The sequence below is a fragment of the Cupressus sempervirens genome, chromosome 11 (genome assembly GCF_028749045.1).
Source record: "Cupressus sempervirens isolate cs-2001-9-10 chromosome 11, ASM2874904v1, whole genome shotgun sequence".
In the NCBI taxonomy this organism is placed as follows: Eukaryota; Viridiplantae; Streptophyta; class Pinopsida; order Cupressales; family Cupressaceae; genus Cupressus; species Cupressus sempervirens.
The window spans coordinates 317,287,658-317,576,015 of NC_143128.1; the positions used below are offsets into that span (position 1 = coordinate 317,287,658).

At 35.2% G+C, this 288,358-nt stretch overlaps 1 protein-coding gene across 1 annotated transcript; it reads left to right on the forward strand.

Annotated features, from left to right (window-relative positions):
* The first annotated feature begins 39,700 nt into the window (after positions 1–39,700).
* Positions 39,701–174,899, forward strand: ROL5 (repressor of lrx1). The gene is made up of 10 exons (XM_089808643.1): positions 39,701–40,317; positions 57,115–57,229; positions 57,798–57,940; positions 85,771–85,890; positions 86,192–86,304; positions 86,410–86,502; positions 100,195–100,235; positions 172,799–172,865; positions 173,076–173,187; positions 174,068–174,899. Exons 1-10 carry the CDS (start codon positions 40,183–40,185, stop codon positions 174,245–174,247), a joined length of 1,119 nt encoding a protein of 372 aa, XP_089664769.1. The 5' UTR covers positions 39,701–40,182; the 3' UTR covers positions 174,248–174,899.
* Positions 174,900–288,358: the final 113,459 nt, after the last annotated feature.

Sequence of the window (288,358 nt, forward strand, 5' to 3'; positions counted from 1 at the left end):
TCTTAATAATAAAGGAGCACCATGCATTTGAGTGAACCTTTAAAAAGGTGGAACAAAAAATCAGCACACTTAGTCAACCTTTCTATTTATTGCAATTTGAGTTACAACTTAAAAAGAGGGTGATAAAATTTGGATTTTATTTATGAAGATCAAAAAATATCCAAGAAATTAGCTTTGTCATAAAAGAGTCCAAACAAACTCTTTTTACAATCATCAAAGAAGACAAGTTGTAATAGGACTCTTCTCCTTAGCCATTATTTTAGAATAAGTTTCTTCCTTGTTTAATGGAATGATGAGACACTTGTTAGATGGTTGTTAGAGAGTCAATAAGATATATATATATATATAAAGTTGTAGTGGGTAATACAGTTTCTGCAATCATTACTATGCAATTTCTTATAATTCCTGCAGCCATTATTATGCACTTATATTTAATTCTAGTATTGCTATAGTTTATATTTTGCAATGATAGAATAACTTAGTTTTATAGTGCATATACTTTGTAGACATGTTTCAAGTATACGTCGCTAGTTGATAATTAAATGATTTCAATGAAATATTTGGATGCAAAATCCATGAGCATGAATCTTTAGTTTCCAAACTAATCATTTTACCAATACTTTTGGCACCATTGTTAGGGGCAGGTTAAGCTATGAGAGTCTCTGAATCTTTAGCAGCTCTTTGTAATTTTTCTAGAATCTTGTTTCTTTCCAAAGCACTTAGGATTAGAAAAGTTTGTAGCAATACAATATCGATTTTGGATCTATGGAGGACAAGAATGAAGAGCCAATATCATTTTTAGCAAGTTTGTAAATCAATGAAAACATGTTCTCTAGTATCATAGAGGAATTTTATTCACATATTGATGACAAAATGATGATTTATGAAGAGGCAAATGAAGACAACCTTGTTTTGCAAAATGGGTAAATCACCATACACAAGGTTGCTTCTCAAGATGAATGTAATGTCAAATTATAAATCCTATTTGAAGACAAGAGTTGCAATAAAGTGAAAATTAGTCATCTCATGCTGAAAAGTAAAGAAGATATTAAGAAGGTTAGTTTTGGGATGATTTAGAGGATGTTTGTTTAAGATTAGATGAAAAATCAATAGCTTTTGTAGAGAAAAACTATGAGCCTTATGAAGTGTTGATTGATGGAGGAATAAACAGGTGTGAATTTGAATCTATAACACTTTATAACTTTTCACCAATTCATTCACTTCTATCAATAACTTGTGCATGTAAAACTTATAATTTAGATCTGTTGTAACATATAAATCTAATCAATCACATGCATAAAAGTGAAACACATAACATAATATTTGTTACCTAGAAACCCTCCAAGGTGAAGGTAAAACTAGGGTAGGGATGACACCCAGAAATCTTCACTACTGTAGTAATGAAGTTAACCAATTAATGTTGCAATGTTTGACCATAAAATATGATCTACCTGCAAGGGGTCTATCCTATTAAAATCTTGAGAGACTACTAGGTCTCACCTTGTTAGAGGATTTAACACTGACTCTTAGTTTTCTATGCAAGCTAATTTTGAGTCTTCTCCTTGCTAACTGATCCTCTCCTCTAATGTGATATGCTTGTCTTTCCCTTTCACTTCATTACCATGACTAGGTCACTTGCTCTATTAGATGATAACAAAACCCTTCAATGACTTCTGATTTGTTCTCCATCTTGTTCACATGCATACACCTCTCTTCCTTTTCTCTTACTTCATATGATTATGATCTAGGTTAAGATCATTGCTATTTAAAGAATTTTGTAAAGAGTTTTCTAAATGCTTCCATGTTTTACCTCTTTATCTTGATAATTGAACACATAACATAGGGATCTGTGATCCACATCATGTAAATTTTCTGTAACAACCTCTTCCAGTATTAAATGTTCTTTAAATATTCCTTCCAAGTTGAACTCATAATTGTTTTGCCTAAAAATCTATTCTGTTTCTGGCTTTTATGTAAACTCTATATTGCTTGGTCTTTATTGTTTTCTAATGCTCGGCATTGTTGTTGCTTCATTTGTGTTATCCTTCTGATGTTTGACATGTGTTTCACTTGGCACACACTATATAACTTAGCACTTGTATACTTGAAATCTGCTTGCTCACCTATGAGCTTGACACATATAGAAAATTACTCTATGACCAAAAACTTACTCGGCTCATATAGAGCTCGGTACATACTCACTTATGTACATGAGTTGGCCTGTATAGAGTAGTTCAGTCATAGTTATGATTGTCTGACTCTACCTTGTAAATGACAAGTGGTTGACACTAATAGAAAACAATGGTTAGAGATATCAACAATGAAGATGGTGTAGAAAGTCATGTACTTTTATCAAATCAGCCAAACAAATTGGTTTTTAAAAGTAAAGAAGAGGGATGAAGAAGCAACTCATCTACACAAAGCCAACAAGGAGGGTTCAAAATTTGTTCTTCCATGAGGGTGTCCTATTAGACATCCCATTAATATGGAGGCAAAGAAATCTTCACAAGCTATATAAATATGCAGTTGAAACTAGAGGAGAAATATTTCATCTTACTTATGCACTTTAAAACGACAATATGTATTGTCAACATGGAGTAGTAAGTAAGTTTGCTAATGTATTTTCAAGATTTCTTATTAAAATTCTATTGATGTTGCAACTATTTCCAATTGCTCATAAGCATGTGAAGCATCGGAGGTTATTGAGAAGAGAGAGATACTTCAAAAAACTATTTAATGGTTTTGCTTAAGCAAGTCATGTTATCTGCTTAGTGTAGGTTAGGATAGGTTAGGGTAGGTTTTATCAATAAGTGTAATCACACAATGTCTTAGAGCTAGTAGTTGTCTAGTTTAGTTTGTTTACTAGTTCTTCTTGTCTTAATGGTTATTTTGGGGGAGTTTATAGCTGGTTAGTTGCTCATAGTTCAAATCATTTTTCCAAGGGTGTGAGTGAGTCATGTCTCTAATTCTAGGAAATAGTATTTGAATATATTTTCAAAAGGTTCCATTGAGTATTTGAGTCTTCATGATGTCAAGAATGTTTATTGAATGATGGTGTCTAGTTGGTATTATCATATTTTTTGTAGGATTCTTGTTGTAATTGTTTTCAATGGATACTATTGTCTAGTTTTAATAGTCAGTCCTGCAACATCTAATTTTAATTGCCAATCCTATAGCTACTACTGTCTGAATTTAAAAAACAGTCCCACAGCCACTACTATGTGGCTAATTAGTCATTTTGCAGCAACTACTATTTGATTCAAAAGACAACTTGCACCAATTATGGGAACATCTATATCTACTCATATTAAATATGCAACACTCTTGGAGGGACCTATACTTTCAGCTATTTGCAAAGTTTGAAGCTTCTCACAACTGCAAAAATGGTACCAACTTTATGAATTCCATTTATTCATAATAGTTATCATTTTTAGTAATTGATTACCTATGCACTACATTTTATTTCTCAATTATCATTATTGGAATTATATGCTTCATATGTGACTTGTTTTGTCGCCCGTATACATATATTGTCATTTGAGGACAAATAACATTTTAGCTAGGGGAAGCACATGTATACTTCCAATTTTATTGTAATAGAACATAGAAGGGTGAGTTTTCATGTATATTTTTTATACCACCTTTGACATTCTAGATAATTGATTTAAGTTGTCACAAGATTTCATGCTAAAAGCTTTTACGTATAACTAATGCCTATCCCTTGCTTGAGGACAAATAGGATTTCAGCTGGGAGGAATGATGAACCTATAAATTGTAATATTTATATTCATTTATTATAATACTTTATCTCATCATTTAAATTTATTTCCAATCCATTTCCATACATTAACTTGATTTATCAAGCATTACCTATGATTAATGATTTATTGATTAACATTTGTATGTGTAGCTATTTAATGTTGAATTGTGATGATTTATTATGATAAATGTTATTAAATGATAATTATATTGAGATTACTTTTTAAAAAAATTTGAGATATTTGAGTCATTCATGTAGCTAGAAGGAAGGGGAAGCAAGTTGACACTTGTTAATATTTAGCAGTTGCAGGAAATGGAGAAAAAGTCAAAAAATCAGTTTCATAATAATAGAAATATCTTACTCAATTATTAATAAAATCAATAGTGGCTTATATATTTGGAAATCTAAAAACAAGGTGCACAAACCCTTTAGAGAGTTTGATTTAGTTTAGAATAGGTAATGAGGACCATAGATCAGAAATTGACTGAGTAAAAGGTGGCATGTTTTAAGGCAGCAAAAATCCACTTTCAGTAAAATGGTTATATCCTCCATGTTTCTTAATGGAATCCATATTTTCAAAATGATATGGAAAGATAAAAAGGAGGATCATAACTTGGTAAAAAGATTTGATCTAATTCATAATAATAAAGGAGCACCATGCATTTGAGTGGACTGCTAAAAAGGTGGAACAGAAAATTAGTACACTTAGTCAACCTTCTTCTATTTATTGCAATTTTAATTACATCTTTAAAATGGGTTGGATAAGATTTGGATTGTATTTATTAAGACCAACAAATATCCAAAAAATCATATTTGTCATTAAAGGGTCCAAACAAACTCTTTTTACAATTAGCCAAGAAGACAAGTTGCAATAGGGTTCTTCTCCTTAGTCATTATTTTAGAGTAAGTCTCTTCCTTTTTAAAAGGAATGATGAGACACTTTTTAGATCATTGTGAGAGAGTTAATAAGCTTATATATTTGAACTTTTAATGACATATATATATATATATATATATATATATATATATATATATATATATATATATATATATATAGAGAGAGAGAGAGAGAGAGAGAGAGAGAGAGTTGGTAATATAGTTCCTACAGCCATTGGTATGCAGTTTCTTACAGTTTCCTATAGCCATTACTATGCACCTAGATTTATATTTTTTGAATTGTTAGAGTTTCTATTTTTCAATTATAGAATAAATTAGAGATTTTTATAGTGCATATACTTTGCAAACTTGTTTCAAGTATAGGTCCCTAGTCAATAATTAAATGAGTTCAATGAAACATTTGGATGCTACTTTGGATGCCCAATCCATGAGCTTGAAGCTCTAGTTTCTAGACCTAATCATTTGACCAAGCGTGTGGATTCCATTAACATTATATAGTTTTACAAGGTTAGACTATCTCAGTCCGAAAATATTTCCCCTTTCTAATGATGTGTCATTCCCTCTATTACGTTACAAGAACTCCACCAAAATATCAATCCATTGTATATCATAAATCAAATCAAATATCCAAGAAAATACTTTCTTATCTCGAGGATTCTCAAAATTAAGTAACATATTAACTTAAAATCATGTATAATATCACAAACATACCTATGCTTACTTATCATATCTAGCCTCACGTGGATTTGACCCTGCTAGTAGATACTCCATATCCACTTCCTATAATACTCATACATAAACACTCATAATACTTTTAGCTCATTCACAATGTCAATAATTTGAGGAGATCAAGTTAAATATCAAGAGTCAACATTTTTACTTCTAGACCATGAGTAACATAAATAATCATTTATATGGACCAAAATCTAACTTGTGGTGTTTGCTAAGCGAGTAAGAATCTACAACAACATGTTAGTGCCCATAATCAAGTAATGAAATCACATTGCATCTACTTCATCATCATTTCAAATATCATGAAATGTAATGACATCTATATATAACATTGCCAATGTCCTCATTAACATTTATTCATCATATGCATACAAACATTCATAAAAGTTGACATCCATATGTATTTACATCATAATGCATCATCTGGCTCAAAATTAATGGCATATATCTAAGCAATGTGATAAAGTAAAATGAATGATAAAAAGACCACATAGTCAATTATACCAAGCAACATTGGCCCAAGGCTCTACATCCAATTAGATAAGAAAACTAATTCCACCACATCCATTGACCATGGGTCTAAGTCAAATATATAATGACTACTAATTCTACCGCATACATCGACCACAGGTCTAAGTCAAATATATAATGATTGGTCTATGTTGAACAACATATCAACTAAGAGTCTGAAATAAAACAACTCAAGATATCCAAACCATCAGTAGATGTGCATTGACCCGATTGACTGATTCAAAATGTGTCAACAAATTCCTATGAAATAGGTGTCATGCATGTATCATGACATATGCATAGCACCAGCGCAAACTATTCTTGAAATTAGCTAAAATAAGGATCTATACATGCCCCTTTTTCATGCTCGCCAGAAAATTGTGTTTCCATATAGTTGTCACATAAGCCAAAAATTCAAGTCAAGTCAAAGCCAAAATTTGACTACACATAGTCGAATCAAAAAGTAAATAAAATATCTTCCATACAATTATGCATCTTCATACTAGTTTTTGACCTACATGTCAAAATGATAGATACACTAATAATTACATTTCATAAGCCAATTACTGACTAAACATTTGAACACAACATGTCATCACGTGACTATGCCATAAATGGATATACTCAAGAAGTTTACCTACATTTCAAGCTCCATCTCATCATATGTTTTTGTCAAATATAAATCCAAAGTTTCATACCTCAGTGAGCATCATATAAAATGTCAACCTCAACGTTAGGCATGGATCAATAAGTACATCATTCAAGTACAATATCATATGTCATGTGATTTACAATTTAAGGATTCTTTGTAGGTATGCACACCTATAAGGATTAATAGATCCATACTTTTCTCATTTCTATGACCTAGGCCCTCCAATCCATCTCATCACCACAATATTTCAAGGAAATAAAAAATGTTCTATCTCAACATTGATGTGCATTCATAGTTTCATTTATGTAAATATTCTCAACCAATACATAACCACTCATTGTGATGTATGACCTTCTTGCCCTTCAATCATCACATAAAATATATTCAAGGTGATTTTCTACCCAACCATGAATCCATACACTTCCTTGGGATCCTACCTAACATGTAGAATTCCCAACCCTAAAACATACTACTTCCACATATGTCTAAGTAGTCCAATAAGGTGGTACCTAGTTCAACCGTGAAATATACTACTTTCCACAAATGTCTAAGTACCCTAATCACAAAATGTGGTAGGGAAACATAATACAATAGCATATCTACACATATGCAGTGAAATAAATAACATATCTACTTATATGCAGTAAAATCAATAACAACATATCTACTCATATGCAATTGTATCATCTTAAAATGGAAGTACTTCTATGTTAAGAGCATTTAGCCCTCCAAGTAAGTAGTCTTGGGTCATGTCAAACACCTTGAATAGGTCTTTGCATGGATCTAGTTGTTTTCCCCCTTGTTCATCTTCTCACTCTCTATTTCCAGCCCCTTTCTAGCATTTTTCTCTATGAAACTGAAGACTTTGACTTTTTGGGTCAAGGATGACTTGAAGGGTCAAGATCAACCTTGACCTTAACCTAGGTCAAGGATGACCTCAACCCTAACCTAGGGTAGGCTCGACCTTTTCCTTAACCCCAAGTCCAATTTTCAAGTTCCAAAAGTTTCGAGATATTAGGCTTCAGAAAGTTTCATTTTCCCGCTTCTAGGTCAACTGTTTCAAGTTTCAGTATGGTAAACTCTTAAATTACATTTAATCTAGGTCCAATTCTAGGGGTTAAGGTTAATTTGGATTTAATTCTCCAATGTTGGCCTTCTTTAGAAGTTTGTGCCCTAGATCTCTATATAAAGAAGCCTTCTTCCCTCATTTAAGGAGCCACCTACATGAAGTTTTGATATACTTACTATGAGAGCATCTACTATCCATTATATTAGACGATCCACTTACCAAGTATTCAAGCATTCAAGATCCAATTTAAGGAGGTCCAGTATTAGCCATTGAAGCATTCAATCTCTATGAAGCCCTGTAGCCCTCTTATTGAAGATTTCTCCATCCACTTTCATTCAAGCCTTTTCCTATGCAAAGATCCATTCAAGATTGGTGTTGAAGATATAATGCCATTGATTTGAGATATCCTACATACATTTCTATATTCATTTGGAGCATTTGTACTTATGGATTCAAGAATTTGAATCCTCCACAAGGATTTCAATATAAGCAAGGTGAATAGTTTCATTTACTTTGTATATACATATTGCATTTTCAATTACATTTTGAGGTTGATTCCAAACTGGGGTTTGACCAAGGCAACCCCCCAATCCAAACAAAAATAAAAAACATTTTTCTTCCAGGTATAGGTACAAGACAACAAATTAAAGTGCAAATTTGGATACCCTTTTTGTCGAACTTATGGGATCTGGCAACAGAAATTCTATTGGAGTAGTGCAAGTCAAGGTCAACTTTTTGGGGTACAATTGTGCCCCAAGGTAAGATTATGCCCCGCTATCTAGGTCAAGGTCAACCTACCTTCAAAAGGAAAAAAGGTTTCTAGATTTTCTTCATCTCGACATTTCTAGTCAGAAATAGGTTGCAGAATTCCTTGAAACTGTGCACAGACATCAGAAATTAGCATTTTCCAGATTGCCCTACTTTGAGGTTAGTATTTTCCTTTTATTCATTCAAGGTTTCAAGTACATACTTTCTATAGTAGATTATAGAATTTCCTCCTTTCTTTATATTCTCCATTGTTTGATTCATTTGTGTATTGATCACTTTCTTGTGATTAATCAAATTGGATCATTCGTTTTGGGAATTTGGGTTAAGAGTAAGTCCTATAGTCACCCTCACATCATATTCATACTTTTACCCCTATTCATTTTTTCCTTCCATTCATTTTGGTGAACCTGACATGTACTTACCCTCTTTTTTTTTGTGGAATTAGACGCCTTATTGTGTTTTGTGGTGTTAGATTTCCTTTATCTTATTAGTCTTAGATTTTTCTTTTATGTTAAATCTTGCATGTTAATTAGATTTCTTGCATTTCTATTTCAAAAAAAAAAAAAAAAAAAAACTACAAAATCTCTTTCAAAATACAAAAATATTTATTCTTTATGTTTTCTTAGTTTAGTTCATTTACATTGAATTGGTTTATTAGCTTTATTACTTATAGTCCTACTTCTAATCTTCTGGTTAGAGGAAGTCATAGACTTATGGGTACCTTTGATCCTGAGTCTTTTTCTCCTTTCCTTAGGATCTCGGATGAGAATTTGATTATTCATTGTTTCAATCCTATTATGGAGCAAAACTCTTCTCACTCATCTCGAGATGAGGATGATGCTTTCAGAGTTCCTCCTGACCAACTCCAAAAACTTTCTACTGAACTTGATAAAATGGGTAATTAGCTTATTCAAGAAAACCATAATCAAGATTCTATTCAAGCTATTGAGGCTCTTAAGAAAGTTCTTTGTGATAGTGATCAACATGTTAATCTCTTGCATGGTATTACTCACCTTGTGCATTTAAACATTAAAACTTTAGCTCCATAAGCTCAATATTTAGGGTTGATTCCTCTAGTCATTGGTGTAGAACCTTCTTCTATACCTTTCCCTACTATTCCTACCTATACTCCTTTGGTGATTGTGATTGTTTCCTTTATTCCTATGAGTGTTCCTCCTGTGTCCCTTCCTACATCACAACCTTCTTATCATAATGTTCCTTTTACTTATTCTAATCCTCTGCCAACTATAGTTTCAAGTGTTCCTCCAGTTGTGTCTTCCATTCCTACAGCTTCATACACTTTACCTAGTGTTTCTAATGTTGTTGTTCCTCCTATTTCCTCTAATGATTCAACACTTATCAGTTTGGCTCAAACTGTGTCATCTTTAAACAATAACTTGCATCCTTGATTCAAAACAAGTTTAGTATTCCTACTTGTGACATGGGAAGTCCTTTGTCTCAAGATATCATTCATACACCCATTCCTTAGCAAGTCGATATACCTCATCTTGAGAATTAAAATGGTAAGGGAGATCTTGTTGATCATGTTAAAACATTTCAAATCCTTTGTAGTGATTATTCTCATGACCATAGGATTTTAGCCAATTTTTCTACTACAACCTTTCAAGACAAGGCCTTACAATGGTTTTTTTCTTGCCTCCTTATTCTATTAATTCATTTCCACAACTTTCCAATGCTTTTTATTCAACAATTTCAAAACAACATTGGCATGCAAGTGTTTTTGAGTGATTTGATGCATTGTAAACAAAGTTCTAAGGAAAATTTGATTGAATTTATTGATAGATTTAAGCATTTACATGCACAGCTTTACTATCTTGTTCCTGAGATTGATATTCAACATATGTTTATTTCAAATTTGCAAAAGGAAATTAGAGATAAGATTTTGCTTACTGAATTTACCTATTTTCAATAACTTTGTGCAACGCTTCATCATTATCAATTACAAGTGAGTCAATTTGATAGCATCACTTCAATGGCTCTTATTCTTGTTGATAAAAGTGACTCTATTCCTAATTCAAATAAATTTCAAAAATTCAGCAACTATGTCAAGATAAATAAACAAGTAAATGTAGTTGTTGATTAAGTTGTTGTTGCATCTCACAATGCCACTTCTGCATCCACTACTTTTCGATTAAATCATACGTTTACTCCTCTTTTTGAATCTTTACATTCTATTATGAATAGATTGTTAACTGATAATATGATTAGTTTACCTCCTATTCGATCTCTTTTACATACTACAATTGCATCTAAATCTTTTGATCCTAAATCTTTTTATCAATATCATCATTAGAATGGTCATGATACTGAGAAATATTATTCTTTAAAATGTAAGGTTCATGATTTAATTGACTCTAATCCCTTATTTGTTTATAATTTTGATGGTAGTGGGAATAAATATGTTTCTCCTCCTAATCAAAATATTCAAATCTATACAAATCCTTTACCTACACATGATACTAATACTATTGCTAAGCCATCTTCTATGGATATTGTGTATGATTCAAAGATGGATGATGTTAATCACATTGTTAATCAAGTGGAGCATATTTTTCAATCTATATCTCCACCTCAACCTTTACTTCAATCTCAAGTTTCATCTCAATCTCAACTGAAAGCTAAGGATAAATTGAAGTCTCAACCCAAATCTCGACAACAACTAAGAATAAAAGACCTTGGGAACTTTTGATTACCTTTGATGATTCTAAAACTATTAAATCTCCTAATGGTCCCCTTTATATTGCTGCTCGAATTTCTCAAATACCTACTTATGGTTGTCTTGTTGATCATATATCCTTAGTCAATGTTATTACTGAAGAAAGTCTTTTTATGAAAAGATTGCAACATGATTTTTATGATACATTGATGTGTGGATTCAAACTTGTAATTATTTTCATTATCCATCATTTGGTTCTATTGATTTACCGTTTGAACTTTGTGGAAGAATTGTGAACACTACCTTTGTAGTTGTTTCTACTTCTAATTAGTTTCAAGTTAAGCTTGGTTCATCGTAGTTCAATGCCATGCATATTGTTACTTCAGCTATTTATAAATGTCTTAAGTTTTTTCATGATGACAAAGTGAAGATGGAGATGGTTAATCATAGTTAATATCACACTTCTAGGCCCAGGGTTTGTGCTACCATTTACTTCTTTTGGCCTTCATTACCCAATTCATGTCCTTCTCGACCTGATCATCTTTTCTGTTCATATCAATCCTATAAGCATTGTAAAATTCTCAAGTTAAGTTTACCTCCTATGGATCTTAATCATGGTCTTTTGCCTACACCTTCCATACCTCCTTTATCTATAGCTTCTACATCTGTTAATCAAGCTCCTACTATTGCTTGTTCATCTATTGAAAATCCTATTAATCTTCCTATAGAACCCATGAAGGATCTAGTAATTGTTCCTCCTAGTTCTCAACACATTTCAAGCAAGACAAAATGTAATTGATCTACTAATGAATGTTTTAGGAAGTGTCATGCTCAAGCTAAAGCTCGTAATTCTATTCTTAAAAAATCTTTACCTTATTTGGATACAACTATGCATGATGTGTTAGAAGAAGTTATTACTAATAATAATGTTAAGATGCACGATTTCAAGGATTCCATTTGTATCTTAGATTGTATTTTGATTAATCTAGATGAATAAGATACCCTTGATGATATTGATTATGTTAATGATGAATATGAAACTATTGACATTGACTCTGATTTACCTAATATGCTTTCCTCACAATTGACACTTACACCTAGTATTGAACATTGTGATTCTCAAGAGAATCCTTGTTTTGAACTGGATACAATTCCTACTGTGTTGGATATAATCCCTCTTGTGAGTTACCCACCTTCCCTAAGTGATATACAATGAGATGGGGAGAGTAGGTGGTGCACTTGATTGGCTTGTCCTTTACGGTAGCTTTGTTATGTGTTTTTTTGTTGTATTGTGCTTCTCCTATGATGTGTTTGCTAAATGTTTTTAGATTTTTTTATAAGATCTTTGTTGCTTTATTGATGCAAGGTGATAAAGGAATCAAACCTATTGTATTATTCCTCTATATGTATCTTTTTTCTTCCATATGTTGTTTTATGTTATGTTGTACTTATGCTATTGTTTGTACATGTTTCCTTATGTAATCTACTTGGATCTATGACTTGGTAGCACTAATTCTTTTTGGTCTCTAGGTCATGGTCTGAATAGATTCTTCTTTGTATCTCTTATGTGATCTTTCCTCCTTTTTTATTGTAGTTCTACTTTCTTTGGGTAATGATATTAATTCATTTGCAATAATATCATATATATATATATATATATATATATATATATATATATATATATATATATATATATATATATATATATATATATATATATATATATATATGTCTTATGATTTTACTGACCCACAATAGGTAGATCCCTTTTGTGTTCTCTATATGTTTATGTAGTATTTCCCTTGATTTTTCTTTGTCTTGGGGCATCTCATAGTGGAAACATAATCAGTGGAGTTGTTTATGTTTTTGTTAAAGTCATTGCTCCTGTTAAATTGTTAGCAATGACTTTAGCATGGGGTCATACACTCTACTCACCTATTGCACACACACACATTTTCAATACATATATATTATTTTTCAAGATACCTTTTCTACCTTTTTGGATTACTAACTAATCCTTAAAGCATGGATTTATATTTTAGGATCTCTTGATCCCTCTAGTGTCAAAATTTTTGATCCCTTGAGGTTCAAGGTGTCCTTAGGATCATATCTCTTTTTCCTTTTTTTGGTTTCACTCTTATAGTTTATATAATATTCTTGAGTGTGAATCCTTGATGTTGACTAGTGAGTAGCCACATTCACTAGGCGGTTCAATTCCATCTTTCCAATTGCACAATTTCCTTGTGTGGTTCACAATGGGACATAAGTTCTCATTGGGCGAGATAATCACACTCTTTCTCTTTTTGTCTTTTTCTACATATGTCTCTCTTATTGTGATCTTGTAGTTGATGAAGACTTGAGTCTCTGGGGTCTTAAGGATCTCTTTGTCCCTTTGATTTTAATAAGATTTATCTTTTCATTATGATCTACTTTACCAAGATTTTGCATCGAGTCCATACTCTTGCTAAAGTGGGGGCTTAATGTATCATCTTAAAATGGAAGCACTTCCATGTTAAGAGAATTTAACCCTTCAAGTAAGTGGTTTGGGGTCATGTCAAGTGCCTTTAATAGGTCTTTGCATGGATCTAGCTATTTTCCTCGTGTTCTACTTCTCTCTCTATTTCCAACCTCTTTTTGACAATTTTCTTTGTGAAACTGAAGACTTTGACTTTCTGGGTCAAGGAGGACCTAAAGAGTCAAGGTCGACCTCGACCCTAACCTAGGTAAATGATGACCTTGACCTTGACCTAGGTCAAGGTCAACCTCATCCCTTACCCTAGGTCCAATTTTCAAGTTTTGGGAGTTTTGGGATATCGGGCTTCAAAAAGCTTCATTTTTTCGCTTCCAGGTCTATTGTTTCGGGTTCCAGAATGGTAAACTCTTAAATTTCATTTAATCTAGGTCCATTTCTAGAGGTTAAGGTTAATTTTGATTTTATTCTCCAATGTTGGCCTTCTCTAGAAGTTTTTTCCCTAGATCTCTATATAAGGAAGCCTTCTTCCCTCATTCTAGGAGCCACCTACATGAAGTTTTGATCTACTTACTATGAGAGAATCTACTATCTATTATATCAAATGATCTACTTATCAAACATTCAAGATCCAATTCAAGGAGGTCCATTGTTAGCCATTGAAGGATTCAATCTCTATGGAGCCCTCTCGTTGAAGATTTCTCCATCCACTTTCATTCAAGCCTTTTTCTATGTAAAGATCCATTCAAGATTGGTGTTTAAGATCTAATGCCATTGATTTGAGACATCCTACATACATTTAGAGCATTCATACTTGTGGATTCAAGGATTCAAATCCTCCACAAGGATTTCAATATAAGCAAGGTGAATAGTTCCATTTACTTTGTTTATACATGTTGGAATTTTAATTACATTTCAAGTTTGATTCCAAACTGGGGTTTGACCAAGGAAAACCCCCCATCCAAATTTTTAAAAAAAACTATTTTTCTTGTAGGTACAAGACAATAAATTAAAGTGCAGATTTGGATACTCTTTTCATCGAACTTGTGGGATACGCAAACAAAAATTTTGTCAAAGTGGTGCAAGTCAAGGTCAACTTTTTGGGGTACAATTGTGCCCTAGGGTAAGATTGTGCCCCACTATCTAGGTCAAGGTCAACCTACCTTCAAAAAGACAAAAATTTTCTAGGTTTTCACAGTCTCGACATTTCCAATTTAGAACAGGTCACAGAATTCCCCAAAACTATGTATAGACGTTAGAAATCAGCAATTTCCAGATTTTCCCTACTTTGAGGTTAGTATTTTCCTTTTATTCATTCAAGGTTTCAAGTACATACTTTCTATAGTAGATTATAGGATTTCATCCTTTCTTCATATTCACCATTGTTTGATTCATTTATGTATTGATCACTTTCTTGTGATTAATCAAATTGGATCATTTGGGAATTTGGGAAAGGATAGGTCTTATATTCCCCCGTACATCATATTCATACTTTTACCCCTATTCATATTTTCCTTCCATTCAACAATAAAATGAAATAGTAATATATTTACACATATGTCACAATATAAAATGGCTTTGGCCAAAGCACTTTAAGAGTCAGGTTTAGCTAATAGAAGAAACAAAACATAATGTATCCATTCTAATCAGAACTGATAGATAGAAAGAAACAAAACACAACATATTGATTTATTTCCTTCCTAAGTAGCCACATTACACCTACACTGGAAGATAAGCTTTCCAATCTCATACATAAGATGACAAAAATTTAATGAAGAGGAAGAATGACATGTTCTTCACAACCTACTTCCTTAAACATCCTATCAATGTTCCACACTAAACATGATAGATGACATCACTTTCAAATCACAATACTAGCATCATAAAAACACATACACCCTAGCCATCTTAGGATCAGAGAATTCTTGAAATCAAGATTCACAATTCTCAAAATCAAGGTCCAAGAAACGAGGCACAAAACCAATAAAGATAAAAGTGAACAAGATTTACAGTAGATAGGTTACCAAGAAAAATAGGTGGCTAGGTGGTCACAAGGAACATATAAATTTCTCAAGCTATCCCTTCATCACTTTAAAGTTCATAAAAACTAAAGGATCACATAATCAAGTGAAAACTAATTCACATAAAACATAGTGACTCTCACTAGTCACCAAGAGGAAGTAGATTTTACACAACACCTTGCATCCAAGGAGCATTAAGAACATGAAAAAACTTCAAAAATATGCATCACTTGCATTACATCTTGTTAGTTATATATTTTCTTTTGAAATTTCATGCATTCCTAAATGCAAAACACAACAAGTAATACCTTTACAAACAAAAATCCTTATTGTTCCTTCATATCTTGCTAGATTGTTCCAAGAATATCATGAATCTAGCATCAAAGTTCTTGCACCACATATTCATCACATGTCATTTACACTCTAAAAGATATCTTCGTTGCTAACACAAGCCAAGTCTTGAATTTGTGGGCACTCATAACCTAGTGCAAAAGTCAACCATTATTTGACTATCTCAACAAATAATAGAAATCAACATCCTTCTTGCATCACACATGCAATAAATAAGCACTTCAAGAATAATCCAACAATGTGGATAATATATAATGACATAATTTTAGTTAAAATATAATCATAACCATCTAAGCTATGTAAATTACCAATCATTCTATAAAATTTCCATTTTGACAATCTTTAAAAGAATGCTAGGTCAACCCAAAATCATGACATACCTAAGGAGCATCTTGTTTATTTATGTCAAAGTAATCATAATTGTGAGACACAACATGCAACCCATGTCATCAATTCATACAATCATTTTATTAAGCTAGTTAAGTTATAGTTGTGTGTCTAGCATAGTGAACTCAAGGCTTGAGTGTCAAACCAAGAGCTCTGATACCATATGTAAAGAATATCCCTACAAAACCAATGCCACATCATCATTCTCCATAAAATGTGGGAAATTCAATGAGAGCCAAGGTTCTTTGAATATTGGCCAATCAACATTATATTTGAATTATTATTAAATTAAAAATAAATACATATACCATAATACCAAGATCGTATGAACAGGATGATCAATTTGAAAGGAGCTCCAAAACCTACTTAGGAAACATACAGACAATAATATTATAGGAGTGTTCTACAACCCTACTATAAAGCTATTACGCTTCCCTAGAATCTTACTTGACATGAAAGATACTCAGACCATCATCAAGGAAGTCTAAATAAGAAACTAGAGGAGAATAATGAATTCATGTGGTAACAAGAAAACATATTCTAAAACTATTCACAACCTCTCAGACATTCACAAAGCCACAAACTAGGTCAATGTCTTGTTTATCATAATTAGAAGAAATTTGTTATCCTTATTTCCAATCCACATCATAACCATCATACATATGCATGTGAAACATGAAAGATAATCACAATAAACTATCTTAGTTCAAAATTTTAAAACTAATTTGAGTTGCACTATCCACACATAGGCATTCCATAATTATTTTCAAGAAAGATAGTCTTTACTTTAGAGAAATTTTGACAACAACATTCCACGTAATAATATCAGCGATTATCAACAATTGAAGTAAAATTCTAGTTCATTATTCATTTACACAATCCAACATATATGTACATAACTATACCAATGAACCATTTACCAAAATGTTTTAGTACATCTTTGTTTCTATTTATAATCACAATTGTATGGTATCTACCAATGTATTTAAAACCTACAACAAAAATGTATGGATTTACAATTCACTATTCTTTCCAATAATTGGTTCTATAAAATGTATTACACAATTTTGAATGATCAATTGGAGGTGCACCATATTTTATCACTTATATTCTCCACACAGAAGCTTTAGATGCCAAATAGTTTTAGATATAGAAGACTTAATAAGGCACTTTACCTCTATCCTCGATAGTCAGAAGTTTGTTCACATACTAACGACACATTTGTTGATGCTTCAACCATTCACTCATATATAATTCCATATAAACTCATAGTTTTATGCAATACATTGAATTTATCAACACACAACAAAGGAGGAAACACACAATATACTCTTCTCAACTGCCTGCACAAGTTAAGAGAAAATTCCCCAACTTGGGTAGCTGAAACATTAAGTAGTCTAGATATCCATGTTGAAAAACATAACCTAGGATACATATCCAAAGTTCACATTCCCACTAACATGGAGCCATAAGGAATATGCATGTATAGTAGTCAGACTTCTAACAAAGCTAAAGCTCCTAAGAGATTATAAATTGTTTGACAGGCACCTGTGACTATGTCAACATAAGGTTAGAGGGTTTCAAATCTATTATGCCTCTATGAGGAAAAACGTATAGACTATACATTTCCTTATCCATGATTTGATTTAATATTTCAAGGCAATTGTTTTATCAAACCCTCTTTTTTTAAGCTAGATATGGATCCTCATCTTTATCTAGTTATTGATCTGCATTTCCAAGTGAATGGTTGGAAGCATTTATATCAGTATAATGAGAAATTCTAATAAATATGTCATGGTAATTAAAACACACAGGCCATTATACAAGTCATGCGCTAGCCTTTGGCCCTATGTCAAGGGACCACCCTTAAACATCACACACTAAGGGAAGAATTAAGCTTTAAAAAAATAGGCAACTTTGACTATTTAACACTTTTGATCTAGGAATTAGGCTTAGTGTGTGATGTTTAAGCCGTTCCATGTCAAGGCTATGCAAGACTGAATTTCTTAAGTTTTAAATTATTCCTCTTGTCATCATTGATAACTATGCTCAATCATGGTCCAACTACCATCACACCATCTTAATTTAATAGATTGCTCAGCCAAAATGACTCACACAACCAAGGGTTCTACAATTTAACTAATGTGATGAAGGAGTCAAGGTATTAGCAGCAGATCAAAATCTCTCTATAAGCTGCACAAAGGCATCAAAAACTATGCAACATCACGAAAGTGAAACACATTTCCTACAACATGGTCATATTTCTTAATCCAATAGAGACACTTATTGATTTATTTTTTGGATAATGTTTTTCATCAGTTATAGGAGTTCGTAGGCATTCTACAATAATAAAAAGTTGGCATTAAGAAAATTGTGTGTTCTCAAATCCAAATTGCAAAATCAAAATACAAGAATGATTCTCAATATGCAGTTTTAAATCCCAAACAGGTATAATTGATCACACATAGGCCCAAAACACCACACAAACAATGAAACATTGTAGTCCAATTGATAAGTATAATCTAACATGGACTTTCAATTTTACTATCATGCAATTATTCATATTAAACATCAATGGGTTACTTGAATTAAGAGGAACCCATTAATTATAATGAATTTCACTGTGTAGAGAAATGCATTAATATCTGGATCCATAGAGGACGAAAGCCCTACTGGAGAATGCATCACAAACATTTTTTGGATTATTTAATTTTGTCAGTTTAATTAGTGCACTTAACAATTACCAAAATACTCAATTACCCAAAAAACAATAGCATAAAAAAGGTAATATATATATACAATATATCATAAATATCTTCATATTCCATAAGAAGTTATCCACTTCAACTAACTTAGAAAGTTCATCATGTTCATAACTAGTATTTATTGAATAATTATATCATTGGAAAATTAATATAAATATATTATAGTATTTAATATAATTATAATTATAATGATTCTTTGGTCTTAAGAATCTCCAAGATTACAGACTTTGAATTGGAAGAGAATGGTGATGGCACTATGCAAGTCTGCAATGAGTGCTAGGGCCCACATGCCCTAGCCTCTGGCCCAGTATCTATACACGATGGTGGGTGGGGTCTTCTACATGTGGGGGGGGGGGGGGGGGGTTCTTTTGGATTCATGGGGTGCAGACGGGTTGTGGGGTCGGTTATTGGTTGTGAGGGTTTGGATAATTCTGCATTTTGGTGTAACGGTTGGTTTTTGGTCAAGGGTTTTGGTGGGATTGGAGACTGAGGTTTCCTATCCCATCTTCCTTTACTGGTGGGTTTTTGGGCTTTCCCTATGGAAAATCAAGGTTTAGTATTATCTTAGATTGCTTCTAAGGATATGGAGATGGATGTTTCATCTTCTTTAGTGTCGGCCAATGGTGAAGATCAGATGAGTAAACCTACATTGGGAGATGGGGTCTCATCCTCAAAAGGAGTATCTCGTATTAAAAAATTTAATGGATGTTTTGAAAGATCCGAAGATTGACATGTTTCAGTCATCCAACCTGAGTAAATTTTAGAGGATGTTGAATATTGGCAGAATCATGCCCTTATTTGCAATTTTTTGGGCCTTTGTCTCTCCTTACTTGGGTTGGATTCCTGGGCTCATCAGGTTTAGAATCCTAAAGTTGATATGGAGATTATTCTAGCTACGAATAATTATTTTCTTTTTATCTTCTCATGCATATCGAATAGGAATAGGGCATTTGAAGGAGGCCCTTATTTCTTTAACCAGGTGGGGCTTTTCATCAAGCCTTGGCACATGGGCTTCAATTCAGCCGAGAAGATCCCCTTGTGGGTACTTGTGTGGGTTCATTTGCTAAGACTTCTGTTGGAGTTTTGGAGGGAAGATATCCTTCACTCAATCTCATTACTTCTTGGAAAGCCTATGGGAGCGGCTACATAAACTCAAGATCATAAGGTAATCTCTTATGCTCGTATTTGTGTAGAAGTTGATTTAACTAATCCACTACCAGATTCTATGGAAATATGCATGGGATCCTCTTCTTGGATTCAATAGCTAGATTATGAGACCCTCCCTTTTAGATGTCGAATTTTCCATGAATTTGGCCATTTACTCCACAAATGCCCCAGATTTAAGCCTGCTCCTTCGGATGTTTTCGGACCTCTTAATGGTGACAAGGGGAAGGCTCCTACATCTATTGAACCTATGGATAGTGAGGGCTTTACTCAAGTTAAATCTTGTAACATAGGCAAAGGTAAGAAGAGAACCCGGCTAGAGAGACACAATGATGGTATTTTTAACAGATTTGATGTTCTTGAAGACCTAGTTCAAGAGGAAGGTATTCTAGTGGAGCTTTCTTCTGGAGACAAGGGTTTGCATGAAGTTCAGGAAGAAGAGGAAAAGAAAGAGGATCAGTTGCTATCTTTAGAGGACCTTCAAAATGTACAGATTGATATGGATTCACATTCTCAGATTCAGGATACTAGGGACCCCCAGGGGTTACAGGCTCTAATGAGTTTGACTTTGGTGGTTCTAGATCCCCCTGCTCCTAAGGGGGCCTCAGATTTGGCTAAGGGCAGTAAAGCCATCCTACATTAGGCTTACAATAGAAATCCTTTAAAAAGGGGCCTCTTGATAAATTGTCAAGGAGTGGCAGGAAGACAGATCAAGAGAAGGTTATGATTATGGGAGATACTTTGGTTGAGTATGGGTCTGTGAAAATCATTGATTCCCATTTCTCTCACCCCCATAAATAATTGTTCTATCATGGAATGTTAGGGGGTTGAGCAACATCCCTAGACAAAAGGTTGTTCATAGATTAATTGAATCTCAATTACCTAATGTGGTTTTTATCTAGGAGACTAAGCTTACAGTTGGTGGCTTAGCTAATTGTGCTTCGCACATTTGACCCCAAGGCAATTGGCAAGGGGTGGGAGCTCATAATAGTTTAGGGGGGGTTGCTTGCTTCTAGAACCCGAGAAAATTCCTCCCCTTATGGTGGATTTCTAGTCGATCCTCTATCTCTTTGGTTGCATCTTGTTTGGATACCGGAGAAAGGTTCCTTCTATCCAATATTTATGCTCCTACTAATATTTCAAGCAAATCAAATCTTTGGGCTCATATTAGTTGCATCTGAGCCTTAGACCCATTTCTCCCATGGATTTTGGCTAGTGATTTTAACTCCATTACTAGTTTAGATGAAAAATGTGGTGGGGTTGCCAGGCTGGACCCTTCTGCAAATCTTTTTAGAGATATGATAGATTCCTTGAATCTCATTGATGTGAAGCCAAATAATGGTTTCTTTACATGGAATAATAGGATATGTGGTGCTGAGGCTATCTTAGAAAGACTTGATAGATTTTTGGTTTCTTGTTATTAGATGAACAGTAGGTTGATCACCAGTTCAAAAATTCTTGATTGGAGAGGCTCTGATCATTGGTCCATCAAGCTCTCAGTTACTGCTTATAGAATCACCAAAAACCCTTCTTTTAAGTTTTAGTTAATGTGGTTAAGAGATCAGTCTCTATAGGACCTTATGGTGGATTGGTGGTATGAGGGGATGCCTACCCATGAGACGACAATGTATACTTTCTACAAGAGGCTCCAGCATGTTAAGTACAGGCTTAAGAAGTGGAATAAACAATGTTTTGGGAACCTACAGCTCAGAGGATTGCTACTTAGTCTAAGTTAGACAACATTATTGGCTTGATTCGGGATCAAGAGAGGACCCTAGATTTAAGTGAAGTTGAGTCCTTGGCCCTTAAAGGATTAGAAGAGTGGGAGGTTTGAGAGGAGATCTTTTGGAGGCAAAATTCTTGTGTTGATTGGCTTCAGGAGGGGGATAGGAACACTGCATTCTTTCACAATTCAGTCAAGGCTCAGAGATAGGAAAATTATTTCTCCTCTTTGATCTTGCCTGAAGGGGCTCATATTTCTTCCAATATTGATATTTCTAGGACTGCGGTCAACTATTTTTCAGATCTCTTTTCTAAGAAGGATCTTGATGCTAGGGAGAAGGAGAGGGTAGTCTTCGATTAAATTCCTCACCTATTTTTTTGTGGAGATGAATGAGGCTCTCTTATGTCCTATTTTGCTATTTGAATTGGAGAAAGTGGCGTTTAACATGAAGAAAGGTAAGGCTCCCAACCCTGATGGGTTTTTGATTGAATTCTTTTAGGAGTTCTGTGAAATAATAAAGTTTGATCTCCTTGAGGTGGTTCAAGAATCACATAGGAACAAACAGATGCTCAAGTCCATGAATTCTACATTTTTGGCTCTCATACCTAAATAGGAAGGGGCTAATTAGCTGACTCAATTTAGACCTATTGCATTATGTAATGTTGTTGATAAGATCATCACTGAGCTGATTGCTGAGAGACTTAAGCCTCTTCTTAGTTATTTGATCTCTCTGGAGCATGGGGGGTTTTGTTGAAGGAAGATAAATTTTGGATGGTATTGTGTTGCAATGGAAGCTATTCATTCTATGGCTAATTCTAAGGAGATGGCTATGTTTATGAAGCTTGACATGGCTAAAGCTTATGATCGAGTGAGCTGGGAATTCTTACAGAACATTCTCTTGGCATTTGGTTTTGCTGAGGAGTGGGTGAATTGGATTCTTAGTTGTGTGACTTATTCTTCCTATTTAGTTCTTGTAAATGGGGAACCATTAGATTTTTTTAGTGCCTCTTGGGGACTTTGGCAAGGGGACCCTTTATCTCCTTATTTATTCATTATCATGGTAGAGGGTCTTGGAAGATTTATTAAGGCTCAAGTGGAGCGATTCAAGGTTGGAGTTGGGACGACTCTATCCCTTCCTATTCTCACCTTCAGTTTGTGGATGATACTGCATTGATGGGCATTGCCAGAGTTAGTGAAGCTATTAACTTCAAGCGGGCCCTAGACATCTATTTGAAGGCTTCAGGTCAGCATATCAATGATGACAAATCTTCCATTTAGTTCTTCAATATCCCTCAGCCTATTCAAAATAGGATTGTTAGGATCCTTAGATTTCAGATTGGTTCTCTTCCCTTGATATACCTTGGGGTCCCTTTGGCTCTAGGATCTTAGTATAGGGTGTATTGGCAGGGGATTTTGGATAAGTTCTGAAGCAAAGTCAACCATTGAACTTATAGGTGGTTTTCTTTTGCTGGGAGAGTGGTTCTTCTAAAGACTATGGTGTAGTCTCTCCCTATTTACAGGTGTTGTGTGCAAGTTCCCCCTTCCACCTTTGTGAAGGATTTTGATGCTCTTTCTCAAAAATTTCTTTGGTCAGGCACCATTCTCTCATCAAAGTGGAGCTTAGTTAAGTGGGAGTATATATGCAGGCCAAAACATGTTGGGGGCCTTGGTCTCAAGTCTATGGTACTTGTTGTCATGGTCCTAGCTGCTAAGCTATATTGGAGATGGTGCAACAATTAGCATTTGGATTGGGCTAGGATTCTTACTCACAAGTATTTTCCTAGTGTTGATAGCTAAGATGTGTCGTGACTTGCTTTGGTGGGGAAAGGTTCTTGTGTTTGGAATACCCTTAAGAAGGGAACCCAGTTGATTAAGGAGGGTCTATTTTGGATTTGTAATAGTGGATCAGATGCTCTGTTTTGGCATGACTCCTGGGATGACCACCCACCCATGATCTCTAGCTTTCCTTAGATTTAGCCTCCTTGTCATGCTTGTACTAATGTTGGCTGGTTTAAGGTGGAGCACTTAAAACTGTCAAGCATTTGGGCCAGGTGGAGGTGACTTGTTGGAAGGATTCTCAAGAGTGGCCTATTGGGGGTTCTAAAAAGGATCATGATCTTCTTTCTCATGTGCTGGAAGATAGGTTTTGTAGCTCCCTCAGTGGGAGGGATGTTTTGGCTTGGAGTCCTAGTCCAAAGGGAAAATTCTCTGTGGCTCAGGGCTATGTTGTACTTGACAGGAACCTACATGGTCCAACTGAAGTACACTGGTGGAAGAAGGTTTGGAATTATTTTTCTTGGCCTAAATGTAACATTTTCTTATGGTTGTTAGCTTAGAAGAAATGTCTCACTTGGGAGAATCTTCGCAAAAGAGGCTTCCAGGGACCTTTTGTTTGCTTCTTATGTACGCATAATGAAGAATATATCTCTCACTTGTTTTTTCGCTACCCTTTTTTGAGGGAAATATGGCATAGATGGTGGGAGGCTTGGTGCCATGGTTGTATCCATGCCACTTCTCTCATTGACTTTTGGGAAAGTTTGGGTAGACCTCCAGCAAAGACTTATTTCTTGCAGGTTGCCTAGATGGTTGGACCGGTCTTTATTCTTTGGAACCTTTGGTTGGAAAGGAATCACAGAATCTTTTGTGATTCCAAGTTAGATAGCCTTCGGTTGTGGAGGAAAATTCTTAGTAGGCTTCAAGAGACTATGTTTGTAAAATGTGATATTCTAAAAGTATAGATCTTGGTGATCAAGCTATTGTGAGAAATTTGAACCTGGATGGTAATAACCAGGTACACACTCTTGGAAAAAGGCATTGTTATGGTAAGCAACAGGTATGTAGGGTTGGGAGGTAGACTCATCCCCCGACTGGAATCTTGAAGATCAATAAATATGTCTCTTCTTAGGGAAATCCTGGTCATGCTAGTATTGGTGCTATAGGTAGAAGTAATGATGGTGGGGTGGTTTTTCTTTTCTCTATCTATAAGGGTCAACATTCTAATAATTTGATGGAGGCCCTTGCTATTGAGATTGTTGTTGAGAGAGGATGCTCTTTAGGCTGGAAAAAGATCATATCTGAGTCTGACTCTCAGATTGTTGTTGATATGTTGAATAACCAGAGTTTGGAGAACGTTAATTGGAAATTAGCCTCTTAGGCAAGACAAATTTTAAGTCTTTGTAGTTCCTTGGATTCTATCTCCTTTCGTCATATCCCTCGCGAATGGAACAGAGTGGCAGATTGTTTGGCAAAGTGGGCTTCAAAGAATGTTGATAGTTGGGATATTAGCGGAAGGGATGAATTGCCTTCTGAATATTGTGGGATTATTGATAAGTTGTTATTGGAAGATAGGCATATGTAGTGCTATTGTGGGCCTCTGGCCGTTGCTCTATAATTTGAATTTATTTGAATAAATTTTTACCCCTTTTTCAAAAAAAAAAATTATAACTATAATATTTAATCTAATAATATATAATTTCAAAATTCTAAATTGTGTATTGTTTAACAAATACTAATTCTTGTGTATCTTACTTACATAGCCTAGAAGATAAATTTTAAAGAAATTAAAGTAAAAGATAATATGTATTACTTTAAAAAGTCTATTTATGTATAAAATATGATTTAAATAAGCTTAAAATTCATATTTCTAATTTAGTATTGAATATTTTTCTATAATGTTTTGTAAATTAATTATTGTCAAATGAAATAAATTTGTCCACATAAATTATATTAAAGTTTGTTATGTAAAATAAATAAGCTTTCATATTTTATGGAAAAAAATTGTCTCTATTATTTATTTTTGTATAAGAAATATTTGATGAAGTAAAAATTATCAATATTTGTTAATAAATATTAAGTAATATGTCAAATAAATTCTAATATAACTATATAATAAAATTTGGGTGAAATATGCACTCTAAAAAAATAGCCTCATAAGAGTAGTTTTCTTATGAAGTTGCTAATAAGACTCCAATATTTTAATGGGTTCCCACTTTTGTCCATGAAAAAATCTATTGAAAACTTTTTTTTCTTTTTTTTTGAATTGTTGTTGGTTGAAATTGAACAGTTTAATCAAAAGTGAGTACAAGAGGCCTACAAATACTAATTAATCTACTACAATTACTAATAACTAGATAAATCTTAAAAAATAATAAGAGTTACTTTAAAAGACATTACTTACATTTAAGTAAGATTCTTCCCTTTGAGCCCTATCTTTAGGCTATTCTTCTTCTGTTTCACATTTAATGAATCTTCTTATAGTGTTAGGTGGAAAAGGAATCGTAATTGTGACCTATAATAAAAGTCTGTGTCGAGGAATTATTCTCAAGAACTGCTTCATTACTAGAGTTTGGATCATCAAAACTATGGTCAGTGAGATATTCAAGAGAACATTTTAAAAATGTAAACACACATTTTTTACTCAAAAATCAAAAGACCAAATGCATTCTTATTTTCATGTCAAGGTTCAAAATTTAAAATATTTAAAATATTTCATGCACACTTATTATGAAAAGAATATTCCATATATTTGTAAATGAGAATATAGGAGGAGGTTCTTATAAATGAACACAAGTAGTTCAACAAACATATGCTTTGGTAAATGAATCTCACGATAATGTTCATGATTTGAAATTCAATTGATTAACTAGCAAATTTATAGAAAAAAACTATGCTTGATGCACTGGTTGGTTCATAGACATTAAATGAACAACAATCTCATTATAAGGGCAATTTTATTGTTGAATACTGTTGAGGATAAAAAATATGAGTTTTGTAAAATTCCTTTAATACAAGTAAATTTATAGATAGTTGCATCATACATTTTTTTTCCAGATTTTTTGTCTTAAGAGGAAAAATGTTTTCGTCTTTATAAGTGTATAGTTAAAAGAATTGGAGATGAGGATTACACATGCTTTCTATAGTAGTTTCTTGGGTTAACTTAAAATATTTACATTTGATTTGAGTAGAAGATTTCAATCTTAGAGAGGGAAAAATGTTTTCTCCTCTCTAAGTGTCTAACTAGAACAATTAGAGATGAGGATTTCATATCCTTTAAGACATCATTGTAGGGAAAATGAGCTTAGTTATATCAAGAGGACACGTTTATTTTTTGCCAATAAAATGGTAGCAAAAGTAGATAGATGAAGAGAGAACCCATTCAAATATAGAGGGCTCATAAAGCCTAACATATTCCAAAAAGGAAATCGAGCAATGGTAGCACAAAGAAATGTTTCAAGAATAAGAAACTAAGGCTAGCCCTATGACTACTATGATTTTGAGGAGGTGACTACATGAATGCTAGGATCTTTTCTATCACTGATAAAAAAAACTAGGGCTCTAATTTTGGAAGAAAAAAACCATGACCACAATGTTTCATTGATGAAATGCAAGAAACCAAACAAAAAGTTACTAGGACACAAAGGGAACATTAACACTTGAACCCCCTAATTATTAACAAACTACAAAACAAATTCTATGATAAAACTTGGGCTCCAGTCACACGAAGGACAAATATCACAAAATATAACAACTTAAGTTTGATTAAAGAAATAAAAAATTATAGGGTCATTTACCATATTGCATTTGCAACATGTAAATGATAAAACCATATAGTTAGTTTCCATTCAATGCAATGTCATTGACTATGGTGAGCTAGGTTTTAGTTGTTAAAGACATGTTTGTAGAAAAATGGATTGATAATCATTTAGTAACCAAGGAACAAAAGAAATGAAGAAAAAATATGCAGAACAAACATCTTTAATGCTTGTTTCATTTCCAATTAACAATACGATACTTGAAATTGGGATTGGATTCTTTTAAGTTTTTAAGATTAAACTAATTGGAATTTCCTGTAATGGGCTACTTACTTGCAACATTTCTAGGTTCAAGCTTGAGTTTCCCCTGATTTGAAATTCATTTTGCATCTACTACTCCATAAGGCAATGTCCTTCTAGTTCCACCTTATTGCTATCTACTCACATTCAACATCCTAGGGTCTTGCTTCACTGCACCAATGAGATTTTGTGTCTAATTTAGACTTCTACAAAATGGTAAAGATATTTTAAGGTCATTATCTATTGAGACGACTTTAATTACAAGAACTAAAAATTGAACTCAAATTGTATCTCTAGACAACTTAATAGAAGTAGCAGACATATTTTGATTCATTATGCCCTTAGAAACCAAGTATTCTTTCTCTGGTCCTTCTAATGCATATACCACCATTGTGAGTTTGAATTTCTATATAGCTTAATTATGCATTGTTTCCTTCGCATTTTACATAAAGGTAAAAATAGACAATAAAAAGAACAAAAATGATTACAATATCACACATCTAGAAAATGAAAATAAAACCTAGATTTTTATTAATTTGTAAGTATCCTTGCAACATTACCAATTCAGTACTTGTGCCTATATACTAACTCCAGAGCGATGATCATAGGAAAAAATGAATATTACCAATTTAGTACTTGTAGACTACGCCATGTCATTTCAATCACATAGAATGCAATATGAGAAAAATAAAGAAAATGAGATTAGAAGATAAGGATGAAAGCTATTGATAATGTAAAAAGGATGTATTTTTTGTTTCATTTAGGCATTTGTAGGCCTGAATATGTATTTTCTTCAGGTGTTGCCTTAATATACTATTCAATTAGTGATGGGTTTTTAAAAATTTTGTGGTTGATTTTTTCTAACCCATTGGCTTTTGCTTACATTTTCCAAAATATGAATTTTGGAAATTTGAGAAAGAAGTGAAAATGTTGTATCAATTAAGAGAAGTCAAAATGCACTATATTTCCATGAGTCCATAAGATTAAATTTAGTTTAGAGTCTTTAGATTTGAATGTTCTATTAGTATTTCTATACAAATAGTTAATCATATTTTATAATCCATCTACACATCACAATGTAATAGCAAAGGCCTCATATTTAATTTCTCCTCTTTTTCTATCTTCATCTATTATAACATATAGTGGAGTATGATCTAATAGTGAAAACTAGAAACTATTATGGAGCATGATATAACATATAAGGTTTGATGATTTTTAATCTTGGTAAAGGAATCGATTTAGCAATTTATAAGGACTATTTTTATAGGGCTTTACAAATATGGATGAAAATTTCAATCGGTTTGTGTTTAGCTCCTCCAAATTTCTAAGAGACCACTTTTATTTGAAAGGGACAATTCTTTAAGACTTACAACATGATCAAATAAGGAATGCAAATAAATTTGATTGTTGTCTTAAGCTTACCACGCTTACTTAAAGATTAATAAACTCATTAAGGAAATTCTAATTTCTTATACACCAAATTAGTAATTGTAAATTGTTAATATTTGTACTCTAATATTCCATAGTATTTCTTGTTAATATTAGGAATTTTCTATCTTTCTCAATTCCATATATTACAATTTTCATCCATTTTTTTGTCATTCTACATATTATATTTATGTTTAGTCTCTAATATTGTATACATTTGGTTATCCTACATGGCTTATTTTCTTATCCATGAATGTGTTGCATTGTGTATTATGAATAGGGTGCTTTGCAAAATGAAAGGCCAAAATTGGGATCTACAGTAGTAGCATTTTCTGTGTTGCACTTTTCTAGCCTATTTTAAAGATACATGTTATATATATAGCACTTACTAGAGCAACTCATTTGTTTTCCAATAGGTTGTAGTATGGAAAGAACAACCTTGTTGAAATTATATTCCAATAAAGAGAAGAAAAAACTAAAATGATTCCATACCTAAGAGAATGTTGGGCTTGCTTTTGGATGTATACAATGGTAAAATTTTCCTTCGTGAATATGTAAGTATAGAGAGAATGTCTCCGTACTTTAGGGCACTCTAGAGCTTTCCAAAAACTCTGGGTTACCTACAATGAACTCTAAAAGATAAAGAGAGTTCAATGACTTGCCTTTATATGTGCATAGTTATTTCATAGAGTAAGTCTATGGAAAAGGACCATTATAGATGGGATACATAGGACACATTAGTCCTATATGAAAACATGCACAAGCCATATCAAGTGTTGATAAACATGCATCCAATAAAAGGAATCTAAACAATCTAGTATTTTAGTCCTCATGATCAAACTCCAAAGTAGGTGATTTGGAATATAAAACCTAGATCCATAAAATTGACAACAAAGCATGCAAGGAAGATCCTTGTAATTGATAAATTCAATAAGTATAACAATTATTGGTAAAAATCATACCATGTTGAAGGTCTATAGAATCTTGCATTAAGGAGAAATCTACAACCAATAATAACTCTACCAAAGAAAAAAAATTAAATAATTTTAAGGAGGTTTCTTTACTAGATTATATCAATATCATTTGTTTGAAATATCTTGTGGCACACCCTTATTCAGTCAAATATAGACCAAGCACTTTTGTTATTACTGCAGGGCTTGTATATTATTAGTCACATCCTAAAGCCAACTTTTAATTCACTAATCCTATGGTTCAACTCAATCTCACCATAATAAATGTGATATCAAATTTATCTAGCTCATTCTAGAAATGAAGAATATAAACCCTACCCATTATAATCAGGTGCAGACCTAGAAGCAACTATGAACTCATCAAATTATTGAGGTATGAATAAGCCCAAAAACAAAGAGAATCTTGAGATAAAAATCAACCTAAAGATATTTAGTTTGCAATAGTGCAATATTGTAGAAATCTAATCCCTATAATAACTGCTCATCAAAATCACAGAATATTAGAAAACAATGTGGAATCAGTGTTTTCCCCAATTACAAGTACTAAATTATACAAACTAATAATAAGCTTATTCGAGGCTTCCTCATAAATTGCAAAAACCAAGACATTGAAATTAACTATCAGAAATTTGACTAACATCATAACATAGTGGAAATATGTTGGTTATGCCAACAAAAGTAATAGAAAGCAATAATGATATATATTGTAATGGAAGAAAATATTGTCAAAGCTACAAAATCAGCTATGTAAAATATTATATTTAAAGACTAATACCCAAAATCACAGAGATTAGAGTTCCCACATGAACACAATGCCCACAAAAAATAGAGAACACTTTTTTTTTACTTAAACTTTAAGGCATGGGCCGTCATATAGTTTCTGCATATGCATAAGGTAAATAAAATAGTGCAAACTCTCCACATATTCATTTCACATAATTATTAGTTCCTCCCTATGACAATATTAACTAATGTAATCATTTGATCCAAATTTTGTTATTTGACTAAGTAAATCAACCAATGAAAACAAAGAATTAAGTTTTACTACACTAAAATACAAATTAATTATTCATATTTATTTATAATAATTTGAAAACATGTTTTTCTTGGTTCCTCATTGGTTTGAGCAATCAGAAAAACCATTTTTCTCATAATAAAATGCAAAATTAACGAGATGGTAACAAAATAAAAAATAAAAAGTTTCATACATATATAGAAGCTTCCAATAGAAAGTTCTAATGTTTCTACTTATTTCTCTAGGCCATCATGAATTTCACTAATATTCTTGAGTAGGTTACTGATGCCATAGTGGAAAGCATTGAAATCTCGTTCGTCATATCCTCAACACGATGACCCTAAACAGCCTGACATAGCTATCAACATATACATATGTGAACTCTTCAACGAGGACCTCAAACCCAATCTAGAATCAAAAAATAACTAGAAGTTTTTTTCATTAAAAATAAAAGTAAATGTAGACAAAGATAATGTGGCTTCACATCAAATTTTGTAGAGGTCAAGGTAGATCCATTGTCAATGGAGCATCTTAGCGATCCAAATCCCTTTGACACAAAAGAAGTTAACCCCTTATCAATAAGTATTATTAACTATGATTTAACTATTCTTCTTTTGTTTATTTCCATTATGTAATTTTAGCTCAAAATTTGTATTTGTCATAGATCCTTCCCCTTGGATCCTTAATTTCTATTTGCATTAAACTCAAACTTACATTTTGTCTTAACTCACATTAATTGGGGCTACATAAATAAATAAACAAACCATTTTCTCACATCTTTACCTCATTGGGGTTGAATCTATGCCATGTGCTATCCAATATGGCATAGCTAATAGGCGATCTATGTTGGTTTTGGAGGATACTGGGTGTTTTGAGGGTTTGGGATGAGATTTTTGAGAGTTCGACAAAATTTGCAAAAGTGTCATGTTTTAGAAAATGTGAAAATCTATATGCTTCTATTGAATCCTAAGAGATTGAAGAAAATTCATGTTTTGTTATTGTAAGTTCACCCTAAACATATTGCCATGTACACAATTTTTAGGGTACAATCTTTAATTTTTAAAATATTGTTTACCCTACACATATATGCCCAAATAAATATACATTTCATATTGATTCACATATGTGGTTTTAGTTTTGATACAATAAGTCACGAGTCTTAGTCTAATTGCATAATTTCTTGTATATAAATAAATAAGAGTAGGAACAAAAAAAGAGAGATTAAAGGATAACTAAGAATTAAACTAAAAAATCATGAGACTCAAATCCATGATCTACCACCTTCTAAACACATCATTTACCATCCCACATAACATGCTCTTCAAGAACCATGGATGGAGAACTAGATAGTAACTTGTGATAGAGAAACAAATTAGTAAACAAGAATTAGAAAAGGCCATGGGAGTGGAACCCTTGACCTCATGGATGAGAGAGATAAGTAACTTAACTATTGAGCCATGTGATTTATTTGGTTAGGTTCTTCGTGATAAACTAGATAACCTAGGAACTAATTGGCATTTAAAAAACAAAATAAATAATAAACTAAATGATTTGATTTAATTAATCAAACCTTAGGGGGTGCTAGTTGCAATGGTTGCAACCATTGTAACAACAATTTGTACCCTATAAATTTGTGCTTTCCCAGGCTTGCAATGCTGGATGGCCATGAGATCAATTCTTATTTAAAAAGAATTTCACAAGTTTGCACAAGACAGATGGTTTTCAGGAAAATATAGAGGCTAGATTATCCGAAAAGAAAGTAAAGAAAGAGGTGAGAGGAGCACTCTCTGTAGTAGGCATCCCAACACCTCAGACTTACCTCTCAAAGACTGAAAGTAGGATTTTCAAACCTTTTATTTTCTGCACTCATGAATAATGGAAAAATTAAACTCGATGAATAAAATGTTTAAGTATAAGATATGTAGATTTTATTCTATGATGTATGTTTGCACTTGTTTGTGATTGATCTAGTTGTTATGTGATAATTATCCTTTGTTCCTCCTTACTACATATTGCTCTTTCAGAGTTTGAGTATGACCCTATGGTTTGATGTGGTAGAATATTGTGAGTTGATATTCTATTAGAGAAGGAACAACGTAGGGATAATCATTCTAGTGGTGGAACAAGAATTCCTACTCTATCCGAATCCAAATTGGAAATCCAACCCTTACCATATATTGTATCTTTTTGAGTTTTCTAGAAAAAGTGTACAAGTTGGCTGCACATGCACAAGAGTATTACACATATGCACAATTATGTGTGTATTTCCTAGTTAGTTAGTTATCAGTTGCCTTGTTTGCACATAAGCACAATTATAGAGCACATAAGCATAGTTCTACCTAATAAAAGTGTAGATTTGGTGAACAATAGACAAAAGTGGGTTATAATGCATGTATGCACAGTTTTGCATGACATTTGTGTAGATATAATAAAAGTTCAACAAAACATAATAAATATGTAGGTTTATGACATGAATGTGTCAATGTAGAGTCTTTTACTAGTTCTCACCCTTGATTGAGTTGTGATTTGTGAAAGGACTTTTATTGGACACTAGAGACTTTTCTTGATTTTATGATGTTTAAATATTTCTTGTAATGCATCTTGTATATTTATTTGCATGCGTCTTGTTCTTAGAAGTGGATTTTGATGAGTTGGGGTTTAGGGCTAGGGGTATGGGACCCTAGGTAATTGTTCCCTGTTTCACAATTTGATATTTGGATTAGTGAGTAGGTAGAGGCCCTAGATGAGTGGCTTACCATAGGTGCTAGGTATTGAAAGTGGTTGCCAAAGAATCCTATGTGTTAGAGACCAAAGCCCTGTGCGGACTAGTTCTACATGTGTTGAGGATATAACAAATGAGATTGTTATTATAGATTTCAATGCTTTCCACTATGACATTAGTCGCACGAAGGGCCATCTTGATTTTGTAACCTACACATGAATATCGGTGAAATTCATGCTAGCCTAAAGAAATAAATAGAAACACTAGAACTTTTTAGTGGAAGCTTCCATATTTGTATGGATTTTTTTAATTTTGTTATTATCTCATAATTTTTTTAAAAGAAAAATAAAATTTCTAATTACTCAAACCAATAGAAAATCAGGAAAATTATATTTTTAAATAATTAAAAGTTAATTATAATAAATAACCATTATATGAAATTATTTTCAGTAGTTAACAAAATTTAAATCAAATGATATGATGATATGATAGATTTTAATGACGTCCATGAGACTAAAGTAGTCTATGGGACCCATGCAATCACCCTCCCGAGTTAGGAGCGAAACTAGTCAGTTGCAAAGTTTTGGTTAACTTGTCTCTCCTTCTCTGAAGTTTGATAATCAAATCCATTGTTCTCTTCACTTGATCTTCCTCGAATAAATAGTTGAAGTCCTTGTTCTGCAAATTTTTTGTATAACCAGATCTAATGTTGTTGTAAGCCAGGCACTCCTTGACAAAGTGCTGCTCTGTCTCAACTGTTCCCATATTACAAAATAAACATGTTTTGTCTGCCCACTCTTTCTTTGGAACTTGCCATCTACCAATTTCACATCGCAACTGATGTGAACTAGTTCTAAGTTGTGTCATCAACATTTTTTCTTTCCAGTTAATAGGTGCTCTTATACAGGCCTTTTCATCATGACTAGAAGTGGGATTAAATTCTTTAATGTAATAAGATTTTTTCCACCTTATGTGTCTTGTCCACAGAATATTGCATAATTTTTCATTGATAAACTTCTTTATTTCTTTAATGTTATCCAAGCGAGTTTGGATGTTGATATCCCATTTTCGCATCTATTTGTCATTTTGTTTCATCCATGTGCTTTTCTGCCTCACAAGTTTTTCCTCTATGACCAACTTGGGCCAACGATGTGTTTCCAGACCTTGGGTTTTCTTTAAATAGCTTAGCATCCGGACCAATGTGACGGCTTCTAATGGAAAGGAACCCACCTCCACCAAAAAGATCTCATACAAAACTGTGTTCTTGACTTTAAGATTGCATGTGATGAAGTGTTTTTGAATTCTTTCTACTTGCCGCCATTTCTGTTTGGACATACTACCACCCCACACTTCACATCCATATAGAAGAACTGAAGTGACCAACAAACCAAAAAGAGTTTTCACGATCATCCTATCCCATAATTATGTGTTCCTGTATTTGTTTTGTAAAGAGTATAATGCCTTCTAGCCCCCTTGGATCCTTTTTGATCTGCAAGTATCCCAATTGAGTTTGTTATGAAAATCAATGCCCAAGTATTTGTACTCTTCCACAATCTCAAGGGGGCTAATTTCAAACAGAAACTCGTCTTGTATGCCCCTATTCTTCTTTAGCGAGAAGATCGTAATTTTGGTTTTGCTAGTGTTAACTTGCATTCCTACCTCATGACAAAAATTTTCTAGTGCTTTCAAGTGCTCTTTCAAACTTTTAGTTGTTCTAGCAAGAATTATGAGATCAGCTGCATATAAGAGCAATCTTATCACAAAGTGGGTCAGCCGCACCCCCTCACCATTGGTCTTGTTTATCCACTCTTTTAACTTGTCAATATAGAGTCCGAATAATGTTGGAGATAGCGGACACCCTTGCTTAACCCCGATGTTGCTGTCGAAATCTTCTGATAGCCCTTATGTCGTTATGATTTTAGCTTTGACTTGCTCATATAATCTGTAAACCATTGACCTAAGTTCTTTAGGAACTTCCAACTCTTCCATTCTATCCCATAATTTATTACGCGACACTATGTCAAATGCTTTTTAAAAGTCCACGAAACAACAAAAAGCCTCGTTCCCCGAAGTGTCCCAAACTTTCTCTATCAAGTGTCTGAGAGTGATGTCGTGATCTATAGTAGAGTGTTTTAGTCTAAAGCCTGCTTGCCCTTTTGCACGTTTGCCTTCTGTTTCAACCTAGTTGCTGATTTTTTGTTCTACCAAGTTGCCAAATAGCTTGCCAAATAGTGGATTGATCATGACGGTTTGGTAATTAGAAGGATTGTTTATATCTCCACTTTTGTGGAGTGGGATCACCACACTTGTTGTCCATTTTACAAGGAAACCTTCTCTATTAATGCTATTGAAAATCTTAGTGATGTGTGGTGTGAGGATTTCAGCACCCCATTTTAAGTATTCAGCTTGTAGCCCATCTATATCTTGCACTTTACCAATAGCTAACCTCCTTATGCCTTGAATAATATCCTTTTCATTGAATAACTCCCCTATAGTCTCTATTTCCATAGTTCTACGTTCTCCTAGATCACACTCATAGAGAGTCTTGGCATATTCCAGCCATTTGGTTCCTGTTATGTTGTTCTCTATCTGAGTTTTTCTCTGCTGAAGCTCTTTCCAAAACTTTTTGGGGCTGCTTTTACCAAGATTAATCAACTCGATTCTTCTCTTGTTCACATACTCTTCTTTCTTCTTTTTAATCAGTTGATCATACTCCTTTCTACTTTCTTTGTTCATGTTCTTTTTCCAATTCCTTTTTGCCATTTTGCACTCCTCATCAAACCACAGATTGGCCGAAAAAGTGTTCTTGGCTTCTCTTGTGGCCCTAGATCTTTTACACTCCTCCAGTACTTTAATGATAGTAAGAACAAGATTATCCTTGTCCATGAAATGTTGTTTATCAGATTCGGGATGGTTTCGTGGAACCCTAGATAGTTGCAAAAGAGAGTCTTGGAAAGTATCATGATTTTCTTGTGTCATTAAAACTTTGCCGATCGAAATCATCTTCCTCTTTTGTAAAGGTTTTGGGGCAATATGTTGATCTTTAAAGTGAGTGGCCACCCTTATCAAGATGGGGTTATGATCAGATTTTAGCTCCATGGGGCAATCGTCTATTTCAAAGTTAATTGTCTTTGCGACATAGTTTTGCGAGCATATTACATAATCAACAACACTTTGTCCATTGTATCTTTTGCATGTGATTCCACTTGATTTAGGCCACTTTTCTATACCATTGCATATGACCATGTTATATAGGTAACATAAGCCTAGTAATTCAGCACCAAAATGATTAATCTTTCCCATGTTATTTTGTGAAGATCTTTCCCATTTTTGTGTCCCTTCTTCTTCGAGCCAAACTGGGTCTCTGCTTTCATTGTAACTCTCCTTAAGATTGAGAGTTTGCTTGTTTGCTATTCTAGCATTGAAATCCCCTATTATCATTATTTCCCTTAAAGAGCTAAAAGCTGCTATGTCTTTTTTGAGTGCAGCGAATGGGTCTTCTCGATCCAATCTATGTTTTTAATACATTTTTGAGCCTTTTGGGGCGAAGTAATAGACAACCACCCTTGTAGAAATCCGATTCTCTGTTATTTTTATCCAAATATATTGCTTGTTTACATCTTCTTTCTCTAAGTTTACAAATTTGCTCCAAGTTTCTTTTATTAGAATGGTGATGCCTGTATGCCCCTTACCATTATCTATCTTCTCATTCCACAATGATACCTTCTTATAGCTTTCAAAATCTAGAACCCTACATCCATCATGTTCATGAGTCTCGGTAAGCATAATGATGTCATTATCTTTAACTATCGGCCCTAACCCAGGTCCTCTTCTCCAAGGATAACCTCTATAGTTCCAGCTAACTATAGTTAAATGTTCCTGGGTGGGCCCGAGTTCCTATTTATTGCATGTGATTTTGTCGTTGATTTGGGCTTTGCCATTTTGTAGCCACGCCCACTTGCCGTTTTCTCTTGCTGTTTTCACTTTTTCCCATTCCTTCCTCCTTTCTTCTTGCTGAGTTACAGTGAGGTCATCATCAAGATATATGTGTGTGCTTCTAAGAAACTTCCTCTTGCTGAAAATGTTGTTTTTATCCCATATATTCGTCATTGTCACTCTAACATGTCTGTCTTTGCCTCCTCTAATCCATTTTCTGATTCTTTGTGCTTGTATGGTTGTTCCATGCCAGTCTAATTGGTCTTTAAAGAAGTCTTTAACTAAATCCGTTGTTTTCTCCTGTTCTCCATAGTTTCGTAGCCCTTTGATGACGATATTTGCTACTTTCTCATTTCTTTCTTTTTCCTCTCTAATCTGTCTCCGAACTTGTTTTTCTACGTTGTCAATAGGAGTGTTTGCTAGCCCCTTTACTATGTTAGCCCATGATCTAACTTCTTCGATTTGTTCTCTGAGTTGATTCTCTTTTATTTCCATATTGGCCATGGCATCTTGTATATTTTTCATTTGTGGGTTTTTGTCTCCTTTCGTAGCCTCTCCTTCTCCTGTAGTACTTGCTGCTATCCTCTTTTCTCCTACTTCTTTCTTTAACAATATTAATTCGTACTCTCCTTCTTCCATATTAAATTGCAATTTTTGAATTTGTTCTCTAAGTGACTTGACCTCCGTTGCTAGCTTCCAGTTATCCTCAACAACTCTTTTCATTGTGATACTTTCTATTTGACTCCTCTCTTCAAGTGCCCACACCCTTTCCTTCATAGCTACCAAATCGTTCACAAAGATGTCTGGATAGCACGTCATAGGTGTCTTTGTGGGGCTGTAATTATTTGGCAGTCCATCCTCCACTGTGTCTATCACCTGAGAATTATCTGTCTTCCCTTTACCGTTAATATCTCTGATATTATCAAACCGCTTAATTGTTTTAGAGATTTCAGTCGGCCTCAGACTTTGTTCTCCCTCTATTGTGCTGTTTGGGGTTTGTGGAATCAGTTTCGGAAGTAAAGCTGCTAACTTCCCTCTTTTTGCATTTTAAAACTTTCGTATCTTTCTCTGCCTAATTATTCTTTTATATTGTTTGGCATTCACATAGATGTAGTTTCCTCCTGTGGGTGGTCCGCTGGCTTGTGAGAAGCTCAGATTGTTTGTGGGTAAATTACCATTTTTCCCTCCAAGATTGAATGAACTCGTGTGTTTGGCTAAGGGTCCCGAAAGAATGAGGAAGCTCCCTTGATTCCACTTGATAATGCTGCTATGCATTAAACTATCCCCGTATGTCAGGACCAAGCCACTGTTACTAGAGATGTCATTGTGTTTTGTAGCTTCTCCTAGACTTGTTTGCTGTTCTGCTGTTACGGGTGCCCTGACTATCTGATTCTCTGCCACCCTATTACTGTTAGATCCTATGTTTTGTAAGGTGGACCCATCTAGTTCTGACTGTGCCTCTCTTATCTTTGGTTGATCAATCAATGATACTTGTACAAGTATCTTCTCTGCAGATGTTTCTGTGATTTCCTCGTTTGTTCCTTCCATGAGGACTATATCGTTCTCACTGGTGCCTTGTTATAGATTCTTTATGGTGTTTTACCATTGTAAATTTACCAATGCCAGGAGAAGTAACAAAGAAAACCTGAACAAGTGCAGAATCAGATGTAAGAAAAATGAAAAAGGCGTACCTGGGATCTGCCTGTCTGCTTATTGGAGGCATATAATGTTGTCTTCAAATGAAACCGAATTGGAGCCCACTGAAAAAGAGGGACACTATAGCAGACAAAATCATCATCTGAAAGCCCGCAAATATGGACCCACTAGTAGTAGCAAAGCCTTTAGCACTAGATGACTGATCCTACCGATTACCAAGACTACCGACCAAACCCCTAAATCTGCCCCTGCACTGATCAGCCGATAGAGACCGCGTCATTATTTCCTTTTCTCCCTCCTTAAATTTCCTGTCCCGATACCGTGCCTTGTAGCTGTTTGCTGATTGCGGATCAAAATTCTCCTTGGTAGGCGCTTCTTGTGGACTCTACGCTAAATGAATACATAAGTTATCATAAGAACCCCGATGATAATCTCTCTTTCTATATCCCCGTAGACAGCGCTATCCATGATTAAGTGACATTATGTATACCTTCATCGCAGAATCTCTTCGATGTGATTTTGAAGCATGTGACGCTCCATTAAACCCAAACATCATTGCTAACTCTCTGAAAACATCCAACGTGCCATGAAATTGGAACGTCCCGGACAGTAGCGCGAATTTAACATCATCTACTTCTGAATCTTTCCGAATTCTGCATGCGTGGAACCGAGCAATTATGGAGGCGATTGCAAATGGGAATGGCGGTACGAGTACAAATGTGAATGAGAAACAACCTAAGAGAATTGGACGGAGCTGTGAAATTTGTGGGCACAAAAGAGCTGCTCTTCGGAGACCCAAAACTGGCCAGCAGGTATTCATACTCTATCTGCAATTTATGTTTTCCAACTGTGTTCCTCTTGAAGTTACTTATCTATGAAATAGCTCTTTTCTTTTCCCTTTTCTTTCTTTGAAAATCATGAAAAATAGTCCGAGGCTTTCTTGAAAAATCTGAGCAAAAATTGTGTTCATATTAGAAGATTGCATCCTGTCTACCATGATTTTAAAAGGTCTCGTTTCCACTATATTGTCTTTGATATAACTCATTTGCAACCAATTAGTAGATAATAATGTGAAAATGGAGGTATTTGTAGTTGGGGGTTCGGGACTGGATACTGGGTTTCGGGCGAGTAAGGTTCGAGGCATAGATAGGTGAGGACATGTTTTGTATTGTTTGAATAGCAGTCCACATTCGAACTGCAAAGGGACGAGTAGATCCATCAGTGGGACATACCAACGGTAACGAGATGTTTTAGGTTTAAGTATTAGGTGGTCCTGTCAAAAATTATACGTGTTATCAGACTCAGATAACACAATATATCAAGTTGACATAGATCAAACTATAAAGAATAAATATATGTTTTATAAAAAGGATATGTTTTCCTTCAAAGACGTCCATGTAATACTAAAAAACTTCGATTTTATCATTTGCAACCAGTTGTCTGGTTGCGTGCTTGCTGGAGTGGAACAAAAGGGAGAAGTTTTTATGAATTATAAGCACTTAAACATAAATGTTTTGATGTCAATGTAGTCTTTCGCTGACTCAGCACAGTGTTGCTTAGTCGATTCATATATACTTGTTTGTTTGATGTCTCTTAGGAGATGGATTTGCCCATATTGTTACTCCTGCAAACAGTACGTGTTAAAAGAAAGGTTGACGTGAATGGTATGTTAGATTATGTTTGGCCTTCTTGAGCTCTCTCTTATCATCTTGCTGATGGATCATGGAATGTGATCTGAATGTTGATGTGAAAGCTCCAACATAATCTACCCAGAAACATAAACAATAATCTTTATGGATTGTGGATATCTGATATCATCAAGTGAATAATCTCATTGGAATTTGTTGCAATTCACTCTTTCTTTTGTTAATAGTTGCTCTAGTTAAACTTGAATATTTGTTTCTTGCAGTTGATAAAAGTGCAAATTCCTTCAAGGAAGTAAAATTAACCTTTTAATCTTTTGGTCAACGAAGATTCATAGGTGTTCATTATTAGAGAATAGCATTAAGACAATGATATCATGTTTTGATTAGACTTAATGTGATCATTAAGTCTAATCAAAACATGATATCAGTGTTTAAGTGACTATTATGCTGGCTAAATAAATGAAGGCTCAACCAAGCGATAATGAACTTGAAATTGAGTTTTGTGAGTTAGACCATCCTAAACAAATTCCATGCCACAAATATCTTGTAGATTGTTGATGGCACCATCATCCATCCCATCAATCTCCCATAGCATTGAGCATATGACTTTAGATTTTATTTTACTTGACATCTAATGTATGAGGTCATAGTATCTGTTGGTTTATTTTTTCCATGAAGTAGAGCCAGAGCATTTTATTTCCAGGTTTCCTGTCCACTATGATATCTAGGGGAAATATCACTATTTCTAGAGTGATGAGGTGTGCTGCCTAATACTAGGTTTAAGGGAGATACCACTCTTCGTAAGAGACTTTACCCTATCTTGTTATCTCAACCAGAGGTGGCTTTTTACCTTCAGGACATTGTTACTTCCAAAAGTTGGGCTTTGAAGGGTACTTTGAGGACCAATGGACCAATTATCCCCATTCGTGCTACAAGTGAGACAGGCCATTTAGATGGCATCGCTCTTCATGAACTGCCACAAGGTGGCCTAGTAGCCTAAAGAATCTCATCATAATCCTCTCCAAGATCCACTTTGTCAATTAATCTATTTTAATTCCATTGTCTTGCTATTTTTAGTCATCACTTTTTTAAGGAGATGAACACATTTTGAGAAAACTTTTTTAGATGGCCTTCTAGAAGGTCTTTCGTTAGGTAGGTAATTTTATTAGATTGCCCAAGTTCAGATTTGGTATCAATGGATTAAATTTGGTGATATGTTTGCTTTGCATGCTACCGGTCTATTCTTAGGATACGAGTTGTATCTGTTGAATTTTCAAACCAGAATGCTATAATTCAACATACAGAAAAATACAATAACAGAAAACACAAACTTTTCCTCTGAATATCCTCCACTGGAGGGTGAAAATCCCAGCCCACAAAAATATAAATCCTTTATTGTATGCAAACAAATACAGAGATCTCAAGCTTCTGATTGTTAATGCTAACAATCAATCCATCAGCCTTAAGCAGAATTTTTATCACTTAGCTACGCAAAACAGATTATAAATTTTTTATAAGTATTTCACAGATACCATCTTCTTTGAGAAAGATTTATTCACCTAAGTCTATTGTTCATCAAACATATACAGAATAATACTAAAACATGCCATGCACTTATACTCTAGTCACGGGAGTATCAAAAGTTCATACACAGAACTGAAAAGAATTTTGACAATCACAGAATAATCAATCAACCCACAATCCAAGACTTCTGAACGTCTTGCATTCGAAACTCAATGAGAGACAAATAATCTCTTTCTGTGAGATACACTTATTACAAAAGATAGATGTATTCTCCAAACACGGAAATCTTCAAACTGCAGACCCAAAGGTCCCATGAATGCTGAGAAATGAACTTTACCACATTGTAGCCTCTTACGCATAAGTTTATCCAAAGCTATATCCCACGAGAGTGAATTGTTAATGTTTAGCCCAGAAAAAATGATAAACAAGAATAAAGAAAAAATAGAAAATAGGCACAAAAGACGCAAGAACTTATCTTGGGAAAACCCTTCAACTTGAAGGGAAAAACCTAGCCACACCAGATAAGATAAGATAAGATAAATTTATTAATGTCCAACAAGAGACCACGAGGGTCTAAGGGACTGGGGAGCATACAACAAGGCAACAACCAGCAGTGACAACATCAAACAGTGTCTGCAAAAAGAACAAACAAGAAAGAAAAAGAACGGAGCCAGAAAAGACTAACTATTCCTCATAGGTGAGAAGTAAACCTGAACCGAAGAATATGATCTGGGATGAGGCTGTAACCCAGACTGTCTGGAGGAGCTGTTGGAAGGACGAGGAAGGTGACACTTCTGAGTGCATCCTCTGCGAGGCCTCATAGACCTGGTGTGTCTCGAAGAGGTTGGGCTGAGTAACTGCTTCTTCTGCCAGGTAGGAAATCCAGGCGAGAAGAAAGATGTGATGAGCTGGTCAGAGGTCTGCCATGACGGAACAGGGACTCTAAAGTATGCTCATGAAGCTGCATGATATCTAGGAGATAGAGGGCAAGACACCATTGATCAGTGTAGCTGAAGAAAGAGGAGAGGGACCTGCACTATCTTAATAAGTAGTGAAACCCCCCTGCTCTCATAGTAGATGGGGCACTGAAAGATAAAGTGTGTCTTAGATTCCGCCTCCCTAAGGGAGCAGAGGCAACAATCCTGTCATCCCTATCAATCTGGTGGTCACTTTGAATTCAAAGCCGGTGAGAGCCAACCATAAAAGATCCAAGAGAGATGTAGAGTGCATGAGTCCAATGACGAGTGAGATACTAGGGGCAATGAATGTCGAATTATGAAATATGTTGTTGGCAAAAGTGTGTTATGCCATCAAGATTAGTTAATGGTGTTAGTTAGTAACCGAAGGGTGTTTTGTTATGATGCAGTGGTTCGGTTGCACCCCTTCGGGATCTTTATGTACATTCTCCATTGGCAAGAGGAGTCATTCAGTATTGGTCATTGCTATCTATCTTTTGTTCTGGCATAGGATGTACTTGAAGCATTGAAGCATTAATGGAAAATATATTTGGTTCCTAAAGCACTACATTTTCTGTGTTATATCTTATATCTTGTTATTGTAGTATGCATTAAATCCAGTTTACCTTAACTGGTAAACATTTGGCACCGTTGCCCACTTGAATCTAGAAAGAGTGATGCAACGAATGGTATACATGGAATAAATGGGAATATCTGTACCAAAGAATATGAATATCAGAAGAACTACTGAAGATGGAGTTATCAAGTTGTTCGAAGATGAGCACGTGCTTACGAAAATATTCTAAATATTGTTTCGAGCAACGATCGAAACATTTGTATGTAGAGAAGCCGTACGCACAGAAGTTCTCAAGGACGCTGTTTGGGTGCCTTGAATGTGAGTCCCGCGCCAAATCGACTTTTGCACTAGTTTCCCCAGCTCTTAGCTCAAGCATTCCTTGCATAGGTGAGGCGAAGGGAGGAAATTGAGTGGGACCAACGTCAGCAACAAACTCTGAGAAACTTTGCCAAATGTAAATGTCGGGAAGAAGAAGAATGAGATGAAGACCTGATAGAGGTTCAACCCATGAGCCTTAGGCCTTGGGATTGTTGAAGGGAAAGAGCACTTGTAACTGTAACGGTCACATAGACGACCCATGATGTACGAAGATTATAAATAAATAAAAAGTGTTCTTTGTTATTTATGATGTTTTGAATTGATTCCAAACCAATTAAATAAGGATAGAAATAGAAAAGCCCAAAATGATGCTGTACACATTGCACAACAGGCTTTAATCCTTGCTTAACAAGCCGAACGGAGGCAAAGGCTTAGGCAACTCACCAAAGGGGACCACATCGGTGTCACAGAGGATGACCACAATGCCACGTGAGGTGCATTGATCGACGGAGAACACGGTTCGCCTGATCGTCGACGGGTGAGATGCAGTGAGGACGTAATAGAAGAGACACGACAAAGACTAAGTTGGATCGAGGAAACGAGGGAGGAGTTCATCGACATGTCTTTCACACCAAGTGAAGAATCAGTGCAAGAGTGAAGAGGGGACCAACGCGGCTAGAGGTGCTGAAGCAGCATGAGGGTGGGGTAACCGATACACTATGTTCGTTCCCCATACATCGAGCGAATGAGTACAATTTGGTAACCAAACCCTATTTTCAAAGCCTACTACACCACAGTGCAATGTGGGTGCGCAAGCATAGGTGCAGACATTAATCCGCATGGGATACAACAAAAACAACAGCTACAACCGCTACAACCACTTGTAACAACACAACATCCACTAGCTATGGCAGGACAAAAGCTTTAACTACCTGAATTCATGGGCGATGGTACATAAGACCTTGTGTGACATTGTAAAACATGTGAGACCATACAGATGACCAACGGTGTAATAAATTAGGATGATTAGGTGCAACAGTGTTTGGCCACTCTAAGGATAGTAGTGATCGATTGGTTCTCTGATATCGATCATATGAAAATAGCCACATGGCCGGACTTGAAGGAGTTTGGGGTAGAGTTCTTGGTATTAAGAGATGATAATGAATCGTAGCGGAAATCTACAACACCAAATAGGCGAAAGATGAGACCATTTGCGGAAATGGGCGGAGACTAAAGGAGTTGGTGGGGAAGATGGAAAGCCCACCAGCGGATGACTTGAAGAAATGCTAGTTCATTGAAGGATTAAAGCCCACACTTCAGAGAAAAATGAAAATAGTACCCCTGATGTCATACATCGATACATATAACAGAGTGTCATGTGCCCATATTTATAGAATTTAATAATAAAATTAAAGTAAATTAATAATAAATAAAATAATAATATATTATTAATAGAAATAATCGTAGCTATAATGATTGAATTATTATAATAATGATAATTAAATAATAATACAATATATTGAAATAAACAAGTAATAATATACTCATGATATAAATAATAAATGATTATTGAACATTTTTAGCATATTATAATATAATATAATTTTGATCATAATAAATAATCCAATAGTTAAAAAAAATATATTAAATACAAATTAAATGAATAATAAATAATAAAAATGATTTATATAATGATCAAACTAAATATGAATTAACATATATTAATGGATCTTTTTCTATGATTAAATATTTACTTTTGGGAAATATATATATGTAATATCTCAAATATATTTATGAAGAACTCCCTTCTAATTACCGTTGACATTATGAAGTCGAAGGTCAATGAAGGATCGAGCATGCTGATGAAATCAACACTTCTAATAACACGAACACTCTTAAGGCACTAACTCACTGAATGCACATCTAATGCCGCCACAATAATCAGATATTGCCCACGTAGAAGTCTACAGACTCAGGAACAGGAGTATTGAGCAAATAAATAAAATAATAGAAACGTTGAATGCTTTGCATTACCATACGATGTAGAAGCCCATTTCAATCGATGCAATAAAGAGACAAATTCATTATTATGAACCGATCAATTGTGATCAGACCCCAAGGTACACGATTGTGATTAAACGAATAAATTACATGGAGAGATACAAAATTACTTACGGAAGTGGCTATTCAATTAGTTGAGGTGTGATTCAAGGACATGACTTTTGACTTTCAAAGGATGTTATCGTTCAGCCTTGAAGAGCATATAATAATGAGAAGAAGTATCAATAGAGGGAGGACAGGGGATCATCAGAAAAATAACACAGATCAGTCACAATCAGCTACCAGTATAGGCCACAGATATACCAGATCATAGCAAAATAAGGACATAGATTCAAGTCAATACCACACATCTGGAAATAACAGATCGGATATAAATTAGAAACAAGTATTAAAGCCTAGCTGGGACAATAGAAATATAATCTAAAAATAATGAAAGGATCAATTGGCATTATTCTGCAGGATTTTCCTTTTACCAAATAGTAGCATTTGACTCGGGATGCAAACATAGATACCTGAAATATATTAGATTCACTTGCTATAAGAACAACCTACTTGTTGAATACCTGATAGAATATTTTTTTTTTTCCCTAAGTGGATAAACATATATTTTTGAGGCATTCCACATTAGGGATTACATAAAGGTTTTGTTAAGGGATTTAGTTGGAGATTCACAAAAATTACTATATATAAGATCCCACCTTTCAATTTGGCATCAACAATCATCTTATATCCAATTTTCTAAGTCAGTGATACTAAATCACATTGTTCATATCAACCTGATATATCATTTGCATTAGCAACATATGAGATTACATCGGAATCAAGGATGCAATTCATAAAAAGGTAAAGAATTTAATTTATTGGTCCCTAAACTCCAAGATTATTTTGAGAGGGGACATTACACAGAGCGATGAATCTCAAAAGCAAAAACAAGACGGGGAAGAAGAAGAAGAATAGATCATCCAAAGAGGAAGATGATTCTTCCCGAGAGAGTAGTGATGAAGAATCAAAAAAGAAGATCCAGGCACTACAAAAAGACATGTTGTGCATGATGAAGTTAAAAACATGAAGAAAAACCCTGGCCGAAGCACCGATGGGGACTTATGGTGTACGAATTGTAAAGAGGAAGGCCACACGAAGGGCTCTTGCCCCAAAAATCAGTTTTTTGACATCTGACAGATAGTCTGGCATTTCACTAAAGAATGCCCGTTCAACATGAAAACTAAAGGCTACCAACAAGTTCTAATGAAACAAGTATCTACTCCAGGCTGCGGGAATGGGGAATACAAACACTAAAGTGACATGGTTAGGAGGATATAGGAACAATCGACGAGGAAGGGGTGGAAACAACAACAACAATAATAACGGAGGTCGTAGCCGTATATAGAACAACCCTAGTGGGTGACCCACGATACAATGCCGTGCCTATAACCAATGAGGCCACTTCGCTAGAGACTGTACAAAGAGTGAAGCACCACCGTTTTTGTGCAGATGATGTGGTCCTAGAGACCACGACGAGTCAAAATGTCTGAAGCCAGGGGTGAACCTGCTAAACATCAATAGGAATGGTGAAGATGTGTTAGCAGTCACTCGAGCACAAGGGAAGAAAGCCATCTACCAAAATCTCGAAGAAGAAAAAAGAAAGATGTGGGAAGCAAAAGTCGAAATAGAGAAGGAGATTATGATAGAAAGAAGGGAAATGGAGGATATCGTGGGTACCTCAGTGAGGACTTAGGCGGAGCAAAACATCATAAGGCAGGTGATGCAAGCAGAGATTCCTATAAAACTAAATGACCTTCTTGCAATGCCACAACTAAGAACGACGATATTAAACATGACAATGTCCTCTAAGACATTGGATGGGCTAGCAAAGAGTATTGATAGTGAAAGGGAAAACTCCATTGGAAAGAACATTCTTCTCGAGACAGAGGACTCGATATTACTTGCGGTGAATATGGGAAGACACCCTGCAATGTTTGAGATGGGCATCCTTGGGACCATCTTGATGCTCACTATCGTAGATGGAGGTTCTGGTGTTAATGCATTGTTGGAGGAAACATTGAGGAAATTAGGAGGACCAACAATGTGGTTGCCAACATTTCAATTGCTAGGTGCTAACCAACACGGTATTAAACTTATTGGGACTCTATGGCACAAAGAGTGATGATTGAGACGCAACCCTTCGTCTTGGACTTTGTAGTGATCCCACAAAAGAGGAAAGGATATGATGCGATCCTCAAAAGGGGTTGGTTAGTGCAAGCAAAAGTGAAGCACAATTGGAAGAAGAATACTATTTTGATGGAGAGAGGGGGTCATAAGTTCACAATCGACTTACGAACACAGATGGTGGGTGAAGATCTGGCATCATCGTCCGATTCCGAAGTCGAAGAAGAAGATGATGAAGGGAAGAGAAGCATGAAACCTAATAAAGAGGGAATTCTGGAACTGGAGAGATGTCTCGATGATGACCTAGATTCATTAAATGGACTCTTACATTGGCAAATGGAAGACTATGAGGTGTTTTCGAGTTGCAACATGTTAGGGGTGGATGAAGGAGATGAAGGGGATGAAAAGAACTCGTTCCCAAAGAAATATGAGGAATATAAAGAGGGGGAGGCACCAATGGACGAAACACCAATACATGCATTCGACAAAGAAAAGCCCATCAAATACGAAGAACCTTCAATGAAGGCAATGAACCTAGGGGACGAAGCCAACCCGGAGAACATTTTTGTTTGCGATGACTGGAACCCTATGTTGAATGCAGCGACATTCAAGATATTTGTGGAATACAAGGACTTATTCGCTTGGACTTATAAGGATCTAAAAGGGGTCCTGCCTAAACTGTGCATCCATCGAATTCCACTTGTGCAAGGAGCCGAAGTGATCATATCGAATGAATAAAAATTATGCGGCATGAATCAATGATGAGATTGCACGAATGCTTGATGTAGGCATCATATTTCGTGTACAAACAAGCGAATGGGTGTCTCCGATAGTAATTTCATTGAAGGAGGACAACCATAAAAGGATATGCGTGGACTTCCGCTCTCTGAACGTAGTAACTATTGAGGATCCATTCCAATACCGTTCACAAATAATATCCTAGAGGAAGTTGTTGGACATGAGATCTATGCATTCGTGGGCAGATTCTTTGGTTATAACCAAAAATCCATTTGTGGAAGAAGACAAGTTAAAATCGACTTTTGTGGTCGAAGATAGAGTATGCGTACAATCAGATGCCCTTGCGGACTGTGCAATGCTCGAACAACATTTCAGAGAATCATTTTGCACATCTTTGACAACATGTCGGTCGGGAACTTTAAGGCTTTCTTGGATGATTGGTCAATCTTCAGTGCAGAGGACACACATCTCGTAGCCCTCAAGGAGTGTATGGAGAGATGCTTACGGGCGAGGTTAGCACTAAACTCTAAAAAGTGTAGATTCATGGTGCCCTAGGGGAAACTACTAGGACACATTGTGTGCAAAATGGGCTTGAAGACGGACCTAGACAAGGTCTGAGTAATTGTGGAGATGCAACCTCCCACAGACATGACTGAAGTCATTTCTAGAACACATCGGGTACAATAGAAGATCTGTTAAAAATTCCGTTCAAGTGTCCCACCTACTAGACAAATTGACTTGGAAGGGGGAGCTCTACACGTGGGTATCGGAGCAACATGAGGCATTCAAAGAACTGAAGATGAGAATGGTAGGAGCTCCTATGCTTACATACATGAATTGGGATAAGAAGTTTCATGTGCACGTGGATGCATCAAACTTTGCAATCAAGGCAACACTAGCGCAGACGGGTGAACATGGATTAGATCACTTTATTTATTTTGCAAGCAGACTGTTGTCAAAAGTCGAAAAGAACTACAATACAACAGAGAGTGAGGTCCTTCGAATGGTGTATGCTGTACAAAAAATTCCGCATTACTTATTGGCGACCCTGTTTTTGCTCTGTCGATCACGATGCTTTGATGTACCTAGTGACTAAGCCAATTATTCAAGGGTGGGTGAGTAGATGGTTGCTCCTCCTACATGAGTTTACATTTAATATTGTTGTACGGCCCAGAAAGAGTCACGTGAGTGCAAATCACCTATCAAGGATCAAGTCAGGAGAACCATTTGAAGGAGTGAATGATGACTTTCTAGATGCGCACTTGTTTTGGATTGCCATAGTCCTATCCTGGTATACAAACATTGGATAATACCTTTCAACGGGGCAGTTCTCGAGGGAAATGCAATCGAGCGACAAAAGGAAGCTCCTGCTTAGTAGCCGAACATTTCAGTTGATTAACGGGCTGCTGTATAAGATGGGACCTAACCAAGTCCTTTGACAATGTGTCATGGAAGAGGAAGTGCCGAGCTTATTGAGAGAAGCACATTAAAGTTCGACAAGACACATGGGCCCAGACGCAACAGCACGAAAGATACTTCTGGCAGGGCTGTAGTGGCCTACCTTGTATAATGATGCCAGGGATGGGGCGTGGGCTGCAATACTTGCCAGAGGGTGGGAAAGCCACTGAAGAGAGACTATGCTGCTTAACCCTTCACACATGCAAGAACTTTTTGAACGATAGGGGTACATTTTGTTGGACCCCTGAAGGTAAGCAAAGCTCAAAGGTGTTAGTACATCATCGTAGCGACATAACATCTCACAAAGTAGGTAGAGGCATGGGCCCTACTAGATTGCTTAGTGGTAAGTACGACAAGGTTTATCTATGAACCAATCATTACCAAGTATGGCATTCCCATCCAGTGAATGAGTGATTGGGGAGAACACTTCGTAAATCATGTCATTCGATTGCTCACGACGGAGTTCAAAATTTGTCATTCCTTCTCGAGTCCGCATGACCCAAGAGCAAATGGGCATGCTGAATCGCTGAACAAGATATTAGTATCAGTGATCTATAAGTCTTGTGGAGTTGAAGGAGAAGACTTGGAGGAAAAGTTGCCATCTGTGTTATGGGTCTACCATACCACGTACAAGGTTACAAAGGGACAAACCCTTCCAATTGATGTATGGTCAAGAGGCTGTGGTACCGCTCGATTTCATGGTGTTGAGCTTGAGGACAACATCAAAAACAGGTTAGATGACATGGAGAGTCTGAGAGAAAGGTTGTACAATCTAAATAAGCTCGACAAATGGAGATTAATGGCATAGTGGGCCACTGAGTATCTTAGCTCAGGCATAAAGCATAGCATGATAAACACTTGAAGCTAACTAAATTCACGCTAGGACAACTTCTGCTAAAGTATAATGGGTGCAACGAGATTAAACTAGGCAAGTTCAAGTGGCTTGTACCGTACAAAGTACGCAAAGTCTATGATAATGGAGCAATCAAGTTGTGGATCTTGGATGAGAAGGAGATAGTTGACCCAGTCAATGGCTTGAAACTTAAGATTCACCATCAAAGGCATGAAGGACAGAGGGATGATTGCGCCGGGCAAATGAATAATTTAGACCTCGGAAATAATATTAAAAAATTAAAATTGAAAATAATAATAATAAAATATTCTTGAGAAAAAGTAATACCCACGAAAAAGAAAGAGTTCATGGGCAAGTGTCACAAGGAGTTTCGCAGACAACATTATGTTTCCGCCCTGTGATCAACATTACCTCTCCGCGGAAATCCTAACTCCCCTGTGGAAATCATTAACTTTCGACGGGAAAACACAGAGGCTGTAGAACACGAGTGTCCCCCATGGAGAAGCACACAAAAGACCAAAGGATACCAATTCTCGTGGACGAAACACTAGGCCCTATAGAAATAGATAGACATAAAGACCCGAGAATATAAGAAGAGTAGGGTGTGGAAGAGTCTGGTGTGACTATTGCAGAGGAAAATCAATATCAGGAGCCAATAAGGAATGGTAATTGGAAAGGCATAATGATTGAGTGATCGGTTTTTTGTAACCAATTGACACCATAGTTGTAGACAAAAGTGCGACCCTCACCATAAGTAAGGGATTTGTGCATAGCAGTTGGAGTGATTGGGGTAGAGACTAATTGTGCCTTTGTCTGTCGAATGGGAAGTTTCATGCGAATGTGAGGAGCTTGCAGACATCTTATGGAGGAGCCGCGGATGGGCTCGTGGAAACCAAGTTTGCGGAGAAACCCAAGCTAAATCAAGTCCGTAGAGTTCAAGATTGCAGTTAGGCGGAAGAAAGCTCCTGCGAAGACCTCGAACCCCGCCCATAGAATATAGTAAGGAGGCAACCATCGGCAACAACCATAGAACCAACAAAGGCATCAATACAAAACCTCTGTGCGATTGAAGGGATAAGGGAAAAAGCACCAATGTACTCCAGGAGAAGGGGACATTAGTTTCAAGCCCTAGCCAATTTTTGCATAACAACCAAAATAAGAAACCATTACAACATGCATTCAGCAGGCAAGAGGTGCTGGAAGGTTCAATTAGATGCAAATAGTTTGAGCATGGATAAGAACACAAAAGTTTTATCCTCAAGTGTTCGAGTTGCAGGCCAAATGCAAGAAGCAACTTCTAGTAGCAAGAAGGTCCAACCCAAGATTCAACAGACTTGTCAAATAGAAAAAAGTCACACATCTCACAGTATAGTTCGAAGGACTCAATGGACTCGAGTGCTGAAGGTGGTGGTAGGAAACACCTGAAACATATTCGGTGAAGCAATTATTGCAACGGGTTGGAGTGCATTGGGCTATTTAGAAGCCCTTATTCCCTATTCAAACTTTTGAGAAGATTTTACGAGTAATGATTCAAGCATTTGATAGGCACACCACGCAAAGTACATTCGAGTACCGAAAATATTCTATTACTGTTTCCTTCAAGGCTGTAGACTTCACAAGGGTGTTCGGTATTTCGGGAAGGACTAGATGTAAAGTAGAAATGAAGAACTGAAGGCTGACATAGGATTGGAAGGAGTTCTGGACCAAGCTGATTGCTCACAAACTCACCCCTTCAGAGTTTGATTCCACAATAAAGGATACAAGGAGTAGAGGAATTTGACGAGACCATATTAGAGAGGGGCCATGGCGTTGTATACTGGATGTTGTGAAGTGTAGGCTTATGGGAGCAAGTCGTGCTTGAAACATCACATTGCCGCAGATAGTCTTCAGGAATGACATCATGAATGGGGTGGTCTATGACTGGGCATCTGTGTTGGCGGACAGGTTATACGAATTCATGACATTACAACACCGCACCTTCCATATGCCTCACCATGCCATCGGTTTGTTTTTGGAAGCCACACTACACTAGATTCTTGGAGATGTGTTAGAGCTACCTCCCCATGGATCATTAGCCCTAGGATAATCTCCCATTATGCACTAGTACCATTTGGACACACCAGGCGGACAAAAGGCCATAGCTAGGCACAAATGATGCAGACAAGAGATGGACTCAAGATCGGAGCACGAGTACATAGATAGTGGCAGACATGACAACTCATTCGATAGTGCTAGTGACACAGATTGGGGGGACAACATACAGATAGAGGATGAGGAGGTCGAGAGAATCACAACATCATGATTGTTCCCACAACCTCTTCTCTCCATGACAATTCATTTACCCACCACCGTGAGTACGCGTATTCTTGCTGTCAGATAGATTAGGACACCTATCGACATGACTTTGGCAGTAGTCACAATGGAGGAAGAACCCATGACGATTTTAGAGTCTGCAGCCATTCTTGAGGCAGTGCCTATACCAGAGACAGAGTCCCACACTTCACCAGCTAAGGCTTTGTTAGAAGATGCGATGGAGGTACTTGAGCAGAAACATACACATGATAGCCAGGAGGTGCCACAAATTCAGTTAGATGTGATTGGGTCAGATGCCGTTGTCATAGTAGATGCCGTCGCATTACTAATCAACCTAGGAGGAGGTACTGACCAAGAAAGTACAACACAGGATCTGTGTGCTTATTTGAGTCGAAGGTTCAACAAAACACTGATGGCACTAGCATCTAGCGTTCTCTCACCTATGAGGGAGGTAGTTGAGGTTGAGGCTAGGGAACTTATTGTGTCTCCTACAGTTTTTCCCGATGGAGAGAGCCACTCCACCCTTGCAGATGAACGACCACCTCCAGTAGATAATGCTCAGAGGATGTTGGAGGTAGTAGACATGGTGATGGGCACAGAAGAGCAGCCATCATCAGGGTCATCCACAGACATAGGATAGGACGTTGAGACTTACTTAGCAAATATGGTAACTTGAGGTTGCCAAGTGGTGATCTCTACTCAAACACAAGCACTCGAGGGAGTAGTTTAGGAGTTGGAGCATGTTCTCTCGTTTATGAGAGTAGGTTGTCCTACTGTATTCATCGCATGCTTCAAGGTACGACGATGGTCTAACATAGAGACTCCTGAGTTGCAGCAGGATTGGATTGCTGGAGAGCTGGTAGTGAAAAACCGAGTGGAGACCCTTACTCGTGAGATAGTGTAGGTGTACTGAGACACCTACTATGCTTTGTGACGAAGTAATGCAAATTAGGTAGCAACAAAGAGGGCTCGAGAGGAGATAACTACCCAATTAGTTGCAGTAGAAGGGAACTTGGCTACACAGTAGTCAGTCTAGGGTTCAGAACAAGCATCACTCATTGCTCAGCTTGAGGCAGAAAAGTAGGAGAAAGAATCAGAGAGGACAACATTGCTAGTGCAGCTTGAGACAGTGAAGCAAGGGAAGAGTCTACTAGAGAAGGAGTCTGAAGCAAAAGAGGCGGAACTTGGGAACATTGCAAAGATGATGAAGACAACACTGGAGATTCAGATGTAGGTTGAAAAGGATTTGAAGAAGAGGACCAAGGAGGTGCGCGACACTTGCAGGCTTCAGCATCAACACCTCTAGGGACGCATCCTCCTTCCTCCTAGTTTATGTTTGATGTATTGTATATAGTAGCATTGTCTCCATTTTTGGTATGTCCTCTAGAGATGACTTTCTTTTTAGGGGGGGATGATGTTTTCAACAAAAGTGCGTTATGCCATCGGGATTAGTTAAGGGTGTTAGTTAGTAACCAAATGGTGTTCTATTATGATGTGACGGTTCGGTCGCACCACTTCGTAATCTTTTTGTACACTCTCCATCGGAGAGAGGAGCCATTCAGTATTGGTCATTGCTATCTATCTTGTTCTGGCATAGGATGTACTTGAAGTCTTGAAGCATTGTTGAAATATATATTTGGTTCCTGAAGCATTACATTTTTTTGTGCTATATCTTATATCTTGTTACTGTAGTATGCATTAGATCCAGTCTACCCTAACCGGTAAACACAATACGCATTGAGTATCGAGTTTGACTATTGTAGTGTTGTATGTTAAGGTTTTATTACGTTTAAATGACATGCTTTATCCATGCTTTCATATGAATGTAATGTATATATGCAACTTTTCCTATATAGTTTAAAAATTATTTTATTTATATAGCCGTCCCCTTTGCCATCTCCAAACATGGCAAAAAAAATTGCCATCCTAGAATCTCGTCCTCCTACCCCTTGTTGTCCTCGTCCCAAAAAATCGGGGCAACACTAGGGGCAAACTATCATTGGGTTTGAGAGGATGGATTCATAGTAGTGAACAATCTGTATGTCAAAGTTCATCAAAGAAGTGACTATGTGTGTTTTAATGAAAAAATCTATTAGGTTTGTTGTTAGAGGGGGGGTTAGTATGTGCTAGAAATTAGTGTTAATGTGTGTATTTAAGTTAGTATTATAAATAAGTGTCATAATATTGCCTTGTTGAGTAACAACCTATTATAAGTCACTTGGTTTGTTAGATTAATATGTAGGGTAATAGCTTGTTAGAACAATATGTCTATGAAAATAGAGTTGTTACGAGAGGGTTCCTAGAAGATAGGAAATGAAATCCTATATCTGTAATGGACTATTAGTGTGTGATATAACAAAATATATGATTATTATTTTATTGGTTGAATTCTATAATAACCTCAATTCATGATTGTATCATGACTTCTGCATTTCCACAGGTTTTACAGATGATCCTTTTAGTTTTATCATGGAACAGCAAGGCACTTTCTAGCAGTCTTCTTAAACCTAGGCTTCTGATATACTTGTGGAAATCTATCATGCAATTTTTTTCTCATCTTTCATTTGCAATGTTACTTTTTTGTTTTAATATGGGTTCTCAACTTGCCCTTAAAGGTAACACACTCCATTTTTCACAACATATGTTACACTCTGTCGAGTCTTCTCTTGGAAGAAGTCTCCACAATAATTTTAAAAGTTGGTCGGAGTTTACTTTTATTAATTGAATGAACTAAATGACATTCTAATGGTATTCTACCTTTTCCTAGACTTTATTTTGTTATCAGTTTATGACAGTATAGCACTAATAACTATGGATTGATACCTTGAGCCAACTTTTTTCAGTATAGGTGGTTTGAAACATATAATCCTTGAATGATCTTTCTGAAGAATTGTTTAAATAAGTAATGTCCAATTCAAGAAGATTACAAGTAAAACTAAATTTTATAGAGCTGTACAAGGGTTTTGCCCGTTGTGCTAATATTGTTCATGTGTGTAAAGGTGTGCAAGGAATGTTTTTATCTTACCTTTGAAGAAGAGATTCACAAGGTTATCATCAACAATCACCTTTTCAAGCCCGGAGAACGTGTTGCTATTGGAGCTTCGGGAGGAAAAGGTAGAGAATGAAGTTAGTAGGATGAATGCTTTTATCATTCTTCTTTATCTTAACTGGTAATGTCATGAAGATCCTAAATGTAGTAGAATAGAAAAGTTATTTGATAACTATTCATGCTGTTATGAAGCAATTTAGTATGCATGTTTAGTGCATATTACTATCCATTTAAACTTCATTGATGTTACACTATTAAGAAAATCTTCTATAGTAGAAAGACTGCACGTTTATGATATACAATTAATACAGGATACTGCTTCGTTTCTCCTTTTAGTTTTATAATCTAAATGTCTACATTAAAGGACAGCACTATTATCTTGCGGTATCTGAAATATTCTTGATAAGAATGCATAAATGTCACCCGTGTTAACATGGGTGCATCTGCTGGTATGGAAAGGGGTTTATGATTTTTCTGACTGTATGTTTATCTGCTTAGCTGTATGAAGAAGAAGTTTCTTAAGTCAAACTCTGTAAATATATGCTGTTAATTTCAAGTCCATTCAATTGGGAATGCATAGAAACATTTATCTGAAGCTTTAACCTGAAAGGTTTTTAAATTTTTTTTGTGCAGACTCTACTGTTCTGGCTCATGTCTTAACAGAACTTAATCAACGGCACAATTATGGCTTAGATCTGTTCTTGTTATCAATAGATGAAGGTATTACTGGTTATAGGGATGACTCACTGGAGACTGTGAAAAGGAATGAAATTCAGGTCAGTTTGTATGATTGTTATACATGTCTAGATTGACACTTAGAATTCAAAAGCCAAAGATCAAGATCTAACTGAGGCCTCACAAACTGTTTTTAGAGCAATGATAGATTGCACAAGGCAACAAAAAGCCTATGATACCATCTGTAATGAGATTTGAACTTTCAAGGCTCTAATTATTTTATGCATTGATGAACTTTGATTATGAGAAGGTTTTAATTGTGAATGTATGAAACTTAGTATCATGTATGACTGGTGCCTCATCTGACATCTACTTTATTTACTTGAATGGTCTAATGAAGTTAAGGGTAGATGTTATTCTACCATGAATGACTTTTAATGACAGAACAAATATTCATGGTATCGATAAGTAGATAAGCTTGCAGAATACATCAAAACTATTGTGAATATTTAAGTGGAGTCAACATTGAAAAACATTTTGGACGAAATAGAAAGAAGACATTTTAAATTGAAAGTGTCACAAATAGTATTAGAGAACCAATTTCTAACAATTGTTTTGTCACAAATTCAAACAATTCTAATTCAACTCCAGCAGGCTAATAATTTCCTTGAAACCAACAGATTACTCTGACCTTATTTTTATACTGTGAATAGAGTTATGAGTAGTCGGCTTGTGGCTAGTTGAACTCTTAATTATGTTATATTTAATACAACACTATATTTATTTACTTCAATTAAAAATCTGTTATATTTTATAAATTAATAATCTAAAAATTTAATTTTCTTAAAAAAATATTAGATTTTACTTATTAAATATTAATATTAAAAAAAATGTACAACAGCAAAATGTAATAAAATTGAAATTAAATATATTAAATGTTAACTTTTTATTAAAAATTTGATGTAAATGGAATAATGTTTAATTTTAATAAATGTTTATTATTGACATTGAAAATATTTCATCCCATAGAGATGGTTAAGTTGTGGCTTGTTGATGTTACCATCAAGGTTCAACCCTTGCTAGGCCATTGTAATTATAGGCTTGTGCTTGTATAAATTTAGTGCGCTTGCAGGTTAGAAAGTAGTGTTGATGTTGCTAGTGTTCATGCTAGGTGACTTAGCAAGTGTTCTTGCCTTTGTTTCATACACTTGCTAGGTTGGTGTATTTGCGGGCTCTGTACCCTTGTTGGGCTACTGTTCTTGCCGGTTTGGGTTTTTGTGCATTCATGTCGAAGATGGTTTTCCTCGATTTTGGCCTCACTTGATTTGGGCTAGGATAAAAATCCAAGATTCATTGGTCACAAAAATGAAAAAATGCACTTGAATGCTATATAAAATTTGACAGATGAAATTGTCGAATTGGAGATTTTTATTATATCAAATATATCGTAAAGATGCTTACAATGAGTAGCATGATATCAGACTAAGTACAAGATATCAAAGTGTAGTGAAAGGAGGCTTCTACTTATCCCCAAATGCCCCATCATTTGAACTATTGAACACCTCAAAGTCAATATCTGCCAAATGATCACCAACCCACTTTGCATTTGAAGTCATAAGGCATAGAGGGCATAGAAGGGACCCACTTCAAAATTAGGGTTTGACCCTAACCCCCCCAAATTTATTTTATTATAAGAAAATACACTTTTGAGACGTCTATGGACAAGCGACTTCTAGATGTCATCAAGATGCTCAAGGGATGTGTGGGTGTCCATGAGACATTCGTTCTAAAGATTCTCAAGCATCCTCAAGACATCTTGGTGACACTTGGGCATCCTCGAGACATCGTGGAGATGCCTGGCTGCCTTTGTTGTCTCCATATGTCTCGATGGTGGTGGGGATGCCCTGTCTGCATCCCATTGTTTCACTGCTAAAATATAATGTGCATGTATGATCTACTTGGAGTTTTGATGGGAGTTGCATACTTTTTGCAAGTTGACATTGTGCTTGTGTGCTTAAGGGAGAGTCGTAGGATAAAATGTGGTTTCAAGTCCGTGCCTTGTGTTTGTCTGTTGATGGTCAACTCTCTCTTGGATCTAAAACTCTCAATAATGGAAGAAATATGTGAACAATTGTGGAAGAAATGTACTGACCTCTAGTGGAAAAAATATGGAAGAAATGTGTTGAGCTCTACCAGAAGAAATGTTATGTTGTGGTCTTGTAGCCTTGCTTGTATAGTGTTGCTTCTCTTTATTTGCTCTTGCTTTGTCTGTTTCCTTTTTCTTGGACACCGTTTGATGGTCCTGCTGCCTTTTGGGCTCTGCTTGTGTCCCTTAGGCCCGTTTGTGGTCTCTTGTTGGACACTAATAGTTTATCTTATCTTCTCTTACACCTTACTAACAGTCTTGGCTGCTTTTGTTTTAGCAAACTCAAAGATTTCTAAAGGTTTTTAAATATTGCCATTTGAATTTATATATTTGTTATATTTATATTTATTTTATAATAATAATAAGTTCAATATTTATTTTATTGATTTATATCTATTTTATTAATTTTATTGGGGAAGATTGCCATCATGGTCGATAGGATATTTGAGCTTTATATGTTGAGAATTTTTATAGGTGGACGGTGGTATATCACACCATCCTCACTATCTCCAATGTTACTAGTCACATGGCTTGAGGTTGTTGAAAATATATGTTTGGTTGTTTGTTGATGTCAAACATTGTGTTACGGAGGTGTTTGGTATTTGTGGTTGCTCAAACACTGTGGTCTGGAAGTCTGCTATTTTCTATTCTTGGAGGAATAAGTTTGTGTACTGAATCTTTTGAACAATTGAATACAATTATATATTAGAACAGTGCCACAGTGTAGTGGAGGACAATCAAAACAAGTGGAAGACAGTTTTGTATTCTGTGATCTTGTGAATATAATGCTTTACAGTGCTTTGGTGTTTTTCACTCGTATTTGGAAGCTTGTGTGGTTTGCATATCTATGGCTTCAATAAACAAAGAAAATGCAATTCCAGTTGACAGGGAAAAGAAGTTCCATTTGTCGCGTTTAATTATGTTCTTTTTTAGAAGGTTTTTGCACTAGAATTCAGGCTTAAAGGTTGTTCCCAGTGTTCTGGATATTGCATTTTCTAGTGTTGCAGTTTTGTTTAGTTGTTGGTTTTTGTCTAGAGATATGCTCTGATGACTTTTGATGTGGACTCCTGGCATGTGTCTTTTACATGGCATATGGATCTCATAGTGGCATGTGGAGGTCTGGATTTGATTGGTAGGAAGGTGGTTCTTTTGCCAATGCATTTTTGCATGTTTGAGATGACTTTAGTTACTCTGGTGATTGTGGATCTGGCATTGGAGTATGTGTTGTGTGTTCATGGCCCCTCTCTACTAGAGTGGATTATGTTTCTTGATTTAGGTTTGGAGTCATTTAAGGATTATCTCTTATCTGGATGGGTTTGTGCTTCATGTTTTTAATGTTTTTTCTCCTATCCGTTAGGGTCCACTCTATGTTTTGGCCTGGATGTTTCTAGGATAGGACCTTATTGCATTTTGCTATTGCCTTGGCCAACTTGTAATTTAATTTGTAATATACTTTGACCTGGCTAACTTTGTTATAATCTCCAATGAACTATCATGTATATTAGTACTATACATGATAGTTATTAGTACAGTTTATGCTTTTGCAAAATCTATGGTATGAAGCATGTGAGCAATGTGCGAATCAATGAGGATCTACAATTAGGGGAGCATAGTTCAGTGACAGTGACAATGGCAGTGAAGAATCAATATGACCGAGATAACCGAAGGTTGACTGAATCACGTCCTCTATTTGCTTCCTCTTTTCAAAGGTTGTCTCTAATGAAATGTCAGGCCACCTTTGAATCTCAATTTCCCTCTTCTTGCAAGAACACTCTCAGAGGAAAAGATCAAGGAAAACAATACTTATAATAAAAGAGAATGTTTGTATTTTAACTCATGCCTAATACTAACAAGAACATAAATATATTTCTTATTAATATTTTATAATAAAAAAGAATGTTTGTATTTTAACTCATGCCTAATACTAACAAGAATATAAATATATTTCTTATTAATATTATCATGATTCACATCATAATTCTCAATTATATAAATTCATATATTTATACTTTATATAGATTTATATTCAATAATCTACGATCGTGAGAGAGTGATTTCACATTTAAAAAGAGAATTCATAATACTCTAATATATATATAGTATAATTTCCTCATATCATAAATGCACGATAATATTATTACCCTCTTACATGTTTCAATCACACAACTCTTCATTTTAAATAAGAAATAAGATAACATAAACTCAATCTTTACTTTTCCCACTCAAATAATAAATCTCTCTACATTTAACAAATATTATATCAAATAATAATGTCATCATCTCCTTACACTATCAAATATCTACCATTACATATTAACAATACAAGGAATTAAAAAATATATTTCATAAGAATATCAAAAGAAAACATAATTAATACACCTCCATACTTACTTGGTTGGTGGTGGGTTCCTAGTTCTCAAGACCTGTATTTAACTCCTTCAAATATTAATGGCTCTCTTGCACGACTCTAATTTTCCGCTAAATTGTTTGAAAAGGTATAAATGTTTATCATACCATGTGCAAACGCACAACTAGGAATTTACGGTTGCTTATTTTCTCATTGACATTCCAATCATATTCAATCCAAACAATATATCTGAGTGAAGAGTTAACAATTCGAAGTAACAATTAGTGCAATCTATGTTCATAAGAAAATACTAAAACATCCTTCTCGCAACAGCAACAATGAAAATTCTGCAATGGCACGGGCGGTAGTGTGGATCCCAAGTGACAAATCTGTGTAATAACCTGATAAAAAATCAAGGAGTTCATGCGTGCTATTTCCATATCCCAAACATATGATTGCAAAAATCATTGTTATTGTTGAGGATGTTAGAATGACACCATAGGTTGCTCTTTGCATTTATATACGACACCAATAGCCTTCACTCAAAGTTTCGCCAAAGTATCCATCAACAGACATTGGGAAGAGAAGCAGAAAGATGACATGCTTCCTGTATGACATTTGTTGTTCAGATAGTCATAGTAGACACTTGAGTCAGTTGGAACATGCGGTACCCTTGATCATAAGTTTGATATCTCACACTGTACGAGTATCTATTTTATAAACAGCAATAATGGCTCCAAAATGAAAAAGGAAACATGTATCGTACTTTGTTCACAATGCAATCTTCCACCCAATTGCAATGTTTTTTAGCAACATGCAGGTATTAAACTCAAAGTTGGGCCCTGAGAGAACTTTTCAAGTGGATTCAAACTTTCAAACTGGTCTGACTCCCCGACAACACAAAGAGTTGGGCAGCATCATCGCTTTCAATTTCCATGTCGAGTTTCCAGAATATTTTGAAGGTAATTGACAACTCTCTCATCCTTCTGATTCTCTGGCTTCATTGTTGGATAGGATCCAAGTTTCTAAACAGTCATCGAGTCCGACAAGTTTCTTTAAACTTCTGAAATCTTACAATCACTCTACCAGAGATGGGAAGATATTTGTGTGTTCAAATCCATCACATTTGCAGCTTGGCTCTGATACTATGTTAATTTCCCAAGGACCACTGTGAATGTAATAGCACTGGCATAATGTTTGGTAAATACTTTCCAAATGACAGCCTCCTCTTGTATTTATATGAGGAATAAACTAAGAGAAGAGACATGGGACATGTCTATTCATTAATGTAATTAATATGATGGAAAACTAAATTAAAGTTGTATATATATATGTGAATCATTTTAATTATATTAATTTCTCTTTGATCTCACAGGTTTTTCCTACTAAAGCTACCAAAACTTCAATAGTGTGCATCAACTACTACTAACAACTTGAAATAAAGTGCAATTGGCAGGAAGGTTTATAAATCTAAGCAACTTCTAATTCTAACTCCGCTAATGCAAGATACTATTGAAGTTGTGAGACTAATCCAGACCTTGCTTTGCCAAATCAGATATGTTGAGGAGGGTGCTATCTTCTAAGGGTGTGACCATGCATGTATGATTTTCAAAATACTTGTGTACATCAAAACCATAAAGTATGCAAATCAGTTAACATTAAGCAATCAAAGTGAAGTGCGGCAATGAGGTTCAGACCAACCTTACAATGTTACTTGCAATCAACAAGTACAAAAATGTATGAACACAAGTTTCACCATGATTCGACAACAATGTATTTCATTATTTACTTAAACTACTCTTTTAACTTCTATTCAACTCAAGCAAATTTTAACTAAAAAACCATGCAACACTCTGAAACTTTACAAGTATTCACCATGAAAACAACAATGAATTAGGAATAATTTTGGTAACAATTTCTTCAAATCTATGTTGGCTTTTGAAAAAAAATGTGCCTTTGAGGGTTTGTGTAGGAAATTGTGATTGCATTTCTTTCATACTACGCTTTAGTATCTTTGATGCGACCGCGGGGTGTTCTCTGTTGCAATGTCGTGAAACTGAGCATGTGACACATTTTTTGCTTGACATGCAATTTTTTTTCAGCATTGTTTTGCCCTACTTGCATCTGCTTCAAGTTCACAACCTATTTTTCATGCTCGCGTAACCCTTGTCAAAGGTTTTTCTCCCCCTCTTTTGAAGGTGTGCAACGTTGTTTTGGCGTTGTTTTTGAAGAATCATTGTCCAGTTCTTCTTTTGTTTCTATGCATGACATGTTGTTTTGGCATTTTTTAATATGCCTTGGTCTTTCTTTTAGTGCTGCGACTAGCTTAGTCTTCTTTTTGCATCCGCTTTGCATGTTTTCTTTTGTTTGGCTAGGGTTTCAGTAAGGAGGGTTTTGGTAGTTTTTTGCTAAAAATTGTGGGAGGTTTTTAACATTTTTTGTGCCAAACAAAATATTGCGGGTTTTTACACATTTTTTTTCTTCTGAAAAATTGTCTTTTGCAATTTTGGGCAATTTGTTTCAAAACAAAAATCATGAATTTTTTCCACAATCTAATGTTTGGATGATTTTTCCTCAAAATCATGAATACTTGCTGTTTTTTGATGATTTCTCAACAAAATTGTGGGTGATTTCTTCAAAAAATTGTGCTACTATTTTGTAGCAACTCTCTTTGACGATTTTTTGAAAAAATCTTGGTTAGTGTTTTTTGCCGATTTTTTTATCAACAAGGATTGTAGTTTTGTTTTGATTTTGGTCTTAGTTTCCATGTCTTTGGGTAGCAGGAGGGATGACTTCATTACCCAACATCATGTTGTAAGGCAGTGAGAGGTTCAATGATGAGAACTAGATTACTTGGAAGTAGATAAGATAAGATAATGATATTAATGTCCAACAAAAGACCAGAAAAGGGTCTATGGGACTAGAGTGTTACAACAATGAGGCTGGAAACAACAGGATCAGCAAATAGTGTCTGAAAACAAAAGCATACAACAGAACAAGAAGAAGAAAAGTAACAGAGAGAGGTGAAGACAAAAGACTAGGAGTCCTTTCTAGGCAGAAAGAAATCAATCACAGAAGGATATGCCTACCGAAGGGTAGAAGCTCTACTTTGTCTCTGAGAACTCGTAGAGGAGTGTTGCTGCTGCAAATAGCTGGTGCGAGATCTGACAGATCTGGCAAATTTGGAATGACTGGAGGAGTTGGTAGAGCTAGACGACCTTTTCACACCACGCGGAGGAGATAATGGTGTAAAAAAGGCAGTAATGAGTTGAGTAGAAGTATGCCAGTGAGGAAGTAGTGACTGTAGAGTGCTATCACGGAGCATAGTGGCTTCCTGAAGATAAAGTGCAAGACATCATTGATCATAGTAACTGAAAAAATAAAAAAGAGAGACACTCCCAAAACAGACAGAAAAATCTCCCTTTGATCCCATAGTAGATAGGGCAACAGAAAAGAAAGTGAGTCTTTGTCTCAGCCTCATCCAAAGTGCACAACATATAGATCCGCTCTCCGCTGTCTATATTATGATCAGTCTGAGCTCGAAGACATTGAGAGCCAACTTTGAAGGGAGAGAAATATGCAAGCCATGAGACCACTGCCGAGAAAGGTAGCTAGGACGAACAATAATCTCATCAGAGATCTCCAAAAAGTGTTTCGTATAAAAGGATATCCTTGGACGTAAATCAGCAGATGGGTTAATCTAGGTAGTGGCAATGTATTGTCTATAAATGTCAAGTTTGACATGCTCATTTAGCTCCTGCCGTGAGGGGAGAAGATGAGTAGGAGCATTCAGCGAGAACTGGTAAGGGGGGAGGAGGTCAATATCTTATCCCAATCAAACCCAACAAAGAAGAAGTCTGTGCATACCAACAACGAGCTTGAGACCCAGAATTAGAACTCGTAGTAGTAGCTGAAGAACAATAAGCCGAGTAGGAGTACCAATCACGGTCACCAACCAAATCCGCAAAACCATGTAGATGATGGAGGAACCAAATTAGATTAAAAATGACCGTGAGATTGAAAGGATGAGCACCAAACTCATCTGGAATGATACTATGAGGAGTGAACTTGTGACATCTAATGATCCGCCTCAAAAGTAATGTTTGAACCTGCTCGATCGATGCCCAATCAGAACTAAGGAGAGACAGGCCTCAAACTACAGACCCATAAAGAACTGTCGACCGCACAAGGGAGTCTAAGAGGGATAACTTGGACGAGGTATCCTGAAAGTGAGGTCTAAAGCATTGCTTCTCAAGCATAGCAAGAGAGCCCATACCCTTGTTTACCCAGGGTTGAATCGCAGGTCTCATATTGAATTGTGGTCCAAAAAAATTAACTCCCAGATATGTATAAGATGAAGTGATCTCAATCTCTGACCCTAAAAAAAGAAGTGAAGATGGGAAGTCTTCAAGCAGTTAAAGATCATGACCCGAGTCTTACCCAGGTTAACCACAAGCTGTCATTGGTCGCAAAAGGAAGCCAAGCCATCGAGAAGCCTTTATAAACTATCTGGAGAGGAAGCAAGAAGAACCACATCATCCACAAAAAGAAGAATGGAGATCAGGACCTGGTGAAGATAACAACCATCCCCAAGGAGTGAAGACTTAAGAACGAAGTCCAGAAGCTCATCAATATATAACCCAAACAAAGTAGGAGAGAGAGGACATCCTTGCTTGACCCCAATGGTGCTATGGATTGGATCTGAGAAACCCTTAGGGCTTCTAAATCTGCCAATCATAGTCTCATATAATCTCATAATAGCGGTAAGTAACATCTCAGAAATCTCAATCTCGTGAAGCCTCTCAAAAAGAGCCATCCTAGGAACATAATCAAAAGCCTTGTGAAAATCAACAAAGCAACAGTAAGCCTTCTCCGATCTGTGCCTAGCCTCCTCAATAATAGCCCCTAAAGTGAAGATGTGGGCCATGGTTTGATAGTTGGCCCAGAAACCAACTTGCCCTCTAGCCCTAAAACCTTTCCTGTCAAGTTCACCAGATAGCATAGCATTAAGGGCTGTCACATAAAGTTTGGAAAACGTGTGCCCAATCATGATGGTTATGTAATTCTTCGGATTAGAGACCAGACCGGTCTTGTGGATAGGATAAATCAAATGCCTGGACCAAGAAATTGGGAACTCGGTACAAATCACTCTGTTGAAAAGAATAGTGAGATAGGGGCCTAAAACCGAAGCACCAAACTTGAGGAGCTCCACTTGAAAACCCTCTTCATCCGCAACTATGCTACATCTCAATCATTTGATGGCCTCATAAATGTAAGAAGGGGTGAACAACTGGCAAAAAGGAGGCGGGATGGGGTGTAAAGAAGGCTGCCTAGGGATGTCATAAAGAGTCGTGGTGTGGGAGGTAAGGGAGCAAAAGTCAAGGGTGGAGGGCAGAGGGTAATGACGGGGGAAAAGGGTGCACCAAAAAAGCTGGGGGTTGTGGATCAATGTGGAACAAAGGGATTTGCATTGAGAACCAGAAAAGGAACATTTCTTATGATGAATAAAATGAAGGTAAGACAAACGAAGATGAGCAAAGTTGGGGGAGTGAGCCTCAAAAGCAAAACGCACCGAGTGATGGAAAACTTTGTAGTCCACATCGAACCATTGGTTCATGGGACAAGTATTACATCATTTACTACGGAGGGTAGCAAAGGATGGTGAGGAATTGAAAGGATGGCGAATTTTTGGATGACCGTTGCAAGCAAGTCAAACATGGAGGTGGCCTCACACTAGTTAGAGAAACACGCAGGATTGAGGAGTCTGGAAAGATGAGAGGAAAAAAGCTCACAATTGCTGTTTGGAAAGCGGAAATGAATGGGTGAACAAGTAGTAATAGATGGGAGATGAGGTGACGGGAGAGGGGGCGGAGAAAGAGGAGAAATGTGCAAACGAATACTAAGGAGAGCATGATCTGTAAGAGGAAGGCGTAAGATGGTGAAACTATGGATGCGAGGAATTTAGGAGGGATAGGTGATAGCATAATCAACAATGCTAGCACCAACACAATGAGGCCAACAAGTAAAGAGTTAGATCTAGGGAAGCAGGAAAGACCCTTCAAAATCACCATACTAGAAGACTCACATAACTGTAGGAGATGGTGACTATAACAAGAGAGCGGTCCAAGAGCATTGTCAGAGGAACGCTGAAGCCCCAAAGTGGACAGATCAATCTCAGTGGAGCAAATAGAATCAGAACTATGGTCGTAAAGAAGATGCTCACTATTTTGAATATTGGTGTCTTGATCAACTTCTTCTTAGTAAAACTACTCGTTCCACAACTGTGGATAAAGATGAAGATAAGTTTGATGCGTGTAATTGGGAAGTGGTTATGCTACTTGTGCTCTCTTTCTCCAATGAGATTCTTCCAAATGTATCGTCATGCAAGACTGCTGTAGATATTTGGAGTCACTTGAAGGATTTGCACGAGATTTCAAATAAGGTAAAGCTTTTTTAAGAATATTTTCTCGATTATGTTAAATGAGCACTAGAGGCCATTGGTGGCAAGATGGAAGAAGAGGATATGGTGGATATCATATTGGAAATCTTACCACCATCATATGAGCACTTCATCCAAACTCTCAACATTACATCCACTAATGTTGACTTGGAGTTTGATGACTTGTGCAATAAGATCTTGTAATAAGCTAGCTGGAAACAATTGTTTGGTAGCAGCAAAAGCAAGATTGCTAATGTGGAAAAGGTATTTATTGCCAATGACGAAGGCAAATGCAAGTCCACTCAGCAAAAAGGACAAAGCAACAATCATGATTTTGCAAAGAATCTGAAATCTATGACATGTCATTATTGTAGTAAACTTGGTCATATGTAAAAGTTTTGTAGAAAGTAGTTGGCTGATCAAATGTCCAACCAAGGAGGGTCTCAACAATAGGCTCATGTTGTAGATCATTGGGAAGAGGAGTCAGCCTTCTCTGTTGTAATGTCCCCTTTTTTCGAGTCTTAGTTAACAACTAGCATAACTTCGAAATACAAATACTACTTCACATTCATGAGAAGGAAGTTATGACAGTTATGTTCATGCGAAAGAGATTTAACGGTTACAAACAACTTAACTGAAATATTTCAACTAACAATTGCAGGCATCATCAATAAATTTAAATAGAGGATTTAAGGTTTCCATACCCTAAATTTCGAAGCCGGAAATCGCCTAGGGCAGCATCTACAAAACCCAAGTTAGTACACATATACCACTAGGGCACAAATAGTTGTACCATTGTATCATAATGACAAACATCATTTAGGGCGTCAATTACCACTGTAACATAATGACAAATACCATTTAGGGTATCAAATATTATTGTATCATCCCTTTTCTTTCCTATTGCTAACTATGACAATAACATATAGTTAAAAGATATGTTCATAATCATTATTCACATAAATGAAAGACAAATACAACAACCATTGGGTAAGCCTATCTCATGCATATAGATACATTTCGTGTTCAATTGGAAAATCAACTAATTCAAATGTTTTACGAGTACATTAAAAAGGAACCGATTCTTAAGCATTGAAGGGAATAACTGATTAAATGATATTAATCAATTTAACACATCTTCAACTTGAAAATTTCAAATTCATTAAAGTAAAATACTTGTTACCAAAACATATTTAAATGCAGATTGTAGAGGAGAAGCAGTGTCAGGGGCTTAACCTCCCAACCATGGACCCTTAAATATCCTCACACAATCTCATCCGAGAAAGGCCCTCCTACTCGGAAAAATAGACAGGGGACATCCTGTCCAACCACTAAGCATTCTGGTATTTTGAGTATCAACCCACTGCTTAACTTGACAACAAGGGTTACTTACCGAACAACAAGGGTTACTTACTGAACAACAAGGGTTACTTACTTAGCTGACTCAATATAATATTTAGTTTTCACCATTTAATCACTTTCTTTTCTAACTTTATTTTTGTTCTTATAGGGGTATCTCTCCTCACACCCATTAATGCTTGACCCTTCCGGTCTTGGGTGTATGCTGGGAGATTCCGAGTCATGTACAATGCAAGAATCAATTTTAGCAGTTCAGATTTATTTCCATCCGAGCTGATCTTATCTTAGTGGTATATGGTCAATACCACTGTATAAATCCGATCGGTGTACATGTAATGCAGTATATCAGTGCTTGCTTAAAATATTTACACACCATTTTGCCTTTTGAAAATTAATGTTTGTTGAAACATCCATAGTGATTACAAGTTATTTCATCATAATCGTGGGTCTATATTATCTACAACACCCGATAAACATGGTATGAAAGGAGATTCAGAATTTCATAACAGTTCCATAGATTACATTTTATAGCTTTTATTTGCTACCATTGTTGCTTCAAACATTATTGAGGATGATCATTGTCAACATAGAAAGCTATTTTACACCATTGTTTGCAACATTCAAATCAAATATGAACATAGAATATATGGCAATAAAAAATGAGAAATGGTTGCATGACTTGTAGCTGGTTTGATGCGTTGCCTAGCGTGGCTCAAGAGCAATGAGCTTCAACGTGATGGAGTGTTAGTTGGAAACTGTTGGTAATAGACTTGGTAGGATTCACAGCCTTCGATAATCGCTCAATGATGCAACGATTCGCAATATGCTATCTATTGGAGTTGGAAATTGGCTTGAGGCCGTGAGAGATAATTCTTGAAAAGAAATACAACCTTAGAACAAATGCGAGCAAAGAAAAGAATGCTTCTTAGGCAGCGGGGAGAGTAATAAATAAAACACCCGCATGCTTAGCTCAGTTACAAGAAAGATTGGCGGTACATGGCCAGCCATCGGTCACAAGTAACTTCACCAATTAATTTTTTTAAAAGAATATAAGCCAATATGAAGGTGGAAATTGCTCATCAATATGGAGCCAATATTAAAGATATAAAGGTTATCCTTCCTCATGATTTTATATTAAAATATATTGGCATCATGCTATTGGTGTCACCTCTAGTTGTACATACATATATACATATATTTATGTGCGTAAATTGAATCATGTAATTTCTTTTTACCAATATGTTGATTTATGCTCACACACACACACATATATATACATGTAGGTGCAAGTACAAATGTTAAAAATAACATGTTGTCAATATATAGAATTACATCTCGGTGATTACTCAACGGTCTCAATTATAAAAAGACAACAATTTTATGCTATTAAATGTTTAATGTTTTTCTTGTCTTAAGAACTGACTGGGTAGCTCATGGTCGTCCAACGTACACTCTTGCTTGCCTAGCCGTTTATCCTTAGCCATGGTGGTTTTGGACTCCTTCCTATTTGTCCAATGAAAGGTGGTGCCCTCATGCCCAATTCCTTACTAGCAATGCTTCCCCCCCTGTGGCATGCTTCTACAAGGGAAGAAAATTTCCATGATAATATCGTATTCCTTAAATCATAATTTCTATAACAAATTGTTCATGAAGCATCATAACGGCTAACTAGCATTTCACTTCTGTAGTATTCTGAGAAATTTTTTTACACAAAGGTTTGGCACTGTGCTGGTAATTTTGTCAAACAACTCAAATACACCAAATGTTTTTTCATTTCAAGTTTATAGTATACACTAAACTCAACAGTAAGCTCATTGTGTCAACCCATAATTTTTCATTCATGACCGTGCGTTAATCCAGCAAACAATAGGATGAAACGTAACATACATTAAGAAAAAATACAATAATCTATCCCAGTCAATGATTCAACTAGAAAACTGTTAACAATGTCACTATCCAATAAAAATACTCCTGAATTATACATACGGCTCATGACTTCCTTAATAATGTCGATTGGATGTCAGACATCTACTTGGAGTGGACGTTAGTTCCAGTCGGCAATGCACAAGTGAATGGAGGTGGTGAAGGATAATCACAGACCTGTATCTAAGTGTTGATAGTGATTGCACTATCAAGGTTCTTCCATATCTGACTTCTCAGTTAACTTCTTTCTCAACTTGACTTCCCATACACATTCACGACAACCTTCCACTGGCATTAAAAATCACAGTTGGGACCAAAGTTAATGCTGCGCGTAAGGAGTCTGTGCTGGTGTGAAGACCTGACGGAATTGATTCTACCCTCACCTGGAGTGTCCGCTAGAACCCTGTGACTTCACCTATGCCTCGTAGCTCAGTAGAACTCAGCCACGGATTGATTCAATGCATGGTTATTCCCCCTAGTTCCTATCTTGACCATAAGCATCCAACCGATTCTAATATGGCAATGAAAAAGAAATGCAACACCGTACCTTACTGTTAACCTCAGCCCAATGATCTCTACATATTACTCTCCCATGCGTATTTTCTGAGATTATGGCTTTGAATGCAGAATGACCTTTATTCGAAAGGTCTGATATGGCTTCAAAATAGATGAAGAGTTGGGGTAACGTCCAATCTATTCGGAAGGAAAACTGGAGGGGTCTCATCCTCACAGTTCGGACCAGTCACATTTAAGCAACTAGAACTTCAAAGTATTCAAGCTCATAAATTTCCTTGTGTCCAAATCCCAATACAAGCTCCACTTTTATAACCTCAAAGTGGGAGAAAACACAAGGAGCAAGGAATGTGAGATAAAAACACCATTTTCGTCCTGTAGTCACTTATAAAGTAAATAACTTTATAACATAAAGTGACTTTATTTCGCACACATTAATAAAGTTATGAAGTATACAAAATTAAACCTCCATTGTGATTGGTAGGCATCTTGTTAGATAATGCCGTTAATCTATCCGGATGTGGAAATAGATTAACTTGGGGCCCAAAACACTAGCACTGAGAAGGGGACATGATAGTCTTCCCCTCTTGGGATTGCTTGCCCTCAAGCAATCTCAATGCTGGATGCTGTAGTATAGACTCACCTTCCCAAGTGGCGTCCTCATATGGTAAATCGTTCCATCGAACTAAATATTCCTTGACGGTTCTATTATGCAGCTTCCTCTCCCGGGTTTCAATCACTTCCTCCGGCACCAAAATAAGCTTACCCACTTCATGAAGTGGGGGCAAACACTTTGAGGGCACAATTTGCTGGCCCACGGCCTTCTTGAGGCATGAAACATGAAAAACATTGTGGATTCGGTTGTCACTTGGCAAATCTAGCTCATAAGTGACCTCTCCTACCCTCCTGGTGATATAATAAGGTCCATAAAATCTGGGCTTAAGTTTCTCTGACCTACCTTTTTTCAGAGAGCTTTATCTATATGGCTGTAGACGAAGAAAGACTTGATCACCCACCTCAAAACTCTGCTCAGTATGATGTCGATCAGCATGTAACTTCTGCTAGTTCTATGCCTATTGAATATTATCCCTGAGAGCTCGGAGGATGTCCTGCTGGTCCATAATCCAGTCTTTGGCCAAAGGTGCCCTGCTGTCCTGTAAGGCCAAATTGATAAAAGAAAGGGACTCATAACCATAAAGGGCACGAAAAAGAGTCATCTGAATAGACATATGATAAGTGGTATTATAGCAATGCTCCCCCAAATACAACCACTTAACCCAAGCTCTCTGCTGGCCTGCAATGTAGTTCCTCAAGTACCCTTCCACCCACTTATTCACTATTTCGGTCTGACCATCCGTTTGTGGGTGATAGCTTGTGCTGGGAGTCAACTTCGTACCTGTCAATCTGAAAATCTCCTGCCAAAAGGTATTGAGAAACCTACTGTCTTTGTCACTCACAATGGTCCTGGGTAATCCATGGAGACGGAAAACCTCTCAAAAGAACAACTTAGCTACCTAAGAGGCTGACCAATCGATTGCAAAGAAGTGTGTGTACTTGGTCAATCTGTCCACCACTACAAAAATGCAGTCCCTTCCCTAGACCCTCGGCAACCCAACAATAAAATCCATGGAGATACTCTCTCACCTTTGGGCTGGAATAGGGAGAGGCTGTAGTAAACCTGTAGGAAAGCCCTATTTAGACTTGTTTTGCTGACAAGTCTGACACTCTCTAACATGCTGCAATACATCATCCTCAAGCCCCTTCCAAGAGAATCTCTCCCTGATTTGCGTGTAGGTTTTAAAAAAACCTAGGTGCCTTGCTGATGGTGCATCGTGTATGGTGCGCATAATATCCCCCTTTAGTTTAGATTTAGGTACTAGGTAGATTTTATTTTTGTAATTGTAGCTGGTAGATTTTGCATTTTGTAGCCGACTTGGTTAATTTTGCATTCTGTAGCCGACTTGATTATGCCGTCGGAGATTTTGTATTTTGTAGCTGACGGGCAGATTAGGATTGTTATGTAGTCGACGGACCCTTTCGGGAAGGTTCGGCGGGAAGTATTTATACCTCGTCTGGGATCATTGTAAATCATCTAATCTTATCTTATGCTCTGTGTGTAATCTCTTGGCATATGCTAATAATAAAAAGAGTTCTGCTATTCTTGTTCATTGTCTGTGTGCATTAATCCATTGATCTATGTGGTAAACATTTGGCGCCGTTGTCGGGGATCAAACCCGGGTCACTCGTGTGACAAGCAGGAATACTCACCACTATACCCCCAAGCATCTAGGGGTATCAGCTACAGTAGCAGAGCCTCAGGAGGTAGGAGTGACATAGACTGTGGATGCGTCGAGAGCAGAGGAGACCACATCGGATGTAGGCATGGCCACCGCAGACGAGGAAGAGAATAGTGATGTGGAATGGACGATGGAGGGTGTGGCAAAGGAGGATTATGGGTTAGATGAGGACAAGTGCAGGGACTACCTCAGGGCTATGAAGGTTGTACTAAAGAAGGGACACAATGTGGCACTGCAGGCTATGACTCGGCGAAGGGAGTGGCATTTGGTTCGGGCTAACTTCAGGGGGATTTGCCCGCAGTGGTTCCGTTCATGTTTTGAGGACAGAGGATGGCCAATAGTTGAGACACCGGAGATGTTGGTGGATTGGGCCATCGAGTCGGAGTTGGGTCTATGCAACACTCTCATGGAGAAGCTGGCGCAGGAGATAGTAGGGTTATACAAAGAAGTCTGCTATGCTCGCAGGTGTGCGGAGGTGGACAGGGCAGCAGACAGGGTCGCAGCGGAGAGGTCTCTAGCAACAGAGGAGGCTAGAGAAAGGGTAAATGTAGATTTGGCCAGGTAGCGTGGGTAGTTGAGCATGCAACACTGTTGCGGGATAGGGAAGCAGCTGAATAGGAGTTGCAGTTAGCCAAGCCATAGGCTATGGATGCGGCGCTTATTCTGAAGGAGGCCGTAGAAGTTAATACACAGATTTAGAAGGATTTGTGCATCTGGATAGATTAGGTCTATGAGTTGCGTTGACAACAGCACTCTTTAGGGGCATCACCTTCTCTCTAGTATTTTTTTTTACTTTGTTGTATATGAGTTGTCTCCTATTTTGTTAGTCGTCAGGAGACGACTTTTCTTTTTTGGGGGGATGATTTAGTCGGTAGATTTTGCATTCTGTAGCCGACTTGGTTATATCGTCGGAGATTTTGTATTTTGTAGCTGATGAGTAGCTTAGGATTGTTATGTAGCCAACGGACCCCTTCGGGAAGGTTCAGCGGGAAGTATTTATACCCCATTTGGGATCATTGTAAATCATCTGATCTTATCTTATGCTCTATATGTAATCTCTTGGCATATGTGAATAATAAAAGGAGTTCTGCTGTTCTTGTTCATTGTCTGTGTGAATTAATCCATTGATCTATGCGGTAAATAGTAATATATAACATCATTCATTACCTTGTACCACTCGTCCTGAAGTATACCATCCATAACCTGACAAGTATGAGCATTTTTGGAATACTCCACTAATAGCTGGGACCTCCAATTTGCTAAATCTCAGAAATGGCATAACATGCTAGCACTGGGGGTCGTCAGGAAATAGCATCAACAACTATATTAATTTTCCCCTTGACATACTCAATGTCAAAATTATAAGCTTGTATCTTGCTGACCCATTTCTACTGCCTTTCATTCAACTCCTTCTGTTCTAGGAAGTAGCGTAAGTTGTTATGGTCGATTTTTACTGTAAATTTACTTCCCACCAAGTACTGTCTAAATTTGGCTAAGGCATGCATTATAGCCAGCATCTCCTTATCATAGGTGGAATATAGTAACTTGCTGCCCCTAAGTTTTCTGCTCTCAAAAGCAATGGGATGACGATCCTGCATCAATACTGCCCTTATTTTGCTTCCCGAAGCATCACACTCTAAAACAAAGGACCTAAAAAAATCAGGAAGTGCTAGCATTGGACATGTCCTCATCACCTATTTCAATTTATCAAATGCTGCCTCAGAATCCTTTGTCCAACTAAATGCCCCTTTTCGTGTCAAATCGGTAAGGGGTGCTGCTACTTGGGAAAAAACCCTTGGTGAACCGTTGGTAATAGGAACAAAGACCAAGAAAACCCCGCAACTCAGATACATCTCTCGGTGGTGGCCAATCTAGAATTGCTTGTATCTTCTCCTAATGCACCTTAACCCCTTTGGCACCAATCACATGCCCCAAATAGAGAATCTCAGTTAGCCCAAATTCACACTTAGACTCTTTTGCGAATAAGACATGCTCCTCCATGAAATTAAAAACCTCATCCAAATGCTGCAAATGTTCTTCCCAAGTCCTGATGAAGATTAAAATGTCCTCAAAGAAAACCAATACTCTTCCTTAGCTGTTTCTTGAAAATATGGTTCATGCACGACTGGAAAGTGGCAGGTGCGTTAGTGAGCCCAAATGGCATCACCCAAAACTCATAGTGTTCGTGGTGGCATCTAAAAGCTATCTTATGCACGTCCTCCTCACGGACTTGAATCTGTTGTTATCTTGATCGAAGGTCTATCTTCGAGAAATAAACTGCCTTTGTGAAGCTCATCTAGTAATTCATCAATGCGGGGAATCGGATACTTGATTTTAATGGTTCTCTTGTTCAGTGCGTGGTAGTCAATACACATCCAAAGGGTGTCATCCTTCTTCTTAACCAACACCACTGAAGAGGCAAAGGGGCTAGAGCTGGGTCTGATATGCCCCATATCTAAAAGCTCCTTGATCGTCTTCTCTATCTCTTCCTTGCAGTGCCTGGGGTGACGATAAGGGGTAGTAATGACGGGTTTGGCACCCTTCTCTAGCTCAATGATATGCTCAAACCCTCTATCTGGTGGGATTCCTAGAAGTATATCCTCAAACACTCTCCTTGGCTTATCTATAACTGTTTGAATGTGATAATGATACTGCTGCCCTGTATCCTGTGTCTCCTTTCAGGAGATGAAACACTGTGTCGCCCACTCTATATCATCATGTCTCAAAATGGCCTCCATCCTGTGAGTTGTAATTAATTTGGGTCCACTATCTGGGATTGCTTTGAGGACTACTACCCGATCACCTTGTGAGAATTCCAACTGCATGGTCTCATGATCAAAAGTGTGCCTGCGAAGAGCCCTTAACCATTGTCTACCCAGAATGGCATCCAACCCATTCAAATCAACAACGTAGAAATCAGTTTTCAAAAGATAATTGTCAAACTGTATCTGAAGACCAGCTACCTTCTCTGTACACCTCAACACTTCATCGCCTGCAACCTTCACCTCAAACTCGGGAATGTCAACTATCTGCAAACCTCTCTTAGATACCATCTGTGTACTAATGAAATTATGTGAGACTCCTGTATCCAAGAGGCACACAATGCGCTGTCCCTTAACCACACCCCTCACCCTAAAAGGATGACATGCCAGATCACTAGAAAGAGTGGCTATAATTGGAGGCTGTTCCGTGACATTTTTCTTCTTCTTATCTTTAAGGGGTTGCTCTTCAACTTCTTCCTCCTCGCTGTCCTCAACCTCTTCACCTTCCTATTGCTCCCCTTCATCCTCAGAGAGAACCTCAACATAATGTATCTTGCCTTTCCCGAGGCATCTGTTATTGAGGGTCCAAGGCTCCCTGCAAGTAAAGCACAATTTCTTCCTCCTGAATTCATTCCGTGTTTCAAAATCCAACCTGGGAGGAGTGGGTTTCTGCTGGTTTTTATTTCTTTGGCTTGATGTAGATCCCCTGTAAGGTTTCTTTGGAGGCTGTAATATCAATGAGGGTGAATCCAAATCATGAGCTATCTTGATTGCGTCATCCAGAGTGTTTGGTTTAAGGACCTTAACCAAACCCCTAAATTTGTCCTGTAAACCTTCTGTGAATAGCATCACTTTCCGCTATTCTGACATATTTGGCAGCATAACCGATATACGCTGAAACTCATCAATTAACTTATCTAAAGATCCACTCTGACGTAACTAAGCCAAATCCCTGTAATAGACTTCAACATCCTTTCTGTCAAAGCGGGTAATTAGCTTAGAGCTGAAAGTCTCGTATGAAGTTATGAGGCCATGATTATGTGTGACTAATCCATGATGCCACCAATCATACGTGGCTCCCTCTAGGTGCCTGGTCGCAAATCTGATGGCCTCTACTTCAGCCATGGGCTTAAGTGTCAAATAAGTATCCAGCTTGTGAATCCAAGCTCTAGCGGATGTCTGACTACTGCCATCAAAGGTGGGGAGAGTAAGTTTGTTCATAACATGTTTTAAATTCCTGTTAGGTGCTCTCGGTCTCCGATCCTGTTGCTGCTTATCAGCCTCTCTTTTCTGATTTAAATACTGAACGAAGGTCAGATTTTGTTTAACTGGATCCGAAAACAAATTCCACTCATCAAATGTTGCCATAACATTATTTGGTTACAAATTCAGAGCTACAGGTGGTGCAACTTCTTCTACATTTAAAACCGACATCAAGGGTTTGTCTGTGTTATGTGTGGGAGCTTTAGCTGCTCGGGGAGACCCAACTATAGTACCACCTCCACTGTGATGGCAAAGAGCCCTTCTGTGGACCGGAAGCAACTGTTGCATAGTACTTGCTAATTGCTGTAAAGCATTTGTAATGTTGTTCTGTCCATCTCTAATAGCCTGTAAAGTTTCCCAGACTTCCTTGTCCTATTCATCTTCGTTATGGGCCATTTGAATGTTTTTTTCTGGTTCAACCTGTCCCAAATGATCAACTTGTTGAGTAATATCAGCTTGTTCACCTGTTTCCAAAGTTATTTCTTCATCAACAAAAAAACTATCTTCAATGTCAATATGTACTGAGGAGTCTGCTTGTTCCGGCTGTAGGTGACTGAATTTATGATGTCTTCTACTCATGCCTGGCTGTCATTTTTAGGGTGATAATGGTCTGCAAAATTTTTATTATTTCTCACAAGATGGCAGGTCTTGTGGCTCTGATACCACTGTAGTATTTTGAGAAATTTTTTTACACAAAGTTCTAGGACTGTGCTGGTAATTTTGTCAAACAACTCAAATACACCAAATGTTTTTTCATTTCAAGTTTATGGTATACAGTAAACTCAACAATAAGCTCATTGTATAAACCCATAATTTTTCATTCATGACTGTGTGTTAATCTGGTAGACAACAGGATGAAACTTAACACATATTCAGAAAAAATACAATAATCTATCCCAGTCAATGATTCAACTAGAAAACTCTTAACAATGTCACTATCCAGTAAAAATACTCCTGCATTATACATGTGGCTCATGACTTCCTTAATAATGGCGATTGGATGTCAGATGTCTACCTGGAGTGGATGGTAGTTCCAGTTGGCAATGCACAAGTGAATGGAGGTGGTGAAGGATAATCATAGAGAAAAACTGTGGGCTCGTGTTCAATGCCTGCATGAGTGAAATGATCAGCTACTGTGTTCATCTTCTGCATGCAATGAAGAAACTTAGTTCACTCAAATCTATTCTTCAATCCCACCACTTCTTCTGCATGCCGATCTAGCTTCCAATTTGGGTTTTCTCCTTAATTAGCACATGATAATCAGTAAGCACTGTGTAATTTCTTTCTAGGGCGAGGTTTGACAACATTTTGGAAAGCTGCAGCTGCTAATCTTGCTAATATCTCTTGCCACTCTGCTTTGTTATTTGTTTTTATCCCAAACAGAAGAGAGCCACCATTCCGTACGTTCTTTGAGGAGTTTCTAAGAATGAAACCAACACTTGCTAGACTTAGATTTCCTTTGAAGGCTCCATCAAAGTTCAATTTGATGTTTTCCTTTGAAAGGAGGGCTCCACTTTGCCTCTCCTCTCTTCTCAAGTTTGGTTCCATTGCTAGCTTTCCTACCAGATAAGTTAGCTCTTAACCCTTCAAAAAGGTGATATATATTAGTATCCTTAGAGACAATTTTAGTTAATTAATTACAACATAGCTATCAATATTCTTTTGTAAATCAACTCTAGTTATAAAAGCTCTGTTTCACAATCCAGGTATACCGTCAACTTGTCTTTTTCAAAAAGATTAGATTAATATAAGGGATGTCTGTCTTTACCTGAATGGAAGTACTTTCACTCTATTTGATTAGACAATCGTAAATTCAACACAAGGGTAAAAAGTTCAACACATGTATAACACGACTCAATGCAGAGCAGGTACTTTATTCATGTATGCACTTGCTGATTACAATTCGATTACAATGACTACAATGATCAATGATGATTCCAAAGTCCATCTTGGACGTCTACATATACCTTTCTGAAGGGGTGACTGAAATGTCACGCGCCCGTTCGGATACTACTCTACCCATCGGCTACATGATACATTTACCGACAACATCATCCCCCCCAAAAGAAAGGTTGTCTCCAGACGACAATACAACAAAATTTATTACACAATTTCATTAACAACAAAATACATTAACTGACTAACTACAACAAGATAGATCTGTTTGTCACATCACTTTCACATTCATCTCGTGCCTGCACCAAACTCGTCTCCAAACCACGTTGCATCTGTAGCCTCTGCTAACACAATACTGTCTCCTTAGCGGACCTTGATACCCACTCGTGCCGCTTTCTTTGTTTCCAACTCCTGGTTACACTGAGCTAAGTGTTGCTGTACTACCTTCAACTGGATGATCAGCCTCCTCCCGAGCTCTCTACGCATCCACCAAGACAGCCTCACGACCAACACTTGCTCCAAGTGCCTTTGGTACATAGACACTCCATGCTTATAGCAGCTCCAAGTCTTCACCAACTGGTCAGACTCTCCATGACTGATATCCGCAACGACTGGGGGTCTAGGGGGCAACGCCCCCAGTGCGGTCGAGGGGCAGCGACCCCGCGAGGTCCTGGGGCAGCGCCCCGGGTGTGCTCCCTGTTGCGATATAGGGCGGGGTCAAGGGGCAGCGCCCCTCGTCGCCAAGACCAAATTAGCCCTTCGAAATCCACACAAAACTGCATGGAACACACTATTTCTGTCGTTTTCTTCCAATTCCACACTCTTTCTGGCAACTGCTTATGTCTACCCTTCCCTTTGGCATCATGCATTACACATTCTGAACTGTTTCAATCTGTCGTTTTTTTTTTTTTTTTTTTTTTTTTGCTCTTCCACTTCCTCTTTCCTGTAGACTTGCTTTGTGAATCGGCTACAACAATTTCTCTTCCTTTCCTGATACCCTTCGTACAGCTGTCCTAGCTTCTCCCTTGTCATACGTCGTACAACCTTCTTCTTCCCTTTCCTCTGGTCACCCAATCCGTATGGATAGGCCGTATGGTCTTTTTTTGTTTCTGCTTTGATTTTCCTTACTTTACTGTACGGTATTCCTTACTATGTTCTTTTTATTTTCATTATGCCAAACGCCGTACAATCGTCGTACGGTCATCAATGATATCTTTGAAGACCTGAACCTAAAATTGCTTGAGGTCCAACAATTAGAGAATAGGAGGACTGTGAAGAACCCAGGAAATTGAGACCACTTGTCTTGATGGTAAACTCGTACGGAATGAGAGAATAGTGAAAGTAAACTTGTACGGTAATAAGACCGTACGGTGCCAAAGAAGGAAAAAATGACCGTATGAAAACTCACCGTACTGTGTATGACTAGAATAGAATCGATGCAAAGAAGGGCTTCTGCATACCGAAGATCACAGGTACAGTAGCAGTCAGCAACTAACCCCAGTCAGGTACTTGCGCAAGTTACACTATGGATCAAGGCTATATGTGATGCAAACATACAGGTGGAAATAAATAAAGTTCCAACGATTTCAAAATCAAAACAAAAATTGAGTCTATATTGTATGAAGATAGGAAGGAGAAGCCGTACGGCTGAGAGATAAATTCCTTGGAGAGATCAAATGTACGGATGGCTAGAGAAAATTAAATAAATATTACAAGGACCATACATAAGAAAGGATTTGAAGCAGATGAAAATGAGAAGGATGGATATCATAAGGATTGAAAAACATTAAGCAAAGTCATGGAAGCCGTACCATTAAAGGAGTAAGCCCTACTTTCTAAGTCAAGGAAGCCGTACCATCACCTGGGAGGCTGAATCTAGTCAAGCCGTACCATAGAGATTGATCACAGGATTTGAAGAAGCCGTACAATACAGAAGCCGGCAAAAATTGTGAAAAGTAACTGCCATAACGGTGTGACATTTATTCACAAAACGACAAAAGGGTGACAGTTATGCAGTCAGTGGGAAAGAGGGCTTGTAAGAGAAAACTGGACGAAGACATGAACAAGAACGTGAAGACACTACCATTTGGAATTCGTGTAGCAGGAGGGACTTATGCAAGGTCCAGTAGCGCAGGTGCAAGTAAGAAGAAAGCAAAGCAAACGAAGCAGCCGGGAGAACTTCCTACAATATAGAGTATCACATTCGAAGGGTTAAATGGTGCAGAATGCCGGAAATGGTGGTAGGAGACTCCGGACAACCACCAGGCAAAGGCTAGTATCCGAAGAGCACAGGTGGAGTGGGTAGTGCAAATGCCAGTGTTTTGCATTAGAGACTACAAAGGGTTTTTGCGCATTATGATTGAAACATATGATAGGTTCTCCAGAAGCAGTACCTTTGAATATCTTGGTTGCAAGTTAACAGTATCATTCAGACTGGCGGATTTTACACAGCTATTTGGCATACCTGGTCATGCTCAGGGTGGGAGAAAGCTAGAAAGCAAGCCGAAAAAGTTAAGCCGTGAAGTGAAGATGAAGCTAATACAGCTTGTGTGAGGAGACCTATCGTAGGTAGAATAGGAGGCTCTTTCAAACACGTCCAAAGGCAGAGGACTAAAGAAATCTAATATCCAGGAGGGGCATTGGCGTTGTTTGATGGACATAGTTAAAAGCCGTCTCACAGGTTCGAGCCGCACTTTAGATATCTCTTTTCCCCACGTAGCCATGATGAATGGAATTTTGCACGGTAGAGTTTATGATTGGGCAGCATTATTGGCCGAGTAGATGTCAAAGTTTATGACATTACAGCACAAAACGTTCTATATCCCACATTATGCTATTGGTTTGTTTTTGGATGCGACAACGCGGATGATCCCGAATGATGCACTGGAGGCAAAACCGGGACCACTTGCACCTGGTGAACCACCTATAATGCAGTGGAAGCACTTGGATACTCTCGGCACCAAAACAGTAGGCAGAAGTGACCAAGGCCGGATGGTGATGACACAGATAGTGGCTGAGAGGAGACATCTTCAGAGGAGAATGGGTTTGAGGGGGGAGAGGAGGATGACGAAGAGGTAGAAGTGATCATAGCCACGCCTTTGAGATTTCCACGACTTGTGCTTTCGGCTACGACACACTTGGTTCCTGTAGGTACACATGGTATTCTAGGATTTAGACAGTTCAGACAGCCGGTGGTGATGACACCAGTCTCAGCTACGACACAGCCCATCGTAGAGATACGAGCTGTAGCGGAGTCACATTCAACACCGACGAAGATAGAAGCTCTGGAGGCACCGATGGAGACAGCTTGTGAGATTCTACCAGACACAGGAGGGACTGTGGAACCTAACATGGAGATGGAGATATACACAGAGACAGGGGTGTTGGAGGCACTCGCAGGCCAAGACTTGGGGGCATCAAGTGTCCTACTGGATGTAGTAGGATCTGATGCGGTGGTTATAGTAGACATGGCACTGTTGGCATCACCTGAGTAGGACAGTTAGAGAGGGGACCGGACCCAGAGGGTGAGTGCTTTTCTGAGTACAAAGTTCCACCGAATTCCAACACCTCGAGTGACATACTTGCCGACACCCACAAGGGAAGCAGTTTCAGAGAACCCACTACAGGAGGTTACGTAGGCACAGAATGAGGGAGTACTGCGTAGCGTTGTTGAGCGTATGGCGGATGCAGTAGAGAAGGCTATGGGTACACAGCAGGAACACCCACTAGCGCAGGAGGCAGCGAGGATAGAGACAATTTTTCTTAATGATGTCGCAGCTCTAGCATCTTGGGCTCGCCAAGTTATAGATTCGGCAAAGACGCAGGCGTTGGAGTCAGTAGGGAAGGAGTTGGAGAGAGTCATATCCTTCATACGGACGAGATGTCCAGTTGCATTTACGATTTGTTTTGAGGAGAGGGGATGGCCTAATGTGGAGACCACGAAGATGCTACAGGATTGGTCCATGACGAAGGATCCCGAGATGGAGAGTCAGATTGAGATACTGATATAGGAGATCACGAGGTTACACAGGGAGATATATTACACTCTTCGAAGGAATCAGGCAGACCAGATAGCAGTTGAGAGAGCTCGGGAGGAGTTAGCTGCCAGGTTTGCTTCGGAAAGGGCAGCCTGGGAATCGGAGAAGGCGGCCTGGCAATCCGAGAGGACAGCCTTGTTCACGGAAAAAGAACAGTTAGCAGCAGTAGCAAACGAACAATTGGCGGCGGAAAAAGAAAACATGGCAGCGGAGAAGGAGAAGGAATTGGGAGAGGTCAGAGAGATGATGCAGTTAGCTCTAGAGCTCCAGTTGGAAGCAGAAGCAGAGCTGAAGATCAGAAAAGAACAGGTCTACAAGCTAAGGGAAGAGGTGAACGAGTTGCAGACGCGGACAACCACTACGCCAGGGACACATCCCTCTGTCTAGTACTGATGCATTGATGCATTTTGTTAGTAAAATTTTGTAATGAATTTTGTTGTATTGTTGTCCAAAGACGACTTTTCTTTTGGGGGGGATGATGTTGTCGGTAAATGTATAGTGTAGCCGACGGGTAGAGTAGTATCTGAACGGGCGCGTGACGCTTGAGTCACCCCTTCGGAAAGGTATATGTACACGTCCGAGATGGACTTTGGAATCATCGATAGATCATTGTAGTCATCGTAATCGGATTATAATCAGCAAGTGCATGCATGAATAAAGTACTTGTTCTGAATTGAATCGTGTTATACATGTGTTGAACTTCTTACCCTATGCGGTAAACAGTTGTCCATTCCAAAACAAAATGTCATCTACCTTAAACAACCTTCATTTTTTTTGAAACCATAGATTAAATTGCTTTGAATGTTTGGAAATAGTTTAAATGCCATTTACACTGTGTATAGGAAGTTTTTATTTTGTAATTCAAGTTTCCATGTAGCGATGAATATGAAAGAATTTTCGGTCTGATATTTTTGAGAGCACTAATTTTTTTTGTGAATTTGGTTTTCAGTATGGAGTTCCATTGAAGGTTGTCTCATACAAGTCACTTTATGGTTGGACTATGGATGAAATTGTAAAGGAGATTGGTCTTAAGAACAATTGTACATTTTGTGGAGTTTTTCGTCGCCAGGTTTGTACTCTTCTTTCTTGCTTTCACTTGTGTTTTCATATTACATAAAATTTTATTACTTATTTTGTACAACATGTATGTGCTTAAAGTCATGCAAGAGGTGCTTTCATATTACATAAAATGTTAATATTTATTTTGTTCAACATATATGCACTTAAAATCATGTAAGAGAATTCTATTCTAGCATTTTTGATGTCATTCATCTTGATTAGGATAAACAATTTTTGATTTGTTTGTTATTTGTGCCTTGTTTTTCTAGAGATGTATTTGGTTTTCTGTGATAGCTTATTTTACTTGTCAGGCTTTGGATAGAGGTGCTACAATGGTAGAAGCAGACAAAATTGCAACTGGGCACAATGCTGATGATATAGCAGAGACCGTTTTATTGAATATTCTTCGTGGAGATATTGCCAGGTGTGACATTAGCAACCCCTTCCGGATAGTGCATATGTTATTTTATTTGTATATACATGTTCTTATGTTGTAAGTATTTGAGGCAATAAATTGCTCTATTCTCAGGCTGGCTAGATGCACACAAATTACAACAGGCGAAGATGGATCCATTCCAAGATGCAAGCCTTTCAAATATACATATGAGAAAGAGATTGTTATATATCCTTGGAAGTGGATGTGAAGCTTTCTATAATGTGAAAGCATCCTTATTCTACTATCTTGATTTCTAGTCTTCTCTTTCTCGTTTTCAAATATGACAAGTTTATCAGCAAGGTTTTTTGAAACAATGTTGTCAAGATTTTTTTTTATCAATATTTGGAATTGTACTACTTGATCTGTTGTTAGGATGAAGGTACATGTACATTGTGTGATAGAGAACCTTGTGTAAATAATTATAATAAAGTACATTGATGCCATTAAAGTGAGTATGAATATAACAAAAGCTAGACATTGCCACCACTAAATTGTAACATCCACTCGTTTTTTCTTTGATTGATCAATTGAGAGAACTGTAACCCTACAGTCCCTGAGACAGTAATAGGGACCACAGTCCCCAATCATGCATCACAATCACTTCTTTGAACGCATTTCTTGATATGTCAATGCAATAACAGAAGAAAGCCTAGCTGTTCCTGGGGGGATTGAATCTAGGTTTTATTTGTGGTAACACTTCATTTCCACCACTTATTCATGCTTACTAAATACACACTTAATAGTAGCATTTAATAATTTTGCACAAGTGGTTGTTACAAATTTTTGGCAATGGTTATCGCATTTATTTATTTTTTCTATTTTAATGGCATTAATGCATATTGAGTTTCTATAAAGGAGCTCTAGAGTGCAACCCACCTATACCTTTCTTCATCTGACTGATGAATCGTGATGTTTGAATGGAAATTTTTATAAGATATTACTTGTCTCCAGAAATCTCGCCTCAAGAAATATGTTAAATTGAAGATTCTACGTTTGCTGTCTCATTGGGTTTAACTAATAGGATGTTAGAAGTTTATGTAGAACTTCATACAAGATTGATATATTATATGTAACATGCTAACTAATTCAAAATAAAATAACTAATCATTTTACCATTAATAATATTTCTTGCTGATTAAATGAAAATTTGCACTTTCTTTGTATTCTAATGAAGAAGCTCTCTCAGTTCACGATGCTGAATATAAATATCATCATCAATACTTTATTGAACTCACCTTGAAAGAAAAGGCATGACTATCAAAGAGAGTTATGATCTTTTTAAACCTTCAACCATAGTTGATGGTGGGCGATAGTAAAGCTGCCACCCATGGTGTCCTCTATTGCAAGTCTTTAAGTCCAACTTGGATTGATGCCATTGTTTAATGAATACATATTCTCAATTTGACAGATGATACAATATGATTTTATTTATATAAATATGAATATGTAATGCTCTATACACACACATGTCTATATGTAAACATTTATATATATGTACATATTTTCTGCTTTATATATATATATATAACAATGAAATTATCATTTATAAGATTGGTTGAATAATTGAGTTCTTGTACTCATAAGATTAAAATTATATTTCCAATTCTTTTATATATTTAACTTTGTAAGCTCTTTTCAAAAGTTTGAGTAGATTTTCAAATAATGGGATTAACTAAGAGAAGGTATGACTAGAGCAACTAGATGATTAGAGACATATGACTGCTATCTTGACCCCTGTGACTCTAGGGTAACCAGACACACCCTAAGTTTTTTTTATCTACTGGCTTTTGGCAAAGATGTCGACCTTTCTATATGTTTGGGCCCCTCTTCCTTGTGATATTCTCCCTGTCTTTTTGAGATCCATCCAACCTCCTGCATCAACATAGACACACAATGGTAGCTAGACATTATCTTCTTACCATAACAGGTACCCATATAACAAAACTTAGTTGCTAGAATTACATCATTAATTCCATTTATTCATCAACAAATGTTTAAACATATTTCAAATAAGAACATCACATCTCTAATTGTGCAATTTAAACTGTTATATTTAAAAGTTCATGGAGTAGGGATGTGATTCATCGTCTTCAATGATTAAGTTTCCACATAGTTATAAATAAAAGTTTGCTGAAATGAACATCACATAAGGTATTTAGCCATTCAAAAGAAACATTGAATAAATTGATGGAAGTTTTTTAAAGGATCTCATCATAATCTGCTCAAGTGCCATTGTCTTTTCTACATATTAGTCCACTGGAACTTGCATTCTATGATCTCAAGGTTATGAAAGAAAATCTTATGTACCTAATGCACCCTGAGTGGCTCGATCGTGAGCACACCTTTATCTTGCATCGGTGAAGAGTTCTAGTGAATCGTGCAATCAAAGTCTAATATATACTTCTCTAGATAAGAAACATGAAAAACATTATGCAATTGAGTGGGAGTTGGAGCTGGAGAAATTTTGTAGGTTATTGGGTTGATAACTTCTAGGACTTTAAATGGTCTCATGTATCTATGTGCTAATTTCCAATATTTTCTAATATTGTATGATATTTTCAGAGGTTGGACTCTTCGTAGTACTTCCTCTCCTACTTCAAATTGTCTTGGTGTTCGCTTGGCATCAACATAGCTTGTCTTCTGATCATTAGCTTTTGCTAACATTTCCTTGATTAGCTTGACTTGTTTTTCCCTTGCTGGAGCATCTTAGGACTGAGGGTTGTTCTATCTTCCAGCTTATCCTATCTGACAGGAGTTCTACACCTCCTTCCATACAATGCCTCAAATAGTGCCATCTTAATGGCTGATTAGTATGAATTATTATAAGAAAATTCTATAACTGGTGGTCAATCCACCCACTTGTATTGTTGATCCATGAAATACATTCTCAAAAGATCCTCAAAAACTTGGTTCACTCTTTCTGTTTGACCATTTGAATGCTGAATTGATATTCAACTGGGTTCTTGGGGCTGCAAATAGGGGTTTCGAGAACTTGGATGCCATTCTGGCATTTCTATTTGATATAATCTTTTATGGAATTCCGTGTAATTAGGCAATTTCTTGCACAAACATCCAAGCTACAATGCTGCTTGATCTGTCAAATTTTCCTTTATAAAGTGATCTACCTTAGTGAGTTTGTCTACTACTATTAATATTGGACTGCATGTTCCTTGACATGGGCAAGCCTAGAATAAAATCTATGCTAATGATCTGCCATTTCTGATTTGGAATGATGTGTGGTTGCAACAACCCTATTGGATATTAATGTTCTATATTCACTCTCTGGCATTCAAAGCAATTTGTCACAAACCTCATGACATCCCTCTGCATTACCTTCTAGTAGTATAGAGGTTTAATACCTGCTAAAATTTTGGTAAGACCTAGGTTTCCAGAGTATGGTGTTGAATGTACCTCCTTTAAAACTAACTTCCTTAATTCTGAGGAATTGGGCATATACATTTGCCCTTGGTACTTCATAAGATCATTTGGTTCAACCTTAAACCCTTAATACCTCGGGTCTTGGTGATTAGCTTGAAGAGCATCTTGAACCTAATTATAGTATTCATCCCTTTTAGATCTTGTAAAGCATGTGCTTGAACATCCATGTTTATGGCTACTAAAGAAGATAAGTGTCTCTACTGACTGAAAGCATCCACCACTCTATTATTCTTGTCCTTAATGTAACCGATTTCAAAATCATAGTTAGAGATCAACTCCAACCATCTTCTCTGATGAACATTCAGATTAGGTTGGTAATATATATTTTAACCTGTGATGGTTAGATTTGAGCTCAAATGGTTTTCCCATTGAATAATGCCATCACATCTAGAGAGTGTGCACAATAGCTGCAAGCTCGAGATCATAGGGTGCATAATTTTGCTTCTAGTTTTTCAACTTTCTTGATTCATATGTAATTACCTACCCATCCTGCATGAGAGCTCCTCCTATTTTGTCTATGGACACATGTATGACAACTACAAAATGTCTTGCAGGGTTAGGTACTTTTAAAATCAGTGTTGTGTTTAGCTTCTCTCTTTGATGGTCGAAAACTAACATTTCTTTGTCTACTCAAGTTTTCCCCATTCCTTTGGAGCATGGTGATAGGGTGAGCTATACGTGACAGTGCATTATGAACTTTCCATGATTACTTGCCCACCCCATATTTTTTTTACCTTGAACATTTCTTGGAATTGTTCACTCTAGTATGACCTTTATTTTTGTTGGATCTACTAGTATTCTCTGACTAAAGATAATGTGCCTGAAATACTATACTTCCTTTTGGAAAAAAGGCGAACTTAGATAAATTTCCATGCATCTTATGCTCTTAAAGTTGTAATAGAGCTATTTGCAGATGTTTGAAGTGTTCCTTCTCATTCTTATAGTAGATTATAATGTAGTGTTCTTAATATGGTGGGGGGGAGGGCTGAAACTGGACTAACCAACTTGAAATCCTTTGTGAGAGCCGATTGTGTCCAATATGACTATGAATATTGCTAGAAATATGTCTGTATGACAAGAAGGTGATCTTGGCAAGGTAGTGTATGGCTTACAGTAGAGATCATATGCGGTTACAAGGGAGGGGTTTGTACGACATGAACAAATGGGTCATACGATTGCAATTTGGTGTACAATAATGTAGGATTTCGTATGACGAAGGAATGACAATGGGTGTATGACAGGGGGCTACAATGGTGCCTATATTGTGTCAATTGTTGATTGTATGGGGTGAGTGTAGGAGGCACAAGATAAGCATATGGTGCCAATATGAGTGTGTATAGTGCAACGTGGATAAGGTGTATGGACTGTGGGGACCATATGGTCTTGGGAGATAAAAGGTTGACAATAGTTGGCTGTAGCCGTACAACCAAGACAGGCTACTGTACGGTGTGGGATACTAATGGAGTACGGTGGATGGATTATATATGTGTAGGTGTTCGCCAATACAAAAATAATTTATTTCGTATGCACAGTCAATTATGTGAATACCAACAAATAAATGTTGAATACCAGTGATACCAAGAATGATATAAATGAATGCCAAAGACAATTATTGAATGTAATTCACCACAGTACAAATTTATGGTTGCAAACAATGATGACACTCTAGATGTGCCAAATCCAAAGCAAAGTATACCAACAAGTAGAATAGGGTAGGACTGAAACCCACCGTAACTACACAAGCCAAGTAGGGAAGATCTTTCACTTCTGAAATGGCAAACAAAGCAGAACTCCCAATGGAACTCGCAATTTAATAAAAGAATTCAAGTCACATACCAAAAACATTCTACATGTCAGACATAAGTACCCCATTAGAGGAAAACCCCGAAGGTGCACAACAAGTGCTGAAACTACAACGAACACCTGTGACCAAAATAAAAGATGGGCCTGAGATATACATAAATCAATTAGAACCCCAAATATAAATATTTTTCATTTTATTACTCTGGGCCCAAATATTAATTAATTAAAGATCATTTTATTATATTATTTATATTTTGGGACCAATTAATTAATTTACTTAGCTTATTACATTAAAATTTTTGGAACATCACATATAATATCATCTATGAATACTAGCGCAAACGTGTCTAGACAGTCCTTAAACATATTATTTGTTGGATTCATAAAAGCTGTCGGGATGTTGGTGAGCCCAAAGGGTAATATTTTTAACTCATAGTGCCCATATTGAGCTCTAAAGGTAGTTTTATGAATGTCTTCTTCAAGTTTGAGTTGGTGTTATCTTGATCGCAAATCTGTCTCGGAAAATATTGAAGCTTCACGCATTTGATTGATCAAATCAACTCGAGGTAAAGGGTGCTTATTTCTTATGATAACCTTATTCAACATACAATAATTTATGTACTAGTGCAAAGTTCCATCTTTCTTTCTCACAAACATCATTGGAGCTCCTCAAGGTGTTGTACTAGGTCAGATCAACTTTTTTCTTAACAGTTTTTGTAACTGTGCCTTTATCTCAATTAGCTAGATGGTTGACATCATATACAGGGCTTTAGATATTGGCTCGACTCATGGCACCAAGTCGATAGAAAAATTGAATAGTCTTTTTGGTGGTAGTCTAGGTAATTGTTTAGGAAACACATCTTGGTAATCCTTGAGGTAAGGATAATTTTCAACAAAAGATTCTTTCCCTTTATTGTCTTCGACTAACTTGGTCTCGTGGTGTAAGGACATCTCATATATCATCATATCATCAAGCTACACAACCTTCTTGGTTCATTGATTTCAGCCATCGTAATTGCAAACACCACACCCTTCTCGTTACTCTTTTTAGTTGAATGACAGATTTTCCAAATTGTAACTTCACATGGAGTCCCTTGAATACATACCTTTTTTCCGAGGCCATCTTAATGTTCCATGGTCTTGGAGAAACATTTTACATTGGCTTCGTTCTTCCATAACCAAATCATCATAGGAACCTAAGGGTGCTACATACAAATTGACTTTTATATTAAACCTCGAAAGTTCAACCTGGGAGCTCTAAAAAATATTTCTCTACTCAAGCTCTCATCTAATTGGCATATTTATGGAGATATAAAGCATCTCGTGGAATTGCTATCAATTAAGAGAGTCATGCAATTTCCATAAAGCATGCCTATTTTCTCAATCAGTGTGATTTGGTATTTCGCTTGCCTGTTATCCACAACTACATGAATCATTTGCTGAAAGGATGCTTGTTGCATGTTAAGGGGTTCCTTTGCTATCGTCATCTTTGATTCACTGGAGGGCATTGGTTGGCTTAGTGATCTCTGCTACATCTAAAACATCCACCTAGGGGCCCTCTCCTTTTGTTGCTTTACCTAAAGAGTCACTTCCTTCTTGAAGTTATTGATTCCTCATTTGTCCTTCTGGGAATCCTTTCTATTTCCCTTGTATGCCTTCTTACGGGATTGAGAAGATTGTGTCGAGTTGGCTTTCTTTTGTCTTTTATCTTGGTAGGCATCGTCCTTCTTCAGTCTTTTCTCTTGTCCAATCGCCTTCTCATAAATTTGATTCCCAGTGCGAGATGCTTATACATCTGTTAGTCCTCCGATGTTGTTATTTAGTCCCATGATGAACTCTCTAATATAAAAGTTTGCATCTTGTTGATACATGGGTACATACTTGAGTAACCAAGTGATTTTTTCCCAATATTCATTCACTGACATCTCTCCTCACCTCAAGTTTTGGATATTTATTAGTTTTTTGATCATAAGACAATTTTTGAAGCCACCTTGTCTAAAATTTCCTATGAATTGTTCTCAAGATGTTTTAGTTATTTTCAACCCAAATTCAACTTCTCACTTTCCCACCATATAGTTGCCTCTTTGGTCATTTGGTAAACTTCCCAAGCTGCTTTAGAGTTGTTTGAATAATTCTGGATCTTGTAATGAGACCCTTTTTGGGACAAAGGAAAATTAAAAGCCAGCTTCATAAAATATAAAAAGTGACTTTCTTGGAACTTAATGCAAATTAATTAAAATGGTCTTTTTAATATTGAAAGGGAGGTTACGTAAAGTGACAAAAAGGGAAGAAGGCCGAAAGACATAAATGGGAAACTGAAGAGTCACCAAGTTGTGATTAAAAGAAGAAAGAGAGCTCATTTGCAGCATGCTTGGTTTATTTGTTCATTTCTTCTCTTGGAGAATTGGACTTTTAGCCAATTTAATGACTGAAACCCTCGATCTAAGAGGCAGTGGATGGAAGCCCATTTTTTCTGTAGATATCACATGACTACCTCACTTGTGCCTAAAATCGTTATTTTATATTATCAAATCTGATTGTAGTTTTTTATCTTTATGATTGGATCTGGTTATTATATTGTTGAAGATTGAAATGCAATAACATTTTTGAGATCAAATTTTATTGGAGTATTTTAGGGATTTATGCTAGATAATGTGAAACATATTGCATGAATTTATCTATTTATATTTCTGAAATTTATTTGAGAGAATTTGGGGTATAATACCCCATTGGGGATGTTACAGTCATATTAGAGCTGGTTTTCCTGCTAGCTCATGAAGTTTAATCGGAGATAGATTTACAAAAAGTTTTATTAGAGGCATATTATAAAAAGGGCGAGGGACACATTTGTAGAAAAATTCTATTGTCAAATTTAATATTGAATTAGTGGTTTTTGAATCTTGCTATTTGGTGCCACTACATTTAGAAGGGAATTTTTTTGAAGTGCCTTAAAAGTTCAAGGTGCTGGTCATAATTTCCAATAAGTTGGACATTTATTTTGGCTGTCTTTTTCTATATAATCTCCATGAGTAGTATTGGAAAAGATTAGTGAGCAGGTCAAATAATTCTGCAGCCCTTATTCCGATCTTCTTAAGTTCGGCATGAGAGATATGCTTCAAAAAAAGAATTATATGTGCAGACACATGAAATATTTTGGTGTGGAATGGATAAAATAACAAATGTTTCATATTTATTCTTTGGTGACGTAAGGTGAATGAATGTTTATATCAAGTTACCGATGCTGGTTCTGATGTTGATGTGGGTGCAAGGTGCTGATTCATGAATTTTTTTTTTTTGACTTTGGATGCGTCCATACATACACACACACACACACACATACATGTATGCATGTATTTGTGTATGTATGTATCTATACTATAATTTATGTATGCAAAGAAATATACAAAAATAAACCATTCTATAGCAATTAGCATAATCAAATTGAAATAGTAATATCTAATTAGTAAATTACTCAAGTTCAAGATTCCAATGCAATTCAAATTACAAAATCAAAACATAGTTCATGGTTCAATGTTGATCAATCAAGAGTCAAGGCTCAAGATTCACAAATCAAATTCAATCAATCAGAATCATAAGGATTGTCAAAAAAATCCACATTCTCATCATCTCCTCCTGCTGCAACACTTGCAAGTGCATTTGAACCAAACCTGGTTCCAATTGTGCTAGATGCATGTGCTCTGATGTTATCAACATCATCATCTGTCATCACAGTAAGATCCTAAAGTGTTGCATCCAAGTTTGCACATTCAGGGGCTACATCCCAAAGCTTGGTTGACCCTTTCTTGTATCCATCCTCCTTACATGACAAAAGGCGCAAGTTGGTATGTATATAAACCAAGTCAGCTTTCTTTGTTCCCAACCGATTGCGCTTCACTCAATGGATATAGGAGTATGTACTCTAATTCCAATCAGCAGCAGAAGAATTTGCAACCTGGATAGTGTTCATAAAATTAAACATACAAATGAAAAGCAAATTAGAGAATGTTAAACACTAAAGTGTAGAATACAATTGCTAAATAAATAAAAAAATGAAAAATTACTTGTGAGAGGATCTTGATTGCAAGAGGTTGTAGATGCTTGAATGGTTGTCCATACATGTACCATGTGATAGCTCCCATGTCATTTTGGTCCTTTATTGCATATGGAGTAAGTTTTGATCTTGAAGCAAATAAGCCAAATTCTAGCCTCACCTTTTTGTGCATTTCATCATTTGGGAAGAGTCTTGCAAATGTAGTGTAGCACCCAACAACAACTTCTTCATCCGCATATGGTGCAATTCTATTCGGCATAGAAAGTATTTCTTGGCTATAGTACCTTGGAGATAAGGCATATGCAAGGAGGTGCAATTGGGTAGTCATCTTCTCCCAATGATGATGAATGATTTCCACCACCTTTTTGCACAAGGCTTCACATTCTGTGGGGTTAGTCTCATGTGCTTGTATGGAAAGCTTTACCTTTTCTACCATGGTGTCCATGCCATTGTACACATCCCCCAAGCAAGGCGCATTTGTATTGGCAAAGCGTAGCATAGTTATGATAGGCTCGGTGAAATCCAATACAAATTGCACACGAGCCCAGTAATGCTCATCCAAGATCATATCCTTGACCTTCAAGGCTCTCTTTGAATTTGAAGCCTTCCATACAACCCATTGGTTACAAATAACCATTTGGCCCAATGTTGATCGCACCTTGAGGAGTCGTTTCATAACAACAGTATGAGATGCAAATCTAGTCTTAGCAACCTAAGCAAGTTGACAATATGAATCAAATATAAAATGAAGTTATAAACAAGAAATAATTTGATAATTGAACATGAATATAAAACTTATTCAAAATAAATAAATAAATGAAACTAAGTAAATACAATTTTAAATTTACCTTCAACAACTCCAAACTTGGAGAATGATCTGAATATAGATTGTGACATGTGGTGGTTTGTCACAAACATTTGTATCTCCTCTCCCTCTTGGTATATTGGCTTCATCCAATCTATTTGGGTGCCAATTTGTTGCATGAGCAAGTGGAGAGAGTGTATGGTGCATGGTGTCCAAAAAATACGGTCGTATCGAGACTCAACCAAAACACCTGCACCTTGACAATTCTTGGCATTATCTGTGACCACTTGGACCACATTCTCATTGTCCACCATCTCTATTGTCTCAATGAGAATTCTAGAAATGAATTGTGTATCCTTAACTTGTCCTTGACAATCAATAGCCCTCAAAAACATTGCCCCTTTGGGGGACATTGCAATCACATTTATCAATGGTCAATTTTTTGTGTCTTTCCATCCATTGGACACAATAGTTATGCCAAAACTTTTCCAAGATGTCCTAATTTGTCGAAGAGCTTTGTCTATAGAAATCTTTTCTTGTTGTAAAAGAGTGGTACGCACCTTTTCAAACCTGGGGTTAATGTAATCAGATGACACTCTAAGGATGGCTGCAACCATTTCCTTCCAATATGGTGATCTTACCAAATTGAAAGGAAGACCATTTGCATAAAGGAAACGTGCGATTTCTTCATCAACAATCTCTCTTGCCTCCATTTTGAATGCTTGATCCAATGGACCTCTTTTGCGGGTAATAACTTCTACTTCTTCATCTTCCTCTCCCACTTCGAAGAATGAATGTTTGAAGGATGCAACATGATCGGTGGGCACATTCACTTTATTCTTTGTGGGTGAAGGTTTGTAGAACTAGAAACTTGTTTTTGATTTGCTCACTAAAGGATCAACAACTTCTTGCTCTTTTATGAATCCGATTAACTATGCATCGCTCATCCTTTTTCCATCTTTGCTTCCCTTGCACAATGCTATTTCTTTACTAGTAGGGCCCATAAAATGAGCTTTGACCTGAGAATATGAGCTGTTGAATGGTTTACTATTATGACATACATTGCATTTCCAAATGTATGACCCAGCTCTTGAAACTTGTGATAATCTTGTAGTGTGTCTTGATAATAGAGATGCCACATCAATATTGAAGTTATCACTTCGTTCAGCTTGCCCTGCTGCTGAAATGTTACCATTAGCAGTGACCATTCTTGCACAATAGAAACTATGAATCTAATAAGAAATATACAAATTAAATTAGAAATATTTAAATAAACTATGAACATGAAACATAGAAGTGCAAATATACGATACGAAAATACTAAAAAAAGATAGCTAAACTTGTTCCTTCATTTAAAAAAAAAATATATGAAAAAACTTGGAAAAATTCTTCTAAAACTTGAAAAATTCATGAACATCTCAAAAAAATTACTAAAAAAGGTCATGAAACGGATCAAATGCTTATGTTAGATGCTTAGACGTCCTTTGTAGAAGCTATTAGACACCCTTTGAATGATCCTCGCCAAGAATAATGACCTTGCTTTCAAAATGTCAAAATGGAGATCAAATGAGAAGAGAGCCTAGCTGCAAACAAATTGAGAGGAATGAGCAATGAATGGCCCATATTAGGGTCATTTTAGGATTTTGGGGCAAAAAGGAGACAATATAATAAAAAAACCCCAAAAACACATGTTATTGTGTCACTTAAGTGACTTGGCACTTGAAATGCCCGGATGCTCCATGGATTCATGTCGATGTGCAACAGATGCTTGCCCAAGCATCTAGCGAGAATTTGTAGGCAAAAGCAACATATCCTGCCCACCTCCACCTCACTTCCAAACACCTTCGCGCATCTGTGCGCACCCACCTCAATAGCTTAGCTAAAAACCCACACACCGGTATCTTAGGTTTATATCGTAGTCCAACTTATCATTATTCAACAATAATCAATCAATGCAAATTGATACTTGATCTTGAATTACTCTTTTTATTCAACAACATAAATGCAATTGGTACTGGATTATGAATTACTCTATTGATTCAACAACAAAAATACAATAGATGCTTGATTATGACTTACTCTTTTGATTCAACAACAAAAATGTGATGCAATATTATGAATCATGATTATGATTATTCGCAAATACGATATAATGATGACATCCCAATTTGAGATTCAAATTAAGAATGATTGATTGAAAGAGAATCAGTATACCTGATTAGACCGATGAGGGTGATAACAACAAGATACCTTTCCTTACGTGGTCCTCCACTAAACTTTGGTTAGTATTATATTAATTGGTCACCCTGTGATCTACCGAAGCTTCGTGGTCATGATTATGCTGACAGGGATGTTTTTTTACTAGAGAGTATAGCATGAAGAAGCTCTCTCAGTTCATGATGCTGAATATAAATATCATCATCAATACTTTTATGTAACTTCTCATATTGAAAGAAAAGGCGTGGCTAACAAAGAGAGTTGCAACCTTTGTTACTTTTAACTATAGGTGAGGGTGGGCGGCAGTAACAACACCACCTGTGGTCTCCTCCATTGCAAGTTCAAAGTGCCAACTTGCTTGGAGCTGTTGTTTATTGAATTCAAATTCTCAATTCAATTGGTGATATATATATGTGTGTGTGTGTGTGTGTGTGTGTGTGTGTGTGTGTGTGTGTGCATGTATATATATATGTGTGTGTGTATATATATATGACCTGTATACTATGTGTATATTTACGTATGTGAAGACATGTATATACACATCTATGCATCAATTGTTTTACTTCACGAATGCATGTTTGTATCGTATTCATGCTCCATATATATAAATGAAATTATCGTTGCAAGATTGGTTGAATAACTGAGTTCTTCTGCTCAGTCCCATAATTGAGTTCTTTTGCTGAGTTCTTTTGTTTGTATGCTTAGTCCCATAAACCCTTGTGGTTTTTTGTTGGACATTAATATTATTATCTTATCTGCTTATAAGATTAAAATTCTATATCCAATTCTGATATATATTTAACTTTGTAAGTTTTTTTCAAAAGTTTGAGCCATTAAACAAGAGAAGGTAACCTTGACCAGATCAATTGGATGATTGAAAATTATTACCACTAACATGACCCTACAACTCTAAGGTAACCAAACAAATCCTGAGGGTTTATTTGGCTCTTGGCAAAGATGGTCACTTTGACCTTTCCTCATGCATGTGCCCCCTTTCCCTAATGACACACTCTCCCTTTTCCAAGGACGATCTGACCTCCAGCACCCACTTAGACATACAAAGGTAGTTAGACATAATCGTTTTACCATACAAGGTATCTATATAACAAAACATTTGTTGCTAGAATTACATTAATCCATAAACAAATGTTTAAATTTATTTCAAATAACATCACATCTTTAATTATGCAATTTAAACAGTTACGTAAAAAAGGTTCACAAAGGAGGGATTTAACAATTTGGATTTATTTGAGTTGAAAATTTGCCAAATAATTGTTTGATTAGATTACACTGATGTGAAAACTGTCATATAGTTGTAATTTTCTATACAGCGGGGATATTAAAGAATTTTCTTTGTACTTTTAGTTGTTTCTTTGTTTTCGATGGCCTTCATGAAGTGTCTTTGAACAAAGCTTCTTCAAGTGCCTTGTTTGTCCCTGAATTGGATTGAATATTTTATGTTTCTTCCATATATATACTTGAAAAGATCTAAAGAATTAAATATTGAAAATTGATTTTATAAATATCTATATCCTTACCATTTGATACCTTGACTTTAATTTACGTATGCATATTTCAAGAAGCTTGATTACTTCTCCACTGAATGTAAGTTTTCTTCATCCTTATTTTTCTTTATTGTTTCCTCTATTGTTACGTTATCTATATATTCCAAATAGAATTGCTTTTCGATTGGACTGAAACTCATTACAACATATGAATTTCTGATACTCTGCTGGCTAATTGAATATTGTGAGTACTTCTATAATTTGAAAATTTTGAATGGCGACATCAAGCAATTTGATAAATTCAACTCAATACTAGAAAGACACAATAGAAAGAAATTATATTAGTTTTTATGAATGACCAAAGTCAGTGTTCAGGATTGCAAATCCCAACTAGCTAAGATACCATCAATGCATGTTTCCAAAGAGAGATGGAAATTCTGAAAACAGAAGAGGGATGGAAGTCAATTCAAGAAATCAGGAGTTTACTTAAATAGACATGTCAAAAATTCTTGAACCATAAAATTAAGAACATTCAAATATAAGAAAATAAGAGCTTACAAAAGTAAACCCCAAATTCCTTAAAACTATGAAGTAAGAAATTTCTGCAGGAATCTTCGTATAGAGTACAAGTAGTCCTAGTGCAGGAAAGGATTGTTTCTCACCTGCCACATAAGGCCTTTGTTGTGCACACTCATGTGACTACTTGCATGCTTCCACTGCCCAATAATAATCTTTCCACATGCTAGTTGTTGTAGCCATGCAAAATATTTCGTACAGTGTCATGTTTTAACTTTTAAATCAAAGTTTCATTGTTTGTCATTTGCATGCCAGGCTCAAGTCCTCATTCCCATTAGTTGTCAATGTTGTCATTCTTTGCTAACACCTTTCCAGGAATGAAAGGAGTTAATCTAGTGTATCAGGCAAGGAGGGAACCACCATAAGGAGTTATCCAGTGTATCAGGCAAGGAGCGAACCATTAAAAGAAGTTATTGAGTGTATAAGGCAAGGGGAAGAGGGAAAATAACATAATCAAAATTAGAATTAGTATCTTTCAATCTCATTTAAGTGCTTACTTCCTTCTTATTTCCTCATTGAGTTGAAGAGAAATACCATCCGATTAGTCTGGAGCATATTTGTAGCAGCTTTTAAATAACAGTTTAAAACTTTTATGCCATAGTGCCAGTGAGTTTTCTAATGTGGGGACTATGAACCTAGATTCGGGATGACAACAGAGCTACGTGGTTGGAGGGAGGATATTAATATACAGATTGAGTTGAATTTAAAATCTCAATGTAAAAATTGGGAATATGATAGAGGGGGTGGGACATTAATATACAGATTGAGGTGAATTAAAATTTTCAAAGTAAAAATTGGGAATATAACATCTTTTTGAGTGACCGATCAAATTTAAACTAGTTTTCACAAAGTTAAAGGTTGCAACCAATATGTAATGGTATGTGCAATATAGTAAGCGACCTGATGGAGGTGGTGGGGTGTGTGTGTGGGTTCGGGGGTGGGGGTGCATTTCCTGAAGTCTCAGAATTAGCTTCTGTACAAGAGATGTGTAGTTTTTAAGGGGGGGAAGGGGGAACCTGTTCCCGTGGAACAATGGTTTATGCATTTAATTGTCATATAGTTGATGCTAGGCCTATTCTGCTGAAGTTATTGTTCTTAAGTTCGGTTGAAGATTTTCTCAATTGAATTAAAAGTGGGTAATGCCACAGTTAAAAAACTTGACAAGCTTAAAGAGAAAATTTCTGAACATTAATTACACATAATTCGTAAAAGTATTTTTCAAAACATGCATACTACTGAATTTAGAGAATATGATATAGATTTTTTGTCTTATATAGATAAAAAGTAGTGTAAAACATGTCATAGATCAGAAAATGAGCTAATTACATATCAACTTAAATTTAAAAAAGAAGTTTCCATTTTTTTGGTAGCCTGAGGTGTTCCTGTGACCCAACTCAATGTCCCCTGAACAAGGCGAGTTGAGGCAAAGACTAACCCTCGAGGATGGCCAAAATCACAATAAGCCATCGTCATCAGGCAAATTGAAGTGGGAGCTGATCTCAAGACCTCACTAACCTTTAACCAATCCCACTACTCCAAGCTAATAGTTACAAATTTTAATTTCAATATGCGTAATCTATAAACTTTTTCTATGACAAAAAGCTCGTAAATGGCAATGGGTGTTGTCAGATTAGATAGTGATTCTACAGCCTCTTGTTGAGGAACAGTACCATCCTCAGTAGGGCCTTTAGCCTAGGGTCATGATTTGAATGTGATGAATAGAAAAATGCCAACTTGGATTTCAACTATACAAAAAGCTGAAGATAAATCAACTCAAAAATCTCTCAAATATTTAGAGATAATTGAATGATAACATATCAAAGATAGACCAGTTCATATTCAACAGAGAACAGCATTCATGATTACAATCTGTAGCTCAATCAGAGCAGTAATAGAGTTAGGCATGGCTGAACATATGAGCCTTCACAGAAAAAAAAGACATATATACAGCTTATCAGTATTCAAGTCTTCAAAGGAACCTGAGAAATCACACTCTAGGCAATCACAGTTCCATACTGATTGAGATTTGATCAAAATGCAATTTTGGAAGATGTCTGAAATGGTGTGCTGATCTCAGATAGTCTGATCTAACTCCTAAAAACTAAATTGATAATGCTAACTTTACTTGTCCTGAATTGGAACAATAAGCTCTCAATACTTTTGCTCTTCTGTGTCTATAGGTAATACCAAAGGAGAAAGCCAATATTGCTGGTGTAGGCAGAATGCATTCCTTTTCTTGCGTCAAATGCTCTTTTCCAGATTTGATGTGAATAATTCAGTTATAATTTGGTGGAAGCCTCCTTGTTCCTTTCTGACTTATTACTCCTGCGAAAACTTGTATTGCACTCCTCCCTGTGTTATGGCTTCGAGTCAGGACCAGATCACCAGCTATAATAATGTCTGAGTGTGCAACAAATTCACAAGAAAGACTAAGTGAACTGTTGGCAAGGCTGACATTCTACCAGGAACAGACAATCAGGTTTCCATCTGAGTCTTTGTTTGCATCCATTTAATGCAGGAGTTGCTAAAACCTTTGGTGTTGGGAAAGACCAAATCATGCCTACATATAGTCATCTCAAATAAGTCAGCCACAAAAGGAAAAACCAACCAAACTATAGACTGTGATATTGTTATCAGGCTTCAATTGCGTATTTTGCTAGTCAAACTCATTGACCCATATTTCATGAGTAGTGGTTCACAAGAACCCATCTCTCATGACAATGAATGGAATACTTAGCGTATCTAGGTGATGCTCATATAGGTGAGGCATTGGGCCTTCCCAGGAGGTCATCCATCCCAGTACAACTCCAATTCAAGCACACTTAATCATGAGCATCACCATGAGATGGGTAACCTCCCAGGAATGCTTTACCTCTGTGAGCATCACCTTGATGCAATGAGTGCTAAGTATTCCATTCATTCTCATTGGAGATGGGTTCTTGTGAACAACTACTCATGAAGTATGGGTCAATGAGTTTGCATTGATTTCAGAAATTGGAGCAAAATTTGTTGTGACGACAAACTGCAACAATCTGAGATTTTCTAGAGCATAAGTACTTGAATAAGTGGCAACAGAAATGGGTGAGCAAAACATCAAGCACATGAAGGGGAAGAATAATGTGGTGTTTGATGCACTGCCAAGGAGACTGACCATATGTTCACAGTCACAAATTTCGATGGATTGGAAAGCACATTTGTTGGTTGAGTACTCCAAGAACACCTTTGCATGCTAGTTGATGGATGGTCAAATACAAGATGATAGGTACAAGGTGGTTGGCGATATCATCTACTACAAGGACATAATCTATTTGGCACCCAAATCAAAGATGAAGGAGAAAATTGAGGGAAGTTCACGATTCACCCTTGGTAGGACATCTAGAGTATCTAAAAACATATAGGCAAACTCATGAGAGGTTTTCTTGGAAGGGCCTCAAAGAGGATATTTTGCAGTACCTAAGGAAATATTCTGTTCGCTAACAGAATAAATCCAACCATGCCTTGTTTGCAATGTTACTTCAGCCTTTGCCAATACTCGATTAGAAATGGGAAAGCATCTCGATGGACTCCATCATTGGACTTCCTAGAGTGCAAGGGAAGGATTGCATTTATGTCAGTGGATCGTCTGACTAAATATGTTCATTTCTTTTCCATTCCTACGAGATTTTAGGCAACTCAGGTGATCGAGTTGTTTTTTCTGAGAGGTGTTCTACTTGCATGGCCTTTTGTGGAATATAGTTAGCGACAGGAATAGCTGTATCCTCTACACTTTCTAGATGGAACTTTTTCGCTTGGCAAGTACGGAGTTGTCATTGAGCACAAGCCACCACTTGGATACAAATGGTCAGACATGATTGTGAACGAGTGGTTGGAAGGGTACTTGAGGACCTACATCGCAACATAGTAGAAAGCTTGGATTTGTTTGCTTCATTTAGGGGAGCATTGTTAGCTTTGTCATTTGCGGAGCTGGCATTAGGTGACAGTTGTGCACCATGGGCCAATGATTGTTTGCAAGAGAGTTTGGATATCCTTTGGTCTCTCAAGGATAACCTATAGTTGATTCAAAATGAGAAGAAAATATATGCGAATAGGCACAGGGTTGAGCAGAGTTTTGAAGTAGGAGATTTGGTCTACATTCGACTACAATTGTACAGATTGTCATCCTTGAAGAAAAGTGGTGCCAAGTAGTTGAACCCATTGTTTTATGGACCATACAAAGTGGTTCAAAGAGTGGGAGAAGATGCCTATGAGATGGAGCTTCTAGAGGGAAGTTAGATTCTTGATGTCTTTCATGTTTCATACCTCAAGAAGGTTGTGTTCCTGCTGAAGTAACAATCTGCATTGTTGAATGAAGTGTTTGGAAGTGTACATGTCTACTTTTCTCTACGGGCAAAACATACTCAACAGGGGGTAAATCTCAATCACCATACAAGTGCCTTGGTGTACAAATGACACCTACCTACCATATGTTGAAGCCTATTTACTGTATATTTACTTGGCCATACAAGTGGAACATTGTTGTTGGAGCTGAAGGGAGTTGACATTTAAGGGTTAAAGGTGTGTGAAGGATTTCCCCTTGGATAATTTGCTTTCAAGTATTTGCCCTTGGGTACACTGTCCTCGGGTGTTTTTATGATGTTCCCACTATAATACGATTTAATATACAATTTTATTAAATAAATAAGAATATAGGTATATTTAATAGATAAAGAATCATAGAAAATAAATAAGTAATATAATATAATTATGTTACAAATAAAATAGTTAGATTTTAATATATCAATATAATCATTGAATAATAATTCAAATATAAAGATATAGATAAATAGCAATAAAGTTATTATTAATACATAACTAAAAAATATTAAACATCTATAATAATATAATGTACAATGAATATGATATAAAAAATCATACATATCATGCAAATAAAATATAATCAAATATTAATAATAATAATCATGAATGGTGGTTCAAGGGACTAATATTCCCATTGGAGGAAAATATATTATACGATGGTAAGTGCTTTGGCAAGATAATAAGGGTATCCTTTTCTTAGAGATGAAATATTTAGTGGGCACCTTTAGAATATTGATATCAAAATACTTCCTGACCTCATATATGGCTATAGAATTATTGGGCAAGAGCTAAAAATACTATAAAAGGGGGTCAATGGTAATAAGGACAATAGATACAATAGTTAATATAATATTTGTTAGACCTGGTGATTATTAAAATGCCAAAAATCATCCTCTACTCTACAAGAAGCACCATCTAAGCAAGTTGTGATCAGTAGCAAACTAGGTTAGGATGAATGGGTGCATTTAGGAAAGGACTTAATTCTTAAGAGGCTTAAGAGTTACACACCTCCAATGCAAAGGGTATATAAGATACATTAAATTCATTCTCACAGGGGGAAGGGGCAACAAGCGATACATTATACACACTGATCACTATACAAAGAAATGAGGAAAGACCAAGAGGTCCAGAGTGACTACAGGTTGAAAAGAACGTGGAAGGGCAATCGATATATAGGAGACTATTTTGCGGGCAAATAGACCCTTCATCAATACTTATCTCCACTGAAGGCAACATGGGATTCCATACAGATTGGGAAAAACACTGTCAACAAAGAGAAGGGGAAACACAAAAGTAATGTTCAATAGATAAAGATACAACAATAGTTGCCACTACTAGTTTCAATAACTCTATTGAGTCTGAATGTGAAGAGTAAATAGCTATAAAATAAGCCAAAGGCAATAGTTGGGAAATAATAGGTCACAATTACTCTTGATGCATTGGGAAATATTACCTTGTGCAATCTTAGAGAATCACCATAACAAAAATTTAAATCCCAAACACAATGTATAGAACAATTGATAGAGGTTCACTATGTTTAATATCTTTCAACATGCACATATCATCAACGATCCTTCCAACACTGGGATAGCTATTTTTGAGCTCAATAGATATGAAACAACCATGTCGGGTCACATAGAAATACCTTTGACATTTATTACATCAAAATATAGATTAATAATATTACAGGAGGTATTGATTAGATCAATATAGAATAGAAATGATAGGAGACATAGAGAATTAGAATCAAGATATAATTCTTGATTCTAATTCTCAGTGTCTACCTCATGTAATATTGTTAATCTATGTTTTGATGTAATCAATGTAATATATATATATATATATATATATATATATATATATTGTTGTGGGGAGAGACAAAGAGTGTTGTGAATCATACATAGGGCTCCCAAGAAGCCAGTGAGTAATACTGATTAGCATAATATTATATCTGAGAACTATTAAGAAGAGCATTAGAAATTATCCTTCCCAAGAACAATCCTATTTTAAATTGGGAATTAGAGAGCGAATTAAGGTCGGTCTCAGTAGGGTATATTACAAGTGGTATTAGAGCATGTTCCTACCATCCTGTTAATGATAATGAATGCAAACCTATAATTGGAGAGAAATAACAAGTACTATGGGCAAAAAAAACGAAGTAAAGTTATTTTTATATTCATAGTTTAAAAATTTGGTTTTGACAATATCTCAACCGACCCAAAATTTTTGAAAATCTTGGAATCATCAAAAACTAGCTGTAAAATTCGGCAATAAATTGACACTTTTATCGAGCATTTGAAAATATACAATTTCTTAAAATATTCTTAAAAAAGCACACATACACACCAAATTTGTAGAACATAATGATTTGAGATATCCCCCATATAGCAATCAAAGTTTTGAGTTAAACAGTAATTCATAGTAACTAAAACTTAGTAGATTAACATAGTGATAGAATCATATACCAAAAAACAAGTACAACATTCGAATATAAATAAGTTCAATACATATAGAAGTCAAACTCCATGAAACTACAACTTCTGAATACATATTAAGTTCAAGTTTTAGTATCATTGAAAACTAAAAGCAACAATTGTAAATTGTCTATGAGTAAAGCTCAAAAGAGATCATGTCTAGTGGGTGGATGGTGTTGAAGTTGTTGCTGTGGAAACATCCTCAACAGGTGCCTGAATAGGTGCCTCAGGCTCAACATAAGCCTCTACTGGATGACCAAGCTCATGTTCTCCCTACATGCTGCCACATCCGCATCCTAGTCATCTGCCTCCATCTCAAACTCAGCTAGCTACTCATCTGTCAATAAAGGATTGCCCACATCCGCATCTGCATCCTCACCATCAAGATGAGCAATCCAATTTGCTGAATATGGATCAATATCATCCAAGTCAAGTTCTTCATATGAAGCTTGCCCTTTCACCTTCTTGTGCAAGCGAAGGTTGTACCTCACATAAACCAAGTCATTCAAGCGCTTTTGAGTCAACCTATTGCGTTTCTTTGTGTATGTTATGAAAAGTACTTCAATTGCTCTCGCAACCAGAAGCACTATAAGGCTGTGATAAAATTCAGATGACAAGCTTTTGAAGATCAGGCACTGTGGCACCATAATCTTCCCACCACAAGTTTGCAAGGATTAAATAGAAAAACATATATGATGTGGTAAAGCTTCCAATAAACTTCATGAGCAAAATGAACAACATAATAAAACTAATCACATGTTCTTTTTTACTTGGCTGCAAGGTGTATCTCTAGTGTTTGCAATCACGAGAAGAAAGCAATGCCCCCTCTTCCCTCTTGTAGCTCTGCAACTCATCATGTATGAGGTCTTAGAGGTTTGAATCAGCAACCAATCTTCAAATTCATGTCTCCAAGCCAATTTGAACTTCTATATTTGCTCTAAAAGTGTCAGAGAAATAGAAGTTGGGATTTAAGTAGTAGGCAGCTGCATGAACATGTTGGTGGAGTTGTCGAGTCCACCTATGATCAATTGTGTTCCATATGGGTCAATATTTGGTCTCATTTGACCTATACAAGTCTTGAATGGCCTCTTTAGCCTTATCCATGGCCTCATATAGAAACCCCATGGGGTTTTTATCCCTATACACAATTTCTAGAACCTTCACCAATGATTCTGACACCTAGACAAATAATTATACAAAAATCAGCGAATGAAAATAATGGTTTTGACACCTAGACAAATAATTATACAAATATCAGTGAATGGAAATATTGCATAATTAATAGTATATCATCAATGAAGACTTGAAAACTTACTTTGAGGATCTCTTCCATTAGCTTTTCAAAGCTAGCATCAGCCAAAATCTTCACAGCCTTCTTTGCTTCAGGCTTCTTGGCATAAGGACTCTCTAACCATTTCTTATCTAGAACCATGCACTTTAGATTTAACAATGTCTCAGATATGCTTTGCAAGCTTGGAAAAATAAGTAGCAAAGTGTGTGACCCTTGCTTGTACATGATCCTTACCACTAGTATGCTTCCTCATAAGACTTAATACCCATGTATGATTGTAGATGTACTTCACAATATTCCTCCCATCCTACCAATATTATCAATGTTAAACTATATTACTATTATTATTCTAATTGTTTGTCATGGTGATTGATATTAGTATCAAAGACATTGTATTAGGCACATTAATCATAACCCATTTTGACCAATTCTAATAATGATGGATGGATCTAAATGAATCAATACAAACCAATATGTACTTGTACCTTATAAAACAACATGAGCCCATACATAAATGTAGGCATTTAAATGGCATGCATCTATGAAATAATAAATAATAATTAAAATAATAATAAATAATAAACTAAATATTATTCAATACCTATTCGATACCAATTATTCCATGTATAACAAATAACTATGTCAAATACTATAGTGATAATATTGACTAACTAGTCAATATAATGAGAGATTAAAATTGGTAGTATTATTTCATTAAAATTATGATCTAAAGGTTTTGTCATCAAGAGACACGATCTTTAACCTCTATACATTGGTTGGACTAGATACAAATATGCATTAGGGAAAGAGGAGAACAAAGGACATAGGAGATGACATAAAAGTCAAGATTCATTTGCCAATCGAAGAACATATACTATTACCTTGGCAGAAGCAGACAAAATTAATACATTTGTTATTTGGAAGAAGGTAAAATCCTATGCAAATAGACAATTCCAAACGGAACAGAGTAGGAGTTGAATTGAAGGATAGAAGAGAAAAATTGGACTCGAACCTTTCTAGTCGGGTCAATACCAACAAACACATGAATAGACAAAGACAAATAATATACATATCCTTTAGCATTATCAAAGCAAAATGCTCAAGATTGATTGAAATATAGTAAATTATCAAGGAATTTCCTTTGATAGGAGACTATAGACTATAAACACATCAAATAGTAGTACTCCAATCACAATCGGCAACAAGTAAGACATGGTGATAAGGAGATTCTTGGACTAGGAGGCTTCTAATGTAGGGCCACATCAATGGAACAAATTGAATAGAGTTTGAAAGATTCATTACCATTGTTGATAGACGAGAGAACTACCAATTGAACTTGAGTGAATATATAAATCTTACATCATATCATCGAGCAGTAGGAGCATAGTCTTGGCAAAGGAAAATTAAGAAAAGGATAAGAAATACAACAGGTAGACAATAACAGATAAACACCAGGGTCGGATGCTGATTGAACATAGAAGTCATATCATTATCTACCAAAGAAGAGTCTAGATCATAGATAGCCTAAGTAAACACCACTAGAAGAAAGGAGAAACATATACAACATACATACATACATACATACATACATACATACCTATATATATAATCTCAGAGTATTAGCCAGAGGTATAGACAAATTAATCAAAGAGATAATTATCTAGGAGAAAGCAAGTTAAACTTGGCAAAGGATATTCAAGCCTGAATAAGGAGCTTCCCAAAGAGAGAACTTAGAAATTGGAGGACATTCAATTTCGAATGTTGAGTTTCTTCAAAGAAGAAACTCAAAGATTAGAGGACATTCTATGTGAATGTTGAGATTTCTAAATTGGAATTCATCCTAAAATGGAATTCAGAGAGGGGTTGACTAAGAACCTCTAGAGACATTATATATTGTAGTGGTCAAACATATGCATATGTTAGAGATATGAGACTTGGTTAGAGTTGGGATCTCTACCAAGTAGTATTATAAAGTGCATGATCAGAGATACCAAGAGGCCTTAGGAAGAAGCTCTTCATATGATGATTGCCTAATCGAGAAGTAATTCTCATTAGAGGGTTAGGTGATCTGGGAAGAGTTGCTTTCCTCATGATATCAAATGTGATATCAAAATGGTGGATATAGCCTTAAAATTTGTCATTCCTAATATTACCAATGGTGTAGTATCTGTCTTGTGTTTATCCTCCCTAGCTAAGAGGGAGTGTTGATGTTTGGCAGCTTCAGTTGGATAAACTATGAGAGTAAAGTGTAGATAAATAAATATATATTTATGTGATATTTAATATATATCTATAGATTAATTAAATAATATATTATTATGTGAGATATTATTATTTGTCATAATATTAATTTCAAATTATCGAATAGACATGTCCAATGAATGGACATGTCTCTTCTTAGCCTTTGCTCATGATAAATCAGAGGTTGATGCCATTTGGAAAACACATACTGTAAAAAGGCAATGCCAATACATTTGCAACAATCCATGAAAATCAACACATTGTAATAGTAGTTAAACGAGAATTGCTATAAGGGCACCCTATAGCTTTGTGATAAAGGGTGAACTGCTAGGGCACCCTATTGTAGTACTAGTTAAGAGAGAGATGCTAAAGAACACCTTTTGCAAGACCCTTTTCAATTTTCTAAGGCAAAGGAGATGAGCTAATGGATAAAGAAGCAAGAAAAGCATCATAGCAAGCAAAACCTCTCATGTATATGTAACCTATCAGGGAGACCAAGGGGCAAAGCCTCGCTCTTGGGCTTAGTATGAGATGACTTTGTTCAAACATATTCTCACTTAACCTCTAAAAACTAAATTTTTTTAAAGATAATATTTGTATTATCATGGTTTTTTGAAATTATATGCTAACTTGGTTTTATTTGTTGTAAAGTCCATAGCCAAGAACATAATGGAATAAATTTTGCAAGAAACACATCCTGCTAACCTTGAATTAACAAATCTTTGAGCATGTGTATGCTTTGTTACTTCAAGTGTCCACATCCTATCTGCTCCATGTCTTCATGTATTAATGTGTATACTTTGTGTCTTCATGTATTCAATTATATTTTTTGTAGGTGGCAATTATACTAGGAATAGTTAAATAAGACTTTTGTTAGTTAATGTAATAAAATGTCACTATAAAAGGGGTGTTAGTTGTGTCATCAGTTGGAGACTTAACCAAGCATGTCAAGTCTATATGTATGGAGTCTAGAACAAGTGAAAGGTTGGTGAATGTGAGTATGGATGTTAGTCTATGACTTTGGTACAATCATTAAAGTAACATTCTGCCATTTGAATGTATCGTGCGTTTGCTATGGTATTGTTCTTAATACCGTTCCTTTGTTATAAATTTAACTTGCTGCATGACATTAGTACATAGTTATAGTGATAATATTACTTCTATATTTGGCATATAACAATACCACTTTCCATACCTTGCACATAAAACACTTCCATATTTGTCATATGAACACTTCCATATCTGACACATAGCATATTTCTTGTATGTTTTATGTTTTCATATGTTTACGTGCATAAGTTGTATTCTCAATGTATGCCCTATATGCAAGAAAACTAGAACAAGGAAAATAAATGGAGTGAACACTAGATCTAGATTTATCAATCAATATATGTTAGGATTAATGAGATAGAAATAACAATTACATGCAAATAACCAATATCAGAAAATAATAAATCGTACAGAGGAGAACACAAGACACAAAGATTTAACATGGTTCACCCAATCCCTGGGCTATGTCCATCAAACAACGAGTCCAATATTCTTATTATCCAGTGACTGCAACTTGATTACAATTTGTAATTCCTTACAATTCAATACCACTGCAAGAGGCTACAATCTCATCATACATCATAAAATCCTTAACCCTAAGCCTTTTTATACAATATTTTGCTGCTCACAAAATTAGGGCTAAAATAGTCCGACCAATAGAAAAATATAACTGACGATGCCTTTTATAATATTAAATTCATTTTTGACTTCAGGGGCACTGCCCCTCGACCCCGCCCTATATCGTGACAGGGAGCGCACTTGGGGCCCTTGACCCTAGGACCTCGCAAGGGGCGCTTCTCCTTGACCCTGTCTAGGGCACTTCCCTAGGAACCCGCAAGGGGAGTTGCCCCTTGGGGGCACTGCCCCCAAACCCCTGTAGTAAATTTGGGGGGAAACTACACCGAATGATGTGGGGAAAAATTAACCTCCGAGTTTGATTAGGATCCACATCTCAACAATATCAAGGTTGCAAAGACAAACCCATTCATATTAATTTGGCATTGCTTGAGGATAAGCAATTTTTGAGGAGGGTAGATTGTGATGTTCCCACTGTAATATGATTTTATATACAATTTTATTAAATAAATAATAATAAAGGTAAATTTAATAGATAAACAATCATATTAAAATAAAGAAGTAATATAATAATGTTACAAATAAATAGTAATATTTAAATACATCAATATAAACATTGAATAATAATTCAAATATAAAGAAATATATTAATAATAATAAATTTGTTTGAGAAAAAAAACAATATATTTGTTATTAATATATAATTGAATAACATCAAACATCAATTATAATATAATGTAGAGTTAATGCAATAAATATAATATAGAAGTCATACATTTCATACAAAAAAGAATATAATCAAATATTGGTAATAATCATGAATGGTTGGTACAACAGGCTAATATTCCTGGCAGAGGAAAATAAATTATACAATGATAAGTGTTTTGGCAAGATAATAAGGATATGGTTTGTTCAAAGTGATGAAACAGTACGTAGGCACCTTGACATAGTTGTTATCAAAATAGTTCCTGATCTCATATATGGTTGTAGAATTATTAGTCGAGCGAATGATGCTATAAAAGGGTGTCAATGGTAATAAGGGACAACAGATACAATCGTAAGTATTTGTTAGACATGGTGATTATTGAGACACCAGCAATCTTCCTCTGCTCTACAGGAAGCACTGTCTAAGCAAGTCGTGATTAGTAGCAAATAAGGTTAGGATGAACAGGTGCATTCAAGAAAGGACGTAACTTTTTATGAGTCTTAAGAGTCACAGACCTCCAACATGAAAAGTGTAGATAAGATACATTAAATGCATTCTCATGGAGGGAAGGGGCAACAGGAGATACATGATACACACTGATCACTATATGAAGAAATGAGGAAAGAAAAAGAGGCCCACAGTGACTGCAGATTGAAAAGAACATGGAAGGGCAATTGATATATAGGAGAGTATTCTGTGAGTGAACATACCCTTCATCAGTACTTATCTCCACTGAAGGCAACAGGGGATTCAACAAAGACTGGGAAAAACAGAGTCACCAAAGAGAAGAGGAAACACAAAAATACTGGCCAGCAGATAAACATACAACAGCAATCACCACTACCAGTTTCAATAACTTCATTGAGTCTGAATGTGAGGAGGAAGGAGCTATAAAATAAACCAGAGGCAGTAGTTGGGAAATAATAGGTCACAATCATGAACATTCTTACTCCTGACGCATTGGGAAATATCACCTTGTGCAATCTCAGAGAATCACCATAACAACAATTTAAGTCTCAAACACAATGGATAGAACAACATATATATTTAATATTGCCATCCACATGTCATCAGTGACCCCTCCAGCATCATGATAGCTATTTTTGAGCTCAATTCATATAGAACGACCTTGAATTAGAACATAAGGAATATATGTGAGTCGAATCATATAGAAATACGTTTTATATTAATTACATCAAAATATAGATTAATAATATTACATGAGATATTGATTAAACCAATATAGAACAGAAATAATAGGAGATAAGGAGAATTAGAATCAAGATATAAAATATTTATATTTGATACTGTCATGGGGAGAGACAAAGAGTCTGGTGAATCATATATAGGGCTGCCAAGAAGTCAGTGTGTAATAATGATTTGCAGAATATTATACCCGAGAACTATTAAGAAGGGAATTATAAACTGTCCTTCCCAAGAGAAATCCACATTCAAATTGGAAATTAGAGATCGAATTAAGGTCTTGGTAGGGGACATTACAATTTCTTCCTCAGTTACTTCCCCTTGGGTACATTTCCCTCAGGTATTTTCCCTTGGGTACTTCCCCTCAAGTACATTCCCCTTGGGTACTTACCCTCAGTTACATTGCTCAGGTATTTGTCGTCAAATGAATGGCCATCAGGTGACTTTCATAGTTTGGTACATTATAGTATCCCATTCCTTGCTTGGGAAATGGTCAAACAAGCAAAATGACAACTCTTAACATCTGCAAAATCTAGGTTTAGAATACCACTCTAGGGGCCAAATTCACTTTGAAAATGTTAAAATTCCTCCCCAAATTACTTCTTATCTTATGCTGCTGGTCCAAGTACATTGCATCCCCATGAATTTAGCTTAAGATGATTTCAAGACAGTTGCTGTCATGATTAAAACCAGAGAAGTCCTTCCATATTTTGAGTTCATGCTCTAAAATGCCACAATACTCAGGTTTGTATGTTGACAATCACCTTCCACCTGTTCTTTTCGTACATCTTTGAATGTTTGATGGCTGGTCTTATTCAAGGGTACATGAATATAATCCCTTACATCTTTGGTATAAATCACATCCAATGAAACTTCAGAAAATGGTCCATCTTCAACACTGGCTGTGGTTGCAATGCAGTTTCAATTGTGATAGGGGTGCCTCTGATAGAATCTGATAAAATAAGTTCTTAAACAAATGCTAGATCACATGGAAAGCTAGGGCATAGAAAAATCTATTCGCTCAAAGAGCTTTTAAGTCGAAAGATAGCAAGTGAACAAAATGAGGACGAAATGCTAATATATTTCCTTTTAATAGACAGTTGGGACATATTCATTAACTGTATGTTACTATAAGAGCTTCTTGAAATATTGATGCTCTGTTTGACTTGTGAACAGAGGAATCTCCATAAGTCTGCATAGTGACCTGAATTACTCTAGTAAAGATACTGCCATTGGGGTCTGGTTCATCACCTGGAGCTCCAGACAATCTCACTCCAGACAATCCCTTGTATCTCGCCCTAATCAATCTAGGTGGCATCTTTTGAATCAACATCTCACCATAAAGATAAAGTCAATTGAGACTTTGAATTTTAATGACCTCGGAGTCGCAAAACTCTGTGCATGAGAACCAACTTTGAACCCGATTAGAGTTTAATCTATTCTTCTTGATAGACTGATTGAAGTTGTATGTGACAACCTTTGCAAAAAGGAAAACAGCGAGTGTCTTGAACTCTGGTATATCATTTCCATGCCTTGTCCTCCTTAATCCACCTTCAATTTGAATCAATCCAGCTCTATTTGTGTTCACATGTAGGTCCTTGAATGTTGACTATGAAAATTAATAAAGGAAAACAATTGTTTGTGAAGGAAACTTGATTACTCAACTGAATACATCTAATGAAGGGCTTTCATTAATGACATTTTCACCTCATTGTCCTAATAGGAGCCAACCTACCAACCTTTGGTGCATACTATTTGGGTTTACAGCAAAGGTTGCCCTATGCAAGCTGCTAATAGTGTTATACTGCCACTTACAGTGGATTTATAATACACACGAATATGTGACTGTACAATATATATTTATATAGATTGCAGCTTGCAGTAATTAATCCCTCTAGACTTTCTGATCTTTAATATTAATGACAGATTCATATATCCAGGGGCATGAAAAAGAAGATAAACTTGCTATAAAATTTTTATCACCCACAATCCCTAGTGGGGTATTGTAATGTCCCTTTTCAAATGTTTTAGAATCTAGACACTAGTATTTTTACAACTCAAGGAATATAAATCGAGTGCTGATATTATATGAAGCTTAATTCCAAATGCTTATGCTGTTTACAATTGATAATGACTGATGATTTCAATAAACATTTATTCCAAATGCATATGCTACTCTCTGATGATGATTGCATAACAATATTTCAACAATATATGATGACCGTGTCTGATATGTAGATAAAATATATGCTCAAATAATGTGGTAATGCTAACTCTGATATACAATGGATTACATGCAAATATGCAGGCCATCTTGGTACAATAATAATGTGTGCTGAATATTGTACAGGCTGTGTCTGGTATGCTAATATTAATATGCTTTGAACAATAGAAGCCGTCTTTGATACAATCTATGTGAATATGCTTTAGTAGGATACCGTCTTTGACTGCTCTTTATAGCCCGTGCACTGATGATTGCCAAAGGCATTGCAATGCAATGCTCTAAAGAGACCAATACAGAAAGGGATATGATTAATATCTAATATTATATTCTCAATTCTAATGATATCTTCTCCAAATGATATGTTCTCCAATAAATATATGCATGATGCATGGAAGAGGTGTGTCTGGAATAGTCACCTCTTATCACCATAATAATCATAATGGAGAGTCACCTCATATCACCCTAATAAACATAATGATTAGTACAGTAATCATATATCATAGATTACCTTTTTAATCATGCTTTAGTAATGCCATGTAAGCATAGTGCAATCTTTGTGAAGATTATGATAATATGAGGCAATGTGATTATGATGTAATTCTAGCATGATGTGGTTATATGTAGGGCCGAGGCTATGAATGACATGGCATGATTATGCTATGGATGCAAGTACATCCAGTGTTACCAGCCTTGGACTCAGCTCAGAGTTGGTCAGGTTCGAATTGGGCTTGGACTCGATCTTGGCAAATTAAAAAACCCATGAAATTCAAAGATTTTCAAGGATTTTAAGTTTTTTTCATGCATCATTTAGCCAATTAACATCAAATACACAATAATTGAGATAAATAGAAGCTACTTTGCATACATATACAACTTTTCATAGATCATGTAACTATAAATGTGAATTTTTGAAAGAAATTACTTGAAGTTAAACTGAATAACATTATAGAAATCTGAAATCTATTGTAACTGTCAAATGTCTACAATATCCATGGAATCAAAATCTCAAAACATATATCAAAAGAAAGGCTCCTAGTAGCCTAGGTCTTCTTATGAGTACGCTTAAGATAGGTCATGGAAGACTCAAGAGCCATCCTTTTTTCTTGTGTTTGAGGTTGAACCTCAGTGACATGATCATCATGATCATCCTCCTCATCTTCATCCTCATAATCCTCATTATCAGAGTCGGATCCACCACTCTTGGCCTTAGGTTCCCGCACTAGTTCTCCTCGTGCTCTAGGCTCCTCCACTGCCATCGCCATTGCCTATGCCTCTTGATCCACCTGATTGACCCACTCTAAGTCTTCATCATTGAAGACTGGATCATCAACCTCTGTGTTCCACGCTGCTTGTATATCAACCTTCTCTAATACAATGGGAGATGTGTCGGTGCCCAAAATATGTTTGTGGTGGAAGCGAAGGTTCTAGTGAACAAAAACAAGATCATTAAACTTTTTTCTCACCAACTTGTTGAGCCTCTTCGAGTGTATATGCTCGAACATACTCCAATTGCATTTGTATCCTGAAGCACTTGATGGCTGGCTCAAGATAGGAATTGCAATCCTCTATAGATTTGACACCTCATTGCCAAACATCTCCCACCATACATCTGAAAGAAGAAAATTTTAAATCAGTTCTATAAATTTGACTTTATCAATCTAGATTCTAGATTCTAAAGTGGTAATAAAATAGAAATTAGAATTTGGAATAATAGATTTTTACTAGGCATTAGTTCTGTCTGATTTTTCTTGCATAAGTCTTGTGAAAATAGGTCTCCTAGTGCTTTCTTATACATCTCTATCTCATAGAGTATAACTATTCCAACAGTTGCATCAGGTGACATTCTCTGTATAACCCCATAGAGGCCACTCAACACCTCTTCATCAACCTTAAAATTTGGGCTGAATTGGTATGCTGGATTAAGAAAGTGAGCAGTTGCACGTATAAGCCTATTAAGTAGATTGTGCCATCGCTTATCAATGACATCCCATATGGGACCATAGATTTTTGTGATTCCCTCCATAAACAGCTCGAATGACCTCTTTTGCACTATCCATGCCCTCATAAATGTAACCCATTGAGGACTTCTCTCCATTAGCAATCCGTAGGATAACAATGAGAGGCTCCATGAACTGCAATCATTGTGAAAAACAAAACATTAAGTTTTAAGTTTTCTGTTTAAAAATGAACAATGTGAATATCAATGAACATAAACAAGTGTTTAAAATCTTAATAAAAATAGTGAAATGAAATGGAAATGAGCATAGAAAGGAAAAGTACCTCCACAATCTCCTTGCCGGGCTTCCAAAAGTCACTTTCGTAAAAAACCCAATCAACCACCTCAAATACTGCATTGAGCTTTGCATATGATGAATTTGTCCATTCCTCACATACAAACATACCTTTCCAATCAGCCTTTGTGTTAAGAAAATATTTCAACGTGAGAAAATTTGTTGCAAATCTAGTGACCACTGGACAAGATAACTCTTTTTCCCTTCTGTTGCCTCATAAGGTTGAGGACCCAAGCATAATTATATAAGAACTTACAAATATTCCTTGTTTGCTCTCCACATTTTTTTATCCAAGGAATTTTACCTAGATCCTCCAACATGAGATCAATGCAATGGGCAGCACAAGGGGTCCAAAACAAGTGGCGGTGCCTCTCCATAAGTAGTTTACCAGTTGCAACATAATTTGCTGCATTTTCTGTCATAATTTGCACCACATTCTTCTCACCCACCTCCAACACTTCCTCCATTACCTCACAAAGATACTCAACATTTTTGGTCTTCCCTTAGGCATCAATTGATTTCAAAAACATTGTTGGAACCTGAGAAAAAATAAATAAATTTAGTACAATCGCAATGATCAATCAGTTTACTACTAACTTACTAAATTTTAACTTTCTAAGTACAATATTGAATTACCTGATGAGGAGACAAGAAAACTGAGCAGTGTTTTATATCTTCTATCAGTCCAACCATTGGTCATGATGGTGCGACCCTTTGTGACCCATACTTTATGCTGCTCCTCAATTTCAACTTTTACATCAGCAACACGATGGGCCAAAATAGGACCTTTTAGATCCTCATCATCAAAGACTTTGAACCCCGGATCACAAATAACAAGAACATCAATGGCAATTTGCCAATAAGGAGACATAAAACAATTTAAATAAACAATATAAGTATACTTATTATGCAAGCAAGAGAAGACATATAAATTAAAAATTAAAATTATAAGTACCTTGCCGCATTAAATGGAAGGTGGTTGTAGAAGGACAAATCTCCAAGTGCCAACTTTGCTTGCTTATGCTTCTCCTTATTCTAAGCCATGCTCTCAAGCGATGGTTGTGCACCTGGACTTGTGCATGGAACAAAGATGGAATCAAGTGAGATCTTTACTTATGCACCCGAGGTCCAGTGCTCATAGTCTGAGATGCAGTATTAGTAGAAGGTGGAACTGGAGGGTGGCCATGTCCATGATAACCTGAAGAGCCCTCTACACTTGTAGTTCTAGCTAATTGTGCCATCTCTTCTTGTTGCTTTTTTAATTCTTTCTTATCTGCAGCTTCTTCTGAGAGAGCTTGCATATCATGCATAACATCTTGAGTTACGTCCTTGCATTTTTTGATATCACACTTTGGTATATGTGCAAGGTGATATTTCAATCTATTAATGCCTCCCTCATTATATGTTGTCATAAAATGCCAACATGTCACAACTCCTTTCTTATGCCCAAGAATGGCATGTTTCCAATCCCTATCCCTTGCTACCGCACTAGGGTCAGCATCAGGGTTAGTTTTAGGGCTAGTTCCACTACCCTCAGGTTGAGACATGATGTTGCTGCTTATGCTGTAATATACCATAAAAAAAGTATTAAAGAATATAGAAAATTCAATTTACAAACACTAGGGCTGCTTACTTTTCAAGTTTTTCATCACCATAAAATGGAACAATTCTAAAGAGTCCAAACACATGCAAATAAAAAAAGATTCATGAATGTAAAAAAATTACAAAATAACAAGAAAAAAATGTGTCTTACCTCTTCAAATTTGCTCTTGAAATGAAAATGTAACCCAAGTTGAAGAAGCCTCCTCCAAATTCTTCTTTTAACTCCTCTCAATGCTTATATGTAAGCTACAAAGTGGCCCAAACAATCAACAACTGATAGATGAGAGCCGACTGATTTGCTAATCTATCTCCCAAACCCCAATACTCGTCCCTCAACTCTTTTTTCTCAATTCTTTATGTTTGCAAGTGATAGAATGACCTATTTAGGTCTCACTTATACTTTACATACCAAAAAAACCAAAAACCAAATATTAAAACAATTTTTTTGGGTCCTTTTAGGACGTTGATCCCCGATCGAGTTAGGCTGACAGGACTTGGTGAGTTAGCCAAGACTCGGCCGAGTATGAGTCAAGAGGCCATTTGCCTTGTTTTGCCTGGTTCGCCTTGGGACTCGCCGAGTTTGGCAAGGACTCACTGAGTCTTGTAACATTGAGTACATCAATCTGGATGCACTTATGTATGACGTGATTATATTACTACTGTATATTTGTGTGATAGTAACATGTATGATGTATATGTATATGGTGGAATGTATGATGGAGTTATGGATGGATGCTTGCTGGATGATGGCATTTGCATTCATGGATTTACTAACTAAATGCAATGCATATTATGATGTTGATTCCAAGATGATGGTTGCTACATTTGATAATCAAGCTAGTGGTCTACATATAGGCAATGTGCTATGGTGGTGCTTATAAGCGATCATCATTGGTCACTTGTAGATAACATCATGGCCATGTTGTCTACATGGTGGATGGATGTCTTGGTGATTGCCAAGCGCCATCTATCATCACAAATTTATTCTTTTACTATATGAAAAATGCAGATTGTGTACAAAAGACAAGGTATGTTCCTTGTCAAACTTATTAATTTCATAATGTTAGGAAATCACTGGTATATCCATTTCAAGTGACCTAAACATACTATGAGCTTTAAAATTGTAAAATTTCTTACCACTGACAAATACATCGTCTTTCAAATCTTATCTAGATTCATAGACAATGACATGCTCAGTGATGGTGACTAGTATATCTGTCCAACTTTGATGATATCAAGTATGTCTGATTAAAGTGTCTTGTGTATCATGATGCTAGGAAAAACAACTCAGTTGATGAACACTTGTGATTCTCTATGCCGCATACTTATACCAACACCACATGGAATTTGTCATGCCCAAACTACGAGGCAAAAACACACATACTTTTTTTTTTTTAAAATAATAATTAAAATGCTCTAAGTTTGATAAGTTTACGTCCAAAGTTAAAGTATAGGTTCTCTACAATGTTAAATTAATACTCTCGTTATTAAGTTGATATCGACAAGGGTTATGATATTATATTAACTTACAACAATATATGAAAATTATTTAAATAACAATTTAAATGAGTTCGGGTCTAGATTAATTGTAAAATCTAATCAAATAAAACCCCCATTTAAACTTATTATAAATAGGCAATTAACCTTTCCATACTTTATTTAATTAGGACGAACTAAAACAATTATAACAATAAAACAAAACACTAATACCAACATTTAAATTAAATGTTATAATTGTGAATCTTAAACTAGTAATAAATTTAATTAACTAACAACTAACTAATTTAACTTAAAACTAAACTAACCAAATCTAAATTTTGATCTGACTACATACAAAATAAGTGACTAAACTTTAAATAAAACTCAACTTTAATACATACAAATAAACTATTACTATTAAAAATATATTAGCATTTATAAACAAATAACTTAAAACAATTAACAATTAAACTAACTAAACAATTAAAACATATAGTTTAAACTACAAATACAAACCAACCAATATTTAGCTATACTAATTACAAACTAACTTAAAATTAAACCAAAATTTTAATTTAAATCATATATAAACTAACCTAAGCCAATACAATAACTTTAACACAAACCAAAAAAAACTATATAATATTCTAATAATAATCATTAACAATTTAACTTAACATCTAATTTTGATCACTAATATTATTGATAAATCAAATTTGAATTAGCTATCTTACACTTAATCTAAACCAAAAATAAATTAACTTTTGATAAAATCAACAATTATTAACATCAAAATGATACTAATATTAATTAAACTTTAAACTAAATTAATTTATATAAAAGAACTATTTAAAACTAACTACATCCTTAACTCAATATAATTTAAAAACTAATCTAAACCTTGAAAGGAATACTAAAGAGACTTCTATTTAATTTAAGAAAATTTAAACTTCCTAAATTTTAAAACTAACATAAAATACATGCAAAGCTGTACATCATTTTTAACACAACTAAAATATCCTATCTTCTAATTGCTCCCTAAACTAACCTAACCTTCTTCACTCATCCATCACATCCTACCACCTTAGGCCACTTGGCCACTAGCCTTTCCTTTTTCCCCAAGTTGCTGATGTGTTTTCCAAGGTCTGTCCACTCCTTCCAAAGCTTGGAAAAAATGCAGCCACCAATAAAGACCAAAAAAAAGTTTAAAGGAAAGAAAGAAAAATTAAAAACCCTTATTCAAACCAAATCTGCATACTACCCAAGTTCTTATCATAAATATATAGAATCATATCTGGTTGCCCCACGTGATCCAAGATGGAGTGTGCAGCAATTAAATCAGATTTGCATGAGACTAAGTATGATTTGCTCCCCTCACATTAATACTTTCCTACACACGTACTGTATAGGCAGCTTTTGGGGGCCATTTTTCCAATGTAAATGTTTGAGTTTAAGAGCTTTGTAGGTGAGATAGGAAAGAGGTAATCATGGCATAAAGTTAAGTAGATATATTTGAATACTTATGATCATATATATATGTTTTTTTTTTTTTGCTTACTTTAAATTTAAAAAATATATATAATATTTAATAATTTCACAAAAGAATAAATGAAGAATCTTGGAGATTCTCTGTTGCAAAAAGGGAGATGATTTAATTCTTCTCCCATACAAAATCCAGTGAGTATCTTTGCTCTTGGGAATGTATAATTTTTTTTTAAGTCAAAATTTTTCTAAGTATACATTTTCAAGCCACTATATTTTTTGACAAAAAAAAGGTATTTTATTGAATGGATTTAAAACATGGATTTAATAGTTGTGTCACAATAATACCAGATTTATTTGATCTCCTAACAAACTTGAATTGAACTATCAACCATAACCATGTTGCTTTCCTTAACATAATTTTCATTTTTAACATAAAAGGAAACTTGAAAATTTTGCTTAATTAAACCATCATCATATCATCTTATTTCTGATGTGCATCCATCTAACTGAAAAATTATGATTAAATCACATGATAAGCAATTATACTCAATCACCATTTTATTGGCAAACCTGATTCAAAGGCTTAGCTGGGAAAGAACTAGGAAGAAAACTTGGCGTCGTTGCCATTACAAAAAGGTTTTGAAATACAAATTACATAGGATTCCAATCCCAAAATTTCAACAATTTAATTGATTTTCCTTCATGACCTTCATTAAGGGATCCATATCATTTTCTACAATACATTGATAATATCGTGGAGGGAACAGAATCTGATCAGGTATCAAACAAGCATGACCAAGAGACAAAATCAAACATGCATTTTCATACTGGGCTTTCGCAACAGGATTCACAATGAATCAAAACTAGGGAAAGGTGGATTTTTCCAACAGGAGACATAAGACACAAAACCAAACTAGGTGCCCAATCGGGGCTATAACTCAAGAACTTCCGTTCTTCCACAGATGCCCTTTCGAGGCTAATATAACAAAAATTTCCGTTTTTCCATTCTTACATACCAATACTCAAAATGTGGTTTGTGCTGACAGGTAGGGGCTCATAAAACCCTACCCTCTCTCTCTCTTCTCGTCCTGAGAAGAGACTCTACATTGTTGGAGTTCAACTAAAAAGCCCTTTCCCGAAATTGGCCAGTTCTGCCCTCTCCAAGGGTGAGTAATGCCAAAACACCCATACAAGAAACTTCAAAATTTAACATAAACATGAAAGAAAAGCATTCAAGAACATGGTTGCAATCCTTCCCATCATACCCAACATACAAACAAACATTCAAACAACAACAAAGTAGCATAAGCATGAAACAAGCATGAAAATCTGAACAAGGGAGATGAAGAACTCCTACCTTAACAAAGAGGTAATGGAAAATGAACAATTTGAGTAGAGCTTTTCCCTTCCTTCCTTCACTCTTCCAAGACTCCTCTCTAAATGTAGAGATTGGGTAACAACCTCCACTACTCCAAGAAGGGCCTCTAAATAAGATCTAAACTCAACCACCAAAAAGGGTAATAACTTCACCCACCCACCTACAATTCTAGAAGTTCCTAACTCAACCCACACTATGGTTAACCACTAAGTGAAGTTGAGGTGATGCAACTCATGGTAGCCATAGTCAATTTTCGCACAAAGGCAAAAATAGATTTTTTGAGTGATCTCAAAAGTCAAAAAAAGGGGCTTAGGGGTTGGAAAAGACCCCCAACCCATACCCATACCCTTTGGGTATAAATATTTCATGTTTTAAAGCCTTAGGAATAGGTTTGAAACCAAACAAAAGCTAAGAAATAATTAGGACCATCTAACAACTCTAAAAATGCAGATTAAGCACTAATCCGGATTAAGGGTGACTAAACTTGATTAAGAAACAAATTAGCGAAAAAGGTTACTAACTTAGTCCAACTTAGGTCCAAAGGTTATGTAGATAACCCTAACTAGCATGCTGGAATGCATATGCAAATTCACGAGTGTCAAGTGACACTAAAGAACACAGTTACGAAACATAACATTTACTGATCACGGAAAGATACATTTATACATCTCACAAAACAATTAAGTTACGAACCACAAGGTTTCCACGAATGGCACATAGGGATCAGTTCTGTTCCTTCGTCGGGTTTTTCGGCTAAAATATCTTGTACACTCATTGCACACATTAGTAGCCCCATAAAATCACATGCACATATATTCAAAGCTTATTTGGATCGTTACATAAATCAAAACATGGATGTATTAGGATCTCAATTCTTATTAGGACATCTAAACCATAAAACATTATTTCATATCCATTCTAATCTCCTACAACAATTTTAATAGAGAGATACATATTTAATAAGTACATGCGAGGAGGGACCTTACAGAATTCAATTTGGAGGAAATACATTTTTTATGAATCGGTCAAAATTCAAATATTCATTTACATTGTGATATTGCTACCAGGATTTAACTGTGTAGTTTTTGAGTCAAACTCATTGACTTATGTTTCATGAGTAGTGATTCACACGAATCCATCTCTCATGAGAATAAATGGAACGCTCGGCACTCATTGGATCTAGGTGAAGCATCGAGACTTCTTGGGAGGTCACTCATCCCAATACTAGGTGACTCTTATGAGGCATGTATTCATGTGAATCACTACTCATGAAACACAAGTCAATGAGTTTGACTCAAAAACTACTCAGTTAAATCTTGATAGCAATATCATGATTTGACTTGTGGAAAATATCTCCTACTTATCAATTGATGAACTTAAGGGGCTCTCTAATGAATGGTTCATAAGGCACAACACTTGTTGAAGGTTTTGCAAATGGGGTTGCAAGCAGAGTGGGTTTAACCATGGAGGAAACTCCGTTGTTAAAGTGCGCTCAAGCTGGAGTCGTATTGGGATGGGTGACCTCTCAGGAAGTCCTAGTGCTTCACCTCTGTGAGCCTCACATAGATCCAATGAGTGCCAAGTGTTCCATTTATTCTCATGAGAGATGGATTTGTGTGAATCACTAATGAAACATGGGTCATTAAGTTCGACTCAAAAACTACACGGTTAAATCTTGATAGCAATATCACAATTTGACTTGTTGTGGAAAATATCTCCTACTTATCAATTTATTTACATGATAATACAAATATGTGGCATTCATATGCTGCCTAGTTTTAACAGTATACTGTAGTGGGTTGCCCGCTAGACAGAACAAAACACAGCCTTCATTTTCCATCAAGATTCAATTGTGACGAATTTTGGTATTTTGAATGTTTTTGACATTTATATCTCATAGAATGTGCTGCCCCAAATCAGGGCTTATTAGTTATAGCAAATTCAGTTCTGAAGATCAGAATGAGCACATATCTGGCAGTCAGTCAACTATCATTTATCTGTCAGAAGTGATATCTTCTGTCATTTTGTGTTCTGAAGCATTTTATACATTATTGCAGATAGCATATCTCCATAATCAATTTCCTCTGCACACATCCATATTCAATTATGTATGAGCATGGGTCTTCACTCTTTGCAGAAGGTTGGCAGGTGTATGACAGTTACAGGCTTATATACATTATCAAGTTAACATGCTTCTAATCTTCTGAATTGGCACTGCAATATTCTGTGACAATTCCTCAAACTTTTTCTTGTATTCTTCAAAAAGATAAGAATCTAAGAACTTTTTGTGATGTATTGTGATACTGAGTACTTGAACTGTAGCAACATATCCATGACTGTGATTATTTTAAATTGGGAGTTCAAAGTACACACTACTGAAATTTATGCCTGGCTGGGTTAAATCCACACCACTCGAGTCAGTATTCCCATTACTCATTTGCTATCACATCCCTTTCAAATATCAATTCTACACTTTGCCACCTATTTTGCTTGTTACTAATAGAGCCAAAAGGGTACATGGTAGAACAAAGATTGAATATAATTGCAGCCTTATAGCCAGTTTATAATATTTAAGTTCAGTGTGCAATACAAACATAATTGGGAAGTGAGGAATTCTGAAGTTCAAGAACACCTCTGTAAAGCAATAATTGCTACAGACTAGGGAAGAAGGTATGGTCTTAGGGCAATACACTGCACCCTTTGCTACAGTGACCTTAGTTCCAAACTCAAAGGGCATGCACTCTATAACAGGAACTGTTTGTAATTGAAATTTTATAGGCTTACCCTTGTTATTTGCAAGCTATTAGCCAAAGACTAGTATGACAGTTTATAGAACTATGCACAAATCCAATAAGTTACAGAATATCGATTCAGTCAGAAAACAACCCAAGGAAGATAATTCATTGCAACATTACATGCCCAAAACTTGATTAATTGAAATGTGGTGTCTCAGTTAACAACGTATCAAATAGGAAGTCCAGACTCCAATCGGTGGCTAAGCAATGAAATAGTTCACAGAAAATCTAACCTCTTAACACAACAATTATATTAGTTGAACCTCTTCGCAACTTGGAACTACACTTAAGTTCCACCAGCCACGCACATGGGCCTTGGATTGGAACATGGTTGACAGTGCAATGTATAGTAGCTTCCCTGCAATTGTGACCAACAGTCAGATTTAAGCACTATAGACTGTGACCGAAAGCAGTAAGTGTCACGATGCTTCTACCATTCCCAAGGATTCAACCATTCCATAATCTCATTCGTTTATTTATGACATGCAACTCGAACTATTGCTTCTCGACCTTCAGACCCGGTAACCTCCCATGGCATTCAGATTTTTATTCCTGAACTGACGTTTGTGGAGGAAGAAATGTTATCGTACTTCCCTTACCACGGAGTTTGGGTATTAACAACATACAACCATCGACAACTATCACTTTGGTTGAATCTCCATCTCAGAATGAATATGATGAGTAGGCAAGTGTCTTTGATGGTATTTCACCTTACCGTAGACCCTTAGACCTATCTACTGCTCTTGAGGGTTATTACTAAGCCCTTGGAGAAGCTCAATCCTTCATGCTAACTTATTCAAAATGACAAAAATGTCATCAACAATCTTTTTGAACCTTAGATTCAACATATCTACTTCTCAACCCAACTTTACCCTAGGCTTCAAGGAGTAAAGTTACAAACATATGAGGGTTTTTTTCCCACTCAAACTCCTTACCAACATTCCTACTTTCAAGACTAATTTCCCTTGGCCAAAAGAACCCAAACTAGATTGGTTTCAAAGATCACATGTCTTCCAAACACCTGATTTCACCCAAATGGCTTATTAGGTCAAGGAGCTCCAATTAGGTTGACCTAATAGGATTTTTGCTTGTCACTTTTGTTCAATCGAGGATCTTGCGAAACTAAGCACATATTTGGATACCCTTTATCCCCTTCTGTCAAATCCCCAAGTTTCACTCATTTATCACCTTGTTTGATTAGGGTTTCTTACCTAAGTACTAGGCCTAAATTTACTTAATATTGTTAGATGTGGGTTCAATTGGCTTCAAATATGCAAACCAGTTTAATCACCACTTCAAACACCTTGGATACACCCTACTCAGCATCCCAATAGTGTTCAAACCCCTCTCTACTATTTGTTCTATCACTTTATCAATATTGTGTATTCAACACTAGCTTGTCACCTTGAGATGCCAGGCGCTAGGGCTCACTGCCAAAAATTACCATTTGGAGTGTCAACAAAAAGGATTGTAGAATGTAATAGTATACCATTGGACCTTGCAAGCTCCTGTGTTTCAAAATTTTCAAACTGTGGTTGCAAATCCAAATCCCATGGTTTGTCACCAAACCTTAGGTTTGATAGGTTTTGAGGCTAGTGATAGGAAATTGATTGTTAGATCTTCCCCTCAGAACTTCAATTCCTCAAACCACATGCATTTGAAAGGTAATCCAATCTATTAATAGGATCTACACACAAATTACACTCACCAGTCCAAATTTATGTGAATGCATGGTCTAATACATAGGAATTACATAAACTCTACTTTGTTATTGCCTTCCAAACTTGCCAAATCCTCAACCAACCCCTGTTCGAACCATTACAAAACTGTTTGAACCATTTCCCAACAATTCCAAACCAAAATTTGAAAGTAGTTGGCCGTTAACAACCAAATGCAAATTTTTTTCAAAATGTTGTCAATGTTGTCATTGAAAACATTTGAACAACTTGACAACTTTTGCACACTACACTGTAAAACTTGAACTAGGACCACTATCATGTTAAATCTACTTCATACAATATGAAATGATTCTACCTACATGGCCAAGGGGTACTTTGATTGGTTTGACCCTAGTCAAACATTTGCAAGTTTCCCCAATTGGTCCTAAGTTACATTTATGTGCCAGATTTGGCTCACATTATCTCACACCTATTACATCTTTGGTGCACACAACCTATGTGGCCTTATTACATTCATCCTACCCCACTTGGAGCTTCATTAGTTTGGGTCCTTATTACAAAGCTTAGGTGCTCTTGCACTAGAATATCCCTTGCAATTGTATTTTTCCTGCAAATCACTGTTCTGCTATAAAACTTGCTATTTGACTATCTTCTTGAATGCAATAACATGGAACGATTTACTTCCTCTGTTGAATGAAACGTAAGTAATGTTTCCACAATGTCGTGTTTTTTGTCTAACTCTTTTCCGCAACCTTACCCGCAGGATCTCGGAAGGTTCTTCACATTGTATAAACTTGTCATTTGTAGCTTGTCTATCCCCATGTACTTCTGGACTTGTTATCAATCTACTGCCATGCAAACACCGGTATATGCTTTGCAAAGCCTCCAAAATGAATATGATTCCTACAGCTCCATAGAATGTCGATTCTTCTTAATCCTTTTGTCTGCTTACGTGGGCATGTTCTCATTCTTTGAATATGGAATCCTCTTTCCTTTGTGAGTGGAGATGTTAGTTGAAACTTGGCCTTCAGCAACAACCATTCCACTAGGACCTCACGTTCTCTTACATGCAAATTAGTAAGTTTCACCCAAATTTTCTGCTATCTCAAACCTGCAAATTCCTTGGATACTTCTGAGTATCGAAGGAATTAATTTGGCAAGCTTTGAATTTTTTCAGAGGTCACTCTAGTATTCCATGTACCAAAACTTATCTATCAGTATCATTTCAGACTTCTTCCTTTACTGTCATTTCTTCCTCCCTTATAATCTTCTTTCAGAATGTAACTAACTACCAACTTCTTGACTTCTTCCCTCCACGTAGATCTTCACATTGACCATTTTACTCCTTCGAAAAACATATATTTATATGCATTGGCATATATATCTTTTTTTAAACTATTATATATATATATATATATATATATATATATATATATATATATATATATATATATATATATATATATATATATATATATATATATATATATATAATTTGTTATTAAATGCTCAAGGGGAAAAGCACTTACTAAACTTAATTTTGATAATCAGAGACCAAGATGATACATTACAGTCTTCCCACCCCAAAATTGTTTGCCCTCAAGCAATTTTGATGCTGGATGTGACCAGATCTGCTTGTTTTCCTAGGTTACATCTTCAACAGGTAAATCTTTCCATTTCACGAAGTACTCCTTAATCACACACTTCTTTAGAGTCCTTTCCCTTGTCTCAATGACAACCTCTGCAATTAGAATTAGCTTCCCCTCATTATCGAATGGTGGCAAAACTGCTGATGGAATTATGTTACACCCCAACACTTTCTTGAGCCTAGACAGATGAAATACATTTTGTGCATTGCTTCTTAAAGCTAGTTCCAGCTCATATGGTACTTCTTCAATTTGCCTAACCACTCGATAAGGACCATAAAACCGTGGCATAAGCTTCCCAGCTGCACTTCTTTTAAGGGTATACTGTCTATAAGGCTGCAATCTTAAGTACACCAAATCATTAATCTCAAATTCCCTCTCCCCTCTGTGCTGGTCTGCATATTGTTTCTGCTAGTTTTGAGCTTAGTGAATATTTTCCTTCAATGATTTCATAATGTCTTGGCTTTTCTGCAACAAATTTACAACTTTGGGTACTCTACTATCAGTCAAAGCGAGATACACAGTGCTTGGGGGTTTGTAACTATAGAGGGCCATCTACGGGCACATTTTGATGGACATATGATAAGTTGGATTGTGGCAATACTCACTCATGCACAACCACTTCACCCGTGCCTTCTACTCTCCTGCAATTAAGTTCCTCAAGTAACCTTTCAACTATTTGTTTGCTATTTCAGTTTGGCCATCAGTTTGTGGGTGGTAACTAGTGCTGGGAGTTAGCCCAGTTCCACATATTTTGAACAATTCTTGCCAAAACAAAGTCATAAACCTCGTATACCCGTCACTTACTATGTTTCGGGGAAGCCCTGTAAAGATCTGCAGATTCTGATAACAGATCAGACTTCAAATCTAAAGACTAGATAGGCACAAGAATAACCTTCAGCAATAACACCTATATTCAGTTTTAATATATCCTGGTACAGGTACAAACTGGAGTATTAAGAGTTGCAGATGAACTTGTGAGCGTACACAGACTTGGAGATCAAAACTATTTGTTTTTCTGTATGTCCCCATACTGTCTTCACAGCCCGTATATATATCCATTCAGAGGGTATGTCCCTTAAGGGACATAACCCTCAGCATCTAATTAGTAATTACTTTGCTCTAAGTCGGCATCTATATAACAATTGTTAGTCTGTCCTAACTAATGTTTAGTTAAGATACAAAACTAAAATTATTATGCCCAGATTGCCGGCACCCATAGGACTAATATAAGTAATTACACAATGCCATTTTCAATGGAATATATGACAAGAAGAGTAATACGTAGACCTGTGGATTATCTAGGTTATTTTCTTAACACTCCCTCTTAACCTGATAATCCAACTGAGAGATATTATATCTAGCAACATCAATGCAGATGTTAAGCAAGAATTAATACTCTATATCTGTCTATCTCTTCTTAATAAATAGTATCATAAAATACAAAGTCATTACGAAGCCTGTGATATGACAAATCATTGCTACTAGTGATAAAACACAAGTAGTGACTCATAGAAGTTGGTACTTCTAAATCACAGCTAGATCCTGAATTTTAAGATCTACCAGAATATAGGATAACCCTGAAGAATTTCTAGAATTCTTTCTTTATCCAATTTGTGACCCATGAACATGTCAATGTCACAAGACGATCTAAAAATTCACCTGGATCTTACAGTAAAATCTACTGTTAGGACATTATCTAAGAGATCGTCAGCTCTCATAATGCCTATTGTACAAGTACTCATTATTTCAGAGATTGTCACCTCTTAAATAATGATTACATATGGTGGAGCCCATAACAGTCAATAGCCTGACAAAATAAAATTTATCATTTTATTAATAATCAAAATAGTACAAAATAAATTACAACTCAACTATACCAAGTCTCTGTTTGAAGTGTTCTATCTTTACTCTGGATAGAGGTTTGGTGAATATATCTGTTGTTTGATCTATAGTACAGATGTATTCCAATTTCACAGAATTCTTGTCTACCATATCTCTTACATAATGGTAAGGAATTTCAATATGTTTGGATCTATCATGGAAAATTGGATTCATTGAGAGCTTGATGGAACTCTGGTTATCACAATGAATTACCGTAGGATTCATGGCTTGCCCAAATAATCCCACAAGCAACTTCCTCAACCATACTCCTTCTTGAGAGGCCATTGCTGCAGCAATGTATTCAGCTTCTGTGGAGCTTTGCGCTACTGAAGACTGCTTTCTGCATATCCATGAAATCATAGCTGATCCTAAACTAAAACAGCATCTTGAAGTACTTTTCTTGTCTTTAACACTTCCACCCCAATCTAAATTGGTGAATCCATGCAAATCTAAAGCAACTCTCTCATATTTGAGTCCACAATTAAGAGTACCTTGAAGGTATCTCATAATGTGTTTAACAACAACTAGGTGAATTTCCTTAGGTTCACACATAAACTGACTTAAAGCATGAACCACATAGTAAATATCAGGTCTTGTATTTACTAGGTACATTAGAGACCCAATTATCTGCCTATAGAGAGTAGAGTCTATAGGAGGTGATTCTACAACCGCTTCTTTAAGTTTATGCAAATTGGTCTCCATTGGAGAAGACATGGGCTTGCAATTCCACATTCCGAATTTCTTCAAGATATCTGAAGTGTACTTCATTTGATTCAATATGATATTATCAACATTCTGTTGCACTTCTAATCCTAGGAAGTAATGGAAAAGACTCAAGTTTTTCATCTTTAATTCTTTGATAAGATCTTTCTTGCACTGATCTATAAGATGATCATCACCAGTGATTAAGAAATCATCAACATACAATATCAATATTACCATACCATCGTTATCTCTCTTATAATACAAGTTCGGATTGGCTTCATTCTTAGAGAATCTTAAACTAGTGAGATATTTATCAACCCTTTCATACCAGGCCCTGGGAGCCTGTTTAAGCCCATAAAGAGCTTTCTTGAGTCAGCACACAAAAGCTTTTGGATCATGGGTTTCAAATCCTTCTGGCTGCTCTATATAGACTTCTTCAGATATCTTCCCATTGAGAAATGCTGTCTTTACATCCATCTAATGTACCTTCCATCCCTTAGAGGCGGCAATTGCTAAGACAACTCTAACGGTAGTATATTTGGTGACAGGAGCAAAGGTTTCTTCATAATCAATTCCTTCTTTCTGAGAAAAACCTCTGGCTACAAATCTGGCTTTATATTTCTCAATACTTCCATCTGCAACATGCTTTATTTTGAATATCCATTTTGAAGAAACAATGGATTTTCCTTTCGGCCTTGAAACTATTTCCCAAACATCATTTTTCATAATTGATTGATGTTCTTTTGTCATAGCTTCATTCCAGGCGTGATGTTTAATAGCATCAGAAGGATTGGTTGGCTCTGTTTTGGATAAATCAATCATATTTGCTGTATACCCAGAGAATCTTTTAGCTCTTTTACTTTCTTTGACTGATCCTGAAGGTGCAGCAAAATCTTGAGTTGCTTCAACTGTTTTTATAGCCCAAAGTGGCCTTTTCTTTGAACTTTCTTCAAGGTTTATTTCATCTTCGACCTCTTCTAAGTTCTCCCTCAAGGATTTAGACTCACTTATTCTTTCAGAATTTGATATAGGAGAGGGCTCATGGGAATTTATTGCCCTTTTAAATGCAAGATCTTCCTCAAAGACTACATCCTTGCTAAGTTCAATAGTTTTCTGTCTAGGTATGAAAATTCTATATGCTTTAGAAGTTTCACTATACCCTACAAAGATACCCTTCCTTCCAGATGGTTCCAATTTGGTTCTCTTTTCTTTTGGCACATGTATATATATAGGACATCCAAAGATTCTAAGATGACTTATATTAGGTTTTATTTTAGTAAATACTTCTTTAGGAGTCTTATCTTTAAGATAGGAGCGAGGACTTCTGTTTTGGATGTATACAGTAGTACAAGAGGCTTTTGTCCATAGATCGTATTCTAGATTTTGGTAAAAAATATAGCCCTAGCAGCTTCTATAATAGTCCTGTTTTTTCTTTTAGCTACCCCATTTTCTTCAGGGTTATAAGGAACAGTATACTCCCTCTTGATCCTTGATTCTTTACAAAAGAATTTAAACAAATATGAAGTATATTCTCCTCCATTATCTGTTCTAAGGGTTTTAATTTTTTGTCCTGAAAATTTTTCAGTTAATGCTTTGAATTCCTTAAATCTTTGTAGGATTTCTTCTGATTCTTTGCATTTAAAAAAATAAATCCATGTTTTCCTAGAGAAGTCGTCTATGAACAAGACATAATACTTGAATCGTCCAAGGGAGGGAACAGACATGGGTCCACATAAATCTGAATGAATTAATTCTAGTACATTGTTTGTTTTTCTAGTACTATCATGAAAAGGTCTTCTAGTACTTTTACCTAGGGCACACCCTTTGCAAATACTAGGGTGATCTTGTTTTAATTTTGGTAATTTGGTAACAATCTTCTCCATAGTAGATAGGGTTTTAAAGTTTAGGTGCCCTAATCTTCTGTGCCATATTTCGTTTGAATCTTCTGCTTTGTGAACAAGGGCTTGAATGGGTTCTATATTTAGTTCATACAAATATCCCTTTCTTTGACCAATTACTTTGTCTTTCTTGATGGAAGAATTCTTAGCCCAAGTTAATACTTTGCCATCCATGAATGCAACATTGTGTCCATCTTCTAATGCTGTAATTGATATTAGGTTCCTTTTTATCCCTGGTACATATAGTACATCTTTCAGAAGGAGAGTATTCCTTGTTTTTAGCTTCAAAGTGCAGCTAGCAATTCCTTTAACTGAATGTGTTGAGTTATCACCAATAGTAACTTCACTGTTAACTTTCTCGGACAAGAAATCTAGAGTTTCTTTGTATCCTGTTATATGCCTGGAGGATCCACTATCTATTACCTATGCCTTATTTGAGATTTCATTTGATAAGGAGGAATACAAAACACGATTCTCCGGATCATAAGTTTCTTCTTCTCTAACAATATTTGTGCAATTTGCTTGTTGTTTGGAGTTTTTTGGACAGTTTGATCTAAAGTGTCCAAATTTTTCACATTTTATTTTTGATAGGTCTTTCTTGGACTTTCCGTTCTTCTGATTTCCTTTATTTTTCTTGAAATGCTTTTTCTTGCCTTTATAAGAGTTGGGATTAATAACGTGGAGTTCTTCATCTTCCATTTTAGGTTTTCCTTGTTTCTTTAGGTTTCTTGATTCTTCCTAAAGACAATCATTCTTAAGTCTGTTAAAATTTGGAAGCTGAACTCTAGCACTTATTCCTTCTGCAAATGTTTCCCATGATTTTGGCAGTCCATCTAAGGCCATGAGCGTTAATTCGGTGTCATTTATGATGGTTCCTATGCTTGCCAATTCATCTCTAATACCAACAACTCTTAGAAAATAGGAGTTTATTGATTCTCCTTTCTTTATTTGGATGTGATTTAGTTGTCTCTTTAGTGCAAGGACCCTTGTTGCATTATTCACTTCAAATGCATTTCGTAATGCATTTATCATATTGTAGGCAGTTAGGTGTTTTGTAAGCATAGGTACGATGTCATTCTTAACTCCATCCAAGATGATTTGAATGGCTTTCCTGTTTCCATTGGACCATATGGATTTGTGAGGTTCAACAGGTGGCTGCTTGGATGCTCCATCAACAAACTGTCTAACATTATTTTCTTCGAGAATCATTAAGATTCTGAATTTCCATGCTTCAAAATGTTCCTTTCAATCAAATCTGCCCTCAGGCCTGATTGTATATGCCATTGGGAATGAAGAATAACAACTGGATATGAACAGGTCTGATATGTGACAATCTGCAGAGCCCTAGATCTAATAACTAGGCTCTGATACCATGTAAAGATCTGTAGATGTTGATAACAGATCAGACTTCAAATCTAAAGACTAGATAGGCATAAGAATAACTTTCAGCAATAACACCTATATTCAGTTTTAATATATCCTGGTACAGGTACGAACTGGAGTATTAAGAGTTGCAGATGAACTTGTGAGTGTATGCAGACTTGGAGATCAAAACTGTTTGTTTTTCTGTATGTCCCCATACTGTCTTCACAGCCCGTATATAAATCCATTCAGAGGGTATGTCCCTTAAGGGGCATAATCCTCAGCATCTAATTAGTAATTACTTTGCTCTAAGTCGACATCTATATAACAATTGTTAGTTTGTCCTAACTAACGTTTAGTTAAGATGCAAAACTAAAATTATTATGCCCAGATCGCCGGCACCCATAGAACTAATATAAGTAATTACACAATGCCATTTTCAATGGAATATATGACAAGAAGAGTAATACGTAGACTTGTGGATTATGCAGGTTATTTTCTTAACAAGCCCACGAAGTCGGAAAATTTCTTTGAAAAACAAATCTGCTACTTGCATCGCTGTATATGTAGCTGAAATGAAATAGAAATGTGCAAATTTTGTTAGTCTATCAACCACACATAGATGCAATTCTTACCTTGGACAGTGGGTAGCATTGTGATGAAATATATAGAAATGCTCTCCCATTTTTTATTGAGCATAGGCAAGGGTTGTAACAAACCAGCAGGGTATGTGTTTTCATGTATGTTTTGTTGGTATCTTGGGCATTCTTGTACAAACTTTTGAACTTCAAGCTTTAGTCCTTTCCAACTAAATCTCTCTCTAATTTGCTTATATGGTTTAAAGAATCTAGGGTAGCCAGCCATAGGAGCTTTATGGAATGATTTGAAAGATCCTTGATGGATCTCTGCTGCAAATCTGCTGTAGATTTATTTTATTTTTTTATTTTTTCCTGTTTATTAATGTTTTCTTGTAGAACTAGACGGAAATGCAGAAGAGTTTGTTTGTTTTTGTGTTTTTGATGATTATTTCACATAGAAATGAGAAGTAGCAAATGGCAAGAAAAGAGTCTGAAAATAAATAACAATATGTAGTAAAGTCAGAGTTGATACAAATCGTACCAAGCAGGTCTCTGAATTATAGAGCCAAATAAAAGATCCAGTACATTTCCTCTAACAATGACGCCACAATTGGCTGATGAAAACGGATTGATAAGATGCAAGAATCTGCTACTGAGTAATCGATTTTTCTATGTATCCAAGTGCTGCAAATGACAGAGTACGGCTGCAAGTACGGCTGCAAGAAATGGCAGTGTACGGCTGCTAGAATTCACCTCCCATACGCCAAAGAACATGCCGAACAAAACAAACTATAGGCCCAAGCTGAAGTGGCATCTACCTTCCTCCTGAATACTGTTGAAACTACTGACAAACCAATACCCAATGCTACTGAGGGTTACGTCCCAGCCAGCAATTACCTTGGGGTTTGCGTCCCAGAATGCAAATCGCTCAAGCAGAGCAAATCTGAAAAGAAGTGTTTGAAAAATATGCATAATCATGAGAAATGGCGCCCATCTCCTTATAACCCCTTGCAAAGCAATTCGAACCCTAAAGTGACCCCCAATTGGCGTTGGCTATAAAAAAATGAATTAAATCTTATTTTAAAGTGACCATGTCACTAGAAAATGACCTTTTCCACCATAGTAATAAATCCGTTCACTGAATTGCCCTGAGACCAAAGAGGAAGATTTAGAGAATTTCAAGACCTTTCCAACGAGCTATCATAACATGGGATACGCATCCGGATGAGGCCAAAATTTCCTTATTACTCCAAAATGGCTATTAACTTAGCCTTATTTAAATATTAAACGCTAACTTAGGAAATATTAAAATTATAACCCAAATAGCCACAAACTGCCCAACTGACATCACAAACCATAAAATCATCCTATCACCTGTCTGTGACTGAAGTCGGAAATCAAGGATCCACTGGCAGTGTCATCCCTAAAATCTAGGGATGCTCCTAAAATTTAGGAAACAAGCCCTATCCCTCTGAAACTGAAGCCAAAGGGTCATCTCATGGAAACCCAGCCCTGGGCATGATCATACCTCTTAAAAAGTAGGAATGAACCCCATAAATGTAGGAACTGCCTCCTAAAAACAAGGAACGTCACCCAACTGATCAATACCCACTAGAAAATCAAGTCCCCAACACTGAATAACCATACTGGGTCTCTATCCAACCCTGTCAGCCTACAAGACTCCATATTAAGATGACTCACATGTCTCTGTTAGACTGAGCTAGAGTGGGGACATGACAGTCCTCCCCTCTCGAAGATGCTTGCCCACAAGCAACTGTAATGCAGGATGCTGTAAAATGCTCTCACCCTCCTAGGTGGCATCCTCTATGGGAAGATCTCTCCATCGAACCAAATACTCTGGAATCACCCGGCTTCTCAACCGCCGTTCGCTCACCTCAAGAATCTCATCAGGGACCAAAATCAATTTACCTTCCTCATCCATAGGAGGTAATTCGGGTGAAACTATAATATGTTGTCCAAGGGCCTTTTTCAGGCAAGATACATGAAATACATTATGAACTTTGCTGCCATGTGGTAACTCAATCTCATATGCAACCTCTCCCACTCGCCTGAGTATCCTGTATGGACCATAAAAACGTGGTTTGAGCTTCTCAGCTCCCCCCCTTTTTAGGGTGCTCTGCCGATATGGTTGTAAACACAGAAAGACCATATCATCCACCTCAAATGCCCTCTCAATCCTGTGCCTGTTAGCATACATCTTTTGCTGATTTTGGGCCTGTTGCAAATTCTCCCTAAGAGATCTCATGACATCCTGGTTCTCTTGTAACCAATCCTGAGCCAAGGGAACTCTACTGTCACCAAATGCCAAATCAGTGAAAGATAATGCCTCATATCCATAGAGAGCTCTGAAAGGCGTCATGCCAATGGACATATGATGCGTAGTATTATAACAATACTCGCCCAAATGCAGCCAATGCACCCATGCTTTTTGCTGCCCTGACACATAGTTACGCAAATATCCCTCAACCCATTTGTTAACTATTTCTGTCTGCCCATCCGTTTGAGGGTGGTAACTAGTACTAGGTGTTAACAAAGTACCAGCTAGTGTAAAAAGTTCCTGCCAGAAGGAACTCATGAATCTGTTGTCCCTATCACTCACAATGGTCTTGGGAAGACCATGAAGTCTAAACACCTCCCTAAAGAACAACTCAGCCACCTGCGATGCTGTAAAATCTAATGCAATGGGAAAGAAGTGGGCATACTTCGTTAGCCTATCCACAACAACATAGATGCAATCTTTTCCCTGAACTCGAGGAAGACCTGTAATGAAATCCATGGAGATCCTTGTCCACTTCTGTTCCGGTATAGGCAAGGGCTGTAATAATCCCGCTGGGTAGGTATGCTCCGACTTGTTCTGCTGACAAGTCATACACTCACGGACATGGCGTAAAACATCATCTTTGAGACCCTTCCAAGAGAATCTCTCACATACCGCCCTGTAAGTCTTACCATATCCTGGGTGTCCGGCTGTAGGAATATCATGGAGAGCATGCAAAATTTGTTCCTTCAACTGAGAACTCGGAACAAGGTAAACCCTGTCTTTGTAGTAGATAATATCATCTACCACACTGTATCTGTCATCCACTATCAATCCTTCCATAATCTCACAAGCATGCTGATCTTTGGAGTATTCAACTAAAAGTTGAGCCTTCCAATCTGCTGAAATCTCGCTCAATGAACATAGGGCAGCCAATGAAGGTTTCCTAGAGAGTGCATCAGCCACAGTATTATTCTTCCCTTTTATGAATTCGATATCAAAGTCATAAGCCTGAATTTTGCTAACCCATTTTTGTTGTCGATCATTGAGCTTTGTTTGATTTAGGAAATACTTCAGACTGTTATGATTTGTTCTCACCACTAATTTACTGCCAACAAGATACTGTCTGAACTTGGCTAATGCATGCATAATAGCCAACATTTCCTTATCATAGGTAGAGTACAACTTTTCATTGTTTTGCAACTTCCTGCTCTCATAGGCAATGGGGTGTCTATTCTGCATCAACACCGCTCCTATACCCAAGCCCGACGCATCACACTCCAGGACAAATGGTTGCGAGAAATCAGGTAGTGCCAAAACGGGGCAAGTACTCATAACCTTCTTGAGTCTATCAAAGACCCCCTGTGCTTGTTCTGTCCATCTGAATGATCCTTTCTTTGTGAGATCTGTCAAAGGTGCTGCCAGCTGTGAGAAACCCTTCACAAATCTTCTATAATAAGCACACAATCCAAGGAACCCTCGTAACTCAGTAATGTTCCGAGGAACAGACCAATTCTGAATCGTCTGAATCTTCTCTTCATGCACCTTCACCCCCTCAGCACTGATCACATGACCCAAATATAACACCTCCCCCAATCCAAACTCACATTTGGAAAGCTTAGCAAATAGAGACTAACTCTCAATTATGCTAAGTACCTCCTCGAGATGTCTAAGATGGTCCTCCCAAGTACTGCTGTAAATCAATATGTCGTCAAAAAACACTAGAATCAATTTCCTCAACTGCTTGTTGAAGATATGATTCATACAGGATTGGAAAGTAGCTGGTGCATTGGTAAGGCCAAAAGGCATTACCAGAAACTCATAGTGCCCATAGTGACAACGGAAGGCGGTCTTGTGTACGTCCTCTGCTCATACACTTATCTGATGATAACTTGAATGAAGATCAATCTTAGAGAAGTAGACAACCCCATGTAACTCATCTAACAACTCATCAACGCGCGGAATGTGATATCTGTTTTTTATTGTCTTCTTGTTCAAAGCTCTATAGTCTACACACATCCGTAGAGTCCCATCCTTCTTCTTAACAAGTACTATAGAAGAAGCAAAGGGGCTGAAACTAGGTCGAATGAAACCCATGTCCAATAGCTCATGAATAGTCTTCTCAATTTCATCCTTATAGGCTCTAGGATGATGGTATAGGGTAGTAATCACTGGCTTCGCTCCATCCTCCAACTCTATACCATGCTCAAACCCTCTATCTGGTGGCACTCCAGGAGGTATATCACCAAACACTCTACTGTGACGATCCATCACTGACTGAATGTCCACATGAAATACACGGCCATCCTGAGATATGGGTGTTTTGGATTTAACCAAACAGTGTGTAGCCCAAAGCACATCATTATGCCGAAGTTATGGTCTCCATCCTGCGAGAAGTCACCTCCCTGGGTCCACCATCTGGCGCTGCCCTCAAAATCACCTTTTGCCCGCCAGAAAGAAACTCTAACTGCATACGGTGGTGATCAATAATGTAATGCCCAATACCCTGTAACCACTGCATGCCCAAAACCACATCATAATCTTCTATGGGAAGCACATAGAAGTCATCAGTCAAAGTATAATCTCCCATCTGAATACTAAGCTGTGGAATCCGCTTGGTACAACCCAAAATGGCACCATCAGCCACCTTCACTCCAAAACCACCAAACTCCTCGTACTGTAAGCCACGCCTCTCAACTAATTTTTGATCAATAAAGTTATGCGTAGGACCTGTGTCTACCAAACTGGTGATCCGCTTACCCTTAAGTGTACCTTTCAACCGGAAGGCATGAAATTTAGGATAACTGGAGAGGGTAGCCATAGCTACTTTAGCTGATGCCACAGGCTTAGCGGTGTCTAACTCCAACTGTGTCGGAAACTGCTCAACATCCTCTGTATTATCCTCAATATCAGTATTAGGAACCTCCTCATCCCCTAACTCAGAAGTCACCTCAATCAAATGAACCTTTCCTTTACCCATGCAATGGTGTCTTGGTTTCCATGGTTCTTTGCAGGAAAAACACAACTTTTTCTTCCTCAATTCATTCCTCGTCTCCTGATTCATCCAAGGAGTTTTAGATGAGGTCCCTCCTTTGTTCTGTGTCGTATTGGCCTTCTGTGCAGGCCGTGAATCTCTAAATGGTTTCTTATCTGCCTGATAAGAAGTGGGAACAGTATCCAATCTCAATGTCACATCAATAGCCTCCTTAAGAGTAGCTGGTTGGAAAGCACGTACCAATCCTTTTAGTCTATCCTGCAAACCCTTAATGAACAACATCACACTATGTTTCTGGGGCATATCCGGTACCATAACTGCAATATGTTGGAACTCATTAATATAGGCTTCTGCATGACCGGTTTGTTTAAGGTGAGCCAACTCCTTGTAATAAAGTTCTGTATCCTTACGGTCAAATCGTGCAATGAGTCACTCGGTGAACTCAGCATAGGAGTGAACTAAGGCGTGATCCTGGGTGACCAATCCATGGTGCCACCAATCATAGGCAATCCCCTCTAAATACAACACAACAAACTGAATAGACTCACGCTCAGGCATGGGCCTCAATGAAAGGTATATGTCCAGCTTGTGGACCCAAGCTCGTGCACTAGTGTTTCCTGAGCCATTATATGAGGCCAATGTAATCTTCCCAGTAGCTCTATTGAGGTCATAATTCTGCTACTGTTGTGGTAGTCTATTACCACGATCTCCCCTGAACCTGATTGTATCTCTACGCTGTGCACAATATTGGGGAAGAGGGAAGATGTCCCTAACCTCAGGAGGTAGGGCTCTCTACTCAGCTATGGCCGCCAAAACTGACTCCTGAAACCCCACTTCTGGTGGTTCCACTTGTGCTGGCCGTTCACCTGGTATGAATTGGGGAAGCAATGGCCTATTCGTAGTAGGTGTATGATGGCGATGCCTCCTACTGGAATGAAGGCAGCTCCCAATTGAAGAATGGGACTGATGGCTACGCTGACTACCAGCCACTGAAACTGATCTACTTTGCCTGCCTCTGTGTCCACCCATCTCCAAACGCTCCAAGGTATCCTGTAACCTGTCTAGAGCCTGAGCGATCCTGGGCTGAGTAGTGAATAGGGTCCGCACCATCTCTCTTTCTTCTGCCTCTGTAGGCATGCCGTCGCCAGCAGCACCCTGTGCCTCACCTATAGCTGGTATCTGTGCGTCTCTGGCGGCCTCTGCTTGCCACTGGTTTCTCTTGCGCTCATAGAATCTGTGTATTTCTCCACCAGGATGCATAGATTTGTATTCAATCCACCAACTAGTGACTACCCAGATGCTGAAATGATTTGTCAAAAACTTTTATCCAATACCCAGATGCCAAAATCTGTTGTGACAATTTCTCACAAACCCTACAGGCTGGCAGGATGTAAGCTCTGATACCACTGAAAGATCCCTGATGGATCTCTGCTGCAAATCTGCTGTAGATTTATTTATTTTTTTTGTTTTTTCCTGTTTATTAATGTTTTCTTGTAGAACTAGACGAAAATGCAGAAGATTTTGTTTGTTTTTGTGTTTTTGATGATTATTCCACATAGAAATGAGAAGTAGCAAATGGCAAGAAAAGAGTCTGAAAATAAATAACAATATGCAGTAAAGTCAGAGTTGATACAAATCGTACCAGGCAGGTCTCTGAATTATAGAGCCAAATAAAAGATCCAGTACATTTCCTCTAACAATGACGCCACAACTGGCCGATGAAAATGGGCTGATAAGATGCAAGAATCTGCTGCTGAGTAACCGATTTTTCTATGTATCCAAGTGCTGCAAATGAAAGAGTACGGTTGCAAGTACGGCTGCAAGAAATGGCAGTGTACGGCTACTAGAATTCACCTCCCATACGCCAAAGAACATGCCGAACAAAACAAACTATAGGCCCAAGCTGAAGTGGCGTCTACCTTCCTCCTGAATACTGTTGAAACTACTGACAAACCAATACCCAATGCTGCTGAGGGTTACGTCCCAGCCAGCAATTACCTTGGAGTTTGCGTCCCAGAATGCAAATCGCTCAAGCAGAGCAAATCTGAAAAGAAGTGTTTGAAAAATATGCATTTTCATGAGAAATGGCGCCCATCTCCTTATAACCCCTTGCAAAGCAATTCGAACCCTAAAGTGACCCCCAATTGGCGTTGGCTATAAAAAAATGAATTAAATCTTATTTTAAAGTGACCATGTCACTAGAAAATGACCTTTTCCACCATAGTAATAAATCCGTTCACCGAATTGCCCTGAGACCAAAGAGGAAGATTTAGAGAATTTCAAGACCTTTCCAACAAGCTATCATAACATGGGATACGCATCCAGATGAGGCCAAAATTTCCTTATTACTCCAAAATGGCTATTAACTTAGCCTTATTTAAATATTAAACGCTAACTTAGGAAATATTAAAATTATAACCCAAATAGCCACAAACTACCCAACTGACATCACAAACCATAAAATCATCCTGTCCCCTGTCTGTGACTGAAGTCGGAAATCAAGGATCCACTGGCAGTGTCATCCCTAAAATCTAGGGATGCTCCTAAAATTTAGGAAACAAGCCCTATCCCTCTGAAACTGAACCCAAAGGGTCATCTCATGGAAACCCAGCCTTGGGCATGATCATACCTCCTAAAAAGTAGGAATGAACCCCATAAATGTAGGAACTGCCTCCTAAAAACAAGGAACGTCACCCAACTGATCAATACCCACCAGAAAACCAAGTCCCCAACATTGAATAACCATACTGGGTCTCTATCCAACCCTGTCAGCCTACAAGACTCCATAATAAGCTGACTCACATGTCTCTATTAGACTGAGCTAGAGTGGGGACATGACATGATTTCAGAACCTCCAATTTGAAATTAGGATTAGGAACTAACAAAATTTTGTCCTCGTAAAGTATGAGTTCATTTTGTACCTTATACCTGTCATTGTGTCTCTTGCCTTCAAGGAGGTTTGAAGCCCAAACATCTTTTGCATGTTCAGCTGCAATATGTTTCTTCCATTCAGCTGTTATCTCCACAATAGAACATAAATGTGGTCTCCTTGACAAAGCATCAATAACTACATTCCTTTTTCCTTTTACATAAACAATATCAAGATCATAGGCCTGCAGTTTACTCACCCACTTTTGTTGTCTCTCACTAAAACTTTGCCGATTTAAAAATTACTTGAGACTATTGTGATCAGTTTTGATAGTGAACTTACCCCCCAACAAAATATTGTCTGAACTTGGCAAGGGCATGCATGATTTTTAGCATTTCCTTGTCATAAATAGAATAACTCTTTTCAGCTCCTCTTAGTTTCCTACTTTCGAATGCAATAGGATGCTTATTCTGAGTTAGGACAACCTCTATCCCTTCACCTAGTGCATCACATTTTCAGCTCAAAAGATTTGGTAAAATCTGGTACGACCCTTGAACTGATCAAAACATTTCCGTGCCTCATTAGACCATGCAAAGGCTCCCTTTTTGTTAAATCAATTAATGGAGTAGCTACCTGTGAGAATCCTTTAACAAACCTTCTTTAAATTCTGCATAACCCAAAAAAAACCTGTCAGCAGTGATAAGTTTGTTGGGGGAGGCCAATCCATGGTTGCCTTAATTTTTTCAGGATCAACACTAACTCCCTTGGAGCTAATGATGTGGCTAAGATATACGAGTTTCGTTAAACCAAATTCACACTTACTCTTTAGCAAACAAAGATTCATTCTACAGAATACTAAGCACCTCTTCTAGATGTTTCAAATGCTCCTCCCAGGTTTTACTATATACCAAAATTTCATAAAAAAAAAGATCAAAACAAACTTATGGAGCTGCTTGATGAAAATTTGGTTCATGCAATATTTAAAGGTGCCTGGTGTTAGCATGGATGCTGATGCTATGGGGGAGCATTACAGAACATTGATATGTTGTAATTGTGTTTGTCATTGATGACAACATAGCAATAAGTTTGTAAAGATTTGTCATGCCCAAACTACGAGGCAAAAAAACACAATTTTTTTTAAAAAATTAATAATTAAAATGCTCTAAGTTCGATATGGTTGTGATCACATTTTAAGTAAAGGTTCTCTACATTTCATCTAAAGTTAAAAAACTCTCTTGTGGAGGAATACATCGTTAAGATTTTGAAACTTTCATTATTAGATTGATATCGATCATTAGATACGTTATTATATTAATTTCACAACAATATATTAAAATTATTTAAATAACAATGTAAATGAATTCGGGTTTAGATTAATTTGAAAATATCTAATCAAGATCAACTATAAATCTCTTAGACAAATATCGATTGATAGTCTAACCGATATTTGAAAAGTCACCTTAAGAAAAACCATTAACTAAAATTAAAACTGAATATATATATCTAAAATTTATTAACTTTAAACAATACAACTACCTTAACATAATAAATAACTATCTAAATCTTACTAAATTTAAATTTAATTAACTAACAACTAACTAAATCTAATACCTACTAACTAAATATGACTAACTTATAAAAAAACTTTATTAATTTAAACTAACATCACATAAACTAACACAACTCTAAACTTACTTAATTTTAAACTAATTGACTAACTATTAATAACAAAACTACTAACAAATATTAATAAATAATAAAAAGTAACAAAATTAACATAACTTTAAAACTACTAACTAATGCTATAACAAAAAAACAAAACAAAACAAAAACTAACATATTAAATATACTAACAAACCTACACTAACACTAACCTATACTAAACCTCCCCCCTAATACTCCCCACATGTCAAATCAACCCCCCCAAACCCCCTGCACGCTGCCCCACGAGATTGACTGTCTTGTGTCAGTCCTGTCTCGTCCCCTCCCACCTTCCTAAACATAAAAAGACCCAAGTTGACGGGAGAGCTTGGTTAAATATTTTTTTTGTTTTTAAAAAAAATCAAACTTCCCATCATGAGCGCCCACTTAGAAGAAGAAGAAGGGGATGGGATGTGGGGACAGAGTGATGTCACCCTCCCATAAAGGCAATATTGACTTTGTTATACAAACAACTCTTTTTTTTTTTAATACATGACCCATGACCCAAAACTGACGCCTAGTTGGAGGAGATGGGTATGCATTAAAGACAAAGTTTTATAGGTAAGTCTTAGGATATTTAGTTTAGTTATAATTTCTTTTCTTTTTTGATATTTATTTTATTATTGTTTTTCATTTAAAATATAACATTCAATAAAGCTAAAAGTATATTAAGAGAATCTTTTAGATTCTTTGTTACCAAAGGGCCATTTAATTTGTTTCCCCATACAAATTCCAGAGACTATTTGGCTCTAGGATACAACTTTTTTTTTTGTCAAATTTTTCTAAGTATAAATTTTGAAGGGTATATATTAACCAAGAGGGGATTATTTTTAAAAAAAAGTAAATCTAATAGGACTTCTTGCAAACTAAATAAGCCAAGAGATTTAGTTATCCATTTAAGGCACAATGCAAGAATTGATTTAATTCCAATAATCACGAAACTGAATTTTCATTCATAATATGATTTTTTGTTTTCAACATATAAAGAAACTTGAAATTTTTGCCTAATTGAATCAACATCATTTCTATCCTATTTTTGATGTGCATTCAAATAACTGAAAAAATTACGATTAAATCTCATGATAAGCAATATTAATCAATCACCATTTTATTGACAAACTTGATTCAACGGCTCAGCCGGGAAAGAACCAGGAAGAAAACCCGGTGTCGTTGCCATTACAACAAAGTTTTGAAATACAAAATACATAGGATTCCAATCCCAAAATTTACAACAATTTAATTGGATTTCCTTCATGACCCTCATCAAGGGTTCCATATCAATTTCTGCAACATATTTCTAAAAACCGTGGAGAGAACAGAATCTGATCAGGTGTCAACAAGCATGACCAAGAGACAAATCAAACATGCATATTCATACAAGGTTTTCACAATAGGATTCACAATGAAACAAAACTAGGGAAAGGTGGATTCTTCCAACAAGAGAAGTCAGACACAACACCAAAATAGATGCCCAATCGGGGCTATAAACTAAGAACTTCCGTTCTTCCATTTTAACATGCCAAACTCATACGAGGTTTGTGCTGACAGGAAGGGGCCCATAACACCCTACTCTCTCTCCCTCTTCTCATCCTGAGAAGAGACTCTACATTTGTTGGAGTCCAACTAAAAAGACCTTTCCCAAAATTGGTCACTTCTGCCCTATCCAAGGGTGAGTAATACCAAAACACCCGTACAAGAAAACTTCAAAATTCAAACATGAACATGAAAGAAAAGCATTCAAGAACATGGTTTTCAATCCTTCCCAACATACCCACCATACATACAAGCATCCAAACAACAACAAAGTAGCATAAGCATGAAACAAGCATGAAAATCTGAACAAGGGAGATGAAAAACTCCTACCTTCACAAAGAGTTAATGGCAAATGAACAAATTTGAGTAGAGCTTTTCCCTTCCTTCCTTCACTCTTCCAAGACTCCTCTCTAAAAGTAGAGATTGGGTAACAACCAAAACTACTCCAAGAAGGACCTCTAAATAAGTCTCAAACTCAACCACCAACAAGGGCAATAACTTCCCCCACCCACCTACAACTCTAGAAGTTTCTAACTCAACCCATACTAAGGTTAACCACTAAGTGGAGTTGAGGTGATGCAACCCATGGTAACCACTTGCAATTTTCGCACAAAGGCAAAAATAGACTTTTTGAGTGACCTCAAAAGTCAACAAAAGGGGCTTAGGGGTTGGAAAATGCCCCCAACCCATACCCATACCCTAAGGGTATAAATATTTCATGTTTTAAAGCCTTAGGAATAGGTTTGGAACCAAGCAAAAGCTAGGAAATAATTAGGATCATCTAACAACTCTAAAAATGAAGATTAAGCACTAATTTGAATTAAGGGTGACTAAACTCGATTAGGAAACAAATTTGCAAAGATACACTAACTAAATCCGACTTAGGTACAAGGGTTACACAGCTAACTCTAATTAGCACGTTGAAAGCATAAACAATTCAGGAGTGTCAAGTGACACTATAAGAACACAGTTACAAACATTAACATTCTCTGATAACAGAAAGACATATTCATACATCTCACAATAAAATACTTGAATTACAAACAACAAGGTTTCCACAATTCGCACATAGGGATCAGTTCTGTTCCTCCATCGGGTTTTCTCGGCTAAAATATCCTGCACACTCATTACACCCATTAGTAGTCCCATAAAATCATATGCACATATGTATATACATATTAGGAATCACATAAATTAAAACATACATCTATAACACAATCAAGGTTCCTCTCATCCTATTCAATTCTTAACCATTAAAATCTCTTAAATCAAATTGTTAATTCTACATTTTACTTAATTCATCAACATACATATACATAAAATATTAAATGACGAACATCAAATATCTGAAAGTAACATCACACAACATGAAATAATATAATATGTTCAAAGCATCAGATAATGTCTTGACATCTTGAGTCGTGAGTATCAAAATAATAATAATGTATCACTATGCTACGATGGGTCGGGGCGAGGCCTCACAAGATTGACTGAGCACTAGACTGTGATTTTTGTATTAAAGACAATATATCACTTATCTGCTTATGTGCAGTATCTAGTGCATACTACAATATGTCTTTGTTACAAGGGCAAGTGCACAAAACTTGAATCGATAGTGTACGGTAGATATGATTGATTTACAGAGAATCGTATGGAAATAGAGTATTGGGAAAGCAGTTCCTATTGTATGATTGCTATAGTTCATTACATTTGTAATGAAGGGTTGTGCAGTTAACTGGAGATAGTATACTGACCGTTGATGACGTTAGAGAGTGCGCATGTACGGAAGTTGCATGTGTGGAAGTTTGTGTATAATTGTGAGCCAACAACATCAATTGTGTATTTCATTTAATTAAGGTGTTATAATGAAGTGGGAAGCTGACTCAAGGATTTGTTATTGAGCATGGTATAAAGGAAAGATGTTTTCCGTGTTCTACAAGTAGTGAGTAGTGAAGACTTGCGAAGTATAGAGTAGGAAAGCAATACAAAAGCAGAGTGACCTACCTATGCATGTAAGTGACCTTAAGGGTTATTGTTTCTAAGTACAGAGTTCCAGACCTAATTGATCGATCTGAAGGTGAAGGCGTTCGACGTACTAGACAGAAGAAGAAATAAAAGCTTGTTACACATCTATTATTCTGAAAAGAATAGTACCAAGGTTAATTGGACAATGGGTTTGTTGATCTGATCCTGAAGTTGTTTGGACAATGGGTCAAGCTACCTTCTAGAACTCCTAACAGGGATTCAAAGTCTCCCAACAGGGACTTGTATGTATTGAATGTGATTTATTAGACTCCTAACAGGGTCTAGCCTTTCACAAGGAACATTTATATTAGTACATCATGTTGTGGGTTTCATCCCCACCGAGGTTTTCCCTCTGATTAAGGGTTTCCCTAGTCAACATATCTGGTGTCACTGTGTAAATTTGTCTTTCATGATTGCTGATTACATTGTTCACATAATTAAGTTGGATTTAAGTTGATATTGAGTTCGATAATTACATAACTGATTCACACTCCCCCCCCCCCCCCCTTTTCAGTTATATTGTGAACATTAATTACTAACACCTGGTGCATTAGTCAGCCCAAAAGGCATGACTAAGAACTTGTAGTGCCGAAAATGACGCCTAAAAGTTGTCTTCTCTACATCCTCCTCTCATACCTTGATCTAATTGTATCTGGATCTTAAGTCTATCTTTGAAACAAGCAAGCTCCATGCAATTCATCTATTAACTCATCAATGCGAGGCACGGGGTACCTAGTCTTAATATTTCTCTTATTCAAGCTCTATAATCAATGCACACACGCATGGTTCTATCTTTTTTCTTTACCAAAACCTAGTCCAACAAGTCTTTTATAGCCTTCTCTATCCCATCATTATGCCTTTTTGAATGTTTGTAAGGAGTGGTTATAACTGGTTAAGCAACTTCCTCTAATTGTATTATGTTCTCAGTACCTCTATCAAGTGGTATACTGTGTGGGGTGTCACTAAAGACCTTGTTGTACTTATCCTATAGCACCTTAATCTCAGGCTGAAAAGTCCTCGTTTGTTGTCCCAAATCAGTTGGTGTGATAACACACTACACTGCTTACTCCACTTGATCATGTTTCATTATTCTTTCCATTCTTTTGAAGGACACTATCTTTGGCCTACCATTTGTCATACCCCTAAGGAGAAACTTCTTCCCTTCAACTTCCAATTTCATTTCCATTGTTTGCAAAATATCCTAAAGTCACCAACTAAACGAAGCCATCCAAGCACTGCATTCCTATCTCCAATACTAACCACCTAGAAGTCATCCTTCAATTCATACTCACCTAGTTGAATGCATAAGTTTGGTATCTTATGTGTACATGTGATTGTTAGACCATCAACAACCATTGCTCTAAAACCTTCACATTCTTCAGTCCTTAAACCCCTTCTTGCTACAATACATTCATCTATGAAATTGTGTGTTCATGTTGCACTTGTATCTATTAGTGTGATTATTTGCTGTCCACACAGCACACCTCAACGTCTGAATGAACCAATTTTCTGCAAGTTGGTTAATTGTGCCATGCAAATCTTCTTTCCATGCTCTTCTTCTGACTCATCTGATGTGGAATCTCCTTGACTAGAGTCTGATTCAGTTTGCTGTCCTTAATTTTCAGAACTTGATTTAAGGGTTGTAAAATATTCTAACTATTTTGCTTTGGCCTTCACAATACACTTATGCATTGGGTCCCAAGGTTCTCTACATTGGAAACATAATCTCTTCTTTTTAAGGTCATTTAGTTGCTCATCATCTAATCAGGTTTGCAACTTCTTGGACTAGTCAGTATCTTTATGTGAGTGTTTCTTAGCCTTTTCCTTCTTGTCACGGAGTTTTCTTGGAAAATACTTGCTCCTTGAAGTTGATGCTTCCATTTCCCTTGCTCTTTTGAGAGCATCCTACAAACTTGTTGGGTTCAAAACCTTCACCCAACCCCTCAAATGTTCCATTTACCCATCTGTGAAAAACACCATTCTCCTTTCCAAGACTTTTGTTACTGAAACTGAGAGGCTTTGGAAATCTGAAATGAGATTCTCTGCAATTCCCCATTGTTTCAATTGTGCCAACTCTTTATCAAGCTCAGGATCTTTTTTGTTAGAATAATCGACGAGTTTCTTCGTGAATTCAGCATAGGATATAATTCGATCATGGCCCAAGGGAATCAACCCATGATACGACCATTCAAGAGCACTCCCCTTCGAATGCAAGGTTACATATTTTATGGCTTCGTCCTCAGCTATTAGCTTGAGCTGAAAGAAAGTGTCCAACTTTTGTACCCATGATCTTGCTATAATTTTCCTTAAACCATCAAAGAAAGATATGGTCACCTTACCAACTCTTCGCTGCAGTTCTTGATTCGGAAACCTTCCACCATTTCCCCTTCATGGTCTATTCCTTTCCCTGAAAGCAATGTAATCCGAAAAGGGCATTTCATCTTGGAATTCTGCTCCTAGTGCTTGCCAATTAGCCCAATTCTTTCTATGAAATTCGTGATCTGTCTGCTCATTCTTTTCTGGTATGTTGTTGGTATGGTTAAATGTAGGCATTAATGGCCTTGATGAACTATGGATCCAGAAGCTACTTGTTAACCCTGTCCATTTGTAGTTGAGCTCTGTCCCTGATTTCCATTGTTTCCTTGGTTCATATTGCCATGGTTCCCATTGTTTCCTTTCCCATGATTCCCATTGTTTGCATTTTGCTGTACTATTTGAGTGAGCATCTGAGTCATTTGTTGTTGAGATTGTGTCATTAAATTCATCGTTTCCCTTTGGGTTCTTGCCAATTCCCCTAAGACATTTTCAATTCCACCATTATGAGTATCTTTGTCCATTGTACTTGTTTGAAAAGAGGACTATTCAATCTCTGGTTGCTGGTCCAAGTGAGGATTTGACCTGTTTCTTCGAAGATCATAGTGATGTGTGAGTGGACGTAAAATACGTAGATTCCTCAAGAGCTTTACAAAGCTCTAATACTACTATAATAGGCTTCGTTGTTTGTAATTGAAAGTTTATAAGCTTACCCTTTTGTTTTGAAAGCTACTAGCCAAAAGATTGGTATGACAACTTATAGAACTACGCACAAGTCCAATAAGTTACATAATATCGATTCAGTCAGAAAACAACTCAAGGAAGATAATTCATTGCAACATTACATGCCCAAAAATTGATTAATTAAAATGTGGTCTCAGTTAACAACGTATCAAATAGGGAGTCCAATCAGTGGCTAAGCAATGAAATAGTTTCACTGACCCTTATTCCACTCCTCTGGGACCCTGCATTCTCTTACATGCAAATTACTAAGTTTCACCCAAATTTTCTGCTATCTCAGACATGCAAATTCCCTGGATACTTCTGAGTACTGAAGGAATTAGTTTGGCAAGCTCTAAATTTTCTCAAAGGTCACTCCAATATTCTCTGCTCTAAAACTTATCTGTCAATACCGTTTCAAACTTTTTTTCTTTCTTTTTTTCCTCCTTTATAATCTTCTTTTAGAATGTAATTGACTACCAACTTCTTGCTTTCTTCCCTCTACATAGATCTTCATATTGATGTTTCCCCCCCCTTTGAAAAACATACATATATTTATAATTTTATATGCTTTGGCATATAATTCCTTTTTTTTAATATATATATAAATAATTTGTTATTAAAAGATTAAGGGCAAAAACATTTAATAAACGTAACTTTGATAATCAAAGACCGGGAGAGTCCATTACGCACTGCTCTAAAACTTCTTTCCTCACAGCGACAAAAGTGAAGATTCCCCAATTGTATGAATGAGCTTCTTGTTTCAAGACTCTAGAAACTCTAATCATGGAAATCTAAAACCTTCCAACATATGAGTTTGAAGTGAAGACTTTATCATTCTAGTTGATATATTGTGTTTTACTCAAAAATGTATATTTCATATCACATCAAGATAGAGGCTAAAATGGAAAATATTTACTTATCACATCAACAAACACATAACCTTTAGACTTGTGGATTAAATCCATATGTCAATTTACATTGGCTTGGGACTTAGATACCCACTAGATTTGCGGCCATACAGGATAGCAAATAGATTCAAATCCAAGCTCATCTCACAACTATGGGACGTTTGATTCACGTGTAATAAACCATGCGTCAATCTTCTTACTATCATGTCCCCTTTTCAAATAATTAAAAATAATAATTTTTGCTAAGGCAGGCAGGCCCAAAAAGGTGAAGTTTCGGCAAAAGGGGCTAACCTTTGGAAACCGATGGACTAATAAATGAAAATTATTATTAAAATATATTTTATTAACCCCTCTTGGACGTGAGTTAGGGTTATGCCCTCTTTTAAGGGATTTGGAAGCATTTTGGGCTCATTCCAGAACTTGATTTTTGCGCATTGCTTTGTTGTTCTTTAGAGGCTGCCAAACCTGTGGAGAAAGAGACCCAAGAATGAGAGTTTGCAGGTTTCCAGGAAGGCTAAGGACGAGAGTTTAAAGCCATTCCATGTGCATGCTCATGCAGAGTTTGCCTTTGTGCTGAACAGTGCAGATTTGTGGATTTTTGGATGTGCTTTTTGTAAGAGTTTGGTGTTTCCGGTTGAGTATTTCATATCAGTTTGGGTTGCTGCTGTATATCAGACATTAAGATGTTAAAATAGAGCTGAATTTATGTATTTGGTCATGATTATACTTCTGTGATAGATTATTAGTGTTTTTGTGGTGTTTTCGGCTATTTTGTGTTGTTTTCAGGAGCCCGATGAGTGTTCCGGTTGAGTATTTCATATCAGTTTGGGTTGCTGCTGTATATCAGACATTTAGATGTTAAAATAGAGCTGAATATATGTATTTGGTCATGATTATACTTCTGTGATAGATTATTGGTGTTTCTGTGGTGTTTCCGACTATTTTGTGTTGTTTCAGGAGCTCGTTGAGCATTGTTTTTGTCCTCCGTTTGGGAGCTGTTGTGTTAATGTTATAGAGATCTGGAAATGTCATTTTGCAAGTTGTTATGATGCTGAAATTTCTATAAAAATGTCCACTTTCAGATCTATTAATAATATGTGAAGCTGTGAAGTTTTTGACACTATTTCCGACATACCCGATTTGGGGTTTATTGAGAAATTGGTGGATCTTTGTAATATTTGTTGTCTGATTAGAGGCTTGAAATATCATATAAAATCAGAGAAGGGGACATTTCAGTGGTATCAGAGCTATGATCTTGCCAGCCTGATTGTTTGTAGAAGTTTGCATGCAACTAAGTGAAAGAGAAAAGAGATATTTGTAGCGAGAAAAGAATAAAGAAATTTTGATCAAAGCTCCAGTTGAAAGTAAAAGTACAAATTCCAAGGAAGGAAAAAGTATGGCTGATCCAGATGAGATGGCAAAGAAATTCTTCCAAGACATCCAAGGTATTTGTCATAATTACTAGTTGCTGTAGCTGCATATTGCAAGTAGTTTAAGTCTCATATTTGTATTGAATATTGCCAAAATTAGTTGCACATTCATGTTAGGTCATTGTTTAGACAATCTGGAGTCTTCTTGTAAGCATTCTCTTTGATGCAAATCGAAACAAGAGTCTTTGTAGCAATCTGAAAAATTATATCAGTCATACGACCCCTTGCTTGCAAAGTGTTTGACGAAATGTCAAACAATTGAAGTATAAAGATTTTTGGTGTTTGAAGAAGTTATAACCTATTGGGGTTACACTCTACTTTATCCACAATGGACAGGTATAGTACAGAGTTTCAGAGGACACGATTTTGGACAATTGATATCCAGAGTCGGAATAGTAGAAAGGATGGTTATTTAGACATTCGAGATGAACTTAGGAAAATAAGCCATGACATGTCTAAACAGTTGGTTAAGCACCACTGTATGATGAATGACATGCTGTCCAACCCAGCTAAGGTGGATAAGTTGACTGGATTTCTATTTGGCAGATTTTCTCACAGGGCAGATGACACAATTACCAAGAACTTGCATGAGGAGTTTGAGAAACTAGCTTATAGCCAGGCAGAGGTCTCAGATTCTACTTCGCCACAAGAGGTAGTGGGAAAGGATATTACGCAGTTTGAGAGTAACGGTCAACTTGATACTCAAATTGAGACAATTGTATACAGGTCGTCAAAGGGCGATGTCACAGGTATTCGGGATGGTATAGTTACAACAGGCAGTGACTACAGCATAGTGGGTTCAGATGATGATTATGAGGATGTTGTGCATGATGGTGAGATACCTGGTAGAGATGAGCAGACATTGAGCATTCATGACTTTGCTGAGAAAGAGTACCAGGCACAGTTAGATGCTTCGTCACATGAGGTTGAGGCTAGTAGTACTTAACATGATTTGTCCAGCCAGCTGAAGGTGAACAAAGACAGTATTGTGACTTCATTATCTCATCATGACAGGATGTGGGATATGATAGAGGATCCATTCGGATGATTCAGTTATAGGATAGACATAAGGGAGTTCAGACAAAGTCTTCTTGTGTTGACTTACAGGCGATTAGGGAAGGAATGAGAACGATGAAGTTGAGTTATTTACATCTTCTATTAGATCGTGACCATCTTCTTAGCCTTGTCAGAGACTATTCAGATGCCTTGAGGAAGGAGGAGGAAGTTGACAGGCTTTCTCACGAGCTTGAGGACACTCGAGCTTCTTTGGTGAATACTCCATTGGCATTACAGGATTGGGAGAGACATGGGGATATGCATGGCATGGAGTTGAGTTTAGTTTCATCTTGCACTCCTGATACTCAGCTTTCTGCGGCAAGCGGATCATATGTGGTCATTGATAATGTTGTAAGTTCATCTTCAACTCACATCCAGGATATAGGGACAATGCCAGACAGGTATGTGGAGTTAGTTGGTATTGGTCATATTACTTAGGTGAGGAGTTTGCTTGAGTTACCAGCTGATTTTAGTTTACGGATATGGACTCGAGATTGTTATATTGGCGTTTGGGATTCAGTTGACTGGAGATCTTTAACACTTTTTGGTAGCAGTGTTTGTTTGGGTGCTATCATGGATTTGATTAGTAGATTGCATGGTGTTGTCTTTTCTTGTGCCAGTAGCTTGTCCAATGTTGGTATTAGTTTTTATACACTGGTGTTGGGCTTTGTTCATATATCCAGTCGACCATACTTGTTGGAATGTTTTGATGATCTTTCATATTTGGCAGTGTGTATAGATGAGTCCCAGGATCATATTGGCATTGATGACATCCAGGAGGATGCAGTGGGCAGTTTTGAAGACTTAGTTTCCTTGGCAGTTTCTTTTGGTATAGAGGAGTTGGACAGCAGTGCTACAGTTTTTGATACTCTGTATGTTGATATGAGCTTTGGAATTGATTCGCAGGATATGGATGGTAATACTCTAGAGACCAGTAACTTTGAGGATACTCCTTTAGGCAGTGCATCAGAGGAGGTTTGTAGGAGACAGTCTAGCCAGTGCCATCATGTGTCTAGTTAGTTGAGAGTTAGTGAGCGAGACATTGCTATCGCTTGCCAGCATTTCGATGCTGCTCGTCAATTGTTAGCCGTTTATGGATGGGGTTCTCCTACTAGTGATGAGCAAGGAGGCAGTTATCTTTCCTTGCCAGAGATCCACTCTTTATGGGAGGCTATTCGGATTTTGAGACAGAATTATATGCAGTTGGTAGCTGATAGAGATTATCTTACGGAGTGGGGGAGTACAGCATATGATGCATTTTGGCCAAGGAAGATGAGGTGAGTGAGCTTACTCAGAAGCTCGAGGTGACTTCTGAGATTCTTGAGAGTACACAGTTGGCTTTCGAGGAGTCACAGTTTCATTTGACTAAGGTGACCATGGAGTTGGAGCGACTGCAATCTTTACCAGATTCTGTACAGTCACAAGCTATGGTGTCTGGTGATTCGAGGATGTCCATGGTCGAGATTGTCAGAGACAGTGGAGATGGGGATGCATCCATCCTTGATACTAACATTGGCATATCGGGTTCGTTCCCACTAGAGTTAGGTTCAGTTGAGTTGGGTGCTGCAACAGATTGTTGTGGTATGCCTGACATGGTGGTGGCCTCTAGTAGTAATGGCACGAAGACTAGAGATGTTGTATCAAAGATCATGTGTGATGTTGGTGAGCCGGCAGTTGGCATGGTTCCTGCTAGTAATATTACTCCCTTGGCGATGTTCTCGGAGGTAGTAGTCAATTCCAACTTGGTTAGTGATCGATTGCAGTTAGTTTCATCGGGATTGCAGTCTGAGCCACTGATTGAGATTGGCGCATTCTATTGGCATTACACTGTGAGGTATGCTCATCAATTTACCTTTGATGACTATGTTGATGAGATGATGATACAGAGATGTACTTTGGTTCCTAGTGCTTGTCATCAGTTATGGGACGGTTTGACGCCTCGGGATGAGAGTTGTGATGGGCATGACATGGCGATAGTTTCTGCAGTTGACAACTTGATAATACATGACTTAGAGCAGGAGTTTGGGAGTGATGCTTCAGCAGTTGTTGTTATTGATTCTACTCCTTTGGCTATGACATCTCCTAACTTAGTTGGTGGTCAGTCACAGTGGGTTGTATCACTTGTTCATGGCAAATTTGGTTTGGGTTCCATTTCTTGCTATTTATCTTGTAATGTCTTTTCACCATCAGCAGTGCATGGGAGTTATGGTTACGAGACAATGGCCGATGATTTGCAGAGTTGTGTTGACTACAGGAGTTGTACAGTGTGTGGATTCTCCATACTTGGTACAGTTTCATTCGGGAGCGTTCACCATTGTTGCAGAGTTGGATTGTACATTCCGTATAGGCTAGTGGGATGCATTGATGGTATTTACTATGTTGGCAGTTTGATTTGTCCACTTTACTTGGGTTCTCATGTTCTAAGAGTTTGTGTCTTGTGGGTATCTGACTGTGGCAGTTGTGATTTTGGAGTTTGGTTGAGCTGTAATTGTCAGTTTGATTATGGATTCCTCTTGGTTATATTGCAGAGGATATTGTAGGAGCCTGTGTTAATTGGCAGTAGGTTTAACCATTTCTTGAGGACAAGCAATATTTGGGAGGGGAGGACTTGTCATGTCCCTTTTTCAAATAATTAAAAAAAATAATTTTTGCTAAGGCAGGCAGGCCCAAAAAGGTGAAGTTTCGGCAAAAGGGGCTAATCTTTGGAAACCGATGGACTAATAAATGAAAATTATTATTAAAATATATTTTATTAACCCCTCTTGGACGTGAGTTAGGGTTATGCCCTCTTTTAAGGGATTTGGAGGCATTTTGGGCTCATTCTAGAACTTGATTTTTGCGCATTGCTTTGTATTTCTTCAGAGGCTGCCAAACCTGTGGAGAAGGAGACCCAAGAACGGGAGTTTGCAGGTTTTCAGAAAGGCTAAGGACGGGAGTTTAAAGCCATTCCATGTGCATGCTCATGCAGAGTTTGCCTTTGTGCTGAACAGTGCAGATTTGTGGGTTTTCGGGTGTGTTTTTTGTAAGAGTTTGGTGTTTCTGGTTGAGTATTTCATATCAGTTTGGGTTGCTGCTGTATATTAGACATTAAGATGTTAAAATAGAGCTGAATTTATATATTTGGTCATGATTATACTTCTGTGATAGATTATTAGTGTTTTTGTGGTGTTTCCGGCTATTTTGTGTTGTTTTCGGGAGCCCGATGAGCGTTTCGGTTAAGTATTTCATATCAGTTTGGGTTGCTGCTGTATATCAGACATTTAGATGTTAAAATAGAGTTGAATATATGTATTTGGTCATGATTATACTTCAGTGATAGATTATTGGTGTTTCTGTGGTGTTTCCGGCTATTTTGTGTTGTTTTGGGAGTCTGTTGAGCATTGTTTTTGTCCTCCGTTTGGGAGCTGTTGTGTTAATGTTATAGAGATCTGGAAATGTCATTTTGTAAGTTGTTATGCTGCCGAATTTTTTATAAAAATGTCCACTTTTAGATCTATTAATAATATGTGAAGCTGTGAAGTTTTTGACACTATTTTCGGCATATTCGATTTGGGGTTTATTGAGAAATTGGTGGATCTTTGTAATATTGGTTGTTTGATTTTAAAAATCTGATTAGAGGCTTGAAATATCATATAAAATCAGAGAAAGGGACATTTCACTTACCCTTGACTAATATTTTGTTGTGGAATAGTTTACTAATCTATTCACCTTGAGTTGCAAATGGCTTAGCATCAAGTAGAAAGCAATGAAGTCTTGGCCACTTCTCAACTTATGTCTACTGTGAAAGGTTGGTGCATACATGAAGATTGTTCACTAAGGCAACACAAAACATCACATTCAAGAATAGATGTGTACCATGTTTCTAACCCTCATCTTAATATGTTGAAAGGTCACCTTTTTGCTTTGATATCAACCTCATTATTGGTTGTTTAACAATTACTATAACAACTCTTCAGGGATTTTTGAAATATTACATGGGGTTCATCTTTGTGTCATAGTTTGTACTATATGAATCCTAATACAAGTTTTATAGAGCTTCGTCAAGGAGCTTTGTTTTGGAGGTCAAATAATAAATAAACATTCTAGATGCATGAGCTAGCTCAAACAAGGTTTTCCATTTATAGCATATTAATCTTTACTTTACCTCCTTGCACAACCTCCAAGTATTTTGGAAATTAAATTAAAAAGCTTCCATTTCTAGTACTTAGGAATCTTAAAAATATTAAATGGTTTTCCATTCCGGATTGCTGATTTTTCATACTAGAAAATGAAGATAAGCAGCAAAACAAAATATTACACAATAAGACAATGAATTATCCTGGGAAAACCCTTCAACTAAAAAGACTGATTTACAATTTGCCCAAACACAAGGCAAGAAAAATGAAGTGATGATAATATGGCACCTATCAATATGTAGACAATAAAAAATTCTTTAGTATTGATCTTCTTTTGCAAGAGATATCGATCTGTAGTATTTATGAGAATTACAACTAGAAGAATATATAATAATCTTGAACCTTAATTGTCTTGACATTGCAAGATGAAGGCCTTTTATTGTCTTGTCCCTTCATTACCTTGATGTTACAAAGTATGGAGCCTTTGTTGTCTTGTCCTTCATTATATTGACATTACAAAGATATTTATTTATTTCAAATACAGGAGAGAGAGATAATTCTTGCAGCTATAACATCAACAAACCCTCTTAGCTAGGGAGATATCTTTCCAGATATCTATGTCATGGAATCTTTCAACATGACACCCACAGTGGCTACACCCATTTTTGGAAAATAACTTTGTTGTCTTGCATTTTGTCACCACAAAATGTTGTTAACATCACGAAACTTTTTCAAGCTAGTTTCACATTTCTCTAAGCTTGAATTTGATATTCAATTGCTTAATGTTGATCGATCGATCCATTTCAATTCATATATTAAATCCTTTTACAAAAGGCTTCCATCAAGTCTTTTTTGTTTTGCTTTTTGTCGAGCCTTTGCTTGATTTTTGAAGCCTTCAACGTCCTTTCTTTTCTTTTGAGTTTACTTTTTTTGATTTTTAGTCCTTTAGTTTTGCTCATGTCATGCCATTCGCTTTTCCCTTCGATTTAGTCTAACCTAGAGCTCAATCGGAGTTGTCAGTCAAAAGATATGCCTGTTTTAGTGTCTCAAAAGTGGACCTTTTTGGTGCAACAACACGAATTAAAAATATGATGTTATATTTTTAATTTGACTTTAACTTTTTGATAAATATAACTTATATTTTCACTTTTTGTTATGGTTTTTAAGTTACTTCAACTTAAATTTTTTAACTTAAAGTGACTATAGTGCACTTTATGTTATAATTTTAAGTGGAGTTACTTTTTAATTTTTCACATAAAGTGACTATATGTTTTGCAAATGGGGTTGCAAGCTTTGGGTTTAACCATGGAGGAAACTTTGTAGTTAAGTGCACTCAGGCTAAAGTAGTACTGGGATGGGTGACCTCCTGGGAAGTCCCAGTGCTTCACCCCTGTGAGCATCACCTAGATCCAATGAGTGCTAAGTGTTCCATTTATTCTCATGAGAGATGGGTTCATGTTGAATCACTACTCATGAAACATGGGTTAATGAGTTTGACTCAAAATCACACAGTTAAATCCTGATAGCAATATCACAATTTGACTTGTTGTGGAAATTATCTCCTACTTATCAATTGATGAGCTTAAGGGGCTTTCTAATGAATGGTTCATAAGGCACAACACTTGGTGAAGGTTTTGCAAATGGGGTTGCAAGCTTTGGGTTTAACCATGGAGGAAACTCTATAGTTAAGCACGCTCAGGCCGGAGTAGTACCAGGATGGGTGACCTCCCGGGAAGTCCCGATGCTTTACCCCTATGAGCATCACCTAGATCCAATGAGTGCTAAGTGTTCTATTTATTCTCATGAGAGATGGGTTCATGTTGAATCACTACTCATGAAACATGGGTCAATGAGTTTGACTCAAAATCACACAGTTAAATCCTGATAGCAATATCACTATATAGTTCTAGTTTAATTTTTGATTTTTAAATCAAAATACTTATTTAAATGTTACTTTAAAATGATGTTTATATGTTATATTTTTAGATATGATAGATAAATATTGTTTGTAATCCATTTAGAAACATTTTTATAAATTTAAGTGAATTAAATGACTAAGTTATCAAAAGTGAACATTTTATATGCAATTACACGCAAAATCCATCAAAAGTGGACATTTTACATGTCACTACATATAAAGTTCATTTTGGTGGACCTTTTTGATGTCATTACATCAAAAGGCTGTCAAAAGTGGACCTTTTTGATGCCATTGTATCAAAACTTAAGTTGTCATGTCTTTATATCCAAAATGTGAGATGTAACTTAAAATGTGCATCCTCCTCCAAAAAGTGCGGTTTTGCTTGTATGCACATTTTAAAACATGCTTTTAACTCCAAAAGGTCCGATTTGCTTGTATGCACATTTTAAAACATGCTATTGACTCCAAAAAGGTCGATTTTAAGTTGAAGCATGTTTTAATGTGTATTGGCCTTCAAAAAGTCCAATTTTGAAGAACTACATGTCTTTGCCCTCCAAGAACTCGATTGATCATAAATGGAGATTTTCTTGATGGATTTACATGAAATCTTTTCCATTTGAGGCATTTTTGATGGGCAATGAGTTTTCTTGCATTCAAAATGGATTCAACAAGCTAAAAAACATTTTTGGAAGCTCAATCTTAGGGCATGTTTTTGAAGAAATCAGCAAATAACTCCATTTTTTATCCATGTTTTTGCTCCAATCCAAATCGATTTGGCTTTATTTGGTGTTTGCATTGCATGTTGGTGCATGATTTGAGGTTTAAACACCAAATCAATTTGCTCATGCACCATGGTGATAAACTTTTTTTGCTATAAACGTCCCAAGCATGAACATCTTGAAAACATCGGATTTTGGAGCAATTTTAGGGCATGTTTTGGCATCTTTCAACAACTTTTCCTTGATTGCTGCCCTATCCCATTCAAATTTGTGAAAGGTTGAAAGATTCAAACATTTTTGGAGAATTTTTCAACATTGGAGCATCTTTCTCTTTCATTTTTGGCACTTCAATCTTCATGTAAGTGGACTTTTTCTTTCTTGCTATTTAATTTGTGCTTATCTTGTTGATTTTATGCGCATAATTGCTTGATGATTGCCATTTGTTGAAATCTATGCTATGGAAAGTGCATTTTTCCTTTAAAAATGAAGAAATTGTTCATATTCATGTTTTTGGTTCTTTCCCAAGTTCCAATTTTGAATTTGAGTGTTGAAGTGTTTTGCATCTGGGCATGTTTGAGTCACTTTCCAAAGGTACGTTTTTCTTTGTGTTTTTGTATTTTGTGTTTGCTTGCAGGTTTTCTCCACTTTGGAAAAGTCACAAGTTCTTTCCCAAGAACTTGTTGCTTCACTTCATGCGCAAGCATCATTACGTTCCACATTCCATTTCTGTGCCACAACACCTTACCTCTCATCTGACAAATGTGATTACATGTTTTCCATCTCATTCACTATCTACGCATGCATGTAATCTCATTTTCCGTTTTCATTTTCACTCATCTCACTTTTCACATCCATTTGCACGACACGATTACACGAAATGACTTACGTGTAATTGCATCGAAAAGGTCCAATTTTGATTAAAAGTCACTTTTTGAAATGTCAAAAAGATGTCATTTTCATCTCCCATGTACTTTGACTTCCCCTTTTCACCAAACGTGACTATAAAACTTATAATCTCTCTTCCATTCTCCATTTCCATCCCTCCATATGCATTTGCATCTCCATTAGCAAATACATGCTTCCTCGTCTTTACATGTTTTCCATCTCATCCTCCATTTGCACTTACATGAAAAGTGCATCCTTCATCCGCATTTGCATCTCATCTCACCTTTCATCTCCCGTTGCATGTTACACTTACATGTAATCTTTTTTCATGCAATAATGTCTTGAACACACGAAATCACATTTGAAAATCAGCAATATTCATTTGCACGCATTCACATGCGTTCCATTTTCACACATTCTCATTTCATTCTGTTTCATCCCATCTTTCATATTTTCACTTTCATAACATTTCATTCCGCTTTCTGTTCATTTCATTTTCATCCATTGCATATGCATATGTTTTCTTTAAGATCATTTCATTGGGTCTGCCAAGTCTCCAATTTATTTCCAAATCTTTGTTGATCACAAATCAACTTGTATGGCGATTCCATCTGATGATGTATTTATATTTTGAGATTTTTGTGTTGCATTACAAGCACAAGAAATGTCCTCATCATCAAAATCCAAAGGCAAAATGAAATATCCATGTGATAAAGAATTGGCTCATGCAACTCTTTTATTGGTCATATCTATTCTGGATAACGTGATGGACACAAAGATTGGTCATGTGGATGTGGCTGATTTTCTACAGAGAGTTGAAACTCTAGTTGGTCATGAAATGAAGCATATCAAGAGAAAGAATATTCACCTGGTGTCTACATTTCCTATGGCGGCTATAGAACCTGACTTCATTCTTGGATGTGCACGGCAGTTTACTCCAAAGACAAAGACTATCAAAGACGCTGAAGGGAAGGTTATCATTAGCCTTGATCCTGAAGTCATTGAACAAATCTTTAAGGTTTCACATAAAGCAGAATGTGCAAATTTAAGCAAGGAATCATCTTTGGCATGTTGGAATGGACGAAAGGGTGATTATCAGAAGTATGTCAACCTTTATTGGTTAGACAATAAAAGCAACAACTTCTCTAGATGGCCAAAGACCATTCATCTGTTTAACTTTAAACAAGAATATAAGGATCTCATAATCCTTCTCAGCAAAATTTGTGGCCTTAAAGATTCTACTGATTTCGAGCCATGAATGTATAAGTTCATGATTCAAATCATGGAGAATAAAGAACACATCTTTTGGGAAGAGCTCATCAGCACTGCACTTTGCCAACAAATAGGCAACGTGAGAACATCAACGCCCTTCTACACGAATTTTTATCTTGTTTACATTGCTGCTTCCATGGGATCTTTCTCTGGTCTTTTAATAGAGGAGATTGTTGTCAGGTTCCTATTTGGGATTATTATGACCAAATCACTTTGGCAAATAGTAAATTTCATTATAGACGAGTCCAAGATGCTTTCTTTGGGCATTTCCAATGCTTGTTCAATAAATAGTTATCTGTCAAAAGAGTATTTGATGCGGCATGGGAGAAAGTGAACCAATACGGCTGTATTTTCATTCAGTTTCACTTTCACATACTTGAGAGTTGGATATTTCAAAGGCAAGCCATATATCTTACCTAGGTATGCTATAGATTGAATTATCTTGATAGAGCTAGCTAGACATCTCATGGATGTGCAGAGTGATCACCATGCTATGCATAGGCCTGGTTTCAACATTACCTTAGCTAAACCTTTGACTATTGGCAACTATTCGATCATTTCTGTACCTAAAGCAAAGAACATGGAAGCCGAGCTGTAGTTAATCACCTTGAAGAAGTTCAAGGCCAGATTTGACTTTGACTATTGAGAGGTGAATTCTCAAATGAAAGAGCTTACACTCATGTTCATCGTATCGAGGACATCTAGATTGATATGAGGACAGAGTTTGACATCATGAAGATGGACTGTTGCTGATTAACCTTGCAATAGATAATTGATTTTAACATGTTAGAGATCCCTTCATATTTCCAAATTGAAGATGATGGTGACATCCTTGATCCGGAGTTTTATCAAGTCGGCTTTGATAAGAGGTGCCCTTTTCCTATCTAGTGGCAACAAAAGGAAGGGACGTCTATCATGTACAAATTTCAATCTATCTTGGTAAACACCAACAAATGGTTAAAAAGTAAAGGCCTTAAAAGAGTAAATCCTAAGATGGGTTTGGATGTTGGAAGCTTTGGTCCTCCTGGTAGGAAGTCATAGCTGGAAATCTCAGGGAAAGATGGTGCCTCATCTTTTGATGCTAAGGGTTCCCTCATATTCAAATTGAAGGGTGGAAAGGGAGCCAAATCATCTCAAATCTCTGAACCAATTCAAGAATCAGAAGAAGAATCTGATAAAAAAGATTCAAATGAAGAAGGGGAAATCATGATCATATCTCCTTCAAAGCCTGCACAAGCTTGTGCATCTTTTATACATGTAGAGCCTTTTTTGCATGAAGTTGATGATGATTTGGATTCATTCTCTACTGTTTTCACTCCTTCCATTGCAGTCTTGGAAGTCAACACAATGACTCTTCCTATTTCTTCTGTTGCTCCTCGCATTCCTGCAAATGAACAATATGAACATTTAATGGATGTGTTTGAGGATTTTTCAACTCTTACAAGTGGTCAAGTTTCCCAACGTGATACATCTTTGATAGGGTTTATGCTTTTCATGACAGAGTCTTCTCAGCATGTTCCTTTGCCTTCAACTATGTAGATTGAATCTTGTTCTATTACAACGGAAATACAATCAGGATCAATGCCAATGGTCTCCACTGTATCTGCTTCTATGGATGAAGGTTTCAGCCTACCTACATGGTTGAGCAAAATAACAACGAAGAGGAGAAAAGTAGTTGTTCCTTCGGACAATCTCCCTGTCAAGAAGACCAAATCCAAATCTTTGAAAGACAAGATTGTTTCAAGGATTTTGGCTGATTCAGATAAAACCAAATTTGGTGAAGTTGTTGAGCCCCTGGTGGATAAACCTGTTGAGGAACTTACTCGTTTTGATTACAAGTTCACTAAGGTTGAAATCGGAAAGCAATCACATTTGAGTTGTTTGCAAGATGCTCAAGATGCATTGGCTAATGTATCAAAGAGCAATTATGAGCTTTAGGAAAAGACAAATCAACTGAAACATGAGGTCTCTTGTTTGAACGAGGTCATTAAGCAACAATCTTCTTAGAATGTTGTCGTTATGTCTCAAACATCTAAGGAAAGAAAGCTGATTGAAGTTGCCAAGTCTTGGATACAGGAAATCATTTTTGAAGGAGTTTGAGCCATCACAGAGACATTTGTAGTTGTTAGGCGCATCAAAGATATGAATGAAATGGAGCGAAGTTCAATTTCTTCTTTGACTCAAGAAGCGGATAACTTGAAGGAAATCCTTGATGATTGGGATGAAATGGTAAAATTCAATTTGGATGCCTTGGTCTCATGTGACGTTCTTCCGTCATGTAAAATGTTCTTCAGGTATCAAGGTCTCATTGGTTACAAAGAGGAAACATTGAGGAAGCTAATCACAAAGTTGCAGGCGGCCTTTGGAGATTGTCAAGCAGTTGAAGCAAGTGTTACTTGTGATTTGGAACGGATGGGATGCCGTGTTATTGATGAATTTGGTAATCTCATTGCAGTAGAAAGAGTTAACTCAGAATATACAATCAGGATCAATACTGATGTAGATTCTGAAGACTTTGGTTCACACACAATGGACAAGTTTGTTTTGTATAAATCCTCGACGAAACACTTGTTAGATACTATGACAACAAATTCCAAAGTTGTACAATCAGCGTATTCAAATGCAATGAGAGTTGAAGCCATATCGAAGACCATGGAAATTGCTGATCTTCCCACAGTGCGTGACATCATTGTCAAAGTCAAGACACTGAGAAACAATCTTTAGGATTGTTGTTTTTGTTTTTATTTCATGTTAGTAGTTGTAAAGAATGCATTACATGAAAAAGTGTAATTACATGTAACGCGAGTTACATGTATGTAAAAGGATGTAATGCGAGTTGCATGTGCAGTTGCATGCAACCCTTTATTGTCTTTTGTAGTGAGACTGGGCTAAAGTTGGTTGAGTTGCTCCCACTTTTTCCTCCACCTTTTTCTCAACTCCTGTGCCTATATAAAGGAGTGCCCCCTCAATATAAAATCATCATTATCTTTATGCAAGAGAGCTTTGGAGAAATTTTGCCAGCAAAACTTTGTTTGTGTAAGCACTATTTTGAGAGAAAGTGAATAAAAGGAGCATTTGAGACTTAGCTTTGATTAAGTGAGATTGTTGCTTGCATGAGTTATAAGCTTTGTCTATAATTCATCTAAGTTATCTTTGATTCATATTATCTTGTGTTCTTGATAGTTGTATCTCGTGAATTGAATAGAAACGAGTTAAGAAGCAATTGGAGCTAGAGCTTTGACTAGGAGCAATTGTGGAGGTGTATAGCTAGAAGCTTTGTCTGTAGCTTATATTTTCTTCTTAATTCACAAAATAGTTAAGTTATTCTTACTTTTAGGAGTCTTTGTGACCTAATTGTAAAGCTTTTTCATATAGAAGTATGACCGGACTTAGAGCCAAACCGGTACATTTTAGCTAGCCTTTGAGTTAGTGAAAGTTTATCGGTATCACTGTTTCTAGCTCTTGATAGAAGTGTAGTTAGAGATTCACCTTGCCCATTATTCGCTCCATGAGTAAGTGGATTCTTTCTTGAAAGGTAAGAAGAAAGGATATTGGTAACACCCATTTTATAAAATCTCTCGACTTCTTGCTTACCTTGAGTTGATTCAAGGAACGGTGAGAAGGGAAAGCCTTCCCTTTAAGGTAGGAGAGACTCTGTCTCACACGCTATGGCTGGTCATCTTATTTTGTGACTGTATTTTTACCCAAAACTGTCGGTTGCAAAATATCCACCCAACAAATTTATTACACACTCTCTCAATGTGATAACATCATGGAGTCACTCAACATGATACTCACAATGGCTACATCCATTTGAGGAAAAGACTTTATCACGGAATCTCAACGTGATAATGTCATGGAGTCATTCAACATGACATCCGCCATGGCTACTCCCATGTGAGAAACATGTGCACAGGTACTCACTAGGGAGTCACTGAGCATGATGTCATCATGAAGTCTCTAAACATGACGTCCACCATGACTACTCCCATGAGTGGAAAGAAAGATGTTTACAAGTGCTCATCATGGAGTTGCTCAATGTGATATTGTCATGGAGTCTCTCAACATGACGTCCACTATGGCTACTTTCATGAATGGAAAGAGCAATATCTTTCAAGGGCTTTCACCTCATATTTCTCCGTCTTAGAGAAATATGCATTTTTGCACATAGAAGGTTCATTTTAATGAGATCCCCTCTCAGCAAGAGCAACATTCTCCACAAAACCAAGCTTGTCTCGAAAATGTGCAAATTTCACCCGAGAGAGAGGCTTGGTGAGAATATCAGCTTTCTGCTCATTAGCACCAAAGAGCTTCACACAGCTTGATTATCATAATAAATTAAATTTGGCTCCAACGATTGAGCAAATAATCTTGCATGGAACTTTCAAAGACACATTGCTTCTCGAGCTGCTACACATGCTGCAATATATGTCACTTCAGAAAATAATCTCCTCAACTTTCTCAGTCCCTGTCGATAGCATATCATGTGCCCTTCACATGGAAACCCCTTTCTGCAGCGCAAAGTTCTCAGCTTGCTGATTCTTTGCAAAGGACTTGGTGCTCTCCATTTTCCGCTACCCCTGAATCTTCTTGAGCCTAAAGAAATCCTCCCTGTTCGGCTCATCAAGCTACTTCAGTAATACGTTAGCTTACTCAAAGCCTATTTCACCACGCGCTAAGATAACAGATATGAATGGGTAAGAAACTTCAGATTCTCTTTCTGCCGTGTTAACAATCCAACAGCTAAGATTCTGAAACAAATGCCACCCCTAAAATAATCCCCTATGTATTTGACTCACAATTTTCACCACTTTCTTAGGGTTATTTGGTCAAACAGTTTGCTGGCACTCAGTTATAGAGCTTTTCCGATTTTACAATTTTTGTGTAATCTCATCATTCATATACATTGGTTAAGCTGACGAGGATTACACACAAGTTCTTCGATTTGCTCAAATGCCCTCCTTCAGCAATGAAGGGAAAGCTCCAACAGCAGCAAACTAGGATTACCCAGATTACCCATACGTTCTTCCGATTTTCTCAAATTCTCTCCTTCAGCAATGAGGTGAAGGTTCCAACAGCAGGAAACCATAATTATTTTTTGTCTTTTGCATTCATCTCCTTGTTCAAAATGCCTGATGCAAATAATGAAAAAACACCCATAAACAAGCTTTGGGCCCAGTGCTTGCATTCACTGCAACTGTCATGGACTCCCAACCAGGCACAATGAAATATTTAAGTTCCATTAATTCAAATACTAACTCTGGCAGCAATTATAACAGGAAGTTTTCGAACCCATGGAGATATAGCCAACGCATGAATGTTCTAGACAAAACAATTGCAATGTGAATGTAACCGCTCCTCGGGAATACCAATGCTTTCACCAATACCCGGCAATTTGACGCTTCTGAGACATTACGCAACTCAAAGATTTCATACATAAAACTCCCGGTGTGATTATTGCCAGCTATAAAGAATCCTTACCATTTCAAATAAGTTCTCCAAGTGCCAATAATATCATTGATATGAAAGTTCTATTTATAACAAAATATATAACAGTCTTCAGAAGAAGGAAACTTTACAAATTCAAAGGTTGTTCCAGCAAATATTTCCAACCAAGCTTTACTAATAAACTATGATACAATTGCTCATAAAATTAACATCAGAATTTATGAATCAACCAAATAGTATTGGGACCCATCAATATTCAGCAATTGTAACATAATCGATAGTGTATCTGCAATCAGATGACAAGAAGAGAAATAGACTTCACTGCATGAACCTGCTCTGATACTATGTTGATTTTTCATACCAGAAATGAAGATAAGCAGCAAAACAAAATAATGCACAACAAGACACAATGAATTATCCTAGGAAAACCCTCCAATTTGAGGGAGAAAATTCCAGCCACAAATATATTACTTATATTTGTTAATGAATGTGGAGAAGACTGATTTAAAATTTGCCCAAACAAAAGCCAAAAAAACTGAAGTGATGATAATAGCACCTATTAATATGCAGACAATAAAAAGGTCCTTAGTTTTGATCTCCTTTTGCAAAAGATATCAGTATGTAGTATTTATGAGAGTTCCTCCTCAAAGAATATATAATTATCTTGACCCTTAATTGTCTTGATGTTGCAAGATGCAGACCGTTCGTTGTCTTGTCCCTTCATTACCTTGACATTACAATTGTGTTTATTTATTTCAAATAGAGGAGATGAAGATAACTCTGCAGATATAACATCAACATGGATGACTCAATTAATCTTGAATGATAATGACCTTGACTAAATATGAAACATCAATAATCACTGGTAGTAAAGGCAGTCATCAACTAGGTGTAGCAGCTTAACAGTCTATAATAAATAATATGCAATTACAGAAATCTTTATAATCTTATCTTTTTCCCAGGGCATTGAGTTTGTCTTAACTATTATTTATGCAGGTATTTATTCACCAAATGCATATCGAGGTTTTGCTCGTGATTTCATTAAAGACTTAGAACGAATCAGGTAAATCTTGCTTATACTCCTTTCTACGGTGTTTGCGAAGATATGCATACTCATACAATAGCCGTTAAATGTATGTCCCATTATTTGAGAAAAAGGCCTTTGCAAACAAGTGGAAAAGCTTCTGAGCTCACCATGAAGTCGATCACAAGGAAAAGCATATTTATCATTAACCTTCCATGGCAATGAGTTATAATAGTCCGGGTTTTGCAGACCAAGAGCAATCCTTGATATCATCAGATCGGGTGAGAACTTCAATGTTTCATCTTCAACAAAATTACCAGAACAAGGCATCTGTGAGCGCTGTGGCTATATTTCAAGCCAGGTATTCTTCCTTTTTGTTCATTAATGGCTCAGTTTTGGAAATGGAGAAGCAAGATTGTACTCTTTATTTTTGTCTTTTAATTGTACAATTTCTTGGAAAATACTTCTAGAAATATGGAATTATCAATCATTACTATTTTTTTAGCTAGCTGCTGTGACGTCTAAGTCCACAATTTTTTTGTTGGAAAAGTCATCCCAAATTGACATTATACTCATCGTGCCAGGGCCTCTTTGTCTCCTCGGCATATATGCTTATTCATATTATTAAAATTATAAATTTTCGTGAAAATTTCTTGAATTCAATCCAGCAATATTTGCTGCAAGTGTGGGAAAATTCATCTGATCAATCAGATAATAGATTAGTCTTCTTTTTTGAGCAATGATCCAACAGCTAACACACAAGGAAAGTGGGAATATACATGGAAGACTCCACTTCACGATTTAAATAGCTACACTTTGTTGTGTGAGCATATTATGATGCCTGCGAACATTGCTTTTAACATAGAAAATTGTTTTAAAAAGGATAATATATTCTTTTCTTTTTGTCAAATGTATTTGTACGATAAGTTGTTCTACGGTTAGCAAATTTACTGGACAGCAGGAAGTCATAGAGAACATAATTTTTAAACTCTGATTGAAATTGACAAATATGGAATGGCATAAAGCATGGATTACTCACTGCCTTGTTGGTGTCTAACAGTAGATAATATTACTTGGTTTTTTAGCACTAACCACAACATGTATTGAATAAAGAAAATCTCTATGATACATATTTACTGTGGTTTCCTTCCTCTGCTTTACAGAATGCATGTCATTGTTCTGTGATTTTGATGGTCTTTGATATTATAATAGGTTAATATGAACAAATTTGTGACCTGCAGAAATGGTGTAAAGCATGTGTTTTATTAGATGGGTTGAATCGAGGTCTTCCAAAACTTGGAATCAGTCGAAACAGGGGACGCCGTGGCTTAAAACTTGAGATTGAACCTTCTGTGACTGCAGATGCAGAAATGCAACAAGAGTTACCCAAGGGAAAGCCTTGCACTTCCCTTGATTTTTGATCCATATTGTTCCCAATTAAAGACATGATTTTTATGATGATTATCACAGCTTCATGACAATATTTGAAGAGTATGACTTATCAATCTTTTTGAATTGTATGTACAATTATTTTATACAAGTTTCTTACCAAATAAAATTATAAAATCCACATATAAATTTATGACTGTAAAAATGGAAATAAAATACTAAATGGGGTTGCAAGCAATGTGGCTTTAACCATGGAGGAAGCTCCGTAGTTAAGTGCATTCAAGCGGGAGTAATATTGGGATTGGTGACCTCCTGGGAAGTTCTGGTGCTTCACCTCTATGAGCATCAACTAGATTTAATGAGTGTTTAGTGTTCCATCCATTCTCATGAGAGATGGGTTATGTGAACCACTACTTATAGTATGAGTCAGTGAGTTTGTCTCAAAAACTACATAGTTAAATCCTGATAATAATATCATAGAGTGCGAAATTTCAGGACATTGGAGCATAAGAAATCCAACAAGTCAGATGGCACATTTAATCACTAATCAGAAAATTCAGTTGGATATTAATAGTAATAAGTCTTATTAAACATTTTGTTAAAGACATTGTTCATAGATATTAACTATTTAACATCTTACAAAATCACATACAACTTCAATATTATTGTATTTTTCTATTAAAATTGATATAATTTTTTTTATGATTTTAAGAGTGATGGTTAGTATTTTGTTTTAATTTATAATTAATTAAAAGGTAAATAACTTTTGTTCAATGTGGTTGAAAAATTGATTATCAATTTTTATTGAATTATTGATCAATCTTTATTCTAATGACTTATTTACAAAGTAATATTTGAAATTATAACTTTAACTTTTAATTAGTTAAAACCTAAGAAATTTAAATTTTATATCATGTGGATTATATTGTTATTAAACATTATATTGTTTTCAATGTTTACATTTAGAAATTTTATTTGGAGTCACTTGCATTTTCTACTCTTTTTTACCATTTTATAAAACTATAACATTTGATATATTGTTTTCAATGTTTAAGTTTAGAAAGTTTGTTTGGATTCACTTGCATTTTCTACTCCTTTTATAAAGGTATAACCACATCTATTAAGTTAATGGATTGTATTGAAAATATATTTGAATTTAAATAGTAGTTAAGGAATCATTAAAAAAAGTATGATTTTACTTTAAGAGTAATTAGCAATTTAAAATTATTTAATGGTCATTGTGGACTTATTTGAGGACACTTAAAACCATATTATTTTTCATATGATTTTGAGGAAAAGTCTTGGCACATGCATATGATGATTAGTACAATCTTCTTTAAATTAATTTGTTTGACTGCACATATATATCTCAATGTTTTAAGTCTTACTTTAACCTTATCCACCTGCTTCTATACATTTATCTTCACATTTATCACGAGTAAATATATTTACTACTATATCACTTCATTCGATTGCCAACTCATTCTTAGATGTTAAGATTGTGGGTGTGATCTTGCAATGTGGATGTTTCTTCTATCCTCTTACAAGTTCAAAATTCAAATATGGTTAATTAGCTTCTTTCATCCTCATCTTTAGTTGAATAAAGTGGGTGGGGCAAGGAAGTGATGAGCTAGGTTTGACCATCCTTGTTTGGGTGGTATTTGGCACAATTTGATGTTATGTATTGGTATTAATAAAATTAAAGCATTCATTCTAAATAGTTAGGATCTTCTTGTATCATCAAGGAATCATTTAAGATTATTAGAGCAATAAATTTAGAACATAATCCAAATTAGTGCAATAAAAAGGAGTAACAAATTTAGGCAAAAGCTTATAACACTGGTAAATTGTGAGCCTCTTATCATGGAGGTCTTGGGTTCGAGTCTATTCAAGCTCAATAAATAATAATAATTGATCACGACACATAATAATAATAATAAATCATGGCTTTGACATCTTATCGATAAAAAGAGAGTAAGAAAGTTGTAAGTTAGGATTATTGTGTACTATTTTTATTCCTATTCATTGTTGGGGGTTAATCTAGGGGAACTTGTTTACTTGCAATGAATTGACAATACTTGACGTATAAATTTGTCCTTTATTAAAGCACAAATTCATAGCAAACGTCAAGGTATTTCTTCTTAATAGAGGTATTGTTTCTATATTAGGGATCAACTAGATTCTAGAATTTTCTTCATTTCACATTTATTCATTTGTAAAGCACCTAAATTCTCTATCCTTAAGTAGCAAGAACACTAATTCAATTTATCATTAATATTCAAACTTAGTTAACTTACATTGACTTGTGTTTATTTAAAAAAAATCATTTAATAAGATTATGAATAGGAAATTCTCTGTTCCTTTACATTTTGGGTGGTTTTGTTCACTCTTTAACAACTTGGCCTCCTTTTTAGGGTTTTAAGTAAGAGTTTTAAGATATGTATTTCTAAGTTTGCATTCTATTTTCATATCAAAACTTTAATTTATACTTATGATGTGCCATTAATTTATCTTTTAATTAAGGTTTATGTGCTTTATTTAAAACACTACTAGGATTTTACTTTTAGAATTGAGATACCATTATATTTTCTTATTTTCAAAATAAAAATGTGCATTTGAGCACTATTTTTATATAGTTTATTTATGCTTAATAATTCTTGTTCAATGCCTAATGTCAATCCATTTTGATGATAATATTATTAACAATTGCTATATTGAGATCAACTTAGGTGGCTAAGAGGATTATGATCATGCTTTATATGTAGTTAAATAATGTATTTAACATACAAATCATTTTGATAGAACCATTACAACAAGCTCATTTTCATCATCATTTTGGTTACTATTTTGTATAACACATAAGTTGATTCTCCTCATGAAACAAAAGTTTTGCAAGATCTTGGTTCCTTAGTAGGTCTTCTAATGGGCTATTCAATTCATTTTCTTCTTATATACCCACTCCTACAACTCCTACAGTTCCCACTATCATTTTTTCCCCAAATTTAATCAAGTTAGCTCTCTAGCAACCATATGTTGTAGGCTCACTTGTAAGTTAAATGTCGCTTTTGCTAATCTTGTAAGTGATCAATAGGTTATTGTAACGGTTCTTTAGTGTATTATAGTTTTTGGAAACATGCTACACATGTTTGACATGTTGCTGTAGGTGTAGTCTAATATATTTGGAGAGCATTGTAGAAAATGGAAAATTGGAAAGGTTGCTGGTAGAGGATAGTCGAAGGATTAATTGTCACGTCCAAACCTATAGGAACACCCTTCTAGGTATTTACAAAGTTGAAGTAAAGAAATGAAACCTTCTATTATAATTCATTTATAGGTCTCTAAATACTTGTATTTTCATCATACATTTGCTTCATTAATCTAGATTGAACTTCATCTTTGGGTCTTAGCCTTGAGGTCCATTCTTGATGTTTGCGGGGAACTTAAGTTTGAGATGCAATATGCAACACTATGGAGTCTTTGTTTCATTTATCTTATATATTAGTAGATTATATACCTATCTATCAATCTATCCATCTTGTGAAACTTCACATTGTTACAAATATATCATCAATCCTAGACTCTCCTATCCTACCTTGTGTGTCTTGTAAATAAATTTCTTGCTAAGAAAACCTACTTTTTAATTTAAAAAAAAATTAAATTATAAACCTCAATACAACTAATTTGTATTTTAAATTTAATTAGTAAGTGGTAGAAATTGTCCAATTAGGTCAATTTTGTTTGTTGGATAAACATTGCCATATGTGTTTACTCTCATGGATGCTACATTGTACCTCCTACTATAATTTCATGGGAATTTTAGGTCTTAAAGGGCCATATCATCATCCTTTTGGATTATCCTATGCTATGTGTACTTATTCTCATGGATGACACATAGGGCATTTTAACATAATTTCATGGGAGATTCTAGACATCGAATGATGCATTACCATTATTATGCCCATGATAGGTGTAATGATCTATCTTTGAGTCTATCTCTAGTCCTATGTTGCCCTTCTTAAAATTAAATATTCTATTCATGATTGCTATATTTTCACATTTCAATGATTATGTGTATCACAAATTTACCATTTATGATTGATAGATCACATAACTAAGACTATAGACTAATCAGTACAAACATTATTTATTTATTCATTGATAGGTAAAAGGCCTCGAGGCCCAATATTCCATCTCAATTGGGCACCAAAGGTCAGAGATGGATACATATCCTTGGTGTAACCCTTACATAAATATCTCAGAGTAATTTAACCAATTTAATTAGTGCCGATTTTTTATTTCTGAATTTATAACTTCACTCTTGATAATTCCTTGTGAATATAACATGAAAATTAAACTTGGCTATTATCAAGTTTTTAGAACAAAAAAAAGTATGCTTCATAATAATAAAAAAATGGAGCTTATCTCCTATTAACTTTAATTTTAATATCAAATAATATATAAGGAAAAGTTTTGAATAACCAAAAATATGTCACTTATTAACATGAAACTTTGATGATATCAACTAAATTTAACATGTTTATTTTGACAGTAAAAATACTAAACCAATTTCGTTTCAAGAACAAGTGTCTAATTACTTATACATGTCATATTAGCTTGTCTTATTATAATCTCTTCTCCATCTGCTCCTTTGTTAGCGAGATTATTTACTTCTCTATTACCTTACCTATAAATATGTTTTATGATTGTTTCTTCAAATTAATCAACGATGGCTTGGGAATATTCAAATTTAGAATTAAGGATCCAGTTTGGATTCTCTCTTTTTCTTAACATATTTAGGATAATTTGCAAGTCTCCTTCGATAATGAATTTGTTAATACCTACCTCTCCACTTAGCGTTAAGCCTAATATCAAGGTCTCTAATTTGCCTAAGTTATTAGACATCACTCCTAAAGGTTTGCAATGTTTAATTAGGCATGATCCATTATCTAAAAAAATAATACACCCTAAGCCTGCATTTCCCAGATTACCTCTAGAGGCCCCATCAAAATTTAACTTTGAACATCCTATAAGAGGAGGTTCCCATTTACATTATTTCCTAGCAATCTTGTTAGATTTTGTATATATCATTTGTGGATTAATTAGTTTAAACCAATTTTTATGCACATCTACATCCGAGTCTGAAAAGGAACCTTCCTCCTTATATAAGTTCCTAAGATTATTGTTAGCTACCTCAATAATATAACCTTCCAATTTATTAAAAATGGATGTTAGATCCATCTTTTCACTACAAAAAATTCTTCTTTTCCTTTCTTTCCATAGTTCCATAGGAGTATGGAAGGGGACATTTTCCATAAATTACTATAAACTTTAGAACAACCATGTTTTAGGCAACTTTTTCAAAAATTTAAGAGGTTATCAGGGAATGTAGTTTGCCAATTTAATTTCTTACATAACCAATACCAGAAATTCTTAGCAAATGGGTACTCATAAAGCAAGTGTTCAGATGTTTCAGATTCTTTTTTCACAAAGTGCTCATCTCGATGGTCCTTCCAAACCCATCTTGATAAATCTATTTGCTTTTAGAATTCTCTTTTGAAGAACAACCCAAAGGAAGCTACCTACTTTCAAAAGACATGTTAGATACCAACATAGATGTAGAGGGATGTCAATCTTATCCCATTGTTGAGAATTGTTTATCTTTTCGTACCTTATTTTGATGTTATAGTTTCCATCCTTCGAGGCTCCACAAATTAATTTATCTTTCCTATCTTTATGATTTCCATGTCCACTTTTTAAAAATTGATTAAAAATTTACTTTTCTTGTGATGAAAGTGGAATTTAATATAGGTTTCTTCATTGCCATCCTCCATGCTAATTATTGTTAATTTTAATTTTATAATCACTCAAACTCTTACCCCACAGAGTTGGAAGAGTGTTTTTGTTGTTTATAGGTAGATTTACACTATCTGGAGAATGAAGTTCATCCCATGAATCTTCCCAATATAAAGCAATCTTCCCTAAACCGATATCCCAAGTTAAGTTCTTAGCTATTAATGGACGACATTCCAACACGAAGTTCCAAATTCTTGAACCTTTAGAAGGATTTTTAGTTCTGAAGAAAGATAGGGGATTATTATTGTTTAAATATTAATGATATAAAATTTTGACCCATTTACTATTATGTTCTTTAAACACACTCCAAATAAGTTTTGCCCCTAGCGCCTCATCTTGCCCACCCAATTTTGTTATGCCTAGGCCTCCAAATTCATTACGGCTACATATTTTTTCCCATTTTATTAAAGGTTGTGTTTTCTTATCTCCAATACCTTGCTAGAAGAAGTTTTTAAGTTTAGAGTCTAATTTCATTTTCATGCCTTTGAGTAGGGGAAGACATGACATATGAGATGTGGGAATGGTTGAAAGTACTTTTAATCATAATCATTTTACTAGCTTTAGTTAACCATTTCCCTTCCCAACTTCCCATTCTTTATCCACTTTTTCTAAAATTGTATCCCAAGCTTTACTTTCTCTGATGTCTTTTTCAAGTTGAATGCCCAGGTATTTGCATGGAAAGGTTCCTTTTCAGAATTCCATTATTTTACAATTTTCTCTCTCCGCTCCCTCTTTGGTATTAACAAAGAAAATCTCTAATTTGTTAGCATTTACTTTTTGACCTGATGCTTCCATATACTTATTTGTTATTTGCTTAAAAAGATGAGCTTCTTCCAAAGTGCTTTCTCCTAGTAGAATTGTATCATTTGTAAATTGTTGATGTTTATTTTAGGGGCCTCAATTATTGTGATTTCTCTAATTTTCCTTTTAGTTTGAGCCTTTATTATAGCTCTACAAAAATATTTTGCCTTTATAATGAAGAGAAAATGTGGTATAGGATCCTCTTGTCTTATTCCTCTTGATATGCTAAAAAAATCTTCAAGGATACCATTTATGAGAAGGGATATTTTTGGTGATGAAATGCAGTTATATATTAAGTTGATCCATTGATGAGAGAATCCAAAAGCTTTGAGAGTTTTACGTAAGAATTTCCAATCCACTTTGTCATAGGCCTTTTGGATACCTAACTTCATTCGTACAAGATTCCTTAGTAATTTGTACATAATGAATTAATTCTTGAATTATGATAATACCGTCGAGAATTGACCTATTAGGAACAAAACCAATTTGTTCCTTTGAGATGAGCTTTGGTAGCATTTTTAAAGTCCATTGGCTAGTTATTTTGAGAGTATTTTATAAATTGTATTACGTAAGGCTATGTGCCTAAAATCCTCTAGATCTATATTTTCAGTTTCCTTTGGAATTAAAGCTAGGAATCTATTGTTTATTCCAGTTAGAAGGGATCTAAAATTCCTAGTTGCCTTAATAGCTTTCCAAAGGTCATCTCCCAAAATATCCCAGTATTTTTGAAAGAAAAAGGTTTTGAAGCCATCTGGGCTTGAAGATTTACCAAGATTAAGTTGAAAAGGGCCATCTTTAATTTCTTCTATGGTAAATTCCTTATTTAAGTTTTTATTATCTTGTGCATATATTATTTTCGGAATAGATCCTAACATCTTATTTTGAGCTTTTAAATTTGATGAATCAAAATTATTAAGGACATCTATATAATAATTCACAAATGTTTCTGCTATCTCATTTGGGTTTTCAATTACCCTTCTTGAATTATGCTTGATTTTTGTTTTTGATTAGATAAACAAGTTTTATAGGGATCATGAAACCTAATAGTTAAAACATAAAAGGCTGATAATAAGCGTGAAAGCCCAGCCAAAAGAGTAAAAGTTCAGAGGCTAATAATAAGCATAAAGCCCAGCCAAAAAGTAGAGTTATGAGAAAAGATCAGGACAAAAGACAAGTAATACCACGGCCTAAAGCCAGAACAAAAGCCAAAAGACAAAGAAAAAAAAAAAGAACAGGTGAGAGTTATTCCTTTCTCTTTTGCTTCAGCTCTTGCATAACTTGTGCAGCCTCAAAGGCTAGTTGATTCTCCTCTGCTTCCAGCTGTTGTGCCCTTTGGTCCCCCTGGTCTTGATCAAGAATGGTGTTGTTCTTTGCAGAGTCGTCCTCTGTTCTGGCTTCATCCCTGTCTTTTCCTTCCTCATCATCCTGCACTTCTCTATCTTTGATCCAGCCTATAAGAGAGATGATGTTGTTGTTAATGGAGCTTAATAGAGAGAACATCTGATTCGCAAGGTTGTGATTGTAGTTCTCCAGGTTGTGTATCCTTCTTTCCGCCAGACTGAGCCTGTCAGCTGAATTCGTCCTCTTGTTAGCATCCATCCCATTCCTTGTTGCCTCAATATGTCTCACCTGTTCTTTGACCTCCTCCAACTCGTGAAAAAGCCATTTGATTGATCTAAAATTGTCAATCATATTGTTACAAGCATTATTCAAGTATGCTTGATTTTTGTTATTCTATTAATATTTCTTTTATTAATAGTACTATTATGAAAAAAAATTGTATTTTTATCGTCTTCTAACAGCTATGTTTCTCTTGAAGTTGGTTTCCAAAATATTTCTTCTTTTGCAAGGATATTTTCCTGTAGTTAGACGTTCTTTTTCTTTGATATATTTTTCATTATCCATTCCTACCTTAATGATTTCTTTATTTAAGTTTTTCATTTTTTCTTCATTCTCTATCTTTTCTTTAAATATGTTATTAAAATAATTTTTCTTCCATTTAATTATTTCTTCTTTTATTGATTTCAATTTGGCTATGAAACAAAACATCCTTGATCTTTTAAATTTCTCTTCTTCCACCATTGATATATATATTATTAAGTAATTCTTTATCTAGAAACCATGTTTTTTTCACACAAATGGATTTCTTGATTTATTTTTTGTGATTCACCTATTTCTAATCTATCTAGATGACAATAAGGTCTCACATAAGGGAGAATAATTGTATTGAAAGGATGATTAAACTATATTAAATTTATTTTAAATACAAATCTATCCAATCTTTATGCTATACTACAGAAGCCGACTCATCTATTATTCCATGTGAAAACCCCGTTAGATGTTGGAATGTCAATAATGATATCTTTTGTCAAGCATGCTTTGAAATCTAACATAACCTGGTTTATGGTCATGGATCCACCTGCTTTCTCTCCTGCATCTAGAATTGCATTAAAATCTCCCTCAGTGAAAATATTTTCTTGTGGGTTTAACTCTAAATAGTTGCTAATCTCACTCTAAATTTCTTTCTTATTTGTTTTTGGTGTTGGCCTATACACATTAATAAGAAGGAATTGAATTAGGATTTTGAAGATTTTAACTCTCCCCCCCATCCAATTATCTTTGGATATAAGTGGAGTGAAATCTACCCTCCTTGGGTCCCATATTGTACCAATCCGAACTGAGGTCCCTACTAAATCAACTAGTTCCAAGTTTTCCAAGAACCTATTTTTCTAGTAACTTTTTCTCCTTCTTCTTTGTTAAGTTCTAATTCTTGTATTAATACAGTATCTAATTCAAATAATGTTAAATTGTGCTTGAGTAAGAACTTTTTGTTAGAGGCATTTGGGCACCTAACATTCCATGTTAGCTTCATGACTCTTTGGGAAGGAACTTCCTTGCCCTTGCATTCAAAAGATTGCTAATATTTTTTTGGTTACTAGCCATACCTATAGATGCTCTAAGTTCAGTTAAGGATTTTCTTTTTCTTTTTTTGCTTTGTTTTCAACATTTTGGATGTTCTAAGCCTTGCAAAGTTGCTTTGATACCAAGGTTGTCTAGATTTTTAGTAGTGTTTTGCACACTTGTAACAATAGATTCATCTTCCTCTTTACTTGAATATTCTTTTTCTAATTCTTTCATAATTTTGATACTAATTCCTCTATCATCCTCATCCATAACTCTACCTATTGTTTTCTTAATTTGATTATTTAATCCATTTATTTTATTTATATCTTGCTGAAATTATTCTAATTTCTAGATTGTGAACTTCTCCCAATTTTGAAATTTTCCTGCTTTGTTCCTATCTAGATTATCCAAACCCCATTTATCTAATGCTTCATATTTATTTATCAATTCATATTCCCTTAAAAATATCTCCACCTCAATAGGAATATATCCACAATCATCTTCTCTTTTATCTTGGGAAGGTTAATTAAATTTCATTTCCTTTTGTTTTCATTATTAAACTCTTTAATTGTTATTCTATCCGATTATTCATCTTCCCATGTTCCTACTAAGGTGCCTAGGACTAATTTTTTAATCTAATATTGATTCACTATTTCCCTTGGTAATTGATACTTTATTATACTCTTTTATTATTCTTATATTTGGATGTTTATCTTTTGCCGCTCCTACTTGATTGTTTAAGACCGTGTTTTTATCTATAGAGACGAGTTTTCTATTTTCTAAATCCTCATCTTCAAATTCCTTATCCATTTCCACAATTCTTTCAATTAACCAAATTTTCTCTTTTATTGCTTCTTTAGTCTCAGAATCAAGGTCCTCGAAGAAGTCTTCTTTATCTAAGTCAACTTTATCCAAAAGAGATGTTGAAACCATGTTAGATTTGTGTTTAGCTTGGAGTATTATAATATTTTTTTCCACTACATATGTGATATAATTTGTTGTTATGGAGTCTTTTTCACTATTATTTTGAAGCTTGAGAGAAGCAATTTTATTGGTTATTTCTTTACTTTGATCTATAATTATGTCTCTGGATTAAAAATGGTCACTGTTAGACAATCTCCTTTGTATGGGCATGTTCTCCATGGATGATGTATGCATTTGAACTAATAGATTCTCTTTACATGCTTCCTCCCATAGAACTATTTGGTCTATCAAATCAAATTTGAATGGGAATTAAATCCTTAGCTAGACTTTTATCAAGGTTTAGATTTCCTCTAATGTCTTCAATAAATAATTACCGACTTCTGCATTAGTCACAATATTGAAGTTTATTGATATTATCTTCCAAGCTAGTGATTCCATCTTTCTCAAATCCATTATCTCTAGGATTTTCTTTGTTATTGTTGTGACATTTTTGAGATCTGTTTGATTTCCCTCTCAGGATTTGGTCTTTAGATTATTAGGGTTGAGTAAGTTATCATAGTTCTCTTCCTTTGTTTCTTCCACTATTTCTCCTTCTTCAAGCCCTTCTTCCAACAAACATACTTCACTTGCCAATATTGATCCTATCTTTCCCATGTTGTTATAATTCAATATTGTAGGATTATCAAAAGGCTAAAATTGCATTCTTCCTTGAATATGTGTTATCTTATCCTAATTTAAGTTGGAAGGATTTGGGTGATCTAATTTAATAATTGTTGTTTTGCCTATATATTTGATGTTGGAATAGTTTAAAATAACTGAGAGTGGGGTGGGGGGCACAAATCAATTATCCAAGGTCCAAAACTCCCAATTAAACTTGTCAATGCTTAACAAAACTCATACATATATCTCCTTACCATGTATCTTTCATGCATCAATTAGATCATTTAAAACTTAAACTTGTAGGTTACTGTCCTAAGTCAAAAATCACTTTGCAGAAATGTAAACATGAAACATAACAGAATCATTCACACATATGAAACAAGGATTTTAAGTAGAAACCTAATTTAAGAGAAACTACTAGTAACATGCTACTAGTTCTCACTCTTTTGAAGTGATGCCCTGTGAAAGGCCAATCCTGTTAAAGGTTACAATACACATTGTTAAATGTGACCTAGTTAAAGGATTTTATCACCCTGTTAGGAGTGAGCCATGGACTTTAGACCATTCCATTAGAATGCCACCTAGTTAAAGGATTTACAAATGACTGTTAGGTCAACCTTAATCCAAAGGATTTACCCTAAACTGATACAATGATTAGAAAGTAACAATAAGGCTTGATTTGATAACAAATCACAACTCACTTGTAGATTATAGATTTCTATTTTAATTGTTCATTCTGCTTGGCTTCATTCACTTCAGCTCTGATAGCTTGTTCATCCTTCAAGCGTTCATCCTCTTAAGCCTTCTTTCTTTGCATGCTAATTGCAGACTCTATAGTTTAGCCACCATATGAAGCAACACCCTAGACTCCTTGTCTTCATTGGATTCTTGCATATGCCATCTGTTTCTTCAAGCCTTGTATCCCCTTATAAAGAGAATTTAGGACTTTTGTCACTCAACCATAATCGTCCATTCTAGGGTTAGGTCAGATTCATTGAATCTTCCCTCTTTTCCATTTTGCTCCCTCTAGAAACTTCCTTTGCAATCCTTGTAATGTCTCTAAACTTTCTAACTTGAAATATAGGAACAATGTTCTAAAATCTTCAACTATAAGCGATTTCTTCTTACCTTTGTAAGCAATTCTTAATTTTTCTATTGATATTGAGTATGATTAATCTACAAGGTTTATTTATAAGATACCACTTATGATTTTCTAATACTTTGATGATCCTGGATTTTTAATTTCTACAACCTTTGGATGCCACCTTTGATGGAGCTAATAAGCACTTGTACTCAATCTCTAATAGGAGGGTTTTCTAAATAGAGAGAAATCATAAATGATAAAGAAACAAGAAAAAATTATGTGATTATATCGGTGGCCTCAATGATTTGTATTATTTTTGTATAAATATTTAAACTGCAATTTTAATGCCTCATAATTGCCAATTCTTCTTAATTAGATTCACGTTAAATATATAAATGTAATTCCTTCATGTTAGCACTGATGTAGACTTCTTTCTGTATATATATTTTGACTCTTGTAGATAGACAGAATGGAATTGTCTGACTGAGTAGATCTAATTAAGCATCACAGGTTTATGAGTTTTCAAGCCCGATGATTCCGTTGGAATGAATTTGAGCATCTTCTTATATCTCGTTTGTGGAATGAAGAGTCATGTGGCTATAAGACATATCTCATTATTAACGTCCTTCCTTAGTATTGTTCGCACCACTTCATTATTGGATCGAACTCTCAACTTTATCTGCAATAGAGCTAAATAAGAAGAATAAAAGGCCGATTTAACGCCAAATTTATCAGCATCAGATTTCAAATGACAATAACACTGCCGTTGTGAATCTGAAAAGTAGATTGCAAATGACTTAACTTATAGATGTTGTGCTTCCCAGGTAAAGTGAGTTCAGGTCTGCCACGTAAAACAACGGGAATCCCCTGTTATAATAAATAGGCTAATTCCAAAGACTTGATCAGGAAGCTGTATTTTTAACTTTTTCTTTCTTTCTACTATTTCTAAATTGTCTATTATCTATTATTATTATTGAATCGATCATTCCTTATCGACACTTGGGCGTATTCCGTGTTGTTGTTGTTGTTGTTGTTATTATTATTATTTATTCAGAAGATTATACTTTAATTTGTTAATTAAATATTATATTACAATAAAGAATATATTTTACATTAACTAAATATATTTTTTATATTTAAAAGATTTTATTTTAAATTATTAATTATATTGTAATCATTACAACACCATGATATTTGATAGATTATAAAATGTCAATAACATGGTTTTATGATTTACTCAACTTATGTCAATTATGGTTATAATTAGTTTTAATGTCAAATAATAATAGATTGTAATTGGTTCATTTACTATGTTTATTTATTTGTCTATTATGTTATCTTCGTTACTGTGTAATTATCAATTTATTATTAAACTCTATTAGCAAAATAGGGGACATGACAATCCTCTTTGAATTCACCCCAAAACAGTTTAGCTTGAATTCTATGCCTCCAACTCATCAAGCTTATCTTCCACATGCTTCACACAATCCAAGAAATCAACTTTGTCAGCTCAGATTAGCAAATTCTTGATCTAACTCATAATGTTGTCACTTGACATAAACTAACCTTTGATGCTTGACACATGCTATGTTGCTCAGCATCCACTAATAGTTTACTCAACACATACTAAAGTTTATTGATGCTCGACACCAAATAAACTTTACTTGACATAGACTAAGTTCACTCGACATACATTAGATCTTCACTTTTCTCGGCACTAAGTGATTTTCTGCTTGGCTTTCACTAACTTTACTTGTCACCAACTAATCAATCGGTCAAGCTTAGCAGACAATTTTTCTTTCTGTGTTCTTCTAGACTTAGCTAGTGTATCCATTGTCTTCATCTTTAAGTAGTTAAACAATACAACATATCATCCATGTCTCACTTGGTCTTAGTTCTTCTTTTCTATAAAAAATAACTCAAACTTTCCTCTAGATGCTATTGTTATTACATTTGATCAAATCCTCTTCATCACTCAAATAAATGATAGCATTCAGACCAAACAAGCAATTGTCTTACCAACAAGTAGTAGGTTTGACATCATTGACAATATAATGATTGTTTCAAATTCCATACAAGCAATCTTGTTTTCAACAATCTCCCTCTTTAGCATTGATGGCAAACCAATACCAACAACAATACCAAAAAGACTTGTAAATTATATTTCTATTTGTATCTGTCCTTCCTCTATGTAGAGTAATGTATCTTTGTCAATTTCCTTCTTTCTTTAACATTTCCCTCATAGTGTTTCATTGATCTCTTTCTTACTGTCTCCCTCTGAATTTTTGATTTTATCTGATTACTTCATCTAAAGTAACTCTTCCTCTTTCTGATATTCAGGTATCTATCTTTCTCTGCACTTATATCTCCCTTTTTCTCACTTTTTTTGGTATTCTTCTAAATATCTCCCTCTTTGACAACAATGCCAAAGACATGTCATCTCAACATGCAAATGTAGTCAATTCAGGTTCTCTCCCTGTGACCTTTGTGACTTATCTTCTGTTTTAGCCATTTGATTACTTTAGGCAATTCCTAAAGTAAGATCCACTACATCAATGTGTAACATATGTCATTCATCTCAGTTGATGCTGGGCACTAATCATGCTTCTTAAATAATTTTGTATAGGGGTATCACACCTAGTCTACTTCAAAATCACTATGTGCTTCTCTATTAGATAATTCAATATTTCTATAGTGTGCATTGATCTCATTATCAAAATGTACCTCAGCTTCAGTTTGCAACTCTGCACCTAAATGCAAGTCAACATTCATTTTATGTGACTCAACAATCATTGGAACTTGTTGTTGTTGATTTGCAACTTGGTTCGTAGGTTCATCATTAATTAGGTCATCGTAGAAAAGTACAAAAAATTTATATTCTTTAGGTTCTTTTGTAAGTTTAACTTTATGTGCCTCTATATATTCATCAAACTTCACATTTGCACTTTCCACAACTTTTTTACTATTAGTATTTAAACACTTATAAGCTTTACTCCTTGTGGAATAGCCTAGGAATATACCTTCTTCACTTTAGCGTCAAATTTTCCATTCCTATTATCCTTAAGAATGTAGCACTTGTTTCCAAATACCTTAAAATATTTTGCATTGGGTGAGTATCCATACCATAATTTAAAATGTGTTGAATGAGTACCTTTCTTGACTTGTACATGGTTTAGGGTATAGACAACTGTAGTTACAACTTGTCTCTAGTACTTCAAAGAAACTTTCTTCTCCATCATCAGTGTTCTGGTATAGTCCATCACAAATCTATTTTTCCTTTCAAAAATCCCATTTTGTGGAGGGGTTCTAGGTGCAAAAGTGTGTTGTTTGATTTCTCTATCATTACAGAACATCTCAAACTCATTTGATGTAAATTCTACACCTCTATAAGATCTCAAACATTTCAAGCTTTTTCCATTTTCCTTTTCTACTCTAGCCAAGTACCACTTCAACATTTGAAATGCATCAAATTTTTTCTTCAAAAACATAACTATCATCATCATAGAATAATCATTAACAAATAGGATAATGTACTTATCACCTTTGTAGCTTTGCACATTGATTGGTCCACATAAATCAATACTAACTAATTCAAGAATTTCTTTTAAAGAGTGAGTCTTTCTTTTAAAACTTGATCTAGGCATCTTGCCTAATTGACATTTTTTACATATTACATTATCTAGTTCTTTAGTTTTGGAAAACCTCTAACTCTTTTCATCTTACTGATGCTGACCAAATTATCAAAATTAACATGACATAGTCTTTTGTGCTACAACCACACATCATCAAATTGTAAAACTAGACAAGTAACATCATTCATGTCAAGGTAAAATAGATTACCTCTAGTTTGATCACCATTTCCAATTAGCTCACCATTGGCATCATAAATCTTGGCTTTTCTATATCCAAATTCAACCTTACATCCAACACTATTCAGTTGTGACACACTTAGCAAATTATAATTGAGTCCTTCTACATAATAAGCATTGCCACAAATGATCTTATTTGTCAAATTAATTAACCCTTTTCCTTTGATAAGACATGATGGATCATTCCCAAATCCAACACTATTACCATCATAATTCACAAGGGAATTGAACTTACTTTTATCTCCAGTCATGTGATTGGAACAACCACTATCAATAATCCATCTGTCAAACTTATTCACATAAGATACCAATGTAGTTGCCTCATTTTCATCAGAATCATCCTTCATTGTAACATAGACAACTTCATCGTCATGATCATCGAATTCTTCATTAGATTCCTCTTCAGCAATGTAGCAAGATTTCTTTCCTTTGTTTTTGTAATCTTTGTTTTTGATTAAGGAAAATAGGTTTTGAAGGGTGCTTGAAACCCTTTACAAATTAAAATATTTTCAATGAATCCTAAACAAAAAATATAATAGCCCACGGGAAAACAAGTCGCCAACCAAAACTAGGTGACCAGGGTCGTCTTATAGATAACATAGTACAATTCTACCACCAAAACAAGTTTTGTACGGGTGCCTAAAACCCCATGGTTACAAAAGAAATAGACAATTAGTCTTGAACCATGTCAAACTACAAAGAAAAATAGGCCAAAAAGTCTAGGAGATCCAAACAAAAAGGGACAACCTCAAAAAGAATAGGCGAGCAATAGGTGATGAAAACTAGGCCTCAAGATTTACATTTTAGTCCCATATTTTGAGAACATAAAGACATATCAAATGATGGATTGGAGGGCTTGAATTTTTTTCCTTTTACTATTGTCCATCCATCCTCCACCTTCCTAGCAACCTTCTTCCACACAAGGTCATCAACACTGCAACCAACCCCCAACACCCTCACGGTAGGAGAAGAAACACCACCATCACACAATTTTTGGACCACATTAGTAGAAGGGACAACAATACCATCTTGAGACAGAGCTATAAGAGGGGCAACAATTGAATCAACAGTTACAACATCTGAAGGAGGGACAACTATATTGGCCACCACTGTATGGGCAACATTTGAACCATCAGAGACAACAACAAAATCTACCACCAAAGAATCCTAAGATGAGCCAACCAACCCATCCTTAATAGAGGAAAATTTTTGAACCTTGTAGTGATCATACAAAACCCCCATCCACCAAGAAGGTGACTTCTTTGATCTAACATTTTCATAGGAGCATCTCATAGTGAGGTGGTCGGTCTTATGGCATTTCTTACATCTGAAGGGATTACCCTTATAATCAAGAAGATGAGTCCAAGAGCATGTAGGAGAGGCCAACTTAATCATTTCAAGGAGCCCCTTAGAGGTATCAATATCCACAAGAATGCGAGCATACATCATCCAATACACATTGGAAGATGTGGTATCAACTAGAAAGAAGTCATTGAGGGCCTCCCCCATAGCCTCCAGGAAAAGATCCAACCATAAGTGAAGGGAAAGATTCAACAACCTTACCCACAGAGGAATCTTATTAAAAGATTCAGTCGATGGGTAAAATCCTTATACCAAGATTTAGCCATCAAGGGGAACCTCTCCTCTTAAGAGAAACCATGGTGTAGGATGGCATTTCTATCTTCAGTAGTAGCAAATTTCACAATAAAAAACCCCTTGCCACAAGGTAAATTTGAACTAAATGTGAAATGATTGGCTCCCAATATTTGGATATCCAAGCATGTAGATCTGACAAGAGGGCCAAAATCCTATAAAATAAAGAATAAAAATTGTAGAAGAGAAGTCCTCCACATATATATGTAAAAATCTCACCAACAATATCAGACTCTAGATCAATCATAATTGGGTTACTTACAACAATAGGCACAACAACACGATGCCCCAAACACACAGCTTGACCTCCAATACCATCCTCATAGGCAACCACATCAACATAAGACATGGTGGATCTTCCTACAAAATTGTGAGGTAGAGCATCAAGGAAATGGAGAGTCACCATAGCAAGAGCCATAGGAGTAGAAGCCTCACCCTTAAATTCAGTAGAGGGGCTTCTCACTGCCATGGCTAGAGGAAAAAACCCTTTCCCATTGTTCGCTAGAGAATGGGCAGAGAAGACATGAGTGGGTGAGAGAAGACATGAGTTCAAACCCAACAAGGGAATCTCTGTTAGAGATAGAAGTGGGTGTAGGAGAAGCAGGTGTAGGAGGTATTATGTGTCTTTTTAATCTTTGCTGCTCTCTTCTCTTTTACTTCTAAATTTGTCTCCATTTCTATTGTTCTTCTTCTCAAGGCACCTTGCAACAATATGACCAACCTCATTACAATTGAAACATATAATAGGCATATTAACTTTGTATTTTCCTTTGCCTCTATAAAATCTCCTTGTGATCAATGCTTCAAGATGTTTTACATCTTCCTCATCTGTATCACTATAAATGGAAACATGTTTGCTCCTTTTATTTTTCTTTTCATTAGCTTCTTTTAGTGACAACTTAGCTTTGAAAGAAGATTCAACATTCTCAGATTTGAAGTTATCAAAATTATAGGATTCAAGGGTAGTAAGCCTACCTACCAATCCTTCAAGGGCCAAATTAGTGCCATGTATACATCTTAGTTCTTGTATGGCATAAACTCTAATAGCATAGATGGGAAGAAGTGTCCTCAATACTTTTCTCAATATGGTATCATCATCAATTTTACCAGTTGTTCCTCTTATAGAATTTACAACTTCTTTTATTTTAAAGAAATATTGAACAATGTTCTCACCTTCTTGCATTCTGATTTCATCAAACTTACCTCTTAGGCCTTCAGATTTGGCTCTAAAAAAATTTGAGTCTCCTCCATAAATGGTGTGAAGAGCATTTGACATCTTCTTTGCAGTATCACAATCCTTGATGTCATCAAACTCATAATAACTTAGGGTAGATGTAATCTCCAATATTGCTCGATTGTGCTCTTTCTTCTTTTTCAGATCCTTAGCAGTGAGGGCTCCAACAGGGTCAACATGTTCAATAATAATGGTAGTCTGTGCATGATCACCAAGACCTCCTAGATGTAGCTTCATCAAACTTTTTCATGCAGGAAATTTTTCCTTGTTAAGCTTGGGTACCTCTTCTTACACATTTTTAACTTATAGTACCTTCAAACTATCTCTCACAAGCAACCAATGCTTTGATACCAATTGTTGTAATACTTTAGAATGATAGCGGGGTGGGGGGTTGGGGGGGGGGGGGGGGGGTGGTGTGAATATGTTATCCAAGGTCCAAAACTCCCAATTAAACTTTTTAGTGCTTAAAAAAACTCATACATATATCTCCTTATCATGTATCTTGCATGCATCTATTAGATCATTCAAAACTTAAAATTGTAGGTTACTATCCTAGGTCAAAATCACTTTGCAAAAATGTAAACATGAAACATAATAGAATCATTCACACATATGACACAAAGATTTTATGTGAAAATCCAATTCAGGAAAAACCACTACTAACATGCTACTAATTCTCACACTTCTAAAGTGATGCCCTGTGAAAGGCCAACCCTGTTAAAGGTTACAATACACACTATTAAATGTAACTTGGTTAAAGAATTTTACCACCCTATTAGGAGTGAGACTTGTTAGAGGACTTTAGACCATTCCATTAGAATGTCACACAATTAAAATATTTACAAATGACAATTAGGTCAACCTTAATCCAAAGGATTTACCATAGATTGATATAATGATTAGAAAGTAATAGTAAGGCTTTATTTGATAAAAAATCACAACTCACTTACATATTATAGATTTTTGTTTTAGTCCTTCATTCTTCTTGGGTTCATTCACTTCAACTTTGATATCTTGTTCACCCTTCAAGCATTCATCCTCTTAAGCCTTCTTTCTTTGCATGCCAATTGTAGACTCTATAGCTCGGTCGCCATATAAAGCAACACCCTAGATTCCTTGTCTCCTTGGGTTCTCGCACATGCCAACTTTTTCCTCAAGCCTTGTATCCCCTTATAAAGAGAATTTAGGACTTTTCCCACTCAACCATAATCTTCCATTCTAGGGTTAGGTCAGATTCATTGAATCTTCCCTCTTTTCCATTTTTCTCCCTCTAGAAGTTTCCTTCTCAATCTTCTTTGAATTTACCCCAAAATAGTTTACCTTGAATTTTGTGTCTCCAACTCATTAAGATTATCTTCCACACACTTCACACAATCCAAGAAATCAAATTTGTTGTCTTAGATTAGCAAATTCTCAATCTAACTCTTAGTGTTGTCACTTGACATTAACTAACCTTTGATGCTCAGCACACATTGTGTTGCTCGACATCCACTAACTAAAAACTTGACACATACTAAAGTAAAATGATTCTCAACACCAACTAAAATTTACTTAGCATACACTAAGTTCACTCAACACACACTAGATCTTCACTTTTCTCGGTAGTAATTGGTTTTTTGCTCGACTTGCACTAACTTTACTTGTCACCAACTAATCACTCGGTCAAGCTAAGAAGACCAAATTTTCTTTCTGTATTCTTCCAGACTTAACTGGTGTATCCATTGACTTCATTGTTAAGTAGATAAACAATAAAACATATCATCCATGTCTGACTTGGTCTCAATACTTGTTTTCTATAACAAATAACTCAACCTATCCTCTAGATGTTCTTGTTATTAAATTTGATCAAATCCTCTTCATCAATCAAACAAAAGATAGCATTCAGACCAAACAAGAAATTGTCTTACCAATAAGTAGTAGGTTTGACATCATTGATAATATAATTATTATTATAGATTCCATACAAACAATCTTATTTTCAACATTTGAATCTTGCATTATTGTCATTCCTTTCTATTAGTACTATGTCTTGTATATGAGCTTCAAATTTCAGTTTTGAATATTATGTATGGATCTCATGAAGATCTTTTTTAATATAGACTAAAATCTTAACATCATTTTCTTTTTTATAATTAACATCAATGCCATAGAATTGTTTGATTTCAGATCTTATGCATTTAAGAATTTGGAAGTAGTTCTATTAGTATGGATTTAATTACCACCCAGGTTGGTAGGTTATCACTTTTGACAAAATTCTCATCAAAATTAGGGGACCATTTTATAAAATTAACACTATACCATTTATAAAAGAAAAGAAGACCTTAAAGAATTTTGTTTTTGATATTCTTACTACTATACTGCAAATAAACTAGACAATTAGTCATGGAGGATATACTTACTAGTTTCCCATAGGATCTTTCCATCTAATTTTTTAGTTTAGGATCCTTTGTTTTAGGCTCATTCCAAAATGCAAAAATTCCTTGGTCCTCACACTCAAACCAATGTTCTTCGCTATGTATATTGCTGATGATTAGGATATTCTCATTGAAATTCTTGTTTATGTGGCATGATTCTTGTCTTTTATTCCACCTGATTGGAAGTCTTGGAGGATTTTCTTTTAGATTCTTTCCTTGGTGGTTTTAATGAAGAAATTGATTTGCTTCTTTACTACATCTTTTGCTTCCTTTCAGACTAGGACAATTTTATAAATGGAGGGCTAAAGAAGTCTACTTGTTTTGATGTTTTGATCGGTGTCATCAATTGTTAGAAGAACTTCAATTTTTTTTGATAAGGTGAGTGTTTTAACATTTTTTTTTAATCACAGAAGCAAGGACCCCAATGAAAATCAGGAGGACAGAATCACCCGGCTCAAGCAGAAGGTCAAAAGGCTAGATTCTGTCCACCAGATTGTGACTAAACAGATTGTGGATACCCTCCATACCTTGAATGAAAACATTGTTAATCTGGGGGACTATCTGACCAATGACAGTCTTGTGGGGAACATGGAGCAGAGTACAGGGAACAGAACCAGCTGGGAGGATCCTCAGAAAGAGACTGGAATCCAGGAAAGCCAGTGGGACCAGATGCTTTTCCCCCTGCGACCCAGGAGGAGGAAGCCATCTAGAAGGAAAGCGATGCTACAGAAATCCTATAGGCAATGGAGAAGAAGGGACACTAGTCTGCCCGCCAGGCTCTGTTCCTGGCCTTTGTTTCCCTAGCTTCGGGCCTTTATGTTTCTGGCCTTTTGAGGCTATTTTTGTTTTTTTTGACTTTTATGCTTTAAGTTTTTTTTTGCTGTAAAACTTTGGGTTTCAGGATCCCTGTAAAACCTGTTTTCCAAATCAAAAACATATTTTTTTAAATTAAAGTATCCATATGATTTCACATTAAAATTTTTACTTTCAAATTGCTAAGCCTTTTCCTTTCGAAAAAATTGATGCCTATGACAATGCTGACATGGAAGAGTAATATCTAGGTTGAGCTAACTAGATCCATTTTAGAGTCTCAAATTGACTTCTCAATGTTGAGAAAGCTAATAGACCAAGATAAGAAGGCTCACCATCAAAATATCATGTGTTCACTACTTTAAACATGCATTGAGGATCTGACATAGATATGTGGGCTTGGATTGTGTGAATTGTGTAAGAATTTGGTATAGCTTTGATATCATGTAAGAATTTTCCTAAGGCAATAATTCAATGCCAAGATCAAGAAGCTCAATAGATAGCACAAGCGAGACAAATGAGAATCAAATGAGAATGGATATTAGATGATTGGAAATTAGATAATTGCATATGAGATGAATAGACACTAGAAGTGCCTGTATGTAAAGATGACTAGAATGACTAGGAGTTAGCAAAGTGATAAGCCTCACAACTAAGCACATGTCCACCAAGAGTGGATTATCCTCCATTGAGCATAGGAGTTTGTGCTATGGTGAGAGGATAAGATTAGATAGGTGTATCTCATAAAAAGATGCTGTAGACACCATGTGCTCAATTAGAGTGCAAACAACTACAATCAGAGTGCAAACAACTGTGTTGTCTACATGACAACTTAGTTGAATATGCAAACTCTTGTGTTGTCAACAAGAAAACTCATATGACTAAACACACTCCTAGTTGTCTATATGAAAACTAATATAATATTGCATTAACCTATGTAAACTTAAGTAAAGTGTAAATAATAATTAATTATTTACACTAACACCCCCCCTTAAGTGCAACTTAGGGGAATGCACTTAAGCTCACAAAGCTAAATGCAAGATGCAATGTGGGTCCTGACTACTAGGCCATGTTAGGTAACCATGTAAAAATAAAAAGTTTGACATACAATGAAATTCAATCTCTTTGAAAATGGAGAAAGAGGGAAAACCTCATAGGAAAAACCCTCCCCGAAAAAGAGAGATAAATACAATAAAGAAAGATGCATGTATGGATGGAGTAATCAAGACCCCCCCATTATGACATACATCATGAATATACAATAGATAATCCCTCCATATTAAGGAAATACAGAGAATTTAAATCCCCCCCTTAGTGAAAGATCTCCTAATGATGAGTGCTTGAAGACAAAAGAGAATCTAATGTTGACAAACAACATTTCTTCCTTTAGGAAGAAGATACACCAAGTATAGGTGCATCTATACTTCCCATTGTGGATAGGAAGATGTAGGAAGAGAAGAAATGTAGCCTCCTCTCAATGATGAATGCACACCCATTAAAGAAGCTCCTTGATGACTAAAGAAGCTGCACCAGAAAAGCTGAATGGAGTTCCTCCTTGTAGAAAGAAGTGGTGCCATAGGTGGAGTAGAGAATGCTCCCCAACTAGTAGGAAGAATCCTCAAAAGATATGATGTATAAGGAAACCGGAATACAATCTCCAAAGAATGATATGTCTCCTCTAAAGTAAAAGAGTCCTTCTCCATTTTCTGAAAAGAAGTGTCCACAATAATGTCAGTCTCAAAAGAAAGATCAAGTGGTTGAGGGTCAGAGTGTTCCCTTACAAAAAGTGAAGAATAATTCTCCTCAACAAAGAGAAGGTGGATGTCATCAATAATGTCTCCCACATATTCAATGTAAGACTCCACAAAAAACACTACAATGTTTGGAAGGAAGTCATCCCATGAAGCTAAAATAGGAAGACATGGTATTTCCTGCTGCACTGAATCAGGAGCATCTATGGCTAGAATTGGATTAGTAGAAGTAATAGGAGCATCAAGAGGTATGATCTCAATTGGAGTTGTAGGTATCATAACTGGAGTGACTGGAGGTAGAATATCCTCTGGGAATGGAGGGACTTGAGGTTCTCCATATGCTTTCCAGAGACACATCCAAAGGTCATAAGGTTCACTTGCCTTTCTGAGGACAAAATAACAATCATAATTGATATTGATAAAAATAGCTTGCAAAAGTCTGCTAATAGGTGATAGATCAGTGTAAGAGGGTAGTTCTTTGGAACATAGATAATGAAATACTTCCTTATGCTCTCTTAGATGATCAATCATCAAAGCACTCCATTTTTGATAGTTCCTTTTTGTCAACTTCAATTTTAAACAAAACTAACACTTGTGATGTGACTCCATGAGATCAATAAATATATGCACCCCCAAAATTTAAAACTAATCAAAGAACCCCCCCCTAATGTATGATTTGGCATTTTATATTTAGTGCGATTACAATAGCAACTTGCCATTTTAGGGCCTAAGTGGACTGTTGATTTTGTTGGTTACAACAACAAATATGAATCTATATCGGACTCAACAAGATAAGACACAAGACCTCTTAAGGATCTAATTAATTACAAGTGCCAATAGGCCAAAATGAGACAAAAATTTGAAAGTACTATGTCTACTTAAAATTATTCCAAACTAATACTAGATTTGGAAAGTAGACAAAAAATATGCACTTAAAAAAAAATTAGCACCTGAATATGTGTCTAGATGAGCTCAAACTAAGCCTTTGAAGTTGCAAAAATTGGGATTTGTAATTTTTAGAAAAATTTAGGAATAGAGATCTCAAACATCTTACACCAATGTGTAGATCACGAAATTCTACCCCAAAACAAAAAAAATATTGATTGAAAAAAGGAGTCCACATGAGGGAGATATCGCTGTTTGAAAATCATCTCTATAATTATTTTTCTTAAATCGCCACTGTTGCACCTCCAAAAATCAAATGACTTTAGATTTCACTTTAGATGTTCAATTTTGATGAAACAAAAGTTGATTTGGGTGTTTTTGACCTTCTCTAGATGATGCCAATATCTGATTTGCACTATCAAGCTCCAATCTTGCCTAGCAAAAAAAAAGAAAAAGAAAATCTCTCTAATGGCTATGCAGTGAAACTCTTATGACTTTGATACCATGTAAGAATTTGCCTAAGGTAATAATTCAAGGCCATGATCAAGAAGTTCAATAGATAACACAAGAGAGACAAATGAGAATCAAATGAGAATGGATATTAGATGATTGGATATTACATGAATACACACTAGAAGTTCCTATATATAAAGGCAACTAGAATGACTAGGAGTTAGCAAAGTGATATGCCTCACAACTAAGCACATGTCCACCAAGAGTGGATTATCTTCCATTGAGCACAAGAGTTTGTGCAATGATGAGAGGATAAGGTTACATAGGTGTATCTCATAAAAAGATGTTGTAGACACCATGTGCTCAATTAGAGTGTGAACAACTGTGTTGTCTACATTACAACTCAGTTAAATATGCAAAATCCTATGTTGTCAACAAGAAAACTCATATGACTACGCATACTCCTAGGTGTCTACATGAAACCTAATATAATAATGAATTAACCTAAGTAAACTTAAGTAAAGTTTAAATAGTAATTAATTATTTACACTAACAAATTGCAATGTGGATATCAAGTAAGGGAGTGGCGATATCAATGATTGAATCTTGTTGCCAAGGACCTCATTTGGATGATGGAATGAATGTTGGAGGCTAGTATCTAATATGGAAATATCACCAATGATATGGATCAACTCTTCTATGGTGGTGGGTAAGGGATCTCAAGGATTGTGCTCCTCACTCAACACATGTTATTGCCAAAAGAAAAGAAAAAGCCAAGCATCGAATGCTCAATGTCTCCATGAAAATTCCACCAAAGTAGATCAAGTGTCAATGCCACATTGGAACAATGTTGTGTGCACTTTCTCAATGATGATAGATCAAATTGGATTCTATCATTAATTTTTTTTAATATTCCAACACTCTCCTTTGTTTTTTGATGATATTCCCTACTTGGTTTCTCAATTGGAAATTTATTTTTATTGATATTTTGATGTCCTCTAGGTCTAAAATCAATTCAATTAACTACCTTTTCTTAATTTTCTTATGACAAATTTTCTTCTTAAATCTACCAAATTCACATCAAAATCAGGGGCATACACTTTAGGTTTTAAATCAAATTCATTGCCTATAAAAATGGAGTTATTGTGCTTGCTCTTTCAAAGTTTTTCTATCTGCATTTTCTTTTGATGTGAAGAAGAGTTCATATCCGATCACCCTTTAGCCGTAAAAATGATCATTAAAAAATTTATTACTATATATTCTAAAGTATATTTATTCTTTCCAATAATATATATGAAACATTTCCTTCAAGTAGTTGGATCCTATAGGGTCAATTAATCGAAGGCAAGATACATGATCACTATGTTCTTATATTTATGTTCAATTTACCTCATGAGTTAGAAAGCACTCATAGATTTATTTATCCTTAGACATAGAAAATTTACAAATAATATATTTAGAAGGAAAAATATTTTTTCTTCAATGCACATATTAATCTATTTGTTATGTTCAATGAAAAGACACGTTTCATATATATTTTCCAAATGGATATATTTGTAACTTTGTTGTTTTGTTTGGCTCTATGATGTGATGACATTGTTGATCAAATAAATAAGATTGATAAATGAGTATCAACACACTTAACCATTTTCAACATACATGCTGAGTACACAATGGGAGCTGAGCTAGAATTACTTTATGTGCTGAGTCACAGATAGTACTGAGTAAACTACAATTGATGCCGAGCAAAACACATTTTAGTATATGTCAAGCTATACAGGATTCAACATGTGCCAAGTAGATTAGAAGGTAGTATGTGTTGAGCATTGTGAAATCAATAGAAGCCAAGTAATGTAGGAATTCTATAGGAGCCGAGTAATGCAGAAAACACAGTGGATGTTGAGCAATCCAAAATAGATGGTGCTGAGCATCAGTATTACTTCATGTGCCGAGCAATGCAGGATTAGCATAAGAGTTTGTGTCATTACAAACCAAGATGTAAAACGGTTATGCATGACTCATGACAAGAAAAGGAGATAAGATCAAGTCTTTTCATTTACCTATGTGATCCTCATGCAGCCAATCAAAAAATTGGAATAGCATGCAGCTAATGGGTGAATTTCTAGGGTTTGAGTAGGAACATTTTATCCAAGGATGCATAACGATCCACTAATCTTTATAAGGGAGTCATGACACCATTGAAAGAGTGTGGAAAAAAGAAGAAGATGCTTTTATTGAAGTTTTTGTAGAGCTTTGGTGTCAAAGATTAAGTGGAAAGGAAAACAGTTAGACATTCAGTTGATCAAAATAAAGCAAGGGATACAAACGAATATCAGATCTTAGGAGATCGAGAATAGAGAAAGTAGATCAAGCACCTGTATTCAAAAATCAAGGATTGTAAGCTATTAGGTTTATTATACCTAATACTATTTAGCCATTGTATTAGAAAGGAAACCCTATGTTGATAGGTTAGCTTAATAACTATCTTGTAGATCCTTTAAAAAGGTGATTAAATCATTTAATAGGGTAACACTTCATGTAAAGTGTTTGTAAATCCTTTAACCAGGTCACTATTGACACAATGTAAAGCCTTTAATAGGGTAGGCCTTTAACAGGGCAAACCATCAGAAGTGGTTGAAATTAATTGCTGCAGTAATTTTGTGGGTATCATCCCCACCCCACTTTTACCTTCTTATTCCTGGAGGGTTTCTGGGTCACCAAAATCTCAAGTGTTATGTGGTGATGCATGTTTGTTTCACAAGATTATTTAATGTTTATATGTATGCATGTTAATTCTAGTAATATGTTATTAAGGGTATAAAAAGTGGTTAAAAGGATTAAGAATTTCAAAAGTTCCGCAAACTATATACCAAAAAGTAGGCACACTTCTATAAACCCTTATTCCCAAAGTATTCCATGAAGAGAGGAATTTGAGAGGCATCTTATAGCTCTCTATCTATGACATTCAAAGGTGCAAGATAGTCGTATGTTGGTTCTTAAATGAAGCAAGCTATTCAACCTTGCAATGTGCACCATAGAATGAGAGACTTAAAGATAAGAGCAAGAATGATAGTACCCAATAGTTAATATGAAAATACAATGCACAATAAATGAAATATGAAAATGTAAGCTAAACTAGAAAAATCAGAGTATTAAAAAACCTTCCTACTTAAGCTATGTGAGATATTCTAAACAATAAAATGAAAGATAAATTAGGAATGCCATGAAGCTATGATCTAAGTAATATGAAAGCTAAACTAGAATGCAAGAATGCCCCAAGTCCTTCAAAGCTCCAAAGTCACCTTAAAATCGTACAACATAATGTTAGTAAAAAAGAAAGAAATTAGAGAATGAGTAGAGATCCCTCCTTTTAAATAAGAATGGACAATTGGGATTAAGAGGCAAGCGAGGTCTAATTATGGGTGGATAATACAACTTGAGTGATCCATGTGCACAAGTATCCTATCTAATCTAGATCAATGATTGAATTTAAGAGGGAAAAGATGCATGGAGGATAACTAAATCTATTTTGAAAATAAAGATTCCTCTCACATATTGTGTTCCCATCACGTGAGACAAAAATGTCTTTTATTTTATTTTTAAAATAGGAATAATGCATTTATGTGCACACTTAGGATAAGTGAGATTTGGGGATTTATTTAATTAAAAGGGATCAAGTTCTTTGAATTAAATAAAAGACTTAGGAAAAGGTAGTCAAACCATAGGTTATAAATAAATAAATGATAAAGTGATGATTTGCTCAAGAATAATCATTTGATAAACTAAGCAAAAATGCTAGAATTGGGGCTCATAGTCTGTATGACCATTTTTGGGTGATTACATGCTAACAAAGCTAGTATGTTCCAAGCTAGGAAAGGAAAAGAAATATGAGTGCAAAGTGAGATATTGATAGACATAGATGTAAGGGTTTCAAGTAGCACATGTTTCCAGGCTTTCACCACTTGGCAGGATTTTTTTTTTATAGATATTTTTATGCTTTTTTTGGTGATACATCAAAGTTCCAATTGCTGGTTTTCACTAAGATGATCATTTTTTAGGACATTTTCTTATTTTAAGGATTTTTGTAACATCATATATGATTTTTTACTATTTCTTTTAGGATCTTAAGATATATACAAGACCTAGGTAGTGAGAGAATGGAGCATAGAACTTCTTTAAGTGAAGGATGTTAATAGGGTCATGGAGTTATTCTCCCTTAGATGTAGAGAGATCTTAAGCATCAAATCCAAATGCAGTAGTGATTATGTAGGGACCCAACCAATTAGGTTTTAATTTTCCCTTATTTTCTCTATTTTGCTAATTTTTTTGATTTTCTCTAAGGACAAGATCACCAACTTGAAATTCCTTGGGATGAACGTTCTTATTATAGCTAGTAGACATTATTTTCTAGTAAGCCCTCACATGATCAAAAGTAGCCTTGTGAGGTTCATCTAGGACCTCAAGCTCATGTATCCTCACAGATCTATAATACTCATATTTAATTAGCACTTTCAAAGAGAATCAAAAGGAGGTAATCTCAACTTCAAGTGCTAAAACAACCTCATAACCATAAACTAGAGAAAAAGATGTGGCCCCAGTAGGTTTGCATATGCTAGTCCTATATCCCCATAATGAAGGATTGATCTGCAGATGCCAATCTCTGCCATATTTATGTATAGTTCAATGCATGATTTTTAGCAATGTTTTGTTTGAAGCCTTAACTTGACCATTCCCTTGAGGGTAGTAGATAGAGGACCAATGTTGTTTAATTTTAAACTTCTTAAAAAGTTGTCTAAGATCCTTGTTCTTGAACTATCCTCCATTATCAGTGAATACAGAGGAGGGAATTCCATAGTGATGAATGATATGATTCAATATTAATAAAGAAACATGCTTTCATATAGTAGAAGAAAGTGGAACAACTCTAACCCACTTAGTGAAGTATTCTATAGAAGTGATAATAAACTTGTGTCCACTTTGCATGATAGGATGTATTATTCCAACTGGATCAAAGGCTTACTATTGAAAAGGCCAATGTATGATAGATGGGATCAATTCTCTTTAGGAGTATGAATTAAATTACCATGTGGCTAACACTTTTTAGAGGACTTAGCATAACACATGGCATATTCTTGCATGGTAGGCCAATAGTAACCAGCCCTAAGTAGTTTTCAAGAAAGCACAAGGTCACTAGAGTGAGACCCACAAATGTGATCATGAACTTTGGATAATGTTTGTTCAAACTCATTTGCCTCTAAGCACCCAAGGAGAATTCCATCTAGACTCTTCATATACAAGTCACTAGAGACAAGGGTATAATGAGAAGCATTACAAATGAGTTGGTGTTTTTCATTATTAGTGAGGTTATTAGGAATAATTTGGTCACAAAGGTAGGAGTAAATGGTAGCATAGTGAGAAGAGTCATGATCAATGATAGTGAAAATGACTTGGTTGTTTGGAGAACCATAGGTGGGATAATGTAGCTCTTCCATTAGGAATTCAAAATTGATATTCATGTTCTTGTAATTGTAAAATAGATGCCAAAATAGCTATAGCATCTACAACCTTATTTTCAGTCTGAGATATTTGTTGAAAAGTGACAAAGGTGAAATAGTTTTGTAGAGCATCAACCAAATTCTTACATGGAATCAACTTGTCATCCTTGGTTTGATAATCATCATTGATTTGATTTATGACAAGTTGTGAATATCCGTAAATATGATGCTCAATAATTCTCCATTCAATAGCCATTTTGATACCATTTGTGAGAGCTTTATATTCTATTATGTTGTTTGTGCATGGAAATAACAACTTGTAGGACTTAGAAATTGTGTATCTATGGGTTGTAATGATAAAAATAGCAAAAGTGACACCATTTTTAGTATGGGACCCATCAAATAAGATTTTAAAAGTCCTTTTTGTGACATACATAATAGAAAAATCTGAAAAAATCTATCTAAGTCAGGGTGTTATCTTGAAGCAAAAAAATCAACAAGTTGGTTTGCAATAGCTTGTCTCTTAATTGATTTACGTTTGACATATTGTATGTCAAATTTAGATAGAATTACAATCCACTTATCAATTCTACTCCTAAGTGAAACTTTACTTAAAATATACTTAAGAGGATCAATTTTTACAAACAAATGTATTGTATGAGCTAGCATGTAATGTCACAACTTTTGGGATGCAAATACTATAACAAGACAAACCTTCTCAATGTTATTTTAATCAATCCCATAAGTTACTAAGGTTTTTCTGATATAATATTTAGCATGTTCCTTTTCATTTTGATCATGTTGTGCTAGTAATGCCCCTAGAGAGGTAGTTGTAACTAAAATGTATAGGATCAAAGGCCTCCCTAGAATAAGAGGCATAAGGATTGGATATTTGGCCAAATATTCCTTAATATGAGTGGGAATCTTCTCGCATTCTTCATTCCACACACATGAAAATCATTTATGTAGATTATTTTTGAATGGTTGAGACCTATTAGGTAGGTAAGAAATAAACCTCCTTATAGATTGTAACCTTCCTTGAAGACTTCTCAATTGACTTATGTTTCTAGGAGGTGGCATTACCATTATAGCTTGTACTTTCTTAGGATCAACTTCAATTCCCTTAGTGGATATGATGTAGCCTACTAGTTTACTAGAGGTGACAACAAAATTATATTTCTTAGGATTGACTCTAAGCTAAAATTGTTCCATGCGGTCTAATATCAAACTCAAGTCATCCAAGTGTGTATTTCTTTGTTTAGAATTAGCTAAGGTGTCATCTGCATGTTGTTTACATAATCCTCCATGTTTTCATGCATCATATCATTGAAGATGGTTTTCATAGACCTTTGATAGGTAGCACCAAAATTCTTAAGCCCAAATGGGATGGCATTCCAACAAAATGTACCCTATGTGCTGTATATGAGCAATGTTAGTATGCTAATAGAAACCAAATTTGAATAAAGCTTCTACAAACTAAACAAAATTCATAAACTTCAAGATAGACTAAGATGAGCTCTCAATTGAGAATATGAGCCATTAATGGTCTCTCTCAATGAGAAGCTCTCTTGTTGAGTAGCTTTGTCTAAATAGATAGGATGTATGCTCAAGCTTATGCTTCAAAAAGGGCTTCAAATGGAGTTGGAATTTGGGTGTGAGTGTATGGTTTTGATGTAAAATGGCTTCTCAAAATGGCATTATGACTTTACTTCATGGATTGTGTTATTTTGCAAAGGGGAAGGATCCAATTTATAGGCAAGAGGCTTGAGGGATTGAGGGCTAAGATGCAAGGATGGGGAAAAACTCATGAAGGGCTTATATTGCATGAGAGGAGAGGACATGGATTGTACTTCCTTACAACCAATCAGGGAGTGACACATGTCACATGGTGAGAGGATAAAGGAAAGGGGAAGGATGAGTCAACAAAGGAGGCTCAAGGGATAAAATCTTCATAAAGACCCTCATAGTGACTTGTAAGAGCCATAAAAGGGCTTGTAAGAGTCATTTATGACCTAGTGGACTTCATAAAGTTTTATGGTTGAGATATTTTGAGGGTGATGAGAGCAATTTCAACTTGGACTTGATTAGGAGGGTTTTAAGCTTGCTTAGGCTTGTGCAAATGATTAGAGGATGGTTTAGGATGGTTTAGGATTAGCTTAGGGATAGGCACGTGGATGGCATTTAATGAGGGTGGGTGAAGGAGGAGATATTTGTTAACTTTGGATTGGGTTAGTAATTCTTAACCCATGTTTAGGGAATGTGACAAGGTTAGGAGGGGATTAGGATTAGGTTTAAAGACATATTCTAGAAGAGTCTAGACTTTGGATGAGGATAAAGACTTTCTAGAATAGTCTAGAATTTCCTAGGATGAGGATGAAGACTTTCTGGAAGAGCCTAGAACTTCTTAGGATGAGGATAAATTAGATTTTTAGGAAATAAATAAAGTTTTATTTATTTCAAGGGTTTGGGTTGAGGAGATATTTATTAAAACTTTTTTAATAAACATGAGGATTAATATTTAATCTTAATTAAATATTTTGAGTTGGGATTAGGGGTAGGAAATGATGGGATTAGCCTTTAATTAAAATTAAAGAAGGATTAGAAGATTTTGGAAGAGGTTAGTGGTCTTAAGGAAATTGGCCAAGTTTTGGGCAAAAAATAAATTTTTTATTTATTTTGGGTTTTTTGGTCAATTTATTAATTAAATAATTAATAAATAAGGAAATAATGTTTAAATAAGATTTAAACATTTTTGGGAGGGATTCCTTAATTAAATATTTTTAATTAAGATAAAGGGATTTAATGACATAAAAATTAATTAATTAATTAAAATAATTAATTAATAAATGATGATGTCATCAGGACTTTTTCAGAAAATAAAAATACTTTATTTTCTAAAGGTTTTTAGGTGTCTACATTTTGCCCCTCTTTGATGTGATGTCGCAAGTGGCATGGCATCAAAGATAAGAAAATAAGATGCCCAAGGCTAGAGTAGAAGAGGAGAGAATGGACTGTGAGATGCCCCCTCAAGAAGGTAGCGGGGAGAGAAAGCGAGGCTCGATGGCTTCTTGAAAAGTACAAGAATCTCGAATGAGCAAGGAAACTTAGATTGGCAAAGAGAAGGGGCTAAATTAGCTTAAACTCTCACTACGGGAGAATGATAAAGGAGAATCAGATGCAGAAGAGGAAGCAAGCTTGAGACTTTAGGGAAGGTGGAGGATGAAGGAGCAGAGCGCTATAAAAAGGAATCCAGGATAGGGAGATGGATGAGGGGATTATAAAGCTGGTGCAACAGGATTTCAAAGAGTTAGATTGGTGGAAGATGGGTTTCGGAGATCCCTAGGACTAGGATTGTGGATCTCGAAAGATGAGGCTTGGTGGATTGATTTGGATTGGTGGATCCCTAAGACTAGGATTGTGGATCCCTAAAGCTAAGAGTGATGAGTGATTCAAAGAGATACTGATGCATAAGCTGGGGTAGGAGAGATGGATGCTGGATATGGATGGGGGATAATGGAGATGAAGGAAAACCATTGAAGCTTTTTGAGCGGGGGGGATACGTCAAAGAGAAGTACCACCACGTAGTTGAGCACTAGATTTGCTATAGGACTGTTGGTTAATTGCCAAGGTTACCAAGAACATCAAGGCCTTTTCACCAACTATCCAAAGGATTGATGAACTGACTCAAAACAAACACGCAAGGATTGCCTCAGTATCACACATGAATCCCAGAGGAAGTAGTGTGGAAATGACACTGGGTAACCCACAAGAAAAAGACATGATCAAGATCTTACACTCTGATTGCCCCATTCATAGTATGCCATGATATGGAAGATTGTGGCAACCTTGAGGAGGGAACAAGGAGATTGCTTGGAAAAGATATTTCAAGACCCAATAGGGAAGAGTCCAAATCAAAAGAAAGCAAAAATCCAAAAGAGAACCGTTTGCCAACGAGATGGGTAGGATGAGGTACTAACAGACCAAGATCAGATATGAGGAAAGCTATATCCTGCAAGGACCTATCGGAGAGCACCTAAGCTGGTGGATTTGGATGAGTGGTGCATCTGGAAAGCTAAACTAAGAAAGATAACACTTTGGTGATAGGAAATCTAGCTAAAGGATGCATTGGAATAGCTAACCAAGATGTGCGCTGGGTGCGAGATGCTGATCAAGGATGAACTGACATGAACGCTGGATAGATGCAATGGTACTAAGCTAAAGAGGATGTACAAGCTGACAAACCAAGATATTTACAAGTGAGCTAATCAAGATATGGTACAAGCTAATGGACCAATGATAGGGATGATACAGATAGATAAAAAGCTTAGGATGAGAGGATAGCGGGATGGCTCAATTTGGTGCAAGAGGCAGAAGCTAAGGATGAGGTGATAACGAAAGCTATGGATTTGATAAGATGCATCCAATGATGATGAGAGATTTTGTGACCAAGGATAGCTAGAGGAGCAGGATGAGATGGCTGGATAAGATGGTAGATAGCTAGGATTATGATGGATATAAGGAGATGACATTGGGTTTGCATGAGGATAGCCTAGAGCTAGATATCAATGACAAGGGAGGATGGACAAGACAAGATCTCCAAGGAATATAGTGCCCCCAATCAGAAGATAACATGCAGAAGGAGGTCTTATGATGGATGTGATAGGATTGAAGCTAGGATGGAAAAAGCTGAAGGGGCTAGGGAGATGGATGATAGCTGGGATGGTTGGCTGAAGCTGCAAGAGATAAGTGGATGGTGTGAGATGGAAGATGGAGGGTGGAGGATAGGTGGATAGATTGGAAGATGGAGTTGGATGTCAAGAGATGACCAAAAGCATGAGGGTGATAGGCTAAGCTGGGGATGGCAGGATTACGCATGACGCTTGTTTACCAAGTTTTCATCATGGTACTTGTCCAAGGCGCTTGAATTGCCAAGTTTTCACCAGTGGACGCTTTTTTTTTTTTTGACTTTTTGACTTTTTGACTTTGGACTTAGCTGGAATGATTTTGTCTTTCTTCAGCTATTTTGGCTTTTTTGGGATTTTTCACTGGTTGTTGGAATGTTCAATTTTGTTGCTAGCTGTTGGTACACCGGATGTGTGATTTATGCAATAGATCGGATTAGATGGGATTGATGGTAGGAGATGGAGGGATGAAAATGCTGGAAAGGAGCATGAGATGGGGATGCTTGCAAGAGCAACATTGGCACATGTTGGAACGGGTGTGAAAAGAGCATATGGGGGATAGATGGTAGATTCGGGTGTGATGGAGGATTTGTGGAAGCGTGCTTGGGGATATAGGCACCCAAGATGGAGTTAGGAGATGGGGGACATGAGTCACTAGATGGGGGATTAGCAATGGTGGATGCCATTATGCATTGGGTTTCAACTTTTTTCTTGGGGATCCACATGGTTTTGGATTTTCTTTTCATAGGCTTTTGCATTGTTTTGCATTCTATGATTGGATTTTGCCTTTTTGGAGTATGTCTTTTAGAATAGACATATGATTGCCTAGGATGTGGATTTTTAGCTTTATGCATTTTGAAGTTGGCATTTACATTGTTGTGGTAAGCTTTGGGAAGATGGTTAGGAGAAGCTTTGTGAAATGGAGAGGATATGAAAGAGCATGTAGGGGGATGATGATGGATGATGTGCCCTGATATGTGCCTTTGTTGATCTTGCATAGGAATGGATGGAATAGGATTTTTATTATGGCTAATAGGAGGATGGAGGATGGTAGATTTTGGGACATAGGGACCCAAAATGGATTTAGCGGATGAAGGGGGGATATGGTAGGTTGTTTTGGGTTGCAAAGATGGTGGAGGGGGGATGACATAAGATTTCTTGAAGGAGTGATGGGAGGCTGGCATGGTGGGCTTAGAGATAGGCTTGGTTTGGGGGTGTGGTGTACCAACACCTTTAAATGGTGAGCCTTTGGATACATATCCTAGACCATGAAATCCTAAATTTTTTTGTGCAATAATAGGCTCTCTGATTCCTTGCTCTTGTGGTCCTAAACCTTGACCTTGATAATGCCATCGATTGAGCATTTGAACAAGCTGAGGAAACTTTTTGCTTGCAGAAAATGGTAGAAGTGATTTATTAGGTGTATTGCAATGGGGAGATATTGTTCTTAATTCTTCTACTGAGAGAGGGCCACCATGGATGAATGTAAGTGAACCAAGAGGGTAGATTATAGATGGTGGAATAGCTTGGATAGGTGGTAATATGGAAGCATGGAGCGAGGTAGATGGAAGGATAGGATCTTGATGTAGCTGGTGGGATGACAAGATATCTTGTAGTGGAGGAGATATGGCTTGAGGTTTTGGAGATGGAGGAGATGGTGACTGCACTATGGATGGAAGACATGGTACAATGATATCTTCATTTATGCTTTGGGGGGTGTCAACATGCTTTTGGGCAAGATCTTGATAGGATTGGTTTGGAGTGGATGGTGCGATAGGAGGTGAAGGGATGGATTCTTCAAAGGCAGTGGATGGATAGATGGGAGATTCAGTAGTGGAGATGGGTGAGTAGAAGATGGATGCATAAGGGTCATTACGAGAGATTTGGGAAATGCTTGGAGGTGATATGGATAGGATTTGGAGGGATTTGATAGGTGGTGGGATTTTGATGCTTGTAGGAAGTGGAAGGATTTTAAGCAATTTGATGGATGGTATGGGGATGATAGCTATGGGAGATGGAGGTGATATTATAGATGGGGAAGCTTCATCACTGACTACTTCACATGGTTGGATTAGATGACACGGCTTATCGACTGTTGGAGGCAACTTTTCTTGTATTTCCTCTAGGAGATTCCTTGGAGACTCGTGTGTCGAAGGTGGAGGTGGATTGATAGGAATAGCTAGTGTGATGGGGGTGGAAGATTGGAAGCTTGGTTGATGGGGTGATGGAGGGGAAGCTGGAATATCAGATGGCATGACTAGATAGTTTGGAATAACTCTTGGATTTTGGGGGATGCTTGGGGGAATGTTTCTAAGGCTTTCAATATACCCGTCATAGTCAACAAGATTTTCATCATCATTGGAATAGGAGGTGGCGGGAGCAAGGACAATGCGACCAAACACATCATGATAGGATTGGTACTTAATGCTTTGATGATGAGTTTGATGGGGATGGGGTCTTGTGTATGGATGAACACGAAAGCTCATGGTTGGATTTGGGTTAAGCACAGATTTTGGATTGGTTGATGAAAGATTTCCTAGGGAGAGTCAAAGTTGTATGACAGACCTAAGGAGGATTGGCTGGAGATTTTTGGCTTTCTTGTGGGTGGAAGACTTCAAGGGTATGCTATCAAAAAGTGAGAGTTTTGCTTTCCTATGTGCAGGATTGGTGGTGATTGTGTCAACTTAAGGATAGACTAGTGATCCTATGGGCATGACACGAGATTGACCACTTGTGAATCCCAACCTTTAGCTCAAGGTGATGAGGGATATAAGTGACAAAGCTGGATTACCCTAGACAATGCTCTGTCAAAGGGATAACCTTGGTGAGATTGGTTGATTAGTAGGATTGATTGGATAGAAAAATCTAGCAAAGTGACAACAACTATTTAAAGGCTTGGGTGATTTTGGATTGGGTTGCTAGTTGGCTGGGGGGATGATTTGGATGGACTTTGGATTTGGGATTGTTCTAAGGCAAAAGAACTAGATAGATTCGGTTGCAACGGGGGAGCTTGGATGATTTTCTGATAAGGCAGTGACTACACTAAGTATGCCTTGAGCTGGGAGATTTCTACTTTTCTGGGATTTCAACCAAAATTGGCAAACATTCATTCAAAAGCTATGAACAAACAAGCAGACAAAAGTTTTGAGCAAGCACGTCAAACACACCAACATCCTAGGAAGCTTTCTACAAGGATGAAATTTGGTTTAGCTAGGGAGTCCTCGATATACGCAAGGTATGTGAGGCCCAAATTCGTAGATGAAACCAAAAAGATGTCACACAGTCGAAAGGAGCGGTAACCCACTTCTCCTCTTTCACTTCTCAAGGGTATAAATTTCCTTGAGGCTTAGCCCGAGTGACAAAATTTTGATCCCAAGAGAGGTGTCTTTGGATTCACCTCCCGATCTTTATACTCCGCCGGAACGTTGGAGTTGAGGTCATCCCAAGGGGTGATGAAATCCCCAAGCAGGCCTCCTAAAAAGTGTAAAACAAGACCACATACATGATCTTGGGCTTTAAAAGACACACGTTCATTCCAATTGATGATTTAAATTTTGTAAGCTATGATTGAAGACACTTGTGATTATGGCATACAATGTTCATTCCAATTTGACAACGTCATTAGCATAATGAAATTCGAGAGATCGTCAACATAAGAAATGTGAGCGCCATTGAAAATGCGTCCAAACCATGCAATGTTCATTGATTGTTAGGCATTCAAGATTGAGTGTGAGTTTGTTTTAAGCCCAAAGCAAAGATGTGTGAGACTCAATTTGTCAAGCGCGTGCCCGGAGGCCCTCCATGTCAATAGTTGTTCAATTTTAGTACCCAAATGAAGTGTGATCGATTTAATCTAGATTTTTGGTCATTTAAAATTTTTGATAAAGTTAAAGCAAACGTTCAAAGACCAAGTGAGTGAGTTAGATTGTGGAACATTTAACACCTTTTTCAAGTAAACCCATCCCCATGAATGGCGCTGAGATTGCAACCAATGGTTAATATTTGATGGGTGATTAGAAAAGAGGCGAGTCCAAGGAACTACTCAAATTGATTTTTGCAAATTTTTGTTTAACATAACGAAGTTTCTTAAATGTCCAAAAATCAAACTTTGCCTAAATTGCATGTGGAAAAGAGATTTGTTTTGTTCAATTTTAAAAGCTCCAAATGAAGTGTTTGATATTGCAATGGTTAATTGATCCTTGGAATTCAAGATTGGATTTGTTATTTTAATCATGCATTCAAGGAAAATTTGATTTTAATCCATGGCATTCAAGAGTGTTTTTAACAACATGCATTCAAAGACAAGTGATTAAACATTCAAGTTTTTTTTTTTTTTTTTGAGCATTCAAGATTGAGATTTTGTGTGTTGTTTTAAGAACTTTGAAGTGCTTTGTTTTAACCTTAGATCATTCAAGATTTTTTTTGGACTCAAAAATAAAAATGACTCTTTGGACTTTGCTTTTCATTCAAGATTTTGTGTTCTAGTTTGCATGTTTTAAGCCCAAAAATGATATTCCTAGATTGTTTTGATGCATGAAAAACCTAAGAAACATTCAAGATTTTGCAACAAGACATTTGTTTGGAACAAATAACAAAAGTTTTAGGACTCTTAGTTTTCATGAGATTTTTAAAAGAACTTTAAAATATTTTCAAATGAGGTTCATTTTATCCTTGATTGATGCTTTGAGTTTGATTTAGATTTTAGTGTGCACTTAGTGTTGATTTTGAACCTTTTGAAATGGAAACTTGAAGTTCTTTTTAAATTCCCAAAAATGAAGTGTTCCTAACTTTGCATGAATGAAGGATGCAAGTGAAATCTTTATTTAGATCTCATAAGTCTATGCAAACTCGAATGGATTTGTCATGCTTTCAAATAGTTACAATGTTGGATATCCATTCAACATAATCTATAGCTCTTATGAATTTGGCACTTAGGAGCTTCTCTAATTCATCTTGCATCGATAGGGCAATATGCGGATGCATTTTCCTTAATTTTTTCTTAACAAGTTTGATACAAGGAGCTATAGAAAGATGATGCATAATTAAATCAATGTCAAGACCAAGCATGTCTGCATATGTCCAAGTGAAGTTGATTTTGTTTTCAATGAAGAATTGAGTGAATTGTTCTTTTTCTTCAGTTGATAGAGACTAACCTAAAATGTATAAACTTTGGAGACTCTTCTATACAAAAATTGATAGGTTGTGTGGGTTCAATAAACACTATTGATCTATCTTGAAAACAAATGAGTAGACTATCAAGTACCTCAACTTTGGGTCCCTCAAAGAGGTTTTCACCCTTAGATATGTCTTTATTATTACTATTTTTTGGCTCTAACACATCTATAAAGTGGTTTTTGCTATTAGAGCTCCTTTTTTCTCATTTTTCATTTTAGTTTGTGATTATGGTACTTGATATCTGACTCATTCATGTTGACAGTTGGATCACTAGTGGAAGAGACTACAGGTTCAACAATATTTATGTAGAAAGTGATCTCATAGCCATTTTGAAAAGATGATAGTTTAGGTAATTGATTTTGTATAGACCAATTAATGAGATTGGGATGCACAAGGGATAATGAAGTGGAAGGTTCTAGGTTACTAATATGAAATGAATCGTCTCTAGTGACAAAAGAGTTAGGAACTATAGGGAAATCTTCAAAGGTACCCAAATAAAGATAAGGCCTAGGAGAATCAATTTCATCCACTAAAGAAAGTTGAGAGTTAACTCATCAAAACCTAAAAAACACTTATCAACTATGCCAGTTTGATTAGTATAGGAGTGTAGAACATCTATTCTAACTTCATGAGATGCAACAAAAAGACAATACCGTTCATATTCATTTGAGTTGGAACTTTGATTACAAGCTATAAGGTGAGCAATATTTCCTCTGATTTGTTCTTTGTTAGTATTCTCTATGTGAGACTCATCAAAATTAAGTTATCTAGAAGTGGAAGCATCAGAAGTGTGATCATTAGGTAGCTCATTTTCTCCCCAAAGGATGGAGGTAGAAGGGATGCAATAATCTTCTGGAACAATATTATCTATAGGATGAATCTTATAATCTAATTCACTAGTTGTAAGGGGTTCTTCATCATAAATAAGAAGGCTATCACTAACCCCATAGCCCAAGAGAATTGCATCTTTAATTTTGTGACCATTAGTATGACTCATGGGTTCAACAAGAGCATGTTTATTATCATTCAAAGGTCTGTGTCTATGATAACCTATCTTTTTAAGAAACTAATAGAATTTCCCATACTTCTTGGAAGAAATGGGTGTAGTAAGTATAACCTCATTAATTGGGCCTTCTTCTCTATATATCTAATCCATAATAGCTTTCTCTTCCTTTTCATCTTCTAATTAGACTAAGGATTGGAAAAATATTCCATAAATAGTCATAGCTAAGGATGGGGGATTCATGTCTTCGAATAGATTCCTATAAGAGCATGAATAGACTGGTAATGCAATAATAGAGTCTAAGGTATACTATCCCACACCAATGTTCATCATTTTTATCTTTTTCTTACAATCAACGAGTGATGATTTAGATTCATTAGCAACTCTATTATTTGGAACTAGGGAATCAACAAAAATGAGCATGTTTATTAACGTATAAGTATCCCTAGGAATCAAGACTTAGGTACCATTGAAGATGAAATTAATGCATTAATGGAAAAAATTGCATGTCATGTATCTAAGGTCTCCCTAGGAAAATGTTTAATGCAAGTGAAATGTCAAGAATTTGGAAGACAACATATTTTTCTACAGGACCAAACCTAATAGGTAGTACAATGAGAGTTTTGGAGGAGTGTTCAAATTCATTGTCAACTTTGATTGTAATGTTTTGTATAGGGCCAATAGAAAATTTATAGAGTCCCAATTATTGAACAACATTGAAAGAAATAATATTTAACCCTACACCATTGTCTATCAAGACTCATCTTACTAGGGTGTGATCTATTTGAAATTCAATGTGCAATGCTAGGCTATGAGGGTGACTAAGAACTTTATTATATTATTCAAAAAACATTAGGTAATGCAAAGTATTAATGTGATTAGCCATAGCTTAGAACATATCTAAATCAATGTTGATATGAACACTAGCTGCATGCAAGGCCTTTTCTAGGATCTCCATGTGAAAAAGAGATAACTATAGAAACTTGAAAATAGAAATATGAGAAAGAGTGTGTTGCAATTGGTTTACAAGATCATAGGTAGACTTAGTGTTTGAGGAAGACCCTACTTGTTTAGAATTGACTTGTTTGAGATTATCTGTGGCCTTAAGGACAAATTTTTATCAGCACCTAGTAATAATATTTAGTCCTTTACCATAGGAGGAAGAGGAATGTACAACCCTAAGTGAAACCAAAGGTCTATTATCATCAAAGCATTGGAAAGAGTTAAGAGTTCTCAAGATCACTTTAGGCATTTTGTCACTAGTATCATAGTTAGATTCCTTATCAAATTTAGGTCTCATCATGTGAACACTTTTGTTATAAACATGTTCAAGCATATATATCACATTGTTAACATTTGTGTATGTATAGTTGAACTTTGCCTCATCATTCTTCTTGTTTTCATTGGGTGTCTCCCCTTGTTCATACTTAGGAAGAGGTTGTTTGAAAGCTTTTTGATTCGAGTTCTTAATTAGCCCATCTAGACTAACCCAATTTTCATTAATGAGATCTTCATGTATGATGTCCCTAAGATTAAGACAATTATCTGTATTATGACCCTTGTTTCTATGGTAATTGCAAAAGTGATCATCCCTCCACCATGATGTTTTTAATGTGGGGTTATAAGGTCTTGAGTTGTCTGGTAATGAAATGATGTTATTATCAAGAAAAGTATTTTGGATCACATCATATGAATCAAGCAATGGAGTGAAGTTACACTTAGGCTTAGGAGGTTGAGTGAAATTAGGTTTGTTATAATTTTGAGATTTTCTTGAGTCATTTGTTTTCATAGCTTCTATTGTTTGGTAGCTAAGATAGTTTTGACTAAGTTGAAGTGGGTTCCTTGGTCTTATGTGCATCAATAACCCCATCGTTAACAACATATTTATTCTTATTCCAAGGCTTAACTTTGTCCTTACCATTTTCATTGCCATTTTAATCCTTATTTACTATTATATCACCCTTATTAATAGAAACATCCTCAATATGATATACACTCTCAGTCATATCATTGACTGTGAGGAGTACTTATTTCCTAAGATCATAATGTATCTCAGGTAGGAGAGTACTAATGAAGATATCAATTTTCTCATTTTTAGGGATTTATTGAGGATATCTAGAGTGTAATCTCTTCCATCTTTGCAAATATGTGAAAAAGGGTTCCCCTTGTTTTTTCTTACTGTTGCATAAGTCAAGCATAGTAATGGGGTGTTGTATGTTGTATGAGTAATGTTGAATAAATCATTTTGCAAGCTCATCACATGACTTAAGAGGAGGAGAGATTTTTGTGAACCACTCCATGGCTTGCCCATTAAAGCTTCTTAGGAAGAGCCTCATGGAGTCATGAGGTATGTGTCTTCATGCATAAAGTCCATTCATAAAATTGTCTGACATGATCATGTGGATTGACATTGGCATCATACTTGTCATATTTAGGAATTTCCACATCCCTTGGAAAATGCATCATGTAAAGGTTTTTGTCAAAAGTTTGGGCACATATAGTTTCGACAAATGAATTTTGATGTTTCTCTTTTTCCATATTCATGCATGAAACCTAATTTTGTAGGTCTTGGACTTATTTCTTCAAGGTCTCAATTTCCATAGGTTCACTCTTTTGAATGATCCTTTGAACTTTAAAGTCCTGGGGTAATTTCTAGCTCCTAGAATTTATGTATTGGAAAATATTGATTCAATTTTTTTTCCAAGGCCTTAAGCATAAGTCTTTGATAGTAATAATCTTATTGAAACTTGATGAGCTCTTCACTAGTCACTTCATTATATTTTTCATTCTCATGATGTGAAGGATATCCTTGATGGGAGTATCTAGGTGGTGATACATATCCCTCAACATGTGATCATGGGGTCCTTGGATTGGTATTATTACCATTATTACAAAAATTAGCATAGGTTGCAAATGAATTTCTATAGTGGCATTAGCATTTTGATTTTCAAAAGTTGTTGTGTGAGGGCCTTCAAAATCATGAGCATTATGATCATGGGCATTAATTTCATCATATATATGGGAAGTCACTCTAGAAACTATGCATCTTGCTTGTGCAAGCCTCTCTTTTTCTAGTCTTGCTTGTTCATCTTGATAGGCTTTCTTTCTTCTCTCAATTTATTCTATCCTATATAAAAAGTAGCTAAGTGACAATTTATCTCTTTCATATTCATGGTGAAAGATACATTATTTTCATTTGACTATCAAGTAGGGTATCAAAAGAACTACCAACATGGCTAAGTGGATCATACCAAGTGGTGGGCTTTTCTTCCTCAAGTGTGTCAAAAATAGAATCATGCTAAAATTGTTACTTATGTAGATGCCTTGTAGAGAAGGTAGTTGTTCAAAGATAAAAGAGGGGCATCTACCTTGACTAAATTGAAGCCTAGTTGTAACTGGTATGTAATAGCTTAGTGATGTAGTACAAGGAAGGAGAATCCCCGAAAGGAGATTTCCTAGCCCCTAGAAAATAACCACACAACAAAAAATACAACACGTGATACAAGATATGAACCAAACTCAATTATTTATTCATAAAATAGATGATTACATGTAATGTGTCAAGCTATAGCGCCTTCCTGATTATGACTAATTACAAAGAAAGTAATAATTTTGCAAGATCCCTCAATTTACAATCAAATCCTAGCTAGTCCAAATCTATAACACAACATTCTAGTAGAAACCTCCAATGAGATCTAAACTTGTGCTTGCAAGCCACCAAGAAATCTACTTGTTTTCCAAGCTAGAAATACTAACTCTTCTCACAAATTTATAATTTAAAATTACTCCTTTGATTTGATTAATGCCTACAACACTACCCATGCCCTCCTTAAATACTTGCACAACCACAAGTTGATCTATTGCAAATAGAAACCCAAATAACATAAAATGCCTTAGTTGATTTACAAAAATGATTAAATACCCATAGGATAAAATAAACAAGACCCAAAATAGGTCCACACAAACTCCCAAACTGATCCTTGTCATGATCATACTCCATGCACATGAAATGCACCAAGTTAGCCAAAAAAACTATAAGAATACCAATCTACATGCCAAACTATCAAGAATTAGAAAACCACTAAGAATGATTGAGCATATGCAAGTATTTTTGACCTCAATCTATTTTTAAGCAACCAAAACATGCCGAGAAATGTAGTATCTAGCAAGAAATCAACACACATCGAGAAACACTATATTTTTCAAGTAATGTAGTGTATATTGAGCAATGCAATGTATGCTAAGCAATAGTTGATTTCAAGCTTATTTAGTGATAGAGCTCCCTGAAAAACACTATAACCAAAAAATTCTCTTTAGTACTAAGCACCCAATCCTTCCAAAAAAAGGACCTCCAACTCTAAGGTTCAACCACCACAATATGTAAGATTGTAGAATATCCCAAGATGCTCCGGCATCAGAAACCCCAAGTACAAAAAAAAGTTCTTAGAGGCTAGAAGAACATCTTACAAGGTTCAATACGCATATCCTGAATTGGTTCTTTATATACATGTTCTCACAGTCTTCAAATTGCACACTCTTTTCCTTGTTCCACTTACACAAACCCTTTCCACCAATAGTCACATGGTTGCTCTGCTTCTACACATCCTTTCTTGATGTAACATATGTATGTTTTCATTATTGATCAATAACCCTCTCAAAATCCTTTATCTCAACTCATCTCCAAAAATTTAGGTTCCTCCTACCAAGTAATTCATCATTTTGCAAAGGAATCAATGAAAACCTACCACCTTTCTAAACTATAAATCCATTCTTGACACAATCAGACATAGCTATGCAATCATACTACCAAGGTCTACCAAGATATATGTGAAAACTACTCACATCCACAATATCGCACATCACTTGATCCTTATACTGTCCAATCTAAAAAATCAACAAGACAATGCTCCCTCAATTAAAAAGCATGTTCATCTTGTAACCAACCAATCCTATAAGGAAAATGATGTCTCATCCTCTTCAAACAAAGTTTCTGAACCATCTCCTTAGAAACAAGATTATCAATAATAGCAACATCCACAATCACATTGCATATATTACCAAGAGACTTACGAGTCCAACACAAATGAATCATTTGACAAGGTTCCAATACCCTTTTACCAAAAAATACTCATTGAGCTAGCAAGTTCTCTCCTTCCCTTTCAGGTTCATTGACCAAGTATTCCACCTCATTCATAACAACAACTCTTCAATAACCAATTTTTTGGGAATATTCATAAGCACTATGTCCATCTTCACCACTATGAAAACAATTATATTTAAAGGTAACCTTACCTATCCTATTCCTTGACTCAATAGGTTTAGATTCATCTTTTGCACTCAATTTATCCTTTTCTAAGTGATTTGGTTTCTTTTTTTATGATAACTAGCTTGATGTGTCGTCTTGAACTTATCTTCTACCTTCAGGGCATACCGATAAGCATCCTCAACTAAATCAATCTTCAACATACCAAACTCATCTTAAATATTGAATCTCAAGCCATTAATTTACTAAGCCACCTTATCCTTAGACAACTCTCTATGCTCAGACTAAATAGTCAACTTGTAAAACTCCTTAGTATAATCCTTCATAAACATATTCTTTTGTTTTAGATTTTGCAACCTCTTAAACAACTCAAGTTTATAATCAACATGAATGAACTTAGCCTTCAATTTAGTCAGCATCAATATCCAATGAGTGGTCTTCATTTTACCTTCCTCTTCTCTATCTCTTTGTAATTCTTTCCACCAAAGAGTAGCATGTCCTTTCAATTTTTTCTGTGACAATCTCACTCTGAAAAGATCACCAATATCCTCTAACTCAACGTAGTCTTTCAATTCACTAATCCAATCAATTAGGTATTTAGGGTTCAAAGTACCTGAGAAATTAGAAACATCCATCTTGTGCTTCAACTTCAACTAAAATCAAGATCTACCCAACTAACCAACCGTATCTTCCATAGGTCTCTCCATTTGATCAATTTTGTCTTCACAACTAGATCCAACAACCTCAAAGTCTTTAGGAGCTTCCTCATATCCATCCTCACTACCCACATTCCTTGATACACCAAAACTATCTCTCATGATGTCATTCTTCATCAAATCCATCTTAGATCTAAAATATGATCTAACCTTCTCTAAAATCTTGGTCTCTATAGCATCGCAGAGATCATTAATCAGCCTACGGTCCAATCTTCCTAGAGGAATTTTTTGAATTTTTTACAAACTCTATGCAACATATCAACTAAGTCCATAAGATAAACCTTTACTTTGATACCACCTAACACAATACAAGGTAGGAGAATCCCCAAAGGAGATTTTCTAGCCCCCATTAAATAATCACACAGTGTAAAACATAACATGAGATACAAGATCTTATACCAAACTCAATTATTTATTCATAAAACAATTGATTACATGCAATGTGTCAGGCTGTAAGGCCTTCTAGTTATGACTAATTACAAATAAAGTAATAGTTTTTCAAGATCCCTCAAGATCTAACCACACCCTAGCTAATATAGATCTATAGCACCACAACAATCTGGTAGAAACCTCCAATAAGATCTAAACTTGTGCTCACAAGCCACCAAGAAATCCCCTTGTTTTCCAACCCACAACTACTAGCACTGCTCATAATTTTATAACTCCATATTCCTCCTTCAATTTGATTAATGCCTAAAACACTACCTAATCCCTTCTTAAATAATTGTACAACTACAAGTGATCCTATTACAAATAAAAATATCTAGAAACCCAAATAACATAAACTTCCTTAGTCATCTTACAACAAATATTAAATGCACATAGGATAAAATTGTAAGAATTTGGCTTAGGCTAGAATTCACCCAAGACATAGGAACTTAAACACAAGCACAATAGTAGACCAAAGAGAGAGTATGATCAGAATGACAATATATTCATTCAATATGCCATATATGCCATCTCAAGAGTACACTAGGAGTGCTTGTATATAAATGCTTCAAGAGAGCTTCTAGAATGCATACAAGTCAGCATCATGATAAGTCATACAACCAGGCACATGTCCACTAGATATGGGTTATCCTCCATTAAGCATAGATGTAAGTGCAATGATGAGAGGATAAGACTACAATAATGTAGCACACAAGTTAGTGGTGTAGACAACATGTGCTAAATTAGGAGTGTGAATAACTGTGTTGTCTACATGACAACTCAATGAATGATGCAAACTTTAGTGTTGTAGACACCATGTGCATAATTAGAGTTGCATACTTCTATGAGAGTACACAAACTCCTAAGTGTCTCACCTAAATAAATAATAAAATAATGCAAAATAATTAAATAATGCTTTACCTTAAGTAAACTTAAGTGTAAATAGTAAATACTTATTTACACCAACACCCCCCGTTAAGTGCAACTTAGGGGAATTCCCTTAAGCTTATGAAAAACTAGGATGAAGTGCATGATGGGTCCCATCTACTAGGCCATATTAGGTACCCATGTACATAATGCAAATGCAATCTCTCATAACATGGAGAAAGAGGGAAAACCTCGTGGGAAAAAAACCTCCCCCAAAAAGAGAGATGAAAAAAACATACAATGTATGGATGGATGGAGTAATCAAGACCCCCCATTATGACATATATCTAGTATATACATAAGAGAATTATGAGAGGAGGAAGAGAGACAAGATAGGCTCCCCCCCCACACCCCCCAAAGAAGAATGCCAACAAGTGACTGCTCTGATGTAGAAGCTGATCCAAGACTGTAGAATGGTGTTCCTCCCCTTAGGAAGAAAAAATGCCAAGGGTACAAATGAGATGCTTGTGCTATGTGTGGAAAGAATCCCATGGATAAGTGATATCTTTGAAACCTACTCAACTGGCTAAAGAACCTTTCTCAAAGAACTGTCTATCTCTATAACTGATGAAGAACCCTTCTACAACCACTAATCATAAGTATCCACAATCACTTCAACCTATGAGGATCAATCATGTAGAGAATGAACAAGAGAGTTAGATGGAGCCCTCATGAAAACTAAAGAAGAAGATAGTATATCAAGAAGAAGAGGTAGATCATCAATACTATCCCCCAAATCTATCACTGAAGCTAGACTTGGAAGACTGGATGTACCCTGTTGTGCTGGACCTATCACTGTGGCAATATATGCATGTGGACTAAACTGATGTAGTGACCTCTTGCTATAATTGTTGATAGAACCCCACATTTCTGAATCTATTGAAGCACTATCACTGTGTCATTATCATTTTCCACATTGTATGATGTGTAGAGAGGATTAGAGGACAAGCTTGGTGAACTTTCCTCAAAGTATACATCCTTCTCCACAAAAATTTGATGGGTCTCTAGATCCAATAGTCTATATGCCTTCACACTATCTTCATAACCAATGAAAGTACAAGGCTAAGGTGACTATGCCTTGCATCCCCTGGAAGATATCTTTTCCCATGTAGGACAACCAAAGACTCTGAAGTGTGTCACAATAGGTTTTTTGTCGCACCATGCCTCAAAAGGAGTTTTTCCATCTAAGGTTGGATGAGGAGATCTGTTAAGAATGTAAGTGGCACTACTAATTGCTTTGACTTCAAGTGATGGATCTAGAGACTTGGTGTGTATCATGCAACTTGCCATAGATTTGAAAGTCCTAATCCTTAGTGCTGCAACATCTATCTTATGCTAAATGAATGCTGGTAGAGTCTAAAGATCAATTCCCTCGAGTCTACAAAAGTCTTTTAGTCTTCTATTCACATACATGCTTCCATTGTCCATTCTTAGAACTTTGATGGCTTTTCTAGATTTCTATTCAACATGAGTCTTGAAGGCTAGAAACTTGTCCAACACTTCATTCTTATTATGAAGAAAATAGAGCCAAGTGTATCTTGAAAAGTCATCAACAAAGGTTATGTAGTGACCTTGGCTAAATGCAAAAGGACCTGCTAATACCATGTGAACCATCTGTAGAACACTTAATGCTCTAGAAGACTTTTGTCTCTATAACTTCCCCTTTGGATGCATATCCACTAAATTTTTTGAACATTCACCATTGGAAAAGTTTATTTGAGGTAGACCTTTGACCATTCTATATGTGCAAAGTTTCTAAAGATAACAAAAGTTAAGATGACCATACTACTGATGCCATAATTGCATTGTTAAATTTGATTGAGATAACAAGGTCTTTTAAGGAGACTTGGGTACAAAATGAGAGAAAGAGTATAACCTTTTGTTATGATTCACTTTCCCCACTATAACCAAGTAGTTGTCTTTAAGACTGTGCACCTATACTGAGTCTAGAAGGAACTCAACTCTATGTCCATCTCTAAGGTGAGTGATTTGGTATATTGATAGGAGATTTGAACTTAGGTTTGGAACATAGAGAACATCTTTAAACTCTCCATTTTCCATTTCCACATTTCCTTTTCCTTTAACTTCTATTTTTATAACATCTCCCACAAAGATGTGCGGTACCTTTGACTGCTTCATTGAAGAAAAATCCTCCTTTGAAGAACTCATATGATATGAGGCACCTAAGTCAAATATCCATTCCTTTGAAGAATTTGAATTTGCCATGAGTGCTTTCCCTTTGACCTTTGAATCTAAAGAAGACCCTTTATCCTTATAAGCATTAGGCAATGGAACAATATGTTTCTTCATGATGTTGGTCAACTCATCAATCTTCTTAAGATAACACTCACGCTCTTCATGACCCAATTTTTTGCAATAAGTGCACTTTTTCTTCTCCTTATTGTTGTTGTCCCCCTTCTTGTTGGAATTTGAGGAAGACTTGCCTTGTTGATTGGATTGTGGTGTTGTCTTTTTTGTATCCTCTGATTTGTTCTTCCATTTCTTCATCTTACCCTTTCCATGATTTGAAGACTGTCCAGCTGAGTTTTGAGATCCCTCATTGTTGGCCTCCAATGCTTTAGACTGAGGTGATTTGAGAATCCCCATTGATTTCAACTTCTTTTCTTCAGTATCCAACAGATCAGAATATTCATCAAAAGTGACTTTCTTATAGGCAGACCCTAAGGTAGTCTTTGAGGTGTTAAAAGAAGATAAAAATGTGGAATATTTTGATGGAAACTTGTTATGTATGAGATAGATCAATCTATCATGTTTGATAGAACTCCCACAATTAGTAAGCTTTGTCCTTAGTTCATTCACCTTGATGATGAAATCCTGTATTGAATCAAATGACTTAGGATCTAAAGAGACGAGATCATCTTCAATTTTGAAAATAGCCTCTTCAGACACTTTACCATATAGGTTTTGAGGGTATCCCAAGCTTCCTTGAATGTAGAACACTTCTTGATTTGATACATGATCTTATCATCAACCCCCAAACATATATCACCTAGGCTTTTCCTATCCATTGCTACCCAAGCTAAAATATCACTTGCTAATACATTATCACCTACTAGTTTAGGAAGAGCTACATATTGAGAAACTCCATTATGCATTAAGTGATACCACATTTTGATAGATCATGTAGCATAGTTATGCGGAGTTAATTTTGGAAACTTAAAATTTTCCATAATGTAGAAAATGAACAAAAAGTGCAAAAAAGAGATAACACAAGACCAAGAACACCCCCCCCTTTTCACTAAATCAAGAATCCTCCCCCCCCCCCCCCACCAAATAGATTCTTTTGGCACTTTATTAGTAGTGCAATTACAATGGGCCACTTGCCAATTTTGGCCTTTGTGGACTTTTGATTTTTCTTATTACAACCTCTTAATGGATTAAAAATTTGGAACTTTACAATGTGCTACAATTTTGAAGCAATACAAAGCAAAACAAAGCCCTATTTCTGAAAGTGAAACTTTTGTCTACACAACCCTACAATCTAACTAAAGATCTAGAAAGTAGACAAAAAATAATGCACTTTCAAAAAAATGGAACCTATTTTTGACTCCAAATGTGCCTGTATGGAGCATTTGAAGTTGCAAAATGCAGGATTATGTAGGTATAGTTGCCAAAAAACATAAATTTTGACAAATTCATGCACCAAAACCAAAAAAAAGCTGCAACATTAATTTTTTTTGGAAATTCTACCCAATTTCAAAAAAAAAGTGCACTTGATTTGGAGTCTAGATGTCTAAGTTATGGCCTCCTGAAGTTAGATTGCAAAATCAAAAATCAATCTAGAGAGGGGTTACATCAAAAAAATATGGGGTTAAATTTGACAGTCATAAGGCTATCATTGTAGTTCTAAATTGGTCAAGAATGATAGTTAGATGACCATCAAATTTGGGGTCATGAAATTGATGATGTTAGCGACTCCCACCCATGTGATGATGTCATCATCATACAGAACTGTATGGATGTGGAAGGCAAACAAATTTGTACACTGACATGTCTAATGACAAGGCTGGTGACTCAGTGAGTTTGAAATGTGTCACAGAATCTTTGGTCCATGTGTCCTGATGACTTGTTGCTGACTAGGATAGGTGGGGTTGACTGGAATGACAACTAGTCTATGTGGTGTGACAATGTCAATTATGAATTGGTCCATGTGTCTTCCTAACTGTGCATCTAGCATGGTGTCTTCTAGTAAATATTTTCCACGTGTTGCACTGACTAGGTAGGGTTGATCACCACGTGGCCCAGTGGTGCATTACTATGTGGTAGGGTTGGAATACGTGTAGGGTCTGCGGGTAGTTTGCACATGGCAGAATATGCTCTCACCTGCTAGAGGTACTGTCATGTGGCTCGTAAATATTTGCCATGCAAATTTTTTTATCGCTGGCCAAGTTTTAAAAATGTTCACCAAGAACTTGTACAGCATGGCCAGATTCTCATTGTGGGGTCAGAATCTTCAACAATAGGTGGTATATGCTTTTTACAGGCTGTTGGGGTTATTTGGTGGTGAGCGTGTCTTCTTTTATGGGTGCTAAAGTTTAAAATAATAATCCCACATTCATGGGTTTATACACCTCAAATGTGTATTAAAAAAAAAATGTCACGTAATGCAAATAAATGGTTGCAAGTGCCATAAGAGATAAGGTGCCCACTAGTAGAATGTAAGGCCTGGTCAAGGATGTAGCCACTTGTCAAAATTTAAATGGTTCGGTCACTAGAATATGCTAGATTTTGCAAAGTTTATGCAGTATAGCCCATGTAGTGCAATTTAATTAGCCCGCCCAAAAATTGATTAATAAGCCCACTAATTGAATAATCAAATACACCCTGCAATAAATATAAAATCAAAAATCACAAAGCCAGGATCTGACAGCCCAATTTTGCAAAAAAGAATTCTCTACAACTAGCCTGATGGGGTAAAATAATTCCAAAAGTAAAAATTTGAAAAATGTAGAGAATAAATAGATCCAATTTTTTTTTTAATACATCAAATGATGACTATACTCGAACTGCAAATCGGGGCCTTCGAGTTCCGATTTGTAAACTTTTTTTGCCTCGTGATCAACTTTCACCTAGCATAGGAAAATTTATAGTTGATCTTCATTGAATCGATGCTTTGAACACAACGCTAAGGTTAGATTTGGCTCTAGATGCTCCCAATTTCTATAGATTCTCTAGATTTAGGTTGAGGTGCTGAAGCATGAATGGTCTCGAATGACTATGTGTAGAGAATCTCCCTCAGCTCTGTAAGAATTTGGCTTAGGCCAGAATTCACCCAAGACCAAGGAACTCAAACACAAGCACAATACTAGACCAAAGAGAGAATATGATTAGAATGATGACATATTCATTCAATATGCCATTTATGCCATCTCAAGAGTACACTAGGAGTGCTTGTATATAAAGGTTTTAGGAGAGCTTCTAGAATGCATAGAAGTCAGCATCATGACAAGTCATACAACTAGGAACATGTCCACCAAATATGAGTTATCCTCCATCGAGCATAGATGTACGTGTAATGATGAAAGTATAAGCCTACAATGGTGTAGCATGCAAATCAGTGGGGTAGACAACATGTGTTAAATTAGGAGTGCAAATAACTATGTTGTCTACATGAAAACTCAGTGAATGATGCAAACTCTAGTGTTGTAGACACCATGTGCATAATTAGAGTTGCATACTTCTATGAGAGTACAAAAACTCCTAAGTGTCTCACCTAAATAAATAATAAAATAATATAAAATAATTAAATAATGCATTAACCTAAGTAAACTTAAGTAAGTATAAATAGTAAATACTTATTTATACCAACAAAAATAAAAAAGACCAAAAATAGGTCCACACAAACTCCCATGATCTCTCCACATCATGATCATACTCCATGTGCATTAAATGCATTGAGTCATATGAGAAAATCCATAAGAATATCAATCAAGATACCAAACTACCAAGCCTCAGCAAACCACCAAGCATGACCAAGAATTTGCAAGCATGATCAATCTTAATTTGTTACCAAGAAACCAACACACACCAATAAACACAATATCTACTGAGAAATTTCATGTATGTTGAGCAACAATGGATGATAAGATACTTTAGTGATTGAGCTCCCTAGCTAACACTCTAGCCAAAAATTGTTCTATATAGATAAATCACCCAGTCCTTAAATGACCAAGGCCTCCAACTCCAAGGTTCAACCACCACAATATATTGTATTATAGACTACCCCTAGATGCTCCTGGATCATTTAACCTTTAGCTTAGTGAGATAACACAAAGAATTTAGAGTTCAAACTTGGAAAAACAAGATGTTGACTTGTCAAGAGGGTGGTAGAAATGAAAAATATATTGTCAAAAGTGTTCAAGTAGCTTATGACACTAGTGGCTTGATGTAGGAGCTAGGCAAGAAACCCAAATAGAAAAAAATAGATGGAGTAAGCATAACTAATAAGCGAATAATATCCCAAATCAAGGCTGAACCCAAAGAACCAAGTTGATCTTTTAAAGCCTAGAATGCATCAAAATACATAGATCTTAGCCTAGGAAGCAATATGACTAAGTATGGACACCCCTAAATCAAATAGAACACAATGAAATTCAAATTTGATCAAGCATTAGGTTTAGGTGACAAAGTTCAGGCAACAGTAGGATAGAAGTTCAACAGAAAGTTTCAAATGATACTTTATAGGAATTAGTATGATAGTTTAGGCCAATACAAATAGTATTTGTAATACAATATGATAGGGTCTAGTATAACAATAGGGCTATTTCCAAAAGGAAAAATAATAGTTTTTAGAGTCCATAAGTATTTTATGATACTTTTTGGAAAGACAATATGATATAATTTCAACAAAGACAACTTTTTGTGACTTTATGCCTACAAGACCTATGTTTGACTTCAATTTTTCACTTGTTCAAATAATGTAATAGTTGTAGTAGAGTGTATTTTAGTTAATAAAAACAATATTACTTTTTTGAAATTAATTATGGTACAAATACACATCTTCAATAAATTGGACAAGGGACAAAGCAAACTTGCCATTACAAACACTTGGGAGGTTTTAAAGAAAAAATCCTATGAAAACTATCATCATGTGTATGTTCAATTGATTTCCATGGGTCTAGAACATTTGAAAACATGCCAATAAATATCTTCCTCAAGGTTATGGTTCATTAATCAATACCTTGGTCTACATCTTGATGCCCCCTTGCCTCACACAAAGTGGTTTCCCACAATAGACATTGGCTTTGTCATGGAAAAACTATTAACACAACTAAAGGGATACATATGGTGAGTCAAATCTTGGGGTGATCCAGGTAGTCCACTAGGATCAATCCTTGTACCAAGATATTGAGAGGATAAAAAAGGTGGTGTCTAATCCTAAGGTGTTTAGTAAGGGTTTTTTACACAACATCCCCCTTTTTAATGTATACACAAAAAGGTAAAGTTATCTAAGACCTTCTACCCAATTGCTTAGGAACCTTGAATGCTGACTTAGAGCTCCCTATCCATGACGTGTAAGAGGTTGAAATGAAAGTGTTGTGGCTCTCAAATGGGCTTATGCATGAAGTCCCTTGCAAGCTACATCATGAAATAAAATATTCAAAGATAAGAGAAATGGTTCTAGTGTCCAAGAACCAACATCTAATAGAATGAAAAATACAAAACTAAGCTAAGAGAATATCAAATGCAAGATAAACTAACAAGCATGAACCATTACAAATCTTTCTATTTAAGCTAGATGAAATAATCTAAAGTATAAAAAGGAAAGCTACACTAATGCAAGTATGCTACTATGAGATGAAAATGTAGATGAAATGATGTCACAATCTCTTCAAATCTCCAAGGAGTATTTAAAATCCTCCAACATAACGTTAGTATGAAAACATGAGATTCGAGACAAGGAGAGAGATCTCCCTTTTAAATATAGATAGGTGATAGAGATCAAAGGACAAGGGAGATATAATCAAGAGTGGAGGATGAAATTTACATGATCCATGTACACAAATGTTTTAACCAATCATATTCAAGGGTTGACTTTTGTTTCCCTCATATGAGACAAAAAGCCTTTTCTCCTATTTTTTGAATGGGGAAAATGCTTTATGTTGGCAAACTTTAGGATAAGTGGGGAATTTTATTTAATAAAAGGGAAGAAAATTCATTTTAATTAAATAATAACTTAGGATAAGGTGATAAAACCATAGGTTGCAATCAAATAAATATATATTTGATAACTTGATCAAGAATTAGTGATAAATAAACTAAGCAAAAAAGCTAGAAAGGGGGCCTATAGTCTAGATGACCATTTTTAGGTGATTACATTTTCCCCTCTTTGACTAATGTTGGAACAACTTTGGAGCACACTAAGTCAAAGAGTGAAGAAATCAAGCAAGTGGCAGAGAGATTTGAATCCAAAGAATGAAGTGCAAAGAGAGATAGTAAATCCTGAATGCAAAGCTTGATAGCAACAATATTAAAGATTAAGAAAGATCTAGACAATACCAATACTTGAGACAAGCACTAATATGTCAAAAAAAAGAGAAAGTTAATAGATCAAGAGCAAATGGAAAGGTTAAGGATATGCTCCTGAGAAAAAGATAGCCATAGAATACTCCTACCCACTTAGGATAGAAATTGAAATGAGATAGAGGAGATGCAAAATGAGCCAAATATGATCAAATCGAGATAAAGTAAGGTCCATGATGACTGGTAAATGATTAAGGCCAAGAAAAGACAACCAAGAAGTGATATTATGCCATAGTTTGATTAATTTTGACTAAGAAAGGTAAAGAATTAGAATTAGGTCAAAGCTAGAAGAATAGGTGAAATGAAGTGAAATGGTCTAAAGAAGAAGAGTGGAAGAGAGTAGAAATGATGGTGCTCCAATGAGATTCAAAGATTAGGCCTCAAAAGATCAACCAAGTGTGTAGAAGAAGGAAAAATTTAAAAATACAATTTTGACCATCAAGATGAACCTAGATTTAATTTTGATCTCGAAAATGGATCCAAGAGATCAAAATTAGGTAGAGGTACAATTTTTACATGAATATGAGGAGGTCAAAAATCAAGTCAAAATAGAGTCAATAGGTATAAAAGGGGCCCAAGGGGTCATTTTAAAATAATTTATCTTATTTGATTTTGAGAGCTTAGAGTCCTAGAGAGAGAATGTGATGGCCCAAAAAGGAGTTCCAACCCATAGACATCGATTCAAGCACAACTGGTTGCACAACCGACCTCCACAGTATAGACCACCAATAAGTTTTAACATCTTGAGGATTTTTTGAGTTGTTTTGAGCATTTTTTCATGTGTTCTAGGGGTTGAATAGGTTTTTGACAAAATATTGTGCAATAGTTTAGAACGTATCACACAATAGGTATGAGCTCTATCATATGGTCCTTCTGGTACTAAAATTCTATCGCCTGCATTTTATAAGTTTTATCTTATGAGCCATACCCATGTTCACATGATACTGCATGAAATATCACATTTACATAAGTATCATACACCTATTATGCAAAGTATTGTACAATACTAGTTCAACAAGTGCAAGAGTTTTATAATGTGATTATTTTTGTTATTTGTTAGTTTTTCATTGTAGTTACTTGGTCTAGTAGCTGACTTATGACATGCTTAGTTTCATTTTGATTCTCATGTGATAGTAACTGACATGTTTGCATTATTTTTCCTATGCAAGAGGTGTTTTTACCCTTAATATTAGGGCACTTGGGGTGGTTGGTTTGAGACTGGTGCCTCAACTAGATGACACAAAGAGAGGTAGACTAGAGACCATGAGATTTAGATGGTTTTTAAGGATTCCCTATATTTGGGAAAACCATGGCCTTTTGACAACATTAGTAGAGAGGTGGCATAGCGAACATAATGCCTTTCACTTTCCAACTAGAGAGGCCACAATTACATTGGAGGATGTGTATCACATCCAACATGTGCCATGTCTTAGAGACCCAATTATTATGATGAGAATGTCTATTGGTTATACTTAGTCTCTCTTTTGATGTGAATGTTGATATGAGATTGTGTATCATAGGTTTACTATGATCGAACCCCAATATAGGGAAAAATATGCATTATAGGAGTTGTTCCACGATGTTACAATCCTAGATAGTCACATTGTGTGAGAGAGGTTGATTGTAGACTATGGAGATCAACTTCTGTTAGAGTGCATAGTATGCTCCCTCATTGCACAAGCTTTGATCACAAAGAAATTAATTTGAATCTAGTTGGGAGGCTGAGGTAGATGGCATGGGGTATTTCCATATCGAAAGATAAATATCATGAGATACATGAGATTATGTACCAAGAGGGGAGGAAATGGGCATGTAGAGTTGTCCTAACATAGGTATGGACATGGGTTCAAATCACATTGATCCAATTAAGAGTTCAATTGAGGGAGAGGAGTTATCCCTATATCTATAGATATTTAGGATTCATAGTCTAGCTGCACAATGTGGATGTGACCTACTACTGACATATATTTGATGAGTTATAGATGTTTGAGTAGAGTCCCTATATGTCTTATGAGGAGTGGCATGAGGCACAAGACAAGCTTTGGTATATGTTTTGGAGTTGACCTCTAGTGGGGAGGTATGTAGGGATAGTGGAGCAATTTGTTATCATCCACATATGGAGACAATTTGGCCATAGGTAGAGAGTCCCTACAGAGACTACTACCTATGCTTGGTTATGAGAGGAGGAGTACATGGATTGGCTTCCCATGTTGGATTACATGGCATGCCTATAGGAGATATAGGGATTGTAGAGACATGCCTAGGATTATCTCCTAGGAGTGATAGATGTCAAGTGTCTCCTCATTATGCTTCAAAGATGAGGAAGGGGTCACTCTCATGTTTGACCATTCTAGATGCCCTACTAGGTGATGATAGTGACATTAGTACATTTAAGCACTTTTTCAATGGCTAGACATCATAATTTTGATAGACAACCATCATGAAAGTGAAACTACCTACCATCACACTTTTGGTGTCAAAAGTATTGATGATGAGGGCATCCATCACAATTACAACATCAAACACTATTGTAATCTATAGGTAAAAAGGGCTTTCAAGTTGGTCAGAGAGGTGGCCAAGATGTCATTGGAATTTATTTTGGTGTCACAATTATGGTGTTCCTATGATGAAATTTCTATACAATCGATGGTTATCTATTAGATATTTCTGATAGATAACTGTTAGTTTTTATTGGAAACCTTCATCGTGCCTAGTGCTTTATCATTAGTCATTCATAGGTGTCCTTTGAAATTGCAATGGAAGGCTATATATATATATATATATATATATATATTATCATTCATGGAGTGAGCCATGCATGTTGGTTATAAAAAAAAAAGCTGAATATGATTACTACCCACCCACCAAATACAAAATCCATAGTGGAGTTATCAAATCAACTTAGTAGTTTGGTAGAGTAGAGTAGTGAAATGGAAGCTAATTTATTTGGGGAACTATCTTCTTTCAGTACAATATTTGGGGTCAAATTTTGATGATGATTTCCAACGGTGATGTAATTTATGGTTTTTTTCAGATTTTTTTTGGCAATTATCCTTGACGCCATCACAATGCTAACTTTGGCATCATAATTGAAATGCCCCCATGAGTATTAAAAAAAGAAGAAGAAAACATGATATAAATCATTCTCCATTTGTTTTGATTGTAAAGAGCTATTTATGAAAGAGGGTGGAGATCTCTAAACATTGTCATTCCCTTATGATTGGTGCATTTTGTTGCTGTGGTCTTTGCATTTCATTGCCATGACCTTTCTCTATGATTTGGTTGCCATGCCCTTGTGATCTTTGAATTTTTTTTCCATGCCCTTGCTCTATGATTTCATTTTTGTGCCTTTGCTCTATGATTTTTTTCCCATGTCGTGCTCTTATGATCTCTATGTCCTTGCTCTGCAATTTTGTTGGCATGTCCTAGCTCTATGATTTTCTTCATGGGCTATGTAAATTTTTGTTTCTTTTCCTTATAAACATGTATCTCTTTATAGTTCCTTCTAAACATGTATATTTAGAGATCTTTTTTAAGGTTCTTATTACATCTTAGCATAATAGAAAAACTGATCCAACAACATACATATTCTAGAATCCAAATAATAAAACAATAAAACTCACTCAACCTATGCTAAGTGACTTACCTCAAGATCCTCCACAAAAATAATGTAGACAAGGAAAAATGGGTAGAGTTCATGGTAAATTTTACAAAAACATATCATAGAAAATATTTTTAGAAAGAAACTAGTCATAACCTAGTTAAATGGGTCTGGTTGTTGATTAGCTGAGTTGATTACAAATTCTTGTAGAACTTTCGTTAGATTAGGTACAATAAAATGAATAATTAGATGTTCCTAGCTAGTAGGATCAAATGCAATTTTCCAAGGTTATAAAATTGCATATGCAAGGAATTGAAGAATAACTTCATTGAAGAGTTGAGTGTAAGGAGTTGAAGAAACAAGTTTTACTTATGTGTAAATGCCATAATAATGAGGCTCATTCCCTTGAAAAAGCCTCTCCCACAATGAAATTACCTCTAAACCATGCAAAGGATGTTGAAGTGGCTCCCAACCTTGAAACACTCTTATAAGCATTTGATACTTGGGATCATCATAGGGAGACTGTGCCAATACTTGAAACACTCTTATACGCATTTGATATTTGGACTATAAATTCTCAAAGACACTTTCAAATAATTTCAATGTCATAGTACCTACCATAACACATTCTTGGATTCTATCTAGTGGCTCCCATAATATCCTCTATGTTGTCTAGTTGTTGTTTCTGCTGTGTAGTATCTTTCTAAAGCTGCTCCTCCTTTTTTTTCGTGCCTTAAATTTTGATTATCAAACTTTTGAATATCTTCCTCTAAATTATCTAAAATTAACTTCACATTATGTTGTAACTCTTTCATATGTGTTTAATCATTGATATCTTTCATTTTAGCATTCATGTTTTCAAGATTTGTCAACACCTTCACTCTTAGACCTCTCATGTCAAGCACTCTCTGTACTATTTCAATAACATGTTCTTGCTTCCAAGACAACATTTCTTCAAGTACATTTTCTTGTAAAACATTAATGTTTTAAATTTTTTTTAAACTCTTAGAAAGTGCATTATTATTTTCATGTATGTATGTATGTATATATGTATGCATGTATATATATGTATGTATGTATATATGTATGTATGTATATTTGTATGTATATATATGTATATGTATGTATATATATATACATATATATACATATTCATATGTATATATGTGTATACATATATACATACACAAACACATTTGCATGTCTATGTATGTATGTACACAAAGAGATCTTGTGGATTGTGGATTATGGATTATAAAAAAAAAGAAAAAATTAATCATTCCTCATTTGTTTTAATTGATTGTGGAGAAATATGTATAAAAGAGGGTGGAGAGCTCTAGATGAGGCTTGAGAGATGTAAAAATTGGTGGAGATTAGTGGAGATCTAGGATTTTGTTGCCATTCCTTTGTGATCATTGCATTTCATTGCCGTGCGGTACCCTTGTGATCTTTGTTCCCTTTCTTTATAATTTTATTAAAGGGGAGAAGAGGTACCTATGTAAATGTTCTTTTTTTCCTTATAAATATGTATCTCTTGTTCATATATAATAGCTTTGGTTAGATTCAAGGATAACTGATTATGATGATTGTATGCATATGTGCATGTATGTATGTATATTAGTTCACTATGTGAATTTCTTTGCATGCATACATACACATGTGCATAGTACTTGTGTAAAATTAAATTAATCATTCATGTCTTGAATTCACACAAGTAGTTATCATTGCATTCAATCAAAAATATTCATACCAAACTAAGAATGCATAAATTTGTACTTATAGATTATATTATCTCTTGGTGATTGAGTAAAGATATTGTGCATAATATCATCTAGGTAATGATCAGATGCATTCAGATTAAGGCATAACAAGATCGAATAGATAATCCATTTATGTTACTTCATACTTGTTTTTTTGAACATTTTGTTTAACATAATTAGTAGTACTAGAATTATATAGCTACAACTAGTACTAGAATTATATATATTACACTATATAGTTTTTATATCATTAAAACACAAATATAGATCTTTGATAGTTATCTTTTTTAATTTCAAGATCTTCATATTTAACGTCAAGAGTTTCCAGTACTGGACAGTGGAATAGCCACAATGTGGAGCCACATAGCTCATGTTTTTTTCCACCAAATTATATTTTTATTATATTTTTGTCCTTCAAAAATATTATAGGTGAATGGTCTTCTAATTTTTCATACATTTAATAATTTTTTGCTTGTCATTTGAGGTAGTTTTCTATTATGAGATAAAGACATCTATCATAAGGGTTGACATGCCAATTTTGATAATCTTGCTTTCAAAGCTGATTACCTTATCATATTAATGAACTAATTTCAACTGGCACCTTGATTTTCTACAACTTTCTTGATTAGCCATTCACACAACCATCTTCCTCTTACCCCAACATAGCACACAACCCTTGTTTGAGGTTTATATTTTAGTCCCTCTTGGATTTTGAACCTCATTGAACCTATTTTAAAATGTTTCCATTGGTTCAAGGAGGTTCATATGTTTGATAAGTTCAGTGTCCTAGGCAATTTAGTGGTTTCAATGTTTAGAAGGCTCTTATCTTGGATCAAAGTACTGAGATTCAAAGGCACCATAATTCAAATTGAATGGTTCACATCAATTTGTGAAGATGCTTTCAAATGTCTCCAAGAACATTTAGGTGTATTTTGGTTCATAATAGTCCATGCATCACAAATCAAAATCAAAGTTCACATTTCAAAGGCCAAAGGTTTTAAACATGAACCTAGTGATTCAAAGTGTTGTTTCATCAATTAGAATGTACAGTTCAATCGTTCAAGTTTGACAATTCCAAGTAGCCCATACCATTTCAAAAGACCAAGTCCAGTGATTTGTACCTAGAAATTTGATGATATATAAATTCAATATGGAGGAGGATATATTGCCATCACAAATAAATCATCCCATATCCATAAAAAAACATCCAATCTTCTGTAAGTCTCTCTCCTCTAAAGACCCAATACATGGAGCCATTATCATCATGAGTAGACTCACTCTCCTCAGACGAATTCAATTGAAACTATTCATACCAAACTAAGTATGTAGAAATATGTACTCATAGATTATATTATCTCTTGGTGATTGAGTAAAGATCAAATACAATATTCCAAGGAGATAAAATTGCATATGTGGATGTATGTATTTATGTGTTTATATATCTATGTATGTATATATGTATCTTTGCAGCTCTTCATTTCATTGCGGTGCCCTTGTGATCTCTACATCTCATTGTCATGCTCTTGTGATCTATGTATATGTATTTATGTATGTATGTTTATAAACAAAGAGATCTCTGTATATATAGATACATACATACATAGACACACACATGTGTGTGTATGTATATATATATATATATATATATATATATATATATTATTGAAAATAGATTGATACAAGTATGATAAATGTGTTTCAATCATTATTTTATCACTGGTGTCAAACTTGCTATTTTTTGGTAAGACAAACTACTTATATGATTTAAGTACTATCACTTATTTGATTGATGAAAAGGATTTTATCAAAAAGATGTAATAATAGCACCTAGAGAAAATGTTGAGTTATGATATGAAAAGGAGTGCAAGAATCGACTAACATAGTGCTATCATAGTGCATTGATAATATACTTATGGTTGCAAAGGTTGGTTACACCAAGTAAGTTCAAAATAACAAGTTAAACAAAGTTTTTCTACCAAGCTTGACTAAGTGGATAGTAGGTGCTGAGAAAAGTTAGTGCAAGATGAGTAGAAAATTAGTTGGAGCTGAGTAGAAGTCTATTCTAGTGTAAGCTAAGTAAAACTATTGATGACAAGTAAATTTTAGTTGATGCTGAGCACTAGCAAAATTTAGTTCATGCCGAGTGATTTTATAGTGGATGCTGATCAACATAGTATGTGCTGTGCATTAGAAGCTAATGAATGTTGAGTGTCAAAATTATTAGAAAGATCATGAATTTGATGGATCTGAGCTGACAAGTTTGTTTTCTTGGATTGTGTGAACCATGTGGAATATAAGATTGATGAGTTGGTGGCACAAGTTTTATGGTAAACTATTTTTAGGTGAATTCAAACAGGATTGAAGGAGAAGTTTCTAGAAGGGAGTGAAATGAAATAAAGGGTAGACTCGTTGAATCCTACCTAATCAGTCCTAACCCTAAATTGGATGATGGAGAATGAATGAAAAAATATCTTAATTCTCTATTTGTAGAGATGGCTAGTCAGAAGCAAATATTTTCATGTGTGAGAACCTAAGGTAGATAAGGTGTCTAGGGTATTGCTTCATTAAGTGAGCTAAGTGAAGAGTTTGCATTGGCAAGTTAAGAAAGAAGGCATAAGGGTATGGATGCTTGGAGGGTCAACAAGCTATCAAATCTAAAGTGTGTGAAAGCCAAGAAGAATGGAGGACTAAAATAGAGATCTATAATTTGAAAATGGAGTTGTAAGTTGTTATCAAATCAAGCCTTACTGTTACTCTCTAATAATTGTATCAGTCTAGGGTAAATCCTTTGGGTTAAGGTTGAGCTAACAATCATTTGTAAATCCCTTAATCGGGTGACATTCCAATTGAATGGTCTAAAGTCCTCTAACAAGGCTCATTGAAACTCCTTAATAGGGTCACATTTAATAGTGTGCATTGTAATCTTTAACAAGATTGGCCTTTCACAGGGCATCAATTCAAAAAAGTGAAAAAGAGTAGCATGTTACTAGTGGCTTTTCCCAAACTAGGTTTCCACATAAATCATTGTGTCAAGTGTGTTATTGAATTAGTTATGTTTCATGTTTACATTTTTGCAAATTTATTTGACAGTTAACTACAAGTTTTTAAGTGATTATATAATCTAATGGATGCATGCATGATGATAAATGTTTTATGGGTTTACTAAGATGTAAAAAGTTTTATTTGTACATCTTTACCTTGGATAACTAATTCACCCCCCTCTCAATTATTCTAAAGAATTCCAACAATTGGTAGCAGAGCCATTTGCTTAAGAGGACTAGTTTGAAGGTAATAGATGCACAAAGATCAAGATGTCAAAAATAGAGGTACCCAATATTAATAGAGATAACTTTCCTACATGAAAAAGTATGATGAAGCTACACCTTAGAGGACTTGGAGATCATGCACAATCTACCATTATTGTTGATCATATTGATCTTTTTGGAGCCCTAACTACTAGAGATCTAAAAAAGAAGAAAGAACACAAATAAGTAATGTTGGAGATTATGTCTACCCTAAGTTATGATGAGTTTCATGATATCAAAAGTCTTGACATTGCAAAGAAAATTTGGGATACTTTGTACACCATCTATGAAGGAGACAAGAATGTTCTAAGAGCCAAAGCTGAAAGTCTCAGATGTAAGTTTGATGATATAAGAATGTAAGAAGGAAAAAATATTGCTCAATTAATCAAGGATAATTTTTTTTATAAATGCAATAAGAGGAGCTACTAGTACAATAGATTTTGATATAGTACTAAGAAAAGTTTTGAGAAAATTGCTACCTATATATGTTATTAGAATTTTTATTATACAAGAACTCAGATGTGTACTAGGGAATGTTATAAAAAGAAAAGTTTTGAGAAAATTGCTACCTATATATGCTATTAGAGTTTCTACTATACAAGAACTAAGATGTGTACTAGGGGATGTTCTAACTCTTGAAGGTTTGGTAGGTAGACTCACTACTTTTGAGCTATCTAACTTTAATAATTAGAAACTTAAAAATATTGTATCTTCTTTCTAAGCTAAGCTATCATTGAAAGAACCTAATATGAAGAAGAAGAAAAAAGATAAAATATGTGTCTAGTGAAAGTGAGACATATGAGGAGGATGTAGATCAACTTGAAGCATTGTTGACAAGGATATTTTATAGAGCTAAAGGCAAGTTTAAAGGTAAACTACCTATAATTTGTTTCAATTGCAATGAGGTTGGTCATATTGCTGCTAAATGTCTAGAGAAGAAGAACTATAGAGGTGGTGAAAAGTAAAAAAGTAAAAGAGATGAAGACAAAAAAGATTACAAAGACAAAGGAAAGAAGTCTTGCTACATTGCTAAAGAGGAAACAAGAGATGAATTTGATGAATATGATGAAGAAGTGGTGTATGTTGCAATGAAAGATGAATATGACGAAGATGAGAAAACTACACTTGTGTCTTGCATGAACAAAAATGACAGATGGATCATTGACAATGGGTGTTCACATCATATGACTGGAGATAAAAGTAAGTTCATTATGTTGAATTGTCATGATGGAAATAGTGTAAGATTTGGTAATAAAGCACCATGGTTGATAAAAGGACAAGGTTCTATCAAACTCGCATAAAAGATTTTATGTGATAATTCTTACTATGTGGAAGGACTTAACTATAATCTATTGAGTGTGTCACAACTGAATAATTCAGGATGTAAGGTTGAGTTTGAAAAAAAGATTGCTAAGATATATGATACTAATGGAAAATTGATTGGAAAGGGTGATCAAACTAGGAGTAATCTATTCTACCTTGATATAGAGGATGATACTTGTTTAGTTGTAGAGTTTGATGATGTGTGGCTATGGCACAACAGGTTATGTCATGCTAATTTTGATAACTTAGTTAGTATCAGTAACATGATAAAAGTTAGAGGTATTCCTAAGTTGAAAAAGCCTGATAATATAATGTGCAAATAATGTCAACTAGGCAAAATGACAAAGTCAAGTTTTAAGTGTAAAACTCATACCTCTAAAGGAATAATAGAGATTGTTCATACTGATTTGTGTGGACCAATTGAAGTGTAAAGCTACAAAGGAGATAAATATATTATGTTTCTTGTTGATGATTATTCTAGAATGATGATAGTTATGTTTCTAAAATAAAAAATTGATACTTTCCAAACATTTAAGTGGTACTTAGCAAGAGTTGAGAAGGAAACAGGTAAAAGTCAAAAATGTTTGAGATCTAATAGAGGAGGAGAATTTACATAAAATGAGTTTGAGATGTTTTGTAATGACAAAGGAATCAAAAGACAAACATCTGCTCCTAGAACCCATCCACAAAATGGAATTGTTGAAAGGAAGAATAGGTCTATAATTGACTGTACTAGGATACTCATGATGGAGAAAAATGTTGCTTTAACATATTGGAGATAAGCTGTAGGTATCGATGTCTATACCTTAAACTATGTATAAGTCAAGAAAGGTACTCATTCAACACCTTTTGAACTAGGTATGGATACTCACTCAATGTAAAATATTTTAAGGAATTTGGAAGCAAATGCTATATTCTCAAAGATTCTAGGAATGATAAACTATATGCAAAAAGTAAAGAAGGTATATTCCTAGGTTACTCCTAAGAAAAAAAACTTGTAAGTGTTTAAATACTAACACTAACAAAGTTGTGGAAAGTGAAAATGTGAAATCTAATGAATATACAGAAGTATATGAGGCTGAACCAATGGAGAAAATAGAAGAATATAAATCATTTGTATACTTTTATGAAGATATTCCTATTGAAGAAGATGATTCAAATCAAGTTACAAACCAATAACACGTTTTAGTGACTACTGAGTCAAATACTATGAATGTCAAGTTGCATTTAGAAACTGAGCTACATTTAGGTGTTGAGTTATAGAATGAAGTTGAGGCACATTCTGATTCTAAGATTAGTGTACATGAAAGAGATGTTGATATACCTAATAGAGATGTACACAATGATTTAGAAGTTGGAAGACCAAATGAAGAAACTAGAGCTAAACCAAGATTGTCTAAATATGTCAAGAGACATCATCCTATTGCACAAATAATTGGAGATAAAGATGTTAGACCAATGAAAAGGAAAAATTTAAAATATTATACATGTTTGTTGAGCATGAAAGAACCCAAAATAGGGAAAGATTGTTAGAAATGCTTTAGAATAACTGGGGGGGGGGGGGGGGGGGTGAATCACTTATTCAAGTTCTAAATGTCCAATTAAAACTTTTCATCAAGTAAACTAAGCCTAGTAAAATGTTCATACATCCAAGATTAAACTTTCCTACTTAGCAGGTTACTATAAATCAACATGAAAACATAAGACATAAAAGATCAACACATAACATAGTGATTTACAAGGGAACCCAATTTGGGAAAAATCACTAGTAACATGCTACTAAATTCTCACTCTTCTAAAGTGATTCCCTTGTTGGATACAATTGTCTAATTGTGTGTTGTCTTTGATGTTACAAAAATGTCATATTAGTTGGAAGTTAGTGATTACCAAGCTCAATTGTTTAGCAAGGCAATTTTCCTTATCTATCGAGCATTCCTAGAGATTACTCTACAAAGACAGTGTCTACCGAGCTCACTTGGACATCAAAGGAAATTATGGTAGAAAATAATGTTAACTAAATTTTCATGGTTAACAAAGGAAAGTTGGTTAGAGTTAGTGTCCACCAAGTTCACTTGGTTGCCAAAGGATTTTGCAAGTTCACAGTGTTAACCAAGCTTTTGTTTGTTAACATAGGAAATCATTTCAAGATTAGTGTTTACCAAGCAGGGTTGACCAATGAAGGATTTTGTTGATTTGGGATATGAAGTTTAATTATTTCAAGTATTGATTTCAACCGACTGTGGTAATGTTTATTGGTCATTGTAAGTTGTAATTGAGCTGACTTGATAATTTGTATGGTACAAATATAAGGTCAAGTTGAGATTCTAATGTATGTGAGAGAATGAAAGTGTATTGATTGATTAAGAAAGAAAGTGTGTGAGAAAACTTGAAGGATGGTCAGATATCCTTATGAAGTAATAAAGTAATATTTGATCAGGAAGGATCTAGCATGAAGCAAAAGAAAGATCTGTAATAAAAAATTTAGTTGCATCTCATTTAGGTCATTTCATTGTTACTTTCTTACCATTGTAGCAGTGATTCCAAAATCTCTTACCAAAGTTAGTTTAACAGCCAGTTGTAAATCCTCTAACAAGGTGTCAGTTTCATTGAATTGTTCTAAAGATCTCTTGCAAGGCCACTCTTTATAGGGTGATTAAATTCTCTAACAAGGTCACACCTAACAGTGTGTTTTGTCACCTTTAACTAGGTTGGCTCCTAACAGGGCTCACTTCAGAAGAGTGAAAAATAGTAACTAGTTGCATTGGAGGTTTTTCCCTTATTGGGTTTCCACATTAAATCCTAGTGTCTCATGTGTTCATGTTATTTCTTTTATGCTTTAAATTTATTCATTGTGAATTTTTAAAATTATAAATAAGTAAATCACACTACTTTTACCAAGTTACAACAATTTCTGTGAGTTTATCGAATAACAACAACAATCAGTTTTATTGTTAACATCCAAGGGATCTAAAATATTTTTGTGGTAACTAATTCACACCCCACCCCCCCCCCCCCCCCCCCCCACCCCCCGCGCTCCCCTCAGTTACTCCATCTATATTCCCAAAAATTGGTATCAAAGATTTTGGTGCTTGTAGGAAAGGTTTCAAGGACCTAAGCTAAAGATCAGGATGTCTTACAAGAGAGAAATTCTAAAGCTTAACAGAGATAACATTTTAGCATGACAGGGACTCATAAGACTTCATTTGGCTTCCATTGGTGATTTAAGATGCAAATATCTTGATGAAGAATACACAACTCCTACTGGTACATTATCTGTTTGTGATATTGCTAAGAAAAATAACCGTAATGCCATGATGATAGATATTGCATTTGCTCTTATCTATGAAGAATTTGATAACATCAAGGACTACAAAATTGCCTTTGAAATGTGGAACAAGCTTAAGGACATCTATGGTGGTGATGAAAATGTGAGGAAAGCCAAAGATGAAAGCCTTAGAGGATAATTTGATCAGATGAGAATGAGAGAAGATGAAAACATTGCCAAATATGTTGAAAGGATCAAAGCAAGTGTCTATGCAATCAAAGATTCTAGAGGAGACATCAAAGAGGAAACTATTGTAAGTAAATTTCTTAGAAAATTGCTTCCTATCTATGCAATTAGGGTATTTTCTATTCAAGAAAGGAGGTATGAGATAAATCATAACATAACTCTGGATACCTTAGTAGGAAGATTGATAGCCTTTGAGCTACATAACTTTGACAATTATGTTCTAGCTTCCAAGAATATTGAATCTACATTTGAAGCCAAGCTTTCACTTAAGGAAAAAGGAAAGAAAATAAAGGACACTTAGTTAGAAAGTGAAGAAGAATCAAAGGAAAGTTTTGACAATGATCTTGAAGTTGTTGAAGCTCTACTTGCAGGAAAATATTCTAGAGACAGAGGAAAATACAAAGGTAAAGTTCCCCTAATCTATTTCTCATGTGAAGAAATTGGTCATATTGTTACCAAGTGCTCAAAAAAAGAAAGCAAGGATGAGAAGAAAATTCACAAGTGCAATGGCAAGAAGGATTTCAAAAATCACAAATCATTCAAGGAAAAAGGTAAGAAGACATGTTTTATGGCTAAGGATTCAGATAATAGTGAAGATGATATAGTTTACATTGCTATAAAATATGAATTTGATGATGAAGAAGATAAGATGGCACTTATCTCTCATGTCAGTAAGAATGACACATGGATCATAGATAGTGGATGTTCACATCATATGATTGGTGACAAAAAAAAAAGTTTGAACACTTTGAAGACTATGATGGGGATAGCATAAGGTTTGGAAATAATGAACCTTGTTGCATAAAAGAGAAAGGTTGAATCTCATTAAATAAAGAACTTTTATGTGATAATGCCTATTGGGTTGAAAGACTAAAACATAATTTTTTGAGTGTGGCACAACTAATAAACATTGGATTCTAGGTGGAATTCATGCATGGCAAGGCAAGACAACTGGATGATAAAGGAAAACTAATTGAATTAGGAAAAAAAACAAAAGGTAACCTATTTTATCTTGACCTTGGTGAATGCTCATGTTTTATTGCTCAAGTTGAAGAAATTTGGTTATGGCATAGAAGGTTATGTCATGTAAATTTTGATAACATGGTGCAAATAAGTAAGTTTAGGAAAGTAAGAGGCATTCCTAGTTTGAAGAAACCTGATGTTGGTTTATACAAGAATTTTTAGATTGGCAAAATGGAAAAACCTAGTTTTAAAAGAAAAAACTATTAGTCTAAAGATATCTTGGAAATTGAGCATAGTGATTTGTGTGCACCTATTGGAATAGAAAGCTATAGTGGAGAAAAATTCTTTATTCTTTCTGTTGATGACTACTCTAGAATGATGACTTTTATGTATTTAAGAGAGAAGTTAGAAGCATTTGAGAAATTCAAATGGTATTTGGAAAGAGTAGAGAAGGAAACATGAAAAAGAATGAAATGCTTAAGATTAGATAAAGGTGGTGAATTCATCTCCAATGAATTCAATAACTATTGCATTGAAAGATGAATCAAAAGATAGGTATTAGCCCCTGGAACTCTCGAGCATAATGGAATAGTTGAAAGAAGAAACAAATCTATAATGGATTGTGCAAGGAATCTAATGATTGAAAAGAACATTGCTATCAAATACTAGAAGGAAGTTATCAGCACTACAATTCATACCTTAAACTGGGTATAGTTGAAGAAGGACTCATAAAAAACTCCCCATGAGTTATGGAATGGCTACAAACCCAATGTAAGTTACTTGAAAGTATTTGGAAGTAAATGTTATATCTTGAAAGAATCTAGAAAAGGAAAGTTTGATGTGAAAGGTGATGAAGTTATATTGTTAGGTTATTCTTGCAAAAGTAAGGCATATAGATGTTTAGATTTGTCTACTCACAAAATCATAGAAAGTTCACACGTCAAAATTGATGAGTTTGCAAAAAGGATTGAAGAAGAAAGAAATAAGGAACTAGAGGATCACAGGAGATTTTTTTACATCAAACCTGATACATTGCTAGACACGTCTATCAATAAGGAGACCTCTACTCCCAAGTCTTCCTCAGTCACCGAGTTGCAAGAAGTTCAGATCGAGTCATAAGGACCCAAGTCACTTTATGAAGCTACCAAGCCAATGACTACCAAGTCTGAGCAACCAGAACTAGAAGTTGAAGTTCAAGAGAATGACAAAGCAATTCATTCAAAAGGCAAGGAACCTATATTATCCAAGCACGTCAGGAGGTATCATGAGCTAGATCAAATTATTGGAGATAAATTAGAAGGTACTATGACAAGTAGTAAGCTAAAAAGTACATGTTTACTTGCTGATTTTGAACCTAGAAATGTCAAAGATGCATTGGAAAATTCAAGTTGGATTGAGGCTATCAATGAAGAGATAGAGAAAATAGAGAAGAACAAAACTTAGACTCTTGTACCTAGGCCTAAAGACAAAAATGTGATTGGAACAAAATGGGTATTTAGGAATAAGTTGAATGAAGATGGTAAGGTATCAAGAAACAAAGCTAGATTGGTGTGTAAAGGCTACTCTCAAGAAGAAGGCATTGATTATGGTGAAACATTTGCTCCTGTTGCAAGATTGGAAGGTGTTAGGACCTTACTTGCATATCCAATACATAAAGGATTTAAAGTATATCAGATGGATGTCAAATTTGCATTTCTCAATGGCATTCTTGATAAAGAAGTCTACATTGAACAACCAGAAGGTTTTGTTGATCCAGACAAAAGGGATATGGTCTACAAATTTCACAAAGCATTGTATGGTCTGAAACAAGCCCCTAGAGCATGGTATGAAAGATTGCATAACTACCTTATATAGATTGGTTTCCAAAGAACTAATGATAACAATAGTTTGTACATTAAGGACTAGGTAACAAGATTATTTTGGTAGAAATATTTGTGGATGATACTTTATTTATAGGGAATGATGATCTATGTAAAGAATTTTTAGAGCAAATGAACAAAGAATTTGAAATGTCTATGTTTGGTGAGATTAAGTTCTTTGTTGGTCTTCAGATATAACAAAGCAAGAATGGTATCTACATCACTCAATCTAATTATATCAAGGAGATACTCAAAAAATTTGGTATGGAAGATTCAAAAATAGTTGGAACCCCCATGTGTACTAGATTAAAGTTTACCAAAAATGATGACTCAAAAGAGGTAGATCAGACTTTATATAGATCAATGATTGGAAAATTACAATATGTAGTTCATACAAGGCCTAATATTGCTCTTGCAGTTGGTATAGTGGTAAGATTCTCAGCAAAACCTAGAGAAAACCATATAATGGAAATCAAAAGAATTCTGAGATATTTGAAAGGTACTGAAGATTATGGCTTATGGTATTAACTTGGAGGAAATCTGGACTTAAAAGTATTTACTGATGCTGATTGGGTAGAAAATATTGATGACAAAAAGAGTACAACTGGTAGAGCATTCTTTCTTGGTAAAATGTTGGTGTCTTGGACAAATAAAAAGAAAAATTGCACATCCCAATGTAGAATAGAAGCAAAATATGTTACAACAATAGTGAACTATTCTAATATTGTTTGGTTTAAATAGTTGTTGGAAGGCATGAAGATTGAGATCAAAGAACCAGTAGTCATGTTTTATGATAATATAAGTGCAATTAACATATCAAAGAATCTAGTGATGCATTTCAAAACCAAGCACATTGCTATAAAATATAATTTTGTCAGAGAATTGATGCAGGACAAAGAAATCAGATTGGAATATGTCCATACAAAAGAATAGATTGTAGACATATTTACCAAGCCAATACCTAAGGATGCATTCTTGTATCTAAAAGGTAAGTTAGGGGTCATTCCTCTATCTAAAGCTCACTAAAATAAAGTTTTAGTGATGCATCAATAAGAGATAAGTTGAAAATAGAATTGATGCAACATAGTCAAGAGAACATTGCATATGAATCAGTACTCAAGGTACATTGATGCTTATTTGGTATGTGTTATCTTTGGAATGTGTTGTCAAAGAGGGAGAGGTTACTATCATATCTTTTTGAAATTTTTTTGGAGAAAGAAGCTATGTGATTCCTTCACAGAGGGAGATTATTGCATTAAAGAAGTTTGTGGTATAAAATCTAAGAGGGAGAACTTTCTATCAAAGAAAGTCTTGTTTTCAAATTTCATTGTGCTATGACATGTTGTGTTTCCAAAAATGCCAAAGAGGGAGATTGTTGGATACAATTGTCTAATTGTGTGTTGTCTTTGATGTTACACAAATTTCATATCAGCTGGTAGTTAGTGCTTACCAAGCTCACTTGGTTGACAAGGCAATTTTCCTTGTCTACCGAGCATTCTTGGAGATTACTCTATGAAGAAAGTATCTACCTCACTTAGGCATCAAAAGAAATTATGGCAAAAAGTAGTGTTAACTGAGTTCTCATGGTTAATGAAAGAAATTTGGTCAAAGTCAGTGTCCACTGAGTTCACTCGGTTGCCAGGATTTTGCAAGTTTGTAGTGTTAACCAAGCTTCTATTGGTTATCACATGAAATCATTTCAGGATCAGTGTTTACTGAGCAGGGTCATCCAATGAAGGATTTTGTTGATTTGGGATATGAAGTTTAATTATTTCAATTATTGATTTCAATGGATTGTGGTAATGTTTATTGGTCATTGTAAGTTTTAATTGAGCTGACTTGATAATTTGTGTGGTATATAAGGTCAAGTTGAGATTCTAATGTATGTGAGAGAATGCAAGTGTATTGATTGATTAAGAAGGAACGTGTGTGAGTGAACTTGAAGGATTGTCAAATATCCTTGTGGAGCATCAAAGTAATATTTGATTAGGAAGGATCTAGCATGAAGCAGAATAGAGATCTGTAATCAACAATTTAGTTGCATCTCATTCAGGTCATTTCATTGTTACTTTCTTACCATTATAGCAGTGATTCCAAAATCTCTTAACATAGTTGGTTCAACAGCTAGTTGTAAATCCTCTAACAAGGTGATAGTTCCATTGAATTGTTCTAAAGACCTCTTGCAAGGCCACTCCTTACAGGGTTATTAAATCCTTTAACAAGGTCACACTGAATAGTGTGTTTTGTAACCTTTAACTAGGTTGGCTCCTAATAGGGCTTACTTCAGAAGAGTGAAAAATAGTAACTAGTTGCATTGGTATTTTTTCACATATTGAGTTTCCACATTAAATCCTGCTGTCTCATGTGTTCATGTTATTTTTTTTATGCTTTCAATTTATTCATTATGAATGTTGAAAATTAGAAATAAGTAAATCAAACTACTTTTACTGAGTTACAACAATTTTTATGTGTTTATCAAATAATAATAGCAATCAGTTTTATTGTTAACATCCAAGGGATCTAAAATATTTTTGTGGTAATTGATTCACCCCCCCTCTCAGTTACTCCATCTATATTTCCAACAGCCCTATGAAAGGCCTACCTTGTTAAAGGCTACAACACATTTTTAAGTGTGACCTGGTTAAAGGATTTAAGCACCTTGTTAGAAGTGGGCCTAGTTAGAGGAATTTAGAATATTCACTTGGAATGTCACCCTATTAAAAGATTTACAAATGGCTATTAAACCAACATAAGTCCATAATATTTTTACCCTAACTGATACAATTGTTAGAGAGTAAAAACAAGGGCTTTTGACCTAATACAACTCACAACTTATCTTGTAGATTTTAGATCACAATTTATCTCTTTACAATTTTCTTGGCTTTCAACCTCTACAGCTCTGATAGCTTGTCCTCCTTTCAAGCTTTGTCTCCTTGAGTCTCCATACTTGATATAATAATGAAGTCTCCCATATGACCACTTATCACAGTAGAGTCTCTATGCTCTATTCTTCCTTCACTTCTTGATGTCTCCACCTTGAAACCTTTCAACCACTTCACAATTTTTGGCACCCCAACAACTCTTACTTCTTGGCATGTGACTCCTTAAATAGAAGTTTGGAATTGCTTTTCCTGCTTTATTCTTCCCTCCTTTAATTTTAGTTTGAATGGATTAGGTAAGATTCATTGGATCCAACCCATATCTTGTTCCTTCTAGAAACGTCATGAAGAATCCTCTTGAATCTACTAAAAAATAGTTTACATAAAATTCTATGCCACCAGCTCATCATCCTTATCCTCCATCTAGTTCACAAACTTCAAGGTAACAAACTTGTTAGCTTAGATTGATGAATCTTTGACTTTTTCAATAATGCAATAGCTTAGCACTATTGAAATTTTGGTGCTCGACACGTACTGTTTTACTCGGCATCAACTACATTTTACTAATGCTCAGCACCTACTATGGATTCACTTAGCATCCACTAAGTTTTTTTGATGTTCGACACCTATTACTTTTCTTGGCATTTTAACACACTTGGCTCCTTCTATATCACTCAACACACACTAGACTTTTCTTTTCCTCGGCACTAATTGAAAATCTACTTGGCTCGAACTAGCTTGCTCGACACTCACTAATGAACTTAGTTAAACTTTGTAGACAACCTTGTTGCAACTTATTCTTCTAATATTTCTAAGTGTGACCAACCTCTGTATCTTCAAGTATATTAACAATGCATCAATTTATCATTGTCTTAACCGATCCTTGCACTTCATTACAAAACCATAACTCAACCTTTCCCTTAGGTACTCTTGTTACATCTTGTTGATTAAATCCTCTTCGTCAATAAACTAAGAGATAGGACTTGGATTTTATAAGAAATTGTCTTTCCAACAAGTAGTAGGTTTGACATCAATGACAAAAAAATGATTGAAAACATTATTTATCAACAATATTCCTTCTTTGCAACAGTCTCCCTCTTTGATAGTATTCATTTTCAATCATATTTTTTAACAAATATGCCATAGAAGATGTGGTCTAGAGTAAAGCCATGGAAGAAGAGGTTGAACAAATTGAGAAAAATAAAATATGGACTCTAGTTCCTAGACCAGAAAACAAAAATGTGATTGACACCAAGTGGGTATATAGAAACAAGTTAGATAAAAATGGTGAAGTCATAAGGAACAAGGAAAGATTAGCCTATAAAGCACATGCACAAGAAGAAGGGATTGACTATGGAGAAACATTTTCTCCTGTTGCTAGATTAGAAGGAATAAGAACTCTGTTTGCTTATTCTACATACAAAGGTTTCAAAGTTTATCAAATGGATGTTAAATCTGCATTTCTAAATGGTATATTAGAGGGAGAAGTCTATATAGAATGGTTAGAAGAATTTATTGATGTTAACAATATAAAAATAGTATGCAAATTACACAAAGCTTTATATGATTTGAAGAAAGCATCAAGAGCATGGTATGAGAGACTTCATAATTATCTTGTGAATATTGGATTTGAAAGGATTGATGATAACAAAAATCTATACTTGAAGATAGAGAAAGGAAAAGGTATTTTGTTATCTAAAATTTTTGTTGATGACATCATATTTGGAGGTGAAAATACTTTAAGTAAGGCTTTTTCAAATGAAATGAAATGAGAATTTGAGATGTCTATGTTTGGAGAAATTAAGTTCTTTGTGGGTTTGCAGGTACACTAGATGAAATATGGTATATACATCACTTAGTTAAAGTATGTTAAGGAGATACTAGAAACTTTTGGATTGAAAGATTCTAAGCCTATAAGTACACCTATGGTGATAGGACATAAATTGTCAAAGAATGATGATTTAGCTAAGGTGAATCAAACATTATATAGGTCTATGATTGGAAAATTACAATATGTAGTACATAGCAGACCTGATATTGTATTATCTATAGGGATAGTTTCAAAATTCTCTATTAATCCTAGGGAGAACCGTTTGATGGCTATAAAGAGAATAATGAGATATTTGAAAGGAACAGAGGAATATGGTCTATACTACAAGAAAAATGAAAAATTTAAATTAAGAGCTTATATTGATGCTGATTAGGCTAGAAATATTGATGACGGAAAAAGCATCAATGGAGGAGCATTTTTCTTAGGCAAGAGGCTAGTTACATGGATAAGCAAGAAATAGGACTACACTTCTCAATCCACTACTAAATATGAATATGTTGCTGCTATAGTAAATTGTATAGACATTGTATGGCTCAAACAACTACTCAAAGGTATGAAGGAAGAGATCACTAAATTAGTGATACTTTATTGTGATAATATAAGTGCTATAAATATATCAAAGAATCTTGTGATGCACACAAAGAATAAACACATTGCAATCAAGTATCATTACTTCAGAGAATTAGTTTAAGATAAAGAGGTGAAGATGGAATATGTTAACACAAAAGAGAAAATTGTTGATATCTTCACAAAAGCATTATCCAAGGATGCTCATGAGTATCTAAGAGTAAACTAGGGGTATTACCCCTATCAAAAGTTATCTAAGAAACAAGAGTAGTGTCTTGTATCAAACAAGTTGATTGACATATGTTACATATTGATGTAGTGGATCTTAATTTATGAGTTACCTAAAGTAATCAAAAAATTGGAATTAGAAATTAGTGACAAGCAAGTTGATAGAGGGAGAAACTAAAGATGTTCATATCTGCATATTAAAGATGAAAAGTCTTTGGCATTTTCGTTAAAGAGGGAGATATACAAAAAGAGGCAGATATACAAGGAAACTGAGTAGAAATCTTACAAAGGGAGAAATCTGAACACATAGTATGAGGTAGAAATTTTGATTAGTAAGAAAGAAAGTGTATCTACTGATTACATCTACCTAGTAAGAGGAAGATAATGTAGAGGGAGATATAAGAAGTAATTCAAAGGGAGTCAAAAGGATGAGTTGATTGTCTATTGATCAAAATAGAACCAAAAAATATAAAAAATTGTAACCTATTCAGAAGATGAAAGTTGTTGATAGAGGGAGAGATTTCAATATAAGGAATTATTTTATTTTTGATATTTTATTGTTCTTATTGTTTAAACCTAGTCAATTTGGTTGATAAGTTTAGTTTGCCATCAATGCCAAAGAGGAAGATTATTGAAAATATATTGATACAAGTATGATAAATGTGTTTCAATTAATATTTTGTCACTGATGTCAAACTTGCTATTTTATGGTAAGACAAACTACTTATATGATTTAAGTACTATCACTTATTTGATTGATGAAGAGGATTTGATCAAAAAGATGTAACAATAGTACCTAGAGGAAAGGTTGAGTTATGATATGAAAAGGAGATAAGAATTAGCTAAGACAGTGATATCATAATGCATTGATAATCTACTTGGCTAAGGGTGCGTGCAAATGTAGGGCCCCTACATGTGCATTCACATGCCCTTAGAATTTGATGGGAAGATTATTGGTGGGACCTAGCTTTGACCATGTCTACCAATTTCACAGTACATATGCAATAAGGTTGGTTACACTAAGTAAGTTCAAAAGAACAAGTTAAACAAATTTTGTCTACCAAGCTTGACTGAGTGGATAGAAGGTGCCGAGCAAAGTTAGTGCAAGATAAGCAAAAAATCAATTGGAGCCAAGTAGAAGTCTATTCTAGTGTAATTCAAGTAAAACAATTAATGTTGAGTAAAATTTAGTTGATGTCAAGCACCAGTAAACTTTAGTTCATGCTAAGTGATTTTACACTGGATGTCAAGCAATGCAGTATGTACCAAACATCAGAGGCTAGTTAATGCCGAGTGTTAGCATTATTAGAAAGATCGTGAATTCAATGGATTTGAGCTGACAAGTTTGTTTTTTTGGATTGTGTGAACTATGTGGAAGATAAGATTGATGATCTGGTGGTAGAGAATTCATGGTAAACTATTTTGAGGAAAATTCAAAGAAGATTGAAGGAGAAGTTTCTAGAAGGGAATGAAATGAAATAATAGACATATTCATTGAGTTCCTACCTAATCTATCCTAACCCTAAATTGCAAAATGGAGAATAGATGCAAAAATATATTAATTCTCTATTTATAGAGATGGCTAGTCAAAAGAAAAGGTTGTCATGTGTGAGAACCTAAGGTAGACAAGGAGTCTATGGTATTACTTCATTTAGTGACTTAAGTGAAGAGTTTGCATTGAAAAGTTAAGCAAGAAGGTTTAAGGGTATGGATGCTTTAAGGTTAAACAAGCTATTAGAGATGAAGTGTGTGAAAGCCAAACATAATGGAGGACTAAAAATAATAATTCTATAATCTACAAATGGAGTTGTAATTTGTTATCTGATCAAGCTTTATTGTTACTCTCTAATAATTGTATCAGTCTAGGGTAAATACTTTATATTAAGGTTGACCAAGTAGTCATTTGTAAATCTTTTAATCGGGTGACATTCCAAGTGAATGATCTAAAGTCATCTAACAAGGATCACTCCTAACAGGGTGATGGAAATCATTTAACAAGGTCACATTTAACAATGTGCATTGTAACCTTTAATAGGGTTGGCCTTTCACAGGGCATCACTTCAGAAGAGTGAAAAAGAGTAACATGTTATTGGTGGTTTTTCCCAAATTGGATATCCATGTAAATCATTATCTCAAGTGTGTTATTGAATCTATTATGTTTCATGTTTACATTTTTGAAAATTGATTTCATAGTTACCTACAAGTTTTTAAGTAATTGCATACTCTTATGGATGCATGCATGATGATAAATGTTTTATGGATTCACTAAGCTGTGAAAAGTTTTATTTGTACATCTAGACCTTGGATAACTAATTCACCCCCCCTCTTAGTTATTCTAAATAATTCCAGCAACATATACACATACATATACATAATAAGAAGCTTCTATATACATACATACATACATAGACACACAAATATGTGTCTATACACATACATTATATACATAAAAAAAAGTTTCTCTAATCACTAGTTGGGAAAAATATAAAGAGATACATGTTTAGAAGGAAAATAAAATAATATTTATAGAGGTACCTTTTCTCCCCTTGAAGAAAATTGAGAGAAAGCACTACTACATTTGGGCCCGAATTACATTGTCATCAGAAATTGCAAAAAAAAACATGAAAATCACCACAAATTACATCGCTATCACAAATTTCCATTGTAATTTGATCCCAAATATTTTAGTGTTGAAAAGGGCACAAAGATCAAAAGGACACACCATGGCAATGGAATCACAGAGAAAAGGCATGGAGATCACAAGGGCACAAAAATGAAATGCAAAGATCACAAGGGCACTACAACAAATTACAACGATCACAAGTGCATGACAATGAAATCATAGATCTCCATTGATCTCCACCAAGGGCATGAAAATTAAATATATAGATAATAAGGGCATGAAAATGAAATGAAATGGTCATAAGGGAATGACAATAAAATCTCCACCAGTTTTCAAAGCTTAGAGCTCTCCACCAATGTTCAGAGATCTTTACCCTTGTTCGAAGCTCTCCACCCTCTTTTGTGCACAACTCCCCACAATAAAAAAAAATGGGAAATGATTTATGTCATATTTTTTTCCTCTTGTTTATATCTAAAATCAACTTCACATTATGTTGTAACTCTAACATATGTGTTTGATCCTTGATAGAGTTCATTTCAACATTTCAACATTCAAGTTCTCAAGTTTCCTCTTCATTATATAGTCCTTTCCACCCTAAAAAAACACTTTGTTACTTCATTAAAATTAGGACTTGAAAAAAGACAATGATACAAAACCTACTGCCACTTTGGAAAAAATGCTATCTCTAACATTGCAACCATATAATAAATGGGAATAGCACATGATCAAGCCATAACCTAGTTAAATTATTCTAGTTATTGATTAGTTGGATTTATTACAAATTTCTATAGAACTGTCATTAGATTAGGTATGATAAAATGAACAATCAGCTATTCCCAACTAGTAGGATTAAATATAATTTTTCAAGGTGATAAATTTGCATAGGCAAATGCATCACTTATATGCAAGGCATGGGGCACATTCCCTAATTTATAATGAATGGTTGGATATAAAGGCTCCATACGTTGGCTTGACAATGGAAGCCAAGGATGTAACCATGCATGTATTGGAGTTAATTTGGGCATCACTATATGATCAAGAATATTATGAAGTATTGAAGTTGATACTAACTTCTCCCATGTATCCAAAAAATTTAGCATAGGTTTATGGTCTCTTGGTTCCCAAGAATTTGTAGCATAGGTTTAGGGTAGTAACTCCTTACACTCAACTCTTCACTAGATTTATTCTCACTGTCACAATGTCATTACCTCTAAACAATGCAAAGGATGTTGAAGTGGCACCCAACCTTGAAACACTCTTATAAGAAATGGCAAAGCAAACATAGATGCAATACATGACAAATTGCACAACTTGTAGTCTTTATATTTAAAAAGAGATCCTTTTAAGGTGCTTATTACATATTAGCATGATAGAAAAATTGATCCAGCTACATACATATTCTAGAATCTAAATAATAAAACAATTAAAATCACTCAACCTGTGCTAAGTGACTTAGCTCAATATCCTACACAAAAATAATGTAGACCAAGAAAAATGGGCAGAGTTTGCAAGAAATTTTAGAAAAACATATGATAGCGAATAGTTTTAGAAGGAAACAAGCATAATCTAGTTAAATTGGTCTAGTTTCTAATTAGCTAGATTGATTACAAATTCCTATAGAACTATCATTAGATTAGGAACAATAAAATGAACAATCAGTTGTTACTAGCTAGCAGGATCAAATACAATTTTCCAAGGTGATAAAATTGCATATGTAGATGTATGAATGTATGTGTATATATGTATGTATATGTATGTATATATACATAAATACACATATATATATGTGTGTGTGTGTGTGTGTGTGTGTCTATGTAGGTATGTATGTGTGTGTGTATATGTATATATAGATCTTGTGGATTGTGGAGATCAATGGAGATCTATGATCTCATTGTCCTTCCCTTCTGATTGTTGCATTTCATTGTCATACCCTTGTGATCTTTGCATCTTGTTGTCATGCCCTTGTGATCTTTGTATGCATATGCATGTATGCATATATAAATAGAGAGATCTTGGCACAATAGAAAAACAAAAAAACTCACTCAATAGGTAGCATGGCCATATATGCAATGACAATGCATATTGGTAAGTAGATTCCTCTTTTTCTCTCTCATTTTTCATGTGTTTATCTCGCTTGAGCTATCATTTCTTAGGGGGCATTTTGTAATATTGGATTCATTTTATGCAGGAGGCGATGAGGACATTCCCAGATGTACCTGTGTGATGAATATTGATTTCCATTGAGAGAAATAGGACATTCCAAGCACTTAAAAGATTGATCTCATGACATTCCTTGTAATTTACCATGCTTATGCATGTATGGATGTTCAAGTAATCAACCTTACATTTAATAAAAGGAATATGTGCTTCAAAACCAGCTTTGCATTAAAAAAAAAGAATCATGCTTGCATAACCAACTTTACATTTGAATAAAGGGTCCCCTTATAGAATGAAGAATCTTTGCTTGTGGTCTATCTTAGGAGATTTTTGTAGATGCAACCTAGTCTACCTGGCTTTTGAAAATAGAAGGCTAAACTCTGAGTTTCAACATTAACTTGAATAGTCTATTTAGAACCATTGATTATTGTCACAAGCTTTTAAACATAACTATATAAGGAGTGAGTTAGGATTTCTATAGGTTAAGCTTTCATTAATTGTAAACTACAACACAAAGATTGTACCAGGGTATTACAATATTTTAATTATAGAAAATTTCCTGATTCGCCCAAGTGGGTGTATGATGGAAAAGAACTATATTAGGTGAGTAAAGCTCACTAATGGTTACGGGAATTAAACTACATCAAAACAATTAAAAACCAGAACTACATTTTTTCTAGAGTGAGTAGTTTAAGGGTCTTGATCCCATGGACATGGGTATGTAGGAAACTTGGTAGGTGAAGTATGCCTCAAGTGTGCAGATGTCTTAGACATACTTAGGTAGATTTTAACTATTTTAAGACATTATTTGTTAACTCATGAGACTCATTCACTTACATAAACCTCTCACCAAATCACCCAAGATGGCTAGAATATCTAGCTAAGCATCTCCTATTCTATCCAACGAGTCATGTCTTCTCTTCTAATCCACTATAATCTTATCACTTTCCAATCATCAATCTCAACCCAAAAGTCTAGTACGGTCAAGAATCTGATACCATTAAAATATCCTAGAATATCTATAAGAAAATGATAGCTAAACAATTCCAATTTAAAGAATGAACAAGTATATTAGATTATTATTATTTCAATATGAAATTAAAATCAATGCCAGAAATTCAAGATATGTTACAACTCATTCTATTAATGATGACTCCATGCTACAAGTCACATAATAGATTTCTCAATGTTTCTTGGACTAAAGAGAAACTCCAAAATGCTTATCCCTATCAATATAAGGTATGCTCTGCCACAACATGCCAATGTAATGTTGAATATATCATAGCACAATGGTCACTACCAAATATGATGATCACTATCAAATAGTATAGCTGTTGCCTAATATGCTCATAGTAAAAAAACTAATCACTATCAAATATGATCTTTGTCAACTAATGATATCGTTCCTAATACAAAACATTGATGGAACTCCTATGATATTGAAGACACTAATTGCAACCACCTAAACAATATAATTGCAGCCAATTAATGATGTTTAATGACCAAGATCATAGTTCTAATTTTTACGGCATTGCTAGATATGTCAATGGGAATAACACTTGACAACACTTGCTCCTCGATCATTAATCAATTTGGTCTCCATAGGAAACTTCTCCAAATTGAGAAATACAAAACTAGGGAGGATCTTGCACCCCCAAACTACAAGCTCAATATAGAATTTGAAATTAGAATTACCAAATAAGAGAATGATCAATGATAATTGATCCCATCATGAGTCATCTACCAATTTGAATTTCCTTTCTCCAAATCATTGCAAGTTGGCCCTCAATTGAAGAGGTTGCAAGATTCAAATTGAAAGATGAGGCTACTCTAAGAGTGTTGTCAAAAGAACCTACTATAAAGGGGTCCCCTTTCTAATTACCTATAACAGTCCATAGGAAAAAAATGGGCTATAAGGAAAAATAAAGATAGGTCCAAATTAGAAGGAAGGAACTTGACACCACACTTGGGTTCTGAACTTAATGAATGAGCACACCAAGTGAACGACCTTTTGAGATAAAGCATTATATGATTTTATACATATTTCACCACATAACAGTGTATTTCAGGTTCACATACATGCTTAAGTAGAAATTTTTGAGCACTACATGTGTGGGGTCTCCATGCAAAAACATGTAAAAGCAAAAAAGGTCATAAAGATTTTCGATGACATGTTTTCCAAGAGCATACACAAGTTCCTCAAGGTGACTTCCATGATTAAATTTTCATATAAATTTTGCTTGTTATCATTCATTTATTTATTAATTTTATTATAAGAATCTATAAAATTTTGTATTAGGTGATGAAACCTATGGGTAGGGTTATATGTTTAGAAAATGGAAGAAAAAGCCCAATATCAAGGCCATTCACACAAACAATCAATTGTTTTTAAGGGACTTGATAACTTAATAAACATAAAAAATTTACAAGGAGATTCTAACTTGAATGTAAAGGGATTTTAGAGTGATTCAATAGCATACTATCTCATCCATGGCACCTATTTCATTTTTAGTTCTATAATTTTCATATCTTACACATCATTCCAATGACTTTACACCAAATTTACATTGGACAACATCTTAAAAAATAATCCAATGCATTACAAATACTAAATCACACCATTGCTCTTCCTCATTTATCAAATGGTATCCTTAGAATTGAATCATATGCATTAAAAACTCTAGATCACACCACTGCTCTTCCTCAAGATCCTACAAAAAATAAAAAAATGTTGCCTCCAACATTGCAACCATATGATAAATGGAAATACCACATTTCCAAGCCATAACCTAGTTAAATTGGTCCAATTTCTAAGTAGTTGGGTTTATTAAAAATTCCTATAGAACTATCATCATATTAGGTACAATAAAAATATAATTAACTATTCCCAACTAGCAGGATAGAATACAGTTTTCCAAGGTGATAAAATTGCATATGCAAATGCATCACTTGAATGTCAGGCATGAAGTGTATTTCACAATTTATAATGAATATTTGGATATAAAGGCTCCATACCCTGGCCCAAAAATGGAAGCCAAGGATATAGAAATGCATGTATTGGCATGCTCTCCCTGTGAAGATTCTAAGTATCTACCACTGCCATTAATTTGGGCATCACTATATGATTCAAAATGTTATGAAGTATTGAAGCTAGTAGTAACTTCTCACATGTCTCCAGAAAATGTAGCATAGAATAACTTTAAGGAAGAGTTGAGTGTAAGTAATTAAAGAAATGAGTTCTGCTTATGTGTAAATGTCATGATCATGAAGCTCATTCCCTTGCAGAAGCCTCTACCACAGTGACATTACCTCTAAATCATGTAAAAGATCTATAGATGCACGTGTATGTATGTATGTTTGAATGTATATAGAGATATCTTGTGGATTGTAGAGATCAATGGAGATCTAGGATTTCATTGCCATGCCCTCGTGATACCTGCATTTCATTACCATGCCCTTGTGATCTGTGCATCTCATTTTCATGTGCTTGTGATCTCTGTATATGTATGTATGTATTATTGATAATTGGCTATATGCAGTGTTTTATTTTTTGTCATTAATGGCAACATATAATGTACATACTTGTGGTAAACCTAAAAAATAAAGATACTTTCCTTATGGTACTCAAAAAATTGTCTAAGTACAAAATTGGTTTACAAGAGTACATTGTTTTATATGTAAAATGTTTCTGATGTCATATTATGACTAGAAAAGTTAGATGTAGATAGTATACATTTTGATGATGATGTGTATAACCTTGGATGTTAGTATGGATAGTACATAAAAGAGATATTTATGATTTACCCAGTGAAACATAACAACATAATTAAAGGAAAGGAATTATTTTATTTACAAAATAATTACTTGACCAATTAGGGCCAACATCCTAGATGTTTACTCTAAGTTGGAAAATTATATTATGGTCTTAGTTGAGCTAGAAAAAATTTGTGAAAAGGCATGATATTTATGCAAAGGACATATTGCAAAAAGAAGTGTGCATTTGTATTGTAATAAGTGATATGTGAACTTTTTGTGAAGCAATATATGTGAAGTTTTTGAGAACCTAATATTGTGATATGAGATCGAGATAAGGATAGAGATCAGTCAAGAAAGAAGTTACAATACCTATATACCAGAGGACTAATTACTTGTTTAGGAAATGAGTTCTTCTTGTAATTGGAACTGCATGTTTGGGAAGTGAGCTCTTCTTGCATGTACTATACTACAACTCCTAATAGGGTTGGAATCTCCTAAAAGGGATTCAAAGTCACCTAATAGGGATTCTCTATACTAAATTTTCTTATTGACTCCTAATAGGATCCATCCTCTAGAAAGGAACATATTTATTAGTATATTATCTAGTGGGTATCATTCCCACCAAGGTTTTCCCTTGGTCAAGGTTTCCCTAGTTAACAAATTATGGTGTCATGAGTTCTCTTTATGCGTGGTTATTATTTCTATTTAGTATTACTTGTTTAATTTCTTATACATGGTACAAAGTAATTAATAATAGCCAATTGGCAATAAAATTTTGTAGAATGCTAATTCACCCCCCCCAGTATTCCCTATTTCTAACAATTGGTATCAGAGTGCAGTTACTCAAAAGAGGCTTAACAACTTGAGTAAGATCCCTATAGATATGAAACAATTGATGAAGAACCATGAAGAGGCACTTGAAAAAATTGATCTCCTTACTAAAGAACAAGATAAGATGAAAGATAAATATGAAGACTCCAAAGTATACATTGGAAAATTGAAGAACAAGATTGAACATCTCAAATCCAAGCCTTAATCTACCGAATATGAAGCTAATGATGATGATTATTCAGAACTAAAGATAAAGTACAAGATCTTGAAGCATTAATTGAAGATTACCAATCTAAAGTTGACTTTGAAGAATGTTCCTAGAAAAATTGAATCTGATTTAAAGACTAAAAATTCAAATATTAGAGCAAGTCTAGTGAAGAAGACATCTAAATTTGAAACATTGAGAGAAGATCATGAAGAACTTCATAAGTACAATACTATTGTGAAATGAGAACTAACTTAGTGCAATCAACATCTTGAAAAGCTTAACACTAGAAAAGAAAAGCTTGATGAATCAATGTCAATACAAAGATCTACTTATGATAAGAATGGTCTTGGTTATTTATTTAACATGTATGCAAAGAAACCTAAAAGTAAATCAAACTTGAAAGAGAAAGATAAATCTGATGATAAGATTGAATTCAGTCAATCTTCTGATAATCCAAAGAAGTTGAGAAGGAAACTGTGAAATTGGATAACCTAAGCAAGTGGAATCTCCTAAGGAAACCAGGTATGAATTTAGAGGTAAATATTTTTTATGTAATGAAATAGGTCATATGAAAAGAGTTTGTAAAAATAAATAATATAATCATGTTACTAAATTTTACTGTCATAATAGTCATGGTATTGGTCATAATGCAATTGATTGTAGGAAACCTAAGTATGATAATGATAGAAGAAATAGTAGAATGTATGGAAACACTAACCTTGTAGATAGAAGAAGATCTAATGAAAGAACATAAGGAGAAAGTAGACCTTGTGAAGAAAGGAAGCAAATCATGTGTTATAAGTGTAACAACTTTAGACGCATCGCCTGAAATTGTCAAATACCTATTGATCAACGAAATCCTAGAAGGAAAACCCCATTATGTTAGTTATACAACAACTTCAGACATACAAAAAAATACTACAGAATGGATAGAAGCAATAATTGAATAAATTTAAAAAATGATAGAAGGAATCATGGAATAAACTTAAAAAATAGAAGCAACAATTGGAGAAACTTCAAAAATGATAGAAGGAATCATGAGAGTAACTCCAAAACTAAGAAAGAAAATTAGGAAATAAAAAATATAGTCAATGAACTTTGAGAGGGACTTAAAGAGGCATTTCTAAAAGGACCAAATATTTCAAAAGAAAAGTTAGTTGATTTCAAGATAGCGAAATTGAAGTCAAAAAGTGAGTTTGATTCAACCAAGTTGAATTAAGCTTATTCACAACACTAAAATTGGAAACTTCATTTAGAAATTGAGCTACTTGTAGTGAAATTGAGAGAAGATTTTTTTATAATATGTTTCAATTGAAGTTAAGTTTGATTGCAATTTGGAGCTTATTGGAACAAGTTACGACGGAAATAAGAGCTAGTGTTATAACATAAATAGTTTACTCTATGATAGAAGATGAAATCTATGTTTCTACATCAAATTTCTTGAAGTGAAGTTTTGCGGAGCATTGTCATGATGGAATGAAGCTATGGTGAACCTTGGATAGCATTTGAAGATCGAACAATTGATCTTGAGCTTATATTTGATTTTAGAGTGAAATAAAAAACTTTTTTGATTGAGTGAAGTACATAATTAATGTAATTTCCAGATGAATAAAAGGAGTATGAATTTGATTATTTCTACATTACGATAATCTCAAAAGCTAAGAGCACCTAGAAGGAGTTTGGGGAATTTATTTCAAGAAAAACCCTACTCCAAAAAGGTATTTTATCATTTTTGAGAGAATTTGGTATAGCTCTGATACCATGTAAGAATTTTCCTTAGGGCAAGATTCACCCAAGATTGTAGAACTTGAACATAAGCACAAATGTAGATAAAAAAGGAGTATGATCAATATATCAGAGTATGTACTCATACATTTCTTTGCATTATATGTAATGAATGTACACACTAGGAGTGCCTGTAAATAAAGGCTCATTAGGAAGCACCTAGAATGTCTCTAGAAAGAGCCAGGAGATAAGATAAGCATGACAACTAAGCACATGTCTTATCCATCATTCTAGATGAGAGGATAAGAATGAAAAGGTGTATCTCAAGTGGAGATGTTGTAGACACCATGTGCTTAATTAGTGTGCTAATTCCTATATTGTAGACACCATGTGCATAAAAGAGGTGCAAACTCCTGTGTTGTCAACATGAAAACTCACAAGAGTGCACATACTCCTAGATGACTAACAAATAAATATTAAAATAATGCATTAACCTAAGTAAACTTAAGAAAGTGTAAATAGCGAATAATTATTTACACCAACACCCTCCCTTAATTGCAACTTAGGGGAATGCACTTAAGTTTACAAGAACTAGGTTGAAAAGCATAATGGGTCCCAACCACTAGGCCATGTTAGGTACCCATGTACATAATGAAAATGCAATCTCTCATAAATGAAAAGATAAGATGCATGGATGGATGCAGTAATCAAGACCCCCTCATTATGAAATACATCAAGTATATATAAAAGAGAAGTGGAAGGACAAAACCCCTTAAGAGGAAAAAGCCCCCCCCCCCCCCCCCATATGTAGTGCCTCTCCCATTTGAGTTCTATAAGTCATCCTGACGGATGCAACCTTGTTGATCTTTTGTTGTGATGGATCATGATTGTGACCATGAGTGGTCTACACCATAGAGGTGATTTGATGTATGTTTCTGTATTAGTTGCTTTAATTATGTTTTGACTAATTTATGAGATTATGATTTAATTTATGGTTCATTCTACATGCGAACTATTAAATCTTTTTTTTAAATAAAATTGAATCATGTTTATCATTCCTTAAAAACTGAACCAAAGAATTATTCATTTTGATATCAACTTCTGTGGCAATCAAAATCAACATGAGCACATTGTTGAACTTAGAATTGCATTAATAAGTTACTAGTTCATAGAACCATAACTATTTTTTTAAAAAGTAACTATCATGGCATCATTTTCCCTCTTCAACTCATAAGGATATAAAACAAATACTGTGAACATATAAAAAAAACCCTTAAAAAAAAATCAAGCAACTATCATTATGACTTCTACTTGCAACTGCAAACTAATTCACAACTATTGTCAAAGCTACAAAACATAAATTTTGTATTTCAAAAATAGTCTTTCCTTCTTCACTTTGTAGATTTAAAAGAAACAAACAATGCATGTACTTCATTTTTCCAAGGGCATCATTTAAAAACAAAAACCAGTCACAATTAGCTTATCAAATCCTCAACTGACAAGCATGGGATTTCAAAGATATTTACAATAACATATATACCAAGAAAAAATAAATTTTTTATTTTTCTTTTAACAATAAATGTTCTTTTCTAAGAATTAAATCAACATATTCACATGTTCAAGGTTGAAGAAAGATTGCATGATGATGAACCAAACCATTAAAATGTGCACCTTCATTTCAAATTCAAAAGGAGGGCAAAGAAAACCTGATGTGCTTGCAAAACCAAAATTCAAATATATCATCCCTTGTTTCAAAAATGTTGTTCACACTACCATCTTGGTCAACCCCAATATATGCATTCATCATTCATTTCATACTAAAAACATGGACAAAATTTTTTTTGTCAATAAATCAAAATATGCTCTGAAGTTCAACATTATTTTGCCCAAATATTTAAATACACAAAAATTGTATGACACCTTTATCAATCACTCCAAAACAAGTGTCATTCGAATCAGGTCATTGTATTGTTTATCATACCAAAATTCCATTAAAAAAATTATCATACAAGCATCTACAATTCTTCACAATAATATTCATGGTTATCATACAAGCATCTGCAATGCTTCACAATGATATTGATGGTGGTGAATCTATAGGGTTTCAAAAATCCTTCATTTTATTAAAATAAGCTTATTGAATGTGTTGACAAAATATTAACAAAAAGATAATTTTTAGAGTCTATCATACAAATTTTTCAAGTGGATTTCTAACAACCAAGTTAAGTAACCTCATGAGTTTAGTAACTTAGCACAAAAGATATCATATTGTGATGTATCTAATTTAATAAAGGACTACTATAACTGTGTACCCAGTATGAAACTTAACATAAATTTTTTAACTTAGTCAAACATGGTTGTCAATATAACCATTGTAATATGCCACCTAGGTAATGACTTTGGAACTTGTCATTTCCACCTTTTTCAATAACATTGAATGTGCATCAAGGAAAATTATCAACATGCTCATCTTTGCAATAAGGATTACAAGGGCAGATAAATTGAGGAGGAAATGGTTCCTAAGATGGACATGGAGTATGAGATAGATGAAGAAGAATCTATATAGAATTCAAAAGATAAGGATTATTTAATTAAGTTTGAAGAGTTTGAGGAAGAGGAAAAAGATAGAGCTATGGGGATAATTTCAAACCTAGATGAGTTGGAGGATATGGTGAATATGGTGTAACCCCTCCCTCCATATTGGTAATTATCCCCTAGAGACAAAACTACCTTTTCTTGTTGTAGAAGAGAAAAGTATTACCTATAATATCTATAATGAAATTTCAGCCAACCTATTTTGGAAGGCATGTATACCACCTTCGATGGATATTACTTTTCAATCTTGAATCATTTGAGAAGTGTTTATAAGATTATTGTCCTTTTTACATTCCTCTATGACTAGTAGCACTATGAACGGTGTCTCCCCACCACTCCACAAGGGCTAAAATATATTCCCTTTATCAATATAAGTTCAACTTGAAACCTCATTTACAATACTCCTTCAATCATATCCCTAGTAAGAAAAAAGTCACATTGTGAAGCTAACCAAAAGAATAGTTAAATTTGAGCTTGTTGAAACTAGCTTTCTTCATGATAATCCCATCCTTAGTGGAAAAAGGCCAACCCTTCTAGGAAAAAGAAGACTAGAAACCTTAAAATCCTTGATAAGGAAATCCAACGTAGAGAGGCCTTTCTTGATACTATCATTAGAGGAAACTTTCTACCAACAACCACCTCTTCAAAGGCCAAAAAAATCAATAAAAAAGTGAAAAGGGTAAAACCTTTATTGACATTGATAATGAGGAGGATAAATTGAGGATACTAGATAAATGGAGGAACCTAAGCATCAAGGAAGTTTGAAAGAAATGAGGTCTTCTTTTCTTCAGAATAAGAAATACAAGGGTAAATAAATTGAGGATGAAGTGGTTCCTAGGATGGACATGGAGTATGAGAATCGAGAAGAAGAATCAACAAAAAGTATTAAAGATGGGGATTAAATCGTTGAGGCAAAAGAACTTGAGGAAGAGGAGAAAGAAAGATCTATGGAGAGAATTGTCAACCTAAATGAGATAGAGGATATATATAATGTGAAATTCCCCCATCCATACTAGTAACAAATAGTCAACATATTATACCCCAATGATAAGGAAGAGACACTTTGTTGAAGGAAAAGGGTGGATAATCAAAATGATAAATTTTCCCAAAGAAAAGGATGATCCATCTCTTCTCCAAGAATTTCTTAAAGAAATCAAAGTAAAACAAAAAGAATATTCTTGAAACCTGTCTATTAGGATAGTGATACTCTATCTTCCATCGGATAATGATAAGGCACCCCCTTTAGGATAAGATACATCATTGCATGAGTTAAACAAAGTGCTTGATCTGGTATCATGTTTGAGCAAAGAAATTTTACTCTGTGTGTGTGTGTGTGTGTATACATATATATACATATATATATATATACATACATATATATATATATGTATATGTATGTATGTATATATATATATATATATATATATGTATATATACATATATATATACATAATATATATATATATGTATATGTATATATATATACATATATGCACACACACACACACATATACATATACACACACACTCTCTCTCTCTCTCTCTCTCTCTCTCTCTCTCTCTCTCTCTCTCTCTCTCTCTCACACACACACACACACACACACACACACACATCATGTGAAATTCCCCCATCCATACTAGTAATGATCCCCTAGAAACCAGACCACCTTCCCCTATTTTGGAAGAAAAAAGTGTTTCGTCTAGTATCCAAAGTCAAATTGATGAATTACAAAAAAAGAGTTATTATATATATATATATATATATATATATATATATATATATATATATATATTTGTGTGTGTGTGTGTGTGTGTGAAATTCCCCCATCCATACTAGTAATGATCCCCTAGAAACCAGACCACCTTCCCATATTTTGGAATAAAAAAGTGTTGCCTATAGTATCCAAAGTCAAATTGATGAATTGAAAAAAAAAAGTTATTACTCTTGAAAATTTTGTTTCTAGGATGGTTCATAATAAAGATTAATTCAACAATGTTATTTTCTATATTTATATGGTGATTGATGGGATTATTTAGAAGGATCTATCTGGAATTATCATTGGGAAGAGAAGGCTAAAGAAAGGAGTGAAGAAGAGAATGAAAACTAGACAAGTGAGGAAGAACCACATGAAGAGGACAATGAAGACTTGAAAAGCCTTATCAAGAGTATTTTTAAAGATTGGAATAGAGCTACTAGGGATACTGAAAATCAATTCTAGTATTCATTTTTCTTTTGGTACTAATGCTCTCTTTAGTTATTTAATAGTTTTAAACTTAAGACTTTTATTGCGTTCATAGTATAGTTGTTGTTTGATGAACTATTGAAACATTTCAAAGTTAACATTTTGGTAGTTTCAGTAGTGGAAGAATAAAGGTTAACTCTTGAAGATGTTTGATGATGATATACTTTGATAATATTATAGTTGGTATTAGTAGCATTCAGAACTCTTTGAAGGTGATTATTTTGGTTTTTACTAATTTTATGGGTGGGGGTTTCTGGCTTTCTCTCAACTATAATGACCATGTGAAGGGTTTCTAGTACTAGTTCTTAATCTTTTTTTAATTTTGATATGGGATTAGGGACCTCTCCCTACTAACTTAAACAAAACAAAATTTGGTGTCCATGAAAAACTTTCATAGTTATCAAACTTGAAAACTATACATGATGACATTTTACCCAATCTATTACATTCTATTACATTTAAAATAGACTATATTCTTAATGGTATAATATTTTGATTAACTAAGCTAACATCTACCCATAAATTACGTGTTAACATAATGCAATTAAAACCACACAACACTACATAATATTTTAGATGATTTTCATCATCCTCAAGTAAGCTTTCATGCCTAGAATGTGTAGGCATTCACTATGTATTATAGCCAATATAGTGCATGACTTTAACACATGTTTTAATATCATGGAGCATGAACATATTATTTTTTGCATATAAATACACCAAATCATCAAACACTTCACATTCCTCAAATAATAGAGATGTTGGCTCATTTCATAAGATCTTGTTAATTGTCAAGTATTGATGAATCTTGAATTTTAGTTAGCATATGTCTTATTTTGACTTATTTGTCTACATGTCCTTATAGAAGAAAGAAAAAGATTGACTAATGCATGACTAAGGGATAAGAACCATTAGAAGGATAATAAGTTTATTTCTTTAAAAAGAGAGAGAGAGAGAGAAGGCACTTTATTTTTAATGTTTATTAACTTTAACTATTAAATTAATAATTATGCGCAAAATCATATTTTATTGACCTAATGATTTTGTGTGATATTATTTTTATTTTAGTGTAATATACTATATGTTATTAACTATAATTTAAATTGAAATGAGAAAATTCACCACATTCATTGATATCATTGAAAGGATTTTTAATTATGAGGTAGTCATTTTTCATGGTAGCATATGTACTTGATTGGATCATTTTTTATTGTGTTTATTCTCTTGCCAACATTAAGATTCTCACAAACAATAGTAGAGAATTTCATAAAATATGTCATGTTGTCTAGATTCTATTATTGAAAGTATTATGTTCATTACATTTTGTTGATTGAATTGTTGTTGCCTACAATCCTAATTGGAGGTCTTCCACACAACTACCACCTATAATGGAGAAACCTATCTACACAAAACATTCAAGTGAAATAACACTATAAGACCAAATCACAGAAATTGTCACTTTACAATCAATATTTTGTCAATAGGACTCAAATATAAATACAATTTCATCAAGCATTACACAACATATTGAATGACATTCTGACACAAGATAAACAATGGTTATTCAAACAAACAAAAAAACAATTCACCAGTGAACGAATCATTTAATAATTTGACACACATGCCTCTTAAAGATGATTTAGTAAGTTTGTGTAATAGAAAATGCTAAAACAACTTAATCATTCAGTTGCAATCAAATTCCAATTAGTGCCAAAAGTAAAATGGAAATTGAAGCTAATGATGAATAACTTGAGAAACAAGTACTATTAGGCAAGGTTCAACGAATCATGCTCACAACCAACACATGAACACAATAAGTATTTCTAAATTGAGCACTTTACAAATTTATTGACATTATTTATAGTCCCACCTCCAAACCTCTTGAAGTTCCTACAAATTGTATAACATAGATTGATACCTATAATATGCTACCATAGAATTAATTTAACCAAAATTGTATACTAATAATACACGTATTGCTAAGTAGCCATAGAAAAATCCCACACACAATAGCATGGACTATTACCATACAAAATCCCAAGTCTAACAATGCATAGAGCATGAATGGAAATAATAGAAATAAAATAATTGACATTTTTAGAGCTATAAAAGAATGTATACCCTATTATAAAGGAAAAAGTAGAATCTCGCTTACATGAGGTGTCTCTCTCTAAACAAGGTATGTAATCTTGAACCCAATATATTTCAAACTTCTCAGAATTAACTACTTCACATGGATTTTATTTTTACACATTTTATATTTTGCAAGCAATACCCAACTACAAGAAGATTATATGAATGATTTATAGACTTGCATTCTTATAAGCATAACTCATGAAGAGATCAAAATTTTATTGGCTAACATTAGTTGCACTCAATTTAGATTATTTGAATTATTTTGACATGCATTATTTTTTTCATTAAAAAATGTTCAAATAAATACAACAAATAAAACTAAAAGTCCCTACCTTTTTCTACACAAGGTTATTTTCAAGAGAACGACACCAAGAACAATGCAAGCAAAATAGAAACCCACAACACATGTTTTAAGGAATTAATTTTTTAAAATGTACATAATATTTGCATATCTTACATCTTTGAGTATATAATGTTCATTCATATTTGAGTTTTAATGTTCTTCAACATATTATTACTATCAACATAACCATTGTACTCCCTTTTAGTGCAAGCACTAGTTCAAATATATTATGATAAAAAGTTTTTACATTTATTTCTAAATGTTGGTTTGAATTAAAACAATAATATTCCCCCAAGATCTATAAGTTGTACTCTACAAGAATAAGATCTACATCACCTACTAGACTTCACATTATCCCTTTATTTATATAAACTCTCCTAGGTTAAAGTAAAATAATTTAAAATATATCTTTTATGTGGTTGACAATTTGTCATGTATACATTATTTTATTGGAAGCTTAAGCATCTCTTCAGTTAAGATTCATTTGGGGCACCATCCCAACCTCATCTCTTATGATGTCAAAGACTTTGCACTTGATAAGGTTTGATCACTAGTGGACTCATTCTAAACCAAACAACTTCACCAACAAACCAAAGACCCATTAATCATTTTTATATTTGTTTATTATATGAATAGAAAATCCAAAATAATTCTTCTACACAAATACACATATTACAATTTTATACCAATTGAATAATTTCTTTTAGAGATGTTATACTTCAAAGTTTAATATATTGTCCAAGAGAGCTATTTCAATTACCAACATAATGAGGATGAGAAAAAAATTGAGAATATAAACTATGCAATAAGACTTGAACAATTTTGTTGATTAGAAGATGAAAAAAAAATTATAGACATGTAGTTTAACACTAATTACACCTAAATTATTTGAAAGTGAGGAGCTAGATGTTTTAATCTTACAAGAAAGATTGTTTTAACAATCCAAACCAATTCATTCTTCTATCAGTGTATTTTTTCTATAAGAATGAGAAAAAAAATTTGCATGACGTTGGCATCAGATGGCTTAAACATCACACACTAAGGCTTGATTCTTAGGCTAAAAATGTTAAATTGTCAAAGTTGACTTTTTTTTCAAACTCAATTTCTTGCTTAGTGTGTGATGTTTAAGGGTGTCCCATTGGCATCTATCAGATTTTTTGGTCTATCTGACATGTTGTGTCCATTAATCATGTATTTATATTTATGGAGTCAAATGAGAGAACAAACATTGTTAGAAATATAGAATTAAATGATTTGTAACCTAAGTGCATGGTGTGCGATGACCCACAGTAATGGGAACATTAAGTTGGTCTTTTAGATTGTTTTAAATGATCATACTAAATTAGGTGTGAAAGTGGAAGATAGAAGAAAGGGATAGAAGATGTTGTTATTACTCCCAATAGGGGTAGATATTAGATGGAATTACATCATAGAGTGCTCAAGTTACAACTACATTCCAAAAAATTACATTGATGCCTTAAAAGTGAATACCATGAGAAACTTATTTGAAGAAGAAAATATCACTAAAATAGTAGATATCCTAATCAAATTAAACAACATAAGATCCAAATTACAAAGCGAAAAAGAGATCACATTGATGGTGCCTATAGCCTATGGGTCCACTTGTTCTTTTCTTTACTAACTACCTATGGATCCTAAAGACTATAGACTATTTGACTTGATGAACCTTATTAAAACCCTGAATGAATGAAAGTTTTAATAATGTGGGTGAGGTAAAAGAGTCTACGTGACCTATGGAGAAAACAAAATGAAGGGAAAATCAAAACCCACCAGACCCCCACCAACTAGTACTCTTTCTCTATAATTTAGATCTTCTACTATATAGTTTAATTTAAAAATATGCTACTTTGAAAAATGTTTTGAAAGGGTTGATAGTATTGTAGCTATTGATCTTCCAACTGATTGTGGCTAATCACCTTTCAGTCTTTTTCCTTCTGCATTGACACAATGTTGTCCAATGTATCAAAAAAATGTTCCTTTAAATTAAAATTTGAATGCTTTAGTGACAAAGCTAAAATGTATAGTAAGAAAAATGTTATTTCCATGTTTCAAAGCTCATACTTTTAAAGTAATTTGACTCTCCAATTCTTAAAAATTTTCTTTTCACATTATTACTAAAACTACAATTAACTGCTTAAAGAATATGCAAGCATTATGGTGCTCATTCTTATCATAGACCTTACAATCCCATTTCTTCTAAGATTGTGGAGCATGGAACATTTCCCTAGAATTGTTTAGTCTACTATTAAACAAGTGCAACCTAGTTACCATCAAATATTGTTACATGATGACAATATGGCTTATAATTAGGTAGTAGTTATACAACCCTTAAGATTAGGCTTGAATGTGATGGTCTAAATTTTTGTTTTACTTTTATCATATATGACAGTTTAAATCATAGTTCAAAATTTTGTTCTCTTTCATTTATCAACGAGGCAAAAAAAATTGATATCAATAAATATCTAAAATAAATTCATAAATTCTTGGAAAAATATCAAAAAAAATTTAAATGACTCAATTTAAATAATTTTTTTTTTTCAAATTCATTAAGGAGGTGCAACTAACGAGCAAACAAACTAAACAAGCTGATCTAGATATATATAAATGCAATATGTAACAAAATGGAATCCTCATATGGAATGTATGTCCATGACTGGCTACCATAGTCAGAAACTCTGTCTCTAAAGCAAACTAAAAATAGAAAATTATTTCTGTAGAAAAATAAGCAAAGAAAAATGTCAAGTATAATATGAAACTATTGTACATCTTTCTCTTCCCCTTCCTAGTAGCTCTAGTAAAAACTATGAGAGTGGGAGGGGGTCAAGCCCTAACAGTCCATTGTAGTTGCAACTATGGCTATGAAGCTACGACTCCATATCCATCTTGGATGTAGTTGGTGTTGGCATTGGCAGTAACTTCTCATCATCTATATCCTCACTCTCGACATCCTCAGTGTCCTCACTCTCATTGCCTTCCTCCTGAATGTCATCCAATCCTGGTGCAAAACCACACTCCTTCGAATATGGATTTTCTTGAAAAATATTTTTGAATCCACTTCAAATATACTTTAAATCCACATGAAATTGATCTACGAGGCTATAAATGACTATTTCTCTCTACCATTTCCCTTCTTCTCTCCTCCAAAGGTTACAAATTGCAAAATGTGCCACCAAATGGTAACTTGGTGTACACCACAACTTTTCTAGGGTTGTTTGTGAGATTTTTTTTAACTTCTCAAGAGAACTACACCACTTCTCACCAAGAATTTAAGAGCTTCTCGGCATCAACTTCTTGCAAGAAAATGCTAAGTTTTCTTATTTTCCAAAACTTCTTATGAGAAGTAGAGTTCTTTGCGAAGAGATTTTGATTTATGCTCTAAATATATATTAGACCATGCAAAATGGTATGTTATATTTTTGTAAAATTGTATATATGAAACTTTAGATTATTAATGAAATGTAAAATTTATTATATATAATTTAGGTTTTTGGTTTCAAAGAATCTTGTCATTTTTAGATGGGGTTTTGTACATGTATTAGGCTATCTTTTTTGAAATATAATGTGTAAATTATACTAATGTTCAAGGGATTTCATATTTTTTTTTGTTTGGTTTTCATTATGTAAATAACAATATTTATCTATCATATTTTAAAGAGATAATCTTATTTCAAATACATTGATGTATGTATTGGGCAAAAACTAGTCTATAATAAGCTTCCTAGGTTTTTTGTAGTCATGTGTATACATTGTTGGGTGCATATTTTACAACTGACAATTTTGTGAAAATCTAGTTGCAAAATAGGGTGACCAAGCAGAGTGTGTGAGACAAAGTCTCTCATACCTTAAAGAGAAGACTCCCCCTTCTCACCATTCCTTGGATCAACTCAAGGTAAGCAAGAAGTTGAGAGATTCATAAGGGATGTTACCAATATTCTTTCTTCTAAACTTTTAGTAAAAAATCCACTTACCCACAAAGAAAATAATGGACAAGATGAAATCTCCAACTACACTTCTATCTAGTAGTTGCAAACAATGATGTTGATAAACCAACACCAACCCAAAGGCTGATGAAAAGTGTATCGGTTTGGCTCTAAGTCATGTTTGTCTAATTTATAAGAAAAATCACTACTATTGGGGCGCAAAGACTTCCAAAAGTAGATGATCTCTATTCTATAATTTATTTTTAGTTTGAACCTATTCTATAAGAAAAAACCTCTACTATTGGGATGAAAAGACTTCTAGAACTAGGAAAATTCTAACTATTTTTTGTGAGTTTGAGAGGGTAACACAAGCTACACTCAAAGCTTCTAGTCTATGTATTACCGCAACAACTCTCAGTCAAAGCTTTGGCTCTAATTGCTTCTTAACTTGATGTCCTCTATAATTGAACACACAATAATAACATAAATCAAATACAATAGGAACAAACTATGGTCAAAGCTTCTAATTTTCTCTATCACAATTGCTTCTAGTCAAAGCTTCAAATCCAATTGCTTGCACAAGTTTGGTAGAGCCTTCTTGCATCCAAAAAAAGATGATTTTTACAATGAGACAACACTCCTTTAAAAAGTGTGAGCAACTACACCAACTCTGAATCAATCAAACTAGGTAAGAGAAATTATTAGATTACATGTCAAAAGGATATGCAATTGAATTACATGTAATTACATAATTTTATGTAATTTATTCTCTTTAAATACAAACATGAAAACTAAAGAAGGAAGAACATGAAAAAGACTTGAAACAATCCTAGGGATTGTTCTAAAGGGCCTTGTTCTTGATAATGCAATCTTGAATGATCATAGGATTGGGAGTTCCTATATTTTGTGCCACTACATTCACCTTGATAACCATGGTGTTGCATCTTTTTATAGCCTCTAACTCTCTTTGATGAATTATCTTTTATCATTTGAAAACTTGATGTGACCAAGATTTTTCTCATTTTAGTTGTAAATTCTCCTTTGTAGATTGACATGTTCTAGAGGCTCTAACACTTTGAAAACCTTCTTGATGGTGTTCATATATAAATGTGAAACAAATTTCCCATCGACATCTTTGACACTTTTTTTTAAAAAGTGCTTGGTGTATTTCCACATGAACTCAAGTTCTAGGTCAACCACTAGGAAACCAGAGACCAAATGAGTTATTCTTCCTTAGATTTGAAGCACTTCTTCTTGATGGGATGCCTCCATTCTTGAAAGAAGTTGTTAGATATATTGAAGAGTGCATCAGAAAATGAAGATGAAAACATCTTCCAATGAGATTGGATCCATAAAAAATTTTGAATTTGAGTTACAATGATGAATCCATGAGGGATGAGTGTTCAAAGTATGGATTAGAAACTTATGGAACACATGATGAATGGAAATGAACCAGAAAACATATGCATTTGGATGAAAATGGCCAAAGTTGGGCATGGAAGCTAGGATGAATTGCATGTGGACAATGATGAGTTTTTGTTGGATGACCAAGAATGCAGCTAGGTGCATAGGGATGCAGGAAAAATGATGATTTTGGTAATTAAAAGAGTGACCTTTTACCAAAATTAGATTCTCTAGATGTAATTACACGTAAGGTGATTTCCATATAATCATGACTTGATGTAATCATGTAATTGGGTTTGAAGAATGGGATTACATGTAAATGTCGATGGAGAGTGAAATTACATGTAATTTCTCTTAATATATAATTGCATATAAAGGAAATGAATGCAATATGTTTTTGCATGAATTGGTGAGATATGGAAGATGTGATACATTTGCATGGAAAGGTGGAAAGTGAATGGATGCAATATGCACTTGCATTTTAGGAAAATCTTCAACTTTTTTCTGAAAAAGGGAGACCAAAACAAGCAAACAAGCATAAAAAAACAAAAAAAATATGGCAAATGCCAAGTTGTTTTCGAAAGAAATTTCAAATTTGAAATTTGGGGAAATTCCAAATACTTAAAAATGGAAATTTTCATCTTATTTAAAGAAAATTTGCAAAATACATGGCATATATTTGGAAAAATGTACAAGGATGAACCAATATATGCAATGAAATAAAAAAGATTGAAAAAAAATTGGATGTAAATGCCCAAAGATGTGCTCTAAAAATCTCAATATGAAAAATAGTTTTGGAAAACTCATGTATATGGGACATTTTTGGGTAAAAATGTGCCCTTAATTTTTCCAATAATATGAAACAATTTTTACCAAGAATTATAAAAACAAGATCACCAAATGCATAAATATACATCAAAACTAAAAAATGCCCCCTATTAGACCAAAAATGTGAGCTAAAAATGCCAAAATCTGGGCGTTTTGGCTCTAAAATGCATATATATTGATCATTTTTTACTTGTGAATGAAAAAATGTCTTGTCTAAATGCTAATACATGGATCCAAATGCTAAAATGTGGCTCTAAAATCCTAAAACATGAATGAAAACCCAATTTTATGGGCATTTTTAGCAAAAACATGCCCTTAAAATGCATGTATTTGTTGGAAATAGAGATGGAGTAATTGAGAGGGGAGGGGTGAATCAGTTACCACAAAAATAAATCCACAAATCCTTAGATGTCTTAAAATATAGTTGCTACTAACACTCGGTAACCACACAAATAAATGTTGAAACTTGATAGATGTTCTGTTAACTTTTTAAGCATTTAAAGTGATTAACATGCATGCATAGAGGAAATAACATGAACACAAGATACACCAAATTTAACGTGGAAACCCAATATGGGAAAAACCACCAAGTAACTAGTCACCAATTTTCACTCTTCTGAAATGAGCCCTGTTAGGAGCCAACCCGGTTAAAGGTTACAAAACACACTATTAGGTGTGATCATGTTAGAGGATTTAATCACCCTGTAAGGAGTGGCCTGGTTGGAGGTCTTAAGAACAATTCAACTAAATTGTCACCTTGTTAGAGGATTTACAAAATGGTTGTTAAACCAACTCTGTTAAGAGATTTTGAATCATTGTTACAATGATTAGAAAGCAACAATGAAGTGATCTAAAATATATGCATCTTATCTTTCTTGAATATAGATCTCTGTTCTGCTTCATTAGAGCCTCATTGATTGAATACAACTTTGCAACTCCATAAGGATATTTAATCCTTCCACAACATTCGCTCATATATTCAATATTCGCTCATTCCATTTACATCCATACATTCACACTCTTATGCATCCACACTCTTCATATTCATGAATTCACAACTTGACCTTTCATATATACCTTACAGATTGTCAAGTCGGCTCAATTACAAGTTACAACAACTGAAAAACATTAAATCAGTTGGCTACAAACATTGCACAAAATAATTAAACTTAATTCTTTAGAACAATAAAATTCTTCGCTACCCGACCCAGTTTGGTGACCACTGCTCTAGAATGGTTTCCCTAGTGTTAACCAAGTGAAGCTCGGTAAACACTGCAAACCTTGCAACTTCCTTCGGAGATCGAGTTAACTTGATAAACACTGACCTTCCTTCACTTACTGAGTGAGCTCTGTAAAAGCTAACTTTCTCTTCAATGACCGAGTGAACTTGGTAGACATTGAGTTTCCCTTTGTTAACCTTGGGAGCTCAGATAACATTAACTTTCTACCACAAAATCCTTTGATGCCCAAGTGAGCTCGGTAAGAGCTAACTTACTGTGTAATGTTCAAGAATGCTTGGTAGTCACTATAAATTGCTTTGCTAACCATCTGAGCTCGGTAGACTCTATCTGATGGCTGATATTACATTTGTGTAACATCAAAGACAATACACAATTAACAATTGTATCCAACAATCTCCCTCGTTGGCATTGATGGCAACACAACATGTCATAGCAGAATAAAATTTGAAAAGAAGTATTTTCTCTTATATGGCAACACAACATGTCAACATAACAATTCTCCCTCTAAGATAGAAAACTCTCCCTCTTACAGTAATCTCCCTCTATGAAGGAATTACATAGCAAACTCTTTATCTTAAACAAATTTCAGATAGATATGATAGTAAAACTCTCCCTCTTTGACAACACATGCCAAAGACAACTCAACTCCAATGAATTTTAGTGTACCTTTAGTACTGATTCATATGCAATATTTCTTGAGAATGTTGCATCAACTGATAGATCTTAAACTTGGTATCAGTTGATGCATCACTAAAACTTCATTTTAGTGAACTTCAGATAGGGGAGTGACCCCTAACTTACCTCTTAGATACAAGAATGCATCCTTAGGTAATGGTTTTGTGAATATGTCAGCAATTTGTTCCTTTGTATGAACATATTCCAATCTAGTCTCCTTATCTTGCACCAATTCTCTAACAAAATGATATTTTATTGCAATGTGCTTAGTTTTGGAATGCATCACTGGATTCTTAGATATGTTGATTGCACTTGTATTATCACATAACATAACAACTGGTTCTTTGATTTCCACCTTCATGCCTTCCAACAATTGTTTAAACTAAACAATATTAGAACAATTTACTGCTGAGCAACGTACTCTACCTCTGCTGTAGATTGGGATGTACAATTCTACTTTTTGCTTGTCCAAGAAACCAACATTTTTCCAAGAAAGAATGCACCTCCACTTGTACTTTTTCTGTCATCAAGGTTTCCTACCCAATCAGCATCAGTAAACACTTTCAAATCTAGATTACCTCCAAATTTGTACCATAAACCATAATCCTCAATTCTTTTCAAATATCTCATTATTCTTTTGATTGCCACTATGTGATTTTCTCTTGGTTTTGCTGAAAATCTTGCTACAATACCAACTGCAAGGGCAATATCTGGCCTAGTATGAACTACATACTGCAACTTTCCAATCATAGATCTATACAATATTTGATCTACTTCTTTTGATTCATCTTCCTTGGTAAGTTTTAATCTAGTACACATAGGAGTCCCAACTGGTTTACAATCTTCCATTCCAAACTTTTTCAATATCTCCTTGATGTATTTTGATTGAGTGATGTAGATACCATTTTTATTTTGTTGAATTTGAAGACCAACAAAAGAATTTGATTTTTCCAAACATAGACATTTCAAATTCCTTGTTCATTTGTTCTGAGAATTCTTTGCAAAGATCATCATTTCCTGTGAACACAATGTCATCTACAAATATCTCTGCTAAAACAATCTTATCATCTGATCCTTCTTTTATATACAAGCTACCATTATCATTAGTTCTTTAAAAACCAATCTGAATAAGATAGTTATGCAATCTTTCATACCATGCTCTAGGGGCTTGTTTTAGACCGTACAATGCCTTGTGTAATTTGCAGACCATGTTCTTCTTATCTGGATCAACAAAACCTTCAAGTTATTCAATGTAAACCTCTTCATCTAGTATACCATTAAGGAATGATGACTTGACATCCATCTAATAAACTTTGAATCCTTTGTGAGCAACATATTCTAGTAAGGTTCTGACTCCTTCAAATCTTGCAACAGGAGCAAAAGTTTCTCCATAGTCTATTCCTTCTTCTTGAGCATATCCTTTGCATACTAGTCTAGCTTTGTTTCTTGATACCTTATCATCTTCATCCAACTTGTTTCTGAATACCCACTTAGTTCCAATCACATTTTTGTCTTTAGGTCTAGGTATAAGAGTCCATGTCTTGTTTTTTTTCTATCTATTCTATTTCTTCATTCATAGCTTCAATCCAACTATCATTTTGCAATGCATCTTTGATATTTCTAGGTTCAAAATCAGCAAGTAAACAAGTACCTTTCAACTTATTTCTTGTCATGGTTCCTTCAAATTTATCTCCTCCAGATGCTTTGATTGCACTGACACATGTTTTGACTCTTTCAACATATTTTGCAATGTTTTCATCCTCTTTCATTCTCATTTGATCAAATTGTCCTCTCAAACTTTCTGCTTTGGCTCTTCTAACATTATCATCTCCTCCATAGATCTCTTTCAGCTTTTCCCACATTTCAAAAGTATATTTGCAGTCCTTGATATCATCAAATTCTTCATAACTCAAAGCAGATGCTATATCTATCATCATAATGTTGTGGGTCTTCTTTTCAGCAATATCATTGACAAATAGTGTACCAGCTAGTTCTGCATTTTTTCATCGGGTATTTTGGTCTTGTGTCTCCAACAGATGCTAGATGAAGTCTCATCAACCCTTGCCATGCTAAGAAGTTGTTCTTGTTAAGTCTTGAAATTTCCCTTTTATAAGACATTCTGATCTTTGGCTTAGATCCTTGAAATCTTATCCTGCAAGCACCAAAAGCTCTGATACCAATTGTTGGAAATAGAGATGGAGTCGCTGAGAGGGGAGGGGTGAATCAGTTACCACAAAAATAAATTCACGGATCCTTAGATGTCTTAAAATATAGTTGCTACTGACACTTGATAACCACACAAATAAATGTTGAAACTTGATAGATGTTCTATTAACTTATTAAGCATTTAAAGTGATTAACATGCATGCATAAAGGAAATAACATGAACACAAGAGACACCAGATTTAACATGGAAGCCCAATATGGGAACAACCACCAAGTAACTAGTCACCAATTTTCACTCTTCTAAAGTGAGCCCTATTAGGATCCAACCCTATTAAAGGTTACAAAACACACTATTAGGTGTGACCCTTTTAGAGGATCTAATCATCCTGTAAGGAGTGGCCTGGTTGAAGGTCTTAAGAACAAGTCAACTGAATTGTCACCTTGTTAGAGGATTTACAAAATGGTTGTTAAACCAACTCTGTTAAGAGATTTTGAATCACTGTTACAATGATTAGAAATCAACAATGAAGTGATCTGAAATATATGCAACTTATCTTTGCTGAATACAAATCTCTGTTCTACTTCACTAGATCCTCACTGATTGAATACAACTTTGCAGCTCCATAAGGATATTTAATAATTCCACAACATTCGCTCATATATTCAATATTCGCTCATTCTATTTACATCCATACATTCACACTCTTATGCATCCACACTCTTCATATTCATGAATTCATAGCTTGACCTTTCATATATACCTTACAGATTGTCAAGTCAGCTCAATTACAAGTTACAACAACTGAAAAACATCAAATCAGTCGGCTACAAACATTGCACAAAACAATTAAACTTAATTCTTTAGAACAATAAAATTCTTCGCTACCCAACCCAACTTAGTGACCACTACTCCAGAATGGTTTCCCTAGTGTTAACCAAGTGAAGCTCGGTAAACACTATGAACCTTACAATTTCCTTCGAAGACCGAGTTAACTCGATAAACACTGACCTTCCTTCACTTACCGAGTGAGCTCCGTAAAAGCTAACTTTCTCTTCGATGATCGAGTGAACTTGGTAGACATTGACTTTCCCTTTGTTAACCTTGGGACCTTAGTTAACATTAACTTTTTGCTACAAAATCCTTTGATGCCCGAGTGAGCTCGGTAAGAGCTAACTTATTGTGTCATGTTCAGGAATGCTCGGTAGTCACTATAAATTGCTTTGCTAACCATCTGAGATTAGTAGACTCTTTCTGATGGCTGATATGACATTTGTGTAACATCAAAGACAATACACAATTAACAATTGTATCCAATAGTATTTGAGCCATTTTTGGCTCAAGAATGTAAAATTGTGGTCTTCAATAGAATTTGCAAATGTTGAAATGTCAAATTGGGGTCTATGGATGCATTTACATGTTTAAAAAGTATTCATATGATGGCTAGAAGTGAAAATCACAATCTCAAGACCTCATTACATATTTAAAATATGTAATACATGCCATGTGTTTAGACTTTTTTGGCTTTGGAGTGCAAAAATGAGATCGTGGAGGGTGATTATATGAGTTTTATATGAAAAATCAAACTCTCCAAGACACATTACATATAAAATCCATTGGTTGGAAGAGCATATACAAGTAAATGGACTCTTAAAAGTCCATTACATATTTCAAATATGCATTTACATGTTTAAAATCATACTCTAATATGCATTTGCATATTTACATGTTTTAGTGCAAATCACATTCTTGTAGACCTAATGCATGTTTTAAAATTCATGCATTCACATCTTTTAAGTATTTCAAAATGCCTCTCTAGTGCAAAATTGCATCATCTCAAGGGATTTACATGTAAATGGGTTGGAAAACATGTATTTACATAAAAGTGATTAATTAAGCAAATATTTTTTTTTTTGATTAAATATCATTTAATTGGGTTTAAAATATATTTACACTATATAATTAATATATCATGTGCACATATCATTCAAAAAGTAACATTTAACTTAGATGTATTAAAATAAAACATAAAGTAACTCAAAAACAAATCAAACTGTATAGTTTAATAAAGTTACTTAAGTGAAAAATTAAAAAAACTCAACGTGAAAATATAACCTAAAATGCTCTATAGTCACTTAAGTGATAAATTTAAGTGATAAAGTAACTTAAAAACATAACATAAAATGAATTTATGTTATATTTTTCAAAAAGTGAATGTCAACATTAAAATATAGCATGATATTTAAATTATGCAATTGCATTTGGAGAGTCCACCTTTTGGGCACTTATATGGTCATATCTTTTGACTGACAATCTTGATTAAGCCCTAAGATATACCAAAAAGAAGGGAAAGCTAAAAGTAATGGATTGAACAAAACCAAAAGACTAAAAGCAAACAAACACACACTAAAAAAATGAGAATAAGGATGTTGAAGGGTTCAAAAATCAAGCACAAGCTTAGGAAAATGAAAAATGAAAAGGACTTGACTAAAGTCTTTAGTAAAAGGATTCATTATACCAATTGGGGTTGATTGATTTATCAATGTTAGCCAATTAAATAATGAATTATCTTAGAGAAATGTGAAACTAAGTTGAAAAAGTTTCATACTATTACCCACATTTTGTAGTGACAAAATGTTGGACACTGTGAGAGAAGAGGAGGACCATGTAGAGCCATGGGCTCCTTCTATGTCAGTAAGTGTATTTTTTTTATCACGAAATAGTTGATTTAAAATTAATCTTTATCGTAGAATAATTTTAACAACTACACACTTTTACATGTATGTGATATTCATTCATGTTTAGCTGATGATTGAGGAGGAGCCCAAATAGGTCAATGATGTCACACTCTTGACTATTTCATTTGGCTTCAAGACATCTATGGCACATTATGTTGTGTTCTCATTTCTTTTCTATTTGATACTGGAATATACGTGGTTTCTCATCTTTCTTTTCTCTTGTAGGTATCACCTCTTAGTGGGGGGTAGAGTGTGGGAGTGAGCCATAGTACATTGACAAGGGAAAGGTAATTAGCTTTTTATTAAAGTGATTAAATATAGATGCATACTTGTAGCTTGTGTGTGCCAATGAAATTTAATTACATTCTTTATTGTATAGTGTGTGGCCACTAGCGATGAATAGAGATAGATTCAACATTACAGACCCTCTAGATTTTCCATTTGTACTAAGAGCCCCATTGTGTGTATATTTATTATTTATCATCTTTTTTCCTTTTTTCCTTAATATTTACAATATTGATTTCCATGATACTAACAACTATGCTTTTGTAGCTCATACAAAACACCTAGTGCTCAGGAGGCTGGATGTCAAGGTTATGTATCTTTGTTGATGCAGTTGATGCTTCCAGAGGATAGGTTGACATAGGTAAGTTTTAGCTTTACTTCTTGATTATATTTTATAAATTTAGTATGCTATCAATTATAATGTCATAGTTGAAGTCACTGATCCATCTCACAATCACACTTCAACATATACACGAGATAATTGATGAGGTTTTTGCATTGTTGAGGATATATGAGAGGACTCATGACTGTCACAAAAGGTTGATGAGATAGGTGAATAATGAAAGTTTGAGTTAATTAATGTTATAAATGTAGAATCATATAAATTTAGTAGTGTAACTTTGAGTTTTCCTTTTTTGTTTATGTAGGAGGAATCTTATCCACATAGTGCAGTGAAGACATTGCATTTTGATGATCTACCAACAACATAGGATGGTATAATTGTTTAGAGATGTGTCATGACACATTTTCAAATTGAATATGCCATATTGTATACATAAATTTTTATATTATACACATTTTGATGGCATGATCAACCATATTTTGTAGATGGATCTATGTATTTTGATATATATTTATGTAATTAATCTATGGATAAATGTATTTTCATATATATATATATATATATATATATATATATATATATATATATATATATATATATATATATATATATATATATATATATATATATATATATATATATATATATATATATCATCTATCTACACATGGATATACATTTTAACTTATTATAGTATTGTTCAATTTATTGCACATCATGTGTATTGTACATTTTATACACATGATGTGCAATAAATTGAACAATACTATAATAAGTTAAAATGTATATCCATGTGTAGATAGATGATATATATATATATATATATATATATATATATATATATATATATCATCTATCTACACATGGATATACATTTTAACTTATTATAGTATTGTTCAATTTATTGCACATCATGTGTATTGTTAATGTTTATGGAATATCATTCATTTTGACCATGTTTAGTAAATTCAATTCAAATATACTAATTTGAAGAACATTTTATGAACCTTTGGTATCAAAATTTAATCCAATTTTTAATTTAAAATTATATGATATGTTTAATTTGAAATGATGTTTAACTTGTTGTCCATCCTAGGACCCCTATGTTTAATTATATCAATGCTTTTTCAAAATAAGTTCATTAAATATTGTCCCCCAGATCTTGAAACCTCAAAATAGTCCCTTAAGATGTCTCCAACTAGCCAAATGTATAACAAATTTTGTTTTAGGAGCCCATCTTCTATGAAAGCCCCAAATTTTGCTTAAAACCCTCACCAAACACTTGCAAAAATAGGGCCTCTTCAATGTGCTCATTCCCAATGTTTCTAGATATCAAAAAAAGTTTAAATAATATCTATTATGAATGGATTAAATGTTCCAAACATTAAATAGGGCCCTCCTTTAATTTGATTTCATGTTGGTATAACATACCCCTTAAATTGTACTTAGTGCATCTTAGGGGACACTTTGGTACATAGTGGTCATGAATGTTACAAGGGCTATGTGGTTGAAATAGGGGTGTCACTAGGGTTGAACCACCTATTAGGAACTAACAGTGTTGATGATTCAATGCCACAATTAGTGGTCTGAAAGTTACAGTAATGCACCAATGAACTAAGGTACATTGCAAGTTTTGGCATCAGGAAAGATCGTTGCACCAAATTCAAATGAAATGTGATCTCTTCAAACTAACAAAAGTTGGTTTAGAACTCAACATAAAAATCCTATATCATTTGATAGAGCACCAAAATCCCTCATAATCTCTAAGTAATGACCCTTGGAAGATTGATTTCCAAACACACTTAGTACACCTTGGGGATACTTCAATGTCAAGTGGTTGCAAATGTTCTAGGATCTCTATATATGGAACAATTGTTTCACTAGGGTTGATTCACCTATCTAGAGATAATGACACTAATGATTTGATGACATGATTAGTAGTTTGAAAGTTATGTAGTGATGTACCAATGAACTAAGTTACACTACAACTTTTGGCATCAAGTGAGATCATTGTGCCAAATTCAAATAGAATGTGATCTCTCTAACCTTAGAGACATTGTTTTATACCTTGGCACCACCGTCTTGTAGAATTTGAAAAAGAATCAATAGCCCTCATGAGCTCTAAGTTACTATCCTCATAAGATTAATCTCCAAACATACTTAGTGCACCTTGGGGATGCTTTGGTACTGAGTGGTTGTGAACATTCTAGGCTCGTCATGGAAAGAATAGGGGTGTCACTAGGGTTCACCCACCCATTTGGAGCTAACGATGCTAATGATTTGATTTCATTATCAATAGTTTGAAATTTACACAGTGATGTACCAATGAATTGAGGTACACTAAAAGTATTAGCATCAAGCAAGATCATTATGCCAAATTTAAATAAAATGTGATCTCTTCGAACTAAGAGAGTTTGTTGTAGACATTAGCATCAACATCCTATAGCATTTGATAGAGCATTGATATCCCTCATGAGCTCTATGTTATGAACCTTATAAGGTCAATCTCCAAATGTACTTAGTGTACCTTGGGGAAACTTCAGTGTTGGAT

Bases quoted from the DNA above. Each gene is read 5' to 3' on its own strand.
- ROL5 (XM_089808643.1), top strand. From the start codon at position 40,183: ATGGAGGCGATTGCAAATGGGAATGGCGGTACGAGTACAAATGTGAAT. The intron at 172,866-173,075 runs GTAAATCTTGCT...CGGGTTTTGCAG, and splicing joins AAAGACTTAGAACGAATCAG to ACCAAGAGCAATCCTTGATA. The intron at 173,188-174,067 runs GTATTCTTCCTT...TGTGACCTGCAG, and splicing joins GTGGCTATATTTCAAGCCAG to AAATGGTGTAAAGCATGTGT.